Source organism: Acanthopagrus latus, chromosome 18, assembly GCF_904848185.1.
Source record: "Acanthopagrus latus isolate v.2019 chromosome 18, fAcaLat1.1, whole genome shotgun sequence".
Taxonomy (NCBI): Eukaryota; Metazoa; Chordata; class Actinopteri; order Spariformes; family Sparidae; genus Acanthopagrus; species Acanthopagrus latus.
The window spans coordinates 6,069,025-6,357,382 of NC_051056.1; the positions used below are offsets into that span (position 1 = coordinate 6,069,025).

General features: G+C 41.3%; 9 protein-coding genes, 4 long non-coding RNA genes and 1 other non-coding gene across 17 annotated transcripts; 5 read left to right on the forward strand and 9 right to left on the reverse strand.

The window, feature by feature from the left end:
- Window positions 1–6,025: 6,025 nt before the first annotated feature.
- Window positions 6,026–10,306, reverse strand: spry1 (sprouty homolog 1, antagonist of FGF signaling (Drosophila)). Its single transcript, XM_037077977.1, has 2 exons — window positions 9,638–10,306; window positions 6,026–8,119 (listed from the first exon to the last, which is right to left on the reverse strand). The coding sequence occupies exon 2, from the start codon at window positions 8,062–8,064 to the stop codon at window positions 6,976–6,978; it is 1,089 nt and encodes a 362-aa protein (XP_036933872.1). The 5' UTR covers window positions 8,065–8,119; window positions 9,638–10,306; the 3' UTR covers window positions 6,026–6,975.
- A 2,461-nt stretch (window positions 10,307–12,767) lies between these two features.
- Window positions 12,768–129,219, reverse strand: spata5 (spermatogenesis associated 5). Its single transcript, XM_037076770.1, has 17 exons — window positions 128,912–129,219; window positions 127,525–127,649; window positions 127,205–127,362; window positions 126,163–126,221; window positions 125,056–125,712; window positions 124,835–124,964; window positions 123,946–124,002; window positions 123,335–123,458; window positions 121,536–121,637; window positions 120,914–121,067; window positions 107,663–107,817; window positions 99,450–99,659; window positions 94,899–94,952; window positions 94,527–94,606; window positions 90,874–91,000; window positions 36,054–36,218; window positions 12,768–13,238 (listed from the first exon to the last, which is right to left on the reverse strand). The coding sequence occupies exons 1-17, from the start codon at window positions 129,078–129,080 to the stop codon at window positions 13,059–13,061; spliced, it is 2,706 nt and encodes a 901-aa protein (XP_036932665.1). The 5' UTR covers window positions 129,081–129,219; the 3' UTR covers window positions 12,768–13,058.
- On the forward strand, window positions 36,225–37,436 carry LOC119007246. The gene is made up of 3 exons (XR_005071078.1): window positions 36,225–36,533; window positions 36,608–36,787; window positions 36,977–37,436. It is a non-coding gene; the product is annotated as an uncharacterized LOC119007246 (long non-coding RNA).
- A 570-nt stretch (window positions 129,220–129,789) lies between the features above and the next one.
- On the forward strand, window positions 129,790–145,539 carry nudt6 (nudix (nucleoside diphosphate linked moiety X)-type motif 6). The gene is made up of 5 exons (XM_037076772.1): window positions 129,790–130,181; window positions 131,412–131,615; window positions 139,873–139,928; window positions 143,970–144,024; window positions 144,958–145,539. Exons 1-5 carry the CDS (start codon window positions 129,929–129,931, stop codon window positions 145,338–145,340), a joined length of 951 nt encoding a protein of 316 aa, XP_036932667.1. The 5' UTR covers window positions 129,790–129,928; the 3' UTR covers window positions 145,341–145,539.
- Window positions 145,540–145,694: 155 nt separating this feature from the next.
- fgf2 (fibroblast growth factor 2) lies at window positions 145,695–153,055 on the reverse strand. Its single transcript, XM_037076773.1, has 3 exons — window positions 152,378–153,055; window positions 149,382–149,485; window positions 145,695–146,638 (listed from the first exon to the last, which is right to left on the reverse strand). The coding sequence occupies exons 1-3, from the start codon at window positions 152,553–152,555 to the stop codon at window positions 146,453–146,455; spliced, it is 468 nt and encodes a 155-aa protein (XP_036932668.1). The 5' UTR covers window positions 152,556–153,055; the 3' UTR covers window positions 145,695–146,452.
- A 1,397-nt stretch (window positions 153,056–154,452) lies between these two features.
- Window positions 154,453–160,987, reverse strand: bbs12 (Bardet-Biedl syndrome 12). 2 transcript variants are annotated; one of them, XM_037077668.1, is made up of 2 exons: window positions 160,852–160,987; window positions 154,453–159,469 (listed from the first exon to the last, which is right to left on the reverse strand). In XM_037077668.1, the coding sequence occupies exon 2, from the start codon at window positions 159,455–159,457 to the stop codon at window positions 157,502–157,504; it is 1,956 nt and encodes a 651-aa protein (XP_036933563.1). In that variant the 5' UTR covers window positions 159,458–159,469; window positions 160,852–160,987; the 3' UTR covers window positions 154,453–157,501. The 2 variants fall into 2 exon arrangements, with proteins under 2 accessions (XP_036933563.1, XP_036933562.1); XM_037077667.1 differs by lacking the exon at window positions 160,852–160,987 and adding an exon at window positions 160,345–160,470.
- Window positions 160,491–163,648, forward strand: LOC119007775 (caltractin). Its single transcript, XM_037077669.1, has 5 exons — window positions 160,491–160,641; window positions 160,907–161,062; window positions 161,176–161,304; window positions 162,066–162,203; window positions 163,377–163,648. Exons 1-5 carry the CDS (start codon window positions 160,639–160,641, stop codon window positions 163,464–163,466), a joined length of 516 nt encoding a protein of 171 aa, XP_036933564.1. The 5' UTR covers window positions 160,491–160,638; the 3' UTR covers window positions 163,467–163,648.
- Window positions 163,649–171,810: 8,162 nt separating this feature from the next.
- il21 (interleukin 21) lies at window positions 171,811–176,206 on the forward strand. 2 transcript variants are annotated; one of them, XM_037077670.1, is made up of 7 exons: window positions 171,811–172,076; window positions 172,557–173,143; window positions 173,240–173,281; window positions 175,187–175,300; window positions 175,414–175,452; window positions 175,606–175,686; window positions 175,834–176,206. In XM_037077670.1, the coding sequence occupies exons 2-7, from the start codon at window positions 173,000–173,002 to the stop codon at window positions 175,858–175,860; spliced, it is 447 nt and encodes a 148-aa protein (XP_036933565.1). In that variant the 5' UTR covers window positions 171,811–172,076; window positions 172,557–172,999; the 3' UTR covers window positions 175,861–176,206. The 2 variants fall into 2 exon arrangements, with proteins under 2 accessions (XP_036933565.1, XP_036933566.1); XM_037077671.1 differs by lacking the exon at window positions 171,811–172,076 and having other exon boundaries at window positions 172,181–172,649; window positions 172,748–173,143.
- A 10,692-nt stretch (window positions 176,207–186,898) lies between these two features.
- On the reverse strand, window positions 186,899–197,563 carry hvcn1 (hydrogen voltage-gated channel 1). Of its 2 annotated transcripts, none has more exons than XM_037078182.1 (7): window positions 197,166–197,563; window positions 195,458–195,642; window positions 192,694–192,798; window positions 192,365–192,596; window positions 191,600–191,712; window positions 188,579–188,812; window positions 186,899–187,122 (listed from the first exon to the last, which is right to left on the reverse strand). In XM_037078182.1, exons 2-6 carry the CDS (start codon window positions 195,629–195,631, stop codon window positions 188,756–188,758), a joined length of 681 nt encoding a protein of 226 aa, XP_036934077.1. In that variant the 5' UTR covers window positions 195,632–195,642; window positions 197,166–197,563; the 3' UTR covers window positions 186,899–187,122; window positions 188,579–188,755. The 2 variants fall into 2 exon arrangements, with proteins under 2 accessions (XP_036934077.1, XP_036934076.1); XM_037078181.1 differs by having other exon boundaries at window positions 195,458–195,674; window positions 197,166–197,560.
- LOC119008113 lies at window positions 189,070–191,126 on the forward strand. The gene is made up of 2 exons (XR_005071327.1): window positions 189,070–189,808; window positions 190,353–191,126. It is a non-coding gene; the product is annotated as an uncharacterized LOC119008113 (long non-coding RNA).
- Window positions 197,564–198,732: 1,169 nt separating the features above from the next.
- LOC119008164 lies at window positions 198,733–202,493 on the reverse strand. The gene is made up of 6 exons (XR_005071346.1): window positions 202,422–202,493; window positions 201,297–201,386; window positions 200,629–200,685; window positions 200,447–200,498; window positions 199,956–200,177; window positions 198,733–199,072 (listed from the first exon to the last, which is right to left on the reverse strand). It is a non-coding gene; the product is annotated as an uncharacterized LOC119008164 (long non-coding RNA).
- On the reverse strand, window positions 200,988–201,189 carry LOC119008170. The gene has a single exon (XR_005071351.1). It is a non-coding gene; the product is annotated as a small nucleolar RNA SNORA74 (small nucleolar RNA).
- Window positions 202,494–204,157: 1,664 nt separating the features above from the next.
- Window positions 204,158–214,715, reverse strand: tctn1 (tectonic family member 1). The gene is made up of 14 exons (XM_037078184.1): window positions 214,364–214,715; window positions 213,956–214,073; window positions 212,895–213,028; window positions 212,659–212,810; window positions 212,459–212,561; window positions 210,907–211,019; window positions 210,453–210,473; window positions 208,053–208,187; window positions 207,706–207,831; window positions 206,858–206,946; window positions 206,204–206,341; window positions 205,954–206,104; window positions 205,575–205,706; window positions 204,158–205,475 (listed from the first exon to the last, which is right to left on the reverse strand). Exons 1-14 carry the CDS (start codon window positions 214,662–214,664, stop codon window positions 205,329–205,331), a joined length of 1,860 nt encoding a protein of 619 aa, XP_036934079.1. The 5' UTR covers window positions 214,665–214,715; the 3' UTR covers window positions 204,158–205,328.
- A 52,708-nt stretch (window positions 214,716–267,423) lies between these two features.
- LOC119008012 lies at window positions 267,424–269,987 on the reverse strand. The gene is made up of 3 exons (XR_005071307.1): window positions 269,873–269,987; window positions 268,078–268,231; window positions 267,424–267,594 (listed from the first exon to the last, which is right to left on the reverse strand). It is a non-coding gene; the product is annotated as an uncharacterized LOC119008012 (long non-coding RNA).
- Window positions 269,988–288,358: the final 18,371 nt, after the last annotated feature.

Sequence of the window (288,358 nt, forward strand, 5' to 3'; positions counted from 1 at the left end):
TATGGAGGGTTATTTCCTCTCGCAAGGGGCAGAATGTATGAGCAAGTTAGACATCAGCTGTGGTCTTTGTGGTGTGTTCAAGTGCTGCTTTTTGGCCTAGACACCGGCAACATGAGGCAACGCAACAGCTGGCCTTCATTGCTGCTAGTTTTTAAGTTTGGCGTGTTCGGAACCTTAGTCACGCTTGGTGTTAATTGTCAGTCACCTGTGCAGCATTTGCAGCATGTATGAAGGTCCCATACAGATGGTTAAACATGTATGTGATATTGCTCATTTGGGGAAAAATGAAAAACTTCCTGAAGATAGTTTGGAGAGTGCATAAAGTTTAAATCTAAGCACCCTCATCAAAAATGAGTATCCTCGTGTTAGCCCCAGACCCAGCAGACAACAAAAAGAAAAGTTTAAATCTGGAATATGGAGAGGCCAGACCTAAATATTTGCAATGCAACATGTTTAAGAGGTATTTAAGAGAATCAAAAAACCCTCAAAGGTCAAAATATCTCTGCAGGCCCACCTGTCAGTCGACCCCACAGCAGACTCAAAGGTCCACTGATAGCGAGGGAGACTAAAGTCTATCTGTCTGCGTCTGGTGAGGATCTTGAGGTTGAAGGGATGGGGGTGATCAGGAGAGGAAGGAGGAGGAGGTTACGAGGGTTGAAGGGTGAGAAAACCGGCACCCAGCAGGTTAACCTTCATACTCGGGATGGGATAGAGGCTTTGGTGGAAGGGAGGGTTGGAACTTCCACCCGCAACTGGCTGACTGATGTTAAAAAAAAAAAAAAAAGAAGAAGAGGAAGAAAAAGAAAGTCCCTCATGACCCCCACCCTGTTGCCCCCCAGCCGAGAAGAGCCGGACGGGACTAAAGCCCCCCATTGTTGTCCCCTCACACAGGATCACCAAGGCCCCGGCCGTGAGCGAGGGACGGGGGGTTGGAAAGAGGATGGGGCTGGTATGGGAGGGGGTAAGTATAGTGTGTGTGTGTGTGTGTGAGTGTGTGATGGGGGGGGGGGTCAGCTCAAACACAATCGTGTGATAGGACTTGGCCCTATCTAATCAAGGGCAGGAGGTCACTTCCGAACAACTGGGCAATAAAAGATTATTTCTAGCCACATAACAGAGGAGCCGTTGGAGGGGGGAGGGGGGAGTAAGAGAGGGAAAGGGGAAGACGGGAGGGAGTGACAGAGCGTTGAGGGGGGAAGGGTGGCTGTCTGTGAGGAGAGGAAGTGAATTGAAAAAAGCCAGCAGACGGGAACCATCTGTCTGGATGCATAGCCTGATCTAAAGAAAAAAGAGGGAATCAAGGGGGGAAGGTGGATAAAGGACGAGCCAACTAAAAAAAACAAAAAACAAACACACACAAAATCAGTATCGTGGATCAGTTAGTGTTATTTATCTATTGTGCATATGTGATGCGTTTTTGTTGTCTTTGGTTAAGATATCAAAGGGGATAACAGAACAAAAGTGGTTGTAGGGGGGCTGGAATGCAGTAAACACACAAAACTGTCCCCTGGGGCTGTTAAAAGAGGAACAAGGACGTGATCTTGTCAGGGTTAGGCTATGTGAGAAAAAGTTAAAGCAGCTCAGGAGACACTGAGCTTTCAGAAATGTACTTGACTATGAAAGCACAACTCTTGTGGATTTTTCAATTTTTCATTTTTTTTAACCTGAGGAGGTGATTTTTTTTCTATGTAAGGCAGGCTCTGTTTTGTGTAATTCTATCACAGTGTTGCAATTTTCTTGTATTTCCCCGACTATAAACTACAGTCTCTCGGTATCTCTTAAACCATTCTGAGCATATGTAGGGATCAAATCTAACGACTCTTGACAACTGGCTGTTTCCAGCGACAGTCTCCACCATGAGCAACACTGAGACAAACACCCGACTGATTTAATTAGCCAGTGGAATACAGAATCAAAAGCAAAGACCACTGGGGCCTATGAGAGCTGGCAGGGGCTTCTGCACTAACTTCGCAGGAAGGAAGTGACACTCTGAATACTGACGAGTCAATCGCACTGATGAATAAGGAGCCATTGATCAAGAGCAAAACCCATCTGAGGCCAAAATAACGGCCGGCCATTAATTACAAAAGGAGCCGACTGAATGATTGCCAAAGGTCGTGTATTGTATTGATCCATGTGCCTCCTCTTCCTCCTCCTCCTCCTCCTCCTCATCCTCATCCCCTCCAACTGGCCTTTGTCCATAAAATGGCAGACAAAGGCAAGAGAGAGGAAGGAGGCACGTAGAAGAATGCCGTATCAGATAGCTGGTAACAGCAGTTTAGAGGAGGAGGGGGGTGTGAAAGTTTTACACTTAAGTTCCTGTGGGTGTGCGAGCCCAGGAGCACATGCTCAAGAGGCTCAAGCCCCAGTGAAACACCTCCATCTTGAATAGCCCTCGACACCTGATAAAACACAGGGTCGTCCCCGCAGGCTCTTTATGGCTCCTGAGGAGGAAGGAGGCCGCTAAACGACTGTCTGTCCAATGACACGCTGCAAAGTCTGACAAACAGGAAGCAGCCGTTTGCATCTGAATGTTGTTTTCTACAGCATCCAAATGATAATAAAAAAGAACGCTTTCTTTCTTTCCTACCTAACTACTAAATAGGTTGTTTTGTTTCATTCCTACTTCATCAGTGGTGATATGTTGTGGTTTCTTTCTTGTGACAAATGTATTTACTGGAAGTCCCTTACAACAAAAGCTACTAAATGCCCTAAATGTAAATGTGAATTCTGGGCTCGAGCTTTGGTTGCTGAGATTTCTGACTGAGCTCAAATACAGGGAGATGCATTTTAATTTTGTCTTTCGTTGCTCAAAACACTTAAATCACATTGAAAGTTGAGTCGAGTTCAAAACTCAACAACATGTCTTTCCAGGAACTACGTCCCACTTAATTTGGATAATCTGCAGACCGCTGTCAACACTTCTCATGGGGACTATTTCTTAAATTAAAAGGAGAGTAGTTCCACATGAAAACCGTCGACAGTGAGGCCTGCTGATTGTCATTTCTGCAGCGTTGTTTGATATCTTGTTTTTCAAATGCAGCGAGCACCACAAACACAATCTCGCTCAGCGCTGTTGTTGTGGGCTGAAGGGAGGGAAGAGTTTATCCAGGAACTAAACTGTCATCTAATCTTTCAGGACAGGACTCGATGAGATCTTCCAGATATGCTCTCTGTTGCAAACTAGAAGTCGAAGCTGCAGTTCCAGTCAACTTTACTCTCTTCAGTCGATAGCTTCTTTGACCTCTTTGACAGCCACAAAATGTGCTGGTCGTTTTCTGACGTCGAGTTAAAAAAAAGCGTTTGTGACAACTTGACAAAATCACCTCACTGTTAAGTGAAAATGATCCCCAGGTTGTGGATGATTTCCAGGTTAAATTGAAGGATTACATGTTCCTCTTTGGTTTGAGAATATTCTTCCACCCGAACCTTTTCAGAGCCTGTCATATAAACTCTGAAATGCACAGCAGTCAAGGCGAACAAAACGCTGCTTCACGAAGATGTTTACATTTTGGATTTACACGATTTACCCCCGACAACTGCAGCTGACTGTATTTTTCTGGCATTTTAAACAAAGCGAGTTATATACTTTCTTAAGTGTTTTATGGCTATTTCGTATGTTCTTAATGTCACTGTAATCCTATGCAGAGCGAGTGTGGATGTTGGAGCACTTTCCTAAATACATCATCTCTCACGTATAGCTTAAGCACATCGACGTCGTCCAAAAAAATAAAATAAAAACGAATATCTGAGGAGATAACTTCCACAAACATTCGTCATTGTGCTGAAGTCCACACAAGCCGCCTACCTCTCCAGAATCTACCCACCCCACATTTCCCCTGATTGCTAATTTCTATTTATATGCCATGAGGGGAAATAATGAAAACCAGATGAGGAGGCGGAGGAAAGCTGAGGCAGGCCTTTTCGCTGATGAATGCTGTGGAGGAGGATGACTGTTTATAGAGTATCCTGCTCCATCGCGGCTGTGCCGGCAGCGGTGCCCTGGCTACGAGAAAGGACTGCCCCGGTAGGATGTGTGGGTTGGAGGTTCCACCATGACTCACTTGGTAGTCATGCGTCTTTGCACTTGTATGGCCCCCGAAAAAAACCCGAAGCTGCAGCAAAGGGACCCGCCAAGCCTGACAACTCCAAATAGCATTACGTGGGCGTGTGGAGCAGCTAAATTTACCCTGAAACAAGTGCAAGGAGGAGGAGGAGGAGGGGCAGGTTGTGACCATTTCTACCATTGAATTACTTAATACTGACTCAGATTTCACATTTTTTCACAGTGGAGTGGCAAGTCCAGTGATGAGTACCATGTGACGCAGTTACAGAACCGTTCACGTGGCAGGGTGACTGAAAAGAGAAAGGAACTACTCCCGGGCCTTCAAATGTTATTTTAGACACCTCCGCTGATTAGATTGGAGATTTAGGAGACATGTTAAGGACTTAGCAGGGCCAACTCCTGGAAAAGGTGGGAGTAGGATCTGTTTCCTTATTTGGCTTGGGCTGGAAAATATCAAGTAAACACTGTCTTCCTGTTCGCCGCCTTCTGAATACAGTTTAGATCTCTTCCACCCCCTCCCCCATCCATACAGGGGAACTAAAGTGAAACCTGAAAAAAGGCCTCCTATTGTTTGCCATTATCCAGGGAGCCAGGAGCAAATGGGGATCGGATTGCAGCTCTGAAAGGTAACAGGAAATTGACAAATCGCTAATCCACTCTATACTATTCAGGGCGACAAAAGGTACATTCCACCAAAAAGGGGGAAAGAAAGGCACATTAAGTACAGAAGGTCCATTTGGAGGGACGGCTCATTTAATGCAAACTGGTGACAAACTGTAAGAGGACCGCATGCTGGTCGGTCCGGGTGAAAACCTGGTCAGATAAAAGACATAGAGCAACGAGATACTTCCTTTAGCATTAGCTTCTTATCTGTTTAGCGTTGGAAACTCCTCACTGCCGCTGCAGCTTTCAAAACACTGAACGCAGAGATCCAAGGCGTGTTGCACAGAGCACCTGAGGGCATCACATGTGGCTGATTACTGCGCCGGTGTTTTCTCGCCAACACTGCAGTTTCCCAAACTTAAGCCACTGTATATTTTCTCCTTTGTCTCCCAGAGATTCCTGGTCACAGTTTGTGTTTCCCCAACTGTTGGCATTTCTGGCTGACCAACCAACTTTCAAAGTGATGATCTCATCCCCTGGGGGCCCGGAGGTGGAGAAGGGGGTTGGCTGGAGTGGGTGTCAGTGGGGCTGGGGGGGTGGCCTGGTCAGCGGACTTCCCAAGTGATAAATTCACTGACAAAAAGAGGCGGCCAAATGGGGGGCGGATGGAGGGGGGGAGGTTTAGTGCAGGAACCACGCCATAAAAGCCCAGCATTGATAGCCCCGGTTTATTATCTTTGAACAGGTGGTACTCGTAATGGTCACTCTCATTTCTCAAGGCATACACTGGAGACCATTTGGGAGTTTGGGAACATCCTGATCTAGTTGCGTTAAAGCCCGGGGAGTAAACTACAGCGCATAGTTCTGTGGTGACTTGTTTTCTTGGTTTTAGGAGGAGACTTACTTCCTGCGAGCATAACTCGTGGATAATGGAAACGTGGAGGCCGTGTTGATGCTAGCAGCTTTGGGGCTAATTGTGTCAATGACCTGTATTGTTTAGCTTTCAAAGTTAGCGAGGAGAATCACAGCAAAGAAGCCCTCCAAGAATGTAAACAGTCACATTTGGAGCTAAAAGCTGTTTCTACTCACTGTTGAAAATTTCCACCGGGAATTCCACAACCAGCGTGAACGCAGGCACACGCACACACACACACACACACACACACACACACACACACACACACACACACACACACACACACACACACACACACACACACACACAGACAACAGTGATTTGCTGTTCACCAGTGAACTTCTTGAAGATTGACCGGCGTATCCTGAAATAGCAGCCCCATCTTTCATTCCTCGAGCCAGCCTCTTTCTCAACAGTTCAATCAAGACACCAGACAGTGCTATTTTTTCATTAATTAATATATTTTCTGCATTAAAGTTAACATAGTTTTCTTTTGTGCCACCCTTTAATTTTTCAGTAAGTATTTGATATTTTGTTATATTCAGACATGAGTAAATTTAAGACCATCTCTTGCAATAAATATCATAAAATAATAGAGCTTCACATAATAAATATTTTTTACAACAAAAAAAAAAATGTTTTAAACAGACATTTTTTTCTTTTAAAAAATAGCCAGAATTCCTCTTATGGATTTTGAGCATACAATTTACACAAGATTAAAGAAACAAACAAACAAAAACAAAACAAAACAAAACAAAAAAAACATGGGAGAATGCCACAGAATGTGTATGAAGAGTTCAGATTGGTGGAAGGAGAGAAACATATCCAAGTGAAGAAAAAAAAAATACTATGAGATGGATGTGCTTTCGTTAATGCGACATGAGCATAGGAACCACGGTTTTAGTGTGGCAGCAACCAATAAATTCAAACATACCTGCTTGCTATGAATACCAGGTAACAGCTACATAATTGCCCTATAGTAGATCGTCCTTCACAGATTTGGTGAGAGGCAGCTCCTGCTGGGCGCATAGGCCCGGAGCAATCTGCCAACCTAAAACGGAAGAAAAACTTTTTCATATATATATAAAAAAAATAGTGTTAATGAGGAGCTGAGGATAGACATAGAAACAGTTAAGGCAAACACTGGTCTGTAAAAACATGGTCCTGATCCAGAGAAAATAAAAAAATAAAAATAAAAATAATCGAGTGGTTTTCGTTACTCCTTTGCTTAGCTCCTTAGGGTTCCGCAGCGAGGAGGGGAGGCGGGTGGGAGGTGCTTAGAATGTTTGATAAACATTAATTTGTGACTATCATCATCATTATCATTGTCATCATAAAATCCACATCAAGAGTCTCCCGCACACACGCAATCACAAACGCACAGGGGCGATCAGGAAGGTTTCTCCTGGGTCTGTGAGGCCCAGCTCTCCAGTTTGCAATAGACAGTGTTCGAGTTCTTGCAGCGACAGCCGGGCCTGTTCACCCGGTCGTAGCAGCCCTGGCACGCCTTCAGACACCCCTTGACAGGTGGGTAGCATAGCAGACAGGGGAAGAGTACCGACATTAATCCCATGCACAGGAAACGAGAGCAGCAGTGGGAGCGTGACAGCGAGCAGGGGTGGTCAGCACATGAGTCCCCCTCATCGTCATTGGAGCAGTGGTAGAAGATGCCTTTAACCAGGCACATGCACGTGCCGTGCTCCAGCGCACTCTCAGCTGAGCAGAGGCACTGGCCGTTGCATGCCAGACATGAGGGCAGGCTCCTGGGAGCCGTGCAGTCACTGCACTTGCACTTCCCACAGCGCTCACAGATGAACTGGTGCCCGGCTGCAGCCACCACCAAGTTGCCAGAGCTAGAAAAGTCTGATTTCCCTTTGCCCTGCGGCTTGAGTGGTGCCTCTAGTGGAGGCTGGTGGAAGTGAGGTCCCTGCTGGGGCTGTAAGGGGATCTTGGGCTTGGGCTGAGTCCGAACAGGCCGCTCCGCTCTGTGGTGGTGCTGTAAGCTCATGCCGGGCCTGGTGGGGGGCGAGCGTGCCAAGAGTCCCTGCTCAGAGGAGGCACTGCTGTTGCTCCCTGAACTGGCGGCACTTCCTGTGCTAGTGGAGCGGCTGAGCCCCGGCACCCGGGACCCACCATACTGCTGTCCCCCGGCCACTACCACCACACCGCCCCCGACGTGGTGGTGGTGACCTGACGGCCGGTGCTCATAATTGTTGTTCACATTGACGAGGATGACCTCGTGAGTCCTCTCCTGCTTGTCCTGGGGCCTGGGGGCCATGCGGGGCGCAGGGGGCCTCCGTACCACCGAGGGCCCCTCGGTATACTCGTTGTTGGAGCGGATGGCCTTGATTTGGTCCAGGGAGAGAATGGCGGCATGCTGGAGCTCCCGCTCGTAATCCGACCTCTGCCTGCTCTCTAGGGAAGGCTGCTGGATCACCACTAATGAACCGCCGGGGCCATGTTGACTTTGGAGCTCCATCTGGGGGGATCACCACTTCCGACATTCACCGTGGACTTGGCATGCATCGGAAAACCTGCCAGAGGGGGGAAGAGAGACCGGGGAGAGACAAAGGAGAAGAAGGGAGGGAGGGGACATGATCAGAGAGGGCCAAAACATGGCATAACTGGCAAACACACACTTTCCTGATGGAGGGTGGGTAAACAAGATTCTCAGGTCGTTTCAGATTCAAACACAGTCAGTTTCATATTATTATCATTACTCCCGAACAATAACATCCTAACTGTTGCACAGCAGCAGAAATAACACGTTTCAACAGTCATTATTATTGAAAGAGGAATGAGCAGCAGATGTATTTTAATATTTTGCTGGTGTGTTGGAACATATTCCAGCCTCAGTGTTTTCATCCTGTCAACAGGACAATATGTCACTTTTGATTCCGTTAAGTGAGGCAACCCGGGGGAAGAAGTTGACTATTAACAAGACTTTTTGTACCTTCCTCCCCAATACGCACAAATCTAAACTTCAGCAAGCCCTACAAATACTTCCCCTCCTCATTTACATTTGTATGACTAGTTAACATTTAAATGCACCGCGGCGACGAATTGAGGACGCGATCCAAGGGAACTAAATGAGCTGCCTCACTTAGTATTCTATTACTACACCAAAAAGGATTTCAGGGAAACGGGGACAAAAGTAGAGCAGCGGAGGAAAAAAAAACAAAAAACAGAAACCTAAAGGTCAGACCGAGTTCCGACAAAATACCGACTGTGTATGAAAAAAATTAATAATAAATGCGAAGAGAGCGCATGAAAGTTTGTCGGATTACAACTTCACCTCGCGGAAGCATTATTTGGAGGATTTATTGACGAATGGACATGAACATGTCAGGATCAGCAGCAGGAATTTCATCTTACACACACGAGGCCGAAAAAACCTCCTCGGTTCGCAAAAAAACAAACAAACAACAACAACAACAAAAACACGAAGCCCCGTGATACACACACATACACATACACAAACACACACACACAGCTCACACTGCAGTCACACACACTCCTGCCCTTCTTTTGCAAATAATTTAGTTTCAATAAATCTGCGCGTCAAAGGAGCGCACTGTAAAATAGATGGTCTGCGTGGAGAGAGCTCAGAGGAGGAGACGTCGTGCGCTGTGATAAAAGCAGGATCCTTTAAAAACGCACAGACGTCAAGAGACATTTAGAGGACTCATCCAAATAGACGGGGGAAAAAAAACTTATGAATGAAAACAACCGCCGTGGGGGGAAGGGTGTTTGTTACAGCAGAGCCGCGGCGGAAGGACAAGACACGTAGAAATCCATCAGCTGCATCAGCTAATGAATTTACCTCGCTGCGGGTGCGCTTTTTCTTCTCCTTTTTTTTTTTCTTTCTCCGTGCCAAACGCACAGAAAATGACGCGGAGAGTGCGGGGCTCCGTGCAGCAGTGTGGCACAACGTTTGCGGGCCCTCTCGCTCCAGCGGCGCGCACTGTCTTGAGCTACTATCGCTCAATAAATGGCGTAAAAGCAGAATAATAGGCGTTAAACAAGTGCACGGCGGCGGGGGGGATACGTACCTATATGCAACCATCCATAACGTCGAATCCATCAACCGGATAGCCGATCAAAACTCCATCCAGAGAGGAAGAGTGCAATGTCCAAGCGTAGACTATGAGGTCTGCTGCATAACATTTACAGCCTGTAAATCCAAGTGCGACTGTATCCCTGTGCGTTATTCCCTTCTCCTTCTCCTCGGTCGGTGTAGCAGGAGTTCAGCGCGGGTCACGCCTGCATTCGTCCCGGGATGAAATAAAGTAAAATCCACGGCGGAGGCTCGGATGGGAGAGGGGCTGCGCACTCGAGAGGCCGATCTTAAGGCAAGACAACCCAGTTACAGAAGTCCCGCAGGAGAAGTTGTAGAGATGGAAAAAGGAGCGTAAAAAAAAAAAGAAAGAAAAGAAACGTCTCGGGAGGGTAAAAAAAAAAATCAAACAAGAGCGAGCTTAAATCCAAGAGTTTCTCCGCTGCGCGTGTGTGCGGGGGAGCTCTCTGTCTGAGTCCCGGCTCTCACTTGTTGTTGCGGGTGAATGTGCGCTCGCGTTACGCAGCGTCGTTGGCTCGCAGGCAGCGGTACGCTCTCTCCAGCTCTGCGGGCCTGTTCAGCACTGAATGAATGGGAACCCAGGGCTCAGTGTTTGCTCGACAAGCCAACTCCCATTGGCCATTCACTCCACTGAAAAAGGATACATCGCATCCGCTCCTGATTCATTGGGCAGATGTGGAAGGCCGGGCGATAGAGATGTGTGCACTAGTTAAGGTGGAACGGGCTTTTTTTCTTCTTTTTTCTTTTTTTTTTTTTGGCGTTGGCTCGACGAGGGGGCGCAGGGAAGACATAACGACGAGTTTCCACTGTGTCGGGTGATGAATAATGGTGTGAATACGTTTAATATCACTAATAAACGCGCCGTTTATTTATATATTTGCTGATTCGTCACTTCTGGTACACACACACGTTAAAAAGACAAGTACATGCACATTTGAATATTTGAATATTTGAATATTTTTGTTGCTCTGTTTCTAACATATGAAGTGAAAGAAAACGTGATATAAACCATCAGAAGCCCTGAAACGCATATTATTTATAGTAAGACACAATAATTAAGATAAAACATGAAGGTAATAAAATAAAACGTGCTGTATTTTTGCTGACAAACTTAAATGCTTCATTACTGCAGCTCTGTGATGAGAAGTGACGGCTGTTAAATGTCCTACATGCGTTTAAATGAGAGTATTTAAACGTGTTGTGGAAACTGAACTGACTGACTTAAAGTGATGGAGTCTGAGATTGATCAACTGAACAGAAAATGATTTATAATCAGAGGTCTAGGGGCCTCCAAGGGTCCTTAACAGGGAGAACCATTTAAAGGAAATAAAACTAGCCTCTGTTGTGTTTGTCGTTTCTTAAAGACAACCACATATGAAATAGTTATGGCGAAGTTTAAAGGACAGTAAAATGAAACTGGACTCTATTAAAACGCACCGTGGCAGCTGCGCAGACAACTGTGTCATTTTATAGACATTTGGGGGAGTAAACATCAACAGGATGTCTTCTCTCCTCTCTGGAATGTTCCCATTACGCACGGACGCATGTCATCAGAGGAAATGTAACGCGTCGCGATGAGCCTGCAGCCTGCGTGACGCTCTCATGCGGACGTTTTCCCATCATTTCAAATTTCATGGGTTCTTTTTTTTTTTTTTTTTGACTGGATGGGGGGGTGGGGGGTGATACTGGTGGTGGTGGTTACTGGAGGGGGGTTTAATCCTGGACCACCTTAAGAAAAAAGCAACCCTGCAGCCGGGGGAAAGACTCCCCCCCCTCCCCCTCACCCCTGCCTCCCCCCTCCCCCTCCCCTCTGTTCCTGACTGTCTGGTTTGATTGGTGTCGCGGATGCGCTACATCCGGATCCATGAGAAAAGGAAGTTCAATACAAAGTCAATTTATCCCATTCAAATGGAAAAATCAATAGATGAATGACCTCCACAGCTATTCAGGGTCAGCAAACGCTCCAGAAGGAGTTAACGGACTGCTGCAGCGACTCTGCGGCGCAGGGAAGAAATTCAGCTTCTTGGTGATAAAGCAGATCCTGGTAGACCGACAGATGGCCGCCTGGATCCCTGCTCTTAGTGGTCGGAAGTGCGGATGGAAATCTCACGATTACAGCAATTAGCTGATTTTCCATGCATGGATGTGATGAATGTACCAGCCGTGGCTGTGTTCCTCCCCGTGGATGTGGAGCAACAGTTCCACAAACTAGTGGCTCAGGAGCCATCAGGGGTCCCCGAATACATTTATGATTATTATTATCACTTCATTTATTTAATTAACGACTAATTATACTTTCTAACACCAGAGATGTTCCTGCCAGGGAGCATGTGTAATATTCTGATTAGAGGGATCATGCCTTCCACCATCAGTGTTATCAGTCTTTACAACCTGGGATTTAATGCAATCTTGTCAAATGCAATCAGTGGAGGTGTGTTTCTGAAGGGCAAGAGTTCCTCCGGGTTCCTCCGCCTCTCACGCAGCCTCATTCGAGCACTTTACCAGCAAACTTTCCAGGTGCATTTGTAAATTAGATACATTCACAGATACCTGCTCCACATGATTTGATGTCATCACTTTAAATCAGATTTCATTGTGCTCAAAACAGAGGATCAAAAATGTGCCACCTCCGCAGAACATGTATTATCCTATATAACACCAAGCAGTGTCTTGCGCTTTATCCAAAACCCAAGCGTCGATCAAACCTTAGAACTGCCGCATTCAAATTCAAGTGCTTGTAGGAATTTCCAGCGTCCCCCAGGAGCCCTGAATATTCAAACTGACAAATAATGTAAAGTGGCACTGAGAAGATTAGAGCAGGCACAATGTCAGTAGCTGAAGGCTGAGCTGAAGCAGGCCAGTGTTAAACCCCAGTCCAAACCTGCGCCCAGAAAAGGCTCACTTTTAAACTAAGAAACAATCTCGGCATTATGTTAGCACAGAATGACATGGTTTTGACACAATCTGTGTATTTTCTAAGCAGGTTCCCTCTGCTGTGAACTCAAGTTGTAGTTAAATATCACCAGTGTTTATTAGCTTTTTCGTGACCTTTTTTTTTTTTTTTGCTTCTCTTTTGTTAACTTGCTGATAAAAAGGCAATCAGAGACAACAATACATACATTATTTATTACATTGTTAATCTTGTATATGATCAAACACGACAACATTTGATGAAAAATACACTTTCTTTATGTCATGACGTGTGTGCCAGTATCAAACCACAACCACATTTAAGATAGAAACTTGGAACAGCAGCAACAACAGAAAAGAAATCAACCTTTCAGTCAGCTGCTGGTATTTTGAATCAGCGTCTTCTCGTATGTTGTCCAGCTGAAAACCTTTTCTTTTGAAATAATACTAGAGCTGAGAGGGAAGACGTCCCTCAGCAAAGGTGGTCAGAAGCAGCACAGGCGGCTGTGCTGCTGCTGATAGCTGATATATGACTGGATGAGAGAGTCGGGGATCCGGGGCTTCACAGCATTCAGGGCACTTTCAAAGTGTCTGGCCTGGACGTGCTGAGCTTTGATGTCCTCTTGCAGGGCCAGGAGGGCGGCCTCTCTGCATACTGCCGTTATCTGGGACAGGAAACAGACACAGATATTCAGCTGTCAGGGCAGAGCTTAAGACCACCGCATCATGTGAGCGCAGGCTGATGGCCCTCAGCGACAGGACACTGAGAGGAGATGTGTTGCGGTGATGGAAAAGCACTTTATTTATCTCTTTCATGGCAGCGCATTGAAACGTCAAAAGCGTCGCAGCACACAGGGGGGACAAACGCAAGCAGGACGCGCTCAAATCAAACTGCAAATAATCCCTACACACTGTGCCGAACAGAACCGGGTGACAGAAATCCCTCGTGACTGTCTGTGCACTGCAAGTAAAGATGCAAAGAAAAGTGATTTAATGACAATTTTACGCGTTCATTCCTTTGACTCTGTGTAAATCCATGTACAGTTATTTTAATGCTGTTTCAGCTCTGTGTAATTATTCAGCTCTGCAACCACTCCTGTATAGTGTGACATTTGTTCATGTCCCATAAATTTGTTTGGATTGGCTGATATTATCATCTGATACTGGCTCATCACAGATATGCTGGTTTTGGTATATATATCATCGGTTATATTGCAATATGGAAACCTTTGTTTTCAGAGATTATAATACAGAAAAAAGATGCTTAGGGCAATTACAATTCCCAGTGAAGTTTAGTGTGTCAGTGCGCTGGTCTCATTTTGGATAATAAGGTTTGATAAACAGCACAACCTCAGCAGCTGTTGTCGACACATGTCACATGATTTTCCCATTTTTTTGTTTTTCAGAGTCAGGGAATCACACTGGACACCACTCATGTGCATTAAGTAGCCTCAACCTCAACATTATATGTATTACATAATGTATGAACATTACTTTAAAATCCCTTAATGAACTAGTTTGTTACTTGGAAGGAGCTGACACAGAATTGCAAGAAAATGTTCTATGATCTAGTTTGGAAAAGACAGAGGACATTTAGTTTAGGACCCTGGACACTAAAGTATCCCTCGTTATCTCATTCACTGGTGTATGTAGCCAAAGAACTACATCTTGTTGGGACATGAGTTAATTCAAGCTAACAAGGATGTCTAATGACAAAAAAAATAACAGCCATGAAAAAGAATTGGACATCAATGTGCAACATCTGGGTAGAAAAGCTGGTTTCTGCTTGATTTAATTGAACCAATATTATTATTTTCAGTGTTCTTAAAAACTAGCCTACAGTCAAATTTAAGTAAAAGTAAAGGTGCTTCTGTGAATACAAATGTCATCCATACCAATAGTACTTATGTAAATGTATTAAAGTCAGAATGCACTGCTATCATGCAATCTGCAAAGCAACTAGTCACTAAAGTTATCAAACAGATGTAGTGAGGATAAACTACAATATGTGCCTCCAAAATGTAGTGGTGTGGAAGTATAGAGTAGCAGAAGATGGAAGTACATAAGTAAAACTTGTACTTAATTACTTAATGCACAACCATTTCTAGAGTGTAAACACAGTACTCTTCCTGCAGCCTCCTTCCTACAGTACTGATGCAGTTATGTAACGACATGGAGGAGTGCTGCAGCAGTTTTACAGGTGACCTTTGGGAGAGATTCTGCACGCGGCCGAGGAGTGACTCACTTCCGAATTGGTGGCGATGGCTGATGAAGGCCAGGCACCTTTCCCTGCAGTGCCACCCTCCTCCCTCTCTAGAAACGCGGCTTTGTTCTGAGCCGGGGCAGCTTACACAACTCCCTCCGACAACAGGCTCGCAGGAAACTATTCGCCTGTACAACCACTGATAACGTCAGGTGGGAGGTTAGTGGGACAGGCAGTCATGTGGCGCAGCAGCGAACAGTGAAAGTATGCATGTAGAGCAGTGTGGGTGCGCTGAAATTGTTCAGTGGACCGTAGCACCGCTGGTCGCTGCCCCTCCCTCTGCAACCGCACTGACACACTGCGTGACATGCGAGATGATACTGAGGACTCACATGTGCAGCAGAGTGGAAGAGTTTACAGCTATTATGCCTGTTTCACTGTCCATTTACACTGGATGTGAGGGCCTGCTGTTTTGCACCATACCAATGAATAAATACCATTAAATCAAATCATGTCTGCATGCCAGTTAAAGGGTCACAGACGGAAAAACTGTGCATTTACAATGATGGGCAAGCCTGTGCCTGAGGCGAATCATGGCTACTTATTTTCAAGTTTTAGTTTCTAAAAGGTCTGATTACAAAATGACAGTTTGTTGACTAAACAAGACATAAGGATTGACCTAACTATAGTTGTATTCTTTAAGGAGATAGCACGTAGGCTACAAGTCATCTGACTAATGGCTACAAGTTAGCAAGTGTATAGATCATCCTGTTCACCACCCAACTCCACTATTTTCTGCTGTTCTACTTGTTTGCTGACTAGCATACACATTTAACTAACGGTTTGTGGTGATGTTAAATAAAGCGGGCTGGAAGAGACTACAAGACTATAGGCCTGATATTAGTTGGTAGCTAATGTAGCTAGCAAGCAAGCATTGCCAGGCACATTTGCCTTTGCAGTCCAGTCAACAGAATAAAATGTTGGCAGTGAACAACTCTAAAAACCGTGGATATGTTAAATTTGTACATCATACAAACATGTCTACAGTATGTGTCACCTCAACAATTTGCAGCCAAATATTGGTATTTTTAATGAAATGTTGGGATATGTTCCTGCAGTACTGTGGAAACAGGACCGCGTAAAAAGCAAACCATGATGCTTCCTAACCCTAACCAGGTGATTTTTGTGCCTATAAGTATAGTGATCAACAGCATAAAATCACAAATTGAAACTAAAGAAACACAAAGTTGCATGTACATTGGCAACGTGTATTCTGGTGATTAGGTTGGCCTGTGTCTGATAACACCGCACAATAAACTAGAAGAAAAGAAAAAATTAAAGGAAAAGAAATATGACAAAATTGCATTTTATTGCTAATATTAAGCAATTCTTTTTTGATTTTTGTCATGGGCAAGTGGTGAGTAGGTTATGGCTAGGCTAGTGTGCAAAGCATTAAGAAGAAGAAAATGTAGTGTCCTCACTGAATAAGCTGCAGGCAAGTAAGGAGGATGGGATAACAGATTTTACTGTGAAAAGGGATTTTTTTTTTTTTTTGCAGTTTGCTTGGTTTTCTGTGCAGCTAGTTAGGCTATTAAGGCTCAGTCAGCCCACTCTTTCAACTGAGGGCATTCATTAAAACAGTTTTTCATGAATATTTTATGCATCAAACTATCTGGAGCTTGAAGGGAAAAGTCCTTTTCCCAGACTATGCATATCAAGTTTAGCGTTTTGCATTTGAAAAACACTGCACTGACTGAATCTGTTAAAATATAATTGGTGAAACGAATATCCTTCTAGGACTAATACTCGTTAACAGAATTAGAATGCACTAGATTTAAGTCCGGATTTTAAATCACCACATCTCGAATAAAAATATGAACAGAAAGTGACATCATCTGAAACAAAAACAACACGTAGATTGAGTGGAAACAAGAACAGATAGCAGCAGAGGTTGTCAACTGATAAAGCACATGACAGTAATGGCTTGTTTTTTTTTTGTTTTTTTTTTTCAAGGCTGGAGGCTAAAAAGACGGGAGATAGCTGCTTGAATGTGCTCTGCTAGCATGCACCGCTCAGGACAGGTGCTCTGCAGATGTCAGGATGTTGAGGCTTATTTCCCCCTTTCCCCTCTTTTTCTGTTTCAAGCCAATGAGCAACGTGATTTAGGCGGGTAAACACACGGGACCGGGTTAATTCTGTATGAGGGTTTCCCATCATTCAAGTCATTTAGGCCTGTCAGTAATAATGATGCAAAACAATGAGGCCATGTACCCCCGGTTCCCTGTTTACAAACGCAGCGAGGGCGAGCGAGCAGAGGGGAAAAAAAAAAAAGAAAAGAGCGAGTGCGTGGGAGAGCGAGAGGGATGCCACATGTTGAACAATGTGATTTAATGTTGTTTCCAAGCAACATCCATAAACAGGAACAGACAAACTTCACAGCACAATCACACGGTAATTTCTTATTTACGTTGAAACTCGACTCACAGGACAAGTGAGCCTCCCCCCGTGCCTCCGTCTCCTGATTCAACAGTTAATAATTATTTGGTTCTTTACTTCCAAGACACCCCTTCGGGTTTATTAAAAACAGGGAGGAAGTACACACACATACCCACACACACACACACACACACACACACACACACACACACACACACACACACACACACACAGGCCCCCACATTCATGCTGGCTGGGTTTATGAGCTGGTCTGTGAAGGCGATCAACAAGTCAATGTTTCCTGCTGTGTGTTTGCCCGTACAGGCCTTGAAAAAAGAAAACTAAAGCCACAAAGGCAAACAGGGTGAGCGAAAGAGCCAGTTTGTTTGTAAACGTGAAAGCATTCCTACAGCGGAGCGAAAAAAATCCAGCGCTGACCCCCCCCCACTCGAGTCCAGCACCACCTTGATACTCCTCACCCCCCCAAAAATAAAGAAAACCCACCACCCCCTAAAGATGGGCCCCCCGTGCTTCTGAGGGAAAAAGAGGAGGAAGGAGAAAACTGCAGAAGCACAGAAATAAGTTGTGTGTGTGTGTGTGTGTGTGTGTGTGTGTGTGTGTTTGGGGGTGGGGAGGGGGGGCAAGAGTGCTGACTTGTGGCAGGCCAAATAAATTACAGATCGCTCTCTCTCTTCTTAAAATTTTTATTGCGACGCAGACTTTATTTTTCATTCCCTTCATAAATTATGTCAGCAATCACTTAAATATATGGAGGGGGCTAAGCTGATGCATTGCAGTGGCTGCTCTCTGGTGATGTGGGCGAGCTCAGAGTTCCTGGACGTGGCACGCAGCCAGTCGCACAGGCAAAGCAAACGAAGAGAAGAGGAAGGGGGAAAAAAAAAAAAAAGTCATCATCAAGAGCCTCTCAGTTCGGAGACGGGCTAAAAAGTTGCTGACTCAAGATGACCCTCAAAAAGTGGGCCTGAGAGTGAGTCAAAGAGAGAGAGAGAGAGAGGTTTGGATGAAGAAGCAAAAACTGTTTAGAGTTACAATTTGTACAATGAGCTCTTCCATCGCAACTGGTTCAGGTTAAACAGTGACGCCTGTGACTGACTCGTGGAAATATTCGCTGAATCATTCGCTTCATATTATTATTCAGCAGACTTTAAATTGAGCTGGGGATGCAGGGAGACGGTCTGAGTGGATGGTAGGCATACAAAGGTCAGGACCGTCACGCCAGAATCCAGGGTGCTCAGGTTTTTGGCAACAAAAACACTTTGGTTAAAGATATTTTTAATTCAACAAACATATAATTTAATACATAGGATTCACTTTGGTTATGGAAAGGTCATGTCATGTCATCGTCTGTCTCCGCTTTATCCATTTTTCAAGGGGTCGCGAGGTTTGTTGCTGGAGCCAATCCCAGCTGTCTCTGGGCGAAGGCAGGCTACACCCTGAACAAGTCTCCTGCTCATCGCGGGAGCTATTTTGGGGATCAGTATCTTGCTCAAGGACACTTTGACACGCAGCTCAGTTCAGCCTGGGGTAGCTGGGATTTGAACCAGCAACCTTCTGACCACTAGCCGACCTGCTCGACCCGCTGAGCTACAGCCGGTTATGGAAAGGTATGCGATGGAAAAACGTTTCTGAAAGAGTTGTGCACATGGAGGCAAATTTTCCGTTTCACTGTCAAAAATGTTGTCACGTCTTTCTGGAAATGCTGTGATGACTCGGATGTTCTGCTCCGGCCTCTGACATTGGAAACACTTGTTCCTTTACATTCAAACTGTCAACCATAATCAGGTTATTGTTTTTTTTTTGCCTAAACCTGACCAAACTTTGACTATAGTGTCAGGTCAGACACAACAGATTAACAGTGATTATACATCTTGAATGATAATAACAATGTCTTCTGTTGTTTAGTTTGCATTTTTGAAGGTCCTCAAGTCCCCTTACAAATAATTAAATATGTCCAGTAGGTTTCCAATGAGTCTGTTTCCAATCTGAGGAAAAATGTGACTGATCCATGAATCAGTCCTCTGCTGGTGGCTGGTGATTGGTGACTGTTGTGGGAGGAACCTCACAGTTATCAGCTTGATTCCCTTCAAGGCTTGGTTTTTATATGGCCCAGTTTTTCCAAGACTGCTTGAAAGCTTTATAATCTGCGCAACACACAAGAGTACATAGTAGACAAGACGTAGCAGCAGTACAAAAACAATATGGAGAACATCAATCTAATATAAATAAGGGACATAAAACTATAATATTTATTTCTTCGTCTCTTGTCCTAACCAGAAGAATAAAACTCCCTCCTCCACCACATCCACCACCAGCAGAAATGTCCGGAATCCTCGTGTCAGTCATTCCACCTTCATAAAATGTCAGCAGAGCCTCTTAAACCGCAGAGCTTTTTTAAAACGGGTCGCTGGAAAAGTGATAGATACCCAACTGGAGCGCCCGTCACATCCTTGTTTCCACATATTCCTCTAATGACAAGTTTCCCCTGGTGGTTCTTCTGAAACCAAGCCTTGCATTAAAATACAGACAGACAGACACACACACACACACAAACACACACACACACACACACACACACACACACACACTTATTATCAAAGACTTAAATCTATACTAGGACATCTTTAAGTCTCGACGAACATTTGTAGCCATTACTCTTCAGAATCGCTGTCAGCGACACCGGTGAGATGGTGAGATTGTTAAGTGTCAACTTCCAGTTTATCCTTCAGAGGGTAGACGAGTACTGAATGAAACAGTTAAGTGTGCAAAAAGAAGAAGAAGAAGAAGAAGAAGGCAGTCTCGAGCAAATGGAGGGTCGGTTGAACTCCTGAAAAATACACTTAAACAGACGAGAGGTTCAACATAATAATCTAATCGATAGTCTTATCTCTAAGTACGTTCTAGACTTGACACTGGTCAGTGGTTTTCCTTCTGGTTATGTTGGGGTGTTACAGTTAGGGATCCGTAAGTGTCCGAGCTTGTGGTGAAATTCCTGTGGAGCTTTATGATCCATGCGTAGCGGCAAAACACTCTCAAGCTGAGCATTTGGCCTCGCTTGTCATCGTGCCGTTTAGTCCACATAATAATACCTGTCGCCTGGCTTCGATCTACCTCAACGCCGACGTGACGTCGTCTTCTGTTCGTTTAATTTTCTCTTTTGATCTCCCATCCGAATGCTCATTTGAACTGCATTACGTAAAGAGAAATCACAAGGCAGGTTACGTTAATTTAAGCTGATTCGAGATTTGGATTTCTTGCGTGCCTCAGCAAGGTGCAAGACTGCACTCATGTATAATATTGGTTTCATTTGAGTTTATTTTTAATGTACTTATTCTTTATTAGGCATTGTTTTTTGCATTTACTCCTTAAACACTTTATATTTTGTTTATTTCACTAATATTCAGTACTATTGTTTCTACTGCTCTAAACTGGGCCCAGTGTACAATATTTTATGTCAGTGCCCGATGGCAGCATGTTAGTACTGAGACAGATAGAAATTGGTCAGAGAAACCATTGTAACATGGCTCTGAGGGCACGTGCAGGGCATATTTTGCTCAGGGCTGCAGGCCCTCGCTCGCCTCCCATGCTCCCAGCCGTTAGGGTGCCACAATACGAAACCCTGGATACAACAGTGGCCTTTATGCTCTACTGGTGCGCCGCATTTCCCTCTGTAGCCACAACTGCACCTTATCACACTGCCCGAATGTACACAGGCGATAGCACTTCGGATGCAAGCACCGTATGCAGAGTGATATACTACAGCACGTCCAGCACTTCTATGTGAGGTCCTGTTGTCCTTGTAAGATAAGGCAACACACAACTTTTAACAACCCTGGAGAGGAAATTAGGTCACTGTAGCAGCAAACGGTAACAAGATACAGCGAAGAATAACAGAATATAAATAGGAACACAGCAAGGCGTGGGTAACATAAACACACCCAGCACTTTTTAGGGCTAGAAACAAATGAGTGGAGTAAAAACTCAGGAGTATCAACGTTTAGATGGGAGTGCAAACAGGTGATTGTGACAACTTTTAGCATTTACTTACACTGAAAAATTACTCATGATCAGCATGAAAAATTAGCTGGAGTTTGTAATCAGGGGCTTCAGAAGGACGCGTCTTAAGGTGCATTAAAAATGGAAGTATCCTGTACCGTGTGTCAGAATTATTTAATAGAAATGAAAAACACACAAAAATCCAACTGTAGGCCACAAACACACTGTGCACTCTACGTGCATCCTACACGTTAACACCAAAAGCACTGTGTAAATCTGTGTTCCTTTTCTCGCAGAATTCCCCCCGGAGGAGGTGAGAAGTGGCGCATGCCATGAGACAACCTGTTCAGCGCGACGGAAATAAACCCTTCTGGAGAGGTGGAGGGGGTGAAAGAAAAAAAAAAAAAAAAGCTTGCGACTGCTGGCAGCGCATACCAACGTTCTCAGGTCAGATCTGTCTGGTGTACTTTTTCGCTTCCTACTTCAACAAAGGTGCTCAGTGAGTGTATCAGACGGCCTTAATGAAGGGCTTGTTAGCCGGGCTACCGGCAGCAGATCCACTAGACCCGGAGTGTGTGTTTACTATCAATCCGCCCTTGTGTCTACAGCAGGCTACATCCAGTGCCCCCCCTCCTCCCTGCTGCCTCAACCCCCTCCCCTCACACACAAACGGCCACATTTACAGGAGCGAGCCCCAAACCCCCCCCACCCCCCCACACCCCTCCCACAAAACCTCTCCTCCATCACTCCACAAGTCCTGCACACATACGCTACAGTGCACACACACTCTCAGCACACTGCACTTGCTTACATACAGTTCATAATACTCTGAACATGCATTTGCGCACATGTTTACACGCTCATACCAAACAGCCTGCACTTGCAGGACCACACAGATAAGGTTTATATGTACTTACACACACTGTGCACCTACACACATGCTACACAGGAATGTGTAAGCACACATTCATACATAGGTAGAAATGCATGTACTTATACACACACATTAGTAACCCCAATTGGTACACGCCTTCATGCAAACATGTGCATTCTTGAGCAGCAAACACATGAATGTTTGCTTGATGAACAGTTAAACACTCAGCCAGAAGCTGAAAACACTTAGTCTCTTATTACCTTTGCCAAGGAAGTCAGGTTTTCACGTGTTCATTTGTTTGTTGGTTTGTCAGCAGGATTACACAAATGCTACAACAAATGTCTTCAAAACTTGAACAGAGGATGGCTGCTGGAGAAAAAATAGATCCCATTAACTTTTAGGGTGGATCGAGATAAAGGGACAGATCCAATAATGTATCTTTTTTTAAATAAAAAGTAAAAAGAAAGCATCTCTTATTGCTGCTATTTACTAATAAGACAGGCGCGGGAACAGAATCTTGTCACCATGCAGGCAAGACTTCAAAACTGAGAGCAAACAGCACAAAATAGTGATTAATTCACAATTTCCCAGGGTGATGTCTTCAAGACAAAGGTGACTTTCTGAAATGGCTTTTCTTGTCGGACCAACGATCCACACTGTATTTTTCACAGTTGGAACTAGTTTATATGTTGCATTTTAGATTTTACTTGACCAAATAATGGTATATCTGGTATCTGCATACATATGTTGTCTGCTATGCACCAATATTAAGACTTTTTTTGTAGAGATTATAATGCAGAAAAAGATGCTTGGGGTCATTTCTAGTTATAACTAGTGAAATCTTCAATTACAGTGCACTGGTGTCATCTGGGACAATATGCTCAATGATGAACTGTAAAATATTCTGCTATTGTCACATGTTTGATAACAGCTTTTATGGGATCACTGCAATAATTCTGTCTACACCGGCTGATATATCTATATCTGAATATTTTACCCACACTTGGTTGGGCATCAACCACAAAAAAAACAAAACAAGTATTAGTCAGTCGCTTTCACCTTTTTGCTTAAAAACTGACTGATAAACTGTTATCAAATGATGTATTTCCAGCAGAAAAAAATCATATTGATCATGTAATCGTTTAAGCTCTGCTGTGCAGGAAAAAGTAAAAATGATGATCTTGACGTCATGGAAAATGATGACATCCATTGTGGTAATCAAATGCTAAACCCTGCGGTAAAGGTCAAGTTACAAAAACAACAGTGTAGACTCCAGAACATCAGACCAGAAATCACACAATCCAACGTGCATAACTTGCTGGGGAGCTGACATCTACAGCCACAGATGATATTGGCTCTAAGAGGTGCTCTTATGCAAATAACTAAATATTAACTCCTACCACTAAAATTGCTTCAACCACACCACAGTATCACCACCGTCACCCTAGCCACCTTCACAGGCAAAAAAAAAAACAACAAAAAAATCAAAAGAAGCCACGCTGCATCCAATTTTCAGAGAGGAAATTCAATAATACATAAATCAAACACCGCCGGGGGCGCGGGGCCCAAACTCTCAACCAGAAATACAATGTTTCATCCTCCAAAAGGCAAAGAGGAAGTGTCTGCAGTGACATGAGAAACAAGGCCTGACCACAGCTCCATGTGAAACCTATTTGTGATTGCAAGGCGAGAGAGAGAGAGTGAGAGAGAGAGAGAGAGAGAGAGACAGAGAGGGAGGTGAGGTTAAGCATGGAGGGGATAGAGTCACGTGGGGAGAGAGGGGGAGAACGGAAACATGGCACATGATCATAAATAGCAGAGTGGAGTGTGTGTGTGTGTGTGTGTGTGTGTGTGTGTGTGTGAGCCGTGGATGAACGTGCACGTGCTTGTGCTCTGAGCGGAGGAATTCAGATTCCATAGACACCTCTGATGATGAAAGTGTGTTGGTGTGGGCCGTTTCTTTGCCCTGTTACAGCTGAGACGACAGAGACGGAGGGGAGAAGTCGCACACGAGGACGGCAGCAGACGGGAACATTTGCATGCGAGAGCAGAAACGTGTCGGCCCAAGAAAATCCCCGGCAACTTCAATATTACTGTACTGTGCTGTAATATTCAGTTCACATGTCAGTTTGTATATGGTCTCGTAACTAAATCACATTCGTCTGAATTGTTGAGCATATAGCGAGATCTTTTTTTAATTATTTAACCAAGATTTAAATAAGTTACTGAACAAAATGTATGAAATGTTTTCAGAGATAGGAGGTCATGATGTAAAAATACTTTGTGACTGTTCTTAAGCAGATTTTTGTGGCATCTGTTCTTTACTTTTTTCATTTCTGACAACTTTTTACTTCAACTCCCTACATTTTAACACAAATACACTAGCTTTCTCCTCCTCACATTCTCAAAACAGGCTTCAGTTTTAATGCATCTGACGGGAATTATTGATTATCTTCATTTTGCATCATTTGCTCGCTGCTTTCCCAACATCACAAGACTGATCGCTGCATATCGTGCGAAGAAGTAGCGAGACAAAATGACGTTAAAGACGTGATGAGACAGAAGCTGACACAGGGGAGACTGGGATGGCCAGAATATGCGTGTAGTGACAGAGGCAGCGGCGTGGATGAGCTGAGCTTCAGTAAGCTTTGCACAGAAATGGCTGGTAGTGTGTCAGAGAGAGATACTTCTAACTTTCATACTTTTTACATTTCAGAGCCTGTGCTTTCTTACTTTTATTTAAAGAATCTGGTAAAAGCTGAGTCAGTTCATCTACTTTTACCAGATTCTTTGTTACGCAGGTACCTTCACTTCTACTACAGTGTGTGCGTATTTTCCACTTCTTGGTTTTTGGCTCCACTCATAGCGGCTAAAGCGAAAAAATAAGTCATCTGCTATAAATATGTATTAGGATATCTGCCTTCAGGAAATGTTTTCTCAATGACTAGACATCTAACCTGTGACCTGTGTCTGTGTGAGAAGGTTTGATGTTTTCTGGCCGCACAGAAAATATTAGTCATGAAACTGGAGGATGCTACCCGGCTGCATGACTCACTGATAATAAAGTTAGTTTCAGATGGAAACAAAAAGCTACCAAGTAACTTCCACGATAGGCGGATGAATAGAACATTATCGTCTCAGGCCCCTATGCACCTTGTGTTTTAGAAAGACCTGTGTAGGATAGCACCTGTATCGGGGCTACACAGTGTTAAGTGTGTGTGTGTGTGTGTGTGTGTGTGTGTGTGTGTGTGTGTGTGTGTGTGTGTGTTGGGGGGTATAAATGGGCCTTGCCTTTAAGGGCATATTTGTCCTCGCCCCTTAATCAGACGAATGAAAGCTCCACAGTCTCCCTGGACTTGGGAAGGCAGGGATGGCATATTTACCAAACACACCCACATTGAAGTGACCTGGAGAGTCAGGTCTGTGTGCGTGCATGCGAGTGTGTGTGTGTGTGTGTGTGTGTGTGTGTGTGTGTGTCTGTGTGTGTGTGTGCGTGCATATGTGATGTGTGTCCATGTGGTAATGTCAAGGTAGGTAAAACCCACCTGTGTGATGTGTGTACCTTTTCTTTTTCCTGTAAGCGCCATCTTTCACAATACAGAGTACCTGTAAACATGCAGCGAATGTTCACATGCACAAGCTACAAAGAACAAGCAAAGACAGAACACAGGTGAAATTTTCGCTCTAGAATTTTGGGGTCAACATGTATTGCAGAAACTAAATGCCAAATGTACACAAAAAAGCATTACAACAATTTAGCCTTTTGTTTATTTGATGGATTCTTCGTCTTTGTCAAAGCCTAGTGCATACAGAACCCACAATCCAACTAGGCTGCTGACAGTTTGGTTAGCAATAACTATTACTGTTAGGCTTCAGTTTTGTTACCCTTGAGCTGCTAGCCTCAAGCAAGCCCCCAGGAAGTGCAGCAGAATTTGAAGCCAAGTTTCATCGTGGCCAAACTGTAACAACTCCACACAGTGCACTGGGTGCACAGCAAGACCATTTTTGCTGAAGCTTATTTCGAGAAAGAAGCGGCAGCAAAATGGTTGTCAAAACCCCCCATGAAATGACTCGTTTTACCATCAGAATTTGAGCCATTTGGTCAGATAACATTTGGAAAATCTCACAATGACATGATTTTGTTCCCACTGAGGTTTGCAGAGGACTAAACTGGAACACGCTTTATGTTGTCTTCGTCCCCCAGCCAATGATGACTCAAGTGAAACCGCTTGAGTCAACTTCGTCAAACTTCCCATAGCTTCCTCTGGAGGCACAAAAGGCGAGATATACCACTTTTCCCCTCACATTTGTAGTGGTATGACCCAACACTTCCAAAACAGAATTTGGCCTGTGAAATCAGTGGATTTCCCCTGTCAAGCGAAACTACATACTGTTTGCGTAACAGCGACCACTGTGGCCACAAGTGGTAATTACAAAGTTAATGTTAGAGTGAATATGTGAGTCAGCTGCATTGAAGACGTCATCGAGTTGCTCTGTTCTATACTAAAGTACAGAAGAGAGACAAAGCAGTTTTTATGTGTTTGCTCACATTAGCTAGCATTAGCCTTCATAAGCTACTTGTCATACCAAGTAAGTGTTTAGCAAAAAAAAAAAAAACCTCAGCGTACTGAATGAGAAAATATGCTCTGTGTTTTATTTGCTTTGAATATAAATTCTTAAACTTAGAAATACTGTATTGCCAGTTCCTTCAAAAGTTACATAATCTCACCTGCAAATGCAAATCATTATTTATTCTATTACCTCTTGGATCAGACATGTTTAGTTATTTAAGAGAGCTAAATTGTTTATTAGAGTTGTGTATCACAATTTACTTAAAATCCTTTTATATAATTGAGTTGATGGTGTGTCCTGGATACTGTGTATTTCCCTCTTGGATGTCATTCTCAAGTTTTATTAGCTCCTTTCAGGTTGTTCCACCTTCCTCTCCCTCTCCGTCCATATTCTGGCATCCACCTCCTACCTTTTCCTCCCACTTCCTCTGCTTTCCTCCATTTCTACTCTTCCTTTCTTTCTCCATTTGTTTCTTTTTTGGCTTTTGCTACCCACGTTCTGTCGTCTTGCCCGGCCAATGGAAACAGTACGACTTGTCCGCTCAGAGGCTCATATTTCCCAGGAAGAATTCAATTTGTGCTCGCCACGTACATGCACATAAACCACAGCGAAGGCTTTATATATAAAAATGTAACATTAGGGCCGATTGGAGCCATTTGCCTCTCAGCGATCGTTGGCCTTTTGCGAGCCGCAAAGCAGCCCGCTTGCTATGGCTGAAGCGTTGAGGGAAGTGTTTTCTTTTTTAACCTTTATTTAACCCGCAGTGTCGACTAAGAACAACATATTCACAATGATAAGAGGCGAGAGTTCTTGTTCGAAAGGAAGTGAGGCGAAGTGTTTCACAGTCACACAGAGTTACAGAGGTGTGAAAGGCTTTTTCCTTGCAGCTTTTGTTGAACTATTGACTGTGTTTTCCATGTCGACTATGTTTTCCTGAGTGGCAACGTGACCGCTTCTGTGGACTCGCTCTCTCACACACACACACACACACACACACACACACACACACACACACACACACACACACACACACACACATACAAGAGGTTAAACCATATTTTGGAAAATCTCAGCCAACTCCAGATCTTGTCAGACACGCATTCCACCAAAGCTGACATGTTTATTTGATGATGATTACAGATCTTTCTGTTTCGCGGAGAGTTCCTGGATTGACGCGCACATCAGCTTTGCGCGTTGTGTAATGTCGCTGTTATCCAAACAGTAACACGTTTGGTTGATGCATTTTTGCGCGCCGGTGTCCTTGGTGATAAAAATCTTTGCAACAACAAATACCGGGTCATAAATCAGACAGTCGACACACACACACACACACACACACACACACACACACACACACACACACACACACACACAGACACACACACACACACAGTCAGAGGAGGAACAGCCACAACCACAACAGGTGTTAAGAGGAAACCATTTGTCTTTCCATGCGTGTGTCATTGTGGCGTGTGTGTTCGTCATCATACAAGGCCTTATTTGTGATCAAACTTGTGTTATATAGCTTTGAATTGATGCATAAGCTTCAATTGGATGGTTGATCAGCCTGATTTGTGCGTCCTACATTGGAACAGACTTGCTCCTTCCAGTGTGAAAAGAAAAAAGAAAAAAATACAGAGTTAAGAAAACAAGTGAGTGAGTTTGAATGGCTGTCAGCCAAGCGTCTCGGACACCTGGGCTCGGACCAGACAGCTCTCCCCCTGTTGGAGGAAAGAGACCCACCGCTATGGAGGTCGCGGTCGGTCAAAGGCATCTGTGACTTAACACAAAGATATTCTGATACGGCTGGAAGTTGCTGCTGGAGGTTTTTACTAAAATGCCTCAACAAACCGATCCCCGCTTCAAGAGAAGCAGAAGTTACAACACAGTGAGCTATCGAGGGAGAGCGGGCGGCAGAGCTGGCACTGCCTGTCAGCTGTCGTCACCTCTACGTGTCCTGCATCCAAAAAAAGCCACTTCCAGTTCTGTTCTCACTATGTTCGTGCACGGAAATCCTGATTTTCTTTTTTTTTTGTCAACAACTTGTCAACATTTGCTAAGTGCTCACTGCTGTGGTGTTTTTGCACTTCACCTCCTGGAAGTCAGCTGCCAATCACACGGCACAGGGAGGTCCCTGACAGACTCTGCTAATGAAGTTTGAGTTTCTGTAAGTTTTGCACCTAGTGACTGTCATTACTTTTCTGTTTATTTTGAACAAACCATATGGAGGAAAAACACATAATTCCTGTGCATCTGAGGATTTTGTCCAGAGAAAGAAAAACCCAACAACTTTAAAGGTCCAATTTAAAAAAAAAAAAAAAAAAAAAGGATTTTTTGAGTCTCATCCTCAACTTGTCAAAAACAGACCCTCTGTGTTCATGGTTGGGTTGGCAGCCATCCCAAAGCATCGGGGAACAGTTGCATAGATGTTCAAACAAGAAGTGGGTGGGACTAACTGGCAGTTGTAAATTTGAGACAAGTTAAAAATGATATGGGTTGGTCAAAAATTGCTATATTTAATATTTATTCCCAAAAGATCACAGAACAGCTTCAGACTTGAGCTCAGGTCAATGTTTTTGATCACAAGAGTAAGAAAGTTTTTTAGACACATGAATGAATATACTTCAGTCAGATACCTGATGATATGTGAAATGTTAGTCTGATATGGAAGTCACTGCGCAACAAAGACTTTAGGCAGCTGCAGGGTAACAGAAGTGGTCCACGCCATCACCTCCATTGCTCTGCCTCTGGATGATGACCTCCCACTCTTGTTCCTGCCTACAATGCTGTAATAATTGTCTCTCTGATTGCAGACACCGCTATCAATGCTGCAACAACACCAGATGCATTTGAAAAATATGTGAACGTTCGGGAGGCTTATTCAATCAACCCAACATATGGACTTGGAAAAGAAACGTTTATTTCTTTGTTTCTGGGTTAAGGGGTTTGGTTGAATCGCTCAAAAATAAAATAGCAGGCATGAGATGAAAGTCAACATGCACATGTGCTCACTGACAATGTCTTCATAAAATAAAAGGGTTGTTAATTAAATGAGTATCTGCATGGTCAAGTCTTTGCCTATTGATTTACAGGTGTTACATTTTGCCTCATTTCAGAATGATATCTCCCGATGCTGAAATATAAAAAAGCGCTGTTTGGAAACCTGAGAGAGCTTCAGCATTTCAGCAAGTTGGAACTGACTCGGTGCATGTGACAGGCTGCAATAAATCCTCCAGGTCTTTTCTTGTCAGGGCTTGATCACAGATTAAAAAAAAGGGGAGAAAAAAAAGAGAGAGAGAGAGAGAGAGAGAGAGAGAGAGTGGAGGGGCATCACACCTTCCTTCAGGAGCAAGTTAAGCCTTTCATCTTGTGCGAGACAACACTGAGATTACAGTATCAAATGTTGCTTCTGTTTTAGGAAAGTGATGGCAGAGGTGAAGAAGGAGAGCCGGCAGGAATTTTCTGGGCCGAGCGTGATTAAAGGTGTGTGTGTGTTTGTGTGTGTGCGTGTTGTCAGTTGGAAGGTTTAGCGGGAAGGCGACGGTTGGGAAACCAGATGTCACTCCGGGCAGGTAGGAAGACAGGTGATTTCAACAAGCCGCTAGCTCCGAGCTGACAACAACTGCGTCCTCCTGCATGACCCTACCACCTCCTACTCCTCTCGACCCTGCCTCCCCCTCCTCTCAGACAAGTCTGAAATCCCAGGAATGTAATTAAATTCAAAGCTTCGGGTCGTCAGACTGCCAAGACTAAGTACGGAAACGAGCTCAGTGCGCCTGTTCTGTCCGTCACCCATACCATAACGTGAGCGACAGGGAGCGTCGAGCTTCAGCTTGAGCTTTTTCTTCATTTCATGTCAGTGAAAACAGAGAGGACTGTGGTCGTATCAGTCACCCTCCAGGTCTGTGAGAGCATGTAGTTGGGTGTTAAATAGAGTTTATGCTCACCAATTCTATCCTTAAACAAAAAAGATCTTTTTTAAATTTACTTATTTAAGCATTTACAACATGGCCACAAACCAACTCTTCAACGTTTGAAACCTCTCTGAAATTTAACAATAAAATGATTGTAAAGATGGTACTATTGTAGGGGCTATTGTACTGGATTGCATCACATGTTAAAGGTGTTCAAGTTATATGTTGTTTTGCAGAAGATGGTTCCATCTTCTGCACACGTAAAGGGTAACTCCACCAATTTCACACATTGGGGGTACTGCATATGTGAAAACAGCAGCATAAAGCCTTTCGTAGCTCCAGAGGAAGCTGCATGTAATCTGATGAATCTGATAATCTGACAACGGTGTCACTAAATTGCATTCTGGGTAGTGGAGGCACCGGGATTTTGAAAAGGAAGAACGACACGTGGAATAAAAAAGGCAATACCTCGGGCTTCTGCTGCGTTACCCAGATGCAGTGTTAGACCAGAGGAATGCTTTTCAAAACGCGGCGCCTACATTACCTGCTATGCTTCTTTCACATACGCTAACTTTGGTAGCGTTTCCCTTTAACATTAGTGGAAAATAAACATTCTGGTTTTTTCCTAGTGTTTTATCTCAAAGCTGCTGCATTTTAAAGGAGCAGAGATGCAAGGCCTGCATCGAAAACATGTCCCATCAACATTTTAAGAAGCATCTACAGGTTCCATTGCAGACCCCCAAGCTGCCATGTATCAACAATGAGAGACATGCGGTGCGTACCATATGAAAATTGAAACTGGACTCTCCTCAGTGGCCTCCATCGTCAATAAGCATGTCGCTGTTGAATTACGAGCCTCCCCCCTCTCTCCCAGCCTTCATCCAGCTCGCTCCCTGGCATCGCGTGGGGGTTCTTGACGCGCGGCTGACCGATGTTCGTCGGCTGCGGCTCACCCAGCTGCCTACTGCATTACGAGTCAGCGTGCCAAGTCAAATATAATGGCTCAGCGCTGTCACAGAGGAACAGAGAGGTCCAGCTACTCTCAGTGTCCCCACCAAGGCAAGTACCACTCATTCCTCCACGTTATATAAGATTTAATTCGGGCCAGGGAGCGTGTGGAACAGCAGCCTGTCGTGATGCTGACTGAGAAAATGCAAAATCGTACACAGAAATATAGTTTGGCCCAACGCTGCATGTCGGAAAACAACAACTACAAAATGTTTGCTGCTGTTAGGATTCTTCTGTTGTTCTACTTAAGTGACCGAGTTTGAGATGATTGTTTGGTGTCCCTTCAGACAGCGCAAGTCTGGGGAACATTAAGAAATGCTGTTTGTTATGTTTTAAGTCACCTAAAATAAGGTAGCATATTTCTGTAGGTGCTGTTCTCATCTATAACTGATATTTTTGGATACATTTGTATATTTTACAATCTTGTTTCCAGAGGTTAGAAATCCACTTACTTAACCCTATAAAATGTTTTATTAGGGATTAACAACAAAGACTGACGATAATTGTGGAGTTTAATCGTATCAGCTTCACTCTACAACTTGCGGCAAATTGCATAATACATGGATGGAGTTTCACCCAAATCCTCTGATGCTGCCAAACTGAACTCTTGTTTCCAGGATAAATTGAAATGTTCACTTGTGCTTCGGCTCATAAATGTCTATAACCCCCCGCAATTTTCTAGTTGATCGGTTCTGCGTACGTGCAACTCTCAATAGAGGAAAAAGAAAAAGACATACTTTTATAATCATCAGCTCTAGGGAGAACAATGTGTTTAACTCTCTTTTTACCACTTCCTCAATCTGGCAAGTGAGTTGCTCCATTTGCCTGCCAAGGGCAGTCAGGCAATCCTCACAGTTATATCTAAAGATCACTGAATGAATCACAGACTAAATAGTTGATCATAAAAAAAATAGGTTTTGCAGTGCAAACATGCTGCAGTTGAACTCTATAATACTATCTTTGATTCAGAGGAACTCACATAATCAGCAGCTAATTTGTCTGATGTCTTTTCCCTCTCTATTACCAGAGACATTTTCTGAGTGGATAACATTGGAAGACTGTAAATTGCAGTGATCTGTGTCTCCCTGCAGCAGGAAACACAAACACTCTTGGATTTGCGGGGGGATAACATCCAGATGAAAGATCTACCAGGTTTTTTTTTTTGCAAAAGTCATTTAAAAAAAAAGGAAAACGTCGAGCCTTTCTACTCGAAAACGGTTCAGTGCTTAAATACAGTATCAATTAAAGTGCTATGGTATAAATGCAAAGTGTTTTGATGTTAAAACTTAAAATGCCCTGCCTGAGGAGCGAGTCCAGTCATGATGGGACAAATCTGCAGTCACAGTCAGTGAATTCCAACTAAATACTTGTTTATTTCCTTGTTGATTTGTTGCATTTGTCCCTCGGTGCTCTTTTCTTTGTAAACACTGCATTATCTTCAGTCCTGCGTTGTGCTGTTATCTGTATCCTGTTTTCTCTCAGACTTCCCCTCCGCGATCATGGGAGTTTAAAGGTTCATCTAATCTAATTTGATCTATAGCATCGGTATGTAAAAATACAATACGTACACAGGTGAGACTCCACTTTTTTTTTTTCCCCCACTCATGAACTCTTATCAGCTCAACTGTGGCACGTCTTCGAATTTTTGCGGGGTTTCAAGAACTCAGTGGCAAGTGACTGCAAACCCTCCATTCCACAGATGAGACACTATCCCAGAAACCCCGATGTCAAACGCAACACCTGATAGCGGGGGATTGGTTTCTTACTGCATACCTCCACCAGGTGTACGTCTGCTTTAGGCTGCTTTTTTTGGGTGGGGGCATCCAAGTCAAGAGTCATGGAGAGAGCATGAGCTTTCAGGACATGAGGAGGGCCTATATGATATAACCTCACACCGGCCCCTGCGAGGATCATAATGTCAAGTGGAAAGACGGAAACACCTCAAAACCTCCCTGTCCTGATCAAAGCAGAATTTAGAACAGGTTAACAGTTTTATGAGCTTGCTGAAGGAGAGGCTGGAGTGTACACATGTGTCTGTGTCAACATGCCTGGAAATCTGGTATCATACCTTTAGGAATTCTCAATAATATTATGATTAAATGTGGAATCATTAACGTACTTTATCCAACATCCATGGTTAAACATGAATAAACATTCTGATTGACAGTAGAGTCGCCTTGACAACACCTAATCAATTAGTTTGGTAGTGTCTCAATGCTGTACTATAGAAGTTGCCTCTTTGTGGTAATTTGTCTAATATTTGAGCAGAAATGAGCAGACTCACTATCAATTCTGATCTAATCTGAAGATAAAAATGTAGATATTACAGATCTAATTTAGAAGAATTTCCATAATCAAATTAAATCAAATTCAAAATAACTGCCACACAGAGCAGCAACACTGTTGCAGCAACATGCAACAACGGGACCACAGAAATATTATGTTTGAAAGGCTACTCTGATAAGAACTGTTGGAGAAGCAAACTCAGGCTCATGTTAGCCTGTTGGAGAAGCTAAGAATGATTTTAGCTGGTTTGAGAGGCTAACACTGATGCTAACCTGTTTGAGAAGCTAACACAGACATTAGTCTGTTGGAGAAGCAACACTGATGTTAGCCTGTTTGAGAAGCTAAGAACGATTTTAGCTGGTCAGAGGAGCTAACACTTTTGTTAGTCTGTTGGAGATGCTAACACAAATGTTAGCTTGCTGGAGAAGCTAATGTTGATGATAGTCTGCTGGAGAAGCCAACACCAATGTTAGCCCATTGGTGAAGCTAAAAATGACATTAGCTTGTTAGCTTTAAAATCCCCAAACCGTAACGTAGGCTAGTGATGGGTATCTATCATCTCCTCCATGACATGTTCATGCTTCTTACTCACTAAAGCTAAAATGTATCTCATCTTTTCTCGTCCATTACAGCAAGCTAGGCAGCCATTGTAAAGTGAAGTGAGACAGCTGTCATTATGGACACAAGCAGTCTTGTGTACAGTGTTAACACAGATACAGGCATGACATGAGTGCCAACTGGGGAATAGAGTTTGGGAAGACCCCATTGCTCCTAATGAGAAGCTCTTGGAGAAATTTGTTCCAAGATTAAAACATGTGACAGAACTCATGATAGATTCTTCTGCACACAGCAGCACTCACAAAAATGTCGCACAGAAAGAGTGACGGGGACAACAATGAAATGTGTGTTTTCACAGCCCACCGAGGCACGGAAGTGTCTGAATCGTTTAAAAACGCCTGTTTTCTGAGGCTGTCAGAAGACCAGCGTGACATTTCTATCATGTCTATGACCCCTGAAGTCTAAATATACAGCGGGGATTTACATTCAGGGGAAGAGAGATACTGTTCATCTTCTAGGAATGTTATTTTTGCTATCAAACGGTATGTAAACTATGAATCACACTGAAGGTCGAAGACAAACATGACTTCTCTGACAAAGAACAAGAGAGAAACTCGAAGCCCCAGTACAGACAAACTCTTCATACAACCTTTACATTCTGCACCACAAGGCAATAAATGATAAGTATTTGGCTAACAAATTATGTATTCCTTTAAAAATTGCCCTTATTACAGTTCGTTGGTGTCGTTCGTGTCTTGGAGGACAGTATTTTCTCTGCTCAACACAACGTGAATCAGGCAACAGATGGATGCCGAGAGACAATTTGTCACACAAAGGAGTGTTTGTACGATTACCCGCGGTCTGCCGTGAGTTCACGAGGACGCACACAGCACAGACACAGCACAGAAAACATGAGATCACGAGGGGGGCTGACACATCACAGGCACGACATGGACATCATGGAAAAGCACAGTAACATCTGACTGCAGTGTAGGACATGGTCAAAATGTCTTATTTTTTTTGGGGGGGGGAGGTCATGAAACAGTTAAAAGGTAAAGAAGTAAACCTGTGAATGCTGGACGACTGGTGTGAAACCTCTGGCTGAGAACCATTTATATTGGTTTTCTAAACTTTTTCCTACTATAAACTGTCAAGAAATAAGAAGAAAGAGCTAGATATTGCCTGTGGAAATGTGTGGATACCATTTCTTCCTTCCCAGTACTGATTCTGATACCCAAATTTTGTGTAACGGGCAGCAACAAGTACTGATCTAATGGCTTATTTCAGTTTTTTTAACAGCTGTATATTGGCTATGCTTGAAAAATAAATCCACTGATGTGCATTACAGGTGTATGGGAAACTACTGGGAAGTAACAAGTTCCTGTTTCTGACAAATCAGGTATCAGATTGATGAATAATCTTGTGCATTTTTCAAGTAGAGTTACAGATTCCAGAATTGTAAGCAGCATCAGAGCCATTTCTGATACTAGTATCGGTATTGGAAGAACCCTTATATTCTTTTTTTGCTGACACATAAATGTTTTGCTTCTGTGGCAGTCACTCTTGGTTCTGTGTTAAGTTGCTTTCCTCTCCAGTTGAAGAAATTGTAACTAACCTCCGCTCCAGAATACTTCGCGGTCCGAGCCACCAAGTCCTCAAGAGACACGTCTTGGGCAACAGGCATGTTGCGGAACTGGAGAGAAAATATCTCACGGCGGGTTGGAGCATCTGGCAGAGGCACGAAGATGATTCGGTCGAGGCGACCTGGACGCATCAGAGCCTGTGGGATGGAAAGAAGGCAGTCAGCTCCGGGTTCATATATCACAAACTGTGACACACAAATAAGGCTATCACATCATCATGATCATCAGTGAATTTTCCTTTGGCTTCCCGAGGGTGATGCGTGTTAACCTAAACTGTTCTTTTCCAGCACATCTTTTGTACAAGACCACTTTGTCGTCACAGGAATACTGTCAGGACATCATGCTTCTGACCTTTGACCCCCCTCACTGCATGCTTGTTAGGAACTGAAGCCTCCTCTACGCTCGCACTGATTTAGGAACGTGAACCAAATGCCTAAAACGCAAACTGAAATGTAAGTTTTCCACTTCTGGCAGTCAGCGTGGAGACAATGTTGACATTATCTGACAAACCCTCCACGTCCTGCAGATCACATCTCCGTGACCCCAAAACAGTCCTTGAGTACCCAAAGCTGCCGCTGTCTTGCTTGTCAGATGTCATTAAGTGGCAGGCACCTTCTCAAACACAGACAGGCAGACGGACAGACAAATACGCCCCGTCTCCATTCGCTCTCCTCAGCCAGGCCGTGACAAGCAGTGGGATGTTAAGGTGTCGTTTGGTTTGGGTTGATTACTCGTTTGACCAGCCAGCTGGCTGAAGAAGAGCGGCGTCCGAAACTGACGAAATGCATTTTACTCACTGTGAATTTAGCGTTTGATTTCAGTGCTGGAATTGAGAATCAGCAGAAGGACAACCATCAACTGGAACTGACAGTTTCATTGTTGTTCCTCCCCCAAGACTCAGTGAGGCCCAGTTGTAAAGACAGTGGAGTGCCTGGCTCCAGGCCAGACAGGCCACAGCGGGGCTAAACCCCGGCCAGCGGAGACGAGGCGGGAGACACACACAGACGCAAGCCATGCAGGAGGTCATGTCAGGAGTGATCAGTGAAGGTTGGAGGGACCGGACCAGCAGCCTTTGAACTTTTGTTTACACAGTCATCACACCGCTATTCCTGCTCCCCTGAACGCACCACGCATCTGTCCAAGCTCGACAGCCTCCTTGTTTCTTTTATGTACACGAAATAGATATTTAGTTGCATTTTTTAGTAAATCAGCGTATTTGCTTGATGGTTAAGGTAAATCTGCGGAGGTCACATTTTTCTTCTGTTAAAGGCTGGCATTGACCCAATCACCCAAGTTACTCTGACAATTTTGACACGTTTATAGATAAAAAAAAAAAAAAAAGAAAAAAAAATGTATCAAGCAATTGTATGTCAAATAGTTGCAGATACTTGAACTTATGCCTTTGGAACCTGATATTCTTTGGAATTTCTACTGTTGATCAGAGAGAAGAAGTCATTTAAAAGATGTCAACCTGGGCTCAGGGAACATGTGATGGGTATTGTTGTGTTTTTTCAGACATTTTACAGATTAAATGCTTTATTGATTTGTCTGAAAAGTGAGTGAGTTGAAACAATAACAAAACAAAAAAGGTAACCGAAACTAATTACACTTTGTGGTAAGTTTGCTTTTTCAACTGCTGCTTTCGGAGCAACGTTGATACAAAGTCCTTGCAGCGCTTACATTTTTAGAAATGTGACCATCCACAATGGTCATGTGATATAGTCAAAAACTCCAGAACACCTACTAAATGGACCTTGTCGTGAGATTGTTTTGTCACCTGCTGTTTCCATCGTTAATTAACTCTGAACCTGAACGGTAATGAGAAACATGGTGAGATGCTATGACAGAAACCATCACTGGTCTTTGTGCCCTGCTACATTCTAGTTCCATCTGCCTCCAAAGTGTGCCGGATGCCATTTTAAGAGTATTGCTTAATGGTTTTCTTTATTTCCCCTCTGGATAGCCAATTCCCATTTACGGGGGCAATGGACGGTTTTCCTGCCTTTTATCTGCTGCTTTTTTTTGTGTTCCTGTGTCTGTGCATGGAACATGAGAGGATGGAAACCAGAGACAAACATTAGCAGCTACCCTTAGGTAACCACAACATAGCCGTGGCTGACAAAGGAGCGACGGATCACGGGAGGAAATGTTCCTGTTTTTCAGGTCTCATTTGAGTGGAGGGTCTGGCTGTGGGTGAGGAACCATAGGCATTAAACGGACCGAGAGGAATAACGTCACCGTGATTCACAGGATGGGTACTGGGGAGACCTGCTGGGAAACGGATGGATAGCAGGTTTGAGGTCTGCAGTATTAAATTAAACTCACGAGGGCCTTGGACTCGGGGAACCTGATAAGACGCGTCTGGCAAAACAACTATAAAACAACACATGTGAGAATTAGTTTGATGTCATGGTTCTTCCCACAGCGTAGGTTTGTGTGTGTGCAGGAGGTGAGACGGGTGCTGTGGGGATTGCAGTCGGTGGTTGTTTGTCACAGCAGGTCTAGCCAGTCAGGCAGTGTGTATTGCACTATGCAGAGGACATGCCAGGGACACTTCCTGAGTTGCTCTCCCTGGAAGTATCTGGCGGCTGCATGCCAACACAAACCTGCTGACCCCCGGCTAAATAACTCACGCAGACACTCCCACACTGCACACCGAACGCACATCAGCGGGCGCGCACATAAATACACAATTCCGGTAACTGCTTTTCAGCTTGGCCTTTTTCATTTCGGATCCATTTTTCAAGAGCAAAGACGCCGCCTGCTACTTTATTAGCCGTTAATTCTCTCCGCACACATAATGGAGAAGTGCCCGTGGCTTCCAGGAGCTCAGGCTCCAAGGGTTCCAAGGCGCTCCCAAAAGCAGAGCTGACCCTCAGCTTTGAGACTGCTAAACTCATCTGACTGCCCTGGAGGGAAAGAAAGGCTTTTTTTTTCCCTTTCCTCTCAGCAAGAGCAGGGGGCCCATCCATCACTTAACAAGATACACTTCCTGTTCTCAAGGATACGGGATGGGGGTGGGAGTAGGAGAGGAGGAGGAGGGGGACGGGAGAGAAGAAGGAGGAGGAGGAGGTGGGGGGGGACCCCGAGAGACAAATACTTGGCTTGGCATGTTGGGCAAGCGTTGACGGGCTCTTTTTGTAACGGCATCATTCCACCTGAGGTCTTGGCTCGACTGGCAGAAGGCAAGAGGAGAAGGAGGGGGTGAGGTGAACGGAGAGGAGAGGACAAAACAGCCAGACCAAGGGAGCAGACAAGCCACTTGAAAGGACTACAGGACTAAGACCCCACAAACAAACACAGATAAGTAGTGTGGGAGACAAAAAAAAACTGTCCACAAATGCAGTTGGACAACTTATCTGTTTTCCTACCGCGAGTCTGCATGACGGATAGCATCCACCTTGCTGAACCACTGACATGATAGGCATCATTACACATGAGCCATTAGTAATTAGAAAATGCCCCCAGGTCAGAAATACCAACTTGCTTTAAGTCAACATTAAAGCATTAATACACCACTAAACCAGGGTGAGCGTGCACTGTGAACTACCCTGCAGAGCAAAAAAAAAAAAAAACATTTAAAAATCAAGCACAGTGCAATGGTGAGAAAGTTTTAAAAAAATCAAGCGGGGCCTACGCCGGATCAGTCAAGCTGATCAAAACACACAAAAAAAAAAGAAAACAGAGAGACATAAGAGGAAAAAAAAACAAACTAATCCGCTCTCTCTGCGCCAAGTTTCCCTGCTGATGACAACAGTAATCATTCCAGGCATTGCAATCCTCCTCAAGAAGTGATTACCCCCTAATGACAGACGACTTCCTATCTGTGAAGGCCTGTAGCTCTTCCTGGGGGAATGCTGGGAATCTTCTCCTCGGAGCGTTGTTGCTGAGCACATTCTTGGCCAGTTCCAATCTGACCTGCTCTGAGCTACGTCTGCAAACTGTTTACAAACGGACACCCCCGCAATTCAGGTGTCTTATTTTTAGATGGAGGCTCAAACACGGCGTGGCTAAATCAAGATCAGATCTGCTGTTGTTGCTCACACTCCCTTCAGGCCAAATGAAGAATGGGAGGAAACACTGGGTCCATGGTACTGAACATGATGACTAAGTTCTTCCCTGCACATCTGGCGCAATTTCTGTTTAAAAAACTATTTTCGTTGGTGCTTTTTTTCCCAGCATGCAGGTTGATAGCAGACTGTCTGGCTGATTAAGCGGCTGGCCTGAGGAGAAATGAGTTGACGTTGTTCCCTGCCTGAAGGCATTTGTTGTATGCGGTTTCCTAACCTGTCAGTCTGCAATCCTTGGAGGCCACAGTGAGTCATACTGACTCGATGATGGGCCACCCTGGATTTATGCAGAACACACATCAACCAAAACATGCGGAGAGTGCGATGGGAACCAAGAGCTGACAGAGAGGTCAGAGAGGTCTTCTACGACAGTTCAGATTTGAGGTTCTTAGCTTTTATTTGGATAGGACACCGATGGCGGTCAGACAGGAATGGAGGTACAAAGAGAGAAAGCTGTGCCGCCAAGGGCCACAGGTTTGAATTGACCCTGGTTTGCTGCTCAGGACACAGCCTCCATACATGGGGTGCATGCTCTACAAGGGGAGCTATCAGGGCACCCCAAAAGCAGCTGCTTAACATTTAGGACATGCCAACCAATGGATGACAACGTCGTGCCTTGATCATGTCACATTCTCTTCAGGGAGAGGCTCAAATTCCGAAAGAAACGAAAGGTGTTAGCAGACTTGGTCCAGGCCCAGGTTTGTGTCTTCCGTGGTTTTGGAAAGTTAGGAAAGTTTGTTTTCATAGATGAGAATCACTCCAAAAATTAGTAATTGTGCAACACATGTCCATGGCACTGCCCTCATCTTAGTGAAATGCGGTATTTTTTCCAACCTCTATAATGTGAAATATGTCAGTCATTAGTTGAATTGTTTAACTTTGTGTGGCATGTACTAATGCAGCAAAAACCCTCAAATGAGTTATGCTCATAACGTTTTGCCACATAAACATTCTGTGCTTGGATCTCTGTGCACAGCTGCACATCATGCAGATCAGTTATTACAGTGACTGGTGTGAACTCCGGGAACTCTTCTGGAGGAGAACCGCTGCACTATATTTCGAGGTGAACGACAAGTGGATATTGGTTACCGCACCTGCTTTCGACGGCAGCTTTCTCCCTTCAAACGTACCAAACTCTTGGAAAACATGGTCGCACAGAAAAAGGTCTCAAAGCATGTGAAAACACCCCTGAGCTTTATCTAATCACTCTACTGCAGAGCAGAGTACAAAACAGCCCGTCAACCCTGGTCTGTTTTCAAGTTCCTTCAAATCCTGCACATATTGACTTGTGACCCAAGCGATTTATACTATCCACTGAAGAGTTGTGCACACCGTATCTTTCTAAAAAGATGACATAATTTTGGACGAGGCCGCGCTGTGTTCAGAGGGACACTGGACCTGCTTCGTGTCAGTCCTGATTTTGATGTGGGAGAGGATCAGAGGAGGAATAGGGCGGGGGGAAAGAGAGAGTAAATCAGAGGGAGAGGGGAGGGGACGGCGGAGTGGAGAGAGAGGGATGAGAATGACAGTGGGAGCAGTGAGAAGAGAGAGAGAGCGAGCGAGAGAGAGAGAGAGAGAGAGAGAGAGAGAGAGAGAGAGAGAGAGAGAGAGAAGCAGAGTTGGCAACCAGTCAAAAACATGAGAGGCTTTCACTCTGGATTTTGCCCTTGAGTCAAACTCGCATCCGGCAGGCGAGGCCACCGTGTCCAAGAACCAAATAACTCTGGCGCTGTTAACCCCCTACTGCCCCACATACTCACAGGCAGGAGGAAGTCAAGATTTGCAGTTAAAACTATTAGAACAGTTATATTTCTTCAGAGGAAATTTATTTTTTGGCACAGTAGGGAAACCCACATGGGAAAATCAAAACGGTTGCAGATTCCGAGTATTTTCCTACAAAATGTAGTGCAGATTACAAAATGTCTCTTAAACGAATACAAATAGTTTAAGATCAACACCTTTAAACTGGTTTTAACCTTTTGTTTAATATACAGCAACATGAATGGATATGTTTTCGCTTAAATCTACAAAAGCTCGATATAAGAGGATGTTTCTGATTTATTACAACTTGTTTTTTTATTCAGATGACGATTCTGTTGTGCTCACCAAAACAAATGCTGACTGACTCCATGATGACTGTGCAACAATGAAGCCTGACAGGGCAGCACCAACCCCTGATTATACAGGTACATGTATTTGAGTATCCGAACTATCCAACCAACACGTTCTCACTTCCAACTCATCAAATGCAGCAGCTTGACACACTGCCTACCCCTTTCATGGCAGTTTTACACATTATTGTTTAGTCAAGTTAGCAATAATATGTTATATGCACTGTCTGGTTGGACTTTCAAAATAAAGTTTGATGACAAACAGTTCACATATGACATTACTTTTGGAAGGTTGTTTGAGGTTAGGTTTAGGAAATGATAACACTTTGGGCTGAATTGATTGTCCACTACTTAATCTTAGACCTACAAAAAATATAAAAGTATAAAAAGCTAAACTGGGTCGGCAAATATACTTGGATGCCCATCAATATACCTGGGTGGCCAGACCAAGACAAGTCTGCGTGTAGGAAACACGGTGCTGAGATGTGGCAGTTGTCCCTCACTCTCACCCAAGTGAGTAAGCAGTCGGTAATGTTTTACAGAGTTTGGCTCTAATGATTTTCCCTTGTTTTATTTTCCAAATTCGTTTGGCCAATATGAGGCTTTGTTTAAAACATCCATGATCTTTTGACAGATCTCGTTTCTTGTTTTGGAAAACTTCTTTTTAGCAGCGTTGCTTTTGTCCCCAGATGTCAGCAATTAACTTAGTGAGCACAGTGTTATCATTACTGAGGGGAATTATCAGGAAAATAAGATGTTAGCTGTAATAAAAAGCAATTTTCTTTTAATGCATTGACAGTTTGGGGTTTGGTTTCATGCCACATGTACAGTCTTATGAATTTACACATTTTAATTTGTAGTATGTTTGACCCCGGCAGGGGTCGGCCTTTAATTCTGGCAAAACCACAGAGGTGCGTGCGTGTGTGTCAGATGTCAGATGGTGTGTATGCGTGGTGGTGTTGAGCATAGGGTCATTACAGAATTAGATGTCACACCTCTTTTACCTTTTATAGTGTGTGTGCGCATGTGTGTGTGTGCGTGTGTGTGTGTGTGTGTGTGAGAGAGAGAGAGAGAGAGAGAGACAGAGAGAGAGTTTGAGGGTCACAATCATATGGAGACCAGGTGAAGAGATGAGGGGAGGGAGGAGGGAGAAGAAGTAGTAGCAGCTGTGTTGCTCTCCTTTTGGGTCTGAGGTGGAGGGTTAGGTGGGGGCGTAGGGGCAATCACACCCCTACAGCTGCCCTGGGGGCCACAATAAAGTCCCTGAATCTGTCAAAACAACCCCGACTGACTGGCCCTCACACCTCCATGAAAATAAAAATGGCCACTGCCAGAAAAGCAGTCTTATTTTGATAGACATAGGTGGGCGGACTGTGTGTATGTGCGGGAAGGGTCGCCCAGCAAAGAAAAAAAAAAAAAGGTGAAGAAAAGCAGAGGAAATTAGACTGAAGCCATGTTGAAATGTCGACTGATTGGCGCCCAAAATAAAAAAGCAGTAAAGTGGCTGCCATAAAATACATGTATGTTTGCTTTATAAAGAGGCATTTCCTATGAGCTGTCCACAGTTTGCAGTTCAATTCTACGAGGCCTTGAGTTTGGTGTAAACTCGCCAGGTCTGGTTTCCATAATCCATCCCTGAGCCTGCCGCAGCCTCAAAACTTGACGATTGAGTCGCAGTTACAGACAAACCAGCAGAAACAACTGATGGCTGACATTTCTTCTCTGAATGTCTTTTTTTTTTTCTTTTTTATGAATTCTTTTATTCTTCTGTTGTGTGTGTGTGTACGCACAAGTGCTTATGTAGTGCGGTGTGAGTTGGGGATGAAGAGCATCTGAATTTCATCAACAGGCACCGTCCAATGACAACAAGCAAAGCTAATCAGCGGTGCGTGTGTGTGTGTTTGTGTGTGACTATTTCACAGGAAAATAAATAGGACTTAACAGCTGTGTTTGCTTACAGATAATATTTTTGTTGACGCCATCACCATCATAAGAATACAGGGCAAGCACACATGGCTGCAACCAAGGATTATTTTCATTATCATTCATTCCACAGCTTAATTTCTCAAGTAATTAATAAATCATTTAGTCTATCCACAACTTTCCTGGAGAGGACACTAGGGAAACAAATCTATGCGATACTTCTGCTGCTCAGTGGAACTAGTTCTGTAAAAAGAAGGACTGACTGCACTGAAGGCTTTAAAGGTGTTTGGTAAGTGGACTGAGCAATAATAAGAGTGAATTCACTCAGTTAAGTCGCACTCTAGACCTTCATGAATGAATGATGCACCATGAACAACACCAGTTCTGGTAAAGTGACGGGGGCTGTGTCCATAATTAACACAAGGTCCTATGGGGAATAAGGAATAAGGTGGATACAGCATCAGAAAAGTGTGAAAAATGTCCATCACAGGCTCAGGTAGCCATAGGTTGCGCCGTCAAATGTCTCACCTGGTCCGACCAATGATCCAAAACTCAAACAAATTTAGTTCAAAATAATTTAAGACGAAGAAAAGAACTCCACGTTTAAGAAGCTGGAAGAACGTTATTATCAGCTGCCGGTAAATTAAACACATTTAAAAACAGTAAGATGCCCTAGAGTTTGCCCACGTATTATAAATACTGTCTCTACTCAGAAAACTGTATATTAGCATGTTGATGAACACTGATTTCAGCCTGTTTCATTAAAATCTTTAAAGCCTTAAATTAAAACCATTAAAACAAACATTAAAAATCTTCTACAGTATCTTAGAACAACTTTTGGCTTGATGGGTGACAAATATCTTCTGCTCCAACAAGCCACCATCACCAGTTTAATTAGTACTAATAGAGGTTAAATTCTTGGCTGTGGTCAGTGACATCCTAACTTCCTCCATACATGCACGTAAAAACTCATATGCACAGTCTCAGTAAACAGAAGCGTGCACACACACACACACACACACACACACACCCACCCACACACATACACACACAAACCTCAAATCCCCTTCCTCCACACACCCACACACAAGAACCCACCCTCCCCCCTCAACTTCCCCCCAGAGACAGACTGCAGGTGCCAGGCCCACCTCGGGGTCCCTGCCGGGCTCTCGTTAGGCCTGGTGCCATTCAGGCGGCTCCTAACACGCAGCCCTGACTGCTTTGTGTTTCTCTGACAGCTCTTGTCGTCCTCTTCATGTAGTGGTGGAAAAAAAAAGGAAAGAGAAGAGGAGGACTTCAGGGATTATTTCTTTGAAGAATCTAACAGAGCCACAAGGCTGAGGTTCACCTTGTATTTATGCCGATTTTCAAATGTTTTTGCATACAAAATTAGCTCTTTTGCTACAAAGAATATGCTACAAATATGAGTCTATTCTATTTCTTAACTTTTTGATTATATTGTTTATTTTTTTACTATTGTTCGTGTTCTTTTTGTAATATTCTGTCCTTTGGCTGCTGTGGCAAACAAATCTACTACAATCTACAAATCATCTACTGTCTGTTTTCCAGGCAGACATGGGTTATCTAATTCATTCCCACATGGTCCACACAGTCTTTCAACTCGCTTTAGACAAGACAGATGATCACAGTGTAGATGAGAGGTTAATGGTTGGTGGTAAAGTTATGTGATTTGTAGTAAATGGGCAGAAACCTGCAAAAGCACCCATAAGGCCTTAAAACTTTGCAAGATGTAAAAAAAAAAATAAAGGATCTGTCACTTAGTTCTAATTTTTCAATGCACTGAAGTGAACCAGTGTTCACACATTTCGATCAGCTAGCTGGTTAGGCTATAAGATAAGGTTGGCATTAAAATCAGAACAGACACAATTCTTCACCCAGCCAGTGTTTTAATGTGTTCAAATGGATTATCAGTGTTTTTGCCATTTTAGAAACATCTGTGTGACATTGCTGTGATGGTGCAGAAGGCCGAATGGCCAAATACATTTTGAACCACCTTGGTATGTGTTTATTAATCATATAATCTTTGAAAAAACAGTGAAAGATTAAGGACGAGTCCAGCGTTATCAGAAAAAAATAAAAGTGTAAAAACAGATCAATGTTGCATCTTGCCTTATCAGGCACCTGACTTTGTGATTGTGGGATCCTACAAATCCACCTTTTCAGGTTTCAAGCAAAACACAGTGCTTCCTCAACAGGTTACCATAGCTGCTTCTATAGCATTAGTTCGATCAGAGTTGGAGAGCATTGGCATTGAGAGAAGGGCAAAGAATGACACTGAGGGCTTTTCTTGATGAAAAATATGTTTTCACTATCCTCCCAACTAGCTCTCCTACCCTGTCATAGGGTTGATGACCTTATTGGTCCAAGTTAACCTGCAACAGACATTAAAAGACAGTTTGTTGGTCCAGTCTCCTGCCAAGTACTCACTGAAAGTAACCCCTCTTTTCTAAACAGTTTCTAATGATGAATTATGGATAATAGGTTTTGTCCATTAAAAAATTACTTTAAATTGTGATAATTTTGCACCTTCTTTTGTTTAAATGTCATTTGGCCGGTCTACTTTGTCTCCCATGTTGGGAATGCAACTGAATGTGACATCTAAAGAGCATCTTCATCATCATCATCATCATCATCATCATGAGGCCCTGCTGTGTGGTGGAGGCAACAAAATCCCTGCTGTGCTCACACACAAGGAATTGGTATGTGTGCGACACACACACACACACACACACACACACACGCACGCGCGCTGCTACTCACAGATACTTACCAAAGAGACAAACATCAACAGGCAAGTTGCTGAGTGACAGAGCCGACTCGGCCGGATCAGTTTCCACTTCCGTGAAATCTAAACATTAGCTTGTTTACCTTGAATCTTTGCTGAGACCGGACTGGGGCGAGAGAGGGGAGTGTGTGTCTCTACATGTAAGCGTGTGTGTCCAGAACACCAGAAATTGTTAATAAAGACAATAACCCCTGCTCGAGTGAGCGGGGAAAATACTCTCACCTGCCTGATCCTTCTATAATGATGTCAGCCAAGACACCTTTCACACAGCTGTCAGCAGCGCCCACTTATAGTGAATAAAGTTGCAATCATTTAACTGATCGATTAGTTGACCAACACAAAGTTGCAAACGTGATAAAAGTGATGAAAGGCACTCTCTGTATCTATGTTTATCAATCATTCAAGGTAACCATCGATAGACCACCATGAAGGGGCGAGATATGGTTGCTAAGTAACTGATGACACAGCTGCAAAGCCTCTATATGCATCACTTGATATGTATAGTACAAGTTCAATGAGTTATAGTCCCTTGCACTCAAAGATGAACTCAGTGTTTACATACACAAGAATGCTTTGTGACTAAAGACACATACAACCTTTTGTATTCTTTGTCTACTTAAATGGAACATGGTGGAGAGAAATTCTGATTTATACCTGTAGAGTGAGCTGTTGGTAAAATCCCCTGAAATTCACTTTCACTATTTGGCAATTTTCAAGTTAAAACCTTAATAATTATTAAGGTTTTAACTTTAAAGTTGAATTTTCTTCTACATTTGGGCTCTTCAAGGCCTAAAAGAGGTAAAAATCTGCATTTAATGTAAATACAATTGGGTATATTCTTGTGCCCAAGTTATGCATTTCCCCCAAATCCCGGGGCTTTCCCACAGTATGAATCCAAATACCTGTCTCTAGAAACCTTGAATTCAGTTTACCCGTATCTCATTCTTCGTCTTACTGCACTGCACACAAACAATAAAAGCCGAGCGCTAAGTGTAATCTACAACATCGGAGCAATTAGCCACCTACTGCAGGAGATAAAAAGACAGAGAAAGAGAGAGGGAGGGAGGAGGAAAAAAAAATCCCCCACCCAGCATGTGAAAACCTGTGTCAGATTTCGCCACAGACAAGGTCACCCTCTCTTGGTCTCGCCTCAATGCCCTGGCTTGGAAACCGGATCCAGTGCAGGACGGCGACAAACCTGTTTTTTGTCACAGTGGAGGTGCCCACTTGGTTTACATGCCCATTGTGTGAATAACACCTCTTTATTTTTATTTATTTCTCTTGTTTTCTTTTACCACAAGACTTTACTTTTCCTGTGGAAGAATTCGAGGAGTTGTGTGTAACTATGCACAGCTGGGAACACCTCTTCAGACACACACACACACACACACACACACACACACACACACACACACACACACACACACACACACGTGCAACATCAAAAAAATAAAAAGGTTCCAGAGCCAAAGCATCATCATTGGTGTTATGCTGCACAGCCAAGTTAACACTTGGTATGTTTTTAATTGTGCTGCCTATGAAACTGCACAGTAATCCCTTCCAGCTGCCTCCCTCACTCACCCATCCACCCTCCTCTTCCTCCTCCTCTCTCCCCTTTCAGAGAAACTGTAGCTGCAGCACTGTGTATGTTTTCCATGGGCCCTGGTGGATTCATCCTGTTGACAGCGCCAAGCCTTTTATGCATCGAAAACACAGTATTCCCTTTCAGGTGGAGAGACGATGGAAGGGCGAAGGAGAGCTGGGCTGTGGGTGGTGGTGGTGGTGGTGGAGGGGGAGAACCAAGGACGCAACAGACTTCAAACTTCAAAATCTTGGTCCTCATCTTCTCACAAAACAAAAGAGTGAGAGACAGACAGTGAGAAGGGAGGGGATGAGGGATCAAGAGAAGTAGATGGGGGAGGAAGGGGAGGAGGAGACAGCGAAGAAAAAAAACAACAACGGCACAAAAGAGTGCGTAATTAAGACAGGAAATGGGAGAAGAGAGGAGGGCTCTGGGGGCTTTCAGAAAGAGACTGGCCGGGGTCGCTTTTCCAGAGAGCGGAGGAGTGGGGCCGATACCCGAGCCGTCTGAATGGAAATCAGATAATCTGTTAACACAAGGCATGGCCCAGATCCTGCCTGCAGACTGACATGGATAGGCCAGTTCCTGTTCCAATCCGCTGTGGTGGCACAAAGTGTTGCCATGGCAACCAGCTGTTCCAGCCAAACTTTGCCTCTCTCTCTGAGCCGGCGGCGGAAACGACAGGTGGGGCTGTGATGCGGGTAGAAGCAGCACTGAGGCGCTTCTGAAAACACAAAGCTAGCTCAATGCTGAGACGACACAGGGGCAGGGACCTAACAACCTAACGCTGCCATGCAAACAAAATGCTGCTGAACTCTGGCACTGACCAATGAGGTGGTCTCTTCCTTCAACCGGCGCTTCCAGTAAAAGTTGGAAATGTCTGGGCCAGGTGAAGCTGGGAGTCATTATATCTAATGACACGTGTTTCTAATATTTCTGCTGTCAGACAAGCACCACATAAATGATTTTGCTCTCAGCACTGAAAACATACAAACAATCACAGAATACTCCCTATGGCAACTGTTAACTTGTAAACAAATATATGATAGCTACGTTGGTCCACAGGGTTAAATGTAGTAATTTCACAATAACGCCCCTTAAATTGTGAGATTTCTACAATTTTTTTGGTCTATTCTTTTCCATTCTTGCCTATAGCAACCACCATAGCAATGATATCATACGTAACAGCCCCACAATCTTCTGGCAAAACCAGCGATAGTCTTCGTAAAAACTAACAAACTGCAGACCACATACATTCAATGAGCCAGGATTATAAAAATTTTTCACTGGAATAAGAGGCCTTATTGTGAAACAACTACATTTTGCCCTGTGGACCAACGTAGCTATTATATATTTTCATGTGAGACTGGGTTGTCATAAAATGAACTGTGGATTATAATAATATCATTTATGAAAGAGATTTGTTTTTTTCTCAATATTGAGCACTAACCCTATTGTATTTGTGTATGTATGGGTTTACTTATTTTTATTTATCTTTGTATTTTGAGGCTAAACTGACTTTTTAACTACGAAGTCTGCATTGGTGCCAGAACCGACCTTATTAAGTGGATCTTTTGCTAGCCATAATGTCACAGCACACTGCCAACTCACTTTTTAGTGCCCCGGCAGTATTTGGACTCATGTTACCTCACATATAAATGATTTCAATGAAACACACAGTAAAGTAGACATACTTTAAATGTGGAACAAAGAGACATTTGGCATTGGATGCAGTATCGGTATGGAATCAGTGGTGTGAGAGAAAAAAATGGTGCATTCCGATCGTTGACCACTCAAACCAATGGAAAACAAGTTGGCTTCCTGCCTCACAATATGATAAAACTGCTGCCCTGATCAATGCAGCCTGCTGCTGCTAACTAGCCACGTTATCCCATCTGGCTAAGTGATCACAATTCTAGCACGTCTTCTATGATCTAACTCAAACACGTTCTAAATTTACACAGCCTGAAACACTAAAAACAGCTTCCTTTGCCAAACTCAACAGCTTCCCTTTTCCACACTTCCCGAAATAGCAGAGTTTATGCTTTATGCTTTATGCTCATTTACATTTCTGGGTGCTTTGTCACAGTATCATTTTCTGCTGCTCTAAAGAAGGGCCAAATTCGAAGGATCTCCCTGACAGTGATGTTGGTGTTAGGATCAAACTCTCCCAAAAGTACCATTAAAGTGCTATTTACAATGGCCTGAACAACTTTATAGATTCCCCCGGAGGTGAACAAGAGGCTAAGGCTCTAAATCAAGGTTGGTTAGAGGTAGCTATTTCAACCTTTTTCAATTTAACCTGCATTCATACTTTAGGAGTAGTGACCTAACAAAAAGAAGGAACAAATCTCTGGCAATAAAACCCCACCACTTGACCCACGTTGTTTCCCAGCTGGGCCTTTGATTATCAAATATCCAAGCAGGAGCAGATGAGGGGGAAAAAAATAAAACTGGAAAAAAAAAAAAAAAAAATACACCTTCTTCAGGACCTCCACCTCTGCTCCCACTTCAAGAGCAAGGCGGTGCGACATGCAGCGGCGTACCACAGCTCAAACTTCCCCTTCCTCTTGAGGGGAAGCCATTTTATTGTGTTCCACTGAGATAATTGCCAATCCTTTAAATGAAAGGGTTTTCTCAGTGCTCTGGTAATTACTAGATACGCAGCAAGGGTCTGGCGAAGGAGGGGGGAGGCAGAGGAAAAAAAGAGAACAAAACATGACAGGCAGGTATTAAAATTCAATGGGTGGGGCAGGAAGGAAGTCGAGAGAGGGATGTGTTGAAACAGAGAGAATGAGGGAGGGCTGCAGGGAGGGAGGTAGGCACGCTGTGCTGCTGCAGCCTCCGTTTGGGGTTGAGGAAGGACATGTTTATGGTCTGAGGGTTGGGCTTTTTTTTTTCCTTTTTTTATCCAGTAGAGAAATCCTGTGCCAAGTGCCAAAGACACATCTGCTCCTGGGCAGTCGTTTGCCGTGGTGAGGTGATTTATGTGGTGATCACTGACCTCTTTTCCTAAATCACTGGTCTTTTTTTAGGAAATTCCCATCAAATTTGGAGCAGCTGAGCAGAGTTTAATAATTATTTCAGACAGCGCAAATTACATACTGCGCTTCCTACCCAGTGTGTTGAGGAATGTCTCTCAGTGATGATGGAGAGATTGAAAACCAAAGCAAACTCTAACTGCACATGCAGTTATAACACCTCAAAGGTTTCTGGATATGCTGGCACAGTTTCACAGCACAGCTTTGTGAATCACCCCAGGTAAACACACACAGGCTTACGGAATAATTGTGGGGAACAGTTGTTTCGATCACACACTTATTAACTATTGCCATTTTGCAGTTTGCTTAAAATGGATAAAGCCGAGCTTTGGTATCTAAGTTGACATGGTAGCGCAGATTAACAACAAACAAAGACACAAAAACATTTGATGTGCAGCATTTAAAAAAAAAAAAAAAGTAAAAATGAATGAGCATGTCGAAGGTATTGAATGAGTGCATCCCTTAGCATGTTTTTTTTTTTTTTTTTTCTACTTATGGCTTGTTTTCCAGTGGGATTTACCGCTTCCTCTAAAATGTAATATGACAAGATCCTTTCAGACAACAAAACTGTGTTGGAAAATGCATCTCCAGATGACTGGACAAAATCCTGGAAATCACTGAATAGTAATGTTTCCATATATTTCTACCACATCTGCACTGGGGACCTTCAGTGTGGCTTAGGTTTGGGAAAGGTTAGGGCTTGTGATGGTTAATAGGGGATGTTTTAATTGTGATCCTCTATCCTTCTTTGTTAGACACTCTTTTAGGAATTCCTGGTTTACTTAACATTATGCGAGATTCTTTTATTTGTCTTTGGACAAAGAGAATGGCACAAGCTGCCCAGTATCTCACTTGCAGTCACCGACAAAACAAAAAAAGAATCTTTGGTTTTGGGGCTGTTGGTTGGACTTAAGAAGCAATTTTTTTTTTTTATTTTTTTTTTTACATTTTATAGATAAAACAAGTAACTAATTAATGCTAAAAAATAACTAATACATTCAATGATAATGAAAAAAAAAATCATTGTCGCAGCCTTGGAGCTGAACTGAATTACTTTTGGTGACATCTGACTGTTCAAGCAATGGTGGTATTTTCATTTTTGACCCCTTTGAAAGGACCAATGTAGGAATACCAGCAAGGAAAAGTGTGCAACTGACCTGTGTCACAAGACCACCAGAGGTCCCGAAAGTTAGGGAATCTGCTGCACTGAAATACAGTATGAAGAAAGACAGGTTGTGGTTGTGTCTCATGGATGGGAGCTCTGCATAGTGTACATCAGCATAGTGTATGCCAGCCATTGTGCAGGTCCAAACAGTTGTTCAAGTTAATTCAGCTCCTCTCATGCAGTGCAGTTGTCCTGTGGTTGATAGGTACGTCTGCCTTTCCAGACCTATCACATGATCTTTTTACATGCCCTCAGGTATCCTTTACACACTTTCCCCTGTGGTCCCTGACCATGGAGAATGGCTCTTCAAATGCCCAAAGAGGCCCCGCTTGTCAAAGGATTGCCTGTTGAGGGCCTGCTGGAAAAAGGTGTGCTCTCAGCTTGTTACGTGACACGGAGGGGAGACAGGCCAGAAGAAGGTGAGGGGAGGAGCGTGGGGTGGAGGGTCAAGGCACAAAACAATGGCCCCTCTCAAGTCGGGAGGGCCCATCAGTTAAGTGTGTTTTCCTGCAATTTCAGAAAGTGGATTCTGGTCAAATTGGTGTCCTCTTGAGTTCCGATGGCATGAATTATGTGACTGAGGGAGGGGGATGAGATGAGGCTAGGGGTGTGTGTGAGGGGGCTGGTACTGCCTTAATTGATACTTTCAGCTCTTCCGAAAGAGGAGTGAAACCCTCAGTAGTGCTGAACAGCGGCATTCCAGGTCAGACTGGCTGTCTCCATAGCGACGGTCAGGGGGGAGGTCTAGCTATGCCATTCGTGGACAAGATTGGATGCTGGAAATGGATACGGAGTGACAGGTCAGCGCCATGGGCCACATAACACACTGCAGCCACAAGGCTTAGCATCCTCCACTCTGGCTATGAGACCTGATAGGGGGTTTATCCACAGGGTCAAGGGCCATCACAGCATCCCAGCCATGGACATACCGCATACACTGAAAGCAAACACGCTGGACAGTTATAGTTAATCAATGCTGTAGCTGTTGCAGTTGTCTGAGACAACTGATAGCCATAGCTCAATTTAACATTTCTTAGAATCATCTCAGAAAAAAAAATGGCTTGGGCACTTGATTAAAATATCTGCAACCTTCAATGAGATTAGCTAAAAACAACATCCATATTTCAGCCAACAAAGCTACAGTTTATGTGCTATATGTGCTTCAACACTTTTCAAAAGCCAGATGGAGTAAAAATTGTGCGATTCGAGTTAATAAGACTTGGATACACAGCACTAACACATGAAAACTACAACTCAAGTATAAAACTTACAAAACAAACTGAATTCATCAGCGTAAGTGTAAGAGACCTTAAAAGAGAGGAGAATAACAATTTCCAAGTCCATAAGGTCAGAAACATCTGTAAGCTGTGATGGAAAAATTCCTTTTCATTATGGGTTGATGAATTTTGAACTATTTTGTTGAATATGATTTCTTAAAAACATTTATCTAACTTGCTTCATGTGACTGATATCTTATGCAAATGCATGAACACCTAACCTCTGCCCTATATGATTGTAACAGAGTCACGAACCAGCCAAAACTCAGATAGAAAGTCGTCTTCTTGTCTTATGTTTTATGTCTGATAATTTTATGCTTTGCAGAGTCCCAGGTCATGCGTCATGAAGTTTTAACTTTACGTCTTGTGTCGACGAGAAGCCTGTCTGATTGGGATAGTCGTATGTACGTGTGTGTGTAGCTTAATCACTGCTGGCACCGAGAGTGCTTGTCTCTTCCTCTGACCTTGTTGATATCTGTGTATAAAATTGTGAACACTCCTTTACTCGGGGCTCATTCACTCAGCTCATGAATTTGACTGTGTGGTGAGTCCATCTGCAGATGGTTGGATTAAACTTACCGAAAAGACAGATCTGACTTTACTCTTTTATTGACAGAAATTTCCACCACAAAGCCAACCGTCTGCTTTGTCAGAGCTGAACTGGGAAACACATCGGCCAATCGTGTTGTTGCACTTACACAAGTGCACAGTTGAGAGATTCATGACAGTTTTGGCTGACTTGGTGCAGCTGCAGATGGACCTCTTATAGGAATGGAAGAAAAGAGTATCTTACCAATGTGCAGGATCACAGGATGTGTGAGGCCCTCTAAAAATTAAACTCCCATTTCTGGTGGGATAAGCTGATAGCATCACAGTGTGAATGCATAGTAGAAGTATAACCTGTATTGTGAAGCTTATTTTGGGGCAAATGTCACTGAACTTTTAAAGTATTATGCAGGTTTTACATCCCAGTGGCAATTAGAAGTGAATTTCTGGCTCTGTCTATTCAAACACATAGGGCCCTGGTCTTGCTAAGTTGCCAAGATGGCTGTTGTGTGGCAAGATCTGCCTTAAGGGACTTGCCAGTACAAATCCCATGACCCCAGTTTAGTGAAATTTTTAAAGCGACAGATCGGGTGAAATTTGAGTGGATCCTAGGAATCATTAAACAATTTATTTACCTCATGACCTGGCCATAAAGGTTAGGTACTTAGAAGAGCTGGCTATACAGCAAAACCTCAATAATTGCTTAAGTCACCACATACAGCCAGGACAGATTGGTTTGCTTGATTACTTATTCTTTAATCAGATATCTACTGATGATTCAAAAAATAAATTGGCCAATATTAACCAATATTTCATATAGGAAAGGAATTGTTGTTCAGGTGTTTAGACAACATATAACATTTGAGCATCTTGTTTATATCCCTCAAAGTAAGCTGTTGTGAAATACATAGTTTTGATAGTGGTACTAAAACCCAGCTCCGGTGTTCAAGACTACAATCAGAAAAAAAACTGTGAACAACACTTACCTTTGTATTGAGTGATAAAGCCTTGAATGTAAACACAGCCAATGTTTCATGTCACACAGACAAACGAAGTCGAACAAGATGACACTTGTTCTATCTGTGCAGCCTGGGAACAACAACACTGTACTTTGTATAGTATCAGACACTGTTCAGGAATATTACAACATAATATATAGATGTTTTGTAGCCTTATTTAGGCTTGACACTTAAAATCAAACATCACAGAGATGACCCATCGACAGGAGACATTTAGAGATCTCAAAGTAATAATTGCATTATACGCAGTCCTATCTATTCAGTCAAGTCAGCAACGCCCTGTTTGCAGAGACAAATATCCTTCCTTTTACAAGGGGATATTATTTTACAGTCTCCTGACCTTGGGTACACTGAGTGAAACACAACACCGCCCACCAGTCTATTTCTGTATTTGTCTTACAGTAAGCTGCCGGTAATTGAATCGTGCTCTCCAGGACTGCTAGACATGAATGGTGCTGCGGACACATTCAAGACTTAGTCACAGTGGTTATGAACAAGGCACAAGCTTGTGGCTACTATGTGTAGGTCATGTGACTTCAATCATGTTTGTTTTACCCCCGCTTTGTTTTTATTACTTTAACGACTTAAGTTCTTCCACACTGGAAATCAGGTGTTCCCTATTTAAAACTTGGTTTTGAGATATTTTTTGCAGCTTGTTCATTAATAAGCTCTTAGCATTTGGCTCTTTAAACTTATAATCCTGAAATCCTTAAGCTATATATAGACATGTAATAGCAACAGAATACTGTTGCATCTTGAAAGATACCACATACACAATGCAGAGAAAGTTAGTCACATGTTAGCAAGTGTATTTGGCACCAAGGTGAATTCATCATGACTCATGTCTTCAGTATGCAATGTCTTTTGGCAGATTTCACGTAAGGAGGTGTGAAGTAAAACAGCAGAAGAGAAAACAAAAACATGAAGTGGCCTATGAAAAGCAAAGAGCAAGGTTTTCTGTCTATCTGTGCATTAAAGTGATGTAAAACAAGAAGGTGAATTAAGAAAAACGACTTCTGTCATGTCTGTTCTGTAAGAAACCCACAAATTAACCGCACCTCTGGTTGTGTAACAGCTCCGGATCTCGGTGATTCCCTTTGGCAAGAAAACAACAACCCTCAGTTTCTAAAGATAGATAAACTGGTCCATTCACATGTTGTCAACTTCTTAATCTCAAAACTAACAAAGCACAAACTGAAAGTCACTAGCTTTCCAACAACAAACCTCTGCTCCCTCACCTAAGGACAGGTCTGGAGCCACTAATTCACAAAGTGTGTGTTCCAAATATCTGAATGAACAGAGCAACTGAGCTACACGGCCATGATAAATTAAAATGTTCCATCAGTCGGAATGATAATAGGTTTGCAATAAAATGTAATTTCATTACAAGAGGAAGTTATGCTATTAGTTTGTCTGCTTGCCTGCCAGAAGGATTCCTCAACAACACACATGTCCATGAAATTAGAAACAAGTGGAAAAGGTAAATATATCAAAATGTGGTCAGTGAACTGCAGAAACTTCCACAGCCAAATGAGCTTATGGTGCCCATTTGGAGGCCCATGAGAACCCCCAGCTTGGACCATACAGTTCGCCCATTAGTGCAACTACCCAGCATTACTGCTTTAAGATTTCACAAACAATTCCTCCTAAGGCTGGTGAGAACAGTGCTGCAGCAGTGCATCAATCACACAACCTTCCTCGCAGGCTTCCAGCTGCTTGCAATTTCATGTAAGATCCATTTTAAGAGCAAAGGTCCTGTGAGATAAGCATCTTCTGGGCAAAACTTTCTCAGATGAGGGTCCCCGGTCTAATTTGTGTCCATTATCTATATTTATGTCCTCTGTAGTGCGGTTAAGTAGTTTGTGAAAAGCAAGTTTGGTAATAGCATTTACAGTAATACATACATTTTAAGCTGACTGCACTTGGGGGTCCTTCAGGATGTGAAGGTCTAAAAAAGTGCGCTATCACATAGTCGCTGTGCGTTCAGGTTTAGCAGGCTGTTGCAGTCTGGGCTGTGATTGGGGCTTTGATAAGGCATTGTTGATGGGCTGTGGAAAAGCGTTTTATCACTGGAGCATAATAGCGTGCATAAAAGCCATGAACCTGCACTGAATAAATATGAGGCAGAACACACCCACAGAAAGACAAATGTGTGTGCAGCACCTTTCCTGCAGATTATCTCTGTGAAAGAATGGCGGGATCTAGGGGCTTTTTTCCCCTCCCTGCCTCCCTTTCTCTATTCTCTGCATGTGTGTGTGTGTCAACGTGCCTCCCCACACACACTCTCTCTCTTACTCTCTCTCTTTCTTCTTCACCCCTTCCCTATCTCTATCCACCTTTCTCTCGGTATATCACTTCCTCTCTTTTTCGCCTTCCATGCCTGAGTGCAAGGTGAGGATCACAAAAGGAACACCTGGCAAACACGGATGTGGTATCCTTCTCATTGTCACACCGCTCCCTCCCTCTCCTCCTCCTCTTCCTCCTCCTCCCCCCTTCCTCCCCCTCGTTGACCCCCTTTACAGAGAGGCGCTTGCAAGAATGGCAAACAAGGCTTTTTCAGCAGTGGGAGGAAGGAGGAAGAGGAGGAGGAGGAGGAGAAGGAGGAGGAGGAGGAGGTGCCCCCCCCCACCAACTCCACCTCCACCACTCGCTCCCTTCATCCCTCCCCTCCCTCCTCAGCTCGCCTTTCACACGCCAGGAAGTGCTATTCAGACGAGGAGCTGCATGTACATGTCCCTCTGAACCAGTAACACCTCACTTCTTTCTCTCTCTAAGCAAACATATAGAAGAAGAGGGAGAAAAAGAGGAATGGGATGAGAAGTGAGTAAGGGGCAGCTGAAGCTCAGGAGGTACAGCGGGTCACCTAGTGATCAGAGGGTAGCTGGTCGAATCCCGGCTCCCCCTGGCTGCATGTCGAAGTGTCCTTGGGCAAGATACTTAACCCCAAATTGCTCCTGATGTGCAGTTGGCTTCTTGCATGGCAGCCTCTGCCATCAGTGTGCGAATGTAGCAAGTGCTGTAAAGCGCTTCGAGCAGTACGCAGACTGGAAAAGTTCTATACAAATCCAAGCCCACTGCAGTTTGTGGTGAATCTTGCTCGAATTGTACCAATGAAAAATAATGACACAAGAAAGACAGGAAATTTGAAAAACTAGAATACAGTTCATGTCCTCTTGGGTCACAACTTGATCAGCAAAAGCAGAGGCAGATAAAACTTTTTTTTTTTCCCTTGAGATTATTTCAATTCAAAAGCAACAGAAAATATCAAATCATGAGGCACTCTCTTATATCTCTGCTCCCGTCTGACAGTTTAAAGACTTCACAAACACAGAAAGCTTTACCTTGAAGTCAGCCAATCTGGCTGAGCCTTTATAGATCTTATTATGACTGTATCAAAGGTCTTGAAAACCCACATACTGGCATCCAGAGAATCAGCATTACACTTTGCAATCTTGAATTGTATGAATTATCTTGAATCTTGATTCAGGGCTCATATTTTTACACAAACCTCTTCTATAGCTTTAAGTCATTAGCCATTTTTATATTAAGCAGCAAGCCACCAATTTGGTGACTGTTTTGGTCCACCAATTGCACCTCCACTGCAATGTAAATCTGAGATGTCGATGTGCCGGCAATTACGTGAGATGGGCGGAGGTGTTGATGACCTGCACTGTTGTGTGACCCACACCCGGGGAATTCTAAAAACCAGGAACCAGCTGATCACAGCAGTCAGTCCATCACTTCATCCGCAGACGTCAAGATGAGCAACTGGACAGCCACTGAGATCTAGGAGATGTAGCCTCTCCTCGGTCTCTGTAGCTATCTTCGTTGTCCGCTTGTCAGCTACTAGAAGTCGCTACTTTCAACTTAAAAGCCCCCCCCCCCCCCCCAACTAAGAACCCAGTTCTAAACTCCAATGGGGTGCAATGTAAAGCTCTTATTCTGAAGACAAATTTGACCTGCTTCACTGTTCACAACGAACTCCGTGCTTCACGTCACGTCACATGTTTACACCTACCTCAGTGGTGGCTTTTTGGATAAGAAGAAATATTACACTTCCCTTTTAGAAAGACAAGGAGGCACATTGCAGCCTTTACCTTGCTGCAAATGTGTCACCTTTTCTATCCAAAAAGGGAGGTGTGCTAATATAATGATACAACGTGAGAAGTACATGGTCCTCATTGTTTGATTTGAAACAAGTTCTACTCAAGTGTTCGTTTAGGTTTCTGGTCTTTTACAATTAATTCTGGTGACTTTTTTGCAAAATAGCAGGAACTCGTTGACAGTGTAATAACTCACCATGACATTTGTCTGGCTGCTTTGCCTGAAATCACTGAAACATATAGACATACATTTCAGCTGGGCTGGAAACGTGTTTTAGTTTGTAAATCTAATAAGATTTTAATCAGCAAAGGGATTTTTGTTAATTAAAATGAGCCATCATCTGTGAGAGATACTGGATGTGACTGCGATGTGTCAAGATTACCCAAAGTTGCCTTGTTGTAATTTTTCACCACCAGTAAACAAGAAATACTTTCTTAATTACTAGGAAATTACCATCTTGTTGTTGCCTCTACATGCACAACCCAAACTACCTTGATGCTACTTTGCATCTCATGTATATACTATACATTTCTTATTTAGTGTGTCTGATTTTTTTGTGTCCTTGCTACTAACATGCTGACTTGTTTGTGTCTGTGTACAACTAATTCACGTGCCTTCAAATTCCCCTCTGGGACAAATAAAGTTTTCTACATTGAATTACATTGAATTTCTGACAGCAGGAAGTGACAGCAATGGTTGCAAAAATAAGTCTGTATTTAAGCTTATAAGGAAATGACCTTACTTCTCACTTGATTTATTACCCCAGGAAACAGTTTCCAATTGATATTACGATCTCAATCCTTAGTTTTGAGTCTTCTTCAATACAGCATGATGTTCATTGTGTAAATTATGTTCCCCTTTTGAGTAAAATAAAGGATAAGGCAGGGCATGCTTTAGGGTGTTGCTACCTCATGGTTGACAAGGCTTTTCCACTGCGAGTCCCGGGGTTCTCAGTCAGATACAATCAAGATCACACTTCATATTGTAAGTGAGGACTGATGTATTGCACAAATTTGGAAAAAGGAAAAAAAATATATATTCAAGTACTCATGGTGTTGCACTCACAGAAAACAAAGGACATATCTTTGTACAGGATGAAAAAAGAGAGCTTAAGAGATGATCTTGCTACTTTTTCCCCAACCATTGAAAGATTGTCTAGTCAGCAAAAGGATAAAAATTGTCAAATAGAATCAGCCCAAATTCTGATGTTGGAACGTTGTGACTGAAGAGGGGTTTCAGATGCTGTTTGGCTACCCCACACTCACTTCATCATGAACATAGTAATGCACTAAGGCTGTTTGAATTAAATGGTAGTTGAACGAAATTATTGATCAAGTCATCAAAAAAGAAAGACTGATAAATAAATAATAAAAAAAATATTAGTTGCGGTACCTTTACTGCACCCTAAAGAACTCAAGGAGGGAGTCATAAACAGCATGTGACATGTTGTAACCCTTATACTGTACAGTCGATGACAATGTGCTGCTAAAACCTATGATGTCATAGGTGTACGTCACCAAAACAGTCCTGAAATTTTACTGAACATTATATTGTCAAAAAGTTTAGAATAAAAAAGAGAGTGGTGGTGTCTCGATGGACGAATTAGCTGTTCACTGTCCTCAAAGTTTCAACAGAGTGATGACAAACTACAGAAACAAACCGAGACTTCCTGTCGGTTTCCTTTTAAAGTAACCTTGTAGATCCACAATCAGGGTGAGATAAAAACCTTCAGGGGGGCGGCCTCTCGTCAGCCCCCTTTCTCCTGTCCTTCCACCTTGTGTAAGATCATAATAATGAAAGAAAAGATGAAGCAAACCAAAACACCTGGGAGAAAAGGGCCCTTGTTCCTGATCTTTCAAAGAGACAGAAATCAGAGCCTGAGCATCAGGTGAGCAGTGCTCAACATGATTAAGCTCCTTTCACACTTCATGCAGGTACTGGTACATTATAAATTTGAAAAGAAAAAGGCATATCCCTTGCTCTGAGAGTCTTTGTTAAGGGTCAGGATGTTGTTGTAAGTCCATCCCTTCATTCCACTGACAGGCATTACAGTTATCACTGTGAAGCATCAGCAGCAGCCAACCTGCATGTAAGTCAGGGGAGAGGGCCATGCAGGCCAACTGTGTGTGAGTGTGTCAGGTAAGGGGAGTGGTCTGTGCATTATGATGGATGGAGTTGGGGTGTGTTGTGCATGTGTTGCATATGCCTTCCAGAGGTCAATCTTCTGTCTCACTTTGTTGATCGTTTTAACTACAGGATTACAGATTCCCATTGATTTGGTTCCTTCATTTCAATGTAATGTACTTAAAGTTATAGTGACATGTGGCCAACTGAAACATGCACTGTTACCTTCAATTAAATGACTGATTTCTCTGGGTTTGAACATTGAACATTTGGGAAAATGTAAGTACACAACTTGAGAAATTTCCAACAGAGTTCACTTGAGAGAACTGTCTGGGCCAATGATTTGGTTTCCAACAGAAGCTCTTAGAAGTCACCTCAAGACATTTTTATAGCAAATAACTGTTTCCACTGTAAAATTAATGTAATTCCATAGTATGCACATATACACATATCCAAGGCAAACACAATAAAGCTGTCTTTAAAGAGCTGCCTAGATGTCCTCTCTGCCATTTAACTTCCTGTTTACACAGGAAGTAAACCACTGCTTGGAAAGTAGGCAAATAGGCAGGGACACAAAGAGGAGGAGGCTGGGCCTGAGGATGGGTTGTGTGTGTGTGTGTGTGTGTGTGTGTGTGTGTGTGTGTGTGTGTGCATGTGTTTGTGTGTGTGTACACTGTAAATGCGTGAGTGTGTGTTCATATGCGAGTGCATGCTTGCTTCAGGAAGACTGTGACAGCTTTACTGCGCTGTCAAGTATTTATAACCTACAACCTTTTCAGAGCCCCTAACCTGGGACCCAGCCTCCTTCTCTCTGTCTGAGGCCCTTCACCACAGCGGGCCCCCACTGTACTGTAACTCCACGGCACTTCAGACCCTGTAAATCTGAGGTTCCACCTCCTGCTATGACAACAGACAAGCCAGCATGGTTTTAAGAGCGTCTATTTGCCTGTCAAACTTAATCTTGGCTCACAGTTCGACTGGAGGTGGCTTTTACTGTCTGTCAAGAAAAAGAGAGAGGAAAAAAAAGGAGCGGAGCGGATATTTCAGGGGCGGAAAGTGGCGCATACCATAAATAGCTTGACATTCACAGCTAGGAATCCCATTTTCAGTGGGAGGCATGTTTTTTTTTTTCTCTTTTGGTCTGTGTTCGGAAATGACTATTTATGTACCAAACACTGTGATGTGTAATTTGGGTGATCTTGTTTCAAGCCTTGCATTCTTGCAATTTAAATAATATAATACTTAGTGTCTTATATCCTGTGGGTTTAGTTTCATCAACACCCTCACACACCATCCTCTCTTTTTTTTCTTTACCTTCCCTCCTTCTTTCCTTGAAGCCCACCAGGTGCCATAACTGCCTCAGATATTTTCAACAATTCATGAGCATTCATGAAAGCATTTCCAGTCTGTAGTGTTGGCAATGGTGAACATATTTCATGCAATGTGCTGTCACTTCAAAGTGCCTGTTTGATTTTAATATTTCCATTTACACTGACTGTGCACTTTCAAGACTCCCTGTTCATGAAAGAAACTTTATAACCTGAGTATGAATATTTGACTACTACGTGCTGTTTAAGACATTTTCTTCTGTATCTAAGAAGCAGATTCTGGAGATGATTTTTCCCTGTATCGCCTCCGTCCATACACAGGTCCCAGAGCAAAATAACTCATTATTCTTTTTTTCTGCAGTCAAAGGTGTGCACTGTGTAAAGAGGTGCGTGCAAACTGCTTTTCCAGTTTTCTTCCGCATCTCAGTGTTTCTCAGAGGGACCGCGCAAAGTAATTCATCCACATTGACAGCCATATGGTATACTGCTCTGCTCCACAAACAGATCTTTAAAACGCCGAGCCACCAAGCAGAGGAAAAGTAGAAAAAAGAAAATACATACCCTGATGGGGCCTTTTTCCTGCTATCTCAATAAGAATGCAAACATTTTCAGACATGCTGGCACGGCACAGTGCAAATATCAAAACCCTGAAAATACACCCTCACAAAGGGTTCCCCCCCCAAAAATGAAAGCAGTCCGTGCATCTATAATTTTACCATACATCTATAATTTGTACCTATCGGGTAACATTTGTTTATCTAACCATCGGTTCCAACTGTGTTTGGGCATAGAGGGACAGTAATTGCAACGGTGGTTAAGCGACTGTTTCAGGGAAATGGAGCGGCATGTGCCGCCACTGATGGAGGTGGAATGCAGAGTACATATTTGCCAGTTGAAATATCTGTAATATGGTAAAGGGGGCGTGCTCAGTCAATCAAATTACTGAGTTTAGTCAGAGAGAGAGGGCATACAAGAGAAGTACTGCTTTAATCTAATTTGGATGGCATGCTGTCTGGGTTGTATGGGAAAAAAAAAATTTGTATGATTCTGGACAGCTTGTGTAGAGGTGACGACATTTCACAGTGGAACTATCAAATGTACAGAGCTGGTGCCTTAACTTAAACCTCCTATAACCAATATGAGTGCCGTGCCAAAGATCCACACACATCAGTCAAGATTTTGTCAGCATCCTTGGTGGAATACTGGCAGATAGAGACGGCAGCTGGCATTGCTTAGGTGTAACAACCACTGAGACATGTGACTGACAACGATGGCGGCTCCTGAAGAGGCAGGCATAGCTGCTACTGCATATATATATATATATATATATATATATATATATATATATATATATATATATATATATATATATATATATATATATATATATATATATATATATATATATATATATATATATATATATATATACACACACACAGCATTGAACTTCACCTTGCCACTTGCCACCTGCCATGCATTTTTTTTATGTCTGCCTTTTTCCAAACTGTTTCTAGTGGTGCCTTTTCAGATGGTTCTGTACATCCTGCCTTAAATTATCTAAATTTATAATACTCGTATTCAAAAAGAAGCTGCAAACAAGATCAAACCTCACAAAGCACTGGCATTTGGATAAAATATTCTTATTTGTTTGACAAAACTGGCTTCATGTAATGCATGTGGAATGTCCGCTGCACTTATCACTATATGATTTGCACTCTGAGAACATTGTCCTGCATCTTAATGTGTGTGTTTTTGTAATGTCTCCAATGTCACCGAGCAATTCCTGCACATTTCCTTTAAGTGGCAGTCTGAGGGAGTTTGACGTGCAGTCTGCTACTCGTTGAGTTTTAACATGCTAAGCAGATTCAATGCTTTTTACCTTGGGGTCATGGGAGTGTCATATGTCAAACTAAGTGCTTCCTGAGGTTAGCCACGTGCACACACCAAGTCAGTGTCACCTGTAAATCACACTACACTAAATGCCAAAAAGCATTCCACTGCAATCTGAGGGGAGGAGGTGAACAGATAAACAAAAGATATTATATTACTGTACATTTAAGTTTTTTAGTTGAGCCTCTAACACCACGTAACATATTATTCTCCGGAACTGTTCAATTAAAGAGATCAGAAACAAACAGGAAATTTCATTCCACAGAAAAGTGACAACAGACACTTTGTTGCATCTCCAAGCTTGGTTGCATACAATATTGATGTGCCGAATGAAAAAAGTTGGCAAAAAGGCTGAAGCCCAAAGATTATCCAAAGTCAGGGAACTTTTTGTTAAAAGGAAACTACTACAACAAAACCTGACAGGAAACAAACTATAAGAAATGTGGTCTGAGTTGATCATAAACATTCCTAATTAAGAGTGTTATTTGCACATCAAGATTTCCCGCCCCAAGGCTGCTTTTCTTGTTTTAGCTTATTTCATTTATACTTTAAAGTTCTGGAAGGTCTGAAGGCTTGTTGTTATGCCTTTCCATAAATGGTATAAAAGAAATATGGTGTGAGATTATTGCGTTAATATTGAAAGCTGCGTAGAGCCAAAAAAATAGGAAGTATTTGCATTAATGACATGATTCTTACACTCAACCCTTATAAACTGCTCAGTTTTCATTCACAACGAAAAGGAAAAGATTTAAAATGTCATATCCTTTTCACATATCTAAAATCACGAGATTTCCTTTTTGACTGAAAGAATTAATGCACACACGACATGCTCCACTAAAATATCCCAGCCATGCAAATAAATGAATAAAGAGAAAGATGTTAACACCGAGTCATGCCTCATTTACTTGGAAGAATCAAATGGAGCATACAGCTCTTAATTAGTCCAGACCGACTTGTTTGTGGAAACAGATTTGATTGACTTTCACAAAGCCGAGCGTGGTGTGCATCATCATTTTCATTGTGCTTGGGAATTTTAATTATTAATTCATTTCTTGGTCTTCCGCTTGCAACCCCCACCATTATCCTCATCACAGAGCCCCCCGGCTTCCATCCATCGTTTTGCCGGCAGAGTACTGGCATAGACGCAGGGGGGCGGGAGTAGTCCAACCCCTCCTCCCCATCTCCTCCATGGTGTTTATCCACTAATTGGGCCACTTCCTGAGACAGAGGCCAAACAGGGAAGGGAGGAATGCATGGCAAAAGGCCACTCAGACAAGCTAGCGTCAGGGTTGGAGGGGGGGCAGCGATGGGAAAGGGGAGGGGGTTTGGAGGGGTGTACAGAGATAGAAGGGGGCAAAAGATAGAGAATAAAACAGATAGGCAGACGTTTTCTTTATCCTTTTTTAGGGAGGGGACAAACCCCAGTTCATGACATAACATTTTATATTCCGCATGAGCACTTCCTGGCACAGCAGATCAGCAGCTCATGCAGCCTGCGACGTGTGCCGGCGGCGCTCGATGTTAAGTGTAATGCTCGAACACCGTTTGGGTTTTGACCACCAACCCTGCGCTCCCTTGACAAAATCCCAGTTTTAATGGGGAGAAAATACGTATATAAGTCAGTGGGTTGACAAATGGGAGGGTTCGTTCTCGTTTTTTATCCCGGTTGACCATCTATGTGCTCGGTTTCGTTTGATGTGTTGGCCCTTTGAAGTTGGCCTACAGGGTCTATTGGTGTCTTCCTGGGGTTGGAAGTTGAACCCCCACAGCATTTTGAACTTTTCAGGCCGGTTAAGGGAAGCCAGATGAGTAACCCACAGTCCCATGACACAACCGCATTTGTTTGCATACTATATGTGAGAGGATGTGTGCCAGAGTCACCAGAGTGTTGTTCACAGGCAACATTGTTTTTTTTTTTAAAAAAAAAAAAAAAGGAAAGAACATGTAAAAAAATCTAACTGGAAGAAAATTTTTGTGACAAGACACAATTTCTGATAAATCTAAACTGGCATAAAAGATGAGAAGCTGTATGATTCTTGGTAAGTTTTTTGGGAAAAAAATGCTGCTATAAAAATGCCAGAAATGTTTGAACTCTAATGGGTCCCACTATGCGCATCTGCCTGAATCCTCTTTTATCAAACTTGCAAGCTGAAGTGTTGTCCACATCAAAATGCATAGCTAACATCCTGTCTTATCTATCTGGGGATGACCGCAATCACACAGTTCTGAAAACTCTGCAAAAAGCCCTCATGATAGCGCATAGGCCAGATAAAAGGTCACATTGTGGCCATTTGGACAGGCAGCTGGACTGGTGGGACTGACTTTGAATAAACAGAGCAGGCCAATCAAGGAGGAACGGCAGAGGGGCTCCTGTTCTCCTAAATAGCAACAACCAAAGGAGTGCTATCTCCACCAAATTCCCTGCCCTATCAGCTCCTGTGGACTCAAAGAACCGGGCTGGTAAGGGAGCATAGACACTGTTACAGCATTGGATTGGACAAGATTAAGAATAGGGATCAAAGTATGTGCATTTTGGTTGGATACATTTGAGGCAAGAATTGGGACAATTCCCTCAGGGAGTACTATATCTAAATTCCAAGCAGAACAAATGGTGTGTGATTATTGGAACAGTTGGTCCTGATGAGCATGAATGACAGATAAATAACAGATAAATAAAATCAATTTACAGCCAGTGACTTCAAAGAAATTTATTGAGATCTGTAGTGCTCAAAGAAGGGGAGGGTATATGCATCGCGTCTCGGATGAACTAATCAAGTTTTCCCTCACACGCAGGAGTCAATCACATGCACTGAATTTCTTGCCACATAAAGTGCATTACATGTTACGGCAGATATTTCACTTCAAGTCCTCGCATTCATGCACATGCTTTTTAAGGACTGATCCTTTGACCAATTTCCAAGACACATTCCTTCAAAACTGTCTAATGGAAAGCCAGTACAAGATAAGGAGATATAAGTTAGCAGGCAGTGGAAAGGGGCCAATGGAGGAAAGTGGTGTTAGAAAGAATTATATTTTTGGGTTGTTTTGAAGTTTATCTACAGGTCATGAACAAAAAATAGGGTTGTGTTCTGAAAGCAAAATTCAGATGTGGCAGTACGGCCACTTGAGAAAAAAAAAAAAAATCATAGCGGGAGTCAGCGAGACAAAGAGAAGCTAAACTACAGGAGGCGTGTGACGTTTGGCTGCTGTCCTCGTTCTATTGGCAGATGTGATCCTACAGTCTGCAGGTGGCGTGCAACAGCCCCGTCCTGGCCAATGGCACTCCAAAACAGGATGTCTGAAACTCCCCAGGCTTGGGACTTCCTCTCCCGGAGCGCCCCGGCCCAGAGTTCAGCCAGCTCCCAGCCCGGAGGAACGTATTACAGATCTGGCACGTGAAACAGTCTGCTGCTCACAACTGAACACCAGCCCCCCTCCCTTTCTCTGGCCCAATCCCCTATTTAACAATTTAAACTACAGAAATAGTCCCCCTGGTGCTTTTCCAGAGGAAAGAGCTCTTTTTCTACTTGCTTGGTTTTGCGTCAGCGAGGGCATTGAGAGTGCACCCTCTGCACTGTTAATGAAACTAGGCCTCGGGAGCCAGCATGCCAAATTCAATCCAATGTGCTTTTCCAAAATAGCAAAGGCAAAGCGAGATGCAACTTTGACATGAACCACAAATGGCTGTAACTTTCACAAAGAGGATGTGCATATCATTTTTTACGACAGAACAGAACTGACGGAGCTCCCAAAATGCAAAGCTGTTGATGAGTCATATTCATCTGCATCACAGAGCGCTGTGGGTCACAAAAAGAAACACTGAAGCGTGGGGTTTTGCGATCTTACTATGTGGTCAAAACTTCCTTTTTGTTAAAAGATAACCCGAATATTCCAATATTGCCAGGCTTGTAACCAGCAAATACTTGGCATAGGTTTTGAAAGACATAAATACCCCTCTCTGTTCCTATACACAGAAAAAAAACGTTCTGCTTGCACTTCTTCTCTGAAGCTGTTTTAAGGCCTTGCAGCTGTGGAGGCTGTGTTCACAAGCATGAGCTGCGTTAATACCATTAGCAAAGATAGATGAAAGATAAATTTGCCTTTGAAGGAGTGGATGAAGCGGGGAGGAGGGGATTTTAGAATAAAAGTGGCCACATTAGAGACACAGCAGTCTGCTGGAGGCTAAAGGGCAGGTTGGAGGGTTTTATCAGTATACTCTGGCCCTTTACAGGCAGGCACCGCTTCTCCAGTTATCCCCCTCCATACCACCCAGCCATTTGGATCACAGTGACTTCATTAAGATGGCACGCCATTTTGCCAATGTGGTTCCAATAGAGGCCCAAACTGTACATAAACCCTGCAGGAAATGCAGCTGGGTGACAGACTGTCCAAAAATAAAGAGAGAGGCAGGGGAACGAGTGGGGTGAGGGCTGGGGAAAATAAAACACATGCGAGGCGATGCAGAAGGGATGGGGGCATGATTAACGATGCCGACACTTTGAAGACAGGAAGACACCTGGCGACCATCTTGTCTCTGTGGGCCCTGGACAGGCGGTAATGCTTTAGTGTGTAGGAATTAGGCCCAACGTATCTCCCAGCTTTAGCACGGAACCGCTGGCCAGATGGGGACTAAGCCGGGTGGCTTGCAGAAGACTCAAGGAATGAGACACGACTACCGGCTCGACAAACTGCATAAGTGTCTACATTGACTTGGCAGCGTGCTTAGAGAATGATGGATAGTATGTTGGTCTGAGAGCTAGTTCACTTCCCTTATTGACTATGATTGTGTTAAATCCCTTCCACACGGCCATGCTTGAGAATACTAATGAAGTGACTGGGCTATGTGTATTTTCCAGAAAGGATACTGTACATCCTGTCTTTGCCGATCCACAAACAGCCATTGTTTAATAGTGCCTTGCAAACAAACATCAGGCGCCAAAAAAGTCTCCTGTCTGCACGACCTTAAATATACAAGCGTGAAACCCAGACTGGTGTATGACACAATGACGGCTTACATGAGTCATGTGGTAAACATCCTTGTTTAACAGCCGTATCGTTTCAAGAAAACATAAATAGGATTCTGAAATATCATTCACAGAACCATTTTAAATTTGTGAACTAATGCCTTCCCTCTAGCTTTTGAGTTCAAACCTTAAAGGACATATACAATGATTTCCTGCCATTTCTCCCCATGAAACAGAAGAAAAAAAAAAAACACCCTGGAAACTATATTTGTTAAATTCCCTCCCCACCGAAGCAATAAACACATTGTTAAATTTTAGCAAAGATGGCATAACAAAGTCTTGACAGGAAAAGTGGCGACACAAAGCTAAATGTGGAGCTGAAAATGGCCTGAGGGCTTCAGCCAGCAGTGGATTTAGGTTCAAGCTATTAGGCCAAAGGAGTGGGCGGGTGGATGTGGGGGAGCTGGGATTATTCCTGTGACAGCAGCATCGAGTGTCTCTTCCTAAAGTCATTTTTGTAAGTAATTGGTCTGGTAGTTAGCCACAGTTAAGCATCTCTACAGTGGACCCTGAGGGCTAGACCGCTAGCAACGTTGTCATTACCAGGCTCCCTTTGAAGACACCAAAGATTTGTTTCTGACCATTTGTTATGTTTTTTTTCCTAGAGAAGCCCAGTATTTCTGTTGGTAACCACTATTAATAAATACTGTTTTTGGCCTGACTGAAAACACCACCATCTAATTTCACTTATATACGCTGTAAGCAAAAGTACTCAAACTGTCAATAAACAAAAGAAACAATCTAATCAGTCAGAATTCAGAAGATTCCTAACAAATTAATCCATGCAAATAAAGGGCTCCAAGAATAGCTTTGATGATTAATTGACTATTTGTCAGCTATCAAATTAAATGCCAAATATTTTGATAATCAATTAATGATTTTGACAGTTTTTTTAGGGAAAAAAGACAGAATTCTCAAACTCCAGCTTCTTAAATGTAAATATGTTCTGGTTTATGTCTTCCTCTATGGCAGCAAATTGAATATTTTTGGGTTATGGACCATACAAGACATTGAAGGACACCATCTTGGGCTTTGGGAAAGACTGATGGACACTCCACAATTTTCTGACATTTTAAGGACCTTTTTCTTTTAAGAGCTCTAGGTATACAAATACTTACAGAAAGAACCTACATGTAAATGTAAAACAGGCCTGCAAAACTGATGTTTTTGCAATATAATGTTCTTAGAAATGAAATGGAAATGCAACACCGGAAGGCCACAGCGAAAGTTCCCTCTGAAGCACTCAGCAATCTAAGAGAAACACTGATAAAGTAGCAATAAAAATCATCGGTAGTGTGAATGTAGATTTGTGTATGTGATCTGAATGAGATAATGGGATTTGTATTAGGCCTACACTGCTTTCAGTATATACTGTATATATTTACTTGCCAAGGATAGCTAGTAGCCAAATCTGTGACAAAGACCTCTTTTCATTGGTCCTGTACAAACAAGATTTTTGCAAAGGGTTCTTTACAAATGTAATTCAAACAAATGAAGGTTCACCACCCTGTACATTAATTATGCTACAGTAATATGTCTACACTCGCAAAAACAATGAGCATTGGAGAGTGACTACTTCAAGTCCTCGAGAAAGAACAAGTAGTCCATGTGCATGTGTCATGACCCGGTCTCTATAAATATACACATGGTGGGCCAGTATCCACAAAACATGCCACAAGAAAGAATGGCCCTTTGCAGCGGGTGCAGTGGAGAAGGCAGCAGCCTCGGAGCTCCGCTTTGAGCAGGTCTCAAATCAGCGCTTGGGGAGAGAAAAACATATGTTAGCTATGTTATGGTTAGAATTAGTCTCCCCAGTTTTCAACGGATGTGGGTTTGATCCCTTTGGCCTCCAGGCTCAATCAAGTCAATCTAAAATTAGTGGGCTGCCCCTTTTTTTTCCCGGAAGACAGGTAATTCCCCTTGATTGTGGAGAAGGAAAAATACTGGGAAAAGCAAACATGGTAAGGAACGTAGGCGAGTCCAGAGTGGCCACAACACAGTTATGGTGTTGCTGAAAATTATGACAGGTGCAGTGACCAACAGTTGCCAATAAACACATTCGTACTAAAAATACACTGAGGACAGGAATGGGAAAGCTTTGTTTTAGCTTTTAAAGTTGGAAGTGTTTATCGTTCTGAGTTTGTAATGCCAAGGTAATCAATTCTAAAACTAGATTATATGACTGATTCTCTTTGTCCTTTGTTGGACAAAGTGAAGCTAATATATAATTGGGGGAAGGGTGGTTGTTCATACCAAGAATACAGTCTTAAAGCTTAAGTTTTCAATTAGGAATCCATAACTCAAGAGAAAAGCGGGGCACTCTTCCAAAGACAGAATATAGTGCCAGAAAAGTTGGTACAATTCCCACAAGGTTGCATGTTACAAACTGCCAAAGAATGTATCTTGAACTGTGCAACTCATCAATGGGTTACTGTGACTATAACGAAGGAAAAAAGGACACAGTCACTGCTGTGTCAATAGCTTTCAGCAGCGCTCCTACCCTAAACCATGTGGCAAAGCTCATACTGGCCTGAAAGGCAAATAAGGCCTTCTGCCCACTAATTACAGAGGGGCTCAGGAACCGTTAGCCCTGGCTGTTTCAACATGCAAATCACATCCGACTTGGGGACAGTTGGCTCCTTTGGGAACAACAAGGCCTGTTTGCTTGCTTTGGGTTTGTTTGTAACATTGCTTTCCTGAGAAAAAAAAAAAAAAGACAAGGGTCACACTCAACAATCACCATTAACAAATCTATAATATGAACAGAAAACATAAGCTTAACAGTAAGGACTAATTTTGTGAACTGTGTGCAGTACTTGGGTATCATTTTGAGGTACTTGTACTTCACCTCAGTATTGTGACTTTACGCTACTTTATACTTCCGCTTCAATGTGTTGTGGAGACAATTATTGTACTTTTTACCCACTACATTTCTTTGATAACTAGTTACTTTGCCAATTGCACACTCCATCAGAGCTAATGTAGCAAAGTTTTAACTAAATATGCCTGAGTTGTAGCGTGAAATTGAATAAGGCCAGGACAGGTTTTTTTTTGTTTTGTGTTTGTTTTTTTTTACAGAATATTGTCACAATATGTCACAGTGAAGTGGACCTTTGACCTTTTGAATGTCATAACTTCATCATTTGATCCAATAAGACAATCATAAAAACACTGTCATCATGATCATATGAATTGTTGGGTATTCTGCTATGGCTAGTTACCTTTGACTGTTGAACAGTCAGTTCATTCTTGAGTCCAAGTGGACATTTGTGCCAAATTTTAAGATATTTCCTGAAGGCATTCTTGAGATAACATGTTCACAAGTAGTAGAGCACATACCTCTGCCAAGACCCATCATCCTCCTTTGTTTCCGACTCACAGATACCAGCCACTTAAATATACATGATTTCTTTTCATCTGATCCATGCATTATTCCCAGAGAACTAAAGGAAAATGTTGAAAAAATGTCCTATCTCACATTCTTAAGTGTGACAAAAAAATTTGGATATGCATCGTATGTCAGAAAGGAAAAACGTTCTGACTATCCAATCTAGTAATCAGTGGATCTATGCATATAGTATAAATATATGTAAAGACTTTAAAGAAATGTATAATTTACTTGTATTTGTGATACATAAGTACATTTATTGCATTTCATATCAGATACAAAGACTTTTAGTCAGGTAGTATTTCTAAAAGTGACTTTCAGTTTTACTAAAGGTTAGATCTTTAACGTGATATCTTCACCTTTTACTAAATAATGACTTTTGGTTACTTGTAACAACACTGGTTAAGGGTCTTCTGCAAATTAAAATATAGAATTTGAAGCTGTCACTGCATATGGTGTTGGTACGGTACAGCAATGAATTTATGAAGACAAGGGTACAGAAGGAAACAAAAAATGAAAAACACTGCAGCCTTGGCTGCTGATGTCACTGGATTCTCAAGTTTTTTGTCTCAAAAAAAAAAAAAAACTAACGCAAGAAATATGTTGTGCTGTGCTATCCTGTTTTGTACATTTCCTGATGTCCATGTTGTAGGGTACAGGGAAAATCCAATTCAAGAGGAAAGGTCAGCCTTCAATGTTCAAGGTCTGGAAAAACCATTAGGTGTAATGAAGGCGAATAGACAAGGTCTAAGGTATTTCCTCACTTGTTTTTCTTTTCTCTCCATCATTTGAGGAAAAGGGCTAGGGTGGTGGCGGGGCTGGGGGCTTTATCCTCCTTGGAGCATCCCAAGGGAGCAATGACAAGAGGACTCAGGACGGACTTGTGTATTGCAACAAAATGGGGCAACTGCTCGTGCGTCTGGTGCCCCAGGATTACGGGGTCATACATAAAGTGCCCGCCTGTTGTGTATCGGATGTTGTCTCCTTGCTGTGACATCTCGTGCATCACAGAAAATGACTTATTTCAAATGTTGTAATCCAGTGGCTAAAAATATCAATACAACTCGAGGATATTCAATTAATTCCCAAAATAGATATCATCAAGCGTGTGTGTGTGGCTGCAATGAGGGTTCATGTACACCAGTTACACAACAGCTTGAGGTGAAAGATATGCATGAGGTGTTAGGTAATCACCTGTAAAACAATGAGCAAGAAATAGAATCAGGAAGTTCAGCTTTATATAAAACAAGCCCAGGTCTATCTTTTCAAAGGCTATCCTGAAAAGATTTTCTATATCACTGACTTGTCCACAGAGTCACTTTAATCACATAGCAACATTGCAAGGGAAATATTTGAATAGTTTTGTGATTCTTTGGCTCACTTTGTTGCCTATTTCTGGGATTGCTGCCCGGCCACTTTGACCACAAAACAAAATAAGGGAAAATGCCTTGTGTATCCTCATTTTACAATAAGAGAACAAAGACAAGTGCTCTGGGTCACTATGCCAAATGAACACCATTACTCTGGAAGTATTTCGCGAATTCAAGACCCGGTCTTTTGTGAGCCCACTGTTCAGAGCAACCCTGTGGCTTTCCTCAGGTGCTCAACGTTTCCCTGCAGCCTTCCAAACCAAGCGTATTGGTTAACCACCCAAACCACTCGAGCATAATGCAATCTCCGATTCACAACACACAAAATGTATTGGCAGCAGTCCACGGAATCTAATCCAGGAAGGGGAAACATTTCTGCAAACACACTCTTGTTGGAAACGTCTAATGAATGGTTTCTCGTCTCTTCTGAATGATGTGGAAGTCTCCAGGATTTTTCCAAATTTACTCAGTTTGTGCTTTTTTTGTTTTCCTCATTCCAAACTACCAACAAGGGAGAAGGGTAGACAGACAGTGCTGCCTCTGTGCACAAGGACTTTCCAAACACACAAGGCAGCTGTCTTGGAATGTGCACTGGCGTACAAGCAAGCTCTAAAATTATGGCCCTGGCCATTGCTAAAGAAAATAAAATTGATGCAATCTGTAGAGCATGCAGCTTTTAATTAGTGGCTTCCGTCTCCTAATTGGTTTCTCTCAGCTTCCCTCCGCCTTAATTCGGGATTGGACCAATTGGCCGTGCTGCATTTAGTATGCTTTGTTTGTCTTGAGAGAAACCTTACACCGTAATCAAGGCACAAAATGAACGTTTTCAAGAGCAGCACAAGCAAACCCGCGCAGAGAAACAGCTTCGTTCTTTTCTTAGTATTCCCCATTTCTGTCTAAAGACAACAAATCTGCACGGATGTGGGACCAACCAGAGGGAAAGCCTTGTGTTGTATTTTGTCGTGAGCATAAGTTGTTCTGAGAATGTGGAAGAATGAGGAAATAATTTGTGTTCAGGCCGTACACACTGTACTTACATTCTTGGCTTTTAGTATATCACTTTTTAAAGACTCAGACAGAAGAACAAGCTGAAATTCCTTGATTACCAACACCAAGGGAAGTCAGGTCAAAGGTCAGACCCACAAAACAAAAAACCCAGAGACAGATACTTATTTTGATTTATAATGATGTGATAGAAAATCATTAGAGACAACTCATTACTTCAGTACTTCCTTGCTCCACTTTTGTGACAATAAATAATGCCCCATTCATGCAGAAGCCATGTTTTTGCCTATAAGTACTCTTTCTAATGGCTTGTGGAAAGTGCATTATCTGAACTCAAATGTTTACCCATGACCTAACAACTGAGTCATGTTTATTGCACGCAACAAAAGCTTACTGTGAGTGAAAACACACAAGAGATCACAAAGCTAAAGCCTACTGTGGTATGTTTATAGCCGATATGTGGCCTTTTAGTGGTTTTGTGTCAGGGGCGCGGATGAGTAAACACTGCCATGTAGCTCTCCATTCAAGGTGTGAGAGCATGGTATGGGTATGCAGGTAAGCCAATGACTGACATCTCTCAGTTGTGACATGTGTTGGCTTGGCTTTGGATGCGAAAAAAGCAGAAACGAAACAGCTGGAAAGTAGATCCAAAACTGTTGAAGGAGACAAGAAAGGATGCACTGCCGGTTGCAGTATGCCAGAGAGATAAGTGTGGGAAAGGAAAGGGAAAAATGCAGGATCAGAAAACAAGAACAGAGGAAAAGGAGATAAAAGTAGGGAAAAGACAGCAACAAGCGACTGGTTGGCTGCTGACGGCTCACAGGACAGGTTTCAAGGAGCAAACATCGAGGTCAGGGACAGGTCTGGTTGCCCGGCACCACTGGATTCTCACTTACACACACACATTCCCTATGTCATCCTCTCTCATGTTTACTGTTTCCATCAACCAACATTTCATTGTTACTGGGGCAACATGAAGAAATGTACTCCTGCACAGAAATCACATTCTCCACACAGCAGTGAAGAGGCCCAGCCTGCACCCCAAGTGGCTTAACCTTAGAACAATGCATGACATCAAATAATCAGAATTACTGCAGTGTGATGTGTGGGTTTTTTGCTCACATTTTAGACAAACTTTAAGGAGCTACTCAATGCATCTAGGAATAATTTTACATTTACTGTTAAGAGTTCTTCGAGGTCATCGGTGCCCCTTATTGATCCTTATATTGATATGGTACATTATGAGAAATAGTAACATATAAGAGACCCCTTTCCTCAGGCTGTAATACTCATCAATTCACCCATAGCACTTCAGCATGAAGAATGGTTTTGATTTTATAACTTATCCAGGCCAGAAGAAGTGGGAAACCATCTCATTGATGAGCATTATAAATAACTGAAATAGTTTTATAGATATAGCCAGTCTTATTGCTGATGGCCTTGCTTGCAAATGTAGGTCATACAGAAGCATCAGTATGAAACTAAGCATTTAAGTTAAAAGGTCCTTGTTGCACATTCACGTTGTCCCAGACAGTCTAGAGAGATTTACAATACAATCTGAGTGCATACAATGTAGTTTGTGTAAATGCATCCATGTTTTGCCAACAGAATAGAGGACTTTACTGGAAAGTTGTACTGGAAGTGCATCAGCTGGATGTCCATAATAAGATAAAAGTCTGACAAGAAGATAGTCTGACAAGGTTTTCTCAAAACACAGGGCTGAAGTTGTGTTAACCAATTTGTCCACACCAACTAAAAGGATCTCAACTCCGCGTCAGAGAGTGTTTTCAGTTTCAGTGGTTTCTATGGAAATCTGTGTTCGTTTCATCGTGTGGTTATGTGCATGTATCTCCCTGGAGCTGGACGAGATGCAAAACACAACAAACATGTGACTCAATTTCAGCAAAGCAAAACAACATAGCTAGCGTGTAGTTAGGCTCTATTAAGCATTTGAGGGCGTAACGTAATTCCATGCAACATTTAGCGATGAAGTAAGACACAGGTCGCCCAAGAATGTAAGAAGCGCTTGACTTATGAGGGGCACAAAATAAGGGAGGAGGAAAGATTATCAACCGGAAAAGTAATAAAGATGATGGAGATATGGAAGTGAGATGCAAAGGAGGAGGGAGACAGTGATAAGAAAAGAAAAAAAAAAAAAAACAGAGCAGAGAGTTCCTCCATCCTGTTTTCTGTCTTTGTGTGACCAGTAGGTTTAATGCTCAGCGTCCCCTCTCTCTGTCTGTTTACAATTACCGTGCTGCGAATGAATCTTCCACGAATGACCGCTCAACTGGCAGCCCTGACTAGTCAGGAACAAGGGAGCTATTAGTGGAGGAACTGAGGAAGGAAGGAAGAGGAGAAAGCCAAAGGGATGGAAGTCCAGCTCAGAGGCCCAGGGAGGGAGAGGAAAAGAGGGTAGGGGAGGGGAAGGGAAGGAGGGAGGGAGCAAGGGGAAAGGCTTAGTGGAGGGAGCGAGAATGTAGGGATCAGTGGAGCTATATAGCAAAGAGAGAAGGGTGGTAGAGAAGGAGGGCACAGCCACATTTCCCTGAGGCGATTTGCTTGACAGAAGCAAAGATCTCAGAGGACGAGGAGAGGGAGGAGGAGGACGAGACCCGTCCCCCCCTCCCGCCAGCAAGAAGAGGAGATGAAAGAGATTAGTTCTGGGGTCTGGCCTGGAGGACAGTGGACCAGGCAACCTCTGAAATTCTTTCATTTCTCAGGCAACAGGATCTAGGATGGGACCTCCCCATGGCCTTTTGACACAAGAAATACATCAGAGCATTTCGTGGGTGAGACAATTTCTCAACCCCTCCATCCCCCATCCGACCCATGTCAAGGTTTTTTCGGGCATGAGAGCGCTTCTGGGAACTTCCTGACAGCCATAAATTACGTTGACTTCAGAGATGACATGCGAGAGGGGGAAAAAAGAAGCCCTGGTAACCCTTTTCTGCAAAAACCAAGACACAAATACACGCAGAGATGCAATCCCAAACCTATGAAGCAGCTGCCTTTCACACGGTCATTCATCATGCAGAGCCTGCGAAAGAGGAAATGAAGTGACATTGGGCCGTCATCCTCTTTCCGATGCATCTGCCAAGTCCTTGCAGCAGGGCCGCAGGGTCTCAAAGACCTCAGACATGTTTCAGTCTCACTTTATTGTTGCATCTCTCCCTGACCTCGAGGTACTGAAGTAACTATCATAAAAGGTGCTCCTTAAAATCTTGAACCAATTTATTTCGCAAAGAAGACAATCCAGCTCACTAATCTTCTTGTTGCTTCATTTTGGTAGGACAGAAGCAAAGGTGAAGGGTAGAAGAGCAAGTGATGCAATTCATTTTCCAGTTACCAGTGTATCAGCTTGAATCAAAGTGAAGTGCAAAAAAAGTCAATGATCGTCACAATAGCCCAAATTACATTATGATGGTGGGAATGGTCACTAACGCTGTCCTTAAACAGTTAAGTGGTCCCAATTTCTCAAACCAACAATGGTTTAAACATACATCAAGTAAGTTTAACTGGTCACTCGGCCCAACCCTTTGCCCCGCTCTAATCCTCCCTCTGTTTTTTCTCCATCCCAGACTCAAGCCGCTACGGGTGCTGTTCTCGACCCACAAGGGGCTCTTCAAGCATCGGGGCAGGTGTGCTGGAAGTGGGGGTGGCCCGGACACTTACCACCTTGGTAGCGGGTGGGTACGTCCTCAGGTCGATGAGACAGCTATGATTGCTGCCTACCCGAGACCCAAGACAAACAAAGAGGTGAGGCGGTTCTTGGGGCTGGCTGGCTACTTTTGGTGGTTCATTCCCTGTTTTGCAGACCTGACCAGCCCCATGACTGACCTCACCCGGAAGAGCGCCTCAGATCTGGTCCAGTGGACGGAGCCATGCCAAGTAGCGTTTGAGAAGGTAAAATGAGCCCTCTGTGGGGAGCCTCTTCTCCACACACAACTTCCTTCTTCCCTCTCTCCTGCAGACCAATATTTCGAACAGGAGGCTGGGGGCCGTTTTGTCTCAGCAGGTGCAGGTCAACCGCCTGGTGCCTTACATCAGCTGGAAGTTATCTGAGAGGGTCATGGTCATGGTGAGTCGTGGTGCAGCTCCATTTAAGAGGAGTGCTTGGCTATCCGGTGGGTGCTCTGCGGTACTATCTGCTGGAGCGGCCATTCGTCCTCTGTTCGGACCATGCTCCCCTCCAGTGGCTTCACCGGCCCAAGTCAGATGGTGCAGGTGTGTGGAGGTGAGCGTGGTCGAGGTGCGGCTGCGGGAGAGAAAGAGGTGGAGAGAGGTGTTTGCTAATCATGGTCTCCCTTTAAATCCAGTAGTGTGCTGGACCTCAGACGGGAGATGCCTGGGAGAGCAGCTGAGAGAAGCTGCAGACGGAGACACACAAGATGCACAAGACGCGATTGGACCTTTTCAGTTGTATTAGCTTGTGTTGAGTGGTTTGAGCTGAATTAAGGCTCAAATAAGACTAGAACCGTGTGCGTAGTGCCTGCTGATTTTAGCCCGGTAGCACTAGGGTAAAGTCTAAATCTTGATGAAGATGACTGAGGCCGGTAAAGAATGTACATTGGGATATTGTTATTATATACATATTATATTATATACATATATACACATATTATATACATAGTAAATGCCTATAGCCCATTTGTTTAGCCATCTTTTGTTTAGCCATTTTCCAAACACGCCACTGGACCTTGTTGAAGTGACCAAAAAAGGCAGCACAATCCTGCGTTTTACCACAGGAACACACTGTAGCTCCCTTTGCGACATTATCGTGCCTCCCTCTTCCTCCAACTCCCATTTCAAATCCCCCCCAAAACTTACACCTTACCCATTTGTAAGCGGCTCTTAAAGTGGTGTTGGGATCCCAGAGCAGAGAGCTGGGCTCAGAGGGCCTCAGCAGGGGATATTTGAAACATACAAAGGGGGTATTATTTGTTGCACCCCCTCCAGGTGGCCCCCTACCAGTTTTTATATTGTATGTGGGTCTAACTGTATCCTGATTGCGGTGAATGATGATTCCTTCCTACTCCCTGTTTTTTACATAGACCGGAGATCAGGGAGGTTGTTTAATGTCCCCTCAGGTGGCAAAAGTGTCATCCTATTAATTAGTGGATATAAATACTTGTGGTAAAGATTTGTTTTAAAGATTAAATCATATTGATGTCAGACTATTCTATAACAAAATTAAGGCAATTGATTAACTTCAAGTTTCGATTCCATTTTCCATTTCCTTTCTGCTCTGTATGTTCCCTTTGTATTTAGGTGGAGGCGTGTTGATTCAGGTACCAGTGAGACATGAAATACAATCCAGGGTGAGTGTGAGTAATAGATCCATGAGTTTTTAAAAAGCTTATCAGAGGCTGAAACATTGCAGAGGGGTTTAAAATACTCAGACAGGATTTTACAACTCTGGACAGTTATTATGGGGGTAGTTGTTTTCGTCATAAGGCGAACTGTAGAAACCTAGTGTTCGTGTTACAGTTATGTAATCTACTAGGAATTGTGTGTTTTCAAATATTTGATTTGCTATTGCAGTGGGCATGCTGAAAGATACTGCCGCTCAGGAAACACAGAGACAGTTCTCCAGACAATCTTAAAAAGAAGTCTGACTTTTTTTTTACCTTATGAGAAAATGGACCTACTTCTAACTTTATTTGAACAGTAAACGGTAAACAGTTTTCTACTGAGTTCATTGTCTCCACTGCTGGTTTTAGGTCTTATTCAACAGGGCAAGACGTTAATTTGGGAAGTTTTGGTCCCATTTTGAGCCATGTTCAAATACATTTTGGCTAACTTGTGACTGGCAAGTCACTGTCATGGTGTTTGCACCACTTTCCTGTGAAATCTACAATGTATTCTCCCTAGCTCCGCCATCTTGTTCCAATATGGGCACTAAAAAAAACCCTCAATCAATCAATCAATCAATCAATCAACTGCAATGATGCAGCATCAAAACATTAATGCACAAACCAAAGGGTGACGCCACAGTAGGTTACACTTGGTCTCATCGCACGAGTGTGTATAGAGGTGTGAAGCACAATATGACGCAGCAGCACAATAGTGTTTCCCACGCAGATATTCTACTTTGGTGGTCTGCCCGGGTGTATTAGCGGTCGCATAAGAATCCACATATTTTTAAAAAAAAAATCTGTCTGAGACAGCAGCGCTATCCGTGATTGATTAACTAGTGGACAATCCGCCTTCACTTTTACCCTCTCGTCAACTGTCAATCACACATGCTCTCTCCAGTATTACATCCCTCCTGTAATCGCACCGATTGTGATACGACCAGTTTAAGTTGTGCCATTGTTCGTTTTTAACAGACTACTCCTGGTTGTTGCCGTGTTATTTGGTGCACGTTGGTTTTGACCAGCTACAAAATGAACAGCCTTTCACCACACGCAGCTCACAGGCTGTAATGAGAACAGGGCTGTGAGTGAAAAAGTCCTCAATGCGAGGTGTGTTTTTCGCTTGACCTTATAAAACTTAGTGCCGACAAAAAAAGTAAATAATGTTGCCGGAGAGAAAAAACAAAGGCGATGCAGCCAGTGTACATGCATTAAGGTGGACACTACGGGCAAACACTGTGGGCAAACTCTGAAAGTGACTCTGAAGAAAGACAGTGGGTCTCATTTTGACATTGTCTAACAGTACAAAAGAACCTCTGTCATTTGACGAAGATAGAATTTTTTTTTAAAAAATGACAAAGGAATACAGAGCAAGACACTGAGACATAAAAAGAGGAAAATATACAGGCTCTCCAGCAGTATTGCATAGGGGGTGGGGAGGTGGGGGTGCTATAAACGAGATTTCCTGAACTGAGAGCATTCCAAGGGCGCCGGTGGTCTCGTCTTGCCAAGAGGCAAGATGACACATGCTGGAGATGTCTGCCAGGTAGCAGAGCACAAAGAGCCCTCATTTCCTCCCTTTTTTTATAATATGTATGTCTGACACTTTCCTGACTGCTTTCCTATTGTACATCAGAATAGGAATTCCCTTCATTGTGAAAAACTGCTCGGTTTCTTCGACTGAGCTAACTCTGCGTGTGTCTAGCTAACCAGAGTTAGTCTTGTCTTGCAGGTTTTCTTCTGCATTTAGTCCGATTGGAAGCTTTCTCTGGTGGTATTCGTGGATGCACACATGTGTAAGCCGATACTAATACAGCCCTTGAAGTATGATACTTGCCTGGGGATCCTGCTCCCCCAGTGCTCACAAAAACACACAAACACACACACATGCACACAGCTTCCCAGAGCTCATCCATCCCTTGGTGGTATCCCGTTACTTGCTTGCAAAGACACACACACACACACACACACACACACACACACAGACACACACACACACACACACACACACACACACACACACACACTTTTTGTTTTCTTTTGCCGCTGTAGCTTCACTAAGCCACAAGCCAAAACTCTCACTCTCCCTACTGCACTTTAGAGACACAACCTTGGCAGGAAATACTCTCGGAACTGGTGTATGCAAAAAAAAAAAAAAGATTCATATCAAAACTGTAGCTGCTGGTTAATACCTCTGGATGAAAACAGTTAAAAGAGCAGAGAATCTAAGTGGAGAGACACTAAAAGCTACAGTGTGGATAATATTGACAGCTCAGCTCAGCTCCAGCAGGACACCCTGTACTGCGGCAGCAGGGCCCTATTCAGAACTGTGCAGTCAGGAAAAAACAGTGAATAAGCTCTAATCCTTTAAGACAGCACCAATAGAGATTCCATCATGCTTGGCTCGTCACGAGAGGAGAGCAAAGCTTGGGAGATGATAACGTCAGTCCAACACAAAATAAAATATGGCCTGTTTTGACTGGCTGGCTTATAGCCGCTCTTTTAGCTAAGGGTTGTTTCCTGTTGAGTGGAGGCATGGCTCAGGTGGAGGTCTGTGCCAAAAAAAAGGCAAAACAAAAGGTATTCATGGGGCGAAGCTGCGTGGATCCTCCGATGCCCTCGTGTGAGGCCAAATAAAAAGACCAAATTGTTTGTTGAACTGAGTGTTCATGCGAGGCTTTCTCCACTGAAGTCATGTTGTACATTCTTTATGGATGGAGGAATTAGGAGGTCATCAACAACAAAGCCAGTACACACAAACAAAAGCATTACATACATTAGAGGCACACATTTTATGGTTCGCATCGGCTTAGTTTTCTTTGTAAACTTACCTTACTTAACCTAACCCACTTTGAGTTACTCATGTTTACCACTACTGGCGATACGAATTGTCAAATAATCAATTATTCAAAAACAACAGACATTTCATAGGCAGGACAGCTGTTGTTTCCAAGGTCAAGAATTAACTCAATTCATCATTAAAGGAATTTATCAGTTTAAAATGTGCTGCTTTAAATTTGTTGATTTGCTGGATTTCTCAATTTTAGATCTCAAAACTGATCCTTTTTGGACTGTTGGTCAGCTAAAACAAGGATAGACCGACTGACATATATTTTGGGGGTGGGGGGGGCGTAACTGATACTGATATTAGAGAGAAAAATAACAGTAACAATTAGCAACGTCCAGACTGGCTCAGAAAACACTGGCAGATGTTCAGGCTGCACAGACAGGCCTTATGTTGGGTTAACAGTTTGACTTCTGTTAAGTAAGTGGAAGAAGAAGAGGAGAGTGAGATGCACTGTTGTCATATGTGTCCAGTTCAAATGTATAAATCTTAGACTAACTCTGTGAAAACCAGCATGACTTACAATTATACATAGTGACCATGAAATAGTCACATGTGCCAGCTTGTGTGACTGGAAGTATGTGTTAGACCACAACCCTGTGATGCCTCATAAAATCTCCCTAGGCCTCGTGTTTCAGAGGTTGTATTACCACCGAGGACAGTGTTTCCCTACTTTATTTACATAGCAACACATGAACAATGCTGAACTATTTCTTTGAGCATTTGCATGTATTCTGGCAAGTTTCTAATCTGCAGGAATTGTCAGTATTGAATATAATTGTCAAAAGAACTGACCCATGTCAAGTTTGGCACCATCTCCTGTTCAGTAGCCTCACTACAGCACAGGGGGGCTGATTTTCAGAGGGAGGAGCCTCGAACATGAAGAGGGTGAAAACCTTAAACAAGGGCATGAGTGGCTAGACAAGACATTCTGAGCTGCTGGAAGATAAGACAACTCATCACACTCCAGCAAAAACAATGGCTCAGCCTTTGCGTAGTACATCAAAAACAGTATCTATTCTCACTTCTCTATGCAGTGAACTCCACTTGACCCTGCTTCCAATTCAGTTTTACACCCAGTTTTGCATTTTCTAATTAAGCAGATAAGTACAGCAAAGGTAACTGCACTGTTTGACAGCAAACATCTGGCAAACAGTGTTTAGATGTCAGGAAGGAAAGTTTTACAACAATTTATTTGTCGTCATTATTCTATCTTAGTAACACGCCCGCAGAGCTGTTGATGAAACAGAACAGCTCTGGCAAAGTTACACCCACAACACAGTGAGCTACACAGGAACAGAGGAAATGTGTAAGTGCTTGTGGAACTGTGCATGTTGTGACTTATGAGTAAAATTATAGTTTGAAAGTAATTATGCTTTTTTATTAAAAACAGCCAACTGAAAGTCTCTTAATGAGTAGCGGACAAGCGTGTGATCTAGCAAACTTAGGTGGATATTTGTGAATTTAATCAATTAATTGTAAAGCTATCATATAATCAGTATGAGACTTTTTATTACTATACTATACTATACTATATTTATCAGTTTAGTTACCGGTTAGCATGCTACCATTTGTTAGTTTTTCTGCTTTTTATAATTTACATTACATATATTAGATATTGGACATTGCAATATGTGCAGTAATTTGCATTTTCTTTTTCACAATATTACATATCTAACAGCTGTTACTGCATATTCTGGCTTTTATTTTGAAAAGAAAACGCATGCAGAGTTGTCATGGCAGCCAAGGCAATGTGCTAGGATATTTGATGAGGAGACTGAACTGGTGGAGGTTACTACATGTTAATTGGACTGATGTAGCAAAATGCACACAGCGCTTAACAAACAGAGATAGAGGACTTTGTTTCTAAGAAAAAGCAAGCCTGCCAGTTTGACAATATTTTGGGCGAAAAGGGCAAGAGAGGGATTTTAATGAGGCTACATGTCATCTTTCCATAAGGTGATAATATCGTCTATCTTGATATTTGGGCATGATACATTGGAACTTCCAGCCCTGAATATGAAAATGTATCAAACATAATATCACAAGTGTCAAAGTAAGGGGGAAAAAATGGGGGAAACCCTTAGAGCCTCCCCTCAACTGACAGCTGTAAAATGCAGCCATGTCAATTGTTCCTGGAGTATCAAGATAGACATACTGTCCTTTCAACTCTAATTCTATTGCCTCTGTTTTGTTTTCGGCCCTCGATCTGATAAGAGCACAGTTGGGAACTTCTGGTCCCGAACAAAGACCCATCTGCTTGTAATCTCTCTCCACTGTAAGCACCCCAGCCTCCTGATAGCATGGATGAGCTTGCCGCACATTAGGGTAAACAAATGAGCCTTTCAGTGAAACAACAAGCCAACACTATCTTTCCTCTGGATCGAGCCACCAGTGGATTAACAAAACCAGCTAACTGGAGGAGAAAAAGTATGTCAATGTGTCAAAATGTTAAAATGGGGCTTTAGACAATCTACAAATGGTTAAAGGGACAACTTGTTTGAGTGCACGACTTTGCGTACAATCAGCTACATCGACAGCTGCTTGACAAACACAGCGACAGGGGGTTCTTCCAACTGAACAGGCTGGATAAATATTCCTGGTGGTGCTAATCAATCACCACAGCTGAGTCTCAGCAGGTCAGAGGTGGGCTTGGGTGATTGGCGCAATACAAAGGAAAGAGGAAGTGGGAGAAGTTTTTTTAAGGTGGTGGGGGCAGCAGGAGGTGTTAGGGGGGCTGTTTGGCGACATGTCATCATTTTATGCGGGCTATTGTGAGACTCGTAGTGGAAAGTAACAAAGTACATTTACTCAAGTGCTGCGCTTAAGATCCATTTCAGAAGAAAATATTGTACTTACTCATATTTCGCCATTTGTTTTGTAGCTTTAGTTACTCTACAGATTCAGATTCATAAAAAAACAAATGAAGTATGATTAATGTTACAGATCAAGTTTATGTTTGGTACTTGAGTTGAAAAGTTTCAGGATCAAAATAGACTTCAAGTACATTTCTGAATACATGACTTTTACTTTTAACAGAATATCTCTACATTGTGGTATTACGACTTTTACTGAAGAACAAGATGTGAGTTCTTCTTCCACCGCTGGTTTGGTTACTTCATGCAATTTGATATCCAAAAAGGGAGATATGTGTTTATATGTTTGGCACAAGAGCAGATCGTTGTGGTTCGTCTGCAGTTAAATAACATTTACCACAGTTGTGATATAAAAGCCAGAGGAAGCAGAGGGACTGTGTGCGCTTTGTGTGAACAATCTTTTTGTCATCCATTTGTTAGGATGTGATTCAGCTGCATTAGTCACATTACGTGTATATGTTGTTGCATATCTGGTCTTGTTTCTCATGGATGGAATACAAAGGGCAGAGGAAGTTGGAGGACTTTGTGCATGTGCAAAAGGACAGGATGTCTTAGTTCTAAAAGTTAAGCTTCAGTATTGTCTCTGTAGTTTCTATTTATAAAGTGCCGGAGAGTCTAGATGAGAAAGGAACTAACAGCTTTGACACTGAAAAATTGAAAAATAATATAAATGAGAAGTTCTTCTTCATATGGGCAGAGAAAGATGATTAGATGGGCTCATCAGGGACCTGCAATAGTCACAGATACTGGATTGTTTTATCAGAGCATTAGATTTATTGATTGCTGTCAGGATGTTAGATTTTCTACAAATATGACAAAAAAGACTTCTAGAACAACTTACCAACCCTCGGTTTAAATTGCTCCAGAAAATTTAAATCTTAATATAAACATTTAAACATTAGGGACAAGTGTTGACATCACTGTCAGCTGCTTCCTACCACTCTTTCAATGCTGCTTGTTACATTATTACTGTTAAAAGTATGATTGGCAGCACAATGAGACGGGTCATGCACATTTCAAGGTGTAAACGACAATGTTGATTTCAGGTTTATGGATTTTAATGTAAGCAATGTTTAATGTTTCATTTAAACCATCACATTCTTGCTAAAACGCTTCCTAAATATCATAAGGCTCCAGTTTGACTCAACTCAATATATCGAATAAAAAGAAAGAAAGAGTTTCCTAACTCAAAACAGCCTTGTTTAAACCTGATAAGAAGCGGATATCCACACTGTCTTGTGGTTTCAGATGAAAGATGGACACCAGGCTTGCGCCTTTCAAACTCAAGCAAACGTCACTTTCTCCCCTCTCTTCCTTTCTCCATCCCTCCCACCCTGTCCATCAAACAGCCGAGTCCCCCAGGACCCTCCTCTGCTGCACTCACAGTCGACAATGACTTCATTGACACCAGAGCGTCCCATTAATCTACATTTGTCCCATCATATCCTGCCATTGGTATGGAAATGCCCACCCATCTCCGGTGTGAACTGTCAGTCAGCGTCGGTGCAAGCAGTCAGACAGTAAAGCTGGGTAGGGTGCTAAAAACCATCAGGGGTGAGGGAGGGAGAGCGATCATGGGGGGGCTATCTGTCCATTTGGCAGCTTCCTTTCCCAATGTTTGTCATGGGTTCCTCATTCAAATGTCTTCAACCTCATGATGCACACACACACACACACACACACACACACACACACACACACACAGACTCGTGTGGGATGTGGGGGGTGTGGAAGGGAGGAGGTAATCTGATTTCTCAGCTGCCCGGGAGACCACTTCCTGAGAGGGAGGCCTGGGGTTTCCCATCTGTCCACCCAGGGGTTTGACCACCTACCTTCTGTTGTAAGAGTGTCTTTCTCTCTTCAGTTTTGTCTTCATGATTCTCTTTCCCTCTCTGACACACACACATACATGCAAACACACTTTCAGGCTGTTTCTTGGCTGCCACACTGCTAATGGAGTTTGAAATGAGACGGCAACCAGTTGCAGAGGCGGAGGAAGTCGCTGTCATTCCTCCACCGCAGGGATGGATCAATTCTCCACAAGTGGGCTAGAAATGGAGCAGGGGTGGAGGGTTTGGGGAGGGGGTTACCCAACATTTGTATGTGGGGGATTTCTCATAGGAGTGATAGATTTTCAGTGTGTAGTTACCAGTTTATATAAAAAAAAAAAACTGCATATGTGATCATTATGTATTAAAATAAAGTGAAAAAAATGAAATAAATGGGAACTGGAGTGGAAGGTGGAAGGAGATGAAAAGAAAAGTAATGTATTTAACACAAAATCCAAATTCCAATTGTGTTTTTGTGATTGAAAATTGTTCATCAACAGCTCAAAATATGTCTTTATTTGTTATTCTATGGAGTGGTAGTATGTGGTGTGCATCGAGTTGCATATCAGTCAGTGAATTTACATTGCCTTAAGTAGTTTTATGCAGTTTTCTGATGTCTCGAACATCTTCAGATCCACTGTTTTCAGCACTGACGGCTTTCATACTCTTACATCTGTCATTTGCATTTCTTGCTGGTGGCTTTTTGAAAGTTGGCGTCAGAATATTCACCAAAAATAAAGATTCCAGGGTTCAACAAACAAGTGTTTTCTTAAGACATGCAGACACTTTGGTTTTTATGGATTGGAATCCAAAGGTCGTTGTCAGACAAAACTGTGAAACTCATGAACATCATGTCAACAAGAAATCTGGTTTCTAAAACCGTCACTCATAACTGCAGACTTAAGAAAAAAAATAATGATCAAAACTTTAAAATGGTCATTAGTGAGGACAGTGAGCGCATGCTTCTAAAAGAAATTATCCCAAATTATCCTTTGGATAAATTATTATCCAAACACTTGTCTTTCAGTCTGAACAGAAGTTACAGATAATACTTTTCACTGGAAGGACAACTTTATTTTTGCCAGAACTTGTATTTTCCAAGTTTCTTAACTAATTCTGAGAAATTACTATTTAAATTAAATAGCTAAGAAGAGGTCTTAAATAGTAATCACTCCATAAGTTTAGGTGCTTTTGTTATAACAATCTCTAAATGAGCGATATGCTACGCTATAATCAACACTTCCTGACATCATCAGAGATAATGAAGTACATCTAAAGTAAGTAGGACTGGAGACCCAAAGACAGAAAACAGAGGAAAGACAGATGGCAGCTTGAGCAGGAGCTTAAGAAGCACAACGACATTCTCCTTTCCTGTGTCCTTTCTGACAAGGCACAGACTCCGTCTTTGATCAGCACTCAGGAAATTTCATTAGGACGGAGATGGGTGGATAAGCGGCCAAAGAAAGCTTTTGTGGATGGGAAGAGGAAGAGAAGGAGATAAAAGGGTAGAATATAGAAAATGGACGGAAGGTAAGGGAATAAAACAACTGACAGCAAGACCATTATTTTCTAAGATATAAACGTTCAACTCCCACCTGCAGTTTTAAACAGACTGTTTTTGAAGTGCAACTCTGTTGCAGTTATTCACCGGCTTGAGCTTAATTAATGCACACAACCAGTCACTGCAATCTAAAAAAATTAAATGTGAAAAGTTCACTGATGTTTTTCAATTCCCTTTTTAGTCATTCGATCTCTTGGAAAGCTATTTGGCACCATTTAGCCAAACAAACTACCTGAGCCAAAGCTCTACTACGTAGACTAAACCACTCCAAACACATTTGAAACAGATGTACCCAAAACCAACAAGGTGTAAGGCTGCTCCGGCATCTAATTCAACTGCACCAAAACAAGACAGTGACCATATCTGAAGAGTGAGTCGGGGAAGACAGACTGGAGCAAGCGACCTTTAACCTTATCAATCATGAACAACAGAGGAGGGGGTAGAAAGGAGAAGACGAGACACAAACACACAACATCCCCGAAACCTTATCAATCATGGACCAAAGAGGAGGAAGGAGCGATAAAGACAGAGAGCCGGCGTCTGTTTACCTTATCGATCATGTCGGGCCGGTTGGTGGCGGCCAGCACAGTGACGTCTCTGAGCTGCTCGATGCCGTCCATCTCTGTCAGGAGCTGAGCAAGGACCCGGTCGCCAACACCGCCGGAGCCCGACGAGCTGAAGGGGTGGATGAGAACATATAATAGATGAGTGGACAGGATCGAGAAAGAGGGAAAGAGTGATGAGATTGATGAGTGGATAGATGGATGATGGGGGGGTAAAAGGACTTAAGTAAATCAGTCAAAAACTGGGAAAAAGTAAAAAGTTTATGGTGTACAAGATTCATTACAGGTAGATAATGGATGGACGGATTGGTGGGAGGACAGACAGATGGCATGTATTGTAAGAAATGAAGGGAACAACAGTGCAATAAAGAAAGAGACAAATGCACGAATGGAAGAAATGAGAGTGACGGGACAATCAGGTGTGATGGACGATTGAGCTGATAATAGCAATATGAAGCAACACTCAAGTGTTTTGCTCTCAGGAGCCCACCACACCACATGCCTCAAACTTTTCTCGTTCATCAATAATATTTGCTGTATTACAAAATGAGGAAACTCATCCAGGGCCTGAATACCTTTCGCATAGTTTCACTGACACTGTGATTGCAGGTCCTTTCATTAGCACAATTCTTCTTAACATTAAAAAAAAGGGAAAGAAAAGTCTTTGGCAGCAAATGTGAGCCTTCCTGCCAATGATGTCCTCCTGAACTGCAACTCAAAACAAGGCCCCAGAAACCAGTGAAATAAAGCAGCTTCCCTTTAGACAATGTTAGCAAATATGTCACCTTGTTTGGGCTTGTAAATGCACTTCTGGGTCATATCAAGGCTCCCAGACTCTGAGAATGAGATATTTTCTGTGCAATGTAGCGTATTTAAAGTCATAATATAATTGAATAAAACACAATGTGTGACAACTGGATCCACTGCCTGACTTAACATGATAGCAGATCAGTTCAGATTCATTGTCATGATATGGCAAAGATAAGGCGCTGTCTAGTGGCTGATAAACTTGGTCAGATCATTATAGATCAGAGACTGTTGTCTGATTGGAGGTATAAAAGTAGGAGAGGTACAAAGACTGAATGGGGGTCATTGTGATTCCAACTTTGAGCCGGCAGCAATGGTGGTAGCACAACTGAATCAATGGTGAGGACAACCCAAATCCATATTATCTATCTATCACCTACTGTGTATGAGTGTGTGCATGGTAATGAAGGAACATGTCAGCCAGTGCAACAATGTGGCTCACCGATGTGTTTTTAATAGTTTTTGGACAACAATAGAGCTCTATGGAACTGAAGAATAAGACAAAATAGGCCTTGGCAACATTATTTATATCTTAAGTCAGATCTGTAAAACAAGTACAATGTAGAATATCTCTAGCTTTATCCTTTAAGAAACTCCTCAGTGTGTTAGTCAGTGGATCACAAGGTGGTTATTTTCCATAATGCAGTGCAGATAGCCACCCTTCTTAGCTCAAACACACACACACACACACACACACACACACACACACACACACACACACACACACACACACACACACACACACACACACACACACACACACACACACACACACACACACACACACACACACAGTCTCTGTTGACAGGGCCAGCGGAAGTGCCAGACGTCATTAGCACAGACAAGGCTACAGAGGAACACAAAGGAGCTCTGTCACTGAGATATGAAGGGAGAGAGAGGGAGAGGGGGAGAGGGAGAGAGAGAGGGGGGTGGGGGGAGAAAGTTTGGGTGAAGGGAGATAGTGGGGAGAGAAGGAAGGGGGGATTAGGATTAGTGAATGGTGGACAGAGTGGTAAATTGGAGAGACTATGAAGTTAAAAAATATGGAAGACAGGCCAAAAAAAAGAGGTGAGAGAAACTGGGGTGACAGACAGAGAGACAAAAGAGAGACAGGATGCCATTAAAAGACAAAGAATTAGAAAGGAAATGAGGAAAGGCTGCATGAAGGAGAAAGAAAAGAAGAGAGTGAGGAAAAGACAGAACAGAGAGAGAGAAAGAACTGAAACATTTGACTCTTTTATCCATTGTCCTTTTCAAATCCAGTGATCCATCTTTCATTTCTCATAATTATCTTCCATTTTCTGTTCTACGTTCTCTGTCAGGAATGTACTCACTTTATTTTTATTGCAGTAAAACTTTTTTTTTTTTTTAATCTGTCGATCTGTGCCTCTATCTCGTATTCGCTGCCTGTTTTTGTCTCTCCTGGTTTGCCTCTCTTTCCTGTTTTCTTTCTGTCCTCTTCATTTCATTCCACCAGTTTGGACTCGTGGCAGGTAGGCTGACAGATTTACAGGTGCTTCTCATCTTCTGCCTCGAGAGGAAAACGAAAACACGCACACACACACACACACACACACACACACACACACACACACACACACACACACACACACACACACACACAGCAGAGGCTGTCTGGTTGTGTCAACAGTTTTGAATTCTTGCCGGCGTAGGTGAGCTACTTCATTGATTAAACATGGCAGGAAGTGAGGGCCAATAAATAACCTCTATAGATCAGGACTAAGTGCATTTTTTTTTAAATGGCGAGCAGCCTCGAGCACGGGTCCACTGCAGCCAGCTGACAAACTCTCACGCTGTGTGCTGCGTTACTGGTGACAGCCGGCTGCAGCTTGGTGGAGAATGGGAGTGTATTCGGGAAAACTGAACATCAAGAGGAGGAGGGTGGGGGCTCAATCATACTGCTGACTAAAGCGTTGCTACTGGTTGCATGAATCAGTAAATTACCAGTATTCAGATAGGGTTCATTTCATGAGCAACCCTTGTTTTCTTACACAGTGGATACTGTTTTAATGACTACTCTAAAATTAGACTAACACAAAATTATAATATATAAAACTGGGATATATAATTCTACATTTCATCATAAGAGGCTCTTCAATCAAAGAAAAGTCAAAATGTATTATGCTTAGCAGTGTGCTACATTTGAATCATGTGACCGGAGGCCCACATATAGAACAGTGACAGAGACAGCCTGTTGGCCTCTCTGTGCTCCTTGCTGCAACATTTAGTTTCATCGACTGGTTTACCAGGAAGCATGCAGCGTATTTGGCCTTCCCCATCTGCCGCGGACTGGCACAATGAAGTGTTTGTGCGCCTCCGGCCAGTGTCCTCTGTCCGCCCCCCATCCTCTTTCCTTTAAGCGACAGATGTTCCCAGTGCCATCCCACTAAAGCACCTCCGGACAAGACTGCGTTCTGTGTTCGCCGGTAGCGAAAAAGCCACAAAAGTCTAAGAGGAAACCATGGGAACCAAGTGGCGGGCTTTCATAGAGCAGCTATGCAGACATTTTGGGATGTTTGCTCCATCCATTCATAAGTGAATCTTTGTGAGACGAGCTGGTAAATTAAAGCAGACCGCAGCGATGACTGTGCATTTGTCACCACCGGACAATGAATGACCACATTGCTGAGAATAGCAAACAGCGGACAGTAGCCATGGTCAACAGCGAACAATCACCCATAGTACGTTCAGACAGGAAGCGAAAATTCATCAAGTGTGCAAGAACTGTGTTTTTTTTTATGTTCTATTTGCATCTTTCCTTCTAATTATATACCTCTTTCTATTGTGTAAGGAAAAGCAACACACTCTACCTTCCTCTTTCATTGGCCAGAGCGTCGATCTCGTCAAAGAAGACGATAGACGGAGCGACGGCCCTCGCCTTCCGAAACACCTGCAAGTGTAAGCAACAATAGAAGAGAGCAAAACAGGACAAATCTTTAACAGGGACCAATGAATCATTCTATGCACAAACATACGCAGGAAATACAGCGTGCATTAATGTCAGAAATGAGATGTCAGGTCATCTGTTTATTCCATCAACAGCTAAAAATATTCACAAAGGGCAGCACTTTGGTTTGGATGGTTAGGAAGAATGTCAGCTTGCATAACTTTATGTCAATAGAACAATAGTAACGACAGACTGATGTGACCCTTTTAGGGTATGGGAAGTGAAACGTACGTACCTCTCTCACGGCTCTTTCAGATTCGCCAACATACTTGCTCAGTAATTCTGGACCCTACAACAAAAAAGATCTGGTCTATTATTTGGCCTACTGGCAGCTAAATATTTAGGTTTGATTATTAGATCTGATATTCAGCATTTTGTGTGATTATCTGATATCACTGTTGTGTTTTATATCAGATTGCTGTAAATAATAATAATAAATAAATAAAAAAAATAGCTACTTAAGCTCTGATAGTAGTAACGAGTAACTAACTACTACTGTTTCTTTGATATTGTATGTATGTTCAATGTATGTTCAATGTTTGTTATTGCTACTGGATGCTTGAATTTCCTCCGGGATCAATAAAGTATCTATCTATCTATCTATCTATCTATCTATCTATCTATCTATCTATCTATCTATCTATCTATCTATCTAAAGTTTCCAAATAAGTGTGGAATGGGAGTATAAAGTAGCAGAAAATGGAAATACTCAAGTAAAGTACAAGTGTCTCAAATTTGTACTTGAGTATGTACTTAGTTCCGTTCATTCGTTCTGTTGAGTGTTTGTCATCTGGTATCTGACAATAAATAAGTGTATTCTATAAATCATAATTTACCCTCTGGTTTGTTTTGGGTTCTGTCCTAAGAAGAATATCTTAAAACTGTAAATTCAACATTATTACCATTGTTAAACATATATCGTGATAATTATCGTCATCGATCAACATAAAAAAAAAAAACATATCATGATAACACTTTTGCCCATATCGCCCAGCCCTGGAACAGAGTGAAACAGTGATAACATGGCGTGAGAATGTCATGAAGGACAGCAGGGTGTGCGTGGTGTAAACGCACAGTGCTACAATGCTCTCAGTACACTGTGTGCTGGTTTTATGTTTGTATGCAACATCTGCGGTTGAGCTGGAAAATAAAGACACTTCCCACACCACAGTTACGTGCCTGCTACTACAGCCTTCCGCAGCAAATACAACAGCACATCAAGTACTGCTGCTACCACTGCTGCCGTTTCTACACAGCAAGTAAACTGAAGTCGTTGGCGTGTTATCACAGGCCAAATGTCAGGTTTGTGCCCAAAATGGAGCACCGCATTTGGTTTATCTCAACAGTTTGTGCAGGATGGACAGCTGGGTTTGTCCATGTTTTGGCATGGCCTCAATCAACGCTAATCAAGCAAACTGTGCATGATTCATTTCCAGCTTTGGCATTTGTTCCCAAGTTCTACAGCTCAAGCAAAGTTCAACAATTCAGAGGTTTCCTGGAGATTACTATTCACCTCCCTGTCATCAGTTATAACTGCTGCAACTTTCATACTGACTATTCACTGCTACATCCACATACGTCCACATTTATGGATGTAATAAGGATGTTTTCAACCCCATCAATATGTCTATTTTAGAATTGTTTGCCATAGGGGAAAAAATAACAGCAGAGACAAGTTCTTGTTTTTCTATGATTTTGAGACCTAATTTCATATACTTGGCATTTTTTTTAATCTTTCAAATTTGGCTCAGTGGTCAATGACATATGTCTCTGTGGTATGACAAACTCATAACACAAATTTATTTATGCTTTATATATGAGGTATACTGCACATCATTATCAGGTGTTGGCACTAAAGGTTAAGAACCTTCTGACTGCATTCTTGAGCACCTTGATCAAATCAGTTTATACATATGTGTTTAGTTATCTGACAACATATATGGATAAATACAGTCAATGGCTACATTTGCAGATTTATTTACAATTGTAAATTCAGTTGTATTAAAAACATCTGATATTGGGTACAATTAGCATTCATTCTCACATCAAATGACTCTGCAGCAGTCATGGTGTGTTTTTCAGCTTCAGTTCTGATGGATGGAAACGTGACCCCTGAGAGAGAACATGCCGATATTTCTAATCCTTTTCCAATCAAGTAGTGCTCAAGTTTAAAATCAGTGTGGAGTTTGAAAGAGACGCGGCAGTGAAAGACACTGAAAGAGTAAGTACGGTTATATTGGCAGCGGCCTCCATGCCAGTACCCGAGACTTGTCAGCCGCCTGATAGCTCATGTGCAGAACAGAATGACAAACTCATCCACTGGCGAGAGTAAGTAAGTTCATTTCATGAGGACTAATGGCATATATTGATTTCCCACATTACTTTGTTTTTCCAGTATAATTATTCCAGTTTAGTGTGGACTATTAATACTGCACAAAAAACACGACGCCACTTTTACTGCCACCACTGCTAATTTTACACTCAACTACGAACTGACTGCCAACAACCCTCTTGCTCTTCTCTCCCTCTCCTCCATTTCTTTCCGTGCTCTTCTGTCCTTCACTCACAAGCAGATAAACATCCACTCGGCCCTCACAAGAACTTCCTCCCCTGCAATCCACCCTTTCAACACCTCTGTGCTGACGGAGGAGACGACACTTAACTCCGAGCCCTTTTGTCTCCTGCAGTAAGTGTGGAGGTTGACTCATTAATCCCAGGTTCCTCTCTCTGCGGTAAGTTTAAAACCATTGACACCGCAGAGATACGGAATGTGTGTGTGTGTGTGTGTGTGTGTGTGTGTGTGTGTGTGTGTGTGTGTGTGTGTGTGTGTGTGTGTGTGTGCGTCTGCGGATGTGAGTGACTATGAGTGGCTGCAGTGGGAGGAAGCTGAAATTGACCAGATGATAATAGGGCTTTTTTCACACAGAGGAAATAAGGCAGAGGCTTAAAGTATCCACATTTAAATCTGGATAACATATCTGTGTCAAAGCAGCCGCTGCACTGGAAAAACCTGATACTGTTATTGCAGATGCTGGACAGCAGCTTTCAGCAGGAGGGATAGGATGTTTTTTTTTTTACAGTTTTCATGATGCAGAAAGTCTTCCTGATGACTTCAGAAGAGCCGCACAAGATTAAAGTGCAACAATTAGAGCGCAATTCTTTTTTTTTTTCCGCCTTTGTACCCAACACAAAACAAAAAATCAGCAACAACGATAATGTCTCCAGGTTGAACTAAAACCAAGTTTGAATTTACAATGTGAAGTGAAGCAAAACAAACAAGCTGGAGGGCACTCCCGCATCTGCAGTCGGCTTAATGACCACGGTTGAGAGAATCTGTCGAATCTTTGTGTCTCGCTAAGCAACAAGCTTTGCAAATATCCCCCTGATCAAAAATTCAGCAAGCTGATCAATCAATCTCTGTCAGCCGGGCTGGGGAAGGCTGTGGTGAGGGCGACAGAGCGGGTGGCAGAGAGGATGGGGTGATGAATGAGAGGGGACAAACGCAGGGTCAAAGGTCAGACGGGAAAGCTCTCTGCAGAGGAAGCTGGGCAGTCAGACCGCCTCCAGTTCATCTGAGAAATCCCCATTACTACTGTGACACATGCAATGTGATGATTATTTCAATTATCTGTTTATCTGTTTTTAATTTATGCGATGTGTAACATGTTAGATGTATGTCGTCCTCTTCAATTCCACTAGTTCACCAGACTTCAATAATAGCATAACCCACACAAATGATTTTGAACTGTAGCGGAAATATCTATACCTTTCCAAAGACACAAAATGTGCACAAGACGTCCTACCTAAAAAACATGAAGGGTTGGATTTGATTATCTAATTCTAGAGCTTCGATAATTTCTTTCACTAATAAGTTGACAGAAAATAATCACCAGTTATTTTGACAATCAATAGATAATTGATAATATTTTGAAAATACTGTTATCAACCACTTAAATAGGGAGATGTCCTGATTTCTCTACTTTATATATATATATTAATCTAAATATTTTTGATGAAACACTATATGTAAAAGACAGGACTTGGACTTGTTTCTCATTATTTTCTGACGTTTTTCAAAACTAGATCATCAATAGTAATCAAAGATGAAAATACAATAATTGTCAGTTGCAGCCATAACTAACTTGAAAAAAATGATAATAATACATTCAAAACACTTTTTAAAAGTTACACCTTGTATTTCATAATGCCAGTCATTGTAAAATAAGATAATAGCAAGCTTAAAACTCTTTTAGGGGAAATAAAGGAGAAAACTGAATGTTAGGGGTGGTGACAGGTTGACCTCTCGGCCATGATGGAACACTGACATTCTTTTGTTTCTGCAACTTCCCTCTGGTTATATGGTTGTTAATGTAATTTCCAGAGAATTCTTTCAGTTTCATACAAAGCTTCATACAGGTTAAAGGGCTTCGACTGTGAGATGAAACTGAATCAACAAGTCATCAATTATCAAGCCAATGACATCACCACTGAACACTTGCCCATATCACCAGAACTGCATCGTAGCAGAGTTGAAGTGTTGACATGTTTTCTTTGAGTGTTTAAACTAACTCGGTTCCTTTACTTCTCATATGCTTTGGCCCATCACTCAACATTATAATAATAAATACAATATCAATATGATATAAAGACACACACCTGCAATACATTATGTGTTCATATTTATGAATTTAATAAATGACCTCATCACGCACTGCACCAAAACATTAAGTATGCTTTTATCTTATCTAGACAAAAACAATAAAGCAGTATGATAATTCAAACTTACTTTAATGGCAAGGAAGTTGAGACCACTTTCATTAGCCAGGGCCTTGGCTATCATGGTCTTGGAGCAGCCCGGGGGCCCATAGAGCAGGATTCCTTTTGGTGGTTGGATCCCCATGCGGCTGAAGACCTCAGGGTGCCTCAGAGGCCACTCCACGGCCTGCTTCAGTTTCATCTTCACCTCCTCCATACCACCGACGTCCAACCAGCGGACCTGTAAGAGGGTGAATGCAGGTAAAATCAGGGAAAACAGAATTGCGTTTTTTAGTAAGTTGAAAGACAGAAATGTTTACTTACACTTGCGTTGCAGTTATATGGCAAGATGAGACAATACAGCATAACAGAGAAGGTTATATTACTTCAGCACTAGTGTGGACATCCAGTATTCTCAGATTTAACCAGAATCAGTTTTTAAGGCAAATTTAATGCCACTATGTTTGATTGATGCTGGTGAACACAGTTGAACACACTCTTTTTTGTGCAAAAAACTAACAATTGTTTGTTGATTCCCAAAGTGATTTATCAGTGATTTATTTGTATTATTTGAGGTAGCATTTCTACCATGAAGTAGAAGAAGTAGTATGAGCAGTAATAGTTAGTAGTAGAGGTAGTAGAAGAAGTAAAAGTAGTGGCTTAAAATGAAAAGAAGAAGTACACTGCGTTTGAAATGATTATGCATATATAGTTTTTGTTCTTTTTTCCCAAAATAGTATAAACAATTGGCAGTCAACAGGATTTTTTCTTCCTCGACAGTTAAATCATAATCTGGATTGTATTAAAAAGAAAATGACCAATGATGGCAAGAACATTTTTTGCAAAATACCTCAAAATGCAGTGTTCCAAATTATTATGCAAAACAGATGAAAAGGATTGAAAACAGAAATCGGTCGTATTTTTTGCATTAGGAGAATTTTTCTAAAATGAAAGCTATTTCAATCAAAACATTGTTACTGATCAAGTTACTATTAACATAGGAGCATGTCTTTGATATCACTTTGACTCTCTCTCATCAGGATTCCAGAATTGCCTCCCGGAGCTGCTGTTTTGAGGCAAACTGCTGCCCACCCTCATAGAGCTTCCATTGAAGGATGCTCTACAAGTTCTCAATAGGGTTGAGGTCAGGGGATGATGGTAGCCCAGGCACAGTTCTTTTTATACCGTGGCAGGAAATGGGCAGTTAGAAACTTCACATGTTTTGCAGAGGTCATTTTGACACCTTCAGGCACCCTAAAAGGGCTTACCAAATCACTTCCCATGATTCCAGACCAGAACATCACTCCGCCACCTCCTTGCTGACTTCGCAGCCTTGTTATGACACAGTGGCCATCCACCAACCATCCAGAATTCCAACCATCTGGACCATCCAGTGTAGCACTGCTTTCATCAGTGAATAAAACTGCTTGAAAATGAGTCTTCATGTATTTCTGAGCCCACTGCAGTCATTACTCCTTGTTGGCATTAGTTAAGGTTGGCTGAAAGCCTTATGCACATCAGTAAGCCTCTGGAGGATCCTGCATTCAGAGGTTCTCAGGACTCCAGAAACACCAGCAGCAGTTGCCCTCTTAATACGATGAATTTACCGTACAGAAACTTTCCTAAATACGCCTTATCTGAACGAACACATCTGCGCTCTGAATCACACGCAAATATTTTCACAGTACAATGATCTCTCTTAATTTTTCTGGAAATATCCAATGTTTGCATACCTTTTACAAAATGCTACACTACTGCACAGTTTTCATCTGCAGAAAGATCTTTATTTTTCCCCATATTGCATGAAACCTGTGAATGCTTAATCATGTGGAAGAACCTCCTTAACCTCCTTAAGAAGCCCTTTAATATGGCTCACCTGGCAAACTATTTACCAAACCTGTCTGAAATTGATAAAAAACTTTCATTGAAAAACTTTCAATCAAATGTTGATGGTATTTGCATAATTATTTGAAACACGGTGTAGAAGAAGAACAAGAACAAGACAACGAAGACAAAAAAGCTGACAGAAGACAAAGAAGAAGAAGAAGTCAAAGGATAACATGCAATTAAAAATGCTGCATCGTATGTATTAAAGTGAGGGGGGGTCTACTATGAAAGGCTCAAGTATTAATAAATGATTGGTTTAATGTACTCTCTCGATCGCTCTGGTTCTTTATACATATCCAATCTGTGGCAGCTCAAACATGAACACTGCCAACAATAAAGGCAACAGAACAAACTGCACACTGATGTCTCTGACGTTCTCATGGAGCCCACTCCCAGGACCTCTTTAACTTTCTGACCGGGTGAATTGCGGAGAACTCGAGGGGAGAGAGAGGAGGGAAGTGAAATATAAAAGCATATTTGGAAGGAGACGGAGGAACCGAGGGGCTTGGGTTGAATCAGGGACGGAGAGGGAGTCAGCCAACAGCTGTCTGTCTGACAGATGGAAGGAGGGTAGAAGGGAGGGAGAGAGAGTCCGGCAGTGAACAACCAGAAGAGATAAAGCAGATAAGAAGTGAAGCCCTAATCCAAAAACCCCCTTTCGGACCTCTTGCTCATCCTTCCTGTCTCTTTCTTCATTATCTTCCATTATTCCCCTCCCCGGCATGTTGGTCTCGCCCATCTCTCTCTCCCTCCTCTATCACTTTTTTGATCTACCTTCATACCCACTTTGTTTCTTATCCTCCTTATCACCTGCACTCCTTTTCTTCCTCTCCACGCTTGGCTCTCCCCCTTTGAGTATATTTACATGCACAGCAGGAACCAGGAGAAATGCGGTTGTGCAGGAAGTTATGCAATAGGTTTGCACATACATGTGATATATCAGATTTCTCCCTTATCTATATCCTTATTTCAGACTGACGGCTTATTTTGAAGAGGGGACATTCCACTGATTCTACAAATTAAGATAAGATCAGATTACTTGTCATAGAATACGTCAATTTGAGAAGACGCTTCGTCTGTCAAAATAATCACGATGACGACATCTGGGTTATTTCAGGTTGGGCATGAGAAAACCTGGCGATAGATAAGGGGATTTAAAGGTCCCATATTGTGCGTGTATTGATAAGTGAGAGATCCATCTTAGGTTGTATATTAATACCATGAAAGTATCAAAACGCTCAATCCATGGAGAAAACCACAGCCTCATATTTAGAAACTGGCTTTAAATGAGCTTGCAGGATGTCTGAAAGGTTTGGATGTCATAACGACACAGTCTCCGCCCCCTGGCCACGCCTCCAGCATGACTGTGGTTGCATAAAGACAGGCGGATCCAATGCAGAAAAAATAATGTGTGTATATGCTTTAATGTTTAGCAAACTTTTTTTTTTTTTTCTTTTTTTCTTTTTTTAGTAGACACAAAAGTTTGAACATAAAAATGGGAATTTTAGGATGCAGCACGTTGGGTTGATTCATTTCAACTAGTGGTAACTAGGCTGACCCCTTTACATCACCAGCTGCCTCGGCATTCAAAAAAGATGGCATATGAAGAGCGAGATAAAGCTACATCTTTGTGCACTTCATATATGGTGTACATGATAATTGCACAAACTAGAGGCACAATGGCGCTCTTTCTTGCGGTGATTTCGGAGGAAAGACGCCGCCGCCGCTGTCCGCCTACTTCCGGCTCACGGCCCCAGGGAAAAATCTCGTGCCTGCGCAGAACACAAAAAACCGATCTGATCCGCTGGAGCGTATACATGCAGGAGTACTGCGACTATCAATTGAATAATGCATCTTAAGGATCCAATCATAGTCGGACTAACCCAGTAATTCGGTTTTCTTAAGTGTCATGTAAACGCACTGAAAGTTAGCTGAACTTTGGCTTGAACACATTTTGATTAGAAGCATGCACTGCGATGCCTCAGCCCTACTCCTGCCAGACTGTCACTGGAAGTGTCAAAAGCTCATGATGGTTTTATTCTGAACTTGGCAAACGTGTCTTACGTTTGTGTATGTGCATCATTTTTAACATCCATTAACTGTAGAAACACAGCATTTAACATATCAAAAAATATTTACTATCCTGTCTTTTTTTAAAAATTGGAAATTGAGCACAAAAAGCCTTTTTATGAATAAATCTTATTATCCTAGATTTAGGGAATGTGGATGGGCACTGTAGTAAATGTAAATGTAAATGTTAAGTAAATGCAGAGCTCATCTAACTTTCTCTCCTCTCTCTCCCCTTCTTTGTGTTCCTTATCTGTCTTATCCCTCCTGCACTCTGTCTTCTCTCAGCTGACCATCCTTGTCCCATCATTTCTCGCTCCCTCCCGTAAATACTACTGCTTTAGCACTCTCCCTTCTCTTCCTTTTCGCTTCTCCCTCTCTCTCTCTCCCTCTAAAGCTCATTCCCTTCCTCACCCTCTTCCTGCTCTCCATCCAGAGGTAACACATCCCAGGCCACCGGCACCGTCTCCAGGGAATGAAGCACCTAATGGAAACCTGGCGTCTGGCCACATACTGTAAATACCGTACAATTTAAGGACAGCGCCGAGCGAGAGAGGGGAGAGGACGGGTGGAGGGCAGGGGAGGGAGGAGAGGAAGGGAGAAAGAGAGAGAGAGAGAGAGAGAGAGAGACGGGTGTTGCAGAGATGAGGAAATGGCAGTCGAGCAATGCATCGCACTCGTTTGAGGCCCAGAGAGAAATGAAATGAAATAAAAAGGGCAGAGATAGAACAGTGAAACAGACTTATAGAGAGAGAAATGGAAGAAGCCAGTGAGCAAGAAGAAGAGACGGATACAAAAAATTAAGCTTTATGGCACGGATGGAGATATGCAAGAAGTTAAAGACTCAAAAAAGCCCCACAAAAAACAAAAGGCTAAAAAAAAAGAACATTTAAGTCTCAGATGTTGGAAGTTTTTTTTTTAACCCCAGCAACAAAAAACAGCCATTTTGGAAACATTTCTGCACTTTTTTTGAATACTTTGTCTGTAATCAACAAGCTACAATAGCAAAAGAACTGATTGCTGAAGGTATAAAGAAGCCTTGTACAAAACCTGCCAGACGTCACACTTCAGTAAACTATGATTTGTGACATGACAGCTTGCCCAATATAATATGAATTTATGAGGTAGGGAGGGGTGAACAACGTGGTAGATCCTGTCATTTATAGCCAAACAAAAAGTGAATAAACTCCCACCGTCAGGTATAGAACATAAATTAAAAACAAATGTTTGGAGTGACTTGCAATCTGAAGCTGCTTTCCAAACCAGATTTAGTGGTTTTGGGGGCTTTAAAGGCCTCAAGCCACTGAGTAAACCTGCCTCAGACCTGCCAATCATCTGAGCACAAATCAATCACCCGCCTCTTTCCGCCAAGGAAGCAGATGTGCAACACAACCCCGTAAAGTCTCCTCTTCCCCTTCTTTCTCGCATTTTTTTTTTTTTTTTTTTCCGGTTAGGCGTCTGCAGACTTTATGGAGTCATTGTAAGAAATAACATTATAAAGTCGCATTAATTGCAAGTTGCTTTTAGTCACGAATGAAGCATCTGTGGAATTAGAAGGCCGATGTTTTGACTCACACCTCGCTGCGCCACTTTTTTATCCCCCGTCTTCACTCCCTTGCTTTTTGTACGAGACCCAGTTATTATCTTTTACTGTTGTTTTCTGATCTTTACAAGGGGCCTCTCAAGGCTCTGGCCCTTTGATGGGGTTGAGAGGAGGGTGCAGGGTACTTCTCAGACAAAAAAACAAAAAGAAACAAACAAAAGGGAAATGAGGAGTATGTTTAAAAGCAAGAATAAGTGGGCTTGTCATTCAGCTGCCAAATGAAAATACTGAAGCCAGAATGTACAGTTGAGGATGTTTATCAAAAAAATAGCATTGCTGGGTAAATAAAAGTCAAAAAGAATGTCTTGTCACAAAACAAGCAAAGGAATGGGAATGCACCTCCAGTTTATTTACATATGAATAAAACATGAATCAAGAGGCAGAATTTGTACAACTCAAGCCTCTAGATACTTGATCTGAGAAGGTTTTTGAGGAACTTGAGGCGTGTATTCATCCGGCACTACTGGAAGTTTCTTATATAAAATGGATTAGAAACAAATGTTTGCACTCATGTGGATATAATCAAGTCCGGGGCTCTGCGGCTGGCCTTTCAGCTGAGCTGCGCTAGGGGGATAGAGGGAAAAAAAAAAATTCCAAACCCAAACTCAGTCCTCTCTCGTTTCCAGGAACCGGCCGCAAAGACTGCACGTCTATGGGTGAGCTCAGTGCAGAGTGTAGCAGGGAGGGGAGAGGAGGGGAGGCGGGTGGGGGTGGAGGGATAGGAAGGAGGTTTCTTCTTCTTCTCCTCTGTTTCTCTTTTTTTGGTCGCTGGCAGGAACCGTCAGCGACCCGATCTGCTTTCAATTACCGGTGGAGGATGATGTTAGCCCTCTTCCTGTCCGTTATGTCTTGCACATGCAAACTCCAAAACATCCTGGAGTCTCACCACTGTCCTCTCATCCCTCCTTCCCCTCCCCCCGCTGTCTCTCCCTCCCTCTATCCGCTGAGAGCAAAGTGATTCATCTTCATTGCAGTGAAGGGTAAAATGGCCACGGGGTCATTTCCAGTCTTCCTCAGCCTGACCCCATCGTTTAAGTGCTGGTGATTCAGTGGTCAGTGGTCCAAAGAGGAGTTAAGGGATTTTTGAATGTGCATTAGAGGAAAAGGGAGGCATGGCTGCTGTCGATGAGCTTTTAGTTTTCTTCTCATGGCAATAAGTGGGGATGTTCTTTGAGTTACACATTTGTTTTGGGCTTTAAAAGACTGAGGCAAACCTGTCTGCCTCCTTGCTGGGTCGCTGCAATGCTCAACGCCACTAAGACACAACTGATACCGATCCAATAAGGATAATATCATAAACTAGGCAGGAATGTAAAAGGAGGGTCTATATAGTCATCATGAGTGATTAATCGATGTTCCTGATTAATCATTTAGTCTGAAAACAAATTGAAAAAATGCTCATCACGACTTCCCAGAGCCTAAAATGATGTGTTCTTTTGACCATAACCATAAAGAAAAACATATTTAGCATCATAAATGGGAGATAAAAGCAGCAAATATTTTAATTTATTGAAGAAGTGAGGCATTTCTTTCTTGAAAAACTACTATAACAATTATCAAAATAATTGGGAATCATTTTCTTCTGACTAATCGCACTTCAACTTGAATTTAACCTCAATGGTTTCCTTTTGTCCCCCTATATGGCTTTGTTTTGTTTTATTTTAGCTGAGGATCATTTCTTAACTGAAGCCTTCTGCATCTCAAGTATAAATGCAGGTGATCATCGACAACGTTTTCTTTTGCTTAAACAAGACATTTCTGTACAGGGCCGCCCCAAGGCATAAGAGAACTAAGCGGCTGCCCCAATCGACAATTTTTTTTTGTTGTTGTATTTTTTTTTACATATTAATCAAGGGGGGGGGGCAAGCCTTTTAGGGCCTGGCTGGCAATGTTAGTTAGTCTTATTGTGTCCATCTCCTGTTGTAAGGCTCTTTGCACTAGAGAGAGCTGATAAACTTTCCTGACCAGCTGCGTTTCTTTAACTTCTCCTGGCTAACTTAACACAAAACACAATCACATTTTGGCAAGCTTTAGGAACTGTATCTGCCATTTATTTTTCGATGCCTAGAAAGCATCAAGCTTTAAAATTGTATATCTTTTCTTCTACTCCCTGACCACATTACCTGCTGGCAGTCTTTCATTAGCAGTCACAGTTTGTTTCCATCACAGGAACTGTTTCCACAGGACCAGGAACCATTTCAGGGACACTTTCCTGTGTTTTGACCAGGGGAACCATGGACTAAATTTAGTCCTCAACCTGCAGTTCCTGGTGCAAAAAAGTCCCTGCTCAATTGGACGTGCTAGATGATGAACCTTGAGTCCACTGCATTGTGCAACACCAAAGATGAGTTTAAGACTGACTTATGGGTTTATGTCTGCAAAATTATCATGTGAATTCTTGAGCTATTGCCAAAGATTTGTGTTGTAACCTTGACCTCTTGACCATTTACCATCAAATTGTAAGTTCATTCTTGAGCCATAGTGGACATGTGGACCAAATTTGTGTACCTCAATTCATTTCTGAGATATTACCTTGACAAGAATGGTATGGACAACCCGAAAAGAGCTCAGGATGGTGGATAGGTTATTTCATTAATAAACAAAGCAATGCAGTTGAGATCTTGCGTTTATTCACAAATGAGGGAGATAAAGGGAGAGGGAGCAGTAACTGACAGAGGTAAACGTACCTTGGGGACATCGATAGCCACCTCCCTCATGGCGCTTGGCTTCACCGCAGACATGGCCCACTGCAGGTCCTGCAGAGTGACGGTCATGGCCCCCTTCAGCTGCTGGTCTGTCGGCTGTTGGGAGCCTCCCAGCGCTCGCCTCAACGCATGCAAACCTGCAAAAAGAGGGTCCGCACATTATCAATCTACACATTGGATGAGAAGAAAGAAAGCAGCTTCACCTTAGTCATATCACACAAAGACGATGAAACTCGGTACACAGTCTGCATCGACAAGGACTTAAGCAAAAGTTACAAAATTTAACCTCGACCCAAAACCAAAATAATAACGCTACGGTTTAAAGAGAAAGAAAAACTCTGAAGCATTGCCAAAGTTGTGAAAAATAAAGAAAAAAAAAGATGAAAAAATATTTCAGTGGATATTCATAATACAACAGAAAAGGTGGATCATTTCCAGTAAGTGACTGATTTGAGGCATAAAAGGGATATGAAACTGCTGTTTGTTTGCCTTGTGAAGCAATGCTAGTGTCGTTGTGGCTTGAGGGTTTTAATTCAAAACCCACATTCAAGCAGTCCAACTTTTTACTCAAAACATTCAGGCTTGTACACGCTGTGATGATACACGCCCAGCGAATGCAAATCTCAAAATGAACGCTAATTCCCCCTTTGACCGCAAAAGAAATTGGGCCTGCATTATTTTGGAGAAAAGACAGTAGGCCGAAAGGGAAGGGAAGTGTAATTGAAGTGCTTAAGGTTTGAGTGCCTTCAGCTCCAAAGACTTCAGCATCTGGACAAAAAGAAGACAGCAAAACAAACACCGGTGCGTCAAAATCAAGAATGAGCCTTTGTTTCGCCTTGCAAGAGAGTTCATAGCAGGCTGATCCTGAGGAGAAAGATCTCGGAGCAGACAGTGCTGAGGTGATGAGTGAGTACAGACACACAACGCATACTTGCATGCAGAAGTCAGACAACAGATTGCATTTATTCACAGGAGGGGTTATTAAACACGCATGTTCTTCCTGCAGCGTACTTAGAAAGCTGTTGAGTGTATTCAGTGTTCCAAAAGTAAAAGTCAGTGTAACCGCCGTCATATCTCCTTACGGTTTTTCACCATTTGCAGCTTGTTGGTGCCGTGGAGACTTCAGGGATGCTGCTGTGATCACTGTCAAACACTGCCGTTTCTGCCATAACATTATCCTCGTGATCCAGACTTCTCTTCCGAATAAATCCTGTTTGGAGCCATGACTGCATTGTCACGCCTTTTAGCTTCCACCGCTTGCGATCTCTGTTTACAAGCGTTGTCTTCACCTTGTACCGGCTTGGCGCGCTCGCCTCAACTCAACTACGTAGCTGGCTGAACTTATTTAAAACCCATTTTTATTGATCTCACAGTTAGCGTTTACATTTCATTTGTCATACTATTTTGATAGTATTATACATTTTTTAAATTAATTGTATTTATTTTTTTTTATATTTTGGTATGCATACTACAGTTTAAGAAATGCAGGCACAGATGATGTGAAGTGACTGGCAAGTTGGACCACCCAAGGCTTTGATGGACACAAAACTGTACTGGTTGAAGATAAAGAGTTGCAGCTGTGTCAGAATTGTTAAACTAAAATCAACAGGCTAAATGTGTACTTAACTAGTATGAGTACAAGTACAAAAAATGTAATTCTGTTGCATGCAGCACTAACAATGAGCTAAAGTTTAAGAATCTTCGCCATTTGAAGTTCCCCTTGGGATTGGGGTCTATTTTTGGAATAATTCTGCAGTGATAATGCAGCGTTTTCTTCTAAATTATACATCATTCTGCATTTTTGTTTATTCTGATTTTGTTTACCTGGTTTCTTCTCAATAGCTCTTATGGCTAAGTGGGCAGTAAAAAATCCATAATGCTGTGTTGATGGGGGGAAGGGTTGTGTTATGTACAGGTGAAACATGAAATATGATCCACAAAGTCAGCATGTAAGATGACAAAACACTGCACTGCAGTTCATAATATAGAAGGAGGAGGGATTTACCAATTCTGGAAATCGTGGTGTCGCTGGGTGCCTTTGGAGTCTCTGCAGCTTAGCGAACGGCACCAGGCTAGAATGCCAGGTCCTATTCACAATCATTAGTGTGCCATCTTCATCTTGGAAGTCTGTACTGCACATTAGTTCAAAGGTCATCTTCACAGAGCAATCTCAGGGCTCTTGAAAGCTCTGCCAGCACCCATTATCATTCTGCTTCGAGGGAAAAATGCTTTTTTTTTATTTCTTTAAACCAATCACAAGTCAGTCTTGGGCAGCACAAAACTGCTAACTTGTTTACGTTCCTACCATGAGTAACCACCTTGGTGTTGGGGTAACTTACCATTTCCAAGCTATGGTAGGTTGCTAGCTCAGAGGTTGTTAGTGCTGTTGGGATTTTTAACAGGCTGACATGCAGATTGCACAACATAGGAGAATGCTTACTGAAATAGTTGGCCAATGACAGGCTTATTACCACCATCCATATCCATATCCACTGCTGAGACAATCAGTTGAGTGCACACAGAATCTTTCTGGTCTTTTTCTGATTGCAATTTCCTCCAGTTCACATTGCAGAAAAAACAGGGTCTGCAGGTAGGTCTGGTTGCAATATTGCATGCAATTATGAAATGCTCAGAGAAGAATGCGTGAGAAAAAAAAAAAGAAAGTTAAACGGCAACAATGCAGAAAACACCATGTGTGCATCAGCTTGAATCAAGCTGAGCAGATTTAACCCCTACAGGTGTGAGGACAGGTCTTCTCTGCAGTGATTACCAGTTACAAAACCTGCCCACAAACACGTTTCCAGCTCGAGTTGGGAAACACACAGCCATTCCCGGTGCACATGTGCACGCATCACACAGACGCACACACAGAATCTCTTGGCTTCATCTTCTGAGCTAAAAGGGGAGGGGTGGTCTGGGCGGGAGTTGGGGTGGCAAGAGCTGGAGGGGAACGGACGTGGTCCAGGGCTTGGAGCCAGGGAGCAGACGAGAGGGGATTTACGATCAGACATGACTGCATCCTGTTTATATTTTCCCCGACCCTTCCAACTAGGCGAGGGACAGACAGACAGACAGAGAAGAAGAGGAGAAGACAAGTAGGAAACACACAATTAATGCAGGCGTTTTTTGTTTTTTTTCTTCTTCCGTGAGCACACCAAGACGAGGTCAATGTGTTCCCCAGTCCTGTCTCCCTGGTGTATGTCTTTTTCTCGCTCTTTCACTCTCGATCCCCGTCCGCCCACCCTCCTGCTCCTAACTCTCGATCCCCAGAGGTCCGAACATCCCATAATTCCACCTGGCCTCGGCTTCAGCTCTTTATCTGTGTTAATGCTTCAGACCGGCGCTGCAAAAAAGACTGCACAAAAACATCTGGTCCAACTGGAAGGGAAAAGGCAAGACAGGACAGGATGTGGAAGGAAGCTGGGGAGAGGAGGGAGACGAGGAGCACCAGCCACAACACCATATGCACTAACCCCAAACCATCAGCCCTGTGAAGGGTGGAGGGCCTTAGCCTCCATCAGTGCTCACGAGGATGGCTGAACACCAGAGAAAACTTGAGAAGCGATATACTTTTTACTTTACTCATGGACATATCACAGACTCTATATAATATGGAGGGAGCTTCTGGTGCCTTAAACCTGCATTTTCTCTAATGATCAGCAGGGGGCAAATCCACTGGTTTCAAAAGAAAGTCTGATTTTATTTAAGCTTACAAGAAAATGAGCCTAATTATAACTTGATTTATAACCTTATTGAACAGTCTCCTAATGAGTTTTTGGTCTCAGTCGCTAGTCGCCTACTATTGACCAGACACGCCCCATGGCACGTTTCTCAGATTCTCAGTCAGATCCATCCTGGATATCCCTCCAAGCTCTGCCCTCTTGCCTAAATCTGAATTATTATACAGAATAACTAAAACTCTCACTCCTTTCCAACTTATAAGACTTTAGGTCAGGTTGGTATCCCAAGTATCAGTTTTTGACAAGTTGTTATTGAGACTCAAAAATCAACTTTTCTTACAAAAAGGACCTTTAAGGTCCATTTGGTGAAATAGTTGTTGTGAGTCTCAGTGGAAATTCCAAACATTTTTAGGAGGAAACTTTTCTTAAGTCGTTTTTTTTAGTAGTAAAAAATGCTGATTTTTTTGGTTATTTGGAGGTCTTGCAAACTCTCTTGATTTCTAGCCTCAATCCAGCTTTAAAGTTAGAATTAGATTTATTGCAAAGTAGGGTCTTCACAAAAAGGAATTTGTCATGGGTTAAGATGATACTTCATATCAGAAAGCACGGGCTAATGGCTATTCTAAAGGTTCTCATCAATAGTCTTGCTGCAGAAAAGGCCCAAGAACTGAAAAACAGCAGCTGACAAATGTTTAATAAATGTTTCAGCAAGAATAATCTACAACTGTCTAGAGTGAATCTAGCACTCTGCCAGCAGTAATGGAAAGCCTCACATAGATCACCGACCAGAGGGGAAGTAGGGTTCATAAGCCACAGAGCTCCGAGTCCAGCCTGGACGCCCAGAGGGCAGCGGAAACTTGATTCAACGATGTGACTTTAAGATTTCTGCTTCAGGGATTCTATCTCTACTGACTGCTCTTGGCTGACTCCAAGCACACATTTGGTTTAGTTACGAAAACATCCGATGGGAAGGGAGGAAGAGAAAAAAAAAAAAAAGGCACAACACAACACAATTTAATCTGAACCTTATGTGGACTCATTTTCTTCTTCTTTTCTGCACTCCTCCTTTCCAGAATGCCTCAAACTTGAGAGGAAAAGGGGCCCCCTAAATGTACAAGAATGCACATTTGCAAAACATCCCACCAGGGCTCAAACTAGGTATGGACGAGACGGAAGAACTCATTTCAAAAAGGCAAAGCTGGCCAGTGAGGCAAGAGAAGAATGGTTGTTTGTGGTTTTTCAACGGGGACGGTCTTAAATATGTTGGACCAAAACAGACCTTCCCACAAGTCAAGGCCTCCTCTTTCAGGGGTCACCTCCGCTGACCTTTGCACCAGGTTGGACAGTTCTACTTAAGAATCAAACCCCTGGATACAAAGCCTCATATTCAGAGATACCTCAGCTTGTGAAGATACCACAAAAGGCCTTCAAATAAAGACAGGACATGAATCTTCATCTGCTTACAGGCTTTCACGCAGCCAACATTAAAATTATATCTTAACAAGCATCAAATGAACCATAAATCAACATCTATCAGTGATCAGGACAAAGAGAATCTTTTATGGTTACGACTAGGAGCTGTGCATTCGTGTTCCACAACACAGAACTGTCGTGGTTCTGTGCCCCAACAATATGAATAATAAAAGTAAATACTGAGCTACGGTTACTTATCAATACCTTTGTCCAGCCCATAGGAATACATGTGTGCTTGTCAACAAAACAGCACACACTGTATTACAGTTCAGCACCCCTGCACTGCTGATCCTCAGGACATTAGGAGCATGGGATTTAGTTTCAGGAACAAGGCTGCTCCGAAATGTTTTCTTAAGAATAATCCACTGTGAGAAGCATCTGGGACACAGCACACATTTTCTCCAGGCACTCTGTATGTCAAAAACAGCCAAGTGAACTTTGCAGTTCCACAGAATCAAAATTCAATTCAAATGTTTAACAATTCTTTTAAACAGTTGGACCATAAATTGATGCAGAGGGGCCCAATTTGGTGTAGAAACATTCACCAGAACACAGAAAATTAAGTGTTTGATGCTCAAAATGTAATGGGAGAGATTCCCATTAAACGCCCTGTTGAACACATGCCCTTCTGTAATGTTGAAACAAAGCCTGCACCCCTGGAAATAAGTTCTGCTGATATCCTGCCCAAACCACATGGCCACAAAACATGCCAAAAAATCCTCCTGCCGTCTGCCAGTGTTAGCATATGACATATATTTTGGTATTGACGTGTGTCAGTAGAAAAGTGACCCAAGGATATGTTTTCAGAGACATTGTCCGCCATTGGTTTAGTTTAGTGGTTTGAGCCCTCACAACAAATGTGAGGGCTCATTATTATATATATGTTGAAAAGACAATTTTCCAGTGACTAACGATCAAATCTTTAAAACGGCCAAACGCTGATATCGGCCCCCAAAAATCCATTATCAGTCAGGCTATGACCCACACACACTACAGTTCCTCTTTCCATAGGTACACAAAACACTATCGCATTGCACTGTACGTGCACCCTGCAGCTGTAGGAAGTGCTTGGAGGTTAAGATCCAGTAGAGGACTTCAAAAGGGAAACCTCACAGAGCTCCATTGTCAGAGACAGCAAATCATCACCCACAGAGCCCAGGAAGGTGTGTCAAAAGAAGTCCGTCTGCACCTCAACAGTGCATTCCACATTCAGACAGGGAAGAATCGGTACTGTGTGCAGCGTTACGATGCACTGTGCAGGGGGGCTGGCTGGAGCCGCAGCTTCCGGGCCACGCTGTCCTCATATGAATTGCGAAATACTTTGGGCATTACAGCATTACCAAACCGCACGAACGTTTTCAACACTCGCCAGGGCTTCCGGAACACTCTTTGCACCTGTATTTACAATACCCAACATCTGTTCCCGGAGCTGAAACACTGCAATAATATGTGCTCTTTAAGTGCATGCACACGCACACACACACACACACACACACACACACACACGGATGACAAAGACTAATACACGTGCTTACACAGTCCAAAACGTGTGCAGGCATAGACACACACGCATGCTTCAGAACACACACACACACACACACACACACACACACACACACACACACACACACACACACACACACACACACAGACACAGCTGTCACTGGGTAAAGGTAAGTGCCGGGGTTAAGAATACAAGCAGCACATTTCCGGATTTTATAAACAGAGGCCTCAAATAAACTTCACATGCTGATCCGACTGATATTTATGTGACCTGTCCTGAAATTCCTGAAGTGTCTTTAAAAGGACCGATGAGTCGGGAAAAGCGCTTTATAAGGCCATGCTGCCGCTGTAAACACCAGCCAGCATTTTAAGCAGTGTTTGGTGTGTACTGCGGCACTGCTGTCAAACACACAAAAGTCAGCCCATTTCTGACGCCGTTTTTCTCCCTTGTTTCGACACACTGCAGTAAGTATTTAGCTTTTGGAAGACTGAAGAGCATTAGCCAAATCGCTTTGCACAATTACCGAGTAAATCGCTCAGGCCGTTTAGTCCTTGCGGAGAAGTGAATGTTAAATATTGAGCCTGATCTTCGCAGTCAAAATGAGAGGCTAACTGAAAAGCTTTCAGCCGACAAAGTGCAGAGTTGTGTGTTTATTATTCCGCATAATCAATTTTACTGGCCCTTTTTGTTCCAGTGGGCTTCCCCTGTTTAGAGAGGCTTGTAAACTGTGTGTCCGGATGTGGCACAAATCAAAGCACGCACACACACACACACACACTCACACACACAATTTGTACTGTTTAGACTGTGGAAATGAGTCATCTGCTAGTGCCTGGATCAGTCGAACGCCAACAGGACGACAGAGAGACGCCTGGAGTCTGCGAGGTACCACGAGACCACATGATGGCTTCCAATACCGCACAAAACACCTAAAGGGATTTATTATGGAGATCTGTTTTGTATAATCTGCACTGAGCTGGGAACAGGGTCAATGTAATGTTCGAGGAAAGGGATCAGAGGGGAACATGTGTGGTTATATTGGAGGAATTCTCTTTTAAAATGTTTTGAATTGATCTGAATCTGCAAATAGGGTCTTAAAAAATGTTGGCTTGTGACCCCTAAGAGGAGGCACCTCAGTGTGTCCGTGATCTGTTTTACTAAAGACTGCTTTTTCCACTCACATGATGTTCCATTTCAAGCATCTATAGATATTTTCTTCTCTGTCTGTCTGTGCAAGCAGCTCAGTGTAACACATGTTTACATTTGGTTTTAGGCAGCAACCTCTTGTAGTAATTATGACGAGAGCAAAGGAGGAAGTGAGGTGATATAGTGTAAAGAGCAACAAAGTCCACAGATGGAGGGGGAATGTGGTGGCTGTTCCTTCAAGAGTCCTGTCTGAAACCCGAAGGCATCCATCTTCTTTTCTTTACTTACAGAATGATCTTCTCCTAAACCTAACCGTTTTTTTCCTGCCTGAACCAAATAATGACCAACAAACAAAGGTCCAGTAAAGTGCTGTCACTGGTATGTATACTGGCGCAGTCACTCTAATGATGACGGCAATTATTGGCAATTGACCTTTTTGAGTCGATCAGGTACAAGTTTATGTTCGAATTTCTGTCATGCTGTCCCTTATTATAAAGCTCTCGTGCTGCTTCTGGTTTACAAAATTTGACTTATACAACATTATTGTATTTCTAGGAGATCTGCGGATCTGCATTCCACTCAGAGTCAATTTAATTCATACAGCCCGGAATCACAAATCTGTCCAAAGTGCCGTACATCATTTTTACATCACTGGATTTGGTTAAGGAAAAATCCTCGTTTTGCCTGTTTACTTCAGCTGTGTGAATCAGACATGTTCAAAAAAAAAAAAAAAAAGGTAAAAAGCAATAAAATAGTAGACATCTACAATGACTCCATCTGTGTCAGCTGATGCAGTAATAAGCTTGCGTGCCAACACACGTCTGACACAAAGCCGGTCAGACTGACGTGACGAGGAGCTACATCAGATACAACAGAGAAGCTGTCAGGAAACTGTTTATAAATAGAGTTACAGGCTGTGCATGTTTCTGCTGTGACTAACACTGCGCAGCACATCATCTGAATGTGTTCATATGGAAATCTGACAACCTGCAAGAAACTATCATGAAAGCCACGTCCACTTCAGACACAGTGACTGAGACAGAAGAACAGAATCAACATCTGAAGAGAGAATTTAGATAACGTGGTTTCAGTATTCTGAGGCGCCTGAGTAGATAAGTGATACAATCTCACTGGTTCAAAAGTTAAGAAGGATAAAATAAAATATATAAAGGATACTGATGCACTTATTCTCTTTAAAGCACATCTGAATAAACCATGACTGGCTGTAATCCATTTCACTGTGTTGGTATAATTCAGATCAGTGTGTCTGAATGGACGTGCCAATACATCCACTGCTTACAGCTGGAGCGGCTCTTTACCCATTTGGCAATATCACATTTGCCCACTAGATGTCCTCATTTAGGGTTACTACAGTTCAGCTTCAGCAGGTCTGACGTTTTCTCCTGCAAGCAGCAGAGCAGTTTTTGTTTTTTTTGTTTTTTTTTTACTTTTTTTATTAATAACAACAACACCTTCATCAGCATTATCAGATCCTGTGATTACCTAAAGGAAGCGCTGCCCAAGCTAGGGGTGGTTGACAAAAAATGTAACAAACATTTTGGCCTCCACAAATGTATTTTTATTTTTCCTGACTTCACTGTTTTCGTGAAATACAAGACAAAATTGCCGTTTGCCTCTAGATTTAAAAAATATGAGAAAGGGAGCATAGATTTTTCATTTTGTCCTCACACCTCTGTTGGGTGCAGCCTTTTCACAAGAAGTTACAAAAAGGCATCGCTCGGCTTTAATAGATCCCAAGACAAAAAAAGGTTTGAATCCACTGGACAAGATCACCTGCCCCCAAACTGTGAGAGCCCATGAGGGGTCACAGGATAAATATTAAACACGCATGACTTTTCATTCATGCTCTTTTGTCATTTTTGGAAAATTCATTTAAAATGTGTTTTGTTTTAATGTGAACCGGGCTAATGCAAACACTGAGTCTCCTGGAGCTGTGTAGTGGACAAATATCTCATTCTGACACTGTATGTCTTTTAGGGGGGAAAATAGACAACACTCAGTCAATGGACAATGATATCTGGCCTTAACATGTATATGTTTTTGTTTTTTTTTTATCTGATTTTTATCAGGAATTTGTACTTTCAGTTTTACAGAAAACAAACATGAATGTTTTTTACATGTAAAAATGATTATGTCCTCTTCTTATTAAGGTGAATTTCTGCTTTTTTTCCTCTTCATGTTAGAAAATCTTACCTTTCATTTACAAATCACAGCATTCAACCTGGAACCCCTCAGTCAGTACAAATGAGGTAAAGCACAGGTTTTCATAATAATGTGTGTACTCAGCGGAGGCTTAAATGCGATCTGGTGTGAGTGTGCTCTGGCATTACGTTACATTTGAAACTGGCTGACCCGTGATCAAGTGTAATTAAGCGCTGATTATATAACACATCTGCCATCAAGAAGTTGTTCCTGGGGCTCGGTGCAGTTCAGACTGGACAAACCAAATCTTCCCTGATGACATCAAGATTTCCACCCATTCTTATGCACACACACAAACATGCTCACGGAGAAAAGAAGCGCACACGCATTAAACATCCACTTGGTCTTGTCATCCTTCCTTCTGCCTTTCTCCAGAGATGAAAAATTGATTCAAGCAGTCTCTGAACTATAAGCAGGTTGGTATTGTACCATAGGCAGGATGTGAAACCCGCACAACAACACGTGTGTGCGTGTGCGTGTGCCTGCTTCTCTGCAGCTGTGCAAGGTAGGATCTTGTGCGTGACCCTGGCGTGCTGCAGCTGACGCAATGTCGTCCCCCCCATTTTTATTTTTCAGGAAGCGGTGCGTTGGAGCGTACGCTCCCTCAGCAGCTCATTGTTACCTGAGCAGCAAAAGGAAACAACTGCAGTTCCTACTTGATGTGTTTTTGTGCCTCTTCAGCTTTTGTTCCTTTCAATGAAACCAAAGGAGGAAAAAACAGGTATCAACTTGTGGGTACATGCGTGTGCATTTGCGTGTGTGCATCTGTGTGTGTTTTGTGTGGCTTGATGGCTGTTTATGTGGATCAAGGCAATGTGTGGTGGTGCGGGAACCAGAAGTCAAACGAACCCAGGCAGTTAGTTACTCACTTTCAAACCTCTATTTAGAACTTTTAATCTTTGGCTTCACACTCTGCTGTGTATCAACCATGGGTAAAATGTTTATACGTATAGGAAAGGGGTCACCTGTAGTGTTCTAATCATCACCCGCCTCTGAAGTTACACGACACCACAGAGCATTTCAGCATCTTTTTGGTCCAGAACATGAAGGTTTTGGACACAAGTTGTCCAGCAACGAAGAGCAAAAAATGTTTGATGGTGGACATACGTACAGTCTGTGGATGGTCCCAGCATGTTTGAAATGATCTCAGATGAACAGGTAGAGATTTAATGTTTTTCAAAACATTCTGAGTAACTTTGAGAGCCGGACCGATAACTTGGGGTCCATATTGGCGTATCACAGACATACTGGCATTGGCATATATGCTGTCCGGTATAAGGCAATAGTTAAACTTTCCTTTTACCGATTTACAAGTTTAGAAAATAAAGTTTATTGTCAAGCTATAAAACATCCTGCCTCCATTATACATATATCTGTGTCACAAGTGTTTGATTATGATGGTACATCTGTGGAAATCAGCCCATACTATGTATGGATACGGTAATATTTTACTTCCTGAAATGACATGCACACACTACACAGGGCTGTGTGAGGGCAGAAAAAGATGGGGGAGTTTGTCAGCATCTGTGAAACTTTCGATTGCAAAATATGTGTACGTTAAAATCTACAGACTACAGCAAATAAATAAATGGATAAAGTTACTGAGCAATGATGAGTTATCTGTTTTGTAACTTTAAGCATTTCTGTCACTCAATCTGCTTCTTCAGTCTCTCATTAGCTATTATAGAGGGGAGCATCAGACAGGAAACAATATAATATACAAAAATAATTATCAAATCATTAAAACTGCCAGTTAGAGTCATTTCTTGCATACTGGAGGTGTAATTAAAAACATATAGAATATTTATGACGTATTTGTGATCGAAGTGAAAGCGTAGCGTTGCAGCAGCAGCTCTGCAAACAGTCTCATCTAATTGTAATGGTTTTACATGTGGATGTCTGGAGATTTGTCACTCAGCTCCCATGCTTTATAGCTGTACTGCATTTTACCGAATTTTGCATTTTATTTGTGCTTTATTTAAACACTGGATGGGCCAATAGAAAGAAATGAGTGAAGAGAGAGTGAAGCATCAAAACTCTCTTACTTCTACCCTGGCGTACTAGCGAGGGCCTCTGTTTGTGCAGTGATTTTGGTTTGCAGATTTTGGGGGGAAGCGAGCAGAGTCAAGCGGGGTTGGGGAGGTTGTTGTCTCCCTCTGGGGCGTGAGGAGGGTTTCAGAAAACACTGCCAGTCACGTCTGGTCCTCTGCGGACAGTAAATCACGCTCTTTGCCGGAGTGTTTCCGCACAGCAACCCCAGCTCCCTCCTCAGCTGGAAATGCAATAGGCCACGTACCCCAGGCGCTGGACCACCCAGGAGGCATGCGGGGTAACACACAGAAAAACAAATGTGCATGTACTCGTTCAATCACACAAACACAACACAGTCGAGGACATTCAGATACACACATGTATGTATGTATGTATGAGCCGGTATGCTTGTCCTCCGGATGTGAGGTGGATCGGTTTGCGGCATCAGGGGTGAGGGGGCAAAGGAATTTCACAACAAGCCGTGGTTTGAGTGGTTTCTCTCACTGGGATCCGAATACCACAGAAACTCCCAACTTCCTCTTTGCCAAATATCAAAGGACTGGTGACCCTCTGAGTTCAAAGGGCTGCAGACATGTCAGACACTCCAAGAAAACATCCCGAAATTGTCGAAGACTAATTCAGGAAGGAATAAGTCACAAAGAATTGTGGTTTGGACAAAGTATTCCAAGCAGAGGCACCTAAAGCTCAATAACAAACTCTTGTTCGGACACTTTTTGTTTGTTGGTTGGATGCCTGAGCCCACAGGGCAAACCAAACTGCTAAAAGATGGGGAGCATTTTTGGGACAGCTGCCATGCACGACTTTGTTTTGGTTTCCCAAATTGCATTGGTTTCGGGAAGTGCAAAGAGGAAATCAGAATAAAGAGAAGTGAACTGGTCTGAGTAGCTGTGGCTGTTCTTAGTTTCAGTGGCTTTTTTACGATAAAAATTTGTGAATTCTGTTAAATTCGATGGAGGGCCAAAGTCTTTTGGTTGGTTGTTTGCTTTCATTGTGTGCTGTGTGTTGTGTGTCGTATGACGTCTTTATGGCATTTTAAAATGTTTCAAAAAAATCATTAACACACCATACAAAACATTTTAGACGCCACCAGGTTCCTACAGTGATGAAACAAAAGAGGAACATTTTGTTTTTCTAGATAGGACAGCGTTTACTCGCCTGCTTCTTTGCAAACAGCTGCGAGGTCGGCTCCTACGTATCCATGAGCGGTGTCGGCCAGCTGCGTCAGCTCCTTCGCGGTGGCACTGCACGGGACAAAACTCAGCTGCTTCTGCAAAATATCTGCACGCTCGGCAGCACTCGGAACTCCCACCTGCCACGCCATGGGGAAAGCACAAGACAATGTAAGAGAGAAAGTTTCATTTACACAGAAAGTATTGGAAGGAATCTCAAGGAACTTGTATAGATTTTTTGTTTTGCAGCAGTGTGATCATTGTTGTTCAGGATCAAACAGCAAATATCCTCAAATGTGGACATTCTAAGCGCTACTCATGATAACAAAATGCCTGAATGCATCTTGTCTGCAGCACTGAGTAACTAATGTAAAGTTCTCCAAACTATTTTAATTTGTCGTTTGTATTTCCATAGTTTTCTAATAATTGTTATTACCGTGATTAAGGTTCATCTTATTCTTCATTCGTCTTCATTTTTAACCATTCTGCATCAGTAATAAATGAGGGTTTCATGGCGGGGTTAAAAATACCAAAATACAGACAGACCATCATTTCCATTTGCATCATAATTGTAAAACCCCTAATATTTATTTACAGTGTGCACAAACCTCCAGCTCCTTGTCAAAGCGCCCTGGTCGGCGCAGGGCGGGGTCGAGGGCATGGGGCCGGTTTGTTGCTCCCAGGACCACCAGCTGACCTGAGTGACCCTCCTAGAAAACATGAGCGGATGAGAAAAAGAGCAGGGAACAGTTAGTGCTACTTTAAATAAACCCATGAACAATGTTTTTTTTTCAATGTTTTACCTCCTCAACTTGCGTGATTTTTGTAAATACATTTTTATTCCAATTCAATGCCAGCAACATGTTTTAAACTAATTGGGGCAGGTGCTGGTTCATTGATGGCCGGTGATACTATCATGACTGGGTGTGAAAGGAGCATCCAACAAGCAAGGACGCAGAGATGTTGAACATTTAGTGAAATACGTGATTGTAGAAAAGGATATCACTACATGGGAACGCTTCATAAAATCCTTGTCGGTAAACATAAATCATTTGTTAATTTAGACTGTAAGCCACTCTTCAAAACTATCGGAAGTGTAAGAAGTAACAGATGATGGATATGGACTGCTCCATTTCAAACTAGCACTGCCAGATCTGCTGTGCTGGATAAGACATAAACTGGGTTATTACATGCAAATTCACGCTTTGAGTCATCAGTATGAACTCTCTAGGAGCTAAGCAAAACCGCCGTGTGTTTAACTTCATGACCATGCAACTGTAACTATCCATTTGGTTTTCTTATGCAAAGCCTCAGAGAATATTTGACCCGCGGTGCGATGCTAAGCTTGTGTCATTCCTGTGCGTCTCGGGTGGTCTGCCTGCGAGATGAAATATATCTATTTCCACCTTTCAATACCGCAGGGGGAATCGAAACGCATATAAATTACAGTGCGAGCAAGAATGCAGAGGAGCAGGAAGTGCTCTCTCCACATTCCACAAACCAATCAGCGCTGATGACCTTGGATCATCTGGTCTGGAAAACAGACGGGGAGCATGGAGGGAGTCAGCGTATCTGTGCAGTATCACCGGTCCAAATGAGGGCTGTTTTATTCCCGGGCGCATGGAGATGTACTTTGCTGATAAAGTTATGCCAAATTGGCAGGTCATGGTAACCTTAGGTGATTTGTTTCCCAGGTTCCCGTTGGCTGTGTGGGGGGGAGAGAGAGAGGAATCGTCTTTTTTCTCATCAGGCACTGACAGAGCGCTCAAAGGACAAACAACGCCCCAGAGATGCAGCCCACAGTGTCTGAAGGGCGTCCAGCACGCAGAGATGGTTTCTGCATGACAATCTGCATTTCCAATGAGGACGCTTCCTGACAGAGCCTCGTTCTCCTGCAGCAACCGTATTATAAAGTCATGTGCATGCTGAGTGAGCAAGTGTCTGGATCAATGTAAAGCAGACCTTCCTTGTAATAATGACAGCGATGCAAAAAGATTGAAGGACTAAGGAAAAGACATGGATCCATCTGTTCTCAGGTTTTAGCTGTTGGCCAACTGGTGAAAAATGGACACACAGAAGCTTCTATCATGAGCTAATGTGAGAGAAGCATTAGTTGATTAAACATCTACTTTGATTTTTCTATAATGAATTTATCCATCTTGACTGTTTGGTTGTGAGTTGCAGAGTTTGGGAGAATTGATATATAATGGAACTAGATGGCACTCGGCTTGTGGCTCTCGCAGTTACTCTAATCACAAGACTCACAGGGGCGCACAGCCACTTGAAATATTGATAAATTGCAAGTTGTACGAAAAAGGCTCCACGCAAACACCCTGACCGTTAGCCAACGTGAGAATCAACATCTGCAGGGGTGAATTATGGTTTAAGGGTGAAAAAGAACACTTACTGAACCGATCCCATCCATCAGAGTCAAGAGGGATGCAACAACTCTTTTCTCCACCTCGTTCTGCGCTCTGTCTCTCTTCGGGCACAGGGCGTCCAGCTCATCGATGAAGATGATCGCAGGCTGTCTGTAAATCGAGTGAAAATGGAAGAAATTAACAGAAACATTCCAAAGGATGTTTATGAAATGAATGACTAAAAGAAAACTACAAAAGGTCATGATGACATTCTGCAAATCCTTAACACACTATTTCCTTAAATCATAAATCAAACTGTATTACTTCTGTTCTATCAAACGTCAACCTTTGACCCACTTGTACTTCTTTGGTGTATTTGTACTGTTAGTTTGATGGTGTTATGTCTAGCATGAGTGCCTCTTCATTGTGCAAGATGAATGTAATTCAACATACTGCATTTGTGACAAATACAAATTACAATTTATACATTGGCTTAGTCTTCTATATACATTAGAAAACAACAAAACCAGGATATTTAGTGTTTTGCATACACAGAAAAACATTCAAGTGCAACATGAGAACAGTGATGATGATGATGATGATGATGATGATGATGATAATCTATTGTCTGTGGGATTTATTTAATTAATTTAATCACCTCTGTGATGCTTCAGTGAAGATCTGCCTCAGCCTCGCTTCTGTTTCACCATAGAATCTGCAAAGACATACAATAACTCTCTCGGTTAAATCTAAAGTACTTACGATTTGTAATTGTTCAATTACAGCTATAGACCTTGTGCAGGGTGGTGTGCATTATACCACAGTCATCCATACAGAATAAGTCAAAGTCCCGCTACTTCCGGTGGGTCACCATGGGATTCAGAAATATTATAGACAGTAGAACATGTTGATAGACAATGTGCTTTTTTTTTCGTGCCATGAATCACATGTCACATTCGTCAACTTAAAAGCTAGTTTTAAGAAAGTTGCAGTTTGTTATTAAATGAATAAAACATATGACTGTAAAAATATAAAATGAGAAAGACTACACACCCAGTAGTCATTTAAGTTATAGAATCTTGTTCAACGCTCACCAAAACCCATAACTGACGCCTTTTAGAGTCAGTCCTGTATATCAGCCGCTCACAAAACTGATATAACTCTTATCTCACTTCACTTTGGCTGTCAATATTGCCAGACTTGTGATTTTAACCTGTATCATCCATTTCTGTGCCAAGGTGACTGCCATGTTGGTGCAGGCAACGTATATTGTGCTCGGCGATGTACCTCACTGAGCGGATTCATACAAAACTATATGGTATTTTTATATTGTTATGACAAACTGAGACTTCACTGACTTGCAAGAGTGTCGCTCATACTGACAAACATCATGTAATTCATAGCACAGTTCAAATGGATTAAAAAAGATACATATTTCTGTCTCCTTTGACTACTACACAGTTTTTATTTGGAAACAAGCTCCTATGAGGCACACCAGGAGTATTATATTTATACTGAGATGAAAAAGTGATGCAAAATGGCCATACTTGCTCATGATCTCTGGACCATTGATCACTGTCATGTGAGCTCCAACCTCATTGGCTATGGCCCGTCCAATCATAGTCTTCCCCGTGCCCGGGGGACCATAAAGAAGTACTCCTCGGGGAGGTGGGATCCCTGCATGGAAAACAGCCTTGAATTAGATATCTGGTCTGTCCAGTCCTAGTTTACATAAAATCATCTCACATAGAATAATATTGTGACCAACCATAGTTGGAGAATAACTCAGGGTGTTTCAGAGGAAGCTCAATGGTCTCTCTGATGACATCCAACTGGCTACTGAGCCCACCAATCATGCTGTACGTGACCTTCGCTCTTTCAGCATCTGCATCTGGATCCTGCTGTCCTGCTCTGTTTCTGAAGCTGACTTTAGTGGAGCAGGAGAGGCAGTAGAAGGTGTCAGAACTCTGTGCACCACCAGGTGATGCTGTGGGGATTTTCTCTGCCTGCTCAGAGCAAAGTGAGCTCTCCAGACTGACAGTATCCTCTGCTGACACTGCAGGAGGATTCTGGGAAGTGTAGGAGGGAGTACAGGGAGCGGGTGATGCGGAGAGAGAAGGGAGCTTGGCTGGTCGGAGTGGGGTGCTGGCTGCAGGCCCGGGCTCTCCATGCGTGCTTGGTGCTCCGTTAGCATCGCCGTCATCCACAGTGAGCAGGCTGAGCTGCAGGGAGAGGTCAGCTGACGTGGACTCCAACATGGAGTTCATCACAGAAGACCCATCTGTGTCAGGGCCCAGCCCTGCTGGAGGAGCTGGTCTGTGGAGGGTGACCCCATCCTCCCCTCTTATGGTCTCGACCCGGAGACTGCATGACCGGCCAAAGTAAGTCAGGGAGATGACGTTTCCCGGCAAAATGATGTTCCCATCTGGCACAAGACAGACAAACCGGTGGCGTTATTCCACCACATGAACCAGGGCAGAGAGGACAGTAATAAAACTGAAGGGAAACAGAAAAGTTGAAAAAAAAAAATGCAGAAAAGGAGCAAACACAGCACAGCATGTTTCTGCAAAGGAACAGGATAATACAAACCAAAACAGTGTACTCTTCATATAGTAACTCAAATTATCACCTAATTTTGTTGTTAATTAAGAAACAAAGAAAGTACATAAACATCAACTTGATTTTGCAAAAAATATTTAACCTGTGATGTTACTTTATTTATCTATTTTTTTTGTTGTTGTTGTTTTGTCAGAAGTGACATTTATTGAACCATTCAGTTGAGTAAGTACCTAAAAATTCTCAGCTCCACTCTAAGAAACATTTTCTACTGACATGACAATAAACACGCAGCAGTGTGAAGACGTGACTGACTCACCCAGAGATCTCAGAAAGAAGTTCTTGAACTCGTCTGTCTCGAGTGTATCATCTTTGGACCTGAATGAATGTTAGATGTGCAGGAGAATCAAGTATACCCATTTTGTGACATTTTCAACTAGTAAAGATAAAGATGAATAATATACAACTTTGTTTCCCCTACTGACATTAAAATTGTCTTTTGAAGAGGCAGCAACAAAGAAAACATAAAACACATGTTAAAAAACACATAACATTGGTTAAAAATACTTACTCATGAATTAGGTCAAATGTGAAGAGAACAATCAAGGATCACAAAACATGCAAGACTGACAAAATAGGAACAGCAATGAATAAATCGGTATAACAGTAATAACAGAATGCATGATATTGATGGATAAAATGCAGACAACTACAAATCATTGACTACTATTAATATTTTGCCATTTGGGCTGCAGTTACAAAAGATGACCAGCAGATGGAGGCACTTAGCTATGATACACTATCAGAATCAGAATCAACCTAAAGGAGCCATCAGATATTTCTATTAACAATTCAAATTTCAGCTGCTGATGTTGATTGATTAAACTGTACTGTATATTGACAAGCATTGTTTAATATTATATCAATAGTGTAGTTTTATTGCATTAATAAGCGATGTGTAAAGGTGAAATACAGCATAAACACCACCGCCACACATCGTGGAAGTATAGATAGCTGGTAACTGTCTGACTTTCTTCTTATTTCCCTGGATTTCTTAGTTAAAAAAAAAAGGGTGGAAAAATATAAGAAGCACCTATCCATATGACACAAATACAAACATAGTTGAATCAACACATCTTTAAAACAAAAAGGCTTTGTTACAACCTTCATGAAGTTATAGGGTTGATTGCAGGACTGTTGTTTAAGGTTGCATTGGTTTAAAAAGGTGTACTGTACCTACTGAACTAACAACCAAGTCTATAAGAACTGCAATGTGATGAAGTATTGTGTGAATATGATAGTTCTGCACATCTAATCAGTGCGCTTGGCTTTTAGTCGATCTGAACCAGATAGAGGCTTACCTGTTAGAGAGAACCACCTCCTCAACCTGAAGCACAGGACCTGTCAGAGGGTGCAGCATCACCTCGTCCCCAGACTTCACTCTGAGGTTACTCTGAGCACTCTTCTGAAGACCTACTTTTCCAGCAGGAAAAGAGGCGACCGGCCATCCTAAACACACCTTTAAGAAACAGACAAATGATTATGAGAAGGTTTCAGAGCAGCAGGGAGATTAATGTCAGGTAGATGGCGTCCTGAAAGCATCCATACATCCTCAGTACGTGTACAACTCAACGTGTGACATCCAAACCGATAAGGAGGAAAGAGGGGAGGAAAAAGACACCTGCTGTTGTCCTGTGGGTCCTGTCAGAAGGACTGGCCTCCCGATGCAAACGGCGGCTGACTTCATTGAATTGAGGCTCAGTTGTGCCAAAGATGATCTGCAGCTTTTGGGTGTTTTGTCGTCAGCTGTGAGGAAAGTGAACAAAAATATGCTGTGAAATCACGGTGCGGAAAATCTGTTTGAATCCTACATCTGAGTAGAAGCAGCACACGTATCCCTGATAACAGTCAACAAACAAAGTCAGAGTTATTACAGTATTGCAGTAAATGTTCTTAAGAATCAGTAATTCATTCACTACAATGCATCAGCATTATGTGGCTACATCAAGCACTTTGAATGTACATTTTAAAGTGTCAACTTCTCCACAGGTTCAAATGAAAACAAACTCAAATAAACTCCTTTCCTTTACAATCCAGGAAACTGAGGTGCCCATATGTACACTGAAATGGATTTTACTTGCTGAAAATCAAATCAAATTCATTTTATTCATACAGCCCAAAATCCAAATCACACTGCCTCAATGGCTTCGCAATCTGAACAGTGAACAACATCCTGTGTCCTTAGACCCTCGAAAACTTGCCATTTTGAGAAAAAAAATGTTTAAAAAAAATTCAACATAGGGGGATAAAAGATGGAGGAATCCTCAGGAAGAGCCACAGACAGACGAGGGATCCCTCTCCCAGGATGGAGAGACATGCAACAGATGTACAGAACAAAATGTACAGAACAGAACAACAAAATCACAGTTAACAAGTTGTATTGATGCGAATATCTGATACAAATTATGCTGTAATCACTCCTCCTATTCACTTGGCCGCAAGAAATACTGTTTAAATGTGCCAATATGAGTGATGGGAAAACAAATCTGGTCCTCTTTCTGTGCAAGAAAAATACATTTGTAAAGCAGGGGTGAAGTTTATTTAAGCTTTTGAGAAGTCTGAATAATCCAAGGTTAAGCAGGTGTCTTCAAGACGTTACTGTCTTTTTGGTTGAAAGTCTCCTTACTTCTCGCATTGCAGAGCCGCAGTGGAGAAAGTGGCTGAACTTCGGAAGATATCTACATGTTTGCCTGACAGACAGTTTGGATGAGCATCCTTGAATTGCCTCAAAGCTGAAAGGCAATTTGGCCTCAGTCAGTGGCTCATTTTAATCCCCTAACTATGACAAATGTGTCTCCGTCCTTGCCTTCATACCGAGCAGCACAGGTGGTGGTTCAGTTACAGCATCTCAGCATCCAACAGCATCACCGAGTGCAACACAGACCAGGACAGATCCTCGTCCTCCATCTTCACACTACAGAACGGTTCATTCGCTGAACGCAGTTTCATGCGCTACGACTACGAGACAACGCCTGTTAAACTTTTAGCATTGTGCAGCCAAGTCTTACCCTTTTCAATGAAGTCGATGACAGTGAAAGAGTTTAAACTTTTGCAGTTTCTTCCTTCATGGCTGGATGTTTGCAGGCTGGACGAGTCATCCGAGCCCTCCTTCAGTAACAGTGAACCTTCCCCTTCATTCACTTTTTTCGATTTGCTTTTATTTTTCTTTGAAGACATTTTAATAGTGAAAATATTCCCCACGTGAACTTGCAAACATGTGTAAACATGGAGCTGTGCCGTAAACTTCCTGGTTGAATTTAGCCCCGCCCCCTTTTGCCGTAAATCCTCACGACCCTGCCTGAGATTTTACGGAATATTCTTTATTTATGTATTACATTATAAACATCCATGCGGGGAGGTTTGGAAGTCATACAAACCGCTAACAATTGATAACGGGTGGTTTTATCTTGGAAAATTTTAACGTTAAGAGTCTGGAGCTTATCTGTCTTTGACAAAAAACAATGCAAAACTACATTAACAAATCATGCAATTTAAAGATTTTTCTTGGTTATTAGCCAGTTGGAAATGTAGATCAAGAGATTTAAATAGACGACAAACATAACTAAGGGATGTTATTCAATTCGGCATAACCCTTATGTGCCAAGCAGCGTTTCTTCATTGTTTTTATAGGTAACTTTGGATTTCTTGTTAGCTTCATTGCGCCGGACGAAAACGCCCAAACGAGCCACAATAAACAATTGTAAAAGCAGATATTTCGCTTTTTCAAACTGGTTTACTAGCAAACTTGTGAGCCGAATTTAACACCATACGCTAGTTATTATTTTGAAGTAAGGTTGAGATCTGCAAATTACACTTTAAGTATTAATTTCCTAAATTATCCGACGTGTTAATTTAGTTTGTGACAGCATTACCTAGCTAGCTAGTCCTCGAGCTCCTTTTTCCGGTGCATTACGGTATTTATGCAACCTCCGGGGCGGAGTTTTACGTAACCGTCCTGCACTTCACCCACATGCCGGCTGAGTATTAATCAAGAACTATATGTACACCGTTTTGATAGTAGTATAATGGCTGCTTGTGCTTTTGTTGTCAAGCTTTTACCGTCGGTCGGAAGACGGTTTTGCAGCAGAGCTTCATGTCCCGCACGGTCAGCTGTCCGTGCGTTTTCAATGCATACAACTCGTTTTCAACTGCACAGAGTGGAGGGGACAAGTGTCCTGACAGGGAGAGTGGACCGGTTCGGTGGAGTGACAGTCAACCTGGCTGAGGTCGGTTTACCGGCGGACATCAGCGAAAGCTCATTCAGCAGAATGCTGCAAGGTTAGTCCTGGAGTCTGATGTACAGGAGAGATGGAGGTAATCTGAGGAGAGAAACAATGCACAGGTCATCAATGCACAATTCATTCACCTTAACCTTTATACATAAACTGAATCATTGCACTATAATGTGCAAAACATGGATTTAATCTTTGCAATGTATGTTCAGGTCAGATTACCTCTGGAGAGTGACTTGGGTCCATAGTAATAAGTGATGAAATATTGTAATCATGTAGTGTAGCAGTAATAAAACATTTAAATTGCGTTAAGAAGCCTTTTATGTAGTTATCCCATTATAATGGCAGAGGAAAAGAAGGGAGCCACTTAGTTCAGGAAATGTCCTGCTCAAAGATAAAGTCATGGTAAACTAAAGACAGGGGATTTCTAATTCATTATATCAGCAAATAACTGGCCCATTATTTTCATAATTGAGGTATCTTTCAATATTTTTCTTGATAGACAGATAGCAGAGCTGCACTGATTAATAGATTAGTTTTCAACTATTTCGATAAGTGATTAATGGGTTTGAGTTTTTAAGAGAAAAATTCAGAATTCTCAGATTCCAGCACCTTAAATGTGGACAAAACAAGACATTGGAGGAGGTCACCTTGGACAATTTTCACAATTTTCTCTTTCTTTTCAATATTATTATTAGTAGTAGTAGTAGTATTCAATAATCAGCAGATTATTCAACAATCCAAATAAATTCCCAGAGCCAAGGGAAGATCTTCAGATTGCTTTCTTTGTCCAATTAACCATCAAAATAAATGAGTTCAAATCACGATACTTAATTTAGAATGATCTTAAAATGAGAGCAGAGCAACAAATCTTTCCATCAAAGTTTTTGGAATTCGGAGCATCTTGATTTCTCAATGACTCAAACAATTAGTCAGTCATCAGTGTAGTTTCTATACAACCAGTACAATTGAAGAAATGGATTAAGTGTTGAACTGTTTCAGCACTGTATTGTTCCTCCATGCATTCTTTCAGTCACAGTTTGGATTTCCCCCCTCCACTCTGTAGCTCTGCTTCCTTTAACCTTTAGGCTACTTCCACCAAACTGCTTCTGTTAGCTGTCATCTTGTCACCGAAATCCGATCAAGCATCATGAATGACATTTCCTGTCTGTTTCTGCACTGTGATATTTAATAAAGCAGCAGTGTCAGTAATAAAAATGCATTTTCAAACAAAGTTTGTGGATGATCCTGAACTTGTGTCTTGTGTACTCTGCAGATTCTTTGCTCCAGTGGAAAGCAGATGGGAAAGTTGCGGTGTGGCTTCGAGTGCCCATCTCACTGAGCCGATGTGCATCCGCCGCCTCCACTCATGGCTTCACCTTCCACCACGCCAAAGACAACCACGCTGTGTTGGCTCTCTGGCTGGGAGACGGGGAAAGCAGGCTGCCTGGGTTTGCAACTCACCAAATCGGAGTTGCAGGTAGAGATAATTAGCCTAAAAGTTCAAGCATGAGTCAGGAAATAGGTTGGTAGATAACAGACAGAGAGATCTTAACTAAAGGTCCACTTACCAGCTTTTCCCTGAGGTTTCAACCACATCTCACAGTCTTTATCAGCAGTAGTTCACTCAGTTGTGATGGATCAGTGACAACTGTAACAAACAGTTGAACGCTCCAGACAAAAGCTATGAAGTTGACCTTGTGTGAAGACTTTCTTGTCACACCAATATACTGTTGTTGTAATTGAGGAGTGAGTTAATTGCACATGCAAACATCCATGGTTGCCTGTAGTTATACCATCCAAGATTTACAGCACTTATGAAGTACCATATCAAAACTCATATCATAATTGCATCCTCACATCTCACTGAATTTAGTTATTGTTTATTGTTCATATTCACATTTACATTTAGGGCATTTAGCAGACGCTTTTTTTCAAAGCAACTTACAATAAGTACATTTGTCACAAGAAAGAAACCACAACATATCACTATTGATGAAGTAAGTATGAAAAGAATAGAAACAATGTTCAAGCCCTCATCTGAGCAAAGTAGCTTCTAACAATCAAAAATACTTTAAGTACATAAGTGCTATGATTTAAGTGCTAAGCATAAGAACATACAAGTGCATATCATTTTTCTTCTTCTTTTTTACTTTTGGGGGGGGCTTCAGGGGGTGGCAGGGAGGTATGCTATGCAGGGTAGAGGTAAAGTCTGAACAAGTAAGTCTTGAGTCTTCTGCAAAAGATCCCGAGTGACTCCGCTGTCCTGGCATTGGTGTTCATTTCACCACTCAGGCGCCAAAACAGAGAAGAGTCATGACTTTGCTGAGCGAACTTTGTTTGCTCTCAGCAATGGCAGTACCAGCTGATGTAGAGCAAAATGCTTGCGCAGGGGCGTGTAGTCTGACAAGTGTTTGGACGTAGATTGGTGCAGTGTCACTGACGGTCTTGAAGGCCAGTAGCATTGTCTTAAATCCTGTATGCGCCCTGACAGTAAGCCAGTGGAGGTCACAGAGGAGTGGCGTTGCAATGTGGGTGTTGGAGGAGGATGGGGAAAAGAGAAGAACAGTTGGGTGTCGTCTGCATAACAGTGGTAAGAGAATCCATGTGATGTAGTTGCAGAGCTGAGTGATCTAGTGTTTGGTGAAAACAGAAACGGTCCTAGTGCTGTGCCTCTAGGGACACCAGTTTCCAGAAAGCAAGGCTTTGGACGAGGAGCTATTTCATGTGACCTGAAAAGTGCAATTTGTCAGGTATGGTTTGAACCAGGTTAGTGCAAAGTTAGCGATGCCAAGTTCCACCAAAGTAGAGAGGAGGATTTGATGGTTGACTGTGTCAGACGCAGAAGATAGGTCGAGGAGAATGAGGATGGATGAGTGGGATGATGCTCTGGCAGCACGGAGGGACTTCGTGGGAGTCAGTGAGAGTAGGTCCGTCTCAGTGGAGTGAGCAGTCCTGGAGCCTGACCGACTGGAGTCAAGGAGATCAGTTTGTGAAAGACAGACAGTCTGTTGTTGACATAGTGTTCCAGGGTTTTAGAGAGGAAATACTTTAAAATAATTTAGAAAAAGCTATGATAAAATATGAGTTTAAGCTTAGTAAAGTAAGTTTATCACACAACAAAACTGTTAATAATTGTTTCCTTGAGAATTGCAACTACTACAAAAATTCTTGGAATCCAGCTTCTTGAATGTGAATATTTTCTTGCTCCTTCCCTCCTATATGACAGTTAACTGAATATCTTCAGGTTGTGGCCAAAACAAGACATTTGGAAACATTATCGGGGGCTTTCAAAAAACCACTGATCGACATTTAACACTATTGTCTGACATTTTATAAACCAAACAATGAATCAATTAATGGAGAAAATAAATAACAGATTAATCAATGATGACAAAATCAAGTTAAAGTCTAAGTTTACTAGTCTTTCTTTTTAAGAGGTTGGTTTCATGAGGAGTTATTTGTCTGTTCGGTTGTTGTGCATTTTTCAACTTTGGCCCATTTCACTTGCGTCAATGGAAATTCACTCCTCAGGACTGAATGTGGGGAGAGGAGCAACAAAGAGAGGAGGTACTGACCTGAAGCATGCAATGCTTCTGTTTGTCCAGCAGAGGGCAGAGTGTCGTTTATTCTTTTCACAAAGGAGTGGGTGCACCTAGTGCATGTCAGAACATGTCCAGAGCATCCCTCACTATGAAATGGGGACCAGAAACTCCCTTTTTGTTTCCAGAAGGACCTGACACACAAACACTGATGAAACCTAGTTTAGGAATCTGAAACACGCAGCTGTTTAGATGAACTGATGCTTGTTTGCTTTGGCTGTTGTTGCTCTCAGCTCTTAATTTTGTAAGACAAGAGAACAACTCAGAATGATCAGTCATTGGAGGTATAACACTGCAGTTATAAGAAATAAGTCACACAGTTAATACGTTTGTATTTTAGTGTGGTCAGAGATCATTCTGCTTGAGCTTTCTCTACATTGTATTTTATTCTAAGAACAGACATATTACACTCATTTTATCAGGTTTATAATTTAATTGTGGGTTACTATTAGAGGAGGCTTACAGGATTTAATGTTCAAAAAAAAAAACACGTCAGTTTTCTCATACTGCCAAGTGAAGCAGCCTGAGATGCTCTGTTTAACTCCTATCTCTTTAAGCCTCCCCCTCCTGACTATCCAGTCTGCTCTGATTGGTCAGCTCACACATGCCTGAGCCAGCAGCACTGATTGTATCTCCGATCAGCTCTGTCATTTTCAGCTTCCAGTTAGCCTCACCTTTACCATGAGTAAAGGCATAAAATATGCACATCTGTAACATTTTAACATAGTGTGATGTTATAAAGTCTCATATTTAAAGGCAGGACTACTGACAGGGCTAGCAATTCAGAAGCAGCGTTTTTTGAAAGGAGCTCTCATTTGTACTTTGTAACTTTCAAGCATAAGAACCTTTTTAACACACCAAAGGAAGTTGACATTAAGAAAATATTTTCTGTGTGCAACCATCTTGAATTTTTAGTGAAGTATAGCAGGTGAGTAAATGCTTTTAGTTTCAAACGCTGCTGTACAGTCTGGCACAGGGAATATGAGCACCTGGTGGCTTTTAAACTGTCCAACCTGAACGTAAATGTTAAAAGTGTATGTGTTAAGGTTGAAGCAACCTCCACTGACCACACTGTTAATCCTCAGGTTGACTTTTGGTGACTCTTTTGGGATCTTAGAATACACTAGAATACAAACATCAGTTTGACTAAAATAACACTTAAGCTCCACTTTGTTGGAGCTTTCAACAGCATGTAGTGGTGTTTTATATTAGATGAAGTTTGCTTATCATTTGACTCAAGTGTCATATGTGATAACAAGGCGCCATATGTGGGGAAAGATCTCAGCTGGATCTGAATGCCCTCCTTAGTCATCTTCCGGCTGTCTGTGGACTTCTGGTCAATGACTTTGACCCCTTTGTTCTGCTGTTTAAAGGAATTTGATGTCTCTTTCCAGTATTCATTCAGTCAGTGTTTCATCCGTGTGATGTTCCTTACAGTTGCTGCATGTTGTGTCATAATCCATCCAAGTGATATATGACAAGTTTGAGATTGAGATTTACAGTGAAGCCCAATGGGGTCAGCTAAATCTGATCTCATCGGAGCTCTCATGTTCAGAGCCCTTCACTATTTGAACTAAACCTGAGATTGCAGCAGACATCCTCTGTGAAACAAGAAGAAGAAGCCACAACAACGGACATAATGATTACATGCTGTCAGACTTCCACAGAGTTCACTGTGGTGTTAATCACGTTTGGGCTCTCTTAACCTGCCAGTGTTGCTGCCTGTTTTTACTGATCTAACCATCGAACCAGCAACTGCAATATCTCCAGACTCAATTTAGAGAGTAGTTTAGTGGGGATAGATTTAAATTAGTTAGCAAACAACAACGCTACAACAATGTCACCCATGCCTTGTAAAATCTTCATTCACCACTTCATGTTGTTTCTCTCATTGTAAGAAGTGTGTAAAGTGTGTCTGTGTGAACACATTGCTCCAACCAGTTTCACCATCTACACAAACATTTTGAAAATAAAAAGAACATTTTATTGATGATAAATAGGGCTGGCCAAAAAAACGATCTTGATCATTTTCACGATAAAATTGTTCACGTTAACGATGATAAATTGACTACATTTATTTTAGATACATTTGCTTGTTTATTTATTTATTTATTTATAAATGTATATTTTGAGTGCATTGTCCTCTACCTACAAAACACTACACCAACAGCCAATCACGCAGCAGAGAAACAGATGCACGTGGTGGATGCATGTTTCTGGCCCCTCCCACAAACAACAACTCAAAATGATGGTGTCGAGACGACACAAGAACGTGAGCAGTCTGACTAGAGTAACCGAATGCGAGGAAATTGGCAAAGACAAAGAAATTCAACCGAAGAAAGGTCACACTACTTCACTTATTTGGAAATAGTTTGGGTACCTGAAGTCTGACAAATGTCAGACCAGCATTAGGTGCAAAATGTGTCTACGACCAAAAACCTCTTCCATCACCTCAACAGGTACAGTCCCAAACAGAACTCCGAAAGCATCAGTGTGCTTCCATGCTAGTCTTAGCCTCTCCACAATTAGCCAACAGACCAGCCCCACTGCTTCTGCTAGTCATACTTCAGTTCGACAACCAACAATCACTGCTGCTTTTGTAGCCATCGTCCCATATGAGGAGAAACTGAAACCGTACAAAGACACAACCAGCGCAATTATGTACTGTACTGCTAAAGATATGATGTCTATAAGCACCATTTAAAAACAGGGCTTCAAGAAGCTAATGACAGATGCTAAGTACACTCTGCCAAACATCAGCCCCTCAGCTGTACACAGAGTGGAGGGTACAGGTGGAGCAGCAGCTCAGACATGATGTGAGGTCTGGTCACATGTCTGAACCACATCAGGTCTTACGGAACAGAAGGCTGATGAAGCTGAACTGAACAAATACCTGCAGGCTTAAGAATGTGCAGTATTCACAGGATACAGTAGCTCAATCATCCTCAACATTCACCTTTTTATTTTATTTTATTTAATCAATGTTCACTTCAGTATACCACCTCTAAAATGTTTGAGACATGTCTGAAACAAGCACTTTGTTGTACATACTTTTATTTCTATTTATTCAGTGTTTAACATAAAGCCATTTGGTTGGTTCTGTTGAATGTTTGTCATCTAGTATCTGACAACAAATAATTGTATTTTATAAACCATAATTAACCTTCTGATTTGTTTTGGGGTCTGTCCTAAGAAGAATACTCTTAAAACTATTGTTTTATAATTATCACCATAAACTATATATATGGTGATAATTATCAACATCGATCAATATAAAATAACATATCGTGATTACACTTTTGGCCATATTGCCCATCCCTAATGGTAAACATGTCAAATTTTACAAATACATAAAAACCTAACCAATATAGGCTACGTCTTCCCAGGAGTCCCTAAACTCCCTTAAAATCACTAAACTTTGAGTTTTTTTCCATTTAGGAGAAACTTTATGAACTTTGTGATTGCTGTCCATGATTAATTCTTAATATTGTTTATCTTCTTGTAAATTCAGCAAATGACTAGAAATGTTTTCTATCTTTGTGGGAAATATGTCTGTTGTTCCCAGTGATGTATGTGTTTATTTATTTATAGATCTGGGAAGGGCGATCCAATCACAAGTGGTCACTCAAGATATATCTTAAAGCTGCTCCCTTGTGATTGGATGTTAATACCAGGTATTACCAGAGTCCTAACAAGAAGTAAAATAAAGGAATTACATTTTTGCTGAGATATATATATATATATATATATATATATATATATATATATATATATATATATATATGTGTGTGTGTATATATGTGTGTATATATATATATATATACAAATTAGAATCAGCGTAGTGAATCATAAGGAGTGTTTTATGGTTTGTTGCATCACATAGTGACTCACTGAACCCTCAGTGATTGTATTTTGGCACCACTCAGTCTTTCCAATGCCATCTCCCCACCTTACAGTAGAGTATGTATGCAAACTAAAGCAGCAGATGTATTCCAACCTCGCGGAACAAAAGCAAGGTCCTCGGCATCGCAATAAAAGTCTAATTGACCTCTCCTCTCCGTTGTTAGATACTATTATACGTACTACACTGTAGATATTACTTTGACCATATAATTGTTATAGAATTGAAAAGCAGAAGGAGAAGCGTACATGAATCATGATCTAGTAGAAGACCTCAAACTTTCTTGTGGCTCAGAGGCCAACTGCGACCTCAAGAGATTAACAGTTTTTTACTATAAACCCCACAATCCGCCTCTGATGATGGCCTCTTGGCTTTCTGTCTCATCATTCATATCCACATTATTTTCCTCCTGTCTCCTTGTGAGCACTTTGTTTCCTAGGCCGAAGGCTACATAATGATAGCCTCCCTTAGCAGCAGCCAGGCCTCCTTCTGTGAACCGCCATATGGCACAGGGATCGGGGATGACATCAGTTTCCACATGGAACTCCAAGTCAGGCCTTTAAGACGACCCATCCCTCTTTACACATCTGTGACATTCATTTAAGGAGGCCCGTCCCAGTCAGACGGAGCGACCGGAAAAGAAAGTGGCCCGTTCTCCCTCATCATCCTCCTCCTCCTCCTGAGCTGTCAGCAGCAGCACATAGCCTCTCTTAGTCATGTCCTGCTGGGGAAAAAAAGAAAATGCTCAAACAGGCGGGAAAAAAGTGTAAATAGTGAAGTGGGGTGTCCACATCATTTGCAAGTACAGCTAAGTCACTCAGACTCTGTTTACACTAAAGAACCCATTCGCCTTTCCTGACAATCTGTTTTATTTCAACGAGGGGTTGATTGATTTGTTTTTTTCAGGGATGATACGACACTGATTATTAGTTATCAAGGAGACCGATACCTAATATTAGGAATCAATATGAATTTGCAATAAAAATATGATATGTGTCAAAAAATAACCAGTGATGGAATGTACAACTACAATTCAATCAAGTACTGTACTTGATTACAATTTGGGGTACTAGTATTTTCATTCTCTGATATTGAATCAATTAATTTTATCAGCAATCAGACACAAAAAGCACCGCTAGCAATTATTGGTAAAATGCTGACTATCGGACCCAATAATTGGCTGTGCTGATAATCGGTCTACCACCAATTTTAACCCATAAGTTTTAGACCTCTACGCGGCAACTAAAGATTATTATCATTGTTGATGAATCTGTTGATTGTCTTGATTAGATTGTTAGGTCCATAAAATAGTATTCATACACTGATGGCGGTGGCTGCCGACCAGCACATCAGGAGCAGTCTGGGGCTAGTATCTTGCCCAAGGACACTTAGACATACAGACCAGGGGAATCAAACCAGCAACCTTTCGTTAACAAGACGCTGGCTCTGCCCCTGAACAGCCGCCCTACGCTAATATATTAATTCATTTAAAAACATCCTCCATTGTTAAAACCAGCCTCACCGAAAGACAGGAGATGGTATAAACACTTTTGCCTTTGAATGTTGTCTGACACGTGATACAATGTGCTTTGTTTAAATTATATTGAGGTCTTACTGTTAGAGAGATCTGGAACCTCTAAAACTGTAGTACCATTCTAGTAATTTATAGCACTGTGGGTATAAGACAAGTGGTTCTTTATTACAGTTTTATTTTTTGCTTTGCCCTAAACAGCTCAAGAAGTTGAATAATCCTGGTTTGCCAAACAGGGATGAGCAGCAAGCCCAGCAACGTTATTGTCAATTATTTAACTGGTTTGTCCACAAGCATTGATATTAAACACCAGGGACGCATTGAAAGACAGCTGTTGTGTCATGAGAGCAGCTCCTGACTTGTTCCTCTACGTGGTGCAAATTTTATGTTGTGTCCAACCTAATAATTACTATTTAGCAAGACTGCCCACAGGTCTCCCCAACATGAGCTTTTCCCTTTCAAGTTGTTGTGTAACCTCTCAGTTACAAGCAGCAGCTAGAACTACATTGCACTCAGTGACCCTGTGTTTCCTGTCAGAGTTTCAGTCTCAGTAACAACATAGAACATCCAACAGGAATTATAAATTACCTTTTTACGTTTGTCCTTGTTAGGACAAACTGTTTTGTTTCTGTCCAGGGGATTGACATCTGGAATTCCTCAAACTGAATCAGTCATGTAATAATGAATGTTTTCTTTTGTTCAGGTGCAGTCGTTGATGAATCCAATGGAAAGGTTCTTGTCGTCCAAGACAGAAATAAGGTACACGTTTCACTTTATTATTTGAATATTCCATACAGTGTATGCAACTGCACTTCACTATATTCATTGAATGTCTTGATTTAGTATTCAAAAAACTCTCCTCTACCCTGTCTGAACACAACATGTTAGTGCCTGTCTCTTTAAGGCCCCTCTCCTGAAAAGGCCAGTCTTCTCCAATTGGTTAGCTCTCACAGGTCTGAGCAGGCATTGACTGTATAGTTTTGACATCACAACCATACAGAAGTCCTGACAGCTCGTTTAAAAGCACAGTTTCCAAATGTTGTTTTATTTATATTAACTGTGTGCATGTGTTGGCTGTGACAATGAGCTTTCATTGTAAACTTGCTGGTTTGCCTCAGAAAACCTACGAAATCTACAAAAAGCATGAGTTTTAATCATGAACGCAGCGTATGAAAAGGGGGCTATAAACAAATGGTGTACAAATACTTGGTGCAGTGAGTTAGTGGCCAGAGTGACACATTTGTTAAAAAGAAAAATTCGGACACATTTTGGCTGGTTAAAGATTGTTATTGGCAGGAAGCAGCTCTTTCCTGCTCGATGCCAAAAAGCTAATTTGGGAGACTGATCCTTCATCCAGTGAAGCAGCAGATGTCTCAGTGCTGCTCAAAATCTCTGCGATTACTTCTGTTTATTTAGCGACATACAGTTGCCTCTGTTGTTCCAAACGTGGATGGAAATCCTCTCAGACCTTCAGCTCCTTTCACACTTAACATAGCTCCACACAACATTAGTGGACCTCAAGCAAACACCTTGTTTACATGAGCTGAATGCACTCAAACAACTGGGAGTGTGTGTCTCCGTCAGCTCTCACAGAGCCCCGCTGTGGAGCTCAAGATGTTAAGAGGGCGACTTACAACAGGCCTGTTTTTAAAGCCGTTTCTGCACAGATTTGTTTACGTTCTCAGTAATATTGCAGCCAATTTAGGAACGTGATTGCACCACGATGCCGCAATTTGGAAGCCAATTATGGTGTAAGATAAACCATCTAACCCTTTTTGAATAAATGAGTAAAGACCCTTTGACACAGACCGTGGGGACGTGAACTAAACAAGTTCAGCTCATCTGGTGCATTCAGCAGCTTCTGTCCTCAACACAAGTAAAGCTTCAGCATAACATTTTGTAATGTGACCACACAGCACTTAAGCTACAAAAACATTTGAAGCAGCCTACATGAGAAATTCACACGTCACCATTAAAGACTGAAATTAACAGCATGTTAAGATATTTACTGCTCTTTACCACAAAGTGCCAACACAGGTTTACATTGGTGTGTAAGGTCTAAACCTCAGGGTAAATGATGTTTCACTGCACAGGCAATATACCGTGTCATACAATAACATTATGTACCATTATTTTGTTGTACAGTCCTGGTTATATAGTGATAATAAAGTCGATTTTGAATCTTGAATGTACAGTACATCCTGGTATCTGTTTGAATGAAGAACAAAATAATAGCATAGAAACGTTCCTCACAGTTTCATGTATATAGTGACAATAAAGGATTAATCTACTAATCTAATCTAATCTTATATAACCAGCCTGTCCATTGTTTTTATGTTCAATAAACACAGATAATGTATATAACATGGAAACCCTTCATTTTACTTCTTAAGACAAAAAAAAATGTCAGTGTTCCAATTTCAGCTGGAATGAAAAGAAATAATCTCTGCCTCCACAGAATGATTATATAATTATGCCAGAGTTGTTATAGTGCATCATAAGACACAATTTGTTTCGTTTAGAATCACTTTGCCTACATTAACATTGCTTACTGCTTATGAAGGAAACTTGTTATTACTCAAGTAGGTGATCAAAACCAACATGCCTCGCAGCAACCGGGTGCACTGACAAGTTCTTACAAATTGACTGCATAAGTAGGCCTAGGAGAGGTCGTATCACAATCAACGTGTACATGTGGGAGGTAATACTAGAGAGCATCTCTCTTTTTGCAGAGCATGTATGATTTAGAGAAGACAGGTGAGGACGTGCACTAGTTAATGGATCACAGACGGCGTTGTTCTATAGGACAGATTTAAAAAATATAAGTACAAAATTCTAGAATGGGTCACCAAATATACTTGGGCAGCTATTAATATACCTTAGCGCACTACCCAAATAAAGTACATTCATGGGAAACACTGAGATCCATGCATTATTTCTCAAAATACACCCTATCTGGCCATATCCATATGGTTAAAGAAAGTGAGAAAAACTCTGGGTCCATCTCTGTATCTGGATCTGCACCAGAAGTTAATGTGTTCTCTTCTGCAGACTAAATACGACATTCCTTGATGTGTCATTTGTGTTAATCAAACCTTAAAAGTAACGTTTGTCACCCAAAAATATGTACACAGCACAGAAGTGAATCATTCTGCAGGATTAGATTTCTCCAATTATGTGCAACATTTCTCCTAATCTGCCATCTTTATGATCATTCCTCTTTACCCTCTCAGCAATTCTAGTTCAAAAAAAAGGAAAAGGGTCTGGGAATGGGTATATGGTTACTGTGAAATGATCATATGACAAATATAGTTCCATTAGTTATATTACAACTCGCACAGAATTTTAGTAGGCCTATTTGCTGCCCTTTCATTGCACACAACATGTAACATGTGTCCCAGCCTCCTCTCAACAGCATATAATGCATCTTAATGGCTTTTCTCCAGGAGCAGAGGGAAATAGTTAGTGGCCTGGAAGTGTGGGGAGTGTTTTATCTCTTCCCCTCCTCCTCCTCCTCCTCCTCCTGCTCCTCCTCCTCCCCATCGAGCTGTTTACTGGAAATGGGCTCTATAACAGTCTGGCCCTTGGCAGTAGACTCTCTCTGGCAGAATGTGCCAGTAGCAAAGGGTTACGAACTTCCTGAAAAGAAACCAGGACTTTATCGCTCTCACATCAGGTCAGATCCCCAGTGGACTGGAGGTAATTTTCTGAATGACGAAGGAGTATGAGTGTTTAATTCAACCATTGTCCAAAGACATTTACACATCATTTCCTAGTAGATGTACTGTGAGCAGTTTGTTTGTTTGACCTCCTCCTAGCAAATGTTTTTGATACTATTATTAATTTAACATTGAGCACTGACTGCTCCTGTGGAGATGAGGCATTTCTCCCTCAAAAAACCACACATAATTATTAAAGTTACACAAAATTTGTTTATTTCTTCCAACCAGCACATTTTACAAACCGCTCCAGAAAATAAAGCATTTTGACAACGCATGAAAATAAATGCAGTAGTGCATTTGTGTTCCTCACAAAGAGAGGATTTGCAAAACAAGAAAAAAAATCAAAGTATTTCTGAGACAAGCGCAGCATACACAATTCTTTAAGTAACTACAACAATATATATACAACACTGACATCATAATTTAACCAGCAGCAAACTGTTATTAAATATCAAGGATAAGTGGTGAAACAGTTTCGGAAGACACACTTCACCGCATCAGATGCAAAAGTCTCCAGAGTGAGGCACTAAATATAACACATAACATGAATGGATGAATGAATGATGTTCAGATGAGAGCGTTAAACATCTCTCTGCCTGTGTAAGTTATAGTTCCGATAAATAAGATGATCCTTTAACACATGAGCCACTAATTATTGTTACTGTCTTGAATAAAACAAAAATGTACATTTTCGTATACATAAGGGCTTGAGCGAGTACGCTCGCTGTAACAGGAGAATATACTTTTTGGAAGTATGAGTATCATCCCATCAAGCCGTGTCTACGTACTTTGCTGGTTGACTGAAGTTTATTTATCATCCTTTCATTATTTATAGAAAATGTGTTCACTAAATAAAGAATAAATTGAGCAACTTCTGATCAACCCACTCAATTTCAGACGTAAATCAACTACTTCCAATGAATTCCACCCACTTTCATTTTAAGCCCAGCCTGTTCCAGGAACAGCTAATGATTTACTTTCTCATCCCTAGTATACATGTTAACATGACTAAGATACATTTACAGCAGTGCCATCTATCACAATTGTTGTTCAAATTTACTCTGCTCCTGTGCTTCAGACAAAGAATGCTTGGAAGTTCCCCGGTGGTTTGTCTGATCAAGGAGAAAATATTGGTGAGTGTCACGCTCAGCAGAGCAAAAGACTGATACAGTACATCTTACTAAATCCTACGATTTTAGTATTACACTTAAAGGGTAACTTTTGGCAACTTGGACCTTATTCTCCCATGTTTTTTGTTGTATTTGTCCCATAATGTATCATGTGAGACATGGTGAATTAAAGGGTTATTTCAAGCCACATTTGGTGATTGTTTGCAGGGGTGACCCTGGAAATTTTTTTTAATAGGGGCGACCAGAAGGAGCAACTATAAATGTATGGGTGGCCAACAAAAGGCAGAGGGTAGGATTGTTAGAGTTATGTGTCCATGATGTGATCCCTTTATGGCCTAACATTAGGTTTTCACTTTCATTTTCACTAGGCATTTACACTTCATTTGTATCATAAACATGTATTATAAACTCGTGTTTGTCACAGAACTTATTTTCTGCAAAGATCCGAACTCAAGTGGAGCAATACCATGGGCTTTTTGTCAAGGGAAGGGTTAGGGTTAGTGCCAGGTTAGCCTACAGAACTACATCACCCCTGCCACTCTCTACTACATCTATTAGTCACTGAGACTAAAAAAAAATTATTATTATTTGTTCCAGGTTGAAAGATATAGAAGTTACCCTTTAAAGATGAAACATATACATTCATTTGAACTGTACAAAATAAGGCACAAGATATATATGCAAAGATTTATATCTGTCTCTTCAAATTCACCTTTTTTTACACTTTTAAAGCAGCTTTAATATTAATACATGACCCACCCCAAAAAGCAGCGTCAAATGTTTATCTTTACAAAAAATATATGTATATCCCTTTTACCCACAGCTAAACATCAGTCTGCAAGATGACTCTGACAAGGGAACGCAACTGTATTCCTTCATGTCAGAATCTTTGAAATGCCTCCACGTACATGTATTTATATTTTGAATCCTTCTCAGGTGCCACTGCTGTTCGTGAAGTCTTCGAGGAGACAGGCGTTCGCTCGGAGTTTAGATCTCTGCTCAGCATCCGGCAGCAGCACAACCACCCCGGGGCGTTCGGTATGTCGGACATGTACATCATCTGCCGACTGAGCCCGCTCACCTACGACATCAACTTCTGCACTCAGGAGTGTCTGCGCTGCGAGTGGCTGGACCTCTCCGAGCTTGCCAAGACCCACGACACCACGCCTATCACGTCTCGTGTAGCCAGGCTGCTGCTTCACGGCCTGGAGCAGGGTTTCCACAAGATCGATCTCACCATGGAGGAGCTTCCAGCCGTCTACTCTGGGATGTTTTACCAGCTGTACCACAGGCAGCTCCCTCCTACACTAAAATCCTAGCAAGCCCTTATCTACCTGATGGGGTTAGCATATCATGGCTAGCTTTGTTAAGGGGTATTCATGACTGGAATTATGTTACTGTTGAAGAAAAGCAGTGCAATACTGTGTACTACAACATCCACTTTGTGGTTTTTGAAGAATTATGCCACTTTTGCAGGATTGTTTTAAACGGTTTATTAAATGCTATCTTGGAAGTCGACAACTGTTGGGCAGTCATTGCTGCGAGCAGCTGATTTCAAAGGTACTGTTCTTTATTCAGCTGTATTTTTTACTGGGAACAGGCTAACTACCAGTGTTAGCTGACCATATACTGGCAGAAGCTAACATTAGTAGCTGGTAGCTGTATTTTTAATATCGACCGCTTTGCTAAATTAGCCTAAATAAGTCTTTGTTTTAACCTGCCTTTCTGCTGTTGGATTCAAAATCAAATTCAAAAATCATTTTGTCAAAATACTGAGTAGAAGTGTGTGCTTATCTTGTGCTTTGGTTTTGAATTTAGTGTGCTTATCTTTGATTTTTCAAACAAACTTGTGTCTCACACGAACAGAACATATTGAATTCGGTTATTAAGTTCAGTCCCTGTTCCTCCCTTCAGGTCACAATAATGCAGGATCCGCATGCATTTCCTTCAGGAAACATGTTTAAGAATATTCCCACATATGTCATATATCGTGCAGATAATCGCAGCGTGCAGACTCAAAAGTCAAAAGCAGTGCGGTAGGAAAAAGACTTGTAATCGAATGGTTGCTGCTTAGAATCCCTCAGCCAGGGACAGAAGATTGTAGAAGTGAAATGAACCAATAATGCTGTGCAGCCAACTGTAGGGGAGCACTTGAGCCAGGCACCCAGCCCCAGTTGAACTAGTGTAGCAGTTGGTTAACAGTAAAAGCCTGGTTTTACTAGGAAGCAGCTAAGTGTCGGTGTGTGCCAATGTGAAGCTGAATAAGAGCAGACATGTTCAGGATAAAAAAAACAACTCTCAGGATATAACAGTCAGAAAGCATCACAGCTATTTTGGGCAATGTTGATGGAACACTTTGTCTTCATTGCCGTCACATCTTCTTCTTTGTTCCTGCCATTAAGACGTTAATATTTCTAAACCATACCCCAGATTAGCACTTGGCAGACATCGGAAGAAAAAGAATGGCCTTTTGACCAGGTCCAGTTTTGCTTCCAGACTTGTACTGGCCAGTCCGCTTCAGTGCCACGTACATGTTTGGGTACTTCCTGGAGCGGTAGGTGTTGTAGTTGTTGCTTTCGAGCCGCTCCAAGAAGTGGCATTCATCCGTTGCTCGTCTCTGGAGACAAAAACAAAGAGGAAGAACAGATCAGCTTAATATGATGTTCAGAGGACTCAATGTAATTCTGCTGTTCACTGAGGTCTGCAACTAAAGGAAATTAGAAACCAGAGAATGTTCCCATTTAAGCTGGAATCAAAGAATGTTTTATCTGGTTAATCAATCATCAACATAATTGGTGATTCATTTAATCATTGACAACTAATCAATAAGGCAATTGCAGCTCTATGAGGAACAGTAAGGGCTTTAGGAGGTTAAAACAGGAGAGTTCACTGCTGTAAGGACTTAGTCACCAGCCTTTTGTATCTACTGGAGATCGTTCCATCTCAATGCACGTAAAGGAGGTTGCAAACTGAGGAAATGTAAGTGTAAGTGTGAAAACCATCTTAAATGCGGATATCCTGTATGGCAGTGCTGTCATCCCCATTTACTGTATGCAAACAAATGGCAACTCATTCATTCTGTACATTTAATATGTGTCTCTTCTTAAATCCTCTCTGCTTATGTTCATTATTTCTGTATAAATTGAACTTGAGGGACATCTGGGGCCTTGTAAGAGAATTTCATGAGATTATTTTGTTTGGATGTTATTTTATTAGAATTTGTTTAATATATGTTGTTGGAAATGGAAAAAAATGTGTAATGCTCAAATTTATGACATTAAATTATTTTGAAGGAGAGTGTTGGTTTTAGCTCTGGACTTCACACTAATATAGTTACGTTTGTTTGAAGGACACCAGGCCTGAGCAGGGACTTTATTACAGCTATAGTGAGGTTTTGTCTTAGTCCACTGTCTTTGAACTGTGATTAAACATTAAATACTCTTTTAACATTGTCCTTTGAAAAAGAAGAAATGAAGAAATCACAAATTACTAAACATCTGGCCAAAATCTTGCTGGGCGTTAACTGCTCTACACCCCGTCCGACAAGAGGCTTTTGTTTTACTCTTACGACTTACTTCTTGACTGCACAGCAACGGAGCTGTTAGTCAGAAAACCTTTACTTTCAACCTCAACAACCAACCAAAGCTACTTTCTTCAATTTAGTATGCAAAGCCTCCAACAGACATTCATTATTATAAAATGATTTATTACTTTATCGTAGTCAGACAGCCACTGAACCATCCTTCACCTTGATTAGTACTGTGGGGGTGCTGGTTCGATTCCCCTGGTCTGCATGACAAAGTATCCTTGGGCAAGATACTGAACCCCAAACTGCTCCTGATGTGCTGGTCAGTGCTTTGCATGGCAGCCACCGCCATCGGTGTATGAATGTATGAATTACTATAAGTCTCTTTGGACAAAAGTATCTGCTAAATGAAAATGTAGTACAAACCTAGCTAGGAAATAGATATACAGAGAGAGAAATCCTGTCTTAGATTTTTAAAATGTTACTTTGTTATGCAGAAATGCTAATTTAAATTATCTTCTTTTATAATGTTAATAAAGATTTAGGGTGGAACAAATATTTAAAGTAATTCCAGTCTTGTACCAGTAGAATCGATGTCTATAGGAACCCATTTGTAAGGTAGTCAATATATGTCAGCTGTGTGAGCAAATATATCAGTGAGGATCTTTAATAGATAGCAGGTGACCTCTGCTTGTTGAGAAAAAACGTGAATAAAGACTAGAGAAGAGGGGGAAAAATCTAATTTCTTTGGCAAGGACTAATGTTAGGTGGACAATTTCGCAATTTCTCGCAAGTTTTTAAATGACTTTCTACACACAACTGAGCACAGAACAGATGCTTTGTGTGGCCGCTGCTGCAGCTTCTCATTAAGGGGAAATGCCTCTTGCCAATTACATGGACCGCCGACGAGCCTTAACAACCACCTAACTGCACCAGTCACCAGCACTTCACACATCCACTTGCCTCTGTGAGTATACTATATTTTGTTACGTGAAGATCTGCTCTTTTTTTTTTGCTTATGTGAAACATCTGATCGCTGAACAACAAAAACTGTCTGTTGGCTGTTCAGAAAAGCATTTTAGATCTAAAAGCCTGACAGACTTCAGATGTTCTGCAGCATGAACAAAAGACACCATAGTGCATCTGCTCCCTTTGGAGAAATGCAGGTTTCAATAAGTAAGTTCTTCTCTCCAGCCTTCCTCTTCTTCTGATTTCATTTCTCTTCCCGCTTAAATCTTAATTCAGAAAATTCTTGCCCTTTCATCATCTGTCCTCTCATTCATACATTTCACAGTGTCTAGACCATAAACTGCCTTCCCATGTATTGTTCAATTCTCCATTTTCTCTGCTACCCCCATGTCAGGTTGTCCATGGAGATCCCAAAGAATCACAATAAAGGCCTGCAGCTACTAAAGGTCACGTCTTTTACATACTTGCTTTTCTCCCCTAGCAGCATCTAAACTTCCTGAGAAAGTTAATGTCTAATTGCGTACCTTTTGTATTTGAAGTGCTGACTAAGACAAAGGAGTGACAAGCTAATTACTTCCCTTCACTGAAGGCAGATGGCTTGAGGAGTTGCTGGTAAACATTTCAAAACACTGAAGCCTAAGTGCTGCTTGTGACAGTGCCTTTGGGTCAATTTACTTGAGGCCAGCTGGAAGAAATTTAGTGGGTGCTTAATGAGGATTTGTGAAAATTTCAGTCCCTGAATAACTCCATGAACCATTTCAGGAAATGATGAATTTTTTTTGTGTTGTTGTTGTTGATTTCACTGAGACAGTATTTACATTCATCTCAAAACTCAAAAACAGAAAGTTTGAATAAGGTAACTCACTGCTCCAAACAGTCGTCCGTCTCTGTTCATGGCCAGATAGCGGTTAGCACAAACTCCTTTGATGACCACCTCCCCGACTGAGGTCGCCTGAAGTTGAAGCTTTACTGGGGGAAAACAGACAGAAGTTTGTTGGAACAAAATGAGCTCAGACACAAAGAATTTGTCGTTTCCTTGCCGGATTGTTTAATCTGAAGGGAAAGGTAAGTGCTGTGTGTTCAACACATCTGTTTTATATAAAAAAAAAATCAAATATCCCAACAACAGATTCCTACACTCAATCACAATGAAATGAATTCTTTAGGGGTGAATGTAAAACATTGTATATCTACATCAATGGCACCGTCTTTTGGCAGCTTAAGTTGTGTTAAGCCCTGGACACAGCAGTGTGACTAAAGAAACAAGTCCCAGTAGAGATGCTATGTGAGCCACATCAATATGAAACACCAATAACAAGTGAGACAATTCTGTGCCTACTGCTTGTGTGCCACAGGGCTATTCATTTTGGATAGGAAATTGTTGGTTTGCTTCATAGCACAAAACTGAAAGTAAAATCTGGCTCTTAATCTGATAGACTCTTCTGTTATCCTGACTCTGTCTACCATAAGGGCATGTTGAGTGAAATAACACTGATAGGAGCGGTGAGATCGAACCATGCAGTAAATATGTCGTAAAACCAAAACATAGCTCCATAAAGCTGCAGCATTAGTAAACAAAACATTGATAGATGTAGTTTTAAATGTGCTTTATGCGACAAAAAACAAGCTCAGATTCCCATAAATGACCACAGAAAAAAAAGAGAGAGAAAACAGAGAAGTTATCTGCTCATAGTGGTGGTTTTACATGTTTTGGCCAACGCTAGCTGACATTTTATTTGTACAAAATATGTGAAGCACTGTTGAAGCTACTAATGACAACAAGCTAGCTGACATCATTAAGCAGTAGTCTGATAGCACTGAGCACACAGTACCTGTTGGCCATCTGACAGCCTCACAGACAGATCAAAATCATCGCCACATTTTTTTTTTTTCTTGTGGCAACGCTGCTTGCCGAGCATACTTTGCACGAAGCCTAACCACCGAAAAGGAAGCAGGGGCCCCACAAGGTAAATGAGAGGATCTGTTTAGAATTCATTCACATTAAGACTTCAGATAGACACACATCTGTCTGCAGTTAAGCATTCTGCCTGGATGATTCATGTCACAAATCAAAGAGGTGTTCTTCCTTGAATGAAATGTATGATAATGCGCTGTGGTGTGTCTGATGTTTACTTGGTATACTATGTCTCACAGCTATTGTGAATACAGGAAAACTTTCCCTCAATTGCTCTCTGGTTCTGTAGAGTGTGGTCCTATATGTAATGGTCCTGAGGTCAGTGACGTAAGGGCAGCAATTTGTGCAAATGCAAATGGGCCATATTGTCCTCAGAAACCTTGTGGATCCCCTGCAGAGTCTCGTCTGCATTGTCATGAAAATCCAACTTGAGGATCTGATATATCAGGTCACTTTTTTCAGTTCCAATTCTAGCTGGCAGGTACGTTCGGTAGTCCAAAAAGTTGGCAGGACTGTTGTAGTCAGAACAAAAGCAGCATTGATCAAGCACAGCTCAGGTCACATTAACTGGTTAATCCATTATGATAAAAAGCTAAATGACTGATTCCTGTTTTATGACTCATTATATATATATTCCTAGTGACGGTGTGTAACTGAGTGCATTTACTCGAGTACTGTACTTTAGTACAATTATACATTTACTCTGGCTGAAAAGATAACCAAAATCATCAAATGAATGTGATGAAATAATGGTTTTTATGTCATGATGTATTTTTTTAAAGATTATCTAATGAAGGTTGTGTCTAACCAGCACGCTCCTGCCCGTCCTCATCTAAAGCTCCTCAACAAGCGCTGCAAACACCAACACTCCCGTGCTGTTCTGAGCTCCCAGTCTATTACCGAGTAATGTGTTAACTTGATATACTTGCTACAGCTTTATACAACACTGTTTTCCTTACTGAACCCAACATGATACTGATTGTGTTATATCAAATTTAGCAGGAACCATTTTTAAAAAAAAATATCAACCAACTAACCTATTAACATCAACAAGGTTACTCTCCTGGTTCATATTTTGATCTAATTGAATTATTCTAAAAATGGCTCCTGTCTCTCTGAACTTGTTGCATACAGGACACGTGTTTGGGCCCACCTGCTTGAAATGTCACACTGTACGGTTTGTTGGGCAATGCACTCCCAAATGTGTTTTCCTCAGGCAAAAAACCCCAAATTCTTGTTCTCCATCCTCCCCTCCCACTTACTGATGCAACATACTTAAATGTATCAGTGATATCAGTGATCCAGAGGCACCGAAGGGTCTTCACAGTTGTCCGGGACAAACAAGTACGCTGATGTTTCCATTTCTTAGAGCTGCCAACTTTCAAAAGAACACTGGAACAGCGTAAAACTCCTGTCATTTTCTATACAAATATTGATTGACTGGTGGTGCAGATGAGTGTATTTTCCCATATATATAGAAATTATCTTATTTTCAGCTGTGTTCCAAGTTCATTGAAATAAAGAACTGACGGTGACAGGTAAATCAGGATTTCACTTATTCTGACTTTAAACTCCATGTCGTGCTGTCTTGTGTGACGTAAACCACACAGTGAGCAGTGTGAATGGCTGTGACTCAGCAGGGTGATCAACATTTACTAAAAACGTCACACATATTCCATCAAAGTTCCCATTGATTAAGAAACTTTGAGGTGAACTCCTCTTGAACTACAGTTATTACACTTTCCAGACATAGACCTACGCACACTTTGGTGTTTACAAGTGGAGAATTAACCTCAGCAAGCTGGAAAATTCACATCGTTCCTCCATGATTTTTTTTTTTTTTTTTAGCTTCACTCTTACTTCCCTGTGCATAATAAAAAAAAAAGAACATAGAGAAGCTTTGTGTGCTGTGCAAAGCAGAGTAAAAGGAGCTCTGGTGTACTCACTGTGGGGGTCATTCTTCTCACGGATTCCATCCACTCCCCCGTCAGACTTTATCCTCAAGAAGAAGCCCCCGTTTTTACAGTACAGCCTTTTGGGCTCCTTGAAGCTCCCGGGAGGAAAGCCGCCGCTGCCGCCGTCTTCAGGTGTGGAGGGAAGTGTTGTGATTTCTCCCGTGGCCATCTCCTCCTCTTTCCCCACTTCCCGGCGACTGCTTCGTCTCCTTCTTGAGCAGTGCAGGAGCCCCACTGTGGCCTCCCACCTCCCACTAACTGTTGCCTGTTCCCTCCTCCCCTCCTCCACTGAGCTTCACACAAACTGTTAACAAACTCAGCTTAACCTCAGAGGGTCAGTTCGTTGTTACACCCCCCCTCTCAGGGCAGCAAATGCCCTCTGAGTCCTGAGAATTAGAGCCGCGGGGACTCCTAAATGCTACCTAACAGCAGACATCCAAGTCTACCATTTGTAGCTGCTCGTCTTGCTTGTAGAGCTGGCAGCTGCCTTTCCAGCGTACTTGGAGCACACTGGTGAAGGGGGATGCAACTGTGTTCCCCCTCTCGTCCACTCTTCTTCGAATGAAGTGTTTAAATCAGGGCAGCTGGCTTAGATCTGTGTGGAAGGCTTTCCCCTTTGGGCCTCAGTTCGCATGCGCCCTAGGAGCACCAGCACACACATGCTCACGCCCACTAATGCTCAAGGATTTAACCAACCAACCCAGCAGAAGTCAAGAAAGGAGAGGAGGGCAAGGAGGGGGACGTGCAACTTGGACTGTGCAACCGAGATCCCTTCAGGCGCCAAGAGCAGCAGCAAGCACGTGAACGGAACCAGCGCTTTCATTCATCCAGTCTGCTCCCGAGCAGAGACGTAAAAAAAAGAAAGCCGGCACAGGCAGCTTTTAATGAATCACTCTGTGCTATTCATGGGTAAAACTAAACAATGTGAAGCCGATGAAAGAGCCTACCTCATGAATGAATAATTTTAATTGCTATCCGCAACTTCCTCAAAGGGGAGGATCAGGGATGGGTGTTATTCATGCAGGATTCATTTCTCTTTTGAATTTAGGGCCAACAGTGTGATCCATCTGTCAAAATAGGCACTCACTGGTCTGGGCATCTGGGTAAATGTTTACAACATATAAAACTCGGGCTGGATCAGTAGGAAGTCCTGATCGTGGTCCCCACCAAACTGGCCAGTCAAACATCTGACATCCTACCAGGCCATAAGAGTGACTAAGGCCAGAGACGCGATCAGTTGTAAGACTGTAAGAAACTCCAACCTCAGGAATAGCTCAGACAGTTTTGGACACCCGTAGAATGTGTTTCCTGGGACTGTACTAATTGAGAATCCCCAGAAATAAATGACAGTGCATCAGGTATTTATGCAGAGTGGGTTTGCTGAGCACGCATATTTTAGGGGGCAAAATGCTGTTTCTCATCACAAAGGAAGTACACCAGCATACCATCACTGAGGCCCATTTAAACCTGTGCAACACAATCCATCAAGATCTCTTTATGAGAGGACACTAAACCAAAAATAATTGATCCTTACCTCAAACCTTTTCCATGACACATCTACTCTCAAGGTGTTCACAGTATATTTATTTTTTTTCTTCTTTGGAACATCTTTTGTAACGACAAAACTTTTAGCGGAGCAACTCATGTCACCTAATTACATGTGGAGAACTTCCCTTTTTGCAAGGTGTCGATTTCCAAAGTGACAAAACAGCAAATGGAGCATGTGAATGCTAGTCAAGGCCTTTTCAATTAGAGGTTGACTGATACTGACTCATCACATTCAACACAAGCATGCATGAAAATTATAATTAGTGCTATGGGCCCTAAGTGATTTCAGTGTCCCGGGGTTGAAATGTCCTTTTCAACCCCCAGAATGTAAATTCTGAAAGAAATGCATATGACTTGGGGTATTTTTGAACTCTCATTTTGAATCATCAAATCTTTTACTTATTGCTGAATATGCATCACATCCGTTGAGTATGCTTACTCCAAGCCTGTAGTCAGTAGGTTATGATACAATAAAATATCAAAGACAGTGGAAGGAAAGAAGCTTACCTGTTGTGAAATAAGGGTTGTTTTACTTTAATGAAGACCATATGCTAATAAGAGATGTTTGACGCAGTGCAGCACTGTTAATGTCTTACAGAAAATTCAAAAACAGCATCCAGAACAAAGAATTAAACAAAATTGCCATGAATACTGATCACTGACTTGAGATTGGCAGACAAGAATCAACAAAAATTATAACAGTGAAGCCAACTGCCATCATTACAAAATTATGAACGGTCCATCTATCCTTGTCTAATTTATGCAAAGTTCACTGTCAATCTTTGTAAATTAAATGTTTTTCAGTGTATACTTCATTGTATCTTCCTGTGCTCCATTTAATGTCATTTTATCAGATTGTTTTCATCTCTTATTTTCATAAAAGCCCCTCCCTGGATGACTGCTGCAAATTAGCATGTGCTATAAACACTGTGATAATTCTTTGGGACGACTATTTCAGCTTGTGTGTGTGTGTTTTATCTGTCCTGATAAAATAAACCACAGCTGCAATTGACAATCACTGTCACTGTTGATTCATTTTCTCAAATGATCGACTAATTATTTTGGTCTGTAAAATGTTTTCTCTTTTTTTTAATAATGTTGACCAATGTTTTCCAAAGCCAAAGATGACAGCCACAAATGTCAGGCTTTGTCCACAACCCAAAGATTTTAAATTTTCTGTCACAGAGGAGTAAAGATATCAGAAAACATTCACTTTTAAGAAGCTGGAATTAGAGAATTTAGAGCTATTTTTCTTAACATTTATGTGGTTAACATTGCAGCTCTAAAATAAACACTAAATATAATGATCATTTTGTGGGAATTTTGAGAAAAAGTAACAATGATTTGTAGGTGGACTACCAATGACAGAGATGTACAGTTAATGCATAAAATGTGCACTACATCAGTATAAGTTGATGTTACAAACCAAATGAAGGCATGGAGCATCATTACATACTATACAGTATATACTATTATTAGTATGTTAATTATTAGTTCACAGTTTACAGCTACACATGGTTGCCATAATGACACCAGTAGTACCAGCATACTTTACTTTTTTTGTCTACAACCTAAATAGCAAAATCATATGTGACACTGTCCAAGAAGAATAAAACAATATTTATGGTTTGCCAAAGATTTATTTCTAAATATAAATTCCTGTGACACGTTCTGGTATCAATATATGTATGTATGTATGTCTCCATATTGATGGCTCCATTTTAAATGCTCTAACAATTGCAGTTTAGACTTTCTAAAAAAATTCTAAAACCTCTATACAAAATGTTGATCAGCTGGTTATTGAGCTCTTCCTGCCAAAATAGTGACGGTGCCCATAGATTATGAGATAGCAGTTTTTAACAGATAGAGTGATGAAAATACTTTACTAGAGTTTTACTTGAACTGATCTCATCTGTATTGCCTTAAAAGTGTTGTAACCTTAAAGTTGTTGTTTTCGTATGTGTTTATCAGAGTTATTGCGAATCTGCGTTTTCTGGCAATGACCTTACCTGTTTAAATAAAGGAGATGTTGATCATTTTACCCAGATCTTTAGATTTCACATTTTCTAAGGTGATTTATAAATATGTGCATGCATCAGTCTCAGTTTTCTCCGTGCTGATGAAGAATGGGGCAGACAGTAGTGTTGACTCTCATGTTTCACCAATTTTGCCATTCCAATTTCCTACTGAATACTGTGTTTGTTATGTTATGTCATACCCCACCCTCTCTTGGCCACACCAGCACTGAGTGATGCCTGAGTCAAGGTTGTTCTGGCTCCACAGTGAAGGCCTTGGCAACGTTTTTATTTTTAGAATGCGACAAGAAGAGCTCTCTCTGATCTCAGAGGAAATGGAAGGTCGCAACTGTCGCTGCATGTCACCTCTGAAATACAATGCACACAATAGGAAAATGTCTACAGATAACCGTGAGTGTGCTTTACTTTCAGGTGAACCATAATTGTTTTCGGGGTTGTTTTTAATTTTTCCATGTAGTAGTCATTTCAGTTGTTCAGACAGGAATGAGGGTTATAAATTTAGTGTGCGGTGGCCTGGTTATATTCCTGTGACCTTCCAGTGACCATGTAGGCAGCTAACAAAAGGTTTCTACAAACCAAACTAAACAATCCTCAAGAACTCATTACCGTTGGGTCATTTTTTTAAAAGGACAGAGCCTAATAAGACTTAATCAAAAACATTTACTCTGTCTGGATCCATTCCTTCTCTGTCAACTATTCCCATTATGACAGAGCAGGTCATAAAACCACAACAGTTGGCAGGGAAGCAGTGTCTGTGAACACCGCTGGCCAGGCTGTAGACACGTAATGAAGCGTAGGCAAATATTGTAACGGAAGTGTACCAAGGCTAAAAACATACTGTACTGGTACGACACAATTTCTCCCATGCTCCAGGAGAGGGAAAAATTCAATTGTGGTTTTGGACATGTACTGTTTGTTTTCTCTGGCTTAACTGAGCACCAAGACAAGCTGTATACAAGGTACCAGTAGTGTCCGCTGCGTCAGGCTTGGTTAATAATTAAAATAAACAGAATTTTAGGCTATTTCCTATAACAGTATAACTAAGACGACAAGTAATTATATAATAATCATTTTCTACTGACCATTTTCACGTTTTTTATGTTCGTTGAGAGACTGTGCACATTTGTCAAGCCTTTTCCACTTGGGGGTTGGCGTTGCACAGATTAATGGTTTTTTTTTTTCCTTTCCTAGTTCTTTATCTCATTTATCATGTTCAAAACAGGAACATTTGTGAGTCTTGCCTTTGCCCCAGATGTACTGGCAACGTCAGAATTTGGGCCATATTTGGTGCATCAGCTTGACTGAAAGAGTTGGACAACAATGTCATATAATTATTTGTCTCCCCCAGGTGGTAGAATATAGCATTGCTTCACTGACATTAATTTTATTAATACTGTCCTTCGACTATTTATTAATGACAAGAAAAAGAATATACATACACTTTATACCAGTAAAAGAAAATGTAGCTTTATATTTTAAATAAGTTGTTGCCCTCTGTATATTCAGAAAGTTCCCAAAGATGCTGCATGAGTCATAACAGCATCAGATTTCCCTGTGCGCCATCAGTTTTTTGGTCAATGCCTGTGATGATCTCAGCGTCAGTCTGTAGCACCAGAAAAACCAGATCTAATGCTTTTCTCCATGCTTCTTGCTTTACACTCAGATTGTCATAGATCTTTACTGCTGGTGCTTCACTGGACTCCATGCTGATAGAAATGGCACTTCCATCTTGTTCACCTTCCAAGAAAAGCTGTGAGAATTTTGCAGCAAAGCCTACACCTTCCTTATAGTCCCGCAGTTGTTGGCTCACAGCAGTCCTGGCTCCAACTTTTGAAATTCTTCCTGTGTTAAGCAGTACAGTGGATATGTAATCTATTAAACCATCTGCCATGAGGTGCAACACTACACTGCTACAAGGATTAGCTGTGGTTCCTGCTTTGGTTTGCTGGGCAGAGTCCCCATTCCTTTCTCTGTAATGCCTGAGATCGCGCTCTGCTTGCTCTTGAAGGTGATGAATACAAAGCATTTCTGTTAGTCCAGCACCAGGCAGGATGGCTTTATCTCTCAGCGCGTGGTGTAAACGATAAGCACATGCCCAGAACTGGTCCTCCAGTGCCTGCAATTTGCCATGTACACAACTTGTGAGGATCACAGTGACCAGGTCGCTGTTCCCACCAGTGGAAATATTCACAGTTGTTGAGGGCCTCCTCTCATGGCTGCTGAGGTTCCCCCACATCGCAACCGTCGCCTCAGTTCCAACACAGTGCTTACTCAACTGTGTGACATATGTCACTGGAACAGCTCCTGTTCCAGTAGCGAATGCCTTCAGGACTGAAGCCATCACTTTTTCCACCACAAGTATGCGATATCTACAACAGCGCAGGATCAGTTTCTCACTAGCAAGCCCATTGATTAGTATCAGATTCACTTCCAGCTTCAACAGAAGTGTCACAACCTTTTCCATCCACTCGTCTTCTTTGCTTGAACTTGACAAATCTGACAGGGAGTTCACACGCTGTACCCCTGTTGGCCGTTTAAAGCCAAGATGGCGATAGCTATCTGATAAATCTCCATTAATTAAAGCAACCTTCAAGCGCTGTTCTTTTAAGTGATGTGCAACTGAAGCCTGTTCAGCAGATAAAGGAACAATGCAGCCTGGTATAACACAGGAATGCTCCTCTGACAAACCAGGTAGCACACAAGATGTCACTTTATTGACATCGAATGTGGAACAGCTAACATCATGCTGTTTATTCTTTGTCTGTATTCGGCTGGCTTCAACTACTAAATTCATTGTATCGACACAACCATGACTCAATCCCTCAGCAATGTGTGCAATGTCAGGATGCTTAGGCTGATGAGAATGCCGTATTGTGGAGACATTTTCAGACTTTGCCTCATAAGAATGTCTGCTGAGCTTTATTTTCCTTTGTACACTGCCGTTTAGAGTCTTGTGACCATTTGTTTTTGTCGCTTGCAGGTGGCACGATGTCTGGGAAGCCTCCCCAATGGGTTTCTTAGACATTTGAAGTCCTAAACGAGGAGATGTTGCAGTGCATCTCTCAGATTGCTCCACACCAAGACCCATTGTTGAGACGCTGCTTTTCTTGCAAACATCCAAGCATATATCCATCCCCTTAGACATAGCCAGGATGATCTGTGCTACTGAAATTCCTCTCTGAAGGCACTCCAGAGCAGCGTGGCTCCAAGCTCCAGCAAGAAACAGCATGCATCCCGACCCTGTATGATAGACCTTCTGGTGGGATTGAATAGTCTCGTGAACCAGCTGACCTACCGCGCAGGTCAGCTCCAGGCTCTCAAAGATGCGAAAACAGGACCCCACGAGAGTTGAATCCCCACTCGTGTCGTCTTGAATAAACTTGTACTTTTTATTGGGGCCCAAAGAGGAATGTGTGATTCCTGCCAGCGCTGAGAGTTTCTGCAGTCCAACATGTTGTCGATGGTTTATAATTGTACTTCCTGGCATTTCTTGAGGCGCCTGGATTTTAAAAGAAAAAGGAAAAAATATGTCTGTAAATGTCTTACTAGGTAAAACCCGATATAAAATACAAAGTATGTATCAAGTTTTGAAATGATGGTGCAGTGTTGCATGCTATATGACAACGGTATTAAAAGTTTGGTAATTAAAAGCAGTCCAGCCATAACCATAAGGAACTTAAGCTGCGTGAACATTAAGGCTTTACTATACCAATATGATATACATATAAAACAATTTGACAGAGTCTATGCAGTATCTGTACAAATTACACAAGGACTTTGCTGCAGCCTATTTAAACTTTAACAGACGGTCCGTGATTGAGTCGGGTTACAGAAGGAGGGGTGTCTGACTCTCTTAGGGGGGCGTTATAGAGTTAAATGGCCACAGACAGGAACGATTTCCTGTTGCGCTAAGTGGTGCATCTGAGTGAGAGGAGTCTTCCGCTGAATGTGCTCCTCTGCTGGTCCAGTGTGTCACAGAGACATTATCCAAGATGGACTGAAGCCTGGACAGCATCCTCCTCTCTGCCACGGTCGTCGGAGTGTGGCAGAGAGGAGGATGCTTGCTCCATCACTTCTAAATGACCGTTAGTGCATATATGTTGTTGCCCCAACTATATGCACTAACAGTTCAGTCAAAACCGTATTACACACAAACACTACAACATCAAAAGAAGCAAGTGACACTGACAGATACAGCATACCAGACTACCGTGCAGAAGCTTGTAAGCTAAGCTAACTGGCTAAAGTCTGATGAAAATTAATTAACTTGTGATTTCAGTCCGTCTATATCAAAGCTAAACTGAACTACGAAGGCAGGGAACTAAATTAAATCTGTTTCTGCAAAACAAACTTTTTTGAAGAGTATAATATTACCTTAGTTTAGTGATGTATGAGAGCTGTACCGATTCCCACTGCCCAGCTGCCCCTGCTAGAACGAGTCAGCACTGCGCATGCTCCCAGGGTTGCTGGGAGACGAGAAACGATCTCAACCACTGGCGGACTCCACTATATCCCGCCCACCTCTTTTGTTAATTGGCTGATACGCTTGCGTCACGGCGCTTCAACTGTTTCTATTTGCTCACGTCCGTGTCATTTGAATACAGCCGTTGTTGCCTGTTGACAACCGACTACCAAACACAGCATTTCCTCGCTGAAGCGATCATTTCAATGGTAAAGTTTCACATAAATGTCAAGTATGAAATGTTAACTCTCGTGGAAGTTGCATGATTTACAGTGAAAACGTTGCACACAGCTCGATAAAGCTGTTTTTTCAGCCTGAAAACTTGTATCTGCTAGGTCTCGTGGAGGAGCGTGGAAGCTAAACATAGCTTGCTAGCATGATAGTAACAGTTGAGTAAAACGTAAAAACATGATGCTAACCTGCTGACTGAGTATCTTGTATGAAGTGCCAACCAAATCTTAATGCGTTTTTCAGGCTTCTAATTACCGCAAACCAGCTTCTTCGGCTAGCCAAAGGAAGAAGGCAGGTCCAAAAATCGACCTGACTGAGGAGCAAAAACAAGAAATAAAGGAGGCTTTTGATCTCTTTGACACAGATGGAACAGGAACAATAGACGTCAAAGAGCTCAAGGTTAGCTCGTCGTTTGGTATACCTTGGATCAGATATCAAGTGTATTTATACTCACAAACACCTTGATAACAGGGTCATAACAGCCTGAAATTTGTTGTGCATCTATTCCACAGGTTGCCATGAGAGCTCTTGGGTTTGAACCAAAGAAAGAAGAAATCAAAAAAATGATTGCAGACATTGATAAAGAGGGCTCCGGAACAATTGACTTCAGTGACTTTCTCAGTATGATGACACTAAAAATGGTGAGTGTAATACAGCTGTTAGACAAAACCTGGAAAGTTTGTAGAAATTGAAAATGATCATTTCTAGGAAGACAATGTCTGTGTGCTGTAATGTAGGCAACTGGACTTGTTTCAGTTTCTTGAAGACGTTTCACCTCTCATCCAAGAGGCTTCTTCAATTCTAACTAAATGGAGGGGAGTACCGTTCCCTACTATACAACACTGACCTGGATGACTGAGAACCTTCAGCAACATAGGAAGACTGTGTTACTGAAGATAAAAATTGTGTCTTTCGTCTCGAAACTTTTGATTGATTAATCTTAAAGGGAGAGTCACCCCATAATGAAATACACATATTTGTCTCTTACCTTAAGTGTTATTTATCCAAGTAGAGTGTTGCTGTGGCGATATCGGCCAGAAAGATGTCTGCCTTCTCTGAACTATAATGGTAATACGCGGCAAAAAACTGAACAGAAATCATGACCCAGTCAATCCATAGGCCTTTGATGTAAGAACTGTTTTCTTTATACTTAACTACAATTTACATTTTTGGATGAACTGTCCCTTTAAACAACACTATCCCAAAAACAAACTTCCTCTAAAACTTTACAGTGAAATGAAGTGTTTGAACATCGACAAATACCATACATGCAAATCATTCTCCCTATTTTTGGACCAGTGAGCCGTAGAAAATGCATTGCGTTTAAGGTGGAAGATATAGAAAGATTCAAAGTTTGAACAGAAGTTGTAATGCATGGTTGTCATGTTGCAATTATTGATAGGGTGAAAAGGACTCCAAAGAAGAAATAATGAAGGCCTTCCGGCTGTTTGATGATGACTGCACTGGGAAAATCTCATTTAAAAATCTCAAGAGAGTTGCTAAGGAGCTGGGTGAAAACCTCACTGACGAAGAATTACAGGTAATGTTGTCTGTACTGACATGCACTGTTTGGCACGGGCTCTAGACATTTTCATTATGACATTCATGCATAATTAATTAGCCTGTGGATGTTTTGCTGGCATACAATTCTGTCTTTTTTGTTTGAGAAAAGGAGTGTTGAGGTTTATTTGGAAATGAAAATCAAGTCTATGCTTATTACCTCCTTCAAACATTCAGTCCAGAGTTCCTGTTACACAATTCTTGATGCAGACTCTGCTCAGAATGTGTCTGTTCGTAGCTCCACAGTCCTCCCTCCCCCTTAACAGTCTCAAGTTTTACCAGTGATGCATTATTTTTCTGTGGCAAATATTTAATAATACATACATAGAATATGTGTACTACGGTTGGTTCTTTTATGTGAAATGCACATCTTATATGGAATATGGTGTATTAGGTTTAGAAACACAACTTTTTTGTCAAATGGCTGTGATAGATTCTTTCCAGAATGTATTTTAAACCGATTACAGGGAACTTTTTACTGGTTAAAAAAAAGTCTTAATTTGATACTGATGCCTCTACTTTGTTTTACCACTATCATCATTTGTCAGTTTTGGCCACCAACAATGAAAGTTCCATGCAGTGGTTTACAGACGGAAACACCCCAAAAAATGTTGATCGTTCAGAGAAGTGAAGAAGCCACTTGCCCGAATGTTTGATCCTGTGACAGCATCCCGCCTGACCCTTGTTTCTCTTCTGTCATCTCCCTGTTCCCTTTTTGTTGTTGTGTTCTTACATGTGATATGAAAATAACGTGGCTTTAGGTTTTTTATTTTTGAGGAACGACACATATTATCAGTCCTAGTGAGGGTTTTTCCATTGCTGTCACATGCGATGTATGAAGCATTTTACATTTACATTTTAGGCCGTTTATCAGACACTTTTGTCCAATGCAGCTTATAGTAATTTATACATACATACATACACTGATTGCCGTGGCTGTCATGCAAGGTGCTGACCAGCACATCAGGAGCAGTTTGGGGTTCAGTATCTTGCCCAAAGACATTTTGGCATGCAGACCAGTGGAACAGCAGCGACCCTCCAATAACAAGACGCTGGCTCTACCTGAGCCACAGCCACCCACTTGACTGCATAGCTTTCAGTGTGTTTTCATTTTGAACATACTTACATTAGACTTGGTTTCTTATCCTTTCAGGAAATGATTGACGAGGCAGACCGAGATGGAGACGGTGAGGTCAATGAGCAGGAGTTCTTGAGGATAATGAAGAAGACCAATCTTTACTGAACCCGTCGACTGTTATAGCCTTGATCTTGGACCTTTTTTTTAGATCTACCTTTTATTCTGTCAGAACAGTTTATGTAGTAGCTTTTTGGGATTATGTTTAGGGTGTAAATAAATATTTTAACATGCTTTATATTTGCAGTGATTTTTGTACAATTCAAGACAAATAAATATATTTCATCATACTTCATGTGTCTGTTTTTCACTTTATATACACCTTAGTTTCTCTTTAGTGTTTCCTTTGTGTCAGTATTGTAATTACATTTTAAGTTCTTATGTTTCCATGTGCATACAAGAAATTATCTCCCTAGACTCATAATGTTTGCTAGTGTTGTGAAATTTCAGGTTTCAAGTTTATTTCACTTTGTTGCATTATATTCTGCACGGAGATGCATGTCAATACTGTTCAGATGTCGGGGAACAGACAGTGAAAGTCAGATGACTAAGTTGATGTTGACTAACAAGAATTGTTACTGTAGATAGAAATGACAAGCATGAGCTTGGGATGAGTAACACAGTAAAAGTCACTCTCATTTCATGTTTTGAGTTACTGAACCAAGTCATCGTCTGAAATAGGTACAGTATAACCCTGTGTTACCTACATGTTCTGATCATTTTATAGGAAAGACGCTCCCGCTGATTAATGTAATATACAGCGGATGTCTGGTTTTGGCCAAAACGAAATACCTTGTTAAAATAAACAGGATATTGCAGTGACGTGTTTTTCCGAGCCGTCAGACGGCTGTGTATTATTTTGAGGATGCTTGCCACTGATTGTGAAAGTTGTGATAACCTGTTCCAGACGGCGAAGGAACATCAGGCGGAAAATATGAAAAGTCTAGTCCCGAGATGAGAGATCCATTTTTTTTGTAATATTCCACATATATATTGTTTAATGCTGATAAAAGAGAAACATGGGCACACTTTTAGAATCTTAGCGTTCCAAAATCTCAACATGTGACTCTTAAATCATTTTTCTCTAAATTTATGATAACTTTAGTCACTTTATTTTATATGGCACCTTTACAAAGTGCTTTGACAGATGAAGCAAGAGCAGGAAGCTCAATAAGACAATCACACAGAATAAACACTCAACAGCCAAGCCAAACACGTGGAAGCCCAAACTAAGGAGAAGTTTATGGGCATATTGATTAGATTTTAATGTAGACAAATATTATTTTGAAATAATACATCTAAAGAGCTTGTTATTTCTTAAAACATTATTATGAATGTGAAGGTCCAAAGTGACAGCTTTATGTCTAAGAATGTTTTTTTACACATAGCAGTACTGACCATTAAGTGCTGATGTTCATTTAAAAGTTGAGACCATAGAGGATTAAGTTGCTCTGTATACACTCATAACTCTCCCGCTGTGAACTATCTTGAAGTCTCTGTGGATCATGGGACAGCCAAGAATTTGGAACTTGTGTTATCGTGACTCTTCTCTAGAGCAGGGCTCTGAGTTCCAGCTTTTATTGACGTTTATCAGCCAATAGTAGAATACCGTTGGTATCGTGTGGAATATATGTTTTGTCTGCGACCTATAGTTTTGGTAGTTGCCAGTCTATGGAAAATAACATAATGAGTTCTACGGTGTGGGTCAAGCGTACTGTACTCCCCTAGTGTTAGGAAGCAAGCATTGGCAACATTATCAGTAGCTAGTGTTAGCAACATTAACGACTGCTCATTAACTAGTGCACAAACTGGCAACCACTTGAGGGGGCACATGATTCCAACAACAGCACTGTTCTAACCTGAATACAAATGAAGGGGCAGGATGGAATTAAAGACACATTTTAAACAAGAACATCACAAAAGGTCAATATGAAAAATGCAAATGAAAGAATGAAAGCAATATAAGGATAATGAGACAGCATCACATTATGAACATAAGAAGATAAAGAACTGAGAAGAATAAAAGGAATTTTAAAAGAAGACTTTACATAAGAGCAAGTCTATAAAAATCCGTTGAGCAAAAACTTGGAATTGCTACAGATGAGCCAAATCAAAAGGCCAGATATTTCATAGGTTCATTTTATGGAACCCCTTATGACTCTCATCTTCAGTGTGCAAGGGGTCAAAGGACACCAAACACCTCTGGTGAGAGCTGAACAACAAAGATGAAACTGACTGTGAGTGGACGCAGACACCTACAAATTGTCAATTTACTAAACTGTGTCCCTTCGAAGCTTTTTGTTCTCGTGGTTAACAATCAGATTGTAACCTCTTAATTCAATGGGATAAGGACTGTTTTCAAGTTGCGTGCCAAATTTAAATTCAGGACGTGTTCATGGGTTTCAGAAGCTGTGCAGTACAAAAAAAACTTATTTTAGGGACTTCATTCAAAAAACACAATTATTAGATTTGAAGACGCTGCTAAAACTAACCATTGTTTTCTGACCTTAAATGTTTATGTGCAGTAGAGAGACGGTTTAGATAGACTTACCAGTTCAACATTTTAACTAGATAGAGTCATTGTGAATGAGTAGGTGTTGTTCAAACGCTGGATGTTTGATTTTTAGAGCAAAACTTTCCAACTGGAGATGGATGTTTTTATACAGTGGCAGTTTCATGGCCTTTAACATGTTCACAGGCCCCTCAGCGGAGTGTTATTCCCCTACTGATGTGGTTTAACAGCATTCATATCACGCAGTCTGTTCAGTACTCCCACTGCTCCGCTACCGTTCTTCTTTTCCCATAAAATGAACAATTTCCAAAACAACAAAGCGCTGCAAGTCTAGTTGCTGCTGGTAAAAGGTGATTACATTATTAACCCTTAAATGTCAAGAATGTGTCACCGTGATGTGGGCAATGTATTTTCACAAGCCCCCTTTTAGTAAGACAAGCTGAAGACTGATAACCGTCATTGTGTCTAGAAGAACAAAAGGACGGCTGCATCAGTGGTATGTTGGCTTTTTAAAAGTTATATTTGTGAGATAGCTGCTAGCTATTTTTTTCTTATGACAGAAATGTTTGAATTTTAACATTTAGCATTTTTCTAACTTAATGTTCAACAGTGTGATGAGGATGCTAGTGTCTCTGAAATTCATTTGGAATTCTGTGTTGTATGTAATCAGTATATACAACATTCAAATCAGTGTTTTACTTACATTTTATACAGTGATTTATTACTGTAATTTGCCAGATATGACAATCAGCTGCAGGTTAGCATGATTTGTGAGCATCTCCTTTTTTTATTCCTATACAGTGTTAAGGAAACATGATGCTTAAAGCCATAATGCTTCATTGTATATAAATGATGCCTAATTCTAATCCTCACCCCTTCTACCTTTGTATTTGGACACCTGACTCTTGCACATGTCACATTTAAATGCTCAAACTGGTGAGGTGAGATCTGTTTCCATTCCTCAACCAATCACCTTTAGACATTTGAGTAGATCAGGTGTACATGACTTTGAGGGCGAAAAAAAGGTTGGTCGACAAGGAGTGTTCAAGAACTGCACTGGCAAACAGTATGGTGTTGCATCACCACTGTACCTGATATAAAGAACTCAGGTTTTGGTGCTACAAGCTGAATTACATAATACAATATAAGGAAAGCAGTTAAAACACCAAGTAAGAAGGCTTATAGTCTTTAATAACCACGTGTATTTTACTGTATTTTGTACCTTATACTTCCTGTAGCTCAGGCGATGCTGTATAGGTAATGAAAAGAGGACTGGTTCTGTAGACTCCACAGTATAATACATTTGAATATAGAAGTTAATCTCCCAAAATAAATTGCAAAATTATTAGCCCATCTTTGTGTTGTATTAGTTACATAGGATCTGCTTCTCTGGTTTAGCTTTGATGAGAGTAATCATGTTTTTCACCCTTTGATTCTGTTAATTTGTGCCGATACTAGGTATAAAATTCAAATAACTTGGTCTTGGTCCTCTTTCAAGAATCCACAGTGTGGTTCGACAGGACAGAGATCAGTTCACAACTGCAGCTGACAGTTATTGTCATTACACACCACATCATTCTGTAGAATATTTGATTTGATTTGATTATAGCCATACATAATAAAATGCCTATTACACAGGGCAGCAGTTCATTTAAAGATGACTCAGTCGGATGTCAAATCCAAAAGAAGGACGAATAAAAAGTAAACAAGTGCAAAAGTTAGTGTTTTAGAACAACTTTTGGGGAAGGATTTTGACCCAAATGTCGGTAGATGCTCATTTTTAACCATTTATTGTCAGTAAACTGCAGCAAAGGATGCAGACAAACTCATCTTTATTTATACTATATAATTTGCATGAGCAGATCCCAGGTGACTCAGTCAAGACAATAAACAGCGGGTCAGTTTAACTATAGCTTTTTACAGTCATTCAGAATAATGCACCAGCTCAACACAGTAAACCTTTACACACTTGTTTAGAAGATGTCATAGGTGTGATTCAGACACACACACACACACACACACACACACATTCAAATGAGAAATTAAACACAGGCATTATGTTTCCGAGTGGTTTTATCGGATCGTTTTTATAAGTCACTGAATAATAGCTGCCATCAGTTCAGCACTTTCTGTGTTCTGGTGACATTTAATTAAAGATTTACATATCATTTGGAAAAAATAAGTCATAGCAGGGAAAACAAATTAAAAAAATAGTTTTGACCACTGACAGTCATGCTTGTTGGAATCCGAACATCACCAGACCTGCTCTTTTTTTGCCATTGAGATATCCAAAACAACCTCCAAACAACAGGTAGAAAATATCTGACAACACAGTATAGTGAACTCTACTGTACTGTACCAGCCAAGGGCTAGGTTCATCAGGACTGGCTGGGGATTGAAACCGATCCTGCAGGTGCCAACTGTCCCCTCTAAATAATGAATAAATTGTGATTGATTTGAGCTGAATTCTACATAAAAAATATACAGAGAGATAGATCTTTGAATTCAGCAAAAAAATAATCAATCATTATAAACAAGCTGTGTCATGACTGCTGCGGTGCCGCTGCAGGGGACCAAAAGAGGCGATCCCCCACCCACACCCTCTTTGTACTCTTCCTGTACACTTACGGTAATATAAAGCACGCTGGCTTTTCTCAATCACTGATAGTTACTTTCAATTGCCTTTCTTCCAGGCCTGCAAATGGTTCTAAAATAACAGATTACATTTTAACGCGTATCAAATAGAATTTTCACACAAGTAAACAAAGTTCTGCAATATACCAGTGTATGCGGGCATGTAAGTTGCATGCAAACTTTCAACCTCGCACCCACTCGCCCCGGAAATGCATACTCTTCACACAGCGGAGACCGCAGTGTAGGAAATCATACTACTGAAGTGGGAGTAGGAAGTAAACGACATAATTAATAAATCTCGACCCGTCAACATGATGTGTGTCACAACTTGAAATGCTGATGATTACTGTAGCACAGAGCGTTTGCCCAATGATTTCACTGGAGACTCAACAGTTAGACAGAGAAGAGACCAACGATTAATATTTCTTTCCAATCACACACACTGTAATCACAGTTAAACAATTTCACAGCAACAGTGCACTTGGCAGTTTTTTAGACATTCATTTCATTCGAAGTAACAGCAGTGCAATATAATGAAACAGACAATATATGCAAAAATACAATGAAAACAGTAAACACAGATCACTACATAACTTCATAACAAAAGAGACAGAAATTAGAAAACTACACCCACACACAAACTGGATGCCATTTTCTGAAACAGACAGTGGTAAATCTGATGAATCACCGACAATACGATGGCTGAGATCTTTAATCTCATAACACACTTTAAAACCTGATTACAAGAATTTAGAAAATGTAATCTTCTTTAATATTAACAATCATCTTAAATACATTTATTAGCTATTGTAGGCCAGCAATTTATGGACAGATTCACTTCACATATATAATCTGATTGATCAAAATATTGTCAATCATACGTATGTGCCTCTGTTTTCAGATTATCCATGTATGCATTAAAAACTAAAGACAAAATGCTGCCTCGTTGCTGACATGAAATGGTTCCTATACATAATCCTCCCATTGTGCATGCCTGTGCCAATATAAGGACTACACGAAGATAAAATATTAGAATACTGCCTGTAATTCTCCAATTGCAGACATAGTAGTAAACACACCATGAAAAAACAAAAATCACATCATCATGGTGTGACCAAGTAAGAAATCCGAGTCAAAACAAAACAAACAACGTGATATGTGGCAGCGACAAGACATCTGATGACAGGAGCAACGTAATAATGAAATGCAATGGAGTGGAATATTAAACAGCTGCAAAATAAATGTCAGTGAAAGAGACATAAATTTAATCTATGGATGCAGGAACTAAAGTGCTACAGATAACTCAGGTCAATTCTTGCCTTTTACTGTAATTCTAATAGCATAATTGTCATGAACTGTCTCTCTGTCTCTCTGTCTCTCTCTCTCTCTCTCTCTCACACACACACACACACACACACACACACACACACACACACACACACACACACACACAGGAAAACCCAAGGTATTCAAAGTAAAGTAAATTGTAAAGTAGCGCATTTCCTACAAGCTGACAGAAGACATTTTTGTTCACCAAAAACCAAATCACATCCACCTCAAGATGTGATATAATGTAGGAGAATTTCAGATCTTGTATAACTTTGAGTAATTTAATGTGCCATAATTAAAACTACAGTCCAACTACTCCCAAAACATTTGACAGATTTATGCTCACATTTCTAACTGGAAAGGCATCCTTATATAAATAACGAAACAAATTAACTGATAACTAATCTCAGTCTTAAAGGTTAGTGTGATGAATTAGCTTGAAGCTGTAATCTGATACAGAGCATCAAATAGTGATAGTCCCTTTTGAATATATTCAAGAAAGAAAAGTGGTTGCAATTTTCTTCTCTTTCCCCTCGTACATGTTGACCTCCATCTATCAACATTGTCTCATCTGCAGCCTTGCTTCGACTCACACTTTTTGCACTGCGTTTAACACTCTGGCTGACCACAAACAGCCACTCTCACTCAGTGACATGTCTGACTGAGACCATTAGTCATCACCACATCATGCCTCTGTATAGCATTGTTTCACTAAATTTCATGGAAATTCTTGAGCTCTGAATTGCAGATGAGGCACATGTGACGATTACATTTCTCCACCATTGGAGAATGGTGGACTTTTTTGATTATCTGAGGAGCCGGTCCTGAGAGCTACATTCAGCCAAAAGCAAAACAACTAAAGGACAGGTTTAAGACTTTTGTCATAAATGCATTGAAACAACTGGTTCCACTTTCTAATAACCCAACATTTTCTTAACTGTTAGTTGTAACTCATGGATTAATTATTGTTTAACCTGACCAAAATAAATACTTAATTGTTCACAGTAATATGGCATTGTCAAAGAATCTATTAAGCTGATGTTTCTCCTGCCTCAACGTTTTGACAAGCCAACTCCTCAATTCATCGTAAAATTAACATAAAATAAATTAGGGGAGAATGAAAATACACAGGTAAAGTGTACCTGAAAATTAGAGTACATGAGTAAATATATGTAATATATGTATATATGTAATATGTAATATGTATAATATACTTATTAGCATTTTTTCACCGAGGGTACCTGACCAGAAAATTGTAAAGAAAAACTCATCAACTTAAATTTCCATGCATTTAATCTTCACTGCACTTTTTAAATGGCAGATTTTCTTTTGAATATTTCCTCAGCTTTATTTTTTGCGTCTAAGATTGCATAGATTTTCCTTTTGAGACATTGTGCTCATTTTGACAAAGCTGCTTAGTAAGAGTTACACACACGCACACACACACACACCACAGGTGGCTTGTGAGGGGTTCCTTGATGGCAGCTAGTGGGGGAAAATTCTTCTGAATTTTAATTCTACCTGAGGACGCAATTTTCCTTTTGTGTGTGCATCACAGAAGGGACTCCTAATAAGACAGGAGCTTGAGGGTGATGCACCTCTCAGACCAATTGAAGCCCCCACCCACCTTTTCCCTTACGGTGACAAAGAGAGAGAACAGACGAGAGGGGTTTTCTCTCTCAGTATCACTCTCACTTCCTCCCCTTTGCCGAAAAGATCGATGTAAGATTGTGTGTCGAGAGAACGTGTGAACTAGCACTGACGGGGCAGACTGAATGCACAGTGTGTCAGCTATAGTTCTGTATATGGACCACTGACTAACACATGAAGCCTTCTGAATTTCCCAAATGTGTACAGCAAATGCACATTGGAATTGATGACCATCACTGAAGAAATATTCAGTAAAATTTCCACACAAATTTACATTTTATTTATTTCTGTGACCTGAAGACACTGTAGTGGTTACAAAAGCTACTTTCTGCTTTATATCTGCTCTTCTGAAAACCTTGGGGCACATGTAAGAGAAGTGTGTGTGTGTATGCATTAAACTTGAAAGACTTTAAAAAAACAACCTTTAAACTTAAACACATTCTTTTTCTGTTTCTCCCAGTTTCTGTTTAACTGTCACAAAAAAATGGATGGGGAGCGTATCTATGTTCCCAAAGGCCTACGTTTCAAAGGTTCTATGTTTCAAGGGTCCTTCATTTCCTGGGTCCATGTCCCCATGATTCTACAGTCCAATGGTACTGCATTCCCAAGTCCTAAATTCCTGTGGCCCTATGTTCCCTGAGTCCTAAGTTTGCCATAGTCATACTTTTCTTTTAACGAAGTTCTGAGTTTGCAGAGTTTTACTTGGTTTCTAGGATTCTATGTTCCCAGTGTCTTATATTTCCAGGGTCCAGTGTTCCCAGGGTACTTAGTTCCAGTGGGTCTTTGTTACTAGGGTCCAAAATCCCCAAAATCTTAATTTCTTGTCGACCTATGTTTCCTGGGCTCTAGGTTCCCAAACTTTTGCTTATCAGAGAGAGACCTTTGTTAGTTGCTGAGCAACAGTGAGATACTGGGCTGAAGCGTCAGTCTAAATACCAATTTAAAAGATATTATGTAAGATTCCTAAATACAAATGTAAATATGTCTTCCTCCTTCACAGCCAAAATATCAGATCTCCTTACTGTCTGTTTGTTTAAACATTAATACTTAAAAAGGGTTTCCTGTTGTTGCAGCAGGCTCTGTGTGTTTGTGTAGGTGGCCACAATGATGCAGTGATGTGCATTCAGGTTGTCAATACCACACCTACGAAGACTACCTATGACACGGTATCGCTGCCGCTCCACTGATTCAAAATGAAAATGGGAAGTGCCGTCTTCCTGTAGTTTCCTGTCGGGTGCACTCACACAAGTTTACATTCACACAGCCGTATCTATAGGCCCCACGCACGCGCGGCTTGACGACACTCTCGGATCGCGTAGTGGTGACTGCCAGTGGAAAAGAAAATTTCATTACTCACACACGCCAGTTTCTGCACCTTTCCAACGATCTGCAAGTGGTTTTCCTGTGTCCTCAGGGATATGTATAAAAAGGTACGCGACACAACTGTCTGCATTTCCAGTAAATCTCTCGAAAAGCCTCTTTTGGTGATCTGGTACCTGCTGCTGATACTGACAATATGAAGCTGGTTGTGTTTTGCCTGTTTGCAGTCTACTGCTGCTCTTTGGCCAGCACAGCAACAAGGGAGACTGACAGAACATTGCAGAGGAAGAAATTACAAGAGGTCCTCAAACAGCTGAATGCTGTGAAAGTGAGCCTGCAGGTGGGTTTTGTCTTCATTACATTTTACACAGTTTTGACCAATTTTTGGTCACATTTATCATTACTAATCACAATGTTGTTGGTTTTTGTCTTGCAGCAAAGTGAGAAGTTGCTATACACTCCACCAAGGAATATCGAGGTAAGCCAAACTAACTTCAAAATAATAGACAGTATGGTCACCGACCACATTAAATATTTGTGGTTGCTTACTCATTGTTCTCCCACCTACAACAGTAACTAATTATCATGTGCTGGCTACTGTAGGAGTACATCAAATGATGTGGGAAGTCAAAAAATGCATAGCCGAAGAACCTATAACAAATCAGCTGTAAAGGTTGAGAACTAAAGCTTAAAAATTGAAATGTTTTAAATATATTTTGTTCTGTTAAAATTTCAAATCCTCTGCCAGTTAGTCTCAAAAACTTAAACATTAAAAGAGTTTTATACTGTACAGTGGAGTCAACAGGCAGATCTACATAAGTAGTGCAAAGCTAACACAGCTAAACTTAGAGAATCTGTCATAGTTTACAGAGTGTGCTGAAATGTGAGCATACATATTTTAAATCATTTTTGTACTCATAATAATGTTTTTTTTTTCATTTTGTACTTATAATAGCATATGATCATCAAAACCAACCCAATATCCTATTATAACAGTGATATTTATCTTTATCTATTATCTAGCTTACAGTAGAAAGAAAAACAATTACTCATTTCTTTAATGTAAAGCAATGATCTTGCAATTCGATAACATACTTCATAACAATCTGATTATGTGCACTACACTTTAAAAGAATGCCATTACTTGTAAATCCACATCAGCTCTCTTTCTTGTCAGGCTTGTGCTCTTGAGTGAGTCAAGTCAAGAGCTTGCTCAGTGTATTTTCTCACAGCTTCCGTTGCACTCTCAGACGAAATGTGATGAGTAATCAAGCAAGAGAGCAAACAAAACCATGACACTTCCTCACACCACCTCAAAAACTCAAAATGCTCCCTAGCATGCTAGAAAACATTTGGGTCAATCTCTTGGTTAAGAACTGGCAAATTACAGCTTATGTTGACCCACAAATGACAAGGATTCCTGAAGGGGCTTGAAGCCATTATTTTGCAAAACAAAACTTTATATTCTGAATAAAGCTCTTCACAGAGCAAAAATTGCACAGTGACAGTCAAATGTAAAAGAAATGTCCGATAATTTCAAATGTATTAACAGTGAGGAAGTGTAAAGTCAGCAGTTCTTATTGTTCAAATCTCACCCTTAGGGAATAAAACCTACTAACTCTCCAAGCAGTCATGCCGTGATCTAAAACAAAGATTTGACCCAAGCTCACTGGGTTCATGAACAGCACACACAGCAACTGTTTGACTTGGAAAAAAACATGTCGAGACATCAACACTTCCATTAAGGTTTCTGGAGGGAAACAATTTTGACAAAAATGTCCAAATCACTTTCAGGAAAAGGAACTTTAAAATAATGGAAACTTTACTTGCTTAAGTTTCAGTTTAAGTAACAGTGTAATGCATTTGTCTGATTGGAAAGTCGACAGCAACGATGAAGTCATGACATGAAACCAGAAAAAAACTGCTTTCTTGGAAATGTTTTGATGGCAGTGGATTTTTTCCCCGTCTACTTGACACATGTACAATTGCATCATAATAAAAAAAAAAAAAAAAATCAAAACTAATCAGTGTAACAGTTGGCGTAGATGGTGAACTACATTCATTGTTCACAAAATGTAACTTTTAAGTTCTATTCCTTTTTTTTTAATGGTTAATCTACCATATGTGCCATTGCCATTTTCCAGTTTTCTGTAAAAGAACAAACAAGTAAATCAAGCAAAAGTAGCACTGATGTGAGTTTAAAATGCTGTGTTCCATTTGCAAAACGTTTCTGAACTTTTAATCAGATAATCCATACCAAATATCAAGCACTTTTTATGCTCGTTTCTTAGAAAAATATATATAAACCATTTATGAGAAGGAGCGCTGATATATGTCGATGTTGTATTGATGTTTTATTCACAAATGTTTCAATTTGTTACAGGACTGCTGCTGTCTGTCAGCACTGAAATGCTTCCAGGCCAATCTGGAGGTCAGTTTCAATGTTAAAGAGGGAAGACAGAGACAACTCTTCAGGAGCCTTAAGCATCCCCTCACTGTAAGTAAATGGGTGGGAGTGGGAATGTTTCATCAATCTGTATATCTTAAAGCATACCTTTGCAGGATTGTACATTTCTAAATTAAAGCAATTTTTTTTTTTCCCCATTTCAGGAGAGAGGTCTGAACTTTTGCAGTTCACCAAATGTCAACGTAAGAGAATATTTTATCAATATTAATTCATAATTTTCTGTCTTTATACCTTAATTTAGACTGATATTTCAGTCATATTTGTGACATGTATTGCACTCACAGCAGAGGCCATTATTAAATTAATTTCTGTTGTGTTTGGTTGTTTCCCTTTAGTCCACCTGCCAAGAGTGTGTCTCGCATCCGAGGCAAAATGCCACAGAGTTTTATAACAGACTCGAATCTCTTATTCAAATGGTAAGAGTATTTTTGTTTCTTTTGGTCTATCATTACAGCATATGGAAAATGAGCCTTAAAATCTGCAGCATAATAGGTCATGAATGTTGTAAAGATGGAAAAAAATTATGATGTGAGAATTTACTTGAACTTTTTCCCCATTTTTAGGCCATATCCAGGCTGACCATGATCTGAGAAGAGGTGAACATCTACTTGGGACCAAGGATTGAATGTAGAGAAGACACTACACAGAAAAGATGCTAAACTTGTTATAGCCTTCTGAATATTTAATGATACTTATTTAATATTTATTTAGATAGTGGTGGTGAATCCTCTCAAGCTATGTAGAAGGTATTCTCAGGAGAGCTGCTTTGCTGCCACCCAGTGGACTTGGCAGTTCTGATTTTCTTTACGCCTCTTTTTCACTGAAAGTGAAAGTTAATTTATTTGTTGTAGTTCTCAAAGAATGTTAAGTATATAATGACATTTATACTGTGTATGACATGCCATGTTGATCATTATTGATATAATAGTACCATTGGAAATTAATAAATTAATTACAGCACCCAGGTTTTGGTTTGCTTTGTTTATTTGTGGGACAATGTAAAAGCTTCCAGCAGAGCTGGATATACCGTCACTTAAAGTTCATCTGCCTCCTGAATCATAGTTGGCTGTTCATTGTAACCACTGGGAGATATCGAGAGGGGCCGGTCCCTCTTTGGAACAGGGAGACAATGAAAAATTTCACCCATATTTGTGTGATCAGTCAACCCGAGTGGCAAAGTATTGGTTAGTTTTATTTCTGCAGCTAAGAAAGATTAGGTACAATATAAGTGAATAATCCACACACACAATGTAAGATCACTTTATTTAATGTATAAAGGCATACAGATTATTATATTTATTCTATTTATACTGGATCTCCTCAAGGCTGTGTACTCAGTCCATTGTTGTTTTCAATGCTAACACACGACTGTGCATCCAGACATGAGGGAAACCGGCTCATCAAGTTCGCGGATGACACCACAGTGATGGGACTCATTCATAGAAATTATGTATCAATGCACAGAGAAGAAGTTAAACACCTACAGGGCTGGTGCAGAGAAAATAATCTGGTGCTCGATGCGGACAAAATAAAGGAGATGGTTATCAACTTCCGGAGGTCACAGCCTGAGCACGCTCCTCTCAGCAGTGGCCACACAGTGGAGAGAATGGAGAACATCACGTTCCTCGGAGTGCAGATCTCGCAGGACCTAAGCTGGAATAAGAACACCTCAGGGATCACGAAACGGGCCCAGCTGAGACTGTATTTCCTGAGGAAGCTGAAACAAGCCTCTCTCCCCATCAGCATCCTCAGGACCTTCTACAGTGGTGTGGTGGAGAGTGTTCTGACGTATTGTATCTCAACATAGTACTCCAGCTGCAGTATGTCAGACAAAAAAGCCCTGCAGAGAATACTTAGAGGAGCTGAGAGGGTCATCGGAGTTTCCCTCCCATTTGTCGAAGAACTCTTCCAAAGCCGCTGCAGGAGCAGAGCACTGAACACCTCCCACCCTCTCCACACATTCTTTGAACTGCTCCCAACAGTCAGTCATAAAGGTCGAACTAACAGACTTATCAGCAGCTTCCTTCCACAAGCTGTTAGACTGTTGAAATGTTGATCTGGAACGTGCACACTCATACTGCACTTCATGAGCCTCCCTCAAAGTTATAGTTTTAAATTATTATATTTATAATATTTATATATTGTGCGTTTTTTATTGTGTCTTCTGTTATTGATCCTGGAGAAACATAATCTCATTTTTGTTGTGCTGCTTTGTTGGTACAACAAAATGACAATAAAGCTTCGATTGATTGATTGATTGATTGATTGATTGATTGATTAGTTGATTCATTCATTCATTCATTCATGTTTTCCCAGGATTTGGTCTCACATATATGTACAGCGAAACTGATAAGTTTGCTTTGTAACCCTGTTTGGGCCAAGCATCAACTGAAGCAAGATATAGGCCCACTACATTGATTACTTTAAATGTAAATATATTTCAGTACTATCAAGTTGAACATATATTCCAACATAAATTTATGATGATCAGTTTGAGAATTTATTAACAATGAGGTAAAAGTCATTTTAAGAAATTGCAGGGAGGTCTAGTCGTTCCCAAGCGTATCTTTTAGCTCAATGGTCCCCCCCCCAAAATAAGAAGTAATCTCTGAAGATACAACAAGAGGTTTACGATTAGGGCAAAGAATAGTCAACTCTTTATTTAAAGTGAAAAAGCCAAAAAGCAACCTAAGCTTTATTTGTGAATGTATACGAGTAAAACCTACATAATTGCATGCATTATTACGACGGAAGAGGCACGCTAGCATCAAAATCGCTATTTTTAAAACACTAAGGAGGTTCGACACAACATTTGAAACTTTGCTCGTAGTGTCACCAGGGATTCGACACATGAACATGAGCATTGAGAACATTGTTTGTGTACACAGAGTTTACTAAAAAGAAGGTTTTTGGACCACTCACGTTAGCAGTAGCATCTCCGGCGCAGAAGGAAAGTAATGGTGGACCTCCTACCTGTTAGGTTGCACTCGGGGATCGACACTTTTTGTCTGCCATGACGGCAGTGCGCTGGAGATGCTACTGCTAACGTGAGTTGTCCAAAAACCTTCTTTTTAGTAAACTCTGTGTACACAAATGTTACAGCCCAGTCCTGTGGGTGTGTTTGTGTTGTGTTTTCTTTCACCCATTCAGGTGACACCCTCATCCTCCCCCCTTCTCCCTGTGAGAGGATGGATCGCACACTTGAGCCTACTTGCCACTCAGGCTGTGTGGAACAAATGTGCTGTGGATACCAGTGGGCTGGCAGCTGTGATATGCAGGAGCCAGAGAGCCTGAGCAACAGCGTCCAGTGGTATAGCCGTGTTGGCTAACACTCATAAACCAGTGTTTGTGAAACGTGGACCATCTGCCCATGATGATCTGAAACCCCTCAACAGTGACCCAGGCTCCTGTGCCACAGCTGCATGGTAAGGTAGAAAAGGTGTGTTTCTTCTGTCATAAGCCTGGTCATATAGTGGCTAACTGCAAGTCTCTGAGGCATAAGCAGCAGGATTCAGTGTTGAATTGGCCCAAAGGTGTTGGGCTTATTAAGACGGTGTCACTGATGGGTCAAGATGTTTCAAGTGAGTCTGATGAATGTTTCAAGCCGTTCATCTCGAAAGGTTATGTTTCCCTCACAGGAAACTCCGAAGACCAACGTCCCGTCACAGTGCTGCGAGACACAGCTTGCTCGCAGTCCTTCATTTTAGCGGGTGTATTACCTTTGGGTGCAGAGTCAGCATGTAACGTGAATGCAGCAGTGAGAGGCATTGAAATGAGGTTGATGCCCTCACCCCTCCATGGTGTCCACATTAAAGGCAGTGACTTGTTTCTTCCCAGCAGTGGTACGTACTGGTTTCCCCATAGAGGGTGTTCATTTTATCATGGGGAATGACGTGGCTGGTAGCAATGGCTTTCCTGTGCCGGAGGTTGTATGTCCCATTCTTCGTTATGAGTGTGACTGCCATGCTAAATATCATCCAGGAGCATTGATAACTAAAGTGCTGACTCGAGCACCGTCTCCTCAGCAGACCCATACTGTGCCTGATAGCTTGTTTTCTGTCCCAGCTGAGGGTAGGTTGCCCCCTGCTGGTGGCGCAGTGGGTTGCCAGTTACATCAGGCTACCCACCTCCCTGTAAAAGAGTTGTACATGGTGGTAAGACGCACAAACGTAGTCGGTTCTTATGGGAGGGGGGGTTACGGCCCCAGCGCTCTGGGTGTGTTTGTGTTGTGTTTTCTTTCACCCATTCAGGTGACACCCTCATCCTCCCCCCTCCTCCCTGTGAGAGGGTGGATCACATACCTGAGGCTACTTGCCACTTAGGCTGTGTGGTACAAAGATGCTGTGGATACATGTGGGCTGGCAGCTGCGATATGCAGGAGCCAGAGAGCCTGAGCAACAGCATGCAGTGTTTTCTCTTATGACTTCAGCCGTGTCGGCTAATGAGTGTTTATTGTGGGCAATAAAGCCGTTTTTGAGTTTCTATTTGCTACAGTTGCCTCCTTTACACCTGGTTTATTTTTTAACTACGTTACTCCCTTCATCCCCTAGCCATACGGGGACATAACAACAAACGATGTTCTCAATGCTCGTGTTCATGTGTGATACTATGAGCAAAGTTTCATGTTGTGTCAAGCATTCTTAGTGGTAGTGTAAAAATAGTGATTATGATGCTAACGTAAGTGTGCCCCTGCACTCCACTGAAAATTGGCTTGCCCGAAAACAAAACTGCGGTAAATCTTAAAGTGCCTCTTTCATCGTATTTACATGAAGGTTTGACTCATATACATTCACAAATAAAGCCTAGGTTCCTTTTTGGCCAGAGTTTCACGTTAATACTATAATATTATTCAGATACACGTGAATATTTATTATTCATCTAGGTTATGGTAAGTAAATCTGCAGTGGAAAGATGTAGATTTAGACACAGCCAGGTTGCCAGTGCCATTTAGTACCGTTTAGCTCAGTTGGTAGTGCAGGCAGCCCATGTACAGAGGCTCCTTGCTGTAGACCTGGGTTTGACTCATGGCTCGGGTCCCTTTGCTGTGTGTCACTCCCCCCCTCTCTCATCCTGTTTTCTATCACCTCTTCAGCATTTACATTAACCTAAGGCTGTTACTGGATGTTTGGCCACATCATAAAAAAGGTTTTTTTTAGTCATTTGTAAGGACCCTAATACAATGCCAAGATATGAGCTTGAATATGCAAACCCCAGGATCTGGTGTATAAACTGTTGTTGCTGTAAAAGTATCATGCAAGTGCCGTTGCCAATAAAATGGCCCCGGGGAAGTTGAGATAAAAACAAGTAAAACAAAAGCATAAGCAGCGCAATAATGTCTCTTATGTGGATCTTTCATCGTTTGATGTCCTTGGAATTTACTTACTTGCTTTACTTCAGTTAAACATGTTCTGATTACATCTTCCTAAATGTGAATATTTTTTTGGTTTCTTGGTAGTAACCTGATTGTCTTTGGTTGGGGACAAAACAAGACATCTGAGGACATCATCTCTGGGATTTGGGAAAGATATGTTATAGACCACACAGCCAATCAATTAATTGAGAAAATAATCTACATATTAATGGACAATGAAAAAAAAATGTTAGTTGCAGCCCTAGATCAAAGGTTCATATCGTAGGTGTCCCAATCCCAGCAGTGGAGACATTGGTACAGTTGTCTCTTTGTAAGACAATAGTGTATATTATGTCTAAAAAATTTAATTTATTTTAAATAACGTCTTGTCTTTTATCTGGACTGTGAACCTGCACTAAAGTTTTGAATTAAACTTAAATAAACTTATATGAACGTAAACAAAGCCTGGGGAAGCAAGGAGGGCTAAAAGCTAGGCTAAAGCTTACGCCTGATTGGCTCTCTATACCAAGCCTTTTCCTCGCCAATGTCTGATCTCTGGCAAATAAAATGGATGATCTGTGGCTGCGGATTACCAACCACAAATAAGACTTTGGACTACAACATCATGATTTTCACAGAAACTTGGCTCAACAGTGACATACCTGACAGCGCTATCAAGCTAACAGGGCTCTAGGTCCTCGCAGAAGGATTAGCTGTTGACTCCAGTAAGACCAGAGATGGAGGTCTGTGAATTTATGTTAACAAAACTTGGTGCAGGGACACTGCCATCATCGGTAGTCTCAGCATCTCAGCTAACCTGGAGTGTCTCATGGTTAAGTGTTGACCTTTCTATCTGCCCAGAGAGTTTACATCTACTATTGTGACTGCAGCATATACCACTGGATGCTGATGCTAAGATTGCAATGAAAGAACTCCATACTGCCATTAGCAAACAACAGACTCACCATCCTGAGGCAGTCTTTATTGTTGCGGCTGACTTCAATCACTCAAACTTGAAGACTGTACTACCCAAATTTCACCAACATGTTTCCTGCCCCACCAGAGGAGGCTGGACCATGTTTGCACAGACATGGCTGATGCCTACAAAGCCGTCCCCCTCCCTCACCTTGGACAATCTGACCACCTCTCACTAGCCCTTTTCACACAGAGACAGTGCTGTAGGAGCCCAAATGCAGTTCTTCTTGTTTATAGAATAATTTAAGTTCATTAGAAGGAATAAGGAACAGAATATGAACATTATTTACAGTTTAATACATATGGTTTGTTTATAGCTAGGCAATAAGTACATGTTCTGATTATTTAAATATTTGTGGACAGTTAAAATTATCCTTCATAATTCATTTGTGGTACTTTACAGTGGATGGTTGTAATTTTGTTTTGTGCAGATTGCACCTTTAATGTGTGACTCTCTCACAAGGGTTTTTGTAGGTAATGTGAATTTGTGGTAAGTCAGGAGCCATATAGTTTTCTGACCTCTTGCTCTCACTCTCTCTACAGTAGTTTCTCTCATTAAGTGTATAGGACGCGATTTGAATTTAATTTTGGGACAATTTATTTTTTGTATTTTTCCTGCATTTTTTGGAGAAAATGTTTCAAGTTTACCTACTGGTCTCCGTGGATTCTTTGGATGTGGACATGAGGGAGATTGTCAAGAGTCAGACTTAGGCTTCACCTACAGGTACATTATTGTCACAGTGGCAGTTCAATTCTGCGCCGCTGGTCATTCAAACAGAGCCAATCACCTCCACCTTAAAGATGTACCGCTGTGTAATTCACACAGAATGCCGGTGCTGCGGCTCCTAAATAGGCGTGACAGTACACGTCATGATAATGACACCTGTGTGTTTTCAAGGTGTTTCCCAGGTGTCCCCCCGTTAATCTAAACCCGCTGATAGTTTATAATGATATGGATGCTATTATAATGTATAGCAATTGAAATCTTGACCCACAAAACATCCTGGAAAGTGACAAAGTTAAATTTTTTGCTGTAAATTATATAATTAGATAATCGCCATCAGTAAACAGGACGCTGTCTGACTCTCTCACTCGTGGGGAGGGAGGCTGTTTTCTGGGGGAAAGTCCACTGAAGTCTCAGTCAAGAGGTGACGGTCATGGTGATTTATTTTCACACTACCACTTGGTGAGTAAAAGTTTTTTGGCGGTGACAGACGCTGTTTTTCAGGCAGAAATGTGACCAAGAGTCAGTAGGACAGGCAGAAGGGCTTACACTAATCCATGTATCAGTTGCCAAAGACACTGCCACTTACTATGTTAGTGTTGTTTGGTCATGTCATTTTGCTTTGTGGGACTGTTCCTAGTGCCTAAGTACTCACCACTCATCAGACATGTGAAAGTGTGGCCAGAGGGAGCAGACTCTGCACTTCAGCAGCATTTTGAAAACACTGACTGGACTATGTTTGCCACTCAGGCCACCCTCGACTCCCACACACAGACATTAAACTTATATCTCCTCCGTTCTGGACTGTATTAACTCCAACACCACCCTTAAATGGATCACCACATTCCCTAATCAGAAGCCATGGATGAACAGAGAGGTTCGACTCCTGCAGGAAGCTGTTGTGGAATTGCGGCACACTTGACCATTCAAGAGAGATGAAGATTTAGAGATACTGATGGCTTATGTTGAGGTAGTTTATAATGCATGATCATGGAGGAGCAAAATAACAGCATGTCTGTCTTCACATAGTGTTGCCATGGTAATCCTTTCGAGTCTTCCAAAGTGTCCAAATTATATCTTACAGCTTCAAAGCAGTGTTTCCATACAGGGTTGTAAAGCAAAGGGGGTGATGCAGAGTCTCTCCCCTCTAGCCAGAGGACTAAGAGGTAAAATAGGCCAGAGACACTTAGTCTTCTAACATAGATATATTGAAGGCCTCCTTACAAGGTTTATCCAAGCAGTTAGCTTAGCCTTGGCTTGGTTCCTCAGACATCCATTCTGTAGACATATCTACAGTAGTTTTGAGTATCTAGGTTGCAGAGACTCGCAGAGCAAAAGTCACTATCCTTGTCCAGACATTAATGTCTGTACAAGACACATATGACCTCCTATTGTAAGGAGACATAATATCCGGCAGCAATTTGGTGTCCTAGGCAAGACTGTAGCTGGCACCCCTTGCATCACAGTCAATTTCACACTTACACAGAAACTTCATGTATGTATTCAAGATTGTATTTCTTTTAAGGCAAAAATATCACACCAAATAAATACTGAAGAAAGAAACAAGTGATAAAAATATAATCTAAATAAGGCATTGTGCAAACATTCTTTTGGAGAAAACATTTAGCAGCAGAAGCAGTGCAAACGATTATTCTTTTTTGAGTACATCAGCCAGCTTCTTTAGATTTTTTCAGCATTGACTAAGACTCTGTTACAAATGTCATCTTGCCACTCTCCCATCTTTGTTTTTGGGAAGTGTGTAACTGCTTTTCGTATTTGAAATGGTCCTCTGTGAACTAACTCTCTTATTACTTTGTCAGTTAGAAGAGATGGCCAGTCAGCAGGTCTGCTGGTGCAGCCTTTAGTCCTGATGCTGTGTCAGTCTGCTGTGCTGAGGTAGAGGGACAGGAGCACCTGATGCTGTATCACTGGGCTGGTGGTGAAATATGTGCGTCTGAAGAGAGAAGTATATGTGACAATAAAATACAGATGTTTGGTGTGTGCTATACATAAGACTAATATAGACTAATAATGAAAATACGATGAGATTCATTCAACTTTATCGTCATTGCAATTAAGTCTAACCAGAGTGCAAAAAGCAGTAAAGTGCAGTGTATGGAGTATTAACAGTAATACACTTTAACTGCACTTTAACACTGATGTAAAGTGTGACACAATAACCGAAAGGCTTACAACTACCCTATTACTTATAAAGGTGATGGAAAACTAAGAGCATTTTAACTGACATACAAGCAGGAATACACAGGCAACAGGTAAAATAACACCTGAACAGGCCAAACGTTAACTTTCCTAATGTCCCTGATGAATTTAAGGTGGAGTACACATTAACGTGTCATCTCAGCTATTTATTGATTATTAAACAATGCTGCTATCGTCTGCAGCAAGCTAGCAAGCTAACACTCTGCTCCAACAATGGTAACTACAACCATTAAACTATTAATTTCCTTTCGCTTCATCACACTGACGTTATTGTACCTATAACTTCTTCACGTCTTCCTCTTCTTTCCTTCTTTTCCTTCGCTGTGACCCCCTCACAGAGGACAGGTACAGTGCAACAAGCCAGAACCCAAAAAAAGGCCTCTCCGTTATTTAACAGTCTTTGCTAAGAAGTTATGTTGTTGTGGGCATATATAATATTTGAATATAATAGTGTTAGAAATAATCACAACAGTGAAGCGTCTTTTACTCCGCTCGTAGTTTACTGCAATGAGGAAAAATAATGCGAAATCCCAGATACGGCAGGGGGTGGATCACTTGTATCTTTCCTGTTAGTAAATAAAAAAGATGTTCTCAGAAAAAAATATGGTCCACTGAACACCATTTGAAATTAGAAAGGTAGCAAGGTCGAATATACACCTATCATGCATTTTGACCACCTCTTGTGTTGGTCCCCTTTTGCTGCCAAAACAACACTGACCCATCGAGGCATGGACTCCACTAGACCCCTGAAGGTGCGCTGTGGTATCTGGCACCAAGATGTCAGCAGCAGATCCTTTAAGTCCTGTAAGTTGTGAGGTGGGGCCTCAATGGATCGGACAGGTTTGTCCAGCACATCCCACAAATGCTTGATTGGACTGAGATCTGGGGAATTTGGAGGACAGATCAACACCTTAAACTCCTTGAGCTCCTCAAACCATTCCTGAACCATTTTGGTTTTAGGCACCGCGCATTATCCTGCTGAAAGTGGCCACGGACATCAGGGAATACTGTTTCCAGGACAGGGTATATATGGTCTGCAACAATGCTTAGATAGGTGGTATTTGTCGAAGTAACATCCACATGGATGGCAGGACCCAAAGTTTCCCTGCAGAACATTGCATCATCAACAAATCATCACACTGCCTCTGCCAGCTTGCCATCTTCCTGTAGTGCATCCTAACGCCATGTGTTCCCCAGGTCACACGCACCAGTCCATCCACGTGATGCTAAAGGAAACATGATTCATCAAACCAGGCCACCTTCTCCCATTGTTCCTTGCTCCAGTTCCAATCATCACTTGCCCATTGTTGGCACTTATCTGCATTGGACAGGGGTCCGCATGGGCACCCTGCCTGATCTGCGGCTATGCAGCCCCATACAAAAGAAAATGCGATGCAGTGTGTATTCTGACACCTTTCCTTCCGAACCGGCATTGACGTCTTCAGCAATTTGAGCAACAGTAGCTCGTCTGTTGGATCGGACCACAGCCTTTTGTCCCCACATGCATCAGTGAGACTTGGTCGCCCATGACCTTGTCGCCAGTTCACCATTGTTCCTTCCTTGGACCACTTTTGATAGATATTGACCACTGCAGACTGAGAACACCCCACAAGAGCTGCAGTTCTGTTGATGCTCTGATTCAGTTGTCTTGCCAGCACAATTTGGCCCTTATCAAACACGCTGAAATCATTAGGCTTGCCAATTTTTCCTTCTTCTAACACATCAACTTTAAGGACAACATGTTCACTTACTGCCTGATATATCCCACCCACTAACAGGTGCCATGATGAAGAGATAATCAGTGTTATTCTCTTCACCTGTCAGTGGTCATAATGTTACACCTGATCAGTGTAAACAAAGTAAAACAGTATGAAATCATGTTGTACTTGTCACTCAGTTTATTCAGTCATGAAAACAAAATAAATAAATAAATAAATAAATAATGAAGATCTTTGTCTTCTGGTTAAATTCCTTCCTCAAAACTACATAGAACACCTTTAATAAACCATGATCTTGATCCTGGTGTAGCATGTATACATAGACAGCCACACCAAAAGCTTACAGTAGCATTACTTTTGCTTTCGTAAAGATTCTTACATCATCATGTCACCCATCAGAAGGGCACCATATGTGTAATTCTTGGTCAATATCATCCATAAGTTTATTATTATTTAGGGAGTCAGGCATCTCTTCAAGGATCATCTCCATCTGTACTGTCAGGCCAAGTGTCAAGGATGGTAGGTAACCGTGTCAAGACACAAATGAAACATTCTTTATGATGCACAAGAAAGAAGAAGAAGAAAGAATCAAACAATCAACACACATTACTCCCACAATATTTTTGTGAGATTATTTGATCAATGTTTAATTTTTTTATTCATTATTATAAAAACATTTTTTTTTTACATATATTTCTGTTACACAACATACAGTATTTTAAGTGCAGATGTAAATTAATTTCTATGTACAAGACATGAGTCTGAAGAATGTTTCAAATATTTATGAGCAAATTAAGGTAATGACCTTTTAGCTTTGTAGAGCAAAATCCAGTAGCATGTGGATATCATTTGAATAAATGTAGACCTTGTTACACCCGCAAACGTAATAACTGCCCACAAACGTAATAAACCACAAACGTAATACAAATCTGCAGCTTTGAATGTAATAATCCCGCAAATGTAATAAATTTCCCACAAACGTAATAAAATTTGCCTACTGCAAACGTAATACTGAATTTCCTGCAAATGTAATAACTATTACATTTGCAGGAAATTATTACATATGTGGGAAAGTGAAAATCTGTAAATGTAATAACTTCCCACAAATGTAATATGAGACAAAATAATGATCTTTGTGGTTGTTGTTGTTTATTTGTTTACTTATAAACCTGCCAATAGTGACTGAATGTTGACAAGCAACCCGCAGGTCAGGTGGGGCAGGTCAGAAAGTGACAGAGCAGTGTTCTAAGTTATTAATAACACACACACACACACACACACACACACACACACACACACAGGTCATGCTCATAATTTTAAGGACTATGGCTACAAGCCTATGCTGGTGGCTTATGAGAGCCAATGTTTGAACCATTTAAGCTAGAAGATCGCCGGTTCGCTATCTATTCAAGTTTTTGGCTTTTGATATCCATCCATTATCTGTACATTATATGTACGCCGCTTAATCCTCTGCAGGGTCGCGGGGGGGCTGGATCGTATCCCAGCTGACTTAGGGCGAAGGCAGGGGACACCCTGGACAGGTCGCCAGTCTCTCACAGGGCTACACATAGAGACAAACAACCAGGCACACTCTGATTCACACCTACGGACAATTTAGAATAATCAATTAACCTCAGTATGTTTTTGGACTGTGGGAGGAAGCCGGAGTACCCGGTGAAAACCTACGCTGCACAGGGAGAACATGCAAACTCCACAACCGGGACGCGAACAGGGACACGAACCGGCGATCTTCTAGCTGTGAGGCAGCAGTGCTAACCACTGGGCCACCGTGCAGCCCCAGCCTTTGATATGCAGACATTAAATGGTTCAAACATTGGCTCTCATAAGCCACCAGCATAGGCTTGTAGCCATAGCCCTTAAAATTATGAGCATGACCTGTGTGTGTGTGTGTGTGTGTGTGTGTGTTATTAATAACTTAGAACACTGCTCTGTCACTTTCTGACCTGCCCCACCTGACCTGCGGGTTGCTTGTCAACATTCAGTCACTATTGGCAGGTTTATAAGTAAACAAATAAACAACAACAACCACAAAGATCATTATTTTGTCTCATATTACATTTGTGGGAAGTTATTACATTTACAGATTTTCACTTTCCCACATATGTAATAATTTCCTGCAAATGTAATAGTTATTACATTTGCAGGAAATTCAGTATTACGTTTGCAGTAGGCAAATTTTGTTACGTTTGTGGGAAATTTATTACATTTGCGGGATTATTACATTCAAAGCTGCAGATTTGTATTACGTTTGTGGTTTATTACGTTTGTGGGCAGTTATTACGTTTGCGGGTGTAACAGACCTTCAACTAGTTTCCATTTTCACGGTTCCCTTAACAAGTAGTAATACTGAAATCAGGTCTAAAGTGGAAAGTTCATCAAGAAATGTGTAGTTTAAATGTTCCAGTACAAAATGGTGCAAAAAGGTACATGATATAAACAACAGTGAACAGTACTTCCAAAACAGTTAGCTTAGCGAGTCAGAAGTCTATTCCATGCTTCTTCAGGAGGGCTTGAAGTTTCTGGTTCTCTTGTTCCTTAAGACAGATGAAAACAGAAGAGTCAGTCTGTTGCTGGGCCTCAACCTTTCACTACATTATTCCGAACAACCTCTCACATACACATATGAAATACAACTTGTTCACACCCAACTGAAACACTATCGAAAAATACAGTAAAAAGTAAAATGCTGTCGCATAGTATTGTGTGGTGTAGGGGTGACCTGTTTTTGTACGCCAGCCTGGGCGTTAGCATCACTTCAACACCTCCACAGCCATGGGATATGGGATTTTTGTTGATTGTTGAAAATAAGTGATGTGGCAAACACAAACTTTTGATACTTTGGATACAGATGAATACCTAATTTGTGAATACTGAAGCATTATTTAAATCACCAGAAGTTAAAAGCAGTGTTTAAGCTACACTTGCAACACTTCAATCAAAATGAACAAACGTCAGCCCCAGAGGGAAAACCAGGCAAAAATATTTGCATTGTTCAATCACGTCACAGCTCCAATTGCTGCCACCCAACCTACCACTCCTGAAGCTAAAAACAGCACAAGAATCCATTGGTTTATGAATGACATTTTTGATGTTGAACTACTATGACATTGATGTAAACGATACATGAAACTGAAATGAACAAGTGAATCCACTCAAAAATGATGTGCAGATGACAAAGAAGTAGCCAATAATGGTTACTGTTAAATAACTGTGAAATAGGGGTGTGACGAGATCTCGTGCCACGAGATCTCGCGAGATTAAACTCGACGATATTTCTCGTCGCGTTAAAAATCTGTCTCGCGAGATTTGTGAGCTATGCAAACCTCTACCCCTGTACCTCTACCAGAGAAGCTGGCTCTGCTTCTACCAGAGAATTTTGACTGGCTGTGCTTCTACTTGTGACCTGTGGGGGAAGTAATGCGCATTTGCTACGTCTAGCCTGCCAGAACCTAAAGAAGGAGAAGGAAAAGAAGAAGAGGAGGAGAAGGAGGGGAAACAGCAAGCAGCCAGAATGACGTCGGAAAATACCGGTATGACCATTGAAGATGCCCCCGCCACTTTTAAATCGTCTGTTTGGCAGCATTTTGGGTACCCGGCGGAAATGATAAATGGCAGTAGAGTGACTGATAAAACACAGACAATATGCAAACATTGTATGAAAATAATGCCGTACACCGCGGGTAATACGAGCACGATGCGGAGTCATATGCAGCACCACCACAGCTCGGTACTCAAATCAGCTTCTGCACCTGTGAAGAAAACACTAACAGGCCAGACGACGCTGACAAATGCATTCGGACCTCAACTTCCACAGTCAAGCGCCAGAGCCACAACAATAACAAGAGACATAGGTGTTTTTATCGCAGCAGATATGAGGTAAGACAAAACGCCCCAAGTATTGATACACTTGACAGCTGCGATGTCAGAGATGCTGAAGACCTTGTGAAGCTGCTGCATCCTTTGAAGACAGCCACCACAGTGTTGTGTGAGGAGAGGAGTCTGTATGTGACATCTGTGTGTGTGTGTCTCTTAGCTGCTTATCAAAATTAACACCAGTGTTTCTTCTGTTTAAAGACCACAGCTGAGGAGAGGGAAGAAGGGGCAGCAGGTGGAGCTCACTGTCCCACACATGGTAGAGAGGAGGCTGTGAGAGATGATGAGCCCGAAGTGACAGAACCTACTCCCAAAAAGACAGCACTTGAGGACCTGTTAGGAAACTCTTTCTCTACTGAGCCAGAGATGTCCAACAGTTCAAAACAGGCTGAGAGGGAAGTTGAAAACTACAGAAAAGAGGCCTCTATCCCTCTCAGTGGCTGCCCTCTTAAGTGGTGGCAACAACACTGCTCCCAATATCCTTTGCTGTCTCACCTTGCCAAAGCGTGCCTTTCTGTCCCTGCTACCTCCGTTCCAAGTGAGCGCATCTTTTCAACAGCAGGAGACATAGTCAATGCGCAAAGATCCCAACTGCTGCCAGACAATGTGGACATGCTAATATTCTTAAAAAAAGAACATGGCTGTGTAGTTGCAGCATGTTGTTACACTTGGTCAGGCTTTGTTTGCACTCTGTATTGACAGTTAATGATTTGGTTTTGCACATAATATTGTTTGCACTTTGAAAAGAAAAGGAGGAAATATTCAATTTTATTATTTTTTTATTATTGTTTTAACTTTTATAAATTTTAGTTCTAGTTTCAATTTGTGAAAGAATAAGTTTATTAACAGTTAAAAGAACATGACTGTGTAGTTGCAGCATGTTGTTACCTTTAATACTTGGTGCATGCAAGTTATAATAAAACATTTCAAAATGCTTGTGCAACTCAGTAAAATAAAAGTCTGTTGGTCCAGTCATATATTTTGTCATTGTGGTTTTCCTAAAATCTCGTCTCGTCTCGATCTCGTGAACCCAATCTCGCGTCTCGTCTCGTCTCGTGAGCTGAGTGTATCGTCACACCCCTACTGTGAAATATATTCTATTGTCCATACATGAGCAGATTGCAATTTGACGTGAAAAACTAGACCTTCCCCGTCTCTCTAGGTTTTGTCTATAAGCCTTGGAGCTAATTTCTTTTGAAGGCCATGGGATAGTTTCTCCACGAACGCTCCAGGGAAGTTACTTAGTGCTTCTCTTCGCTCTTTTAGCAGAAATGGAATTTGCTAACACAAACACAGACTCCCCAAGCTGCCTTTCTTCCTCTTGAAAATAAGTAATAATAATGTCTTCTGGTACATGGTGAGCATTAAAACCTCACTATTTATTTACTGTCCCAGCAAATCTGGGCCTTTAATTTCAGATGTAGTATGAAGCTGCTGTCAGGACTCACCAGTCTGTCACTGCGCTCCTGCAGCTCTGTGACTCTTTGAACGAGGTGGTCATAGCTCTCCTTCAGCTTATGGATTCTCTGTTGTGCACGTGTTTTCACTGACACCAGGATACCTGAAACATATTCAAACGGTCATCTCCATGTGTAACAACTGTGCAGGCATCTCATGCTCTTCTTTTGTCGGATGAAGGACGATTTCATTGCAAAGCCTTAGAAATGATCATCATAAAAGACACACTATCACTTATGGCACTCTGGCTAGCTGTGATTCATTCCTGCCCTACCTTTGTTCCCCAACAACAGTATGTACATTTTCAAAAAGACCTATAATAAATTATTCATTGAACCATGATATACATGTTCGTTACAAGTGGATGTAAACTTATGACTGAACTGTACGTAAGAAAGCCAGTTAGAGACTTTTTTTTTTTAGTTAGGAAATTGAAGGGGTAAGTAATAGGTGTGTGTCAGTCTGATAGAGAGCATTCTTGTCTTTAATATTTTTGTTTGGTACAGGCACCTGATCTTTGCAAAAAGCAAACAATGGGATTGATAACACAGGCAGATCTTTACAGGACTGTAGCATTGTGCACAGGAAGGCCCTGTCCATCTAAATTACATAACACACCCTTTCTTCACACCTCCGGACAATAAAGTTATTTCATTCTATTCGAACATTCACCAGAGCAGTGACAAACAGCAGGGCTATGGCTATGTACTGACACAAGTTGCAGATACATGTTAATTAGGCAAAAGTTAACTGACCGTTGATAATTCTGGCCACCCTCCAGAGCCGCAGCAGGATGAGAAGACCCATCCCATCAAAGGCGTCCTCGTGGAAGATGAAGACAATGTCCAGGATGAAGGAAACTACCACCACCACACCATCAAACACCTCAAACTTGTGCTGAAAGAACTCCAGGCGGTAAGCATACAGCTTACCGGCCAGCTCCACCATGAAGAATGTGAGAAGAGCCAAACTCAGGTAGTGAAACACCTGCAAAAAAAATAATGTGTCGGTAAATTATATCATATAAAGACCTTCATAATTACTTTCATGTTGCTTAGAGTAAATGGACAAATCCAGGTCTCACCTCAGGAACAATGTGGCCATGTGCCAACTTGATAACGGATAGATCTATGAGCAGCTCTGCCAGAACAAAGATGGCATCCAGGACTACCAAACACACTACCAGCACCTGGAGGCAAAGTCAGACGATGAGTTGAAGGTGCCTCTCTTTATACAGCATCTTACAGCAACTGAAAAACTAGTACTCCATACTACCGACAAAGAAATATTACAGTATGCATTGGTTTGCATTGCTACTGTTGCAGATGTTGCATGCCAGGAGAAAGCAGCACATACAGTTGGGTGATGTTGCTAGGTTTTCAATATAGTGACAGGTTCATTTAAGAGGGTCCAAGGGAAATCTGTACCCCTTTAACACTGCTCAAAAATCCCACTTAAACCTGCTTAGATCAGATTTTTGTGTGGAATGGGAATGTCTAAACTCTGCACAGACACCTCGGTTCAGCTCTGATCTAAATGGAAGAACACACTAAATTCCGCCACGCAAAGTGATGAAATGTTATCAACATCAGGCAGTGGGGTGTCAGTAAGAAAGGAATTTGGGATGCAGTGTATTAAGGACATTTTATTACTCGATAAAGTGTTGGAGGTGAAGCCTAATTTATTCTCATGAAGGCTGCTCAGTGACTTCCCAGGTAAGAAAATATCTGGATCACCAGTCAAGCTGGTTAACTTCCAGTTTAGTGCCTGGCTAATTTGAAGGGGGTTAAAACAATTCAATCTACAGCTCTTCTAAACTTTCCAAATGTTAATGGACCAAATGGTTAAAATTATGGTGTGAAACAAGTCATTTTGCTGGGGTTGTGGACATGAAGTATAATCATGCAAATTACACCACCTTGCATAATCAAGATGTCAAGGTATTTAAGAGGGTCATTTATGACCAAAACAACACTTGATAAGCCACAAAATCTCAGTAAGGTTAGTCATGTGCTCTGTGCTGTTCTCCATTGTGCTGCAATTGTGCTACGTTGTGACGTATGTACATGACTTATCTTTGCTCAGGCACGGTTGTGGCTGGAGCTTGCATACTAGAAACAATCGTCTGCCACTTAGTTAGCTAGTTAGTCTGAACTGCATTGTGAAGATCCTGGTTGTTTATTGAGTTAAGTGTGCACTCTTTTTACCACATACTATCTTTGGGTGACTTCCTTCTGGAACATGAACTGTGTTCTCACTTTACGCATGGATGCACATCATGAAACAGGAGCTGAGCTCACTCACGTATGATTGTCATCAGTGGGTAATAATAATAATAATAATAATAATAATAATAATAATAATAATAATAATAATACTTATTATTATTATTATTATCATTATTATTATTACACTACTTATTATTACACTAATAATAATCACTGCACCACCCCTACTGACCTGCAGGAGTCAGGGCAGAGGAGCACAGGGAGTGAGAGGGCAGAGACCTCTACTGGAAAGGTGAGTCTAAAGGATTTCACAGGATAGAGTCATTTGTGATGCAGACAGTCTTGGAATTTTATGGAGCTCAGTATAAATAGGAAATATGAAACATTTCAGTCAAGGTGCACCATATAAGACTTATTTAACTTGAGCTTACATTGAGGAGAGTAATGATTAGAAAGTGGAGAAAGCCAAGATGCATATATAAAAGCCAAATTAGCCTGACCCAGATATATTCAAGAGTATCTTAATATTACTTTAATTCAAGCAATTAAGTAATATGTTTTAGGGCTTGAAATTACAACCATAATCTGTGCAACTTCATTTGGGAGCAAACAGTTACTGTGTTGTGAGTGAAAGTCATGGCATTAGCCTCTATGTTGATCAGTTGATTAATTCAACTCATTGTATTTCAATGTATCTTGAAGGGTCAGGCAGAGGGAGATGCTGAGGGAGAAAAAGATCATCATAATAATAATAATAATAAATAATTTCTCAGTCTTTGTTAGCTGTTGGTGGAATGTTGTGCTTGCGCGCTACGTTCGCTCACATCCTGTGCATCTCTTGGGGGCTAAGCCTCCCCTGTCCTTAAAACCTAGTGACGCCCCTGTTGAGAGTGCAGAGCAGCAGGGGGACTGGGGAGGGGGGACAAACATGCTTCACTTTAACTTTCTCTGACTGCACGCAAACCTGATGCTTTCACATCACAGATGAAGAGGAAAGGCGTTAAAAGGCGAGTCTGAGGCTGCAGGTAAAACAAACTGATGAAGGGCAATGCAGAAGTTTAGTTTGGCGCAAATCTGAATATTGGTGAATAGTTGAATTTCTTCTTTATTAAATAACCAAATCCGATTCAACTGATGAAATCCTAAATCTGGTATCTGGTATACACATGTCTACAAAATTCAAATAAACAAAATAGCAGTTTATTTATATGGTTTCAACATGGCACATCTCCTGAATTGCAAAGCATCAATCATCATCGTCACGAGAAAATACAGAATCAATCAGAGCTGATCATCCTTAACAGTCACCAATACCAGTAGATTTGATTGTTGAAATCTCGGTTGAAAGCATTGGTTCTTGTTGAAGCAGAAAGACTCATGATGATTAAGATACGCAAACAGCACACAGATGAGAAAAAGAAGATGTCTCTGATTCATATGCATCGATTTTGACCTTTTCTCTTTTTCTTTTGCAGTCCGACATTGAGTGCAATGCTAAAACGAGCAAAAAATGCCAAAAATAATTCTGGTCCCAGTTTCTCCATAAAACTGGCTTTCAAAACTCTGCATCACTGACGTGTTTAAACTAACAAATGCATTGAAAGGACCACAGTGGCATACCTGAAAGCGGTCTGAGCTGTAGAGCCTTTGCAGTGAGGCCCTGAAGGTGAGCGTTGTTGGAAATTGCCCGGTGGCTGGACTCAGCTCCTCGCTGGCCACGTGCAACTCTTCATCCTCCCACGTAGCTGGTTGCTCATCGCCCACAGTAGTGAAATACCTCAGGTACCGAGCCATGATGGCGGGCTCTTTGAAAGGAGTGGATCACGTGCCAGCCCACCTCAGAGGGATGAATGGAAGTGTGCGTTTTATTTCAAAGGCATCGCAAAAGGTGTGCAGACAATTATACAGCTGCTTCTTTATAAAACTTCATAAACTGTAGATGCAAAAAAAAAAAAAAGTTTTCTCATATTACAGGAAACATATGAAAGCACATAATTGTGATGGGTGTGTTTTATTTTTTACATGGCATTGTTTCAACATGACAAAGCCTGTTATCCTGAAATAACCAGATTAATTCATCTGTTATGAGAAAACAGAAGGTTGTCCGCTCTCTTTACTTAATGTTGATCAGCTCAGCAGTGCCATTACAACACAACTGATCTAAGATTAAAATGTCAGAGTAACCAGTATTAAATCATCCACATGGTTTGTTTTGCAACTCATAAACCCAGTCCACAGAGGAGTGTTACAAGGCAGAGTCCGCTCCAATGAATGTTATAAAGTCATTTTCTCAGGATAAATGATCTCATTACCCACATCTTTAGACTTGTGGGGTGCACCGATGGTCTTTACCGGCTTCTGCAGAAACACCTCTGGCTGACGGTGCCAATGATTGATAAGAAAAAAAGGCGCATATTTGAAATTAGTTTTTTCAGACTAATACCAAGTCAGCGACAGCCACAGTGAACCTGTTTTGACCATCTGACACCCTCAGCTCTGTAATAAATCTCTGCAGCTGGGCAGATTTCTCCATGTGTTAGGCAATCTGATTTTACTTCTCCTTTTTTAAGGTTTGCGACACGTTATTAAGAAAGGTATCCACCTCAGCCTGGAAGGAAGGAAGCTGGAGAAATAACACAACAGGATGAGGGATGATAAGACATATGGACTGTGTTCTCCTGGACCATCAGTTATGTTGCCCAGGCACAATTGACTTTTGTTTTTTTTTGTTAATACTACATCTCAATGTGTGTTTGATTTACATCACACTGAGTCAAAGTTATTCTTGCACTATTTATTTTATTTCTAATCCCTTTACTCAGCATTACCTGCACTTTTAACCCCATGCAGTAAAACTATTGCAGTTTGCATATAGTTCTTGCAGTAATATTTTCTCCACATCTTGTTTTTACTCTTAATGTTCCCACTTTAATGCTTACACTCCTGTATGTATAGGCGTCATGTTAAATCAAGACCTCTGCAGCAAGGGGATAAACTACAACACGCAAGATAAGACTACAATCAGCATCATGTTGACTGCTGACATAAACAAAACGTGCAATTAAACTTTAAATGGGAAAAGTGACAGACAGCAGGAACAAAGTCCACTAACTTCGAGCCATTAGTGAGGGTTACAGTTTGACAGCGGGCTCAAACTCGTGATGAACACATCCGTTAGACGTGTTTTTTTTTGCCAGACAAGCGTTTTTTTAGTAACGTTGAGACTGAGTTTCGCGAGAGGCAAAAAGAGAGATTTGTCGTCTTATATTTGAGGTTTTTACTTTGCACGCGAGCAACCGTGAGAGCCCATGTCGGATAGTTGGCTTACCTTTTGTCTGCGCCACTTCTCCACTTCAAGACGTTCCTGTCCTCTGAGAAAAAAAACACTCTGCAACTCAGTTTACTTGTCGCAGGAAAACTCCGCCTTAAATCCTGCCCCGTTTGTTCTGTCCACTGACAGCATCCTGCCAAACGACGTTACGGTTTTTACAATATGTGTAATTGTCCCAGCACAACGCGGTCGGAAATATTATTAACAATCACACTCAGAACAGAGAAATTGCGATACGATTTAACTTGTGATTTAACTTTCTCAACAATTTCAGAGGCACAAAAATCAAGGACAATCTGTGAAATAAACACACTGTGAGCAAACCAACAATTTAAACCAGGCAAGAAGTTCCGCTTCTGAACCCGCCTCACACATGTCGGGTAACAGATACATGCCCGGTGGTCTCAGGCTCTCTGGGCTCTCTGACTGTGTTCAAGCCCGCCGCCACTCTGAGAACCCCTGGTCAACCTGGCCTCCGGTTATTTTGTGGTGCCCCGTATATAGTAGATGTTACGGTAATGCAGTGCAAGAACAGGATTCAAAATAAAAGCACAGCATCGGGGTGACTAATAAGGCCACCGTATAAATGAACACAATAAAAATTAAAGCCCACTTATTAGTCAGATATTTTCAATCTTTCCATATGAATTCAGGTTTACACTCAAAGGAAACTGCCCGTTTCCACAGACTTAATTCTACGTCAGAATTACAGTACCCTACCTCAGAGAATTCAGCATTCTGAAATCTCATATCATTCTGATATACAGGGAATCATAAGGACAGACAAGAACTGACTTGATAACAAACACAATTTAGTGTAATATATTAGGGGGAGTTCTATCTAGTGCAGACAGGTAGTAGTGCACCTGCACACAGTTAGTCAATCTTCAGAACTCACTGAAAACACAAATCTGGACTGTATGTGGTACTTATGGTTCCACCCTTGACCTATGCTATTTTGGCACAAAATATACAAAATATCACAGCACGTAATGAACTGAACAACAGTGTAAACACAATTACTTTGGAAACATAATGATTCCATTCCCAATAATCTCTTTCAGAGGCTAGGATTATTTTCAACAGAACCTGTCAATTGTCATGTCACATATCATTTAGTTTTGCTATGGTGGTATGACGGGCAGGTTAAATCAAACATTGGGCTAAACGTCCATTTTCATCTCAGAACACCACCATAATCCTTTTTTAGAAGAGAAGACTGTCTGCGGGGGCATACTCTTTACATATTTTACTTGGGGTTGGGCAGAGTGGAGAGTTTTTGTTTTCCTTTCATGGATAATGGCCAAGTGGAACTTCTTGGCTTCCAATTCAGCTTTCTTTTTCTCTGATTTGACTATACAAATGGCTAAAACACAATTAGGAAAAGAAATCATGTAAAAATGAATATGGTTATTTGATAATCTCATACAATGAAAGCAATGTAGCTTTATAGACAGTCTGGCACCCAAACAAAAATGGTGACATAATGATCCTTTTTGTTTCTTGCCACAGACTGGGAAGTCATTTACAGACACACAGCAAGAACACAATTATAAACACCTGATTTATTCAAAAGGACTTTATTTTAATTTTGATTTAAACAGTCACTTCACAAAACTGGACAGTGCCACAGTACTCAGTTTTATTGAAAAAAAGTTTAATACATTTAATTAAAACAGACCAGATTTTAATTTCCATCAAGGCTTATGTGATCATTCCTTGTACATGCCAAACGTGATGCCATCAGGACGTTTAACAGAATGTTGAACGACTTCCATTTACAGCCTCAACCAGGCTGATACATGAGGTGTATTGATGACGAGCAGCAGCCCAGACATACTTGAGCAGACAGACTGAGTCAGGAACCTCTCCACTCATTCCGAGATCTGCCCAGCAGGAAAACTCTGGACACACAGTAACACAAAGTGCAAGTGTTAGCATACAGCTCATACTCAAGGTTAACATCAGACATCTGTAAGCAGCATGTTTCAGGTCTTCAGTCAGGTTCTGGTAAATGGTTATTACTTGAACCTGTGCCAAAGTCCTGAGGTTTCTCTCCCAATACCAAGATTCCACAACAGAGAGGAGGTCTCTGCCACAGCAGTACAAGATTGGGATTACACTAGGGATGTCCCGTTTGTTTTTTACCCCGATCCGAGTCCTTCATTTCTTAAATACCTATAGTGAGTCCCGATACTGGTATGGAGTAGTGTGCATACCGGCACATTGCAACTCAAAAAGTTAGTTCCCCCAAGTTCAATGCAATGTTATGCTGAGATGGTCTACCGGGGATTCAAAATATCTAATACTTCTGGCTGTGTCACTGTCTCGACGATATTTCTTTACTTTTGAAAGTATCCGTGAGTGTTTGTTGCTTTGGTGCCTTTGCCTGTACAGCCTGAGTGAACCTGTATTATTTGAGTGTTTTTTTTCTATGTGTCATATCAAATGTGTAGTATTAAATGCAGCTCTTTTGTTACCCCTCGCAAAATGGTCATATTGCAGATGTTACATGTCACCGTTGGACTGCTTTCGCTTTTAAAATATTTCCACACTGCAGACAGTTTATCCACAGGTTTGCCAAAGTAATGTTACAGACGTCTATTCTGCCACAAACTGTGCTCCAACTTAAAAAAAAACAAAACAAAAAAAAACACGGGCTTCCGTCCATTTTTAAAATTGCAGATCCCGATCAGGGGCAAAATGCTCAGATCGGCTCGAGACATCCCTAGTTTACACATCTCTACATGCAAAGAATACTGTATCACACCGAGATGTCATACTTACTTTGGTCAGTCTTATTTCTTTGCACTTGTTAGCCGCTTCCTGCAGGCCAGCTGTTCCACATGCTCCTGTAGAGAACGATTTCCATTCACAGCTTCAACCAGGTTGATCAGACTTGGCTGAAACATGTGTACTGATGACGAGCAGCAGCCCAGACATATTTCAGCAGATAGACTGAGTCAGGAACCTCTCCACTCATTCCGAGATCTGCCCAGCAGGAAAATTCTGGACACACAGGAACACAAAGCGCAAGTATTAGCATACAGCTCATACCCAGTGTTCAAACATCAGACTTCTGTAAGCAGCATGTTTCAGGTCTTCAGTCAGGTTCTGGTAAATGGTTATTACTTGAACCTGTGCCAAAGTCCTGAGGTTTCTCTCCCAATACCAAAATTCCACAACAGAGAGGAGGTCTCTGCCACAGGAGTACAAGATTGGGTTTACACATCTCTACATGCGAGGAATACTGTATCACACCCAGATGTCATACATACCTTGGTGCATCTCATTTCTTTGCACTTGTTAGGCCAGCTGTTCCACATGCTCCTGTAGAGAAATTAAGAGCCATAAGTGACAATGGATCCATACCAAGGTGCTATTTTCCTACATGTCGTTATAGTCTGTCAGCACAAAATGTATGACTTAAGTGAAGTTACACTGGTTCAGCCACACTCACTTTCAGTCAGTCTGCAGCAAGACTGTTAGCTCCAAACTGAGCAGCTTGAGGCCCTGCCTGCAAAATATGCAAGACAAAAGGGTTTGAGTCACAGGTTTAAAGTATGGTTTGAGTTTCTGGTAACTCTCCCTTGCTATGCAAACCAATAGTGTTTAAAAAAAAAAAAAAAAAAAAAAAAAAGGTGTCCGCCATGTATTTCAATTATTTAGCTGCTATTGAGGCTGGAACCACTCTTTAATACATCAAAGTGGGGTTTGAAAGTACAATTTTGAAACTGCAATTACAACTTGCACCATGTAACAAAAATGTCTGAACAAGCTATAGTAAATATGCTGATGGAACTTTGTGGCATCATTATGAATGTGCGGCCCTACACTAGGCCTGCCCTGCTGTTGATCAGGGACAGGCCACTCTCGTTGGGCTGTGCTCTGCAACAACTCAAGATGCAGCAGACTCTAAAACAGAGCCAGCACATCCAAGTCAAGGTACAGAGACTTCGTCTTCCAGCACTGTAACACTGAGCCAGACACAGACTATCTGGTCAGCTGACTTAGAGCTGGGGTGGGAGACAGTGAACCACGATGTCATCTGAACCCTTCTCATCATTTTACTAAACCTGCACTCCCCTTGCAGGCCAGAAGGTCACATGGTAGCTCATGCATATTTACCTTAAGTGCCAAAGACAAGGCAGGAGGTCAGTAGTCCCATTCCATAGCTGAGGCTCTGCCATGGGACTTGGTCATCAAGGGACCCAGCATCTTAAAAAAGGGATAAAGAGGACATCACATCGTCAAAACATTAGTGGGAAGGCAGTCTACACCAAGGCTGTGTTATTTACTGGAGTACAGCCCTTCTCAAATCATACTGCTTTTACACAGCACAAACCCCCCCCCCAAAAAAACATACCACCAACTAGCATCTGAGTTTAGCCTGTAAATTCAATGGGTAAAGTCATTTTCTTCCATGAAGATATCATCTCCAGCTCTTACCAGCTGTGATGGAGACATCTGGGTGGTATACAAACTCATTTTGGTGTGAAAAGGGCATCAGAAATTGCTGGTGAAACACTGTTTGTTGACAAACTTTATTCATCATGGGACTGCACACTTTGAGATACAGATTTCCTGCTTTGCTACAGTCAGTGCTCCATTTTCACTAATAAGCAATTCTAATGGGCCACAACCACAATCTTGTCAAACAGATGTAATGGGAATTATATTTTTATTGCTATACCAGCACATAATGAAGTTATTGAACATTTCAATAAAGTAGAAGGTGTGGACATTCTCTCATCACAGCTCAATAAATGGGCAATCCTGACAACACCACGATCCCCATCCAGCACTGTATTCTTATTGATTAATGCGACTCCATCAAGTTGGTTCATATTTCCGCATGTTTAAGTTAGCATTTTTTCCACTGCACAAATTCTCCAGGACAATGAATATTGTCAACGATATTTAGCTTACGTTAGCCAACCGCGGTCCATGGCGGTGCGCGCTTGTGCAGCTCTGAACCGGACAGCCCAGAAAATCCCAAAGATTACGTGACGATATTACAACAATAACTCGAAACGACACCAATAGATCCGTTTACACAAAAACAATTTCTGCACAGATATATCGTCACGTGCTCATTTCGTTTTATAGCTGCATTAGACAGTTTATAGCTAACTGTCAGTATAATTTGGGCCAATAACAAGAAAACACATTTTAATAATTTCTTTAGGGAAATAACGTTTATAAATCACAGTTGTTTCACCAAAATTCGCATAAAAACGCTAAAATACTTACAAAGTTTTATAGCCATTGGTCTGCAGTCTATTCAGCGTGTCGATAGCAGACCGAAAGACCCACCGGAAGTCACGCACACATTTATATGGTGAATATGCCGATTTGCATTATGGGAAGAGAAGCTTCTTGTTTTCTTCTTCTTTTACAGCGGTTGGCAGTCAACTTTTGTTGCACACCGCCACCTCCCGTTCCGGAGTATAGACCCCAAACACTTCGTTCTCCATGGTTTACACTCTAGCTTAGTCCGACTATCAAATCCCTATCTCTGACAGCCACTCCAGGGATGTTACGTTTTCTTTTCAACTTTAACACTACCCATACTTATCATTTATCAACTGGGAGTTCATTTAAAAGGCCTGCTCAGACCAAAGATTTACGACAGGACAAAAATGTGTTTAGTACCGGGGAGAGCACATGGTTGATTTAAGATGTGGTTTAGCAAAGGTGTTGAGAAAATCTCAGACTTCTATGCAGAAGACAATTTGATGTCATATAATCAGCTGTGTGAGAGATACGGTATTCCAAGATAACATTTCTTTAAATACTCTATTGTTTCATTAAAGAAATACAAGGCGTTGCATTTATGTTAAGTAGGACACAATCACTGCATGTCAGTTAAGACAAAAGACACATAGGCTTGTGTGATGAGGGGACGCCAAGGAGTAATGTGTTTCAACTACTTAACGCTGGCTGCATGACCGCATGAACAAAATCGAAATTGATAGAAACGAACTTTAGTTTTTTGTTGTATGAAAACAAAGGTTGTTTATTTTTGTTCCAGAAACACCTTTGATTCATTTGTTTTGGTCAGTGCATCGAAATGTTTTGATTTGTACTTTCGTTCAGTGTAATGCTCCGCACGCTATTTATCACAATTAATCAATGTTCACCAATCCATCATCCCAACTAAGACCTTCAGCTTCAACAAGTGCCAAGTAAGTTTATATGACAATACAGGAAGTATGTCGCTGCTGATAAAAACAGCATAGACCAGCATGATTTCCATGCTGGTTCATGCTGGCATATGCTGGTTAGCGCTGGTTTAGCTGGTGGACCAGCATGATGGAGCTGGTCGACCAGCAAGGTCCTACTAATTATGATGGCCTACCAGCATAGTCTTGCTGGTGATGTTGCTGATGAAGCTGGTCACCAGCATGGGATGTTTTGGACCAGCATCCAATCACCAGCTACCCACGCTGGTGCTGGCATGCCGGTCACCATCATCCAATTACCAGCATCCCATGCACCAGCATGGAAAGTTCCCTGCCCATGCTGGCAGGGAACACCTGTGCCTGAGTCCTATTCAATCAGCAGTTTGTTTTGGGTGCCCTCAAATGAGCCCAAAATCTTGCAGATTTGAAGCTTGTATTCAATAAACTTGATGTACTGACTGACTGACTGACTGACTGACTGACTCTGTGTATTGGATTTTCAAACCAAATTCACTCCCCCCCTTACACTCTGCAATATGAAATAAGTTGTTGACACATCCCATGCTGGTATGCATGGGATGCTGGTCACCAGCATACCAGAAACAAAACACAACATATGCTGGTCTTGCTGGTCACCAGCTATGCTGGTTTTTCCAGCAGGGGTTGAACAAATCCTTCCTAGGGCGTCCTGTGGGCACAAACAGAGGACTTGAAAGCCTAGATAAAAGTTAAAAAAAACAACTCTAAAAGCATGATGAATGGAAAAAGAGTTATGCTTGTCAGACATTGATGAAACAGTAAGAATCAGAATCACTATACCTTTATTGTCCCACAAACGGGGAAAATTTCTTTGCCACAACAGCAAAAGGACAGTATTTTTTTAAAAAAACATTAACAATTATGAAAAATAAACAAAAGTATTAAAAAGGCAAGAAATAAATAGAAAGAATAAACTCCTATATACATATCAACATCTTTAGTATACAATAATTACAAAAAAATCAGTTCTCAGTTCTTACAAGTTAACACTGCATCCTCACTGCAGTTCCTCTAGTTAGTCACAGGGTTCCACAAGGTTCTGTGTTGGACCAATACTAAAGTTGTCTAATTCCCCAGAACAAGATCTGATGACTTGCTATGTTAGTGAAGCCAAAAAAGCTTGACTTCATGGCTATGAAAACAGATGCATTCCTGACGGAGGTGGCTATCTTGAAGGGGATAAAATAATTTAATCGTACTGCTCTTCTAGACTTTCCATACGTTATTGGACCAAATGGCTCAAATTATGGTAGTGAAACAAATCAATTTCCGGGGTTGTGACATTTGTGACATCAAACATGATGTCAGTGACGTACAGCGAAACACTTACATGCCTACAGGAAGTGGGATCAGTAGGCCCACATTTAAAAAAATCTGTTTAGACTTGCTAATTTAGGTGGAAAAGTGGTATTTTACCAGTCCAGACAGTAGTTAGATATAGTTGATGATTGGTGGTGTTGATCCCATGATCAAAAAGGAGAGGACTGTGGATGAAATGTGTGATAATGTTTCATTCTCTCATAAAAATGCTTAATCATTTTTGATGTTTCCCTGTCCTTTACACATGGCATGCTGATGTTAAAAAACTCCCTTAACTCCTTGAACAATAATGAGCCAAGGGTTGGCACTGACCAAGAATTACATATATATTGCCCGGTGCCCTCCTGTCGGATGACAGCTTTTGGTGTGGCTGTGTGTCCACTTATGCATGCTGTACTGTCACTGTCAACAGATATGTGTTTGTATCAAACTCATTTTTCCAGTCATCAAAGTGAAGTTTGACACAAAGTACCAATTTTCAGTATCAATCTATGTACAGTATTAACAAAATATACAGTTAAATATTGAGAGGACACACAGGGCTTATTGTCAGAGAGGCAACCTACCAGGGTGTATGGTAAACTTTACCATACACTGGTGAGGGGAAATGGACTGTTCAGACAAAAGGGAAGAAGAAGTCAAAAGGCAGCTTGGCATCAATGGTGGGTGTGGCTCTGTAACCAGGATGAGCAGGAGCAGAAACTGGTATAAAGGACACTGAGCTCCTGACTGACAGGATACCGCTGCCTCCAGACAATAGCTCCTGTAGGAGAACAGGACATCAGACACAGTAGAAAATATATGGACTGTCAATGCATCTTCTAATTTTTCCTACCAATATTTCTCAAAAAGTAAATCTTACCAAACTGGTGGTGTTGGTTTGGATGATTTCTCTGATGCTCACAATCTGATTTTGGGGGTTGACCAAGGATCCATATTTAGTCCACTCAACTTCTAAATGAAATGACAGCGGGATGCTGCAACTCTGTGCTTCCTGCAGATGACAAACATACTGCTAGATTGTGGCCTCATAACATAATGCATACACAACTTAAAATGTGCTGTGGAAACATGCATTGATTAATGCTGGTTTAATAATGAAGTTTAATGACATTCAGAGAGCAGTGAGTTGCCACTTGACATACACCACCAACTCAAACACAAGCAAGCAATGGCACTCCCCGGAGACATTACTTCCACTCCTATCAGATTCAGGAACTGTACTGGTGTACTGTACTCACACCGAGATTGAAGTTGTTGACTGGTAGCCAGTCCAGTGGATAGCCTAACGGGGAGTTTCCAAAGGATGCCACATATTGAGTATAGTATGGTCCTCTCAGAACATCCAGAAGCACTTGAGAGACAAAGGAACAGTTGCCAGCATCCTCCAGTCTGCAGAGACGAGACAAGTCACCATCACTTATGTATAAAGACAGAAACACTGTACCTGTACACAGTGATGAGATTTGTTATGTGTGAGTGATGTCCTGCCTTAATGTGCAACCAGACACAGAGTCCACGCCGAACAGGACAGGGGAATGCTGATGTGGTCCCAGAAGACAGTCCTGGTCCTCAGTACTGTGGAGAAGAGACAAGGTGTCTCTGGGGTCGACACTCTGAACAATCCCAGTGAAGAACCCTGTCAAGGACAAATCCTGGGCAATATAGAGCATCAGAACATTATCATGCTGATGAGGGTTCTCGGTCATCCAGGTTACGGCAATTCTATGTGTTATGTCGAAGGCAACTGGACTTCAGTTTGATCTAAGTCAAACTGGAACGACTTTCTTTGAACAGAGGAGGTGGCCTACAACACTACCTATCACCCACCTACAATGCAGTACTGAGTTCCCTCCCCAGACAGCTTTAAAACCATTCATACCTGGGCTTAGGCCCTACTACTGCTATCTAAGTACATCACCACTACTTATAGTATCTATGAATCAGGGTGAGGGAAGTCCAGTGTTAAAGGAAAATTCTGAACTTAGACACCAAACCAGAATAACAACCATAGCCTGTTAGTGACAAAAACAAGCACTTTTAGTGGACACCAAAAAATCTGGTAAGTATGAATCATTTACGTGCCAAGACATGTAAATAAAGGACCCAGATTTAAAAGTACTGGAATTCTCAGATAAAGGATATTCTGCTGATCTTGTTCCTGACACAAGAGGTAGCCCATCCACATAACCTGGATTTCCACTGTAGTGAACAGCCACCTCTTCCTCGCCCTCCTGTTTAACAGACACAAGACAAAGTACATTTAGTCCCTCAAATTATTACATTTATAGATTGCACAGGACCAACTTTTTATTGCTTAAGAGTGAATTATTTCAACACTCCTAAACATTTAAGGAAAGGTATATTTCCTTTACTGGCAACAGTCCACAGGAAAATTTTGCAGCTTTATTTGATAGTAGAGTATCAGGCAAGGTTTACTATATGTGTAGCTTCAGCAATCAGTAAGCAATCTCATCTTTTCATTATCTGCAACATAATTCAGACACTTTCATGGTTCGGGAGGCAGACATCCTCTCTACTTATAAAAGTCGGCTTAAAACTTTTCTTTGGATAACGCTTATAGTAGGGACCTACACAGGCTCTTAGCTATGCCGCCATAAGCTTAGACTGCTTGGTCATTTCCCATGAGGCACCACGCTCTACTCTCTTCCATGCATGTTTCTGACTTTGCTTCTTCCCCAGAGTCTCTGGGCTCTCTGGTCTCGCAGGTTTTCATGGATCATGGCTGGTCATGACTATGACCCCATAAGACTTAACATATGAAAATCATTAACAATGACATTCTTTAAATTATACAGAATTTTTTAAGAGACACCTGTTTGCTTTACTGCCTCTGCTTTAAATAGCCATTCCAGCTGCAACATAGCACTACTAAGACTTCCTTCCTTCCGTCTTCCTCATGTAGAAAAAAAAGCAACCATTTTATAGATAACACTCAATGATAGATAGAAAACACGTTGTTGAGACTCTACCTGGACAAATGTGACAAGAAACTCCTGCTCCAGGGGAACAGCTGCTTCAGAAACAAATCCAAGCACCACAGACACCGTCACATTCACTATCTCACCAGCAGGATTGTACGTCATCACATAGACAACCTAAGGAATAAAAAAAAAACAAAAGGAAAAAAAAAAATAAAATTCTTGTTATATTTGCGATCATTTTGTGCAATCTAATGTTGTGCAATCTAATTCTGTTTTACAAGAACACAACACAAAATTCTTAATACTTTATTGATTCCACAGATAAACTGATGAAACGTATTGCTTTAAATCCATAAACATAGATTCAGGCATGTGCTGGAGTATGTTAGAATCACCTTCAGCACCACATTAGCACAGAGAGTCCGGTTCAGGAGAAGAGGGTTGAGATTTTCTCCATCACTGATCTGTAGCTCCGTCTGAGTCCCATCTACAGACTGCAGAATAACTGAAGACACCTGAACAGGAACAACCTGCAGCAACGTCACCAAGCAGAAACACACATAAATTGGTCATCTTTGCAGACATTTTTCATCCTCGTCCCCTGCCTTCAGCTGACAACAGTGTGCAGAGATACTGTTTGTATACTGATGGAGATGGCAAAGCCTGTGGATCCACAACTTCTTCTTGACCCTGACTGAAATATCTCAACAACTATAGTAGGGAGAGCCATAAAATTTTGAATAGATAAACATGGTGAACTGACTGTCCACTTGGCACCATCAAGCTTTGGTTTCCACAGTTACAGATATGTTGTAATTACAGGACCATTATAATGCAGATTAATTTAAAAACCTTGCATTATAGCTGTGTTTTGGCATTAATACAAGCAGACAGGAGTCTGTGGTGGGTCAAATATCAAGTTCCATGAAAGGCAGGTGAAACATACCCGTGTCAGTATGATATTATTGAATAGTGTGCAGTTGTGTAAAGCAACACTGTGCACTGTGGTGTAATATCTCATGGCTTCCTCCTTCTTGGGAACTGAGCAACAGTTATTGGAGAAATGTCATTTTTCTTGTCTTTACATTGCAGCATTTCACCTCAACCAGTCTGTGCTAACTTATTGCATCCATGTGCTTGCCACATGTTTCAGGGACCTATTTACTCTGAGCAAAATAAATCTTGGTGTCTTGCTAAATTTCCTGCTTAGACTGGGGCTGTGTGAACATTTTTAACACAAACTTTTATGCAGCTCTTATTCTAATGCAGAATTATTCTATAGCACCCAATAACAACTGCATTCCCCAAAATGATCTCCGAGATGGGTGTCAAAACAACACTAAGGTGGAAGGACATTATTGGATGTTGAGGTTCTGTTGGCCACTAAAACAACATGGGGTGTTATAATGGGGGAACGTTTGAAGACATGGATCAGCTGAAAGATAATCAAGACAATTACATATTAAAGTAATGTGAAGACCAATGGTATACTCTGTCTGTGACTGTCTGTGAACAGAGGAGGTGGCCTAAGACATTATTTATCACCCACCTACAATGCAGAGCTGACCCATGATAATGGAGAACTTGTGTAATAATGTAGTAATGACTAGTTCTGAGTACTCATGGGTTAACCTGTGAATGGGCATCGTGGCTGGTGTGTTTCTATCGCAAGTTGGTCTCTAGTTTCCTTCTCACTGTGTAACAGAATTCACCATTACCTCTTCATCTAAACAATTTATGATATAGTAATCCTTGACGATCAAAAACATAGACATAACCTTTTCTGTGATATCATGTTTGGTTCTGAGGCTATGATGCAAAATACATAATTCAGCTATGGCAGAAAGTAAAATGGCTGCCATGGCCACCACGTGGTATTTTTTACAATGGCACCATTTCTGAAAATGTTCAAGTCCCCAAACTGTGCAAGACTACCAAGTTTCATGCTTTCATGGAGAAGTAAACAATTTGTTTGCGTATCATCTGGACTAACAAAATATTAGCACACTGATCTGATACTAAAAGGTTGAGTTAAAACACTACAGACCAGAGCCATACTGTCCTTTGTGGTGTGAAGTAGGATTTCACTTCCTGCTTTATATCAGGTAGAAAAAGACTACAAGTTTGTATATGTTGTCAGTCTTGCAGTAATCTACATTATGGGTCACAGTGTGTCATTTTTTAAATGCCAGACCAGTCCCCCTGTTGTTTTCCAACTGCTGGAAAGCAAAAGTGGCTACTCCAAAGCTGGCCAGTAACAACTTTGCTTATATCTACAAGTACTGTTCATAGTGGAAAGATGATCTAGGGTTTACTGTTCTGAGATGTAACAAACTGAGCTGAACTGGACCAGACTATTTGGTGGAAATTAACCTTTTGTTGTACATGCTTAGTTTTCAACCTCCAATTCTATGAGTCTATCATTGTGATGACCATGTGATCACTTCTACAATGTGCATAAAATATATTGCAATTGTTATGAGACTGAGCAAAGCAGGGGGATTAATTAATGAACAAATTACTCTGATGAATTAATCAATAAATCCCAAGGAACAAAAACACCTGTTTGTCTGACCAGTAGTCCCAAATAAAAGACATTTTGTTTATAGTCTTAGAAAACAAAGAAATTCTTGACATTAAAGAAGCTAGAACCTGTAAATTACTGTTATTTTTACACAGAAAAATATCCAGACATGATCTATTAGAAAAATATTTGTCATGGGCTTTTCTGAACATCAACAAATTAACTGACTAACTGTTTCAGAGTTAAACACACAAAAAGGCAACATACTTACATCTGCAACTTTGTTCTTCCCCTGGCAAGTGAAAAAGATTTAGTTAAACATCTTTAAATGAACATCAATGGATTCAATATTGCAGAGTTTCTCTGTATTCTAAGCATTTTCAATACAGTAGCCTGTTCACCTTGTGCAACCTCTGTACACACATCCATGATACTTTGTATCCGGCTGACTGAAATATTAAAGGGTTACAGAGGGGGGTGTTGTGGCTGATTGGTGTATGTGGCCACCTAAAAATTTAAGTTGAGTAGTCCAAGTTAAACTTAAGCACTATTGCACTCCCAAAAAGGAACTGGAAAAAGACACAATTTTCTGCGAATTTGGTAACGTGCCACTTTAATTGCAATATCCCCTCAGGGTGCATGAAACACCACTGACGGATAATATGGAGAGTAAGAGTGTTTGATGGTGGAGCAGCAGTATGTTGCAGTGTAAATGCAGGACTCACAGCAATGACCTGGATGTTGGTGTAGGTGTCAATGCTGAGGGCCAGCAGAGTGCTGCAGTCCTGCTCCAGGACCACATCCCGAGTACACCGATTGCTCTGATCCTGTAGGAATGCTGGGGAGAAAAATACGTAAAAACAAAGCAACCACAACCAAAACAAAAGTTACAATGAAATAAGAGGCTTATTTCTTAAAATGTCAGACTATTCCTTTACCAGAGAACAAAGAAACACTCTTGATGACATATAATGATTATGTATTATGACAGCAGTTGTGACATGTCCATAAGTAAGCTCTGCAGGTCCAATCATAAATACCATCTCACTAGTTGTGTTATTGGTAGTTTCATATAACACCAGTGAAATGTTGGAGGTTGAGAAAGGATCTGTAGTTATAATATATATTGAAAAAACAGAAATTAACTATATGTACAAATGCACTTTTTTTGGTTTTGAAATAACCAATAAGTACAGCAGCTATGGACATGCCAGATTTAAACGTAAATTAGAATTAACTAAAAACAACAACAACAACAACAAGTTTTCGTTGATATTTACAATGGATGAAGCAGGCTAGCGAAGAAGATGACACTCTTATCCTTAATTCTATTCTTAAATCTGTGACTGGTCAATTGTGCATCCAAAAGGGGGAGACAGTGAGCACATCCAGAGACAGTTCAGAAACATGACTGCTGACAGAATAGTCACTGTATCTGTGTCACATGGGTCAGGTAGGCAGTTAATAACCTTCAATGAAGCTTTTAATAGATCTTAAAGATTTTTTGGCAAAACACCAGACCTACATGGATTACTGAACAAAGATCCAGGTGGTGATTTGTAGGTCTGGGACCAAACTAGTTAAGTGTAATTTTTGGCATTATCATCATCTCATTATCTCAGTGCAGCATAAACTTGAGTTTGAGGGATTCATGGGATACAACTGAACTGTAAAAAATAAAATAACACATTCTTTCTTTTATGAATTAAAGGTTGGATTAATATGTAACAAAATGCACCCTTGCTTTTGTCGTTTGTCGGTACCCAACAGGTGAAACAAGCTTGAAAACCTGAGGTCATTTAAATCAGTGCAAAAACGTTTTTCATTTACAGCGGCTTTTAAATAATGACATTCATAACTCATTTTTAATTGGTAACTTTTCAGATGCTTGCTTTTATTTTTGTTGTATTTTAAATACAACTTATTGATTTATCCGTAACTATTTAGTGTGTGTGTTTTTTTTTTTTTGCATTTGACTTTAAAATAAAATGTTAACATTTTCTCAATTTGATTTTTTCAACTGTTATGTTGCCCCTGCAATGCACTTGAATTGATTACCTTGAGTCTGAATGGTAGCATAATAATAAACTTTCCTCACTCAATCGGTTGCTCCCTTTCTTAATAGTTACTTTATACTTATTGAATCAGTCTGCTGACTTAATGACTTTTTCTTTATGTGCTCTTGCTCACTACTGTATGTTTCAGCATTATTGTTGTCCCACATCTGCCACAGTGACAAATGTGACACTGGGTCACATTAAAGTGAGTAGTAGTTACCTGCAGGGCTGGTGTCCACACAGTCAGCAGTAACAGTAGGAGCTGGCAGCCAGAAAACCCCCCTCTGCCCACTGTCTTCTGCTGTCATCATTATGTCTCCATACTGAAAACACAAACCAATGCGGAGTGTTAACATTGTTGTTCTATGATAATTACGAATAATGAGTTTGAACAGCTAACCCCTCAAAGTAGGAACTTACCTGGTATCCAGATGCAGTCAGGGGCTCTACAGAGGACACCTGACCACTATTCTCATTTGAGCCAAAAATAAAGCTGCTAAACTGTTTAAACAGCGAGACAAAGTTGCTGCCAGTAGGAATAGCAGGTGAGGGATGAGAGAATCCATCGACTCCTAGACAGAAGAATAATGTTTCTTTAAAAAAATACTTCACTCATATGTAATGTTTACTCCAAATGAACACCATGAATGACTTACGATTCTGTGACTGAATGCAGAAGACATCATAGTTAGTCTCCTTCTGGACAAACAACTGCACCTCTGAATAGCCATCTATTGTACTCGTTAAAGAGTTGGATGCTACATCTCGGCTACATAACTGCTTGTTGCCGCTGTGAACAAAAAGAATGCACATCATGGACGGGCATGTAAATACACCATATGTAGGCAAAGGTTACTGCCATGTGTAAACCTTTTAGATAAATTCAATTAAAGAGTCTTATTAATATTGCTACACATGGTCATTGTGTGGTAGAGCTCATTTAACTAGGTTGTATTGTTCAAACTTAACATCAAAAGTCTAAAAGAACAAACAAAAGAATCAATCTTATTTTATACATTCATACATCTCATATGAAACTTTTTTGTTGTCATATGTGGTAATGCTAGCTGAATCATAATTTTTTTTTTTTTTTAAAGCACAATAACATTTGATTTCATGTGACGGAAGTAAAATAATGATTTTTTTCCAAATATTATATATGATTTGACACAGGTTTAGTGCTGAATCTACGATATAACGTGTAAGAACCCCAAATTAACTTACTGAATACAGTTTAAGCAAAAATACTGCACATTTTTTTATCAAAAGAATTTGTATTGTTTTGCTTGTGAAGATCTCATTGTAAACAATTTCATTATTTTAAGTTCTTTCTGCACTCTGATATATTTCTCAATTTAAGAGCAAATGTGTTCCTTGCGAAAAAATGTATGTGTCAAGCTCAACTCTACTCAAACTGTCCTACATTGCTGCTTGAAATGTGGAAAATGCAAAGGGCCGGTGATTCATTTGTCTGTGGTGGGCTACTGTAGAAACATGGCAGACTGGGTTAACTCTGTGAAAGAGGACCCACAAATAAAAGGCGCATCTAAGGTCATCAATACACAATGATTCTAAGTGTAGGTGATTAGACTCTAATAACAATATCATTAATTATGATAACGATATTACACATCTACCCCTGAATCCCAAATCTTACATACTGGACCTATACAGTGACTGGAGACCCAACTTCTTTAACTACAGCTGACAGACTAACCTGACAGTGTCCACAGAGCAGCCGGTGAACAGAGCCACCTCCTCACCACACTCTCTGTCGCAGCAGCAGTTGATGTCACACACATCTTTGAGCTCATCACAGGGACAGTAGCTGTCAACTGCAACACAACACAACACAACACAAAAATATGACGACCATTTTATGTCTATCTTTGTATGCATTTTACACAGAATATGTCCAAGTACTATAATTGTACGTTTATGTGTACATCTCTGATGTTTATGCGTGTACAGTTTATTGCTGATACGTAAAAAGAGTCAGCTAACTGGGCTACTACGCTATGACAGGCGCTTTGTAGAGAAGTGTGTCCACCCAGGTTGGCTATCAATGTGATATCATAGTTGTGTATGTTTCATTATGAAGTGGGGAATGTGTTTAAAACCATACCATTGGTCACAACAGTGAGCAGGCGGTCGGAGATGGGCAGGGGCTCTGTGGTCAGGGTCGGCAGGACGGGCTCCTCTGTGCTGCTGTAGCTCTGTGTTGTTGGGGTTGTTGAGTCAAACTCTGTAGGCTGTGTCGCTGTGTAATTGCCCATATCGTTGAATGTTACGTTCTGACCACCAATCGCGGTCGTACTGAAGTTGTTGTAGCTCGCTGCATTTTCGTAGGAAGGAACGGCAGTAAAAAAGAGGAATAAACTGAAGACTTCTGAAGTGCTGCGGCGCACAGCAGTCGAGGTCGCCATCTTTGTTTGACCGTTGCTATGGTTCTTCTTCCTCCACTAACTGCTTGTAGTGAAACGTTACCGCCGCCTGCTGTCCACGCAATGAACTGTTCCGTTTCAGCCAGGATACTCGGATATTTGACGATTTCTAGACACACTGTCGGCTTCAGAAATTCCCACCGCCGTCAAAAATACACACAAAACACACGGTGAATGATGTTGTGGTTTGGTGTTCAAATAATTTTGCCGAACATTTGAAAAACTTGCAACTTATCTTTCCAATAACAGTGTCCCAAAAAGTTAGGGACAATTTTAGACATAGGCTATTAGAGATATTAACATATTTTATTGATTGAACTTTAAAGAGAGTCGTAATATTTTGTGTGTATTATGTATTGTATTATACTGGCATATTATAACCTCACCCCGCGACCCTGCAGAGGATTAAGCGGCGTACATATAATGTGTACAGATGATGGATGGATGGATTATAACCTCATTGAAATGTTATGGAAAACGTGTCAGCAGTTGTCTATTTTTACATTCAGCAGGCACGGAGTTGGCACGGATTTTCTTTTCCAAATAGTCACTTAGGTCAGATAAATGTTCTTGTTCATTCTTTGATGGGTTTGAGCTTTCGAACTAACACCTTATGCCAGGAGTTTTAATCCCAATCCTCACCAGTTTTGTTAAAATTTTTGGTTGCGGCGCTGTGAATATCCACAAGATGGGAGCACAGGACAGTGCAACACAGGAACAGTTCAGTTTTCTGTAACCATGTATTCTCTTTCCTCCAGCCACCAAAATGTGTTATGTGCTTAGAGAAGAACAGTGATGTGTTAACATCACCATTTAATGTATTTACTGCAATATAATTATGTAATATGATGTAATATAATATAAATATGATGCATTTAACATGCTTTAATAAACTGATGCATTGTACTGTTATTGGTGTACATGGAACAGACAAATGAGCAAAATAGGGACAAACTCATTATATAATCTTGTTAATTTATTGATAATACAGGATAATTGGGGAAAAGCCCAACCTTTTTGCATTTAATTATTTAACATACATTTTTAATATTGTATTAAAATCGAGGAGCAAGAGGAAACGACATTATCACTACTACAACACCCATTCAAAATATTATATATCACAGATTACCTGATAATAATCAGAGGGGTTTACTGATCTGGTCTAATGGTCTAATATTAGTGTGTCCAAATTCCAAATGTGGATTAATATGTATATGTGCATTTGTATGTATGTAGACGTGTTAGGTGATTAGGGAGTAACAACAGAGAATGAGAGAATCACTGAGACTGGATAAAATCACTGTAAAATAGCTGAACGGGATAAGAAATAACAGAAAGGATGTGGAGTCGAAGGCTGCTGTTAAATAACAGGTGTCTGTGAAGAGTGCTGAGGTGAGGATCCTGGTTGAACTTCCAGTACAACTTCATAAGTCACTGATTGGTTGACTGATCCCATAAATGAATTACATTTCATGAGTGCCAACCTTACAAAGACCTTAAGATTTAAACTAATGCATCATATTATGTCTACCTCAGCTGGTAAAACACAGGTGTCACATTCCAGATTGTAATATATCAATCTATAACATAATGAAGTAGTGAATATTGATATTGCAGTTACAGTTTCCCAGTGACCGAGGTTACAGGTTTCACTGATGATTCCTGTTGCACTGAGGGGGAAAAAACGAGATGTGGACCCAAACGTAGACACACACAGGAGGCAGGATTGGGGGGGGGAAACAAAAGTGATGTTCATTTTAACAAAGCTGAAAAGTACCAAAACTAGGAGACTTAGAAAAAAACAATATGAGTCGAGAGGACAAAAAAAAAAAGAAAAGCTGCAACCCAAACAAAGTGCAAAGAAAAAAGGCAAAGTTCAAATAACAAGAGAAACAAGAAATCAAAATCCAAACACACTAATGGGGGAGACACAGGAGGAGAGAACTGGAGGGAACACTACAGAACATCACAAAGAGACGAACAGAGGCTGACGGATGACAGAACTGCTGAAGACTGTAGGGAGAGCCCAGACACACTAGGGAGGGGATCCGGAACAGGTGAGGTCAGTGAGGAGGGAAAAGGACAGGTGAGGTAACGAAGGGAGTGGGAGAAACACACAGGAGAAACTGAAAAGCAAGACATACAAGGGCATAATATCAAAATAAACCACAACACAACAACAAGTGACTGAATCATCTGTTCAACTGATAGGTACCTTCTTCCTGTCTGGAAAAATGAATAAGTCTGACAGACTTGCATGGCCCTGGTAGTCTGATGGACAGCAAGAAAAGGACAGGAGATTGGTGTGTCCACTGTTTCTCATTGAACATCTGGAAGTGGGAGAGAGGTCAGTGGGCCATGATGAATTTACTGAATTGAAATGAGGAAGAAGAAGACAAAGTACGTAGTGAGTGGGCTATTTCTTCACTGTATATTCAGTGGTCATCAGTGTTAATGGGTTGTGTCTGGGTTTTTTCTCAGTGTCGGTTTGTAAAACAAACAGCCAGCAGCAGAGCTGATACAGCAGAATATGAACTCTTATTTCCCTGGTAAACACACTGACCTCTTCAGCTGTTGCAGCACATAATTGCAAGAAATACAGACATAACCACGCCACAAAATCAGAATGAAACCAGCAAAAGCAACCAACCAGAGGGGGAAAATGGGGGGTCTTGCACAATCTGTAATAACGTCCTTGCACATCCAGCAGACACAGCGCAACGTTAGTATTGATTACTGATTACTGAATAAAGCTGTTCTCTAAAAATAGGGTCCCGAGAACACTGAAGCCAGAAAGGTGGCAGGTTCTGCCAAATCTAAACAAAGTGAAACTGTATGAAATTGTGTTGTCCTTTAAGGTCACCTTTAAGAGTCATTTCACTGAGGCTTGCCAAATGTAAGTAGCTGCTAAATGCTCGTCTATGTTTACTAGCTAGTCTCTGTCAGGAAGTGTACAGGGAGTGTTTAGAGCTTTTTTTCAACCTTTGACTGTTAATCATATTATACATTGTCATTTGAGCCATGGTTACTAAAATAATACTGATTATATAGCATCAGAATCCACAGAGAAACCAATTCAAACACATGCACACACTTACAGTGCAGATATTACCAACTTAGGATATCCAACAGTGTGTTTTTTTCCCCCTGCCCGTCTGATTCAACTCTTTGACCTCTGACTTCCTGCTGCATGTCTCTCCTCATTCAGTGGATCCTGTAAAAGTAAAACATTTATTTATAGCATGCATTTCTTTCAATGGACACGTGCAGCTTGTGTCTCCTGTGACATTATACTCTCTTGCCTGGCCCTCACACTCATTAATTAATTCTCAGTGGCCATTATGACAGTGTGGGCAGGACCACTGATGAATATGTTCAATCGGAGTCTTTGTGTGTAATATCCAACTGTCAGGGGGAGGCACACCAGCAGTATGGATGGTAACGCTGCCTGTGAGAAAGTGTGTTTGTCCTGCTCACTGTTTGTGTGCATGCTCACACGGCACATGTGTGATGTGTGAGTTCTGGGGCATGGCCATTGAACGATGAACACACAGGTTATCACAAGGTCACCACCTCACTTGATTGCATGTGTGCCTTTGTAAGACTGTGTGTGTGTGAACGCAGTTGGCTGGCAGTGAGAGGAAGGAAGTCTAATTAGAGCATTAATTAAGAAGCAAAGGGTTTATTGAATAAATCCTGTGGTCATTAACAGAGCACACAGCGACCGGCCTCCTCTTCTCCCGCTGCTCTGAAGTCACTGTGACGACGTAGCTGTAACTATGGACTAAGAGACCAGTTACTTCCCTGTAGCTCACTGTTACTGAAAGACTTCCTGCTATGCTACAGGACTTTCAGGTACTGCGAAGGGCACCTTATTCTAGAAAATATATTTACAGCAGTTAATGGTGAGAATGAAATAACTGCTTGAATTGTGCCATGGATTAAACATATGATGTTCGTCAATTTAAAAGGTAATTCTTCACCTACAGAAAGTTGCAGTCCGTAAAATCAGTCTATATAACTAATGCGATATTAGACTGTGCATATAGTTCATTAGAAAGAAAACACTCAGCAGTTATTTAACTCTCACTGAGTGTGTATTAGCTAGACTACTTTTTAACAAAACAGCTGTATCTGCAGCTGTCAGTATGTCCAGACCTCTTGTAATTTCAACATTTTGATACCTTGTCTGTGCCGAGGTGACAGATACGAAGTGAACCCTAAAATGATTACCCACTATTCATTGGAGATTACTAAACCCCCAGTGGCATCATATGATATCAATTTGTCCAAAAAGATTCCCCATACACGATCCAAAGCCTGATCCAATATCAAACTGGATAGCCCTGTATCACTCTAAATTTTAAACCACCCATAACTACTAGGAAAACCACCTTAATACTGTATTCTCTCTTGTCACACTGGCAGCAGTGGTTGCTGTGCTAGGTCCTGCCTGTTTACCTTGTCAGACAAAGTGACAACTGACAGGAAACACGTAAATATGCAAAACAAATAAAACTCCAACTTGTCTTTCATGAAGACTTTCAATGAAGAATTGAAAAAAAATCCTGGATCCCTTTATGGATCACTTCAGGGAACACAGTGGGCATTTCTTTGTGTAACGCTATTTTCTACTTGTTATCACTTGATTTGGTCATGTTCCCAAGTTTGAAACTCACAGACACTGTCATTTTTAATCCATCGATGTGGACAAAAATTATTCAAATAATTTGACAACCTGATCAGCAGGGGCTCCAAAGATGTCAGCGATGTCAGATGGAGCCAGTCGCCAAGCAGTTTTAGGGCCTAAACCTAATAAAATTGAGACATACAGTGAAGATCTAGTTCATGATTCGCAGTTACGCTGTACGGGTCATGCTGTTTTAGGAATGGTGATATATGTTGTTTTGGAAAATTCTGACGATCAACCTTTTAGGTTGTTTAGGTATGAGCAGGGCAGTTTCTGTCTTTTTAGGGGCCTTATGCAAGACGCTGTTTGGGGCCCCCTATTTTGTCAAACTACGATGGATAGATTCCTAACCCTTTTAGGTGATCCACAGATCTGACCAATCAGTGGGTGTACACATCGCCTTGGCTTGCTTGGAACCTCAGCAGAGGCGCTACGGAGAAAAGTGCCAGGTACTTTTCACATCATTTCCGTTGGGTCACTCCTCAGATATTGAGGGGGGCCATCTAGTGGTATGGGGGCCCTATGCACCGGCATAGTCCACATATAGCAAGAAATGGCTCTGGGTATGAGGGTGTGTGACCACACTGGTCACAGAATGATAACACCTGAGTCCACTATGCTGTGTGGCCTTCACTGTGCTTCGTACCATGTACCACTACTTCCAGGGAAACAGCGTCCTTAGCTGTAAATCTGCTGTATTTCTTGTGATGTTCTCTCATACGAGATCATCCTGCCCTCAACTGGCTCTATACCAAGGATCTATGTGTGTGTTTTTTTTTCTAGTGTATCATGTCCCAGTACTACAGAGCACCACCTCTGCTCCTGTAATCCTCTCAGCCTATCCCTCTCTCCGCCTCTGTCTCCATCTATCTATCCACTTATCTGTCCATCTCTCCTCAGGTCATCGTCTCTATTGTTTCTGCCTTCAAGCATCACTCCTCCCTCCCTGCTGATACCAGTGTCCTTCACAGGCACATGTGCACAGAAATACATCAAAAATAGTTTACAGTAACCCTGTCCTGTAGCATCAGAATTCAGAAATCACACACATGTTGTGTCTCTCAATAATAAATCAGTTTTAAAAAAAGAGTAACTCTGCTTTAACGTAGAACTCTGCATCTCTGTCACATGTGCAATATTTTTTTTTCTGCGTAGACCACTGACTGTAAATCAAACACAGAAAAGAAAAAGTGATGGAAACATGAACATTATCTGTTAATATTGACTTTTTCTATCTCTCTTCATCCCTTATTCTGTCGTTTACATTAACATTTACAGCATTTAGCAGACATTTTTGTCCAAAGTGAAAGATGGTCCAAAGGTGGCTGTCCAGTACATCAGGAGCAGTTTGGGGTTCAGTATCTTGCCCAAGGACAAGCAGACCAAGGGAATCGAACCAGCGACCTTCCGATAACTAGACGCTAGCTCTACCCCTGACCAAACAGCTGTCGTTTTCCTCCATCTGTCTCTGTCTGTGAGTCGGCCTTCTCTCTGTCCTGATAACATCGTGTTATCTACTTTCCAAATTAAAAAACCTGCCTGCCTTATGCCCTTCACTGACACATGTCTGCTCTGTATGTGTGTGTGTGTATGTGTGTGTGTGTGTGTGTGTGTGTGTGTGTGTGTGTGTGTGTGTGTATGTGTGTGTGTGTGTGTGTGTGTAGGTCACAGTGTTTTGACATTGTCTTGTAATAAAGGTCAAAGTCAAACTGTTTCAGCCGATTTTGTCATTAATACAACATTAATGAATTTTACAAACATGTCAGATTTTACAAATACAGTAAAGATGGTTCAAACATGGGTGTATAGAAGTAAACTTCTTTAACACCCATGCAGAAAGCACAGAAAATTCACCACTGCCTATGGAGACTTAAGAAGGCTCAGTTCTGGAGCCAAACAAATTGCCATGCATCATACAGTGATATTATAAGTGATATCTAATATGACAGAGTTTTGTTCCAGAAGGTTTTTTTTTGTCTGTGAGATCAGCAGCAAACTTCCGTCACGCTTAAAGGTGCTGGCGCAAGGGCTTCTTTCTTACATGGCAGCCTCTCTGTATGTATGTATATGTGTTGATGCAAAACACGCTTGTCCGTGAACACTGACACCCGTCTTTCAGCACCTTCTAACTCATTGCAGACTTGCTTTTTGGAGATTTTTTTGTTGACACTTGACCATCGTGACCATTTTCTCTCAGCAGCAGATGTTAGTTGGCATCTTCTTCTTGATTATGGCAGTAACACAGCTGTGCCATGTAACAGTTGTTGTACCTGTAACTGCTTTGAAATGGTTCCAAGTGACTTTCTTGACTAGTTCAAATCAGTAATGTGCTCTTTCAGATCAACGCTGTCCTTGTTAGACTTTCCTGTTGTAGTATTTGTGTCTAATGTGTGTATCAAACAAGCCCTATTAAAATGACATGGACACATTGCTTGTCTATTTCACACACGTTTAGCATCTCCTCGGTTGCCTGTTTTACATGCTCTGCTGTATGAGACCCATGAAACTGGTTCGCATACTGGCACTTTGTAACTCGAAAGTGGAAGTAAATAATGTAATATAATGCTGAGATGGTAGGGCATACCAGGGATTCAAAAACTCCAGGTGACGAAGAAAACACTGATCCTCTACCACAGAGACGAGCTGGTTATCCAGAGCGAGTATGTTAATTACCTTCTCCGTAATATTTTTGGCCATGTCGCTGTCTCGAGGATATTTCTCTGTCCTTTTGAAAGTATTCGCGAGCTTCGGCATCTTTGCCTGTATTGCTAGAGTGAACTTGTTGTATTCCTTGGGTGTTTGTTTTTTATTTGCCGTATCAAATGAGTAGTATTAAATGCAGCTCTTTTGTTACAGTCTCTAAAGAAGTGTTCACTCTAAACGTAAATGTTTGCAAGATATTCAATATAAAAGGAGCAATGAAGGAAATAATCTGAGCACTGACCATCACAACCAGCAGTTACCACAAAGCATATGTGCAAATAATAACAGAACTCCGCTCTGTACAATATGATATAATTTATTAATGTTAGCGCATTGATTAATAATCAATAATACTTAAACCAACAAACATCTATTACTCAACTAAAACAGTTAAACTTTGTAATTAAAACACTAAGAAAAACTCAAGAAACAAACAGCAAACAAGCATGCAGTGTGTGTGCGTGTGTGTGTGTCAGAGAGACAAAGAGAGAAAGCCAAGATGGCAGAGAGAGAGAGAACCATGATGGTGGGGAGCCAAGATGGCTGATGCGATCTCTTGGAGGATGACGTCACGGAGTATTCAAGATCCTATCAAGAATCCTATCACGGATCACCTTTGGCTGATCCTTGGTAGGATCTTAGCTTAGCGTATGTTCATCCAGCTTGTTCCCTCGGCGTGGATGAACAGCATTGGCTGGCTACAGCGTCCTGTTGTGGGCTGACGGTGGCAGCGCCCGGTGTTGTAGCCGAGGAAACATCAGAATCGAACATGGGTGAAGAAAACAGGGCAAAGTGGGAGTTAGGGATGAGAGTGACTGGGCATCTTCTATGGATCCAGGACGTGTTTAGTAAACACAAGAACTTACGTTAAAGACTGCGGTGAAGGTAAATCAAGTATACTGCTCCCTTTGAGTAACAGATGCACAAATGAGAGCTGATGTCTCCAGCAACACGTTACAATGGGACTGCCTTGAACTGGGGCGTGCAGCTGTTTTTATGTTTCTCTGGGCATCATTTGTGCATAACTGATGATGCATTCAGGTGTGCTCTCAGACAACGGAAGAAGGGAGTTTTCAAACCTGGGGTGCCTTCTGCTGGACACTAGGGTTGGTGCACTTTCCTGTATTTACCCTGCTTTGTTAGTGCAAGGAGGCTGCATGTGAGGCTTTGGTCTACGCCCAGGCCACTCCAATGTTAGAACCATGTGGTTGGGTCCAACAGTTTTCAATGTGCTGTTCTTTGGATTGGGTTTTCTTTACTGAGGCCAATAGGCTAAGAACATCCGCTGCAACTAGGACTGGTTTGACCTCTAGACTGTATTTCTATTTTGCACCCAACAGCAGCAGTGTTGCTCGATGTATGGCAAGACAGCAAGTCAGTCCACCAATTTGGTCCAGATTGAGTTATCTCAACTGCCATGTCATGGATTGCTATGATATTTGTGGTCATTTATGGTTACCATTGTGGATTGTGGATCCTAATTGACACTGCTCTGGCAGCAGCAACGCATGCAGATATAACTACCTGCTACATTACGCTTTAACAAGTATTAGCTTGGACAGAAATACCTTCATCAATATTGGAGAAGAAAGCGCTGGTTTTGGATTAAGAGCAACGGACTTTGAGACCATTATTGCCCATGGTATTTTTTGACTGTCCAATCTAGCTTGGAATCAAGGCTATTTCTGGCACTGTCTGGTCATAGTGAAATGAACTGGAAAAATGGGACTCAGGCTGATGTTTACCTGATGTTGAAACTTTGACATGATGATGCTGGTCATCTTATCACCACCTTTTTGTTGCTGCTGGACACAAATTCCAAGAATGCACTACATGTTTATGTATATACATATATAAGTAACTGTATATGCAGTATGTTCTATGTGTGGCATGAAGGAGTTTACAAATTTCTGCTTTGTTACGCAACCCTTTGTTGGATTACCGTGAGCCTTTGAGCCTAATGAAGGCTCTATAGCAAGGGTCTCAAACTGCTGGCCCTAAGGCCAGCTCCCTCTCTTGTTAGCTCAGTGCAAGTTTTCAGTAAGTTATTTAAGAGTAGGAAAAACAACTGATAAAGACTGCTGTTTGCATTTTTGCATCATAATGTTGATCATAGAAATAAAAATCTGATTTCTGAATCAGATGTGGAAAACACTTAATGGACCTCATCTTATTTCTAATATCTGGAAAATATTGACCATATTCCACATTGTAGAAAGTTATAAACAGTTTGTATGGTGTTGATGCTAAATAGGGTAGGAAAATTAGAGTAAAATGTTTCCAGTTTAATTAATGTGAATACAGTAGATGAACAGACATTCATATCATATTCACTCAAATGTGAATTATCCATCATAAGAAAGACCTTGGTTTTGCCAGACTTCAATCCAGTTATTACTGGTTATTACTGCTATTGAAAATATAAAAACCCAACCGCTGATTTATCCTCAGGAGCTGCGTGTGCAGAGCGCAGCTCATTTCAATCGCAAATGGCAGCATCTTGATTTACAGCAGCCACTGTTTTAATAGAGCTAGCCACAGCCAAATTTAAACTAGCCCGATTAATCAACTAAACATTCAATATCTCCCATTCAGCAGGTGAGCAGCGAGCACACAAGGTTTCTCAATATAAATTTTCCGGGAGATTTCTCTATTGATCGACAGACGGATGATTTGTGAGATACATTGTGTGGAGATCAATAGGCGGCCAGTGAATAGCTCATACGGATATATGAACTGTGGTGACATGAAGGCCACAAAGTCAAGTCTGCATGTAGTTTTACATAGAACAAGGGGTAATGAAGACAGACGTACTGTTTCCATCCAGGCCGGGGACAGGAACCAGCAATCTCTAATCCTCGAAATCTGCTAAAACTGCAGGGCTACAAGCAGACAGAGCCTGAGGAGACAGCAGGGTGGCCAGTGACTTTTATAGCAATCACCCCTCCACACACACACACACACACACACACACACACACACACACACACACACACAGACACACGCACACTGCTATTTTACTGGAGTTCCACTTTGCTGCTCTACTCTGTGGGGAGACCTCTGTCTTTGGGGGGACTGCTGAGTGTGTGTGTGTGTGTGTGTGTGTGTGTGTGTGTGTGTGTGTGTGTGTGTGTGTGTGTGTGTGTGTGTGTGTGTGTGTGTGTTTCTATGTGTGTGTTTGTACCGCATATGTATTTCTCTTGTTGGTGTGTGTTCAGCGATTCACTCCACTAGTTTTAGCTTGACTGGTGTATGTGTGTGCGCGAGTGTGTGAAGGAACAGTGAGGTTAGAGCAGTGTCAAAGCCAAGCGGATGATGAATGGCATTAGTTTAGTCTGTCATTACAGACTGGTGTTTTATGTAGGGGTCAACTCTAATGCAGGAGCAGAGAGGAGAGGAGAGGAGAGGAGAGGTTTTAAACGTCCCTCTATCAAACCACTTTAAGGAGCAAAAGAAATACTATTTCACTTGCTTCTGGGTGACAACAAACAACAACAAGAACAACAACAACAGCAGCAGTAACAAACAAAGCCTAACCTGCAAAAAGTGTCCTCCACCACAGAGCATACAACCTCCCAGACAGTCCATATACACATCAAGGCCTACATATTGTCCATCATTCGATAATATACATGTTTCACTTGCCGTTTGAGCCTCCAACTGTTCCATCAGAACTGGCACCGGCTCCAAGTGGAGCCTGGTTTTTAATAGAGAAATAAAAGACCCTAAAATGAAATACACCCAATATACAAAAGTCCCCCTTTCCCTGACTCCAGTCCTCCAGGCAGACTAGACATTGCCTGATCATTACACCATCCTACCCACAAGTCTTCACTTTTAGCCCCATTTCAGGAGATGATGCATTGTCATATAGGGACAAGATGTCCTTCAACTCTGATCACCCCCCTGGCCGGAGATAAAGAAAATATTTACATCATCAGCATAAGCAGAAAGAGTTGGAGGATGACGCTTTGGCTTGAAGGAGCCAGTTGATGAGATACTAGTCAGTCAGTCTCTTAACCTGACCAGCAAGGGTTCAATAGCTAAGCTAAACAGCTGACCTGAGATAGGACAACCCTGTCTTATCCCTCACTTTAGAGGGATTGGCCAACTCAGCCCTGCTCCCATCTTCACCATACAATGAGCAACCCTATACAACATATCCAGTCTGAAAGTCTGAAAACCATCACCAATACCAAACGCCAAGCGCAGAAAACAAATAAGAGTGATCGATCCTCCATGATTGTCCTATCAGGAATATGATAACTTTGATCAGAATGTTCCAGGATGTCTGAAACACTCCTGTTTCAGGACAGTTTTAGAACAGGACCTGATCTAAACTCTACTTGTGTAGATAAGATCCAAAGATACTCCAGAACTTCTTGTAAAAGTCAGTGGAGTCCTAACACCTTCTAGTTGACAGCAATTGTCAATTCCTCTAGAGTCAGCTCACAGGCTAGAACAGGTTTCTCTCCTTGGCTAAGCCACAGAATTCCCTCCAGGAGCTCCTTGTGGCACTCCATGGCTCCATGACTGCATGGCTCCTCATCTCACCTGGCCTGGTGGACACTCTGCTTCCTCTGTGCTACCGAGCTCTCCAGGCTGAAAAAGAAAGAGGTCAGGGCATCAATGTCTTTAAGCTGAAGGAAGAGAGACCTAGAAGAGCTCCCTCCATTCTGTTCCGCAAGAAGGAGTCTGCAGTGATCAGTATCTTTCAAAAGTGTTTCAAGAAAGGAACAGTGGTGAACTGGCGACAAGGTCATGGATGGCAAAGGCTAACTGATGCACTTGGGGAGCGAAGGCTGGCCTGTGTGGTCCAATCCAACAGATGAGCTACTGTGGCTCAAACTGCTGAAGAAGTTAATGCTGGTTCTGATAGAAAGGTGTTAGAATACACATCACAGTGCATCACAGTTTGTTGAGTATGGAGCTACATTGCTGCAGACCAGGCAGGGTGCCCATGCCGACCCCTGTTCACTGCCGAAAGCTTTCTTAATTTTTTCTACTTGTACTTCAGTAGCTGCACACTAAAAGCTGCTCAGGTTTTCTGTAGTCACAGCAACCTGGCACCTCTCAGGCTGGCTCCCCACATTGGGATTGGTTTCGAGCCCTTTTGGCAGACTTTGTACTACTGCAACCCTGACCAAACAGTGCCCCCCACTGCATCAGTGAAGTAAGCTGTCGCCTTTTTGTTCATGTGAACATGTGTAGCGTTTATTTCCCACACTCTAAGATAAATAACCGTGTTTTACTCTGAAAGACACCCTCTGTGTTAGTGTGTGTGGATCCAGAAACATGAAGACCTGCCGGCTCAGAGATTGTACATGCTTCAATATGGGATCCTTACAACCTAAACTCACCATTTTAAACCCGCTGTCAAATTTACCAAACATCCCCAGTTTGCTCACCAACTGCTTGTTAGGAATGAACAGCAGCACACCAGATACAGCTATCCACATGGAGGGAGCTGACAGCGGGGAGATCTGCACAAACAGATCTCGATTCATGAAATGGAAGGGGGAGAGAGGAAAGCAGGATATTTTTTCGTATCCTTCCATTATTCTTACCAGTTTAAATCACTGAGCTTACATTAAATATTTAACTAAAATGCTGAAGCCCTACTTGTGGCCTCAGGTGGCAACCCCAAAATCTGCTGGTCATGGAATGGCCATCTGAGGCTGGTTCCAAAAGCAGGTCAATCCCCATAGAGTCCATTTGTGGGACAAATAAACAAATTCTGATTCTGAAAAAAATAAAGGAATTCTGAAAGCTAGATGAGCGGACACTGTAACAGCAGCATGTGCTGCATGGTTGTAATGGTTGAGTATCTACATTCCTGCCACATGGCCAGGGATTGTGCAACATCAAAGGTCATAAGAACCCTCCAAAACACGAGGATTAATATGAATATCCAGCATCAGTGTCATTACATTTTGGCCATTAGTTGCTGAGATACTAACTTACATACAGTAACCAGCAAAACAATCTTCAGCGCCAGCTGGTTGTGAAGTAAAAACAACCCTAGAAATGGAGAGGGGGGATTAAAATGTTGATAATTAACTGGGTCCAATTCATGTAATCTTTCATATATTCATAGGAACCAGGTAAAAAAAAAAAAAAAAGCATCATGGTGATGCTGTGGTTAGCACTGTTGTCTCACAACAAGAAGGTTGAGTAGTTTCCCCCATCATCAAAACATGTACCTTAGGTTGATTCTCCTGTCAAGATCTGGAGCTGGTCCCTGAGATGGGCTAAATGCAGCGTACCAGTTTTGCTATGTTGTACATGTACATGTATGTTGTGATCAAATAAAGATTCTTCCATTTTTCTTCCTTGAAACATATAATTTGTTGGTTGTGATTTACAGGGGGATGAGAAGATAGAGGGAGGCACAGCTGTGAAAGAAGGATGGAGATGGAAGATCGAGTAGAGAGAGAGAGTTTGTGGTTAAAGGACATACTCCCTATGGTCACTTTGGGTGATGGGGCATGACTGACCCCAACCACACTCACTCTCACACACACGCACATACACACACACACACCCTGTCAGAAGGTTGGTAGGGCGCTGCTGAGATGGGCAGGATGTTTTAATAATCTTCACCAATCAGCTGCCTGCTAGTCTGTGTAATAAAGAGAGAGAGTGACATAGAGAGAGAGAGAGAGAGAGAGGGAGAGTGTGTGTGTGTGTGTGTGTGTGTGTGTGTGAGAGAGAGAGAGAGTAAGAGGATTTGCTCTAGTTGTTTTAAATTACAGCCTGCGCTCTCTAGGTGAATAACCCCTCACCTACACACTTTATTCTGTCTCTCTCTTACACACACGCACACACACCATCACCAATGGCCAATGAACGCTATATTAGCTACCTTGAAAAGGGACACGCCAGCGACCCCCAGCTCAGCCCAGCCTTTCTCTCTCTCTGTGAGAGAGGTTCATGGAGGACAGCAGTGTCCCGCTGGCTGACCAACCTTGTTATTAAGCCAGGGTGGCCAAACACAACCTAACAGCAACATGAATTAAAGTATCCCAGTAGCAGCCAGGCAGGCCATTTCCCTCCAGGCCACACCAGGTGACACCTAGATGTGTTTTAACCCTGACACAGGTGAACAAAATATGGTTATTTCCAGCAGCACTCCGGGGATGCAGGGTTATATACATACATGAGACCTGGGACCTGCCCAGTGCAACATTCATTACCACAGAGTTACTGAGTCTGGCTCAGTGGCCCCTCAGAAGCAGCTGTTGATATCTGTAAGATGGAACCACCAGCTCTGTTTTTCTTTGATAACTATCAGTAAATCAATCTGCAAATCAAGGATAGCATTATGACATGTTCTAGAGCAGGATTCTCTAGATTCTTCTTAAATCATTCTCTAAGGAAAATCAGTTAGTCACACAGTAATAACCCAACAAAACCAATGTTATTAAAGTCAGAATATTGGGATATATTTCTGTTGAGCATCATTTCACGCAGAGTAAGGTGCAAACATTTACAAAAGCTTTTACTTTTAACTGTACATTTTGACTCACATGCAGTAACTCTGTGTCACAAATAGTGTTTTGAAGAATCGTTGTTGTCAATAAACTTAATCACAAGTGAAGTGGACAGTGATCAGAAATCTGGTGATTTTAACATTAACTCCACAGTTCTGGGATTTTTATCCTGACTGGAGGTCACGTGTGCCTACTTCCACCTCACCAAAATCATCAGCTTGATCAGTGGCCTTTAAAATGCACTTCTACCACTCTAGTATCAGTTTTGCACATGAAGGGCTCAGCTGTAAAGCAGTAATACTTAATTCACGACATCAGGGTACATCTTAAAATAAAACTTACTGACAAACGGTTCACATGTTTTGACTTTTGGAATGTTATTTAGTATTTGGTTAGGTTTGGGAAAACATCATCCTTTAGTTCAAAATAACTACATTCGGTCTTGTAATGTATGTAAGTGATGTCACTCATGTAACGCAAGTGAGTTGTGAGTGTATAAAAAATGACAACAAATCCCTCCTGACGCTTGATCACAGATAGGACGCAAATCATGTTCTCTGGAGGGAAGGTCTGTGAATCACTCATCCAAACACCTCCTGACACTACAACTGCTGAGGGGCACTTCATTAAGTGACACCAGTAACTACAATCTAGAGGCAGAAGGCCACTGACCAGACTGCTGTATCTGATGCGTTGAGAGTGAGAATAGGCTGCAAGAGGGTGTATGTGGGTAATTTTTCAACTCTCAACTCAAATGTCTATATATTTTGAAACATCTCATGTCCTGGTGGTGAGGGGAATACACATATAACTGGGGAAATTGACTTTGACAAAGCACTCTCCAATGAGTGAATTACCGTCTATTCACTCTTGTTTTACCTCGATTTTCATCACTCTCGCTCTTCATCATCTTTGCCCCCTCCATCAGTGGGATTCTTTGTATTTTGCGGTGTCAAGTTTCTAGTTCTTCCATTGTTATCTGGGGATAGCACTCAGCGAAAAGAAATGCCTCTTCCTGTTGGGCAAAATGGCACATGTGTTTACTTTTGTACTGTAATTCTACCTTAATTTTTTGGCAAACTCAGGAAACCAATCCTACTCATCAACATTGTAAAAGGAAGCGTGGAGTTTAGATTTAGTTTAGCTGACAGTGAGAGGCTCTCCACCGGCGGCATCTGCCAAGCAGCCAGCCAGACCAGTGGGACAAAACGTTACTGACAACACCCCAGGAAGAGAAAGAAGAGGGGCAATATCAGAACTAAGATCACTTGACAACAAGATTTGTTCCCTCTACCAAGCTTTCTTCACTCTAATATCGGATTGCAGGATATTGTGTGAATGAGGTGCAACCCAGGCTCATTCAAGAACGGGAAATCAATGACTGCTGTGCACTCATCTTCACAGAGAAGTGGTTGACCCCTCACGTCCCAGATCAAGCTATTGCACTGGATGGGCCAACAGAGGACACTGGACTCCATGAAGAGGAGAGGATGAGGGCTCTGTTGCTACATGAATAGTGCTTCATTCCCCTGTATTTTCTTGCAGTTTTGGTCACACTCTACAAAAAAGGGGGCCTCAGACTTTTTCTACGATTCTGAAATAGCAAGGTCCTTAAGCTGATGAGCACCAGAGGGACACAATTTTCCACAACTGAGCAGCACTCGTTGCATCCTGTTTTTTGTCTGAGTACATTCATTAGGGCAACAGAAACATTCATTCAGAGGAATGCTAACTTGCTAACACAACAGCATTCTATTTATGTCATTGTTATTACTATTATTTTAACCACCATATAAGTTCAATACTCTTTAAATGCATTGTTGCCTGACCTGAAATGAATACAGCTGCCACAGGGTGTGTCACCTCAAAGTCCTATATTGGCCCATATATTGCCTAGCTGTGGTGCGTGTAGGATTTTTGGATGGGAGGTGTGAGTCAGTGTGTGTCCAGGGTGCTCTGTGGGACAGTGTAATGCTGTAGGTTCAAGCGCAGCCCTCAGCCCTCAGCTGGATGTCATCCTCACTCTGCCTGCTGGGCTCCAGCACAGCTAACCTCTGCCTGTGGTGGGGCTACAGGGTCAATATGGTGTTTTACCAAGAGGAAAGTGATTCTCCGCAGCTGTCAACATCTATCAACCTCAATCACACACACACACACACACACACACACACACACACACACACACACACACACACACACACACACACACACACACACACAGGTCAGCCACTCAGCCATAAGCCCACATCCACGCAAACACAGACACACTGGGGTCAGCCACTCATAAAGCCGTAAACAACAGAAAATGGTATGTGGCTGAAAAAGTGTCAGCTCAATTGGATTCTGCTCTGTTTTTCCACAGCTCCTCTATTTTCTCTGTCCATGTTGATATGTCTTTCATCTTCTAGGCTTGCCTCAAGGTTTTTATTCCATCTAAAGGCTATCTGAGGGGCTGATGCTTATGGCTCTGTATTTTTTCCCTTTTACTCACCAGTTGGCTCAGACATGACTCATTTTTTAAGCTTTCGTTTCCTTTAACTTAACTCTTGTGAAGGATTTGTATTCTGTTTAGTCCCCTTGTCCTTCTGGTTAAAAATTACCCGCCTATGCTTAACCCTGTTGGGCCTTACACAAGGCACAATTAAGTAGTGTTTATGCAACTTTAAAAGGGAGTTTTAGGTTAAGTTTGGCTATCAATAATAATGAATGATTATCAGGGATAAATATTAATTATGATAAATAGTATAATACAATTTACATTAAATGACCTGAGGAGGGGAAGAAGGGAAAACATAGCAAATTTACTAAATCAGTCTCATAAAAAGGTACTAAACTGTTTGTAACTCTGATTAATGATTAACTTCATAACTAAAACCAAATATACCATGACAGCTAGTAATGGTTGAAGGATTTTGGAGTGCTTGACAGCGTAGAGGTCAGCAACACTCACTCTTGTACAATATTCAATAAACAGCAAGAAGGTTCAAAAAAGCTTTATTCAACACAAAGATGAAAACACAGAATGTAACAAACATGCACTATATACGTGTGTGTGTGTGTGTGTGTGTGTATGCGTGTGTGTGTGTGTGTGTGTGTGTGTCTAGCAGAACAAAGAATAAGAATGGTGGTCACTGATATGACATGAGGCCATGTACACACATACAATGAAACAAACTGTCTTCCTTGGCATTGTTTCAAAAATATTTGCATCCAAACATCCTTTGTAAATGACTCAACACACTGTAGTTCATACTCCAGGCCTATAGGTGGCGCTTGAAATTCACCAAAAATGGAGAAGAGGAGACAGAGCATGCGCAGAAAGCTTGCGCGCTGTATACAAACAGACAGTAGAAGGAGAAACCGAACAAAATAAGAAGAAGACAAAAATGGCTAGTGCAAAAAACCAGTATCGTTTGTGTGGACTGATAATAAGGTCAAACTGCTGCTATGACTCATACTCGACTACAAGGCGAGTAAGGCTCAATATCTTCTGCAGCATGAACCCAAGCATGTTGTCTGCCATTGTAGTTGTTGTTATGAGACATCGCAGGGGTGGGGCGATAGTGTCGTCGATACGCAAGGTATGCAGATTTTCTACCATGAGACCAGGTTTCAAAGAAGTGCATTTACAGGCACTGCGTTCCATTTGAACCATCGGCCAAAACGATGCAAAACATATGTATTTACACCCAAAAGCATTTCCAGGTGGATGGCCCCATAGAAGATGGTTAGTTGCATGCAGAGACCCTGAGTCTGTGTCAAGCATCATTCGACTAACGTCAAATTAGCCGTCTAGGAAAGCAAACGACCAATAACTTGACCTGAGACCACAATAACACCCAAACAGTGAACAAACACATAAATTGAACACATATGCATTACGTCAATCAGAGTTTGAAGTCCTGTGCAAAGCCGTGCAATGCTATGCTATCTAAGCCCAGTTCAACGTTGCCAGTCTTTGAACAAACGGTGGTTGCTGGAGAAGGTTGGGATTCCAATGTTGAATGCTGTCCTTGAGAAAAGAACAGAACAGGATAGAATAGATGTTTATTGTCATTGTTTCAGAAACAACGAAACACAGTTAGCAGCTCTTTGTTTAGACAATATAAAATATCAATATAAACATCAGTATAAACAAATATTAAAAAAGATAAAAATCCTACATATATAACAGTAATACAATATGTACAACCAGAGAAAAAAAAAAAGGTTCAAGTAGGGGGATATGTAAATGAGGTGTGTGTGGCGGGGTTATTGCACTTCAGTTCTGGGGTGGGGGTTTATCACTGGTGTTAAAGTCTTTAGAGAGTCAGGGGTGACTCTCTAAAAGGGTGACCCTCCCCCCTTCCCAGAGGGCAGGGGGGAGAACAGGTAATGTCCGGGGTGAGTGGGGTCTTTAACAATACAGCTGGCCTTCTTTTTGAGTCAGCCAGTGTAAATGTCTCTGAGAGGGGGTAGTATCATCCCGATGGTACGCTCTGCTGCCCTCACCACCCGCTGCAGGTCCCTCTTATCCTGTGCTGTGCAGCTGGAGAACCAAACCATACAGCAGTAGGTCATGAGGCTTTCTGTCGCTGACCAAGTTGGTCAGCAGGTGTTGAGGGAGGTGAGCCTGCTTTAGCTTACTGAGGAAGTAAAGCCTCTGTTGGGCCTTCCCCACCTGATGAGAGATGTGTGTGGTCCAGGTGAGGTCGGTCGAGATGTGAACCCCAAAGAAGCTAAAGTTCTCTATCCTCTCTACCTCCTCTACACGCTGATAGAGGGCAGAGAGCTCATTGCGTTTGAATTTCTGGAAATCCACAATCAGTTCCTTGGTTTTCGAGGTGTTTAAATCCAGGTTATTTTCTGTACACAATTTTGTCAGGTGCCGAACCTCCTTCCTGTAGGGCGAGTCTCTGTTATTTGTAATCAGTCCTACGATGGTTGTGTCATCAGCAAACTTGACAATGGTGTTGGCGGGTGGATGGGGAGCAGTCATGGGTGAAGAGGAAGTAGTGGAGGGGGCTGAGGACACACCCCTGTGGTGTGCCAGTGCTCAGGATGAGAGTGGATGATGTGCGTCCTCACATTCTGACAGTCCAATATCCATGTGCACAGTGAACTGCCTAGGCCCAGGTTGCTCAGTTTGTAGATTAGCTTATGGGGGATGACTTTGTTAAATGCTGAGCTGAAGTCCACAAACAGCACTCTTACATACGTGTTGGGCTGGTCAAGGTGTGTATGGGCTGTGTGGATGTGTTGTGTTGACAGCATCCTCTGTTGACCTGTTCACTTGGTGAGCAGACCAATGTTGATCCTGGTCATTCGTCATTAAGGCAGTTCAGTGTACCTTACTTTGGGACTGGGATGATGGTTGCAGACTTCAGGCAGGTGGGGACTGCAGATTGTGGTAGTGAGAGGTGCAGCCAGGACTGCACAGATTTGTACATCTGGGAGACAAAACAACCTCTCCATAAATGAATGGCACAACCAGGAGGAATACATCTGAGTCAAACTGGAACAGCTGCCTTTGAACAACGTAGGTGTTACTTATCACCCACCCACAATGCAGTACTGACAGCTTAAAGGCAGGAACACACTGGCCCAACCGTTGGACGTCTGAAGCGTTTGGGGAGGCTCGGAAAAGGTTGGGAACAAATATGTTCGGTGTTCAGCTGCGACGTTGTTTGCTCCGATTCAGCGTGCGAAGTCTGAGGAGGTTGGCTGTCGGCCATCTGAGCCATTAGATTCTCTGATTGGTTGTGTGCTAGCTGTATGACCATTTTGATTGGCGGTGTCTGCTAGCGAATCAGCACGGTGTGTGGGAGGGGTGGAATTTCCTGTTTTCATGTAGCGCCATACGGTTATTGCAGCAAGTGCAGTACATACACGCGACTGTGGAGCTGGCAGCTCGTTGAAGCAATGTGTTCAATGCAAATTTTCTGCCTAACGGGTCAGACAGGAGGCAACAGATTGGTCGGATAAAGGCAGTATGCTGTTGGTTTGAGTCTGGGCAGTGTGTTGGGGCCTTAACAACCATTCACACCAGGGTACTCCTGGCACTAACAACTCATGTGAAGACTGGATGGGCCAACAACCCACAAGTGGCCTTAATGACTCTTAGGACACACCCACACAGAGTGCGAAAGCTTGCAACTCCCTTCCAGTCAATTAGAACTGAAGAAGGCTCTTTGGAACTGAAACCCTAACCCTGAAAAGTAAATTGCAATACCTCATATGGGGTATACAGAACTGAATGTCCAAGTGGTTGTTTTTATATAGGGAGAATAAAGCATAAAGTTAAAGTAATAATCTTGAAGATTTTCATTTAATAAAATGAAATTAGGTAACATGATGATGATTGTAGCCCATTTGCTGGAATAGCGAAGATCCACACTCGGCGTCAGTGGCGACTTTAGTGACATGTTAACCCACCAGCGAAGTTAGTCATTCAGGCCAAAAAAGGCCAAACAAGAAAAAAAAACATGCAAAGACAGATGACAACGGATGATGAAAAAAAGTACCAAGCAAAAAGAAAGCTCTCCTTCTGTTGGACTGGCAGGTACCGTTAAAGTTTATAATGTCACATATATACTCTACCTAATTTGCTGACCTTGTTTTAGGGTAATGTTAGGGGATGTGAACATGATATGACAAGTTGTATGGGTTTGTTTACGGTTTGCTGAAACATTAACTGTGTTAACGTTTATCCTGCTACTACTTCAGGTTATGACCAAATACCTGCAAAACTACTCACATTCCCACCAGCATCAGTTGTACTCTGGTTAAGTGCTAATTAGAAAACTTTAAGCATGGCAATCACAGCCTCATCTATGCAGCTAACATGACTGTAAGCTTTGTTTCTTCATTGGTCGTTTCATTGGATCAACAATAGAAAACAATAGACAATAGAAAGTATAAAGGATGTTGCTACTCTTATTCTTAAATGATCTGTTATGTGATCTGTCTGCATTTTTGCTAAATAGACTCAATAGTGATGTAAGATATAGCACCAGGTTCTTGTTATGCATTGCAATTATAAATTAATATAGATGTATTTCTTTATGCTACAGAGGTGAGTGTATGTCACATGTCTCATGCTGAAAGTTTTTTAAATGTTTTTAAGTATATTTGAACCATGAATGCAGTGTGTATTCCTACTCTAACATCATTATTAAAATTAGATGTATTACAGGTTTCTCACTGCTCACTATATTCTCTCTTATCAGTTGTGCTTGTGTGACATATGGATCTTATGGACACTGTATAAACTGAATTCACACGATTGGTTTGAGGGTTAGATTTGTGTTGTCTAATGGGATGAATTGTAGTGTGCGTGTGTGTGTGTGTGTGTGTGTGTGTGTGTGTGTGTGTGTGTGTGTGTGTGTGTGTGTGTGTGTGTGTGTGTGTGTGTATACTCTGTGATTTAGATGTGAGGCCCTATATTCTCTTTGCCATCTCCATTGTTTTATCTGCCACAAATATACACACACCTGACAGGCCTATTCAGGCCATACTATTTTAAATCATATAACCTCTATTACAAACTGTTTTATTGTCCTACTACATCTGTCAACCCTCTGAGTGGCTGTGATGTGTGTGTGTTTATGTGTGTGTGTGTGTGTGTGTGTGTGTGTGTGTGTGTTTAATCTTTAAAATAGCTCAGTTTCATCAAGAAAGTCTCCTCTGATGGTATCTGTTTAGGTGGAATTGAAGCCAGGCTGGAAGAGAGTGTTGGTGTTGGACCTGAAAGATTGAGCTGTAGGACATAGATCAGTGAGAGGAAATAAAGGGATAAAGACACAGACATAGAGAGAGAGATGTAAGGTAAAAAGAGAACGAGGGATGCCGGGGCAAAGAATAACTTATAAACTGGTGGAGTGATCAGTGGTCCTGACCCCATTTTGTCAGCATTGTGTGTGTGCAAGAGAGATAATGAGAGTGAATGATAGCATGCTTGGCACATCTAATCTAATATCTAGGAAAGGTCAGAGGTGGACAAGTGTGGATGAGCAGATATCTGTTAAGTTGTAAACAATTTTCATTTGACTTAACCGGTCAGTTGACCCAATAACAAGAAAAATATTTTTTGTCCGAAGTATGGGGTTGAAATGTTAGACTGATATCTCAAAACAGGGATAAATAAAAGTAAACCTGGGAACCACCAGGGGATAGTGAAAAAATATATTTTGTAATGCTTTATGGTTCTTGTAATAAGCACAGTCAAAGGGTAGGTATAGTACAATACACTGAAAACAAGTTTTTTTATCATAAGTCCTCGTAAATGCCATAATAAACATGTTTATTACACTGTTATCAACACTTTTACTTGTATCAATGTTAATAAGCATCTTATTAAGGACTTATTAAGGACCTTATTGCCTATTAAGTAATGATTATTACAAGGATGTTAACATAACACTGACTTATATGTTGAAGTTAACCTGAAGACCCTTGATGCTGCTGATGTTAAACAGAGCAACACATATCTTCCTAGTGAATGTGGCTGGGCCATTGCTGAGCAGGCAACAACAAGAGGTTTGCACTGGTGAAATAAGTCATATATCACAAGAGTTTGTTTATGTTTGAATCATAGAGCAGGTTGATATTTATCTTCCTGCTTCAGTGACTGTAATGTGCTGGTGGCTAATTGTATTATTTTGACACAGTTTGTTGCCTGGTTGCATTTCCATGACAGTATCTCTGGCATTGGACCGCCAGTGTTTTTTGATCTTCCCCTTCTGTTGTTGTGGTCCTTGTATTTCTTTTACTGAGACCTATTCATATTCCTGTGAAAGATACTCACTGGTGTTTTGAAGCCAAAAAAGCTTGACTTCATTGCTGTGAAAATACCTGAATCACCGACCGAGTTGGCTAAACTGCCAGTTTAGCACCTGGCTAACTTGAGGGAGGATAAAGTAATTTGATCTTGTGGCTCTTCTAGACGTTCAAACTTTGACTTTGCTACTTGGACTATGTTTTCTCCTTTGTTACACCTGATTCTGGTGCACTTGTGACGTAAAATGCAATGTCAGTGACGTACAACAGAACTTCTCTGATATCCTGCGGGAAGCGGGAATGAGGTCAATAGGAGATTTTTAGGGGGTTGACCTGCATTTAAAAAATCTGTGTAGACCCGCTAATTTTGGCGGCAAAGTGACTTTTATCTGTCTAACTCCCGGTTGTGGGGGATTTTCTCCTGCTCTGAAATGGCGATGAAGAGATGAGAGAGACAACATCAGCCTCAGCAGTTCTGTTTTTGCTTTTCTGTTGTTTGCAAGCAAAAGAAAAGGTCGCCTGATGTAACAGTGCAGGCCAGCTGCACAAGACCAATTTCTATGAGTCTTTGTCCGACTGTCCATCCTGCTATGCTGCTACAGCTTAAAGAGAACTGATTAAAGAAATGGACACCACAGTGTAGACACATAAAGATAGTTATACATGCATGATTCTTGATGTTGCAGTCAGATGATGAGCAAAATAGCCCGAACAAAGAGTAGGTTACCTGAAATGGCTGTTTGACAGTCAAACTGCAATTCCTTAACATTATGAAGAGTATCTCCTTTTACACCACACTGCGTCTAAGCATGTGCCATTCTGGAAATGGGCAGCAAGGTCACAGCATATGACAGAAGTGTATGTGTGTGTATGTGTGTGTTCCAGTGTTAGAGGTTACTGGGTAGGGCATTGATTTAACTAGAGCATCCAGTGCATATGACTGGGAACGGCCCCTCAACATGGAGATGGAGAATGCATCAATGTGTTGATGCATAAAGCTACCATGCAGAACACACTCTGACACACACACACACACACACACACACGTATGCACACACGCACGCACGCACACACAAGCACGGACACGCGCGCGAACACACACACACACACACACACTCACATGCTCTGCTACACACATTCATGTTTGGCTCACTTCATCCAGAACGTTCTCTGATGGCTTTATCATTCTCCCTGCTCCCATACACCCTGCTGATCACTGTGTGTGTGAGTGTGTTTGAGTAATACAGAATAATATTCATGGGGAATATTCAGATTTATAGTTGGGTTATTAATTGTGGCGCCGCTTTAAGTTATTCCTATTTTATGGGGCGGAAAGATAATAACCTAATAAGTTTCTCCTTGTGTGTGTGTGCGCGCGTGTGTGAAGTCATTGAGGTCAGTGTGTGTTTGTATTTTTTCCAGTCTAAATATTAAGTATGAGGTCCAGAGAGGCTGAACATATAGTTCATTACCAACAGCATTTGTTTGACTTATTCTGTCACTGATAGCAACTATTAGCTCAGTCCAGAGAGCCCTAAAGGGACAAACCACTTATTTTAAGAATGAGTAATTGTCACTCTGATACTGCAGAGCAGCCCTATCAGTAACTGTGAATGTGAACAACTCTCCTCTATGGGATGTGAACCATGGAGGGAATTAAGGAACATTATGATAGTGACTGAGGGACTATTTTATTTATTTATTTTTTTTAGGTATTGAGAGGTTACATGTTTTAAAAAGCTATTCATTATTCAACAAAACAAAAGTACAGAAATGTATATTTTAAAAACAAAAACAGATCATACAGATCATTAGTGACAGATTCTAAGAGGTTTATCCACGATAGACACACAAAAACCCCCAAAATAAATCAAAATTAACTAAACTGAAAACTACGAATAAAGCCTAGAGTACTGAAAAAAATGGATGAATGGACAAATTAACTGACTGCTGATTTAATTCAGTACCAATATCAATGCAGTCCAGTTAATCCACCATTGAGAAATGGAAGGAATACGGCACATGTGTAAATCTGCCTAGAGCAGGCCGTCCTCACAGAGAACTGTTGCCCGGGTTCTTCATGAGTCAAGGCTTTATAGGAGAGTGGGGAAGTGAAAGCCACTGTTGAAGAAAGCTCATTAAATCTCAACTACAGTTCATCCAAAAGCATGTGGGAGACTCCAAGGGCAACTGCAATAAGCTTCTTTAGCCTGCTGGCACCAAAATGGACCATTTCGGCCATCAGAATAAATGCTATATTTGATGGACACTGAACCCTGCATATCACCACACACGCACCATCCCAACATGAAGCATGGAAGTGGCAGTATTATGCTATAGGGATGGTTCTCAGCAGCAGGTCCTGGAAGCCTTGTAAAGGTAGAGGGTAAAGTGAATGCAGCAAAATATAGGGAAACCCTGGAGGACAACCTGATTCAGTTTGCAAGAGTAATACGACTTGGAAGAAGTTTTTTTTCTGCAAGAAAATGAGCAGAAGCATACAGGAAAAGCTACACAGAAATGGTTTAAAGATAACAAGGTGAATGTTCTTGCAGTGTCCAGATGTGCAGGCCTGACTGAGACTTATCCACACAGACTCAGTGCTGTTGTTGCTGCCAAAGTGCAATATTTGTGCAAATGCTTATTTTTACATGATATTCTTTTGATTAATTGACATTACTTTGTGGATCTGTTTTTACATTAACATATTAATCTCTTGGTTTGTATGTTTTTTTTATATTGACCATGAATCTATTTATAAAAGCGGTAAAAGAAGAAAACATTCAAGGGGCTGAATACTTTTTATAGACACTGTAAGATTATAATTATAGCTCAAAATATAAGTATTAATATTGCATTAATAAAGTTCATTATGCAGACTTTTGTTAATCTATCGTTCAGGTAAGAGTTGGTCTATGAACACATATTAATTTAAGGGAAATATGTAATTGTAATTTATGTAAAGTATTAGCCAAAATGGAGTGTGATCAGTGGCCGAACTTTAATGTACAGTATGACTGAATGCTTTGGGTCATGTAAACTCAAATATTATCACATCACTGTATTTGGCATCCATATAAACAGAGAAATCTCCAATCAGATTGTTTTCAACTTAATCACAGAAATATTGTCATCATAAGCATATCTACTGTGTGTCCAGTACAGCTGAGCAGATCCTTTTTAGGGCAAATTAGCAACAGCTGTAAGCTCAGAGTAGTTTTGAGACAATAACATTAAAACTTGGACAAAAAATGGACAAACTGTGGTTGTTTGCTGTCTTTATCTAAATTTGAACAGAGCTCGACTAGTTGCAACTATCCTCTATGCTTAGCTAGACTAACTACATCTTTACTTGATCTCTTTGATGACAGACACAGAGAGTGTCAATCTGAACACTCTCTAAATGGTGAGAATATCTAACACAATATTTAACCATTCCAGTCAGTGCTGCCCACTGACTCCCCAGTGTTTGTGCTACTCTGCTATCTGTATCAAGACTAAAAGGATGTCAGCGCAATGTTAAAGAAGAACTCTGTGATGTACTTGATGTACATTTGTCACCTGGGGTGTGTGTCTTGTTTTTCATTGTATTGGATATGAAAATGTACATCTCTTCTCTCTCTCTCTCTCTCTCTCTCTCTCTCTCTCTCTGTTGTGTGTGTGTGTTTGAATGTGTGTGTTGCAGGTCAAGCGTCCCTCTGGCCTTTCTATTTTGTTTTCCATGTGATGGGTTCATTAAATCCCTCTAACCACCTCAACAACATCTCTGCTACGCACACCACACAGCAAATAGTCACACACACTGCTAGGATAGGGACACGCACACACACACACACACACACACACACACACACACACACACACACACACACACACACACACACACACACACACACACACGAGAGACTTAAACATTTGCTAATTTGATCAATACTTAATATTTCCTCCTCAATGCTTTTTCTCTGTTAAGCTGTGATAAGACCAAGGAGGGGACGGGGCTGTGTGCTTTACTGGGTGTGGTGTGTGTGTTTGTAAGACATCTGCAACTGGGTGTTTATTATCAGTGTAGTGTGTGTGTGTGTGTGTGTGTGTGTGTGTGTGTGTGTGTGTGTGTGTGTGTGTGTGTGTGTGTGTGTGTGTCCCTATCTCAGCAGTGTGTGTATCAGTGCTTGGAACTGCCACGGTCTCTGGCTGCATTTCCACATGGCCTTCTATTACCTATGTGTGTGTGTGTGTGTGTGTGTGTGTGTGTGTGTGTGTGTGTGTGTGTGTGTGTGTGAGAGTGTGTGCAGACACTATCGGGCCATCTGGTAAATGGATAGGTTGGTGAGGTGTCGTCATGGCAGCCAGTTAGCTGGGGGATCCAAATGATGTCATCCCTCACCACGGCAACACTTAAAGAGATAAGTTCCCTAAAGAGGCAGCCATTTATCAGCAGCCAATACACTGACACACACCCGGCACACTCACGCACACACACTGGGTGAAACACACAGACATATATCGAAACATAACAACACAAACACACACACACTCTATTGTTGGACCATTTGACCGCTCTGGCCCCTGTTCTCCATTTGTAATCACCTTGACATGGCAAACACTGAAGGAGCGGGGGGTACTGGTCACATCACAGTGAGACTGTGTATGGGTGTGTGTGTAGCCTATATTTCTTGAGGGAATTCAACTTACCATGTAAAACATTCTCTCATATTTTCTATATTCAGTGTGGGTTCATAAAGACTATATTTTCAGTAGTTTAAAGCTGCTCATAGTCAATATTGTTGCTTCTATTATGCATGTAAGCTTTTCCAGAAGTGCTCTTTGACAGCTATACTGCCTTCAGGATGAATAAGTGTTAGACTAAGACACCACTTTTGCAGACATGACTGGATAAACAAAGGTGATCAGAAAAAAGCACTTCATTGGATACGCACTGAGTTTACCTTGTGGAGCTTACACCCCATGTGCCAAGGCCGAGCACCCTACATCACTGGAGCTTATCCATCCCAAATCATGTCACTGCTAAGAGGCAGACATGAGCTGGTTCCCCTTCATCCAGCTCATATTTGAAGCAAATTCAGAGAGAGGCCATGGAACATGGCAGATACACAGGAAGTGGTGTCAGAGTAGTTATAGGGTAGTGTACAGTTGTTGTGCATTAAACCAATGCAAAAGTTGAGAGCATTGTTTACAGAAAGACTTTAATTACAGAAAACATTAAAAACTGTGCCACTAATTAGACAACATTTCTCTGCTGGTAATTTTCTGAAATTTTTGAAAATTCAACTTATTTCAGTGTTGTGTTCAGCTTGTTCCACTGCCCCCTCCAAGTGTCCAAAGAACCAATCCATGGAGAAAATCATGAGGTTTAATATTTTTTCAATTACTTTTACCTTTAATATTGAATAGCAATGACTCATATTCAAATCTATGCTCATTATAGGTTCTTACACTTTTAATGTGTGAGTAAAAAGTGTCTAAAGTTGTCAAATATATGTAAACTAAAAAGTACAATAATTTGGTCTGAATTGTTGTGAGATGTATTTACTGGCACAAAATGGAAATGACCAAGTGAAGGTAGCTAAAATTAAACTCAACTATAATACTTGAGTAAATTTACTCAGTTTCTTGAACACTGATATATATCAATACTATCAAATTTGTTATATTTAAATTAACCTTATTATATTCATTGTCATGCACATAAATACTCATTGAGCATTGTTTAACTGCACTTGTCCTTAGAAAGTCAACAACACTAATTTGTCCTGTCTACATGAACAATATGAAATATGCTATTACGATATTTGGAAAGATCTAATGGCAAAAATAAGTTGGCTGAATGTAAACATAAACTAGATTATATTATTACAGCTGGCTTTAAAAATTGACATAGTTCTATTATTTATTTATTTGTGTCAGAGATCAGCTTAGGCTAAATATGAACAAAATGCTTTGGTGTTTCTCAGCTCTGGTGACATTCACAAAGTGTCTCATTTTCCCAGCATCCACTGGGCTCTTGCGCGTGAGCTTGCATGCCTGCGCTTGTGTCTGTGTGTGTGTGTGTGTGTGTGTGTGTGTGTGTGTGTGTGTGTGTGTGTGTGTGTGTTTGCGTGTGTGAGTGTGTGTGTGCATCTGTGTTGAGATGGCCTCTCTCTATTAGCTATAATGGAGTCAGACTGAGATGTCAAAGAGAACAGGCTCTTATCAGAAAGAGTGAAAAAGAGAGAGAGATGGGGAAATGGGAGAGAGAGGGATGAGGAGAATTAGAAGTAGAGAGAGAGAGAGAGGAAGAGGAGGAATTGGAAAGACACAGTGGATGAGAAAAATATGTTTGGATGGAAAAAATGGGGGAGTGAAAGGGATGAGCGGGGGAAGGTGGGGAATAGAGGCCTTTCACTGTGGAGCATGTTCATCTTGTGTAACATCGACAGCAGAAGCCCTTACCCCTTCTACACCTCTATCCCTCTCTTTTTTCTGTGTGTCCTTTAAATGCTCAGCTAAAGTCAGTGGCGACTCTTAACAGGGTGAGGTTAAGTTGATCTACAGCAGTTTCATGAAAATAAAACGGATTCAGTTTTTTCCTTGAATTATAATTTGGAAACAACATATGACAGTGGAGGATAGAAAAAGGCCCAGGCTAACGACAGCAAGCAGAGGGGGCTGAAAATGAAAAACGAAAATGAAATTTAAATCAATTTTGGTGAAAAGTGTCACAGTTTATGAAAAAGTTAGTTAGTTAATAACAATAAGGCTCTTTGGAACTCCTGTGTTGTGCTTGAAGCCAGTGGTTGGTTTATGCTGGTGGACACGGCTACTGTTGCTCTCTGTTATCAGAGTGGAGAGAGACCAGGGATCTGAAAATACTGTCACATCGTTTGGAAAAACAAAGTCATGCTATGCGGGGGTCGAAGTGAAGTCTAAACAAGTGAGTCTTAAGTCTTTTGCAGAAGATGGCGAGTGACTCTGCTGTCCTGACTTTGTTGGGGAGCTTGTTCCATCACTGAGGCGCCAGAACAGAGAAGAGCTGTGACTTCCTGAGCGATCTCTGTTTGCTCTCAGCGATGGCAGTACCAGCCGGCCAGCTGATGTAGAGGAGCAAAGTGGTCGCACTGGGGCATGTGGTCTGACCAAATCTTCAGAATTGGGCCAAAGCGGGGGATGTTGGGGGTGCAGGATAATCTGTCGTTGAAGATTACACCCAGGTTCCTCACAGTCAGAGGCGATACTATGATGTCCTAAACAGAGACTGACAGGTCCATGCAAGGGCAGTCTTTCCCCGGGATGAAGAGTTCAGTTTTATGAAGGTTGCGCTTGCGGTGATGCAACTTTCCAGGTGAGACAGTGATCTGTCCGGGAGGAAGATAATGGTGTCATTCACTCCAGTGCCAGGTTGATAGGCAAACTGGAGTGAGTCCATAAAAGGACTCACCAGAGGATGGAAATGGACGAGGACCAGATGCTCCAGGGTCTTCATCAGGTGTGAAGTGAGAGCAACTGGTCTGTAGCTGTTGGAAATTAAGTTATTAAGTAATTATTTATCAGAGTCACCAACTGATAGTTTAGTATCATTTTATGAGACTGATTTGGTGAAACCGAATTGTGGTGGTGCCAGAGGTGATGTAATGTAAAATGGATCTTATTCTTTATCATAATTAATTATCACAACCCTGATTATCATTAATTATTATTATTGATAGCCAAATTCAACTCTAAACTCCCTATTAATGTTGCATGAGCACTACACTTCGATATGCCTTTGCGTGAACTGTAGTAGAGATTTAATTAGCTGTCTTCATCAGTGGCTTTTGCTATTCTCCCATAAACCTTTGCTGGTGAAGAACCCGGGCGTCAATTGTTGTATGCAGAGTCTCTCCCATGTCAGCTGCTGAAGCTTTTACCTCCTTCACAGTAGTCATAGGTGTCTTGGTGGCCTCCCTCACAAGTCTCCTTAAAAGGTTAACTTACTGTATAGAAGCCCTCTAGTGCAGTAGTGTAAAGAGCAAGAAAAGTCTGAGTCAAGGGGTGGTTGGATGGGTCATACACCGGACTTTACCTGGGGAGATTGGTGTTCTTTTTGTTTTAAATTATGTTAAAGGGGAGGGGATTATTGGGTGAAAAAAAAGCCAAAAAGGGGGTTTTGCTTTTAACTTTAATGACAAATCAAATGAAAAAGAACTGCATTTTGTTGGGAAAAGTTTGCCAAAATACTGACAGTTTCAATTTCACTGCATTATTATGCATACAGATTGTGTTTTTCTTGTGGGGCAGTAGAAGGCACAAATTAATGGAACTCTATTGTGCAGGAAGGAAAGTAAAGTTTATTAAAATATCACCAGACCCACGTCACTGTGCACGCAGTACTCATTTCCATTATTTTCATGTATAAATCATTGGGTGTTTGGATGGACAATTTCATTTTGATCTATCAAATAACTGGACACACAGTAATATTTCAGTAGTGAAATGAGGTTTATTGGAGTAACAGAAAATGTGTAATATGCATCAAAACAAAATTAGACAGGTGCATATATTTGGGCACCCTAACAGAAACATAACAATATTTAATTTACTATTTAATTCAATATTTAGTAGAGCCTCCTTTTGAAAAAAAAAAAAACAACCTCTAGATGCTTCCTATAGCCTCTAATGTGTATTTGGATTCTGGATGAAGATATTTTGGACCATTCCTTTTTCCAAAACATCTCCAGTTCACTTAGGTTTGATGGTTGCTGAGTGTGGACAGCTCACTTCAAATCATCCCACAGATTTTCAGCGATATTCAGATCTTGGGACTGGGACAGCCATTCCAGAACATTGTACATGTACTAGATTTTGAGCAGAGCAAGTCCTTGTCTTGTTAAAATATCCAGCCCCGGTGTAACTTGTAGAAAGGCTTCTTCCCCATCACTCTCCCGTACAGCTTCTCCTTGTGCAAAGTGTGCTGGATTGTTGAACAATGCACAGTGACACCATCTGCAGCAAGATGATGTTGTAGGTCTTTGGAGGTGGTCTGTGGGTTGTCTTTGACTGTTCTTAACACGAAATGTGCCTGTGGTCTTCCAGTTCCTCACAATGTTTCTCACAATGGAAACTGACAGCTGAAATCTGTGAGATAGCTTTTTATAGCCTGCCCTGAAACCATAATGTTGAACAATCTTTGATTTCAAGTCATTTGATGTCTGTTTTGAGGCCCCCATGTTGCCACTCTTCAGAGGCAAGAACATCTTGCAACTGGCGACCTTAAATACCTTTTATCATGATTGGATGCACCTGTCTATGAAGCTCAAGGCTTAATGAGCTCACCAAACCAATTTTGTGTTCCGATTAATCAGTGCTAAGTAGTTACAGGTATTCAAATCAACAAAATGACAAGGGTGCCCAAATTTTTGCACAGCCTATTTTTCATGTCTGATTTAAGTTCATACAACTTAATATTGCTACACTAATACCCCAGTACTGAGATTTTATTAGAAGATGAATGGCATGCCACTGTGATCATTTTCTGTGAAGACAGAGTGAATTATTATGCAGCCTCAGAGGGGTGCCTACATTTTTTCTGTAAATAAGTAAATAAGTTAATTTGATTTAATTTGATTTATGCTTCAGACGGAATAGCCTAAACCTTTGAAATCAAGAAAACAAGATCAACATCTCTCCATTTCAGCCAAAAAGCCATAAAACTTCATATAGTTGAGTCAATGTTTTTTTATTAAAACCAATTCAATACCTGCCTCGGGTACCTGTGTCTGCACTTGGGTCTAACAGCAATGCAAGTGACATGGCGTGTAACGTAAGTAAGTACGTCAATCACGCAATGTTTATACTATTTATGTGACACAAGTTGCGTAATTTACACCCATTAATGTTTACATAACATAACCTAAAATTGAAATTAAAAAATTGAAACAAACGGGACATGGCCCATGTGTTCTGGAGAGAAAGACCAGAGTAAATATTTTATTTAAATAATTAATTTACACTTGTTTAATCTCAGCTCTGTAAGAGTCTTTACTGTTGGCACACAGCGCTGACAGCAGTGTGTACATGGGTCTGGCTATGTGAGATTACCTCGGACAGGGCTCCGAACACACAAACACACACAGCAGAGCGGGGCAGAGCAGAGGAAAGATAAATGAAGTGAAGAGTTGATGACAACTAATTAGGCCATGTTATGTCTCATTAGTTCTTTTTATGTATTCTTCTATTTAAGATGCAGGATAAATTTGCAGTTAGTAAAGGTGTTATGCTAATGCCCTTTTCAATTTCATATATGATCCAGTTTTTCCGTACATGGATAGGCCTATACAATCTTTTTTTTTCTCAGCATAACAGCCAGGTTCAGGTGAAAGGTTTTGTCACCAGAATAATTAGAATAATATTATACAGTGATGTGGATTGTCCCCATTCTTCCTAGCTCTTATTGTATTATAAATACTCTTGTTTAGTCTGCCTTTTGGTTGACAGTATAAAGAAAGATGAGAGAAACAGAGAGTAAGAACTTCATTCAATGTAAAATGTTTTTATTTGCACAGTAACAGCAAAGAGCTCTGTCTGTTACGCCATTGTTTTTGATTGCTGATCAGTTAACTTTCTTGGAGCATTATCTGTGACTTTTTTGGGCCTTGCGTAGTATCTGCAATCTTCCTCACAAGCTGCATTCACCTATACTGAATATATAACGTTGATTTCATTTGGCAACAATATTGTCTTTTCCACCCTTTGTTTCAGTCTTTTGGTAATGTTTGGATACTGGTATGTTCCTTCCCTTCAGACACATTTAATTGTACTGAATCTACAATACCATGAAATTAAAATTACAATACCAAATTTGTTTACAGGAGATTACATACCATAATACACTTTTAAAATAACAATTAATTTATTTATGTACTAAACTGCTTCCTGTTCGGTTTCTGAACTTCAGTTCATTATTCACCATTAATCAAGTCACTGAAAGGTTCAACAGTCTTTACTTTACCTCTTTAAGTCGATCATCAGTTGTCCATAGGATTACTTTTGAAGCAATTTACCTGGACACCTGTAATTTGCACCAATTTTAAAGGGGATATGCCACCATTTTTATGCCTGATGTTCTGTTTACTTGACATGATAATGACACAAATGATAAAAGTACCTGTAGGTGGATGTTCACACAGTATATTGCAGTGTGAGTGTGTGTGTGAGTTTGTGTCTGTGCGCATGAGAAGTCATGTCATTAAATATCTAATGTATGCTGTTGCAGCACAGTGGGAGGGTGTTAAACTGCCACACCACCTGGAGCTCATTACACACTCACACACACACACACACACACACACACATACTTGTGCACACTGTCTTCCTCCACATAGCGCTGCTTGGGCTCAGTGCCATGCTCCTCATCATGTTTGTCTAGGCTAATCGCCCAGTCGCCACCTCCTCCCTGCATTAACTTTGTTAGAACAGAGACACCTCATTAATGACGTTGCTAATTGAATGAAATGGCCATACTAACGAGCATAAAACCTCCCACTCACATTTTGCTAATTAACAACACACTGGCTTAATTACAACAGTAGAAACACACGTTACTGTTAATTGCTGCAGCTAACAGGGATTTATGGTAATTGGCTGTATAAGCGTTGTTAACGAGAGGCTGAATTAGCTAGACACACAGAGACAAGAGGAGAGCAGAGATGTGCCAGAGCTAATTAACATTACACAGACACTAATGCTATTGGTTGAAGCTCCGAGGGGCCTACAATGTTGTATTGATAATGTGGTTGGCCAATTTAATGTCACACTGTCTATTTCTGGGAGCCAGTGAGTTGATATATAATGCTGTGACTGAACCAGAATACAGTTGTTACAACACAACCCGTTTGCATGAAGTAGAGGGGAACCTAAACAGTGTGCAGCTGGTGTAGTGCCCAATGATCTGGTAATGTGAGCGGTTAAAGATCCAGTTTCAAGCCTCCTGAACTGCTCACAGACTCTCCAAGGCCACCCCGATAATATCAGACATGTTTGATATTTACCATTTAAAATCTGGATGATTATATCTGTACTTTCTGAACCAATGAGTAAGGCATCCCGGAGCAGCTGAGCAGTGCTGCCAAGCAACAGTTAATGCTGTAGCCCTTGAGGCTAATGTTAGCTAGCTACAAATGATGATAGAAACTTGTCAACAGTCTCCACTCACCTGGACTTGTCTAACCTTCTGCTTTTGTTATTTTCTCACCGCAGCTTAATGTGAGGTGGTGCTCCCTCTGTTACGATAACTTTATATGACACGTCTGATGTGCCATTTTTTGTGTTGAGTGTGAGGGGCCGTCCACACGAAAACGCTCTTTTGTGAAAACACACATGTATTGCATTGTTTTGGCCGACCGTCCATACGGATTTTGTAAACGCAGTGCCAGAAAATACACTTTTTGAAAACGGGTCTCAGGGTGGAGAAATCAGAAAACGCAGCCTTGCCATTTTCATGTGGACGATGAATCTGCATACTTTCCAAATGATGACGATGACGCCATCGCCCCACCCCTCGACCTCATGCCTCTGACCTCTGAACCCCGTGACGTCTCATAACAACAACAACAACAATGGCGGACTACATGCTCGTGTTCGTGCTGCAGAAGATATTGAGCCTTTCTTGCAACTTACATGCCTTGTAGTTGAGTGTGAGCAGCAGTTCGACCTCATTACTGGTCCACACAAAAGATTCTGGTTTCCTTGCACTAGCCATTTTCATCTTCTTCTTGTTGTGCTCAGTTTCTCCGTCTACTGTCTGTTTGTTTACAGTGCGCAAACTTCATGTGCATGCTCCGTGTCTTCTTCTCCGTTTTTGGTGAATGTCAAGCGCCGCCTATAGGCCTGGAATATGAAATACAATGTTTTCAGTCGTTTTCAGTGGATCCGTGTGAACGCAAATATTCTTAAAACGATGACGAGGAAGACAGAGAAAAAAAGATTGTTTTCATCCATGTGGACAGGGCCTGAGTCTTGAGTTATATCAATAACAGACAGACAGAGATCCCTTGCTTTAAAGTTTATAGAATAGATTACTGCTGCTGCTTATATCTTTCTAATTCTAGTGAAAATGCCCCGTCCTCTGTGAATCAAGTGGTGAGTTTTCACCTACCAAGACAGTTGTACCTGTTCTCCTAGCAGCTCCTTCCTCCATTCCTAACTTATTAATTTGCTCCTTTCTCCTCCTTCCCTTTCTCATCTCACCTCCCCCTCCTGCTCATCTTCATATTCACTGGCTTTTATTCTCCTCCCTCTGATAAAGTGATTATGGCTGTGTTCAGTTGGGGAGCATTCAGGCAGACACACTCTAGATTGGTATGAATGTATTATTACAGTGTCACTGTGTGAGTGTGTGTGTGTGTGTATGTGTGTGTGCTCCTGCCAGATCTCTCACAGCTCATTGGTTGTATATGAGGGAATGTCAACTAGTCATTGGTTAAAAGATCTGGTTAGAATTCATAATGGCCTCTTATTACTGCCTACGCCAAATGAATACACATAACAGTGTGTGTGTCTGTGTGTGTGCACGCCACATGCGTCTGTGTGTGTGCGCGCCGCATGCGTCTGTCAGTGTGTGCACTATACCAAGCGAAACAGACAGAAACAGAGAGAGGGTGAAGTAGAGTGACAGAGACACTGAGCAGATTGACAGAGAATTGAAAGAGATGCTGAGCTGTTCAAGGATGCTCTCTCACTCACTCACACACACACACACACACACACACACACACACACACACACACACACACACACACACACACACACAAACACAAACACAAATACTAAGTGTGATGTCAAGACCACATGAGTTGGATTTAAAGAAAATGTTCATCTTAACAGTGACTTTGTCTATTATGAGCCTTAATTTATCTTTTCTGATCTATAAGAACCATATACTTGTAGTGTCTGTTGGATTCCTAGTAAAATTAAATAAACCAAGTTTATGCAAAAGACTCACAACTCCTGACTCACAACTGCAACTTTGTCTGTAAACTTGAAAAATGCAATCCTTGACTGTGACAACTAACTTGCTTGCTTTGCACAGAAAAAAAATAATTCAGGGGACCTTTTACCACTACTTAATTAAATGCATAGTTGCATAGAGCTGTGTTGACACAATAATGTTGGTGACTACAACATCTTAAAACTGTGTGTAATTCAAACTCAATTTTATTTGTTGATTTATTGAAACAAACGTTTAAGTTGTAGTTACTTAATAATATTGTCTGTTTTTTAACACAACACAAATTTTAAAAAATGATAGTCTCTTCTGTTGTTACATGAGTTTCTTAAAAGCTGCATTAACAATAACATAAAAAAGGTAAAAAAAAAAAAAAAAAAGAAAAAAAAAAGGGGAATATAATGTGATTGGAGCAACTTAATTTTTGTCAACTTAAACATGTCTGTTCATAACTATGGTTATTAAATACATAAAACTTAAATAATCATTTAAATAATGTTGAAAAATTATTTTTATTGAGTAATCAACTTAACAAAATGAATTCTACTAACTCAGTATAATACGTTGGTTTAATAAAACTTCTTTCGAGCTGTAATAACTCAAACAGATCAATACAAACTGAAAAGCCCCAATTATACACTATACAAGATGAACAATCTCAGACTGACAGTCTGACTGGACTGTAATGGAACTGTTGAAGATGATCTATAATTCTGCTTTGTATCTACTGGTTTGCGTGTTTTTTCATTTATCCGATGCTTCCATGGCACTCCTTAATCAGACGCACTACAAAGACTTGTACTTGTGTATTTCAGGTATCTGTACTTTACTTGAATAGTTGTTTTTTACTTTTTACATTTTACTTTTACTCCACATTTTAACAAGATATCTGTACTTTCTACTCATCTCTACAGGAAATAGTCTTATTATTTTCATCTGAATCCATTTGAGGTGAATTATCATTTTTTAATATTTTGCGTCATTGCACAGTGCCTGTATTTTCATATCAGGATGCTTTTACAAAATGAGGAAAATTGGACTGTAAGAACCCACAGCCATGAGCTGTGAGAAGATGTATGTGGGGCAAATTTCCAAAACAAAGACTTTGCAGATAATCGTATTTGGTAAAACACTGATTTTCAGAAAGAGCGCCAGTATGAATCCCCCCAATTGCAGTACTATAAGTAGATTATATGTAATTTGTTACTCCACTCTCTCTCCTTGTACACACAGAGAGAGTCTGCTATGTGCATATGCAGATGAGCAGAGTGTGCATGTGTGTATGTGTGTGTTGCGTTGTGACAGGGACTAATGTCTAAATCAGCCAGACTCTGTCGCCCTGTCACCCCGCTCCCCTACAAATGTCACCTGTTCCCGGCCAGTGATTTGCATAATGCAAAGTTTCTCAGTCGTAACGGTCCGATTAGCGGCGGGGAGCGCCAGGACCATTCCTGGCGCACCAAGCCGTTAACGGCTCCTTTTGCTGGGAACAACTGTGATTAACTGAGGGGGCGACGGAGGGGGTGGAAGAGAAGAAGGAAGGAGAGGAGCTAGCCTGGAAATGTTCAGACTCTGGTTGTATTAATTAGAGATAGACAGGTCGGCTGCAGGTGACATAACCAACTGATGACAGAGTGAGCGCTGAGCTGAAGACGAGAGGAAGGACGCAAGAAAAAAGGAAGACAAGGAGGATCACAGAGGGTCTGCTGTTTCAAAGCAAAAGCTGGAGGTGGTGAAGCTAGATCAAATCCTCAGTACTTTAATTTCTTAGAGAAACATAAATGTAGAAATGTATAGACAAAAGCTGAAGCCGCTAATGACAACACATTTTTGCCTACACTGAGATAGTAATTAAGAATTACTAATGTCAATTGCTGGTGACTGGCTCACTCTTGATAAAAAGAGACAGGATGGAGATGGATATCGTATTGAGCAGTGCTTCACTTTTCTCCATGCAGGAGCAGCTTCACAACAAGAACACTTCCCAGCTCTCACTGACATGTCACTCAACTAACTAATCAGGAAGTAACAGTAGTAAATGTAAGACAATCAGACAGTCAGATTCACAGATTTCCCCTCCTGCAAGTTCAATATAACCCAACAATTTGTGTAAAATGTGCGAGGATATAACCACAGCAGTAGCTATATCCATCTGATGTTAAATCCACAGTATTTTATCATTATTCAAATTCACTTTTCATCCCTTCAGTTTTATAACTATTTTCATTCAAGGATAGATGATTATCTATGGAGAGATAGAGTAATTTGACATACAAATGTTGACCTTTGAGCAAAGTAGAAGTAGGTTTGTTTGGTGATGGTGGTGATGTTGAACTGTGAGGGCTATTAGACAGCCTAATACTTTCTTTATATCAGACAAAATTTGTCTTCGATTTTGGGGATGGAATAAACACAATACTTTTGGAGTCGCAGGACAGGTACAGGTCCCCCTGCAACATCTTTTAACCATCTTGTGTAGTTTTCTTCAATACATTCAACATAGATGAACCTGGCACATACGTTTACCTGGCAACAGAAAAGTTGATCAAGGTTCATCCAGGTATCAAGCTTGCTCAACTCTAACTGGAATACAGAGAACAAAATGGACGGGGCTCAGGGTAAATGGCTACAGATTATGGCGCTATCTGTGTCAGAGAATTTGAAATGATTTCCGATTCAAAGCCATCAGTTCTTGGACTGGATATGGGTTCGAGATGCTGTAGAAGGCCTTCAAGGATTAATAGGTGCAAAGAAAAATAAATCAGTGTCAATCAATACTTGTGAAATATGTGGTTAGGTTTGACATTACAGTTTTTCTCGATTGTTTACACACATTTTCTGAAAGCATGCCTCATACTCTCAGAACTCTACACACAAATCAAAAATCACACACACAATGGGCAAAACCCCTCAATTCTCCTGCAAAATGAAACTTTACATTCAAAACAATGTTATTTCTTTTCAAAATGGTATTTTGTTTTCAAATGGCACACACAAACCATCAAATGAATAGACATTTAGAAGAACCAGTTGAACACTGATGTGCTCAATGTAAAACACTGTGATGAGTGGACAACACTTCTTCTTCATTGATCATAATGACTTAGGCCTTTTTTTTGTTCAGTGTTACACTTACTACAGACAGCTCATACATGAGTGTGTTGTAAAATATTTGAGAATATTGTTTTTATACTCAGGACACACAAATATGCGGTAACAAATATATTTTACCCACCTTGTGTTGGTAATCTTTCAGTTCTGCAATAAAAATAGTAAAATACTGCAAATACTGTGTAGGAATACAAAGTAGGAATACATTTCCCAAATACTTGAAACATACTTTATTTTTACAGTCAACAGAACAGTCCACAGGCAATACTGTACTACTGTACTCATTGAGTACTGTATTGATATGCAGTACTGCAATTTTCTAGTGAGAGTAGATTTCTTACCTATTCTCATTACTCTCACTCCTCTGGCTCTGGCACTGCCTCTGTTTCCAATGTTGGCATCCATTGCTCCAAAGCAGAGGAGCCTTTTATGTTGGCCTTTTATGCTAAAGCTCTGATTGCTAATTGTAAAACTGTGTGACAGGTGTTTGCCCATGTGATGAGTCAGTGTGCATAGTAGGGCAATTGACTTTAGAATTTTGAATGACAGTGTGTTCCTTGTGAAAACAAGAGATTTTCTCCATGAAAGTTGTGCCAAATGCAGAAAATTGTGTATAGTGTTTTGAAAAAAGTGTGTTTTAGAACTGCAATTTGAGTGTAAAGCAGGAATTGTGCTTGTAGTTTAACAGAATTGGTTCAGGGGGTTGGTGCATGAGTTACATGTTGTGGTCATTGTGTCTCAAGTACCAGCTTTTGTGTGTAAACAATCGAGAAAAACTGTAATACATACATTTTGTTGTATTAATGTTGATTGAATCTAAAAGATTTTGACCATCTAACAAGGCAGTGAAACTTATTCTCGTATTTTTATGATGACCTCTAAACAACTATCCGAATTAAAAATGACCCTAAAATAGTTCTCACTTCCTAAAATGTGCTAAAATACAAATAAAATCTAACAAACTCTTTTATTTCTCTTCATCAGTATTTCTCTTCTTTATTTTGGCCTTCCCTTGCAATCTCTCTCCCTTGCCTTTTTTCTTGTTCTCTCCCACCCTCCACCACTGTGTTTGACAGATGAGGCAGGGATGAGAGGATGAGAGGGGAGATGTGTTGCACCTCACTTCTCTTTCTAATGTCTCTGGCTGCTGGGAAACCATGTGGAAAACTAAAGACTATTAATGCCACAAACAAATCTCTCCCAAAACAGAAGCTCTTTTACATGTTTTAGTGCACAGGCGGACTGAGAGCTTAATGACATAGACGGAGGAGGAAGATGGAGGGAACGTGGTGGAGGAGGAAGGGATAGAGAAGAAGATGAAAGACGAGGAATAAAATGAGGATTAGAGAGGGGGAGGAAGTGAAAAGTAAAGGAAGATGGAAGAGAAACGGGAGACGAATGTGAATATTGAGAGGAGATGGAGGGAACTTAAAAAACAATCTTTGGGGATGGAAAGGAGGACAAGCACTAGGAGGAGACAGAAGAGGAGCGAGAGCAGGAGAAAAAGAATGGAGAGATTAAACACTGGATGAGGATGAGGAGTTAAAATGAGGAGAGAACAAACTGCACTAGTGAGGAGAAGAGGGGTGTCATAAGAATAAAAGGAACATTAAATTAACCATCATCAGTCTGACTCTGACATTTTTTTTTACTGATTTACCTCTTATGTTTACTATAAATGTCAAAATGTAATTCGTGTTAATGTTCCAAAACATTCTCACTATCAACTCATAAAATACAGCAGCTTGGACAGAGGCCTTAAAGCAGCTGTAAGAGTTAAATAGCTCTATATTCCAACAGTAATCATTGTTGTAGTGTTATGAGATCTTGTTTATTTTTATTTTTACAACTTTACATTTTTAGTATTTGATTAAGGATCTTTACCCTAAAAACTGCTGTTATAATACAAATAATCAGGCATAAAATTAGAAAAGAGTGCTATTATTAACTGAATTTGATAACATAGTTTAAGTGAAATATACATACATATACATATTTAATTTATGCTTCAGAAAATAACACAATACACCACTCAGAAATGTGTTTTTGACACTGGCAAAGATATCCCTGTCATGATTAGTCTCTGACTGCAGTACACTCAGTGCTGTCTTACTGATCCCAGTCAAGTTGAAAACAGTTTACAGGTCCACTGACTGGACTCACACACCTGTATAATGTTCACACTGACATTACTTGTGGACTCAGTGCTGTCTCTCAGTCTTACCTCCAAGTAAAGTTGTCGCCAATCAAGCGTGTGTCGGTTTACTTGCAAGCTGTTACTGTGACTCTCTGAAGACATTCTAAGGTCAGTGGATAATCAATAGACAAATAATAACTGTTGACATATAAAAAGTTCTGTATGATTAAACAATTATTATGTATTCTATTCTATTATTATTATAATTTGCTTCCTGTTATTAATTTATTTGCTTATTATATTTATTTGTCTCAAAATATAAAAAAAGAGACAATTAACTTGGGTAGTGTTGCCCTGATAGGAAATTAAGGAATGAGTAGTTAATCATTTATAATGGCTAATGATATACATTTTAAATTTAGGAAAAATGGTTCAAAGTTGGATGAATCTACTGTAAATACAGAGATTGGTTATAATGTAAATGGTTAAAAAAACACAGTTTACTGACCTGCAGTAACCAGGTAACCAATTTACAGTACACAGAAACTAGTTGAAAGTTTCCTGGAAATGTGTTAAAAAATGACCTATTGATTAACTGCATGTTGGAAAACAGCAGAATATTGTTATTGATTTATATTGGCAGAATATACAACATAACTTTTTAAGCAATTTGGGGGCAAATTTCAAACTCACTATAAAGCACTGACTGTAAAGTACAATATATTATAAAAATCAACATATATGCAAGAACCAACAAGGCAAGCAGTATCAAACAAATAGCACACAAATATTGAAAGTTCATTATCAGTTGCCACTGACTGAACAAGCCTGTATTATCAGTAACATTCAGAGCTCGACCTGCAAGCCTTTTTTGTTTGTTTGTTTGGCGATGTTTTTGCATTTCCAGGTCACTGCATCCAAATAATGCAAATTAAAAAGAAAAAAAAATACACATGCCACATATTTGTAGGTCTATGCTACTATTATCAATAAATAATATAAAACATATAGGACTTTATTAGTTGCTCATTTGCACACTTTTCAATCACTTAGTATTTTGGATGGATTAAGTGTCACTCCCCACTTACTTCATTTTTGTTTCTTTTTTATGAACCTATATCCATATGTATATATGTATATTCCATTGAGAGATCATTGTGTATAAAAGAAACAGTCTGACATTGGGTAAGTTGCTCATCCGCTATGATGACATATGTACTTAAGTAATATCTGATCTGTAAGATCAGTGCTGATGATGCATTTGATGTAAGAAAGTATCTGTGTTGCTTAAAGATCAATACTAACTTAAGTTAGGCTGATAAAATATAGATTATTTGATACATTCTGTCCAATCAACAATAGTGTTTTCTCGTCTGTAAGGACCATAACAGCCTTTTTAGACTTAATGACACATCATTGGTCATCTGATATAAAATACAGATATAATTTAATATACATCTGGTTGAAGCCTTATAGCCTTGAGCTAGAATGCTTTCTATCACATCTCCAACTAGATTTTGTGGGTTTAAAAACAGAGGAGCCTCCACAGGTCAAAGTCATGTTATAATTCCTTTTAAAAGCTTTCAGAAGTTAACAGCTTTTCCAGTTATTAACCTGCATCACTCCAAATAACCCCAGCTCAGCAGTCAAAGTCTTAACCAGGTCTTCAGTGATAGCATCACAGTGTCGGACTGGAAAAGAAGCGCTCCCATTAGATGTCCAGCTAGATAAATAGACTATAATGGGTTGCTGGGGGTGCGTTTGGTCGTTTGGCCTGATGCTCCCATCAGATCTGATCTCAGGGTCGCCGCCATGAATCAGGCAGCTGCGCGACGTCATTGGTCATCCTGACAACTGAACAAAGCCCAGCAAGTGGGGAGGGACAGACGCCGCTAATGGAGCCAGATTAGGATGGGTGTGCTTTGTAACTTGTGCTGGCACTGCCGGAGTTGCTCAGTTTGGGGTCAGTGACTTCTTTATGAGATACCTGAGCAAGGCACTGTGGGCCAGCGGTGCTCTGGCACTATGCGTGTCGTATTTTTTAACTGCACTGCATATGCTGTGTTCTTATGATTGTTTTCAGATTTTGTGAAAGTCTGTGTGTGTTGTGTGTGTAGGAGTGTGTTAACGTGCTGCCTGCTGATGTGGTAGTGGCGGCGCTGATAAGAGGCAGATAAAGCTTTAAGGACTAATGGTTTCCCCTAATGAGAAAACTGTCTTTGATTATGACAAATAGGTGGAGAGCAGCAGGCTAAGCAGCGACACACAGCAGCTATTGTTAGGCAGCCGAGTCTCAGCATCTCATTACACTTACTCCTGATAGACCTCCTCCTCCTGACGGACCGGCCTCCTCCTCTCCTCCTGGAAAACCGGCCACCTCCTGATAGGTCCTTCGATGGCCTCAACCCATGAAGACCTGCTTCTCAGGTTAAATCTGAGCCTCCTCCCCAGATTTGTCAGTCCAGTCTCACAGAGTCTAAAACTTAACGTGTATTAAGAAGATTAACCTTATCACCCAGTGAAACATTTTCAATTTCCTTTGGACACACAGAGGCATGTGTGCCACAGCAGTTCAGCAACACAGCTGTCACACGCTGCTCAGGCAGGCAATGTGGTCTGGCAGTTCGATAAATGTCACCAAATCCAGGTTCAACCACATTTTTCTCATAGAATTATTCACTAGGATCCCTCCTTTAGGTTCCATTTAGCGTCAGTTGCTAATTTTTCCACACAGCTGTAATTTTTCTTTGCTTTTTTAAATCCTTAAACAACATTTAGATAATATTTTTCAGGCTAAGACCGTCCACAGATCCCTTCTGAGCAAAAGCCAAAGTAAACTTGAGCAGGAAGAGAATGAAACGAGTATGAAATGGAAGCATTATGTTCAGACAGTGGAAAAGTATCTCAAGATCTGAAGTCTAAATATTCAGCTGTTTATATTGTACACTCAACCAATCCTCATAACTCCAAGTTTCAGGATTTCCATTTTCCTTCCTGGATTGAATGCCAGCCTCTAGACTTTTAAAAAATAAAAATCTTTATAGGCCACAAAATTGTGTTTTCTTTTTCATGAATGCTGTTCTGCTACTACTGCTACATTCTATACCAGTTTATGTTATGACTGAATATTTAATAAAATAAAATGTCTATGATAAACTGTAACATCAACATGCTTATTTATAATTAACATTGTTTTTCTGTCAATTACAGAGAAAAAAATGTAATCTTAACAGTTTAAATTACCCTTATGTGTCTGTTATAGAAATTTCATCACACAACCTCATCATGTAAGTATGCTTGTTTTTGGTTTGGCCCCTCACCACTGTAATAATTGGAGCACTTATCTCAGCACTTGCAGTGCATTAATATAGTTTACTCGCACCAGTTGGAGTATATTAATATTCCTTAACGTCTGCTCCACCCTTAACATCCCACCACCACCTTTTAACCTTCCCTCCCTCCATCATCCCTGCTTGCACCCTTCCTTCTCCCACTCTGCCTGATCCTTTCTTTCACCCTCTCCTTCTCCCTCGATCCATATCATCTCCCTCCTTCCTCCCCCTCCTTCTCCAAACTCATTTCAGCATGAGATTATAAATGGAGCCTTGGGAAAATGTGATAAATCAATTAATCATTTGTAGCTGTGTAGCTTAATGAGTGAACTGAGGTGTCATAATTAGTTCTCACAGTATCAATCATTAAAGTGCAAGTTTGCTGATAAACAGGCAACTGATGAGAGCAGAGACATGGCTGAGAGTCTCCTGCCGTTCATGCTGGGGAATCACATGATGAGAGCGCTAAACGTGCATTAATGTGCTGTGGTTAACAGTGTTTAATTTTTGCTACACGTCAGTTACATGGGAATGCTTGTTTTTTTGTCTGACAGAGTCAAGAATCAGATACTTAAACACAGCATACCACACAATACTTGTTTTGTTATGTTCTAATGAAGGAATAGACAAATACTTAGATGTGTTACTTGAATTTACATGTTTCATAGGTCCACAAGTTGCATATATTTTAAATTCTTTTATTTATATATATATATTTTAAAGACTTGAATTTTTTTTTTCTTTCACTGAATATTGCCCTCAACATGACTGAAATATATTACTATTTTCCTATAAACTGTTAATTTCTTTCATACATTTCCAGGAGAATTCCAACTGGTGTATTAACCGCTGTTGATCATTGCCAGCTGAATGTCCAACTTGTTTCTGTCTTCCTCAATTAATTAATGAATTATTAACTGTGTATTGTAAAAAGGCAAAATATCATTAATAATATTAAGGCAAATTTTACATGTCTAAAACTGTAAAAAGCATTTGTTTCCTGGCATTTGTTTCCTCAGTGCTGGAAAAAGTATTTGGATCATTTATTTGACTAGTAGTCAATAAGTAGTTATACAACAATTTTGTCCTGTTATCAAAAGTTTTGTAGAGTTAAAATGTGTCAGTTTCATTAGCAATATGTAATTAAATCTACACACAGAGATTTTTCTATGTCACTTGCCAGGTTACAGCAGCCTAATCAGTCAGTACAGTAATGTATGTGTTTCCAATACAAACATTTTAAAAATGTGTTAAAATTCTATAAAGCAGAAACATCGGATCACACTTTTAAATAGCTAGCAACTTCTAAAATGAAATGTGTATCATGACCTTTAAGTCCAGACTGAAGGCCTCAGGTGGTGTTGATCTAAATTAGTCTGTTACAACAGTGAGATGTCAGAACACGGTTTGCATGTAAAGTAGATAAATGTTGTAGCCTCCTTCATCTGTGTTTAAAGAAAGTGCCAAGGCAGAGGTTAAATAAATGAACTGCTTAGTACAGGTCTTACTCTGAACAGTTAAGCTACCTCATGCATATATAACACTTACATTTAGAGGGGGTGTGACTGTGTGTATATCACAGAGAAGAAGGGTCAGGGAGGAGGTCACAGCCTCATAACTGTTTGTGTGCATGCGTGCGTGTGTGTGTGTGTGTGTGTGAGGCGTGCTAAAGGTCCTTCCAGCCTGGGAATTGCCCCAGTGAGCAGCCTAACTTATGGAAATCACAACCTCAACGCTAGAAGCCATTATCAGACTCATTTGCATAAAGACTCCTCAAATAGGTTCCTGAAGGCAGGGACACGCCCCCACCCCCAACTCCAAACATGTGTGTAAGTGTGTGTACGTGTCCAATATTCCCACTCTATATATGTACAAGGTGTGTCTTGAGCAGGATTAATACAGGCAGACAGGGCCAAACACACACACACACACACACACACACACACACACACACACACACACACACACGCACACACACATATTTACACACACTGGACAGTAACAAGCCATTAACGAAGCCTTAATTGATGAGCTCATTAAGATCTGTTATTAGAGAAATTGATTTCAAATAGCCACTTTAATCTGCTGGCCCGGGTGAAACAGGCCACAATGCAAATTGAAGCAGCTAAAGTACATAATGGAGCAAGTAATTCATAGATTTCACTTTCACTAATTAATAATTAGAGATTGGAGGGGGTGGTAGTGTGTGTTTGTGTGTGTATATGTGTCTGTGCTGGCTGACAGTGTAGGTCTATTGTGTATCTCTTGTTATTAATTCATGAGCTTTATTCCCAGGCAACCTATTAGTCATTAACAATCACTCTCTCTCACTCTGTGTGTGTGTGTGTGTGTGTGTGTGTGTGTTTGAGAGTGAGAGTGTGTGTCCGGGCGTGTGTGTGTGTGTGTGTGAAAGGATTTACTGTGTTTGGTAGGGTCTGTTTATTATCAAGACTGCATTTGGTTCATCATTAGTAGGCTAAAGACTAACCAAGGCTTTCAGTGACCTAATCATTTTAAAATGAAAAGACTCTCTGAAAACAGGCAGACTGCTGTTCTGTGTCAAGCTTCAAGGTGCACTTTTTCTGGGGAAGAAATTTTAATTAGAGGAGAAAACTGCCACTTACTAAGTAGCCACCTCTCTCTCTTTCTCTCTCTCTCTGTTTTATTTTGTAGTTTACTCCTTATGTGTCATGTTTAGCTTTTCACTTCCTTCCGTAACCTTTTTTTCCCTTTCTCCTGTTCACCTGTGTTTTATTTGCATATTTATTTGTCATTTTACATTTAAAGGGATATTCTGATGTAAGTTTAATCCATGGTCTAACGCACCGTGACACCGAGTAAGACCCCCCTTGTGAGATCAAGTTTTCCGGCCACTAGCTTATGTAGTTTCAACAACCTCAGAAATGACCGCATGGTAACAATACACTCCAGTCTATGACTCCAACCAAGAAACCGCCATCAAAAAGTCAGTCACAAATAATGCTCAGAACAGCACCAAACTTCAGCGACAGTACAAACAAGGTCCCAGCACATAGTTCGAGGCATCAAACATCTCCTTGCTTCCCTGTGAGTTGATTACCGAGTGCAGTAGAGTTCCGCAGCTCAAGGATGAAAATATATGATTATTACTCCATGGAAATGCAATCAAAGTTCATATGTGTCTTGCCTGCCAGTTTATTATCAGTTATTATTGAGAGTGGACAGGGAAAAGAACGGGATTGAGCATTTCTAATCAACTAGTTATGGCTTCCCCACAGCGAGCAAGCTGCTACAGGAGAGTGGTGAGCTGTGTTCTCTTTTCAGGAGAAATCTGGCAAAGCTAGCAGATGTCTGATACCTCGAACTATGTGCTGGGACCCTATTTGTACTGTTGCTGAAGTTTGGTGCTGTTCTGAGCATTATTTTTGGCTATGAGTGGCTTTTTGATGGTGTTTTCTTGGTGGAGGCATAGACTGCAGGGTATTGTTATCGTGCGGTCTTTTTTGAGGTTGCTAAAACTACATAAGCCAGCGGTCATAAAACTTGATCTCTTGAGGGGGGGTCTTAATCGGTGTCACGGTGCGTTAGACCATGGATTAAATTTACATCAGAATATCCCTTTAAGCTTGTGTCTCCCTCTTACTCCACTACTTTTTCACCACATCAGCCAGTGTTCCTGGGGTACATCATGTTCCTGCCTGTATTTCCTACTGCTTCTTTGTTTGTATTATATTTAGTTTTTTGTATTTTTGCAGGTCTTGTATGAAGTTGTATAATTTGTGCTGCCTGCTTCGTGTGTGTTTTTTTCCACCTGCCTTTTCGCTTCTCGCATTTTGACGTCTGGATTTTGTATTGTTTAAATTTAGACTAGGTTTTTCAGATTTATGTTAAAAGAGCTTGCTTTTTGTTCTGTTACTTGTTGGGTCCCTTTAGGTGTAACTGTGACAGTATGAACTGACCAAAACTATGGACCCAGCAGAGATTTTAAGGATGGACAAACTATTATATTTTGGAGGTCAAAGGTTAAGGTCACGGTGACCTCAAATTTTGTGAGAACAATATTTTCAAAAATGCATTTAAGGACTTTTGTCAAATTTAGCATTAACCTACACTTAGACTCAAGGGTAAACTGATTCGATTTTGGAGGTCAAAGGTCAGTGCAACCTTACATATTGTGAGGTAACAGTGACCTTGTGCCATACTGAGCTTTACCTTCTTTAAAGCAGAGGCATATCATTTCCAGGCAGTAGTTCTAGTTTTTTGTTTGTTTTGTTTTTAGTGATGTTGTGGATGTTTTGTGTTTTTTATTTAAATGAAACATGTAAGTAGCCTAGTAATAGAATAATGAATGAGAGTGACATGATGTTGCTACAGCAGCCCCTTTTGTTGGCCATGACAAGTACAGTATGATTGAGATGTTAACTATACTACAGACAGAGCACAACCTCCTCAGCTACTATATGAGATAGCACTCAGCATCAGCTCTGTTTCAGACCCTGATGCTGTGGACCACTTTTTAGGATTATGACACTTTTATGGAAGTTTCCTTCCAATATGAGTATGTATAAACTAATCTGGATTAACCAAACAATGAAGTGGTGTGTCATTTTTTTACCAATATGTGTGGCTATGGAATGATAGTGATCATTGTTCAACAATGTGTTTATGTGAATCAGCCTTTGTGAGAGTTTTATTGAGTGTTATCTTTTCCATGTGCTATATTCAACCAGTGATGACATCTTTGTCACAGAGAGTTATGTTACATTATTTTCCACTGATGTGGTACCAAAGAATTTCTACTGACCAACATGTCTGATTGATAAGTTGATCAATTAGTTTGCAGAAAAGTGTCTCTTTAAATTGACTAAGCTGAGATTTTAGTGTGGCGGGTTTCACACCCTCACATAGACCTGGAGCCTAAGGTATCATGAACCAGACTGTATGGTTTGTGTGCTTCAGCCAAGGAGCACCATTTAATCTCATCTTTTTTTATCAGTCAGAAACGGCAAACACACACGCACGCAAACACACACGCACGCAAACACACACACACACACGCACACGCGCACACACGCACACAGTGTATAATTCCAGTATTAGTGGTGGTATTAGCCAGAGTGGGGCAGGTACTTAACACTGAAAGGACTGAAATCACTTCCCAAAGGAGCTTTTATACAATATGTGTGTGTATGAGCACACATACGTGTGTGTGTGCTGAGTGGTAGATAGCAGCCATTGTCAACGGCCTAGTTTTCTTGATTTCTGTCTGTGGCTTAAGCCGTAGGAAGTGCGTTAACGGCTGTGCGGAGGTGGCGGTGGCGACTCTGGCCCCCCTGTGTTGATTTAATGTGGAGAATTGTCTGCTGTTGTATTGAATCAGACTGGGGCCCATATTGTTCAGCTGCAGGGGATTACACGGTTAGCAGCTAGTGATCTGACTTCAGTTATAACACCACTCGCAGAAAGAAGCAGCTCTTATCAGCCACTGGAAGCCCAGTCTCTGCCACATTCACAACCCTCCAATACACTTTAATTGAATTTCTTTTTAGAGACAGAGAGGCTCAGACGGCTCATGGCATTCAATTTACCACCTCCCCTGTCAACGTTTAGATCCCTCACCCCTTCTTTCTCCAGAAAAAGGAGGCGCCTTCACGCTACAAAAGGAAACTTGCAAATACCATATTTATCTCTGTTCCCTCTCTCTCCCACTCTCTTCCACCGCTCTCCTATCCATGTCAGTTATTATATCATTTCAATGAATACTCGCCAGGAAATGGGCTTATCGCAGTGGCAAAATATCTATTTCTTTCAGGCGTTGATTTAGTGTGTTTAAAGCCCACGGCGAGGAGAGACAGACTGTCAACTCGGCGCAGCAGTAAAGCAACGATCCTATCTATTGGGAGCTGAAATACTGATGAATGGAGAGACAGGAGGGAGAGAGAGGAGGCAACAGGCAAAAGGGATGGGAGAAGATGAAGGTGGAAAGACGGTAGAAAAAGAATGAGTAGAGTAGATGGAGAAAAGATGAATACAAGCAGCTTTAAAAGAAGAGAGAGAGGAGAAGGATGAAAGAAATTGTGAGGGATGAGGAGGTAAGATGAAGTGAAGAGGAGGAACTAAAGGGGCAGAGAAGAAGAGCATCCATAAGCCAGGAGTTAGGAGTCATTTGCAGATCAACTTTTACTTTGTTTAGTGTCTCTTTGTTCATCTGAAGACCAGTACAATTACAAAAATGTTCACTTCACTAATACACCAAAGTTGGAATTCCCCTTCTTCAGGCTGCAGTTACTTATTGTCTGGATGACTCCCCAGGACTGTCCAAGTGGCTCCAAAAGTAAGTCAATCCCCATTGGAGCCCCTGTTAAAATGATCAACTATACAGCACAAATTAACATGTGGACACCCTAATACAAAAAACTATTTTGGTATGTAGCTAATTTGTAGCTGAATTTCCACTCATGACAACTGCAGAGGGAGTTAATATTTCAAAACTTTTTCAAAACTTTTTCAAACTTTACTATGGCTTAAATGTATGCATAATTAAGAATGTGGCCACTTAGTAACAGCTAGCTGCGAGCTGTCTCCTCAGCTAATTCCAGTGTTAGTGGTGTTGCTGCCTTTTAGGGAACTGTTAATGCAAATACCTGAAGAATAATATGTCTTGCTGTGTGGTTAACTGGACTGATGGATCAGATAGCTGCTGGAGCTGGTGAGCTCTGGAGGAGACACCTTGAATTGAGGAGAGCACAGAGTTGGCCTTTTAAACTTTGTGAGTAGTTACTGAGGAATGAATCAGAAATTACATGATAGTAGTTGTAAATGAGTCCTGAATAACTGTGATTGCAACATAGTAGATACATAGTAGATAATTATGACTTACTTCAGAACAAACAGTGTGATAATATATTAACAAATCATAAGGTAATGATTAGTTCATAAATATCTGTGAATCAACATACTGACTACCTTTTTCACAAGTTGTTCTTGATTAAGTATCAGTCGCTGAGGGGCATGAACTAGTGACAACTTAATAATTCCCAATTAACTAAGAATCATCATTTACTCTTTTTTTGTACCTTCAAGTAAAGGTGTTATGTTCAAGTTTCTGGTGGACCCAGAGGCATAGACACAAAGACAGGCTTGGAGTAAAAAGGTATGTCATAAAAAACATGGAATAATCCACATGAGTTCAAAAAGCACAAGGTACCATACTTGAGTAGAGCTGGAGAGTCACCGGTTAGACAGAACAATCTGGCACCGAAAATAGGTGAGGACCAGGGTTATGTAAAGGCAGTTGATGAGTTGATGGTACACAGGTGAATCTGTCCGCTGCAGTGATGACACCACGCCCACAAGCACACATATACTAGGAAGCATCAGATGAGGGCAAAATGAGAGGGGAAATAGGGAGGGAAACACAGCTGGGAAAGAAAACAGGAAAAAAACAAAACTGTCCTGGTACACACAGTGACAAAAGCTACACAAATTACAGGCATATATAGTATTTAATTTGCTTTGGAAATGAAATTCTAACTGCTGACTTCACATAATTAACTAAATCGGCTGTTATAGCTCTGTAATGAGGCTCTAGAGGTCAAAATGCAAACTTACCCATTCCATTTTAAAATAGAGCCATGTTGCTTGCCTGAAGAAGGCAGCATATATACATTTTGTTTTGTTTTATATTCATGTAAGTGCCCTGCTGCAAGTCAGTTGGACCGTCCACCTGATCCTCCGCCTGTGCTCTCTGGACATGCTTTGTCCCTATCCACAGAACAAATTTTTTCTCTTTTTGTATCAAAATATAGTTTATAATGAAATAGGCTGTTATTATAAATAAATTGTTGTTGTTTGTTGTTTTACGTATATACACCAACACAGAAATAGGAAACAACATATCGATTTAGCTACATCAACATTATAATTTACCCAGCATCGCTGCCTCTTAAAAAAACACTAGCTGCTGCAGCTGCAAGGCTACATCACTATGACCATGCCATCTGCCAGAACGCTGTTTCTCGAGCAGGGCCACTGCGCAAATTATTATTATTATACTTTTGATACCAAAACCTGGTGTCATTCTCTGCCATAAATTCTACATTTCTGGATTATCACCAAACTTAAATGTTGTTATATAGTTGAGGGTGACCAGATTTCTTAAATAAGAACCAGGGATATTTTCCAGTTCCACTGTAAATACATCATTAAAATATTCAGTGTTATTATTTATGATATGAAAAATGGGAACAATCTGGTTTCAAATATTTTTACCATGTTAACTGATGTAATATGGTGTGGGTTCTACTAGAAGTAGACTACTTAAAGTATCAAGAGTAAAAGTATTGACATTGCAGTTAACTGCTGCTGCTAATTCAGTGGGGCATGTCCAGGCTTCAGGACAATTGGATTATTTCAGACGAGCAGCATAGAGGCATTTAATAATTCTATTATGTATTTTCTTTATGTTTTAATCCTGGTCACCATTTGATGCAACTGTTTTGGAGATAATTTTAAACCCTTTTTCTGTGAAACTCTAACAGTGTTTTGTGAACTAAAAAGCTTTCATCTGCATGACTGCTGGTAGATAAATGGACGAATTTTCATTTTTGGGTCAGCTATCCCTTTAAGAACTTTTAGTTAGAAATCAGTAAGAATATTTAGGAAAATATGGATATTTTATGTTTTTCGTCTTGTCTTGTGAGGTAGACTCATGTTCTTTCAAAAAGAAACTTAAAGGAATTACATGATCTAATCTGAAACATATTCTTTGCTGTCTGTGAAATATATATTTTGGTAATATTATTGTGAAATAATGCACAACTGGCAACATTTGGAAAACAATCTGGACTATTAAGAACATTTTGACAATACTGTATACATCAGTTAGACCATTTTGAAAATATGCATCATTAGCAAGGGCTCCTAATTTTCCTCTTCAAAAAGTCCTGTGATACAGACTTCTGTATATCTTTTTTTACAGGTCATGTGAGGTAGACTGGAGTTTTACCTTTCAAAAGAGTCAAGTGAGGTGGGCTGGTGTTTTAACACTAAGTTCCAGTGGGGTAGGTGCATGCTTCACTTCAGGAAGAGTCTGGGTGAGGACACTCCAGATTCAAATCTTGTGGGTCAGGGATAAATAATCACCATTCTGTTAGTCGCTCTTCCTCTCTGCAGCTTTATTCCAGTCTTGCCACTGTTAAACAAAAACAAATAATGACTAACTCTGGGAATCAGGAATCTATGATGTACAATCCCAATTAAACAACCAATACTTGAAAAGTTAATATAAGGAATTTACTTGAGACTTAATGTGGCAATGTCAGTCGGTCAAAATAACACATGAACAGCGAGAGAAATGAGAGAGAGTCCAATTCAAAGTCAAGGAGCTTCTTCAGTAACGTGGAGACGTGTCTCGACTTGGAGTGTCACAATCTCAACTGTGAGGCGGATATCGATTGAAATGATGTCACGATACTGACCTTCCAAATCAAAGGTGGAATCGAGGAGTGTGCCAAGATGAAAAAAAACACACACACAGCATGTCGTAGTGCAGCGAGTTAGTTAGTTGAACTGAATATGAGTAAGCTGTTATAGTCCTGCTAAGTGATGTTGTGGCCATGATCTGAAAATGGGACTGAACTGACAGCCACTAGTTTATGGATACTTGAAATATGTTTTTTGAAATATGTAAGAATAAATCCTTGAGAGAGAGAAATTAATAACAACTCAACGTGTGTGCTTCCTCTATTCTTCATCACAGCACCACACAGGTGGATGGAATATCAGTTGCCCTCTGACCCTGAATTGTAGGGAGGCAACAAATGCAGGGACTCATCTGGGTTAGTGCTTCCCGCTGGACTGGTACTTATCATCCAAGAACTGAGGGATCCCGATTTCCTGTTTCCTGAGCCAATGATCTATGCAACAGTCGCTCAGGTATCCAGAGATGGCTGCTCTACATGACTTGGAAATCCAGCAACAGTGCTTGTACCTCAGTGTTACTAATTATTTCATCCTGGAGCTGATAGCAAGGACAGTGAGCCAATACACAGAACAAAATAGGTTAGGTCAGACCCACAAACAGAAAACAGTCAGTGTCAGTAGAACGACAGATAGAATGCTGTCCAAATGCAAAGTGAAGTTCAAGCTAATCGCATATAAGAGCTGACTGCACAAGTGTCATCTCTGACCAAGAGTTTGTAGAAAACTCTCATCCCTGTAATAAATGCAGCAACAGAATATACCCATACCCCCCTACCTCCTCTAAAACAGTCATCAAAGCCTGATGTAAAAGGGAAGTACCACCAGTGTGTATCACAAGGAAATGACAATTGCACACACTGTTTCTGATGTGGAAAAGAGGGACACAGAGCCATTGGTTAACATCTAGAAACTGGAGGAGGTCACTGGGGAGGGACCGCCAGGGACCAGGCAGAATATCGAGTCCCTCATCACTGAAAAGTTGAATCCCAAAGAGGAGGTCAATTCATTTTTTCAAATTTATTTTCACTATTTTATTTTTAAATGCAGTCCTTATTTTCCTTAAAGAGAGACAACAATACATATCACAGTATTATTTATCTGTATAATCAAATGTTAGGTGACAATAAATATTGTCGAAATGTTTTTTAATTGTTCTTGCTTTATTTGAGTTGACAGTCAGTGTTTGATTACATGCAGATGTTGATACAACTTCTAGGCTTCTTCACTATATATATATATATATATATATATATATATATATATATATATATATATATATATATATATATATATATATATATATATATATATATATATATATATATATCACTAAATCTAAGTAAGTAAGTAAGTAAAACTAAGTAAGACATTATGATGTTCCGGACCTTTGCTTGAGGAAATTTTCCCTTACTGGACCTATTTGGATTTTAGTTGAATACCCCTGCTCTTGGTCAATCATCATACAGCCATCAGAGTGCAGATGAGAATTCCCTCTTACTCACCCAAACCTTTTGGAACAACTCAGAGCTCTGTACAATTACCCTACCCCATCTATCCCCAATTATGTTTACATAATTGGTACACTCCAAATAGAAAGAAAGGAATTTTACCTCTGAATGAACTCCAGAGTACAGGCTGCCTCCTCTTGATACTGAAAGTTGAATATATAGTAGATCGCAAACACAGCAGCAAGTCCCATTGAAAATGTTTTTGTAATGCCCTCAGAGGTTACATGGCTCTCAAGGTTGATCATCCAGCCTTCAATAATGACTTGCCCTGTTGCACCTGAAACCTCAAATGGAAGCAACATTGGAATGCATCTCACCTTGTGTAACATTTGCAAACTCAAGAGACAAATGGGCAGTCTGATATATACTCTGTGAAATAAATTCATACGAATTGGTATCAGGAGAGGACTTAAGGGTAGAGTGAGAGTTGTCTTAATGTCAGCTGCAGTGGCATATACCTGTAGGAAAACAGAGAGTGACATACAAATTATGCATAACATAATAAGGTTTTGAAGAAGAAAAGTTAACAAGGTCAATAATCACTAAACATAAAGTGAGAGTCACCTAGAGGTAAAAGAAGTAGGCTTCTGAAGAACTCTCAGTCAACCCTCTAAATAGATATGGCATTCAAATTTTACCTAAAGCAAGTTTAGTTCAGCTCTGTCTAGGTCATCTTCTGAGGCCCTCCACTCTAGCTCCAGCCCCCACAGCTGCTGTTTCTCCAGGCCTCTCCTCGCTCACACACAGCTGCTGCCCTCGGAACACTATTCTGGGGCTCCGGGCTCATCGACACATCATCGACCCCAGGACAGACACCAACATGTTGGACAGTTCTCTCACCAAAATCAGCACTGGCAGGGAACCTTTGGCTAAACCCAATTCTGCCACTACTCTCCATAAATACTATGCTATTTAGATAGATACTTTGGCTAACAGATTCCGAGGCTTGCCACAGTTTTGTGTTTTATCTCAAAAACATTGTTTGGAATAATCATATCTTCAACTTTCAACCTCTATCTACTTCACTGTTCTTCAAATGTAATCTTCCTCCCCTCCTTCCTCTCCGTGCTAGCTGACTTGAAAAATGATTTGTGGTGTTGTTGTGGATGTATTTATGGTGAGATGAAATACTTTTCATAAAATTGTGTCTCCATAAAGTAGTAGTAACTAGTAGAAGAATGAATGAGAGCGATATGGCTCTGCTTTCAGGTCTTTTTTGCCACACAAATCAATATTTCACTTTGCAGTCCATTTTTTAAGGGACAGTTAAAAATGAGGGCATTTCCAGGGACAGCTCCAACTGGGAACAGGACACCAAAAGCTGGACTGTACCTGGAAAACTACCTGTCATAGTTCTGGGTTACCGGTTGTAGCAAAGTGGACTTCAGTTAATGACCCATCAAAGACACATGAATGACAGCCCTGTAAACTTGGAATGCTTTTCTGCGGGTGAGATATGCTGCCTTCTTTCCCTTGATTAAGCTAGCACGTTAAAAAGTTGTCTGTTCGGTCTTAAATTGCATGGATATGTACATGTATATGTTCCTGAGTTTTTCCTTTTTTTGGCCTGCAAAAACAAGGGTTGCTTTGGTTAAATCTGTCAACTATTTAACCAAATTTGCACATTTGATTACTACTTGCGGCGGGCTGGGAGTAAGCCTTAATGTTGCCCTCTGTTACTCTTTCATAGTTTTATTGTGGTGGGTTTTTTTTGTAAGGAGTACATGGAAAAAGAAGCCTTTCATTTTTCTTTTGACGAAATGGGGACATTTAGGCTACATGTAAAGAGAGGGTGAGACCTGTAGTTAACTTTAGGCATCATTGGCTGTACGCTTTATTCACTGATTATTCCTGCTTTTCCTATAACTAGCCTACTGGCTTCAAAAACCTACATGTGTTTTACCACTGTGAGGGCACACATTCTATTGATGCGCACATATTAATAGCAGTAGCGTGTTTCGTTATATGTTGGCTATATTTTGATACAAAAAGTAAGGAGTAACTCATCAGTAATTGATTAGGAACTAATAAATCTGTATTGGATAACTACTCAGTATGATGTTTCACTTTACCTGAAGCGACACAAAGAGTAAATAATGATTCAATAATTAGGAATTAATGAGTTGTCACTAATTCATACTACCCAGTGGCTGGTTGATAGATAATCAAGACAAACTCATCAGGGTAGTGGTCAGTATGTTGAGTCACGGATAAGTATGAACTAATATATGTCTGTTCTCTTGTAACTCATCATTATGTACTACATTTATTCCTTACTCACTCCTCAACTGCTCACATTTTTGTGTACCTTATAGTATAGAGTTACCTTAAATCTTCAGTCTCGTTTTTCAAGTTGTCTGAAGTGAAAAGTAATGGAGGGGCCAAAATCCACGGTAATATAATGTAACACTCTCTTATTTAACTGCTGAATAGAGGGAGATGTACTTTATGAATATATTGAGAAGAGATGGTAAAAAGAAAAGACACTGCCAGATAACACAAAGATTATCTGGTGAGTGCAAACTTTGTGAACACTAGACACACACATAACATTGGTTTGTCTGCTCTGTCTCCTTTATAGTAAGATAATAAATATAAACCCCCTGCACAATGCCGCATAATGATTGACCATTGTTAGAACACAAGATTACATATGATCTTATAACTGTTCCTTTTGAAGTATTCAGGTCTATTATTATTATATGATAACTTTTTTTTAAAAAAAAGTACAGTCAGAGCCCAAAAGCAATACTTTCATGTTTTATTGGGCAACTATCTAATGGTCAGCCTAGAACCAGCAGGCGAGCAGCAGATAGAAATGCACAATTCAGTCTCAAATGTTCTGTGTGTGTGTGTGTGTGCGCGCGCTTGTGCATTTGTGTGGTTAGTGACATCCCTGGCAAGAGGCCCTGAAACCTAACAGGGTTTAACAATGTCACGGTGCCGGCCTTCTGCTGCATAGCAGATTCTCTAACACACACACACACACACACACAAACAGTTACCATTGTGTGTGGAGAGGGTTATAGAGTAGAGCAACTCTTTTTTCTTAGTGGCCGAGTGACCCTGAGACACACACTCACACAGATGCACAAACACACAAATACGCAACGCATATACACACACGTATGCAGCCATCTCATCTGTGCAGTGTAATTCCATTTGTCTGGTCCAGCAAGCAGTTGGCTAACTCCATGAATTATTACAATCCCGTAAGGCATCTGGGGTGCTGCAGCACTGGGAGGCCTGTCTGTCTGTGTGTGTGTGTGGAACGACACACACACACGTACACACACACACACGCACACACGCACGCACGCACGCACGCACGCACACACACACACACACACATACACACTCTCTCTCTCTGTCTTTCTTTCTCTCTCTCTCTCTCTCTCTCTCTCTCTCTCTCTCTCTCTCTCCCCTTCTCCCTTATCAGAGTGTGTGTATCTTCTATCTTCAAATAATGTTTTGTCTCTTTCCTTTGTGCTATCATGCTGCTACAAATGGAAAAACGGCATCTCATTCCTCTCTCTGGGGTTTTTTAGCAGCTCATTTTTTCAGCTGGGGTTTTGTGTGTGTGTGGTAGTTGTGGGTGGCAAAGTAACAGTGGCAGACAGATGGCCATTTCTCTCTCTCTCTGACCATGTTGAACACTGCCTAGAAAGATCATCGGAGCAAAAAATGGATTTCATTTCAGCCTGTATTACAGGATTTAAAGTACAGCAGGTCCTCTGTAATCTGAGAGCCCTTTGTATTATTCTGTACTGATTGAAGTCGAGGTTTTTGAAGTGGAGGCAGAGGTTTTTTTAGCCAAGTGAAATGGAGCTAGTGCAGCAATACAGATGGAGCTTTTCTAAGTGTGAAGCTGCTTCAGTGATAAAAAGCTGAGTTTTCAAATAAAGTGAAGAGATTGCGAAGAGTTGTTTGACAGAGTCCAGACCAGAGATATAGTGGTGTCTTCAGTCCATTGGGCCAACATTCAGTTACTACCCTTCAGAATTGATTGATCAAATGAAGCATTTACAGTGTGTGGGTGTGTGTAAGTCGATGCAGTCAGCATGGAATCCATACTCCATGGTGACAAACTCCACTGTTTTCATTTGATGTGATTTATTGAAGTTAATTTTGCTTTTATCTTGAAAAGACTAGCATCATGTTACAGCAAAACATGTTTGCAGGCATACTGTCGCAGTGCAAGGTTTTACTCTTGTACTAGTACTGCTCAACATTAGAAGCACTAATAAGAAATCTACTGATTATTCCTTTGCTAGGAGGTTATGTTTTCAACATAACTCAGTCCGCTTGTTTGCTTGATTTAAACTACTACTACTTACTATAAACTACAGATTTCCATGAAATGTCAATGGATGTTGAGTTGCAGCCCAGGATAGACCCCATTTTTGTGTGAGTCTGGGTAAAGGGAGGGATCCAGGATTTTTTTCTCACTCTCTTTAACATTGTGTGCTATACTATGGGCAATATTGAAACATTTTTAAGCCAGCAGTGCACTATTAGCATCAACTCATCAAGAAAACTTTTCTTATATTCCCGGCATTATTCAAAGTTTCTACTGCCAGCGATGCTCATTTAGCATAATCCCTTCAAGAATCCTTAAAATTTTCGAAATCAAAACAAAAGCTCACCCTTTTGTAGGTGACATGCTCATTAGTCTATCAAACCCAACAGAATCAGATGCACAAACACACAAATACGCAACGCATATACACACACGTATGCAGCCATCTCATCTGTGCAATGTAATTCCATTTGTCTGGAAGTCTATCAAACCCAACAGAATCACTACCAGTGTTGATGTCCGTATTAGATGAATATGGATCATAATCACGATATAAATTAAATAAGATGAAAACTCAGGTCTTTATTATTCACTATGATCCCCCTTAATATCTCGGCTCTAGATACCACCTGAATTGGGATAATTAGTCGGCAAAATACCTGGTAATCCTTCTACCTCTAGACATATCTACACTGGAAGAAATAACTATGATGAACCTTATTCCCTACCTAATAATTAGTTCTTGTATAGATTCAGTAAAAATGAATATTTTACCTAGATTTGTATATTTATTCCACTCAATATCAATTGAGAAAACAGAGCAGTACATCTTGGAGTGGGATAAAATCCTCTCCAGATTTATATGGGTGGGGGAAAAGCCGAGAATAAAATACAAAACTCTACAATTACCAAAGGAAAAAGGTGGATTGTATCATGGCTGGGAAAACGACAACGACTCAAATGCACGACTCGACACAACTCAGTAAACAGGTATGGTACATGGCAGCGGAGGCAAACAATGCAGGCAGGGATCAGGTAGACAGAGGTGAGGAGGTCGGTACACAGGCAGTCGATCGGTGGAGTCAAACAATACAGGCAGGGATCAGGCAGAGGCGATGTCAATGGAAACACAGGCTGTAGTCAAAACCAGAAAACATAGTAAACACTCAGAACAAAAAGGCTGGGACATTTCTGCATGGGGACAAGAAGACGAACTGGCAACAGACAGGGCAAACACATGGACTATACACACACACACACACACACACACACACACACACATACACACACACAAGCAACAAGTGAAGGTGATCAGGGTGGAGACAGACAGTCAGGAAGAAGGATGAAACCATACAAGCAGAGAGGAGTGGTAAGTACACAAGACAAGAACAGGGACAAAACTATAACATGGACCCAGACATAACAGTACCCTCTCTTCTAGGGATGGCCCCTGATGTTCCTGGCTGGTGGTGGAAATCCTGGATGAAGGTAGGGTCCGTAATGTTACTGGATGGGATCCAGCTCCTTTCTTCAGGACTGTATCCCTCCCAATCCACCAAGTACTGGTGACTACGGCCCCGCCATCAAACTGCCAGAAGGTGCTTCACAGAGAAAACCGGACCACCATCGATGAACCGGGGGGGTGGTGGGGGTCTGGAGGCTGGGACCAGAGGGCTCTCTCTCACTGGCTTGACCCTGGCTACACGGAAGCTTGAGCCGCACAACTGCCGGATTAACCACCTTAGCGGTAGGAAAAGGACCCACAAAGCGCAGAGCCAACTTGCTAGATTCGACCCTCAAGGGGAGATCCTTAGAGGACAGCCACACCATCTGCCCCGACCTGTAGGAAGGAGACGGGATTATCCGGCGATCCGCTGCTCTCTTGGTCCTGGCAGACTTAGACCAGCACTTGATGGCCCCCAGTCCACAACGAATGAGGACCTGGACTGACGGGATGCTGACCTCTCCCTTCAGGACTGGAAACAACGGCAGTTGAAAACTGTAGGCACACTGGAAGGGGGAGAGGCTTGAGGAAGAGCAGGGCAGGGTACTGTGGGCATATTCAACCCAGATGAGATGTCTGCTCCATGTGGCTGGATTCTGTGACACCAGGCAACGTAGTCCTATCACCAACCCCTGATTCAAACGCTCAGTCTGGCTGTTGGACTGTGGATGGTAGCCGGATGTGAGGCTGACCATAGCATCCAGTAGGGAGCAGAGGGCCTTCCAGAAGTGAGAGGCAACCTGCAGCCCCCAGTCTGACACCACGTCCTTCGGGAACCCATGTAGACAGAAAACATGACATTACCTTTGCCGTTTTCTTGGCGGAGGGCAGCTTAGGAAGGGGTACAAAGTGCATCATTTTAGAAAACCTGTCCACAACAGTAAGGATGGTTGTGTTACTTTCTGAGGGAGGCAATCCTGTGACAAAGTCCAGAGAGATGTCAGACCAGGGGCGATGAGGCACTGGAAGACGACGTAAGAGCCCTGTCGGAGGGTGTTGAGAGACCTTGTTCCTGGTGCACACCTGACAGGTGGCCATATATTCGCCTACCTCTTTCTCCATCGCGGGCCACCAGAAACATTGCTTGATGACGAAGCAGGTTCTCTTGAACAAACAACTGGTTCTGAGAGCAACCATCAGGTATTACAGAATTAGTAGTGGCTTGTCTGACCCTCTCCTCAATTCCCCAGGTGACTGCCCAAAAATGCAGGAAGGTGGCACGATACAGCTGGGAGATTTTGGACTAGAGTCAGGGTCAAACAGGCAGGACAGAGCATCAAGTTTAACATTCTTGGAACTGGGCCAGTAAGAGAGAGAAAAGTCAAAACGATTAAAGAAAAGACCCCACGAGGCTTGCCTGGAGTTCAGTTGCTTAGCGGATTGAATGCACCTTAAAATTAACCTTAATCTTAGCCACCTTAACTGCCAACAACTCCCGATTGCCTACATCATAATTTTGCTCAGCAGATGAGAGTTTCCGGGACAGGAAGGTGCAGAGGTGTATCTTGTTATCAGCCTGTGACCGGTGAGAGAAGACCGCCCCAGTGCCCAGGTCAGAAGCATCCACCTCCACCACGAATTGACGACTGATGTCAGGTAACATGGGGATGGGTGCCAAGGTGAAGCTCCCCCTCAACTTTCGGGAAGACAAGGTCCGCCTGTGAGTTCCAGTGAAACTTGACCTGGGGAGAGGTTAATGTATGCATAGGGGCAGCAATCGTACTGAAATTGGGAATGAATCGTCTGTAGAAATTAGTGAACCCCAGGAAACCTTGGACTAGTTTGCGGCTAGTAGGAGTGGGCCAATCCACTCCCGGCTGACCTTGGTGGGGTCCGTCTGGATGCTGTTCCCTGAAACAACAAACCCCACAACAAACCCCAAAAACTACACAGTAGAAACATGTTCATCAGCAGATAAGCTCAGAATATCGTCCAAGTACAGAAATACGAACTGATCCAGCATATCACAGAGGACATCATTCACTAATGCCTGGAACACAGCTGAGGCATTAGTCACTCCAAAAGGCATCACCAAGTACTTGTAATGGCCACCAGGAGTGTTGAAAGCAGTCTTTCATTCATCCCCCTCCCTTATTCTTACCAAATGATACGTGGTACGAAGATCCAACTTAGCAAAAAATGCAGAAGAAATGAGAGGAAGGGGATACCTGTTCTGAATGGTGATGTCATTCAGGCCTCGATAGTCGATGCAGAGACAGAGAGTCTTATCCTTCTTATCAACGAAGAAAAACCTTGCCCCAACAGTAGAGGAAGACAACTAGATGATCCCAGCATTCAGAGAGGAATGAATGTACTGCTGTATTGCTTCCTTCTCCAGAGCAGACAGTGAGTAGAGCCAGCATCCGCTGGGAGGAGATGAACCAGGGAGCAGGTCGATACAGCAGTCATATGGCCAGCGGGGAGGCAATGACATAGCTCAGGCTTTGTTGAGCACCTCCTTTAAATCCATGTAACAGGCAGGAACAGCACAGAGATCCAGGAAGTCTGTGTTTAAAGAAGCCAGATGATGAGTGGAAAGTAGAGGCACAGAACTGGTCTCTGAAGGGAAGCAGATCAGCAAACAATTCTTGCTCCAGCCCAAAATCTCCCTGGACGCCCAGTTGATGTGAGGGTTATGCTTGGCGAGCCAGGGAAGGCCCAACAGGAGAGGATGAGAGGGAGGGCCGAACAGGTCAAAACTTCCAGATTCAATGTGATCTTTTGCCATGATGAGCTGGATAGGTTTTGTGCGGTTGGTTACCTTACATAATAATCATCCATCTAGAGAGCTGGCCTCCAGAGGCTTCGGCAGAAGTAACAGGTTCAAACTGAGTCTTTTAGCCAGTCGCCAGTCCATAAAGAATTCATCAGCTCCGGAGTCCACTAATACTGGGTGATTGAATCAGCTTAGCCTGAACCAGACAGTGAGTAGAAACAGTACAGGACTGGGTACAGCTCACCAGCACCATCTTTGTCACGGCTGAGGCTGGCCTTTTACTGGGCACAAAGCGTTGAAGTGTCCCATGAATGAGAAGTAGATACAGTGGCCCTCTTTCATCCGGTGGTGTCTCTCCTCAGGGCACTGATGATCCGACTCCCTTGAAAAAATGAGGAAGAGATCATCACAAAGAAGAGGCTGCAGTCGACTGCCCCCTCTGGCTGGAGGTAAAAACAGCTTTAGACCTTTCTCTCTCTCTCTCGAAGAGTCGTTTATCTATTTTAACAAACAGTGAGATTAACAAGTCTAGGTCCTCAGGGAGTTCTAGAGGAGCTAACTGGTCTTTAAGGTGATCTGGCAAACTATGTAGATAAGCATCACACAAGGAAAAGGAGTTCCAGCCACTGTCCACCACCAGAGTGCAGAATTCAATGGCGTAATCTGCGAAACCTTCGTTTGCCTTGGCGGAGCCCCATGAGAGCTCTGGCCGCCTCCGCCCCCCAGCCGGGAGTGGTTTCTTGTCACATCTTGGAGAGAGCATCTTTACAATTGTCTACAGAGGTGCATACCAGTGAGTCTCTTGCCCACTCCGCCATGGCCCATGCTTCAGCTCTGCTGGAGAGATGGGAGATCATATACACCTCCTTGGCGCGGTCCGTCGGAAATGAGGAAGCCTGCATTACCAAATGCAACCCACATTGAACCAGGAAAGAGCGGCAGCTCTCGGAGTCCCCGGAAACCATGCCGGGTTAGAGAGGTGAATCATTGGAGTTTGTGAGAACCAGGTCGGGTGGTGGAGCAGGCTAAGGAGTCGGAGTGAGGACCGGGGTAGCTGCTGGACCTGAAACAATGGTACGCAGATTCACCATTTTGCTGGATAGTTGCTGGATTTGATCACCCAGGACGCGGAACTGGTCTCCAGCGATGGACTGGAAACTCTGTTGCTGGGTAAAACTCTCCTGAATCTCCTGTAGGAGTGAGGTGAGTCGTTCCTCATTATTATGAAGGCAACTACCTTGAGACCTGAGTGCAGCGCACACAGCATCAGAGTCAGCTGAGTCCATGTTTGGTCAGTTCGTACGATCATGACAACAATGGTTTGGACTCAAATGCACAACTCGACACAGAGTTAGGCAGGAAATAATAGTCTTTACTCAATAAACAGGTATGGTACATGGATGAGGTCAATGGAAACACTAGTAAACGCCCAGAACAAAAAGGCTGGGACGTCTCTGCATGGGGACAAGAAGACGAACTGGCAACAGATGGGAAACGCAGGGACTATATATACACACACACACACAAGCACCAACTGAAGGTGATCAGGGCGGAGGCAGACGATCAGGTAGGAGGATGAAACCACACAAGCAGGGGAGGGGGATCTGGAAAGAGATGAGAGGTAAATACACAAAACAAGAACAGGGACAAAACTATAACATGGACTCAAGCATAACAGATTGGCTCTCCCCATCTAAGAAATGACTATAAAGCAGCTCAAATTTGGCTACTAGTTTGATGGTTCATACCAAATTATAGATTGAGATGGATAGAGATCGGGATGTCTATGGGGAAGGGATTACCAGTTAATATTTTGGTTGGTGACCCCTCAACTCATCACCTCTTGGATCCTAACAATCCTTAGATTATAGGCTCCCTAAAAACATAGAATGAAATAATTAAAAGGCATCAATTGAGAAAAAAGACTGAAATGTTTAAAGGGTTCGCCTATGATCCAGATTTTATGAAAACTATGATACAGGGTTTAAAAATTGGACAGGGAATGGGCTTATGGCGTACTGCACAGTCCTAGATCAGGATACAGTTCTGAGCTTCCAGGACCTTAAGGATACATTTGGCATACAAAATCAAGATCACTTTAAATATTTACAAATCAGAGACTTTTTTTGAACAAAAAACTCCTAATGGATGCTACCTCAGGATTGGAAGAAATTCTGAAAATGTTTCAAAGAGCTCACAAGAAAGCTACCTTCCACAAAATAATAGCTTAACTATATTTAGCTCTCCAAAATCTAAAAAGTGACCATACTTTGTACAACATGGAAAGATTGGGAGCAGAGGGAGGCCTCACAGTGTCACAAGAAGAGTGGGAAAGGGTCTACAAACAGCAATGGACAATGACAAGCTACCCCTCCTGGAGGGAATTCAGTTGGAAGAATGTGACTACATCCTTTAGCACACACAAAGACTAACTATTCAAATCAGACTGCCTGCTGGAGGTCCTGTGGAAACACATTAACAAACCACTATCATATTTTGGGGGGCTGTCCCTCTGTGGCTCCATTTTGGAAAGATGCCCAGGGGGCCTGGAAGCTGTTTTCAAAAGGAAAATGTACTTAAACTTTAAAATCATATGTCTTGGGGATCTGTATGGTCTTGAAAATGCAAAGCAGGATAAATACTTGTTATGACTGTTATTGGTGGGATGCAAAAGGGCCTGAAAATAGACCAGAACATAGCTTAAGAATGACAAACCAAACCAACAATAAATTAATGGATCCATATAATCTATAAAAAAAAAAATATGTGATGGAGGAGATCACATATCAACTTGATATCTTTGAAGAAAATAAGTCAAAATGGCTTACTTGTGCCAATTATAAAACCAGATTTTGTATAACTGGTCTACCATCAGTAAGGTCATACCCTCCAAATTCAAAAGGATTTTCCCTTTTCCCAAGTGCAGAATCCTTATGTTTTGTTTTTTTTTGTATAGATGTATATGCCCATGCAAAAACAAAGAAGGAGTACACAAAGACGTATTGTGTATAATTAGGAGTGGGTATGGTGTGTATATATGTGTCTATATACAAGTGCTAACTGTAAACTGACTGAGCTGTTGAGATAAGTCAGGGTGTGGGTTCACATGCATACTGTTTTTATGTTGATTCTGCTGTCTTATTTAACACTCAGATCCTCCCCATGTCATGTGTTTTGTGCCCATTTGGTGAATGTATGTTATTTTTTGTTTACCAAAAGACAATGAATAAAAAGTAAATTACAAAAAATAATAAATCAATCATTCTTGTCATTATTCAATGATTTTACAGTCAGCATTCATAACCGCAAGTTGTTTTGAATGTGCTTTCTCTAGTTTGAAATTGAATTTCAGTCCTTAGCTTTGTCTGTGGATTCTTTCATAACACTGTATTTGCCAAGTTAGTTCCTAAGATATCAGAAAGTGGCAGCATCCATAAAAATAGGTCTAAGCCTCTAGGGCTATGGCTCATTCACCTGTAAGTAAACACTGAATACGATCATATTGAACGTAAACAACCAACATAGCCATTGCTAGTGCTGATAGCTGTAAAGCTAGCTTCGTTAGCATTCAGAAATTGTTTTGAAAGTGTATTTTGATGTTGTAACTTATTGTTGGTCAGCTAGCAGCAGCTGGCTATGGCAGCATTACAAAGGACAATTCCTAAACAACTAGAGTAGTGATGGGCCTGCTAGACAGTTATTTTTTACCCTCACTGATTCACAGATGGACATGAATATTGTATTGTATGTCACATTTCGTGACAGTATGGAAAGATTGTTTGTTTTGCATTGTCTCTCAGTTGACTAGTCTTGAAAATCGAAGCTTATGTGACCGGTAGCAAGCCAGTGGTAGGTGCTTTGGGGTTGGAATGAGGACCATGACCTGCACTTCATTACTGGCAGTTCCATGTCATTCCCATCCCTCTCTCCTAATGTCCTGTCATGTGCTATGTAATGAAGGCATGACAGTTGTCAAAGAATCTGAAGCAGTCACGCAGACATTATTGAAACAATTAAGGCAAATTTTCATATTTTGAACCAAACAGTTCAGATTTTTTTAACGTAACATGCTTTATTAATAAAAACACTAATAAAAACAACACATTTTACTTACTTAGAATTAGAAATACACTCCTCAACTAAGAAATGGAAGTGCAAAGTTTGGATGAAGTCCCATCGTGTGCGGTCATGTTGCCAGACAAGCTGAATTTACGATCACTTTAAATCTCTGTGAGAAGAAATTCCTACTGTGAGGGAATATGAGTAAAGCTGCTGGGCTTGGTATCAGCCATGTAGATGCCTTAAGACAGCCACAACAAAAATCCTGTTGTATCTAGTCTCAAGGACTACTGGTCCCTGCACTTACCCCTATATTGATGAAGTGCTCTGAGAAACTGGATCTCCAGCACATCAGTGACCAAATTCCAGGAAGCTTGGACCCACACACATTTACATTCACAAATAGCAGAAAATGCCATATTCACTGCCCTCCACTTGTGCATCACAAAGTTTGAAAATAACAACAACTTTATCAGAATGCTTATTGTTGCCATTAGCATGGCATTCAATACAAGTTCACGCATCTGTTTGGGGAAACGTCACACTCTGGGCTTGAATACAACACTTGGCAACTGGATGTTGGAGTACCTCACTGTGACAGCCCTACTGTTTTCACAGGGCCTGCTGTGTGTGTTTCCCTCGGTCTGTTGTTGTGTCTGTTTCCTTGCATGTCCCTGGTTGGCAGGGTTTTGTAAGTGCAACTGGGAGCACCTGGCCAGTATCCCAGGAATACTTAATATCTGGTTGTTACAGTCTGCTTCTCTCTCCATTCATCCAGCCTCTTGTTTCTGTTTGGTTGGCTTCAGCCATGTTAGTTTGAGTTTTGATTTACACAACACCTTCCACTCATCACTTGAAAACTCATTCATCTGCTGGCACACTGATAATACTGACTAAAACACTTATTGACAGCTAACACATATATTGAAGTATGCTTTGGTCTGTTGTTCTTTATTAATAAGGTTTATCTTTTGGTTTAAAACCATGTCTCTCCCGCTTTTGTTCTGGCTAACGAGCTGGGTCATGACACTCACAAATAAACCCTAGACAATTCAGATTGGCCATCACACTTCCAATGTAGTCCTCAAGATCAGAGAACTCTAATGTTAAGTATGCTGATGATTCCACCATCACTGACCACATTACAAACAGCAAGAGAATAATACACTGCTCAAGATCCCTGTCTACATCAGTAGAGCTGAGGTGAACTAGGTAAACAGTTTCAGATTGGAATCAGCTTCACACAGAACCTGTCATGGATAACACACAGATTAATTCTGGTAAAGAAGCCTCTGGAACAACAGTGTTTCTTAAGGAAAATGTAGAAAGTAAAATTCTCTTTTTAAGTTCTTCGAGTGGATATGGTGGGGGGTATGTCTGCAGCAATGTGCTGCATTCTTCATAGACAGTAATCTTAAATTGGATCAGTTGACTGTTTTCTTTAATTATGCTGTGATCCATGGGAAAACTACAGGGAGGTGAGGAGGGATGAGGGGAGAGGAAGGAGGGGGGTATGCTGTATTTTGATTGTTTTCACATCTTTTAGAGTTGATCAATAACATATTTGTGGTCTATTAGAAGATGTTAGACTTTAGTGATTCTATCCAAAAATTGTGTTAGTGGGCTTGTGTTAGTGTCTAATTATGATTTAAATTCAGGTTTTTATTTGTATTTGTTTGTGTAATGAAATGAAAACATTAAAATACTGAATAACATACAAATTATTGGATCAGCTGCTGTATACAAATTTTTCAGTGCTGGTTCTTAATAACTTCACAACTTCTAACTACTAGTAAGAGTAAGTACCTCATGTCTCACTCACCTGCAAGTAAAAACCTAATATTATCATATCGAACGTAAAAAAACAACATAGCCATTGCTATTACTGATATCGTTAGCTTCCAGAAATTGTTTTGAAAGTGTATTTTGATGTTGTAACTTATTATTGGTCAGCTAATACTACAAGTACTACTATGCATGTCTTTTGTATTTAAAAACAAGGTGAATGTGTATGTATGAATAAATACATATAATACAAAGATCTAATTGAAATATTCTGTTGGATTGTCTAAAGGAAAAGTCACGTTTATTTTTCTCAACCATTCATGTAAATATAACAAATAATAATCATAATAATAATAATCACAATATTGATAATAATATTAGTGAGTGGGCCCAATTTTTTATTACATTTCTGGTGTCCAAAAAAATCTTGTTATTACCTTTCACCAGAAATCCCACCAAACAGTTTACTTAGTTACTATTTGTGCTTCACTGCATATCTCTTTCCACATGTTCTGCTGTATGTCTAAATTCATGTAATTGTCTTTAACAGCAGATCTTTAACTACCCACACATTTAGTTACTAAAGGAAACAGGAAGGGGAGGGGTTCCTCTGCCACCAACAGATGCATACTAGTAACTAACTAACTAAACCTAGTGGCCAGCTAGAAGCCACAAATGCCTGTGTCTGTATTTTCTCTAAGAGCTGAGTTTGAGTAAAATACTCAAGGAATTGACATGTCCACAAAATGTCTCATAGCGCGATCATTGTACATGCTTATTCTTCAATTGCGGAAGGTGGACAGGTCAGTGCTGGAATTAATAAGGCTGTCAAGTAATTCGGAATGTGTAATAGGAAACCACCGGATATTTTTCAAGACCTTGGGACAATTTCCAGCTGTGTTTGTGGTGTGTGAGTTTTTGATTTTATTTTGAAAGAAAGCTCAGGCCAATCTGTGAACAAAACAGGTATTTTTGCTTCCCAGCGCTAACCAAGACTCTTTTGTGCCTAAACCTCTGCTGCGTCAACAGAAAATGTAACATTTTAACTTATCTGTGGTTTTGCAGAAAGCCACCAACATTAATTCTGGCAACTGGGCTGAGAATACATGCTACCATAAACTTGTGTATACAATTACCATCATAAACTTTATATAATAACATATATACATGACTGATCAATAATTTAGTCCTTCAGCAACAGATGCCTGAAAGCCCAAATGTCTCTATTAGCTGGAGTGGAAATGTTGCTCATTATGCTGGCTAAATATGTCTTCGCTATGATGTAACATTACAGAGCACATCAGACCTTCTAAAGGAAATATACTCTCAAGTATTAACTGTTATGCAAACTTAATAAGTATACCTAAGGACTGTGTTAATGGGTAACTCTTTAATGACAGAGGGAGTGAGGAGACTGAGTGAGAGATCAAAATATATTAAAGAGAGAGATGAAAAGGGTGCAGCCAGAGAATGGAAAGAGGCTGATGATAACGATCATTAAGTTTTTATACTATAAGATGATGGTGGGCCATTCTGACCACACACAAGCACCTATTATAGCCAGCCAATGAGCTGCTATAGAACAATTAAGGCTTAAAGTTAAAGACATTATTAGATGGAGAGGACTGTTTAAGTTAAAGCTGGGAGCATTTAGCTGATAAAAGTTAATGGTGTATTGAAGTTTAGGACAATGCTGACTGCATCTGCTAGGAAAGGCCTAGACTGTATTAATGAACCTTTTCACTGATTGTCAGTGGCCAATTTTTCTTCATAGGAGAAAAATGAACAAACAAAAAAAAACTGTTGAGCCATAACAAAATCCATCCATATTTCTATTTATTAAATACTTTGATGATGTAGAGGATGGTTTAAATCCTTGAGTCTTATTGTTAGCCATATAAATCTGTCATTGGCTTCACTATTCTTTTTATACTTCTTTGCATGAGCAATTGAAATAGAACAAAAAGCTTACTGGCAAGGATGCTAAATGATTCTCATAAAAGGCTTTCAGGTGGGAGTTGTGAGAGCAGCGTGAAAGACAAGGGTTTTGGAAAGAACTGGGAATTTAACAGGGGGATAAGGATGAGAGGTTTAAATGGCTCATCTGTCTGAAGGTACATGTAGGGCAAGAGAAATAT

Bases quoted from the DNA above. Each gene is read 5' to 3' on its own strand.
- spry1 (XM_037077977.1), bottom strand. From the start codon at position 8,064: ATGGAGCTCCAAAGTCAACATGGCCCCGGCGGTTCATTAGTGGTGATC.
- spata5 (XM_037076770.1), bottom strand. From the start codon at position 129,080: ATGTCTTCAAAGAAAAATAAAAGCAAATCGAAAAAAGTGAATGAAGGG. The intron at 121,638-123,334 runs GTAAGTGTTCTT...CATGTTTTCTAG, and splicing joins TGATGGATGGGATCGGTTCA to GAGGGTCACTCAGGTCAGCT. The intron at 94,953-99,449 runs GTAAGTTTGAAT...TTTTTGTTGTAG, and splicing joins TCAACTTCCTTGCCATTAAA to GGTCCAGAATTACTGAGCAA.
- nudt6 (XM_037076772.1), top strand. From the start codon at position 129,929: ATGGCTGCTTGTGCTTTTGTTGTCAAGCTTTTACCGTCGGTCGGAAGA. The intron at 131,616-139,872 runs GTAGAGATAATT...TCTTTTGTTCAG, and splicing joins TCACCAAATCGGAGTTGCAG to GTGCAGTCGTTGATGAATCC. The intron at 144,025-144,957 runs GTGAGTGTCACG...AATCCTTCTCAG, and splicing joins TGATCAAGGAGAAAATATTG to GTGCCACTGCTGTTCGTGAA.
- fgf2 (XM_037076773.1), bottom strand. From the start codon at position 152,555: ATGGCCACGGGAGAAATCACAACACTTCCCTCCACACCTGAAGACGGC. The intron at 149,486-152,377 runs GTGAGTACACCA...GTTTTCCCCCAG, and splicing joins TGAGAAGAATGACCCCCACA to TAAAGCTTCAACTTCAGGCG. The intron at 146,639-149,381 runs GTGAGTTACCTT...TTTTGTCTCCAG, and splicing joins ACGGACGACTGTTTGGAGCA to AGACGAGCAACGGATGAATG.
- bbs12 (XM_037077668.1), bottom strand. From the start codon at position 159,457: ATGCCAGGAAGTACAATTATAAACCATCGACAACATGTTGGACTGCAG.
- LOC119007775 (XM_037077669.1), top strand. The intron at 161,305-162,065 runs GTGAGTGTAATA...AATTATTGATAG, and splicing joins GTATGATGACACTAAAAATG to GGTGAAAAGGACTCCAAAGA. The intron at 162,204-163,376 runs GTAATGTTGTCT...TTATCCTTTCAG, and splicing joins TCACTGACGAAGAATTACAG to GAAATGATTGACGAGGCAGA.
- il21 (XM_037077670.1), top strand. From the start codon at position 173,000: ATGAAGCTGGTTGTGTTTTGCCTGTTTGCAGTCTACTGCTGCTCTTTG. The intron at 173,144-173,239 runs GTGGGTTTTGTC...TTTGTCTTGCAG, and splicing joins CTGTGAAAGTGAGCCTGCAG to CAAAGTGAGAAGTTGCTATA. The intron at 173,282-175,186 runs GTAAGCCAAACT...AATTTGTTACAG, and splicing joins CTCCACCAAGGAATATCGAG to GACTGCTGCTGTCTGTCAGC.
- hvcn1 (XM_037078182.1), bottom strand. From the start codon at position 195,631: ATGGCTCGGTACCTGAGGTATTTCACTACTGTGGGCGATGAGCAACCA. The intron at 192,799-195,457 runs GTATGCCACTGT...CTTTGCCTCCAG, and splicing joins ACAGCTCAGACCGCTTTCAG to GTGCTGGTAGTGTGTTTGGT. The intron at 191,713-192,364 runs GTCAGTTAACTT...AATATGTTTCAG, and splicing joins GGTGGCCAGAATTATCAACG to GTATCCTGGTGTCAGTGAAA.
- tctn1 (XM_037078184.1), bottom strand. From the start codon at position 214,664: ATGGCGACCTCGACTGCTGTGCGCCGCAGCACTTCAGAAGTCTTCAGT. The intron at 210,474-210,906 runs GTGAGTCCTGCA...TTCACTTGCCAG, and splicing joins CCAACATCCAGGTCATTGCT to GGGAAGAACAAAGTTGCAGA. The intron at 206,105-206,203 runs GCAGGACATCAC...TCGTCTCTGCAG, and splicing joins GTGTCTGGTTGCACATTAAG to ACTGGAGGATGCTGGCAACT.